The sequence below is a fragment of the Idiotropiscis lumnitzeri genome, unplaced genomic scaffold (genome assembly GCF_059441095.1).
Source record: "Idiotropiscis lumnitzeri isolate Australia: NSW breed Sydney's pygmy pipehorse unplaced genomic scaffold, RoL_Ilum_1.0 HiC_scaffold_65, whole genome shotgun sequence".
NCBI classification, from domain to species: domain Eukaryota; kingdom Metazoa; phylum Chordata; class Actinopteri; order Syngnathiformes; family Syngnathidae; genus Idiotropiscis; species Idiotropiscis lumnitzeri.
In genome coordinates, this window is record NW_028283603.1 from 109,732 (window position 1) to 398,089 (window position 288,358).

General features: G+C 39.1%; 1 long non-coding RNA gene across 1 annotated transcript; it reads left to right on the forward strand.

The window, feature by feature from the left end:
* Nucleotides 1-81,863: 81,863 nt before the first annotated feature.
* LOC148315657 (uncharacterized) lies at nt 81,864-83,076 on the forward strand. The gene is made up of 3 exons (XR_015840713.1): nt 81,864-82,168; nt 82,735-82,788; nt 82,878-83,076. It is a non-coding gene; the product is annotated as an uncharacterized LOC148315657 (long non-coding RNA).
* Nucleotides 83,077-288,358: the final 205,282 nt, after the last annotated feature.

The following is a 288,358-nucleotide window of genomic DNA, read 5'->3' on the forward strand; positions in this document are numbered from 1 at the left end:
CGGGCATGGCGAAAAATTTGATATTTTAACGTCTAATATGAACAGGAAGTGAGTTATGAATTTTTGAAAGTCCGACTTTTGCCCTTTTTTGCATGTTTACAGGGGTCATTCTTTTGCACCCTGATCCTAAAGGCTTCATCTGATTGCCTTAAAATTCTGTCTGTAGCATCTGAAGACCTGGGACAAACACTGGGGCTAAAATTTTTTGTTTCCGAAATACTATATGACGGGGCGGGGCTTCAAAGTTTTCACTTAAGATTTCCTTCGCCGCAATGGACAAAATGCTTAATAACTCTCCTGCACATGCTGCTAAAAATCCAAAACTTCACATGTACATAAAGAGTCTGTACCTGAAGACATCTATATGTTTATATTCAGTTATACACCTTGCGCCAATCAATATCATTTTTTACATTTTGACGTACTGCACGGTGCCCTTTTAACGAATCTGATTGAAAATTGGCTAGAAAAGACTCAAGACATTGATCTTACGCTATCCCTATTTTTGTGACTTTCCTTCGAAGGGCGTGGCTATTACGGTGCCGCAGAGTCTGATTATTCTCCGTGGCAACAAAAGTTCCTGCAAAATGATTCAGATGATCCATCTTCTCGAAATTTTTCACATTTGAGGATATTCAGGCCCTGAAGACGGCTGCCAACTTATTTTTGATCGCAGTGGTAGCGCCACCAACTGGTTAAAACAAATACAAATTATTTTCGTTGATGTTTTTCTCCGGGCAGGTTAACAAAATCTACCTTATATTTGCTCGGATGAGTGTTTAGGCCTTGAGCATGTCACAATACGAAAGTCTTTCGCCTTCTTCAGAGTGTCACATGATGGTGCCTTGTGACCCGTCTTTATCAGATGATGTTCCATGAGGGCGTGACTTACCTGTCACAAGAATGAAGGCAAGTCACGCCCCCCGCTGTCCGTTCACTCCGCCAAGATGCTGGTCCAGGTGGTAGAGAGGATGAAGGCTCCCTTGTCTCTGTTCATGGTTTTTATGCCTCGCTTGCAGATCTCAATGGCCTCTCTGATCCAGCGCTGTTGTTTGTTCTCTTCTGTGCGGATGACCCTGCCCTTCTCCCGGTCCATGATGTGGTTTTCCCTTTTGCAGTGGTCAGTGATTGCTGATTTGTAATGTTCATGTTGTGCTTGTTCTTTTACTGCTCTGATTTTTTTCATTTTTTTGACAGGTAAGTCACACCCTCATGGAACATCAGCTCAAGACACCATCATGCGACACTCTGAAGAAGGCGAAAGACTCGCCGAAACATGTCAGTGAAAAAATTAACCTAAAACATAATTGTCTGCTTTTAATGAATCAGTCAAATATCAATAATAAGAAGACAAAATGAACCTAATACAAATAAATGAATGCTTAATAACTCCCCTGCACATGCTCCTAAAAATCCAAACCTTCACCTGTAAATAAAACGTCCCGACCTGAAGACATCTTAATGTTATTATTTTGTTATACACACAGTGCCGCCAAGTGGAATCAAAAATTTGTTTTTATTTTAATTTTCACGTACTGCACGGTGCCCTTTTGACGAATCCGACTGAAAATTAGTCAGAAAAGACTCAAGACAATGATCTTACTCTCTGCCGAATTTTGTGACGTTTTGGCAAAAGGCGTGGCTATTACGGTGCTGAAAAGTCCGATTGTACTCTGTGGCAACAAAAGCTCCGGCAACATGACTCAGATGATCCTATCTTCTCGAAGTTGTACACATTTGAGGATACTTCAGCCCTGAAGACATCTACCGACTTATTTTTCATCGTAGTAGTAGCGCCACCAACTGGTAAAAGCTAATACAAGTTATTTTCTTGGATGTTTTTCTCCGTGCAACTCAACAAGGTTGCCCTCATATATGCTCGGATGACTGTTTCGGCCATGAGGATGTCACAATACGAAATTTGTCCTTTTTCGTGAAAAGTTTTGGGAGTGGCATTGCACTGTTCGGCAATAAAACAACGCTGATTATGAGGTTCTAAATATGAACGACAACTCGTGAAACTTAACACACACATCAGGCCGAGCAAATTTATCAATATTTTATACGTTAGTTGTGCAGCTTTTTTTAAATGGCTCGCCATGGCCCTCGAGAAATGTTAAAAAAAAAGCAGCCCTGATTGAGTGTTTCACCTCGCTTTTTGTAAATTTTATGGAGTACAGTGAACCCTCGGTTATCGCGGTTAATGGGGACCGAGACCACCCGCGAAAACTGAAAATCCGCGAAGTAGCGGCGCACCTTCAAAAATGCTTAAAAAAAATATACAATGTATATAATAAATATATATATATATATATATATATACGGGGAGAGAGAGAGTGAAATTCATTTTATAACAAAAAAACCAAATTATTATTAAAACGTATTATTTTTTTATTCCCCAGCCATTCTTTTTGTATTTATTTAATTACTCCGACTTTTACCTGCTGGTACGCCGTCCGGTGTGCCCTGTGAAATGAAAGGTGGCATTCTTTATTTATTTATTCATTTATTCATTCATAACTGACAGCCTCGCGCTCCGCTCGTGCCCGGGCAGAAGAGGTGCTCCAATTCGGCTTAACTGTGACACACGCCCGCCCTCCTCCCCCGGAGCTTCCATTCGGTTAAACTTAGGGGCCGCTTGGCACCGCCGTGCCCGGGGAAGGTGCTACTCTTCGGCTTACTGTGACGCGAGCATGCCCTCCTCCTCCGGAGCTTCCATTCGGTTAAACTTAGGGGCCGCTTGGAACCGCCCGTGCCCGGGGAAGGTGCTCCTCTTCGGCTTACTGTGACGCGAGCATGCCCGCCTCCTCCGGAGCTTCCATTCGGTTAAACTCAGGGGCCGCTTGGAACCGCCCGTGCCCGGGGAAGGTGCTCCTCTTCGGCTTACTGTGACGCGAACATGCCCTCCTCCTCCGGAGCTTCCATTCGGTTAAACTTAGGGGCCGCTTGGCACCGCCCGTGCCCGGGGAAGATGCTCCTCTATGGCTTAACTGCCACGCACGCCGGCCGGAGCTCTGGTACGGTCCGAACCGCGCGAAACGTCGCCACCGATCGTGTCCGGGGGAACGTGCTCTTCTTCGTCCACTCTCCTCTTCGCCCACGCTCTTCTTCGGCGCACGCCGGCCGTCTAACCGCTCCAGCGCCCCGTCGTGCCGCTCGGCGAAACTACAATGCCCCCGAATATTTTTTAGACCCGCGAAGCACTGAACCCGCGAAAGGTGAACCGCGAAGTAGCGAGGGTTCACTGTATGTATAAGACCAAGACCTACAAAAAAGTCTCTTGGAGCAATGAGCTAGGTTTTACAGGAAGTCGGCCATTTTGAATTTACTTAAAAGGGGGCGGGTCACCACAATGGACTTTGTGTAGAAATTATTATTGGGGCCCGAGCAGCGACCGCGGCGAGGTCCCTATTGTTTTTGTAGAAAATATTATTACTTTTATTATTATTATTATTATTATTATTATTAGGGCCTGAGCAGCGACCGCTGCGAAGTCCCTATTGTTTTTGTAGGAATTATTATTATTATTATTTTTCCGATTGTTCGATCGCATTTTTGACCCCCGAAACATGCACAAAAACTCACCAAACTTGGCATTCTCATCGGGCATGGCGAAAAATTTGATATTTTTTAACGTCTAATATGAACAGGAAGTGAGTTATGAATTTTTGAAAGTCCGACTTTTGCCCTTTTTTGCATGTTTACAGGGGTCATTCTTTTGCACCCTGATCCTAAAGGCTTCATCTGATTGCCTTAAAGTTCTGTCTGGAGCATCTTAAGACCTGGGACAAACACTGGGGCTAAAATTTTTTGTTTCCGAAATACTATATGACGGGGGCGGGGCTTCAAAGTTTTCACTTAAGATTTCCTTCGCCGCAATGGACAAAATGCTTAATAACTCTCCTGCACGTGCTGCTAAAAATCCAAAACTTCACATGTACATAAAGAGTCGGTACCTGAAGACATCTATATGTTTATATTCAGTTATACACCTTGCGCCAATCAATATAAATCTTTACATTTTGACGTACTGCACGGTGCCCTTTTAACGAATCCGATTGAAAATTGGCTAGAAAAGACTCAAGACATTGATCTTACTCTATCCCTATTTTTATGACTTTCCTTCAAAGGGCGTGGCTATTACGGTGCCGCAGAGTCTGATTATTCTCCGTGGCAACAAAAGTTCCTGCAAAATGATTCAGATGATCCATCTTCTGGAAATCTTTCACATTTGAGGATATTCAGGCCCTGAAGACGGCTGCCAACTTAATTTTGATCGCAGTGGTAGCGCCACCAACTGGTTAAAACAAATACAAATTATTTTCGTTGATGTTTTTCTCCGGGCAGGTTAACAAAATCTACCTTATATTTGCTCGGATGAGTGTTTAGACCTTGAGGATGTCACAATACGAAAGTCTTTCGCCTTCTTCAGAGTGTCACATGATGGTGTCTTGTGACCCGTCTTTATCAGCTGATGTTCCATGAGGGCGTGACTTACCTGTCACGAGAATGAAGGCAAGTCACGCCCCCCGCTGTCCGTTCACTCCGCCAAGATGCTGGTCCAGGTGGTAGAGAGGATGAAGGCTCCCTTGTCTCTGTTCATGGTTTTTATGCCTCGCTTGCAGATCTCAATGGCCTCTCTGATCCAGCGCTGTTGTTTGTTCTCTTCTGTGCGGATGACCCTGCCCTTCTCCCGGTCCATGATGTGGTTTTCCCTTTTGCAGTGGTCAGTGATTGCTGATTTGTAATGTTCATGTTGTGCTTGTTCTTTTACTGCTCTGATTTTTTCATTTTTTTGACAGGTAAGTCACACCCTCATGGAACATCAGCTCAAGACACCATCATGCGACACTCTGAAGAAGGCGAAAGACTCGCCGAAACATGTCAGGTAAAAAATTAACCTAAAACATAATTGTCTGCTTTTAATGAATCAGTCAAATATCAATAATAAGAAGACAAAATGAACCTAATACAAATAAATGAATGCTTAATAACTCCCCTGCACATGCTCCTAAAAATCCAAACCTTCACCTGTAAATAAAACGTCCCGACCTGAAGACATCTTAATGTTATTATTTTGTTATACACACAGTGCCGCCAAGTGGAATCAAAAATTTGTTTTTATTTTAATTTTCACGTACTGCACGGTGCCCTTTTGACGAATCCGACTGAAAATTAGTCAGAAAAGACTCAAGACAATGATCTTACTCTCTGCCGAATTTTGTGACGTTTTGGCAAAAGGCGTGGCTATTAAGGTGCTGAAAAGTCAAATTGTACTCTGTGGCAACAAAAGCTCCGGCAACATGACTCAGATGATCCTATCTTCTCGAAGTTGTACACATTTGAGGATACTTCAGCCCTGAAGACATCTACCAACTTATTTTACATCGTAGTAGTAGCGCCACCAACTGGTAAAAGCTAATACAAGTTATTTTCTTGGATGTTTTTCTCCGTGCAACTCAACAAGGTCGCCCTCATATATGCTCGGATTACTGTTTCGGCCATGAGGATGTCACAATACGAAATTCGTGATTTTTCGTGAAAAGTTGTGGGAGTGGCATTGCACTGTTCGGCAATAAAACAAAGCTGATTATGAGGTTCTAAATATGAACGACAACTCGTAAAACTTTACACACACATCAGGCCGAGCAAATTTATCAATATTTTATAAGTTAGTTGTGCAGCTTTTTTGAAATGGCTCGCCATGGCCCTCGAGAAATGTTAAAAAAAAGCAGCTCTGGTTGAGTGTTTCACCTCGCTTTTTGTAAATTTTATGGAGTACAGTGAACCCTCGGTTATCGCGGTTAATGGGGACCGAGACCACCCGCGAAAACTGAAAATCCGCGAAGTAGCGGCGCACCTTCAAAAATGCTTAAAAAAAATATACAATATATATAATAAATATATAAATATATATATATATATATATATATATATATATATACGGGGAGAGAGAGAGTGAAATTCATGTTATAACAAAAAAACCAAATTATTATTAAAACGTATTATTTTTTTATTCCCCAGCCATTCTTTTAGTATTTATTTAATTACTCCGACTTTTACCTGCTGGTACGCCGTCCGGTGTGCCCTGTGAAATGAAAGGTAGCATTCTTTATTTATTTATTCATTTATTCATTCATAACTGACAGCCTCGCGCTCCGCTCGTGCCCGGGCAGAAGAGGTGCTCCAATTTGGCTTAACTGTGACACACGCCCGTCCTCCTCCCCCGGAGCTTCCATTCGGTTAAACTTAGGGGCCGCTTGGCACCGCCCGTGCCCGGGGAAGGTGCTCCTCTTCGGCTTACTGTGACGCGAGCATGCCCTCCTCCTCCGGAGCTTCCATTCGGTTAAACTTAGGGGCCGCTTGGAACCGCCCGTGCCCGGGGAAGGTGCTCCTCTTCGGCTTACTGTGACGCGAGCATGCCCTCCTCCTCCGGAGCTTCCATTCGGTTAAACTTAGGGGCCGCTTGGCACCGCCCGTGCCCGGGGAAGGTGCTCCTCTACGGCTTAACTGCCACGCACGCTGGCCGGAGCTCTGGTACGGTCCGAACCGCGCGAAACGTCGCCACCGATCGTGTCCGGGGGAACGTGCTCTTCTTCGTCCACTCTCCTCTTCGCCCACGCTCTTCTTCGGCGCACGCCGGCCGTCTAACCGCTCCAGCGCCCCGTCGTGCCGCTCGGCGAAACTACAATGCCCCCGAATATTTTTTAGACCCGCGAAGCACTGAACCCGCGAAAGGTGAACCGCGAAGTAGCGAGGGTTCACTGTATGTATAAGACCAAGACCTACAAAAAAGTCTCTTGGAGCAATGAGCTAGGTTTTACAGGAAGTCGGCCATTTTGAATTTACTTAAAAGGGGGCGGGTCACCACAATGGACTTTGTGTAGAAATTATCATTGGGGCCCGAGCAGCGACGGCGGCGAGGTCCCTATTGTTTTTGTAGAAATTATTATTAGGGCCTGAGCAGCGACCGCTACGAGGTCCCCATTGTTTTTGTGGAAATTATTATTATTTTTATTATTATTATTATTAGGGCCCGAGCAGTGACCGCTGCGAGGTCCCTATTGTTTTTCTAGAAATTGTTATTAGGGCCCGAGCTGCGACGGCTGCGAGGTCCCTATTGTTTTTGTAGAAAATATTATTACTTTTATTATTATTAATATTATTATTATTATTATGAGGGCCTGAGCAGCGACCGCTGCGAAGTCCCTATTGTTTTTGTAGAAATTATTATTATTATTATTTTTCCGATTGTTCGATCGCATTTTTGACCCCGAAACATGCACAAAAACTCACCAAACTTGGCAGTCTCATCGGGCATGGCGAAAAATTTGATATTTTAACGTCTAATATGAACAGGAAGTGAGTTATGAATTTTTGAAAGTCCGACTTTTGCCCTTTTTTGCATGTTTACAGGGGTCATTCTTTTGCACCCTGATCCTAAAGGCTTCATCTGATTGCCTTAAAATTCTGTCTGTAGCATCTGAAGACCTGGGACAAACACTGGGGCTAAAATTTTTTGTTTCCGAAATACTATATGACGGGGGCGGGGCTTCAAAGTTTTCACTTAAGATTTCCTTCGCCGCAATGGACAAAATGCTTCATAACTCTCCTGCACATGCTGCTAAAAATCCAAAACTTCACATGTACATAAAAAGTCTGTACCTGAAGACATCTATATGTTTATATTCAGTTATACACCTTGCGCCAATCAATATCATTTTTTACATTTTGACGTACTGCACGGTGCCCTTTTAACGAATCTGATTGAAAATTGGCTAGAAAAGACTCAAGACATTGATCTTACTCTATCCCTATTTTTGTGACTTTCCTTCGAAGGGCGTGGCTATTACGGTGCCGCAGAGTCTGATTATTCTCCGTGGCAACAAAAGTTCCTGCAAAATGATTCAGATGATCCATCTTCTCGAAATTTTTCACATTTGAGGATATTCAGGCCCTGAAGACGGCTGCCAACTTATTTTTGATCGCAGTGGTAGCGCCACCAACTGGTTAAAACAAATACAAATTATTTTCGTTGATGTTTTTCTCCGGGCAGGTGAACAAAATCTACCTTATATTTGCTCGGATGAGTGTTTAGGCCTTGAGCATGTCACAATACGAAAGTCTTTCGCCTTCTTCAGAGTGTCACATGATGCTGTCTTGTGACCCGTCTTTATCAGCTGATGTTCCATGAGGGCGTGACTTACCTGTCACAAGAATGAAGGCAAGTCACGCCCCCCGCTGTCCGTTCACTCCGCCAAGATGCTGGTCCAGGTGGTAGAGAGGATGAAGGCTCCCTTGTCTCTGTTCATGGTTTTTATGCCTCGCTTGCAGATCTCAATGGCCTCTCTGATCCAGCGCTGTTGTTTGTTCTCTTCTGTGCGGATGACCCTGCCCTTCTCCCGGTCCATGATGTGGTTTTCCCTTTTGCAGTGGTCAGTGATTGCTGATTTGTAATGTTCATGTTGTGCTTGTTCTTTTACTGCTCTGATTTTTTTCATTTTTTTGACAGGTAAGTCACACCCTCATGGAACATCAGCTCAAGACACCATCATGCGACACTCTGAAGAAGACGAAAGACTCGCCGAAACATGTCAGGTAAAAAATTAACCTAAAACATAATTGTCTGCTTTTAATGAATCAGTCAAATATCAATAATAAGAAGACAAAATGAACCTAATACAAATAAATGAATGCTTAATAACTCCCCTGCACATGCTCCTAAAAATCCAAACCTTCACCTGTAAATAAAACGTCCCGACCTGAAGACATCTTAATGTTATTATTTTGTATATATAATAATATAATATATACAATATATATAATAATATATATATATATATATATATATATATATATATATATATATATATATATATACGGGGAGAGAGAGAGTGAAATTCATTTTATAACAAAAAAACCAAATTATTATTAAAACGTATTATTTTTTTATTCCCCAGCCATTCTTTTTGTATTTATTTAATTACTCCGACTTTTACCTGCTGGTACGCCGTCCGGTGTGCCCTGTGAAATGAAAGGTGGCATTCTTTATTTATTTATTCATTTATTCATTCATAACTGACAGCCTCGCGCTCCGCTCGTGCCCGGGCGGAAGAGGTGCTCCAATTCGGCTTAACTGTGACACACGCCCGCCCTCCTCCCCCGGAACTTCCATTCGGTTAAACTTAGGGGCCGCTTGGCACCGCCCATGCCCGGGGAAGGTGCTCCTCTTCGGCTTACTGTGACGCGAGCATGCCCTCCTCCTCCGGAGCTTCCATTCAGTTAAACTTAGGGGCCGCTTGGAACCGCCCGTGCCCGGGGAAGGTGCTCCTCTTCGGCTTACTGTGACGCGAGCATGCCCTCCTCCTCCGGAGCTTCCATTCGGTTAAACTTAGGGGCCGCTTGGAACCGCCCGTGCCCGGGGAAGGTGCTCCTCTTCGGCTTACTGTGACGCGAGCATGCCCTCCTCCTCCGGAGCTTCCATTCGGTTAAACTTAGGGGCCGCTTGGCACCGCCCGTGCCCGGGGAAGGTGCTCTTCTACGGCTTAACTGCCACGCACGCCGGCCGGAGCTCTGGTACGGTCCGAACCGCGCGAAACGTCGCCACCGATCGTGTCCGGGAGAACGTGCTCTTCTTCGTCCACTCTCCTCTTCGCCCACGCTCTTCTTCGGCGCACGCCGGCCGTCTAACCGCTCCAGCGCCCCGTCGTGCCGCTCGGCGAAACTACAATGCCCCCGAATATTTTTTAGACCCGCGAAGCACTGAACCCGCGAAAGGTGAACCGCGAAGTAGCGAGGGTTCACTGTATGTATAAGACCAAGACCTACAAAAAAGTCTCTTGGAGCAATGAGCTAGGTTTTACAGGAAGTCGGCCATTTTGAATTTACTTAAAAGGGGGCGGGTCACCACAATGGACTTTGTGTAGAAATTATTATTGGGGCCCGAGCAGCGACGGCGGCGAGGTCCCTATTGTTTTTGTAGAAATTATTATTAGGGCCTGAGCAGCGACCGCTACGAGGTCCCCATTGTTTTTGTGGAAATTATTATTATTTTTATTATTATTATTATTAGGGCCCGAGCAGTGACCGCTGCGAGGTCCCTATTGTTTTTCTAGAAATTGTTATTAGGGCCCGAGCTGCGACGGCTGCGAGGTCCCTATTGTTTTTGTAGAAAATATTATTACTTTTATTATTATTAATATTATTATTATTATTATTAGGGCCTGAGCAGCGACCGCTGCGAAGTCCCTATTGTTTTTGTAGAAATTATTATTATTATTATTTTTCCGATTGTTCGATCGCATTTTTGACCCCCGAAACATGCACAAAAACTCACCAAACTTGGCAGTCTCATCGGGCATGGCGAAAAATTTGATATTTTAACGTCTAATATGAACAGGAAGTGAGTTATGAATTTTTGAAAGTCCGACTTTTGCCCTTTTTTGCATGTTTACAGGGGTCATTCTTTTGCACCCTGATCCTAAAGGCTTCATCTGATTGCCTTAAAATTCTGTCTGTAGCATCTGAAGACCTGGGACAAACACTGGGGCTAAAATTTTTTGTTTCCGAAATACTATATGACGGGGGCGGGGCTTCAAAGTTTTCACTTAAGATTTCCTTCGCCGCAATGGACAAAATGCTTCATAACTCTCCTGCACATGCTGCTAAAAATCCAAAACTTCACATGTACATAAAAAGTCTGTACCTGAAGACATCTATATGTTTATATTCAGTTATACACCTTGCGCCAATCAATATCATTTTTTACATTTTGACGTACTGCACGGTGCCCTTTTAACGAATCTGATTGAAAATTGGCTAGAAAAGACTCAAGACATTGATCTTACTCTATCCCTATTTTTGTGACTTTCCTTCGAAGGGCGTGGCTATTACGGTGCCGCAGAGTCTGATTATTCTCCGTGGCAACAAAAGTTCCTGCAAAATGATTCAGATGATCCATCTTCTCGAAATTTTTCACATTTGAGGATATTCAGGCCCTGAAGACGGCTGCCAACTTATTTTTGATCGCAGTGGTAGCGCCACCAACTGGTTAAAACAAATACAAATTATTTTCGTTGATGTTTTTCTCCGGGCAGGTGAACAAAATCTACCTTATATTTGCTCGGATGAGTGTTTAGGCCTTGAGCATGTCACAATACGAAAGTCTTTCGCCTTCTTCAGAGTGTCACATGATGCTGTCTTGTGACCCGTCTTTATCAGCTGATGTTCCATGAGGGCGTGACTTACCTGTCACAAGAATGAAGGCAAGTCACGCCCCCCGCTGTCCGTTCACTCCGCCAAGATGCTGGTCCAGGTGGTAGAGAGGATGAAGGCTCCCTTGTCTCTGTTCATGGTTTTTATGCCTCGCTTGCAGATATCAATGGCCTCTCTGATCCAGCGCTGTTGTTTGTTCTCTTCTGTGCGGATGACCCTGCCCTTCTCCCGGTCCATGATGTGGTTTTCCCTTTTGCAGTGGTCAGTGATTGCTGATTTGTAATGTTCATGTTGTGCTTGTTCTTTTACTGCTCTGATTTTTTTCATTTTTTTGACAGGTAAGTCACACCCTCATGGAACATCAGCTCAAGACACCATCATGCGACACTCTGAAGAAGGCGAAAGACTCGCCGAAACATGTCAGGTAAAAAATTAACCTAAAACATAATTGTCTGCTTTTAATGAATCAGTCAAATATCAATAATAAGAAGACAAAATGAACCTAATACAAATAAATGAATGCTTAATAACTCCCCTGCACATGCTCCTAAAAATCCAAACCTTCACCTGTAAATAAAACGTCCCGACCTGAAGACATCGTAATGTTATTATTTTGTTATACACACAGTGCCGCCAAGTGGAATCAAAAATTTGTTTTTATTTTAATTTTCACGTACTGCACGGTGCCCTTTTGACGAATCCGACTGAAAATTAGTCAGAAAAGACTCAAGACAATGATCTTACTCTCTGCCGAATTTTGTGACGTTTTGGCAAAAGGCGTGGCTATTAAGGTGCTGAAAAGTCCGATTGTACTCTGTGGCAACAAAAGCTCCGGCAACATGACTCAGATGATCCTATCTTCTCGAAGTTGTACACATTTGAGGATACTTCAGCCCTGAAGACATCTACCAACTTATTTTACATCGTAGTAGTAGCGCCACCAACTGGTAAAAGCTAATACAAGTTATTTTCTTGGATGTTTTTCTCCGTGCAACTCAACAAGGTCGCCCTCATATATGCTCGGATGACTGTTTCGGCCATGAGGATGTCACAATACGAAATTCGTCCTTTTTCGTGAAAAGTTGTGGGAGTGGCATTGCACTGTTCGGCAATAAAACAAAGCTGATTATGAGGTTCTAAATATGAACGACAACTCGTAAAACTTTACACACACATCAGGCCGAGCAAATTTATCAATATTTTATACGTTAGTTGTGCAGCTTTTTTGAAATGGCTCGCCATGGCCCTCGAGAAATGTTAAAAAAAGCAGCTCTGGTTGAGTGTTTCACCTCGCTTTTTGTAAATTTTATGGAGTACAGTGAACCCTCGGTTATCGCGGTTAATGGGGACCGAGACCACCCGCGAAAACTGAAAATCCGCGAAGTAGCGGCGCACCTTCAAAAATGCTTAAAAAAAATATACAATATATATAATAATATATATATATATATATATATATATATATATATATATATATATATATATATATATATATATATATATATATATACGGGGAGAGAGAGAGTGAAATTCATGTTATAACAAAAAAACCAAATTATTATTAAAACGTATTATTTTTTTATTCCCCAGCCATTCTTTTAGTATTTATTTAATTACTCCGACTTTTACCTGCTGGTACGCCGTCCGGTGTGCCCTGTGAAATGAAAGGTGGCATTCTTTATTTATTTATTCATTTATTCATTCATAACTGACAGCCTCGCGCTCCGCTCGTGCCCGGGTAGAAGAGGTGCTCCAATTTGGCTTAACTGTGACACACGCCCGCCCTCCTCCCCCGGAGCTTCCATTCGGTTAAACTTAGGGGCCGCTTGGCACCGCCCGTGCCCGGGGAAGGTGCTCCTCTTCGGCTTACTGTGACGCGAGCATGCCCTCCTCCTCCGGAGCTTCCATTCGGTTAAACTTAGGGGCCGCTTGGAACCGCCCGTGCCCGGGGAAGGTGCTCCTCTACGGCTTAACTGCCACGCACGCCGGCCGGAGCTCTGGTACGGTCCGAACCGCGCGAAACGTCGCCACTGATCGTGTCCGGGAGAACGTGCTCTTCTTCGTCCACTCTCCTCTTCGCCCACGCTCTTCTTCGGCGCACGCCGGCCGTCTAACCGCTCCAGCGCCCCGTCGTGCCGCTCGGCGAAACTACAATGCCCCCGAATATTTTTTAGACCCGCGAAGCACTGAACCCGCGAAAGGTGAACCGCGAAGTAGCGAGGGTTCACTGTATGTATAAGACCAAGACCTACAAAAAAGTCTCTTGGAGCAATGAGCTAGGTTTTACAGGAAGTCGGCCATTTTGAATTTACTTAAAAGGGGGCGGGTCACCACAATGGACTTTGTGTAGAAATTATTATTGGGGCCCGAGCAGCGACCGCGGCGAGGTCCCTATTGTTTTTGTAGAAATTATTATTATTATTATTTTTCCGATTGTTCGATCGCATTTTTGACCCCCGAAACATGCACAAAAACTCACCAAACTTGGCAGTCTCATCGGGCATGGCGAAAAATTTGATATTTTAACGTCTAATATGAACAGGAAGTGAGTTATGAATTTTTGAAAGTCCGACTTTTGCCCTTTTTTGCATGTTTACAGGGGTCATTCTTTTGCACCCTGATCCTAAAGGCTTCATCTGATTGCCTTAAAATTCTGTCTGTAGCATCTGAAGACCTGGGACAAACACTGGGGCTAAAATTTTTTGTTTCCGAAATACTATATGACGGGGGCGGGGCTTCAAAGTATTCACTTAAGATTTCCTTCGCCGCAATGGACAAAATGCTTAATAACTCTCCTGCACATGCTGCTAAAAATCCAAAACTTCACATGTACATAAAGAGTCTGTACCTGAAGACATCTATATGTTTATATTCAGTTATACACCTTGCGCCAATCAATATCATTTTTTACATTTTGACGTACTGCATGGTGCCCTTTTAACGAATCCGATTGAAAATTGGCTAGAAAAGACTCAAGACATTGATCTTACTCTATCCCTATTTTTATGACTTTCCTTCAAAGGGCGTGGCTATTACGGTGCCGCAGAGTCTGATTATTCTCCGTGGCAACAAAAGTTCCTGCAAAATGATTCAGATGATCCATTTTCTGGAAATCTTTCACATTTGAGGATATTCAGGCCCTGAAGACGGCTGCCAACTTATTTTTGATCGCAGTGGTAGCGCCACCAACTGGTTAAAACAAATACAAATTATTTTCGTTGATGTTTTTCTCCGGGCAGGTGAACAAAATCTACCTTATATTTGCTCGGATGAGTGTTTAGGCCTTGAGCATGTCACAATACAAAAGTCTTTCGCCTTCTTCAGAGTGTCACATGATGCTGTCTTGTGACCCGTCTTTATCAGCTGATGTTCCATGAGGGCGTGACTTACCTGTCACAAGAATGAAGGCAAGTCACGCCCCCCGCTGTCCGTTCACTCCGCCAAGATGCTGGTCCAGGTGGTAGAGAGGATGAAGGCTCCCTTGTCTCTGTTCATGGTTTTTATGCCTCGCTTGCAGATCTCAATGGCCTCTCTGATCCAGCGCTGTTGTTTGTTCTCTTCGGTGCGGATGACCCTGCCCTTCTCCCGGTCCATGATGTGGTTTTCCCTTTTGCAGTGGTCAGTGATTGCTGATTTGTAATGTTCATGTTGTGCTTGTTCTTTGACTGCTCTGATTTTTCATTTTTTTGACAGGTAAGTCACACCCTCATGGAACATCAGCTGATAAAGACGGGTCTCAAGACACCATCATGCGACACTCTGAAGAAGGCGAAAGACTCGCCGAAACATGTCAGGTAAAAAATTAACCTAAAACATAATTGTCTGCTTTTAATGAATCAGTCAAATATCAATAATAAGAAGACAAAATGAACCTAATACAAATAAATGAATGCTTAATAACTCCCCTGCACATGCTCCTAAAAATCCAAACCTTCACCTGTAAATAAAACGTCCCGACCTGAAGACATCTTAATGTTATTATTTTGTTATACACACAGTGCCGCCAAGTGGAATCAAAAATTTGTTTTTATTTTAATTTTCACGTACTGCACGGTGCCCTTTTGACGAATCCGACTGAAAATTAGTCAGAAAAGACTCAAGACAATGATCTTACTCTCTGCCGAATTTTGTGACGTTTTGGCAAAAGGCGTGGCTATTAAGGTGCTGAAAAGTCCGATTGTACTCTGTGGCAACAAAAGCTCCGGCAACATGACTCAGATGATCCTATCTTCTCGAAGTTGTACACATTTGAGGATACTTCAGCCCTGAAGACATCTACCAACTTATTTTACATCGTAGTAGTAGCGCCACCAACTGGTAAAAGCTAATACAAGTTATTTTCTTGGATGTTTTTCTCCGTGCAACTCAACAAGGTCGCCCTCATATATGCTCGGATGACTGTTTCGGCCATGAGGATGTCACAATACGAAATTCGTGATTTTTCGTGAAAAGTTGTGGGAGTGGCATTGCACTGTTCGGCAATAAAACAAAGCTGATTATGAGGTTCTAAATATGAACGACAACTCGTAAAACTTTACACACACATGAGGCCGAGCAAATTTATCAATATTTTATACGTTAGTTGTGCAGCTTTTTTGAAATGGCTCGCCATGGCCCTCGAGAAATGTTAAAAAAAAGCAGCTCTGGTTGAATGTTTCACCTCGCTTTTTGTAAATTTTATGGAGTACAGTGAACCCTCGGTTATCGCGGTTAATGGGGACCGAGACCATCCGCGAAAACTGAAAATCCGCGAAGTAGCGGCGCACCTTCAAAAATGCTTAAAAAAAATATACAATATATATAATAAATATATAAATATATATATATATATATATATATATATATACGGGGAGAGAGAGAGTGAAATTCATGTTATAACAAAAAAAACAAATTATTATTAAAACGTATTATTTTTTTATTCCCCAGCCATTCTTTTTGTATTTATTTAATTACTCCGACTTTTACCTGCTGGTACGCCGTCCGGTGTGCCCTGTGAAATGAAAGGTGGCATTCTTTATTTATTTATTCATTTATTCATTCATAACTGACAGCCTCGCGCTCCGCTCGTGCCCGGGCAGAAGAGGTGCTCCAATTTGGCTTAACTGTGACACACGCCCGTCCTCCTCCCCCGGAGCTTCCATTCGGTTAAACTTAGGGGCCGCTTGGCACCGCCCGTGCCCGGGGAAGGTGCTCCTCTTCGGCTTACTGTGACGCGAGCATGCCCTCCTCCTCCGGAGCTTCCATTCGGTTAAACTTAGGGGCCGCTTGGAACCGCCCGTGCCCGGGGAAGGTGCTCCTCTACGGCTTAACTGCCACGCACGCCGGCCGGAGCTCTGGTACGGTCCGAACCGCGCGAAACGTCGCCACCGATCGTGTCCGGGAGAACGTGCTCTTCTTCGTCCACTCTCCTCTTCGCCCACGCTCTTCTTCGGCGCACGCCGGCCGTCTAACCGCTCCAGCGCCCCGTCGTGCCGCTCGGCGAAACTACAATGCCCCCGAATATTTTTTAGACCCGCGAAGCACTGAACCCGCGAAAGGTGAACCGCGAAGTAGCGAGGGTTCACTGTATGTATAAGACCAAGACCTACAAAAAAGTCTCTTGGAGCAATGAGCTAGGTTTTACAGGAAGTCGGCCATTTTGAATTTACTTAAAAGGGGGCGGGTCACCACAATGGACTTTGTGTAGAAATTATTATTGGGGCCCGAGCAGCGACGGCGGCGAGGTCCCTATTGTTTTTGTAGAAATTATTATTAGGGCCTGAGCAGCGACCGCTACGAGGTCCCCATTGTTTTTGTGGAAATTATTATTATTTTTATTATTATTATTATTAGGGCCCGAGCAGTGACCGCTGCGAGGTCCCTATTGTTTTTCTAGAAATTGTTATTAGGGCCCGAGCTGCGACGGCTGCGAGGTCCCTATTGTTTTTGTAGAAAATATTATTACTTTTATTATTATTAATATTATTATTATTATTATTAGGGCCTGAGCAGCGACCGCTGCGAAGTCCCTATTGTTTTTGTAGAAATTATTATTATTATTATTTTTCCGATTGTTCGATCGCATTTTTGACCCCGAAACATGCACAAAAACTCACCAAACTTGGCAGTCTCATCGGGCATGGCGAAAAATTTGATATTTTAACGTCTAATATGAACAGGAAGTGAGTTATGAATTTTTGAAAGTCCGACTTTTGCCCTTTTTTGCATGTTTACAGGGGTCATTCTTTTGCACCCTGATCCTAAAGGCTTCATCTGATTGCCTTAAAATTCTGTCTGTAGCATCTGAAGACCTGGGACAAACACTGGGGCTAAAATTTTTTGTTTCCGAAATACTATATGACGGGGGCGGGGCTTCAAAGTTTTCACTTAAGATTTCCTTCGCCGCAATGGACAAAATGCTTAATAACTCTCCTGCACATGCTGCTAAAAATCCAAAACTTCACATGTACATAAAAAGTCTGTACCTGAAGACATCTATATGTTTATATTCAGTTATACACCTTGCGCCAATCAATATCATTTTTTACATTTTGACGTACTGCACGGTGCCCTTTTAACGAATCTGATTGAAAATTGGCTAGAAAAGACTCAAGACATTGATCTTACTCTATCCCTATTTTTGTGACTTTCCTTCGAAGGGCGTGGCTATTACGGTGCCGCAGAGTCTGATTATTCTCCGTGGCAACAAAAGTTCCTGCAAAATGATTCAGATGATCCATCTTCTCGAAATTTTTCACATTTGAGGATATTCAGGCCCTGAAGACGGCTGCCAACTTATTTTTGATCGCAGTGGTAGCGCCACCAACTGGTTAAAACAAATACAAATTATTTTCGTTGATGTTTTTCTCCGGGCAGGTGAACAAAATCTACCTTATATTTGTTCGGATGAGTGTTTAGGCCTTGAGCATGTCACAATACGAAAGTCTTTCGCCTTCTTCAGAGTGTCACATGATGCTGTCTTGTGACCCGTCTTTATCAGCTGATGTTCCATGAGGGCGTGACTTACCTGTCACAAGAATGAAGGCAAGTCACGCCCCCCGCTGTCCGTTCACTCCGCCAAGATGCTGGTCCAGGTGGTAGAGAGGATGAAGGCTCCCTTGTCTCTGTTCATGGTTTTTATGCCTCGCTTGCAGATCTCAATGGCCTCTCTGATCCAGCGCTGTTGTTTGTTCTCTTCTGTGCGGATGACCCTGCCCTTCTCCCGGTCCATGATGTGGTTTTCCCTTTTGCAGTGGTCAGTGATTGCTGATTTGTAATGTTCATGTTGTGCTTGTTCTTTTACTGCTCTGATTTTTTTCATTTTTTTGACAGGTAAGTCACACCCTCATGGAACATCAGCTCAAGACACCATCATGCGACACTCTGAAGAAGGCGAAAGACTCGCCGAAACATGTCAGGTAAAAAATTAACCTAAAACATAATTGTCTGCTTTTAATGAATCAGTCAAATATCAATAATAAGAAGACAAAATGAACCTAATACAAATAAATGAATGCTTAATAACTCCCCTGCACATGCTCCTAAAAATCCAAACCTTCACCTGTAAATAAAACGTCCCGACCTGAAGACATCGTAATGTTATTATTTTGTTATACACACAGTGCCGCCAAGTGGAATCAAAAATTTGTTTTTATTTTAATTTTCACGTACTGCACGGTGCCCTTTTGACGAATCCGACTGAAAATTAGTCAGAAAAGACTCAAGACAATGATCTTACTCTCTGCCGAATTTCTTGACGTTTTGGCAAAAGGCGTGGCTATTAAGGTGCTGAAAAGTCCGATTGTACTCTGTGGCAACAAAAGCTCCGGCAACATGACTCAGATGATCCTATCTTCTCGAAGTTGTACACATTTGAGGATACTTCAGCCCTGAAGACATCTACCAACTTATTTTACATCGTAGTAGTAGCGCCACCAACTGGTAAAAGCTAATACAAGTTATTTTCTTGGATGTTTTTCTCCGTGCAACTCAACAAGGTCGCCCTCATATATGCTCGGATGACTGTTTCGGCCATGAGGATGTCACAATACGAAATTCGTCCTTTTTCGTGAAAAGTTGTGGGAGTGGCATTACACTGTTCGGCAATAAAACAAAGCTGATTATGAGGTTCTAAATATGAACGACAACTCGTAAAACTTTACACACACATCAGGCCGAGCAAATTTATCAATATTTTATACGTTAGTTGTGCAGCTTTTTTGAAATGGCTCGCCATGGCCCTCGAGAAATGTTAAAAAAAAGCAGCTCTGGTTGAGTGTTTCACCTCGCTTTTTGTAAATTTTATGGAGTACAGTGAACCCTCGGTTATCGCGGTTAATGGGGACCGAGACCACCCGCGAAAACTGAAAATCCGCGAAGTAGCGGCGCACCTTCAAAAATGCTTAAAAAAAATATACAATATATATAATAAATATATATATATATATATATATATATATATATATATATATACGGGGAGAGAGAGAGTGAAATTCATGTTATAACAAAAAAAACAAATTATTATTAAAACGTATTATTTTTTTATTCCCCAGCCATTCTTTTAGTATTTATTTAATTACTCCGACTTTTACCTGCTGGTACGCCGTCCGGTGTGCCCTGTGAAATGAAAGGTGGCATTCTTTATTTATTTATTCATTTATTCATTCATAACTGACAGCCTCGCGCTCCGCTCGTGCCCGGGCAGAAGAGGTGCTCCAATTTGGCTTAACTGTGACACACGCCCGCCCTCCTCCCCCGGAGCTTCCATTCGGTTAAACTTAGGGGCCGCTTGGCACCGCCCGTGCCGGGGGAAGGTGCTCCTCTTCGGCTTACTGTGACGCGAGCATGCCCTCCTCCTCCGGAGCTTCCATTCGGTTAAACTTAGGGGCCGCTTGGAACCGCCCGTGCCCGGGGAAGGTGCTCCTCTACGGCTTAACTGCCACGCACGCCGGCCGGAGCTCTGGTACGGTCCGAACCGCGCGAAACGTCGCCACCGATCGTGTCCGGGGGAACGTGCTCTTCTTCGTCCACTCTCCTCTTCGCCCACGCTCTTCTTCGGCGCACGCCGGCCGTCTAACCGCTCCAGCGCCCCGTCGTGCCGCTCTGCGAAACTACAATGCCCCCGAATATTTTTTAGACCCGCGAAGCACTGAACCCGCGAAAGGTGAACCGCGAAGTAGCGAGGGTTCACTGTATGTATAAGACCAAGACCTACAAAAAAGTCTCTTGGAGCAATGAGCTAGGTTTTACAGGAAGTCGGCCATTTTGAATTTACTTAAAAGGGGGCGGGTCACCACAATGGACTTTGTGTAGAAATTATTATTGGGGCCCGAGCAGCGACCGCGGCGAGGTCCCTATTGTTTTTGTAGAAAACATTATTACTTTTATTATTATTATTATTATTATTATTAGGGCCTGAGCAGCGACCGCTGCGAAGTCCCTATTGTTTTTGTAGAAATTATTATTATTATTATTTTTCCGATTGTTCGATCGCATTTTTGACCCCCGAAACATGCACAAAAACTCACCAAACTTGGCAGTCTCATCGGGCATGGCGAAAAATTTGATATTTTAACGTCTAATATGAACAGGAAGTGAGTTATGAATTTTTGAAAGTCCGACTTTTGCCCTTTTTTGCATGTTTACAGGGGTCATTCTTTTGCACCCTGATCCTAAAGGCTTCATCTGATTGCCTTAAAATTCTGTCTGTAGCATCTGAAGACCTGGGACAAACACTGGGGCTAAAACTTTTTGTTTCCGAAATACTATATGACGGGGGCGGGGCTTCAAAGTTTTCACTTAAGATTTCCTTCGCCGCAATGGACAAAATGCTTAATAACTCTCCTTCACATGCTGCTAAAAATCCAAAACTTCACATGTACATAAAGAGTCTGTACCTGAAGACATCGATATGTTTATATTCAGTTATACACCTTGCGCCAATCAATATCATTTTTTACATTTTGACGTACTGCATGGTACCCTTTTAACGAATCCGATTGAAAATTGGCTAGAAAAGACTCAAGACATTGATCTTACTCTATCCCTATTTTTATGACTTTCCTTCAAAGGGCGTGGCTATTACGGTGCCGCAGAGTCTGATTATTCTCCGTGGCAACAGAAGTTCCTGCAAAATGATTCAGATGATCCATCTTCTGGAAATCTTTCACATTTGAGGATATTCAGGCCCTGAAGACGGCTGCCAACTTATTTTTGATCGCAGTGGTAGCGCCACCAACTGGTTAAAACAAATACAAATTATTTTCGTTGATGTTTTTCTCCGGGCAGGTGAACAAAATCTACCTTATATTTGCTCGGATGAGTGTTTAGGCCTTGAGCATGTCACAATACAAAAGTCTTTCGCCTTCTTCAGAGTGTCACATGATGCTGTCTTGTGACCCGTCTTTATCAGCTGATGTTCCATGAGGGCGTGACTTACCTGTCACAAGAATGAAGGCAAGTCACGCCCCCCGCTGTCCGTTCACTCCGCCAAGATGCTGGTCCAGGTGGTAGAGAGGATGAAGGCTCCCTTGTCTCTGTTCATGGTTTTTATGCCTCGCTTGCAGATCTCAATGGCCTCTCTGATCCAGCGCTGTTGTTTGTTCTCTTCTGTGCGGATGACCCTGCCCTTCTCCCGGTCCATGATGTGGTTTTCCCTTTTGCAGTGGTCAGTGATTGCTGATTTGTAATGTTCATGTTGTGCTTGTTCTTTTACTGCTCTGATTTTTTCATTTTTTTGACAGGTAAGTCACACCCTCATGGAACATCAGCTGATAAAGACGGGTCTCAAGACACCATCATGCGACACTCTGAAGAAGGCGAAAGACTCGCCGAAACATGTCAGGTAAAAAATTAACCTAAAACATAATTGTCTGCTTTTAATGAATCAGTCAAATATCAATAATAAGAAGACAAAATGAACCTAATACAAATAAATGAATGCTTAATAACTCCCCTGCACATGCTCCTAAAAATCCAAACCTTCACCTGTAAATAAAACGTCCCGACCTGAAGACATCTTAATGTTATTATTTTGTTATACACACAGTGCCGCCAAGTGGAATCAAAAATTTTTTTTTATTTTAATTTTCACGTACTGCACGGTGCCCTTTTGACGAATCCGACTGAAAATTAGTCAGAAAAGACTCAAGACAATGATCTTACTCTCTGCCGAATTTTGTGACGTTTTGGCAAAAGGCGTGGCTATTAAGGTGCTGAAAAGTCCGATTGTACTCTGTGGCAACAAAAGCTCCGGCAACATGACTCAGATGATCCTATCTTCTCGAAGTTGTACACATTTGAGGATACTTCAGCCCTGAAGACATCTACCAACTTATTTTACATCGTAGTAGTAGCGCCACCAACTGGTAAAAGCTAATACAAGTTATTTTCTTGGATGTTTTTCTCCGTGCAACTCAACAAGGTCGCCCTCATATATGCTCGGATGACTGTTTCGGCCATGAGGATGTCACAATACGAAATTAGTCCTTTTTCGTGAAAAGTTGTGGGAGTGGCATTGCACTGTTCGGCAATAAAACAACGCTGATTATGAGGTTCTAAATATGAACGACAACTCGTGAAACTTTACACACACATCAGGCCGAGCAAATTTATCAATATTTTATACGTTAGTTGTGCAGCTTTTTTGAAATGGCTCGCCATGGCCCTCGAGAAATGTTTTAAAAAAAGCAGCTCTGGTTGAGTGTTTCACCTCGCTTTTTGTAAATTTTATGGAGTACAGTGAACCCTCGGTTATCGCGGTTAATGGGGACCGAGACCACCCGCGAAAACTGAAAATCCGCGAAGTAGCGGCGCACCTTCAAAAATGCTTAAAAAAAATATACAATATATATAATATATATATATATATATATATATATATATATATATATATATATATATATATATATATATATATATATATATATATATATATATACGGGAAGAGAGAGAGTGAAATTCATGTTATAACAAAAAAAACTAATTATTATTAAAACGTATTATTTTTTTATTCCCCAGCCATTCTTTTTGTATTTATTTAATTACTCCGACTTTTACCTGCTGGTACGCCGTCCGGTGTGCCCTGTGAAATGAAAGGTGGCATTCTTTATTTATTTATTCATTTATTCATTCATAACTGACAGCCTCGCGCTCCGCTCGTGCCCGGGCAGAAGAGGTGCTCCAATTTGGCTTAACTGTGACACACGCCCGCCCTCCGCCCCCGGAGCTTCCATTCGGTTAAACTTAGGGGCCGCTTGGAACCGCCCGTGCCCGGGGAAGGTGCTCCTCTTCGGCTTACTGTGACGCGAGCATGCCCTCCTCCTCCGGAGCTTCCATTCGGTTAAACTTAGGGGCCGCTTGGAACCGCCCGTGCCCGGGGAAGGTGCTCCTCTTCGGCTTACTGTGACGCGAGCATGCCCTCCTCCTCCGGAGCTTCCATTCGGTTAAACTTAGGGGCCGCTTGGCACCGCCCGTGCCCGGGGAAGGTGCTCCTCTACGGCTTAACTGCCACGCACGCTGGCCGGAGCTCTGGTACGGTCCGAACCGCGCGAAACGTCGCCACCGATCGTGTCCGGGGGAACGTGCTCTTCTTCGTCCACTCTCCTCTTCGCCCACGCTCTTCTTCGGCGCACGCCGGCCGTCTAACCGCTCCAGCGCCCCGTCGTGCCGCTCGGCGAAACTACAATGCCCCCGAATATTTTTTAGACCCGCGAAGCACTGAACCCGCGTAAGGTGAACCGCGAAGTAGCGAGGGTTCACTGTATGTATAAGACCAAGACCTACAAAAAAGTCTCTTGGAGCAATGAGCTAGGTTTTACAGGAAGTCGGCCATTTTGAATTTACTTAAAAGTGGGCGGGTCACCACAATGGACTTTGTGTAGAAATTATTATTGGGGCCCGAGCAGCGACCGCGGCGAGGTCCCTATTGTTTTTGTAGAAAATATTATTACTTTTATTATTATTATTATTATTATTATTAGGGCCTGAGCAGCGACCGCTGCGAAGTCCCTATTGTTTTTGTAGAAATTATTATTATTATTATTTTTCCGATTGTTCGATCGCATTTTTGACCCCCGAAACATGCACAAAAACTCACCAAACTTGGCAGTCTCATCGGGCATGGCGAAAAATTTGATATTTTAACGTCTAATATGAACAGGAAGTGAGTTATGAAATTTTGAAAGTCCGACTTTTGCCCTTTTTTGCATGTTTACAGGGGTCATTCTTTTGCACCCTGTTCCTAAAGGCTTCATCTGATTGCCTTAAAATTCTGTCTGTAGCATCTGAAGACCTGGCACAAACACTGGGGCTAAAATTTTTTGTTTCCGAAATACTATATGACGGGGGCGGGGCATCAAAGTTTTCACTTAAGATTTCCTTCGCCGCAATGGACAAAATGCTTAATAACTCTCCTGCACATGCTGCTAAAAATCCAAAACTTCACATGTACATAAAGAGTCTGTACCTGAAGACATCTATATGTTTATATTCAGTTATACACCTTGCGCCAATCAATATCATTTTTTACATTTTGACGTACTGCACGGTGCCCTTTTAACGAATCTGATTGAAAATTGGCTAGAAAAGACTCAAGACATTGATCTTACTCTATCCCTATTTTTGTGACTTTCCTTCGAAGGGCGTGGCTATTACGGTGCCGCAGAGTCTGATTATTCTCCGTGGCAACAAAAGTTCCTGCAAAATTATTCAGATGATCCATCTTCTCGAAATTTTTCACATTTGAGGATATTCAGGCCCTGAAGACGGCTGCCAACTTATTTTTGATCGCAGTGGTAGCGCCACCAACTGGTTAAAACAAATACAAATTATTTTCGTTGATTTTTTTCTCCGGGCAGGTTAACAAAATCTACCTTACATTTGCTCGGATGAGTGTTTAGGCCTTGAGGATGTCACAATACGAAAGTCTTTCGCCTTCTTCAGAGTGTCACATGATGGTGTCTTGTGGCCCGTCTTTATCAGCTGATGTTCCATGAGGGCGTGACTTACCTGTCACAAGAATGAAGGCAAGTCACGCCCCCCGCTGTCCGTTCACTCCGCCAAAATGCTGCTCCAGGTGGTAGAGAGGATGAAGGCTCCCTTGTCTCTGTTCATGGTTTTTATGCCTCGCTTGCAGATCTCAATGGCCTCTCTGATCCAGCGCTGTTGTTTGTTCTCTTCGGTGCGGATGACCCTGCCCTTCTCCCGGTCCATGATGTGGTTTTCCCTTTTGCAGTGGTCAGTGATTGCTGATTTGTAATGTTCATGTTGTGCTTGTTCTTTTACTGCTCTGATTTTTCATTTTTTTGACAGGTAAGTCACACCCTCATGGAACATCAGCTGATAAAGACGGGTCTCAAGACACCATCATGCGACACTCTGAAGAAGGCGAAAGACTCGCCGAAACATGTCAGGTAAAAAATTAACCTAAAACATAATTGTCTGCTTTTAATGAATCAGTCAAATATCAATAATAAGAAGACAAAATGAACCTAATACAAATAAATGAATGCTTAATAACTCCCCTGCACATGCTCCTAAAAATCCAAACCTTCACCTGTAAATAAAACGTCCCGACCTGAAGACATCTTAATGTTATTATTTTGTTATACACACAGTGCCGCCAAGTGGAATCAAAAATGTGTTTTTATTTTAATTTTCACGTACTGCACGGTGCCCTTTTGACGAATCCGACTGAAAATTAGTCAGAAAAGACTCAAGACAATGATCTTACTCTCTGCCGAATTTTGTGACGTTTTGGCAAAAGGCGTGGCTATTAAGGTGCTGAAAAGTCCGATTGTACTCTGTGGCAACAAAAGCTCCGGCAACATGACTCAGATGATCCTATCTTCTCGAAGTTGTACACATTTGAGGATACTTCAGCCCTGAAGACATCTACCAACTTATTTTACATCGTAGTAGTAGCGCCACCAACTGGTAAAAGCTAATACAAGTTATTTTCTTGGATGTTTTTCTCCGTGCAACTCAACAAGGTCGCCCTCATATATGCTCGGATGACTGTTTCGGCCATGAGGATGTCACAATACGAAATTCGTGATTTTTCGTGAAAAGTTGTGGGAGTGGCATTGCACTGTTCGGCAATAAAACAAAGCTGATTATGAGGTTCTAAATATGAACGACATCTCGTAAAACTTTACACACACATCAGGCCGAGCAAATTTATCAATATTTTATACGTTAGTTGTGCAGCTTTTTTGAAATGGCTCGCCATGGCCCTCGAGAAATGTTAAAAAAAAGCAGCTCTGGTTGAGTGTTTCACCTCGCTTTTTGTAAATTTTATGGAGTACAGTGAACCCTCGGTTATCGCGGTTAATGGGGACCGAGACCACCCGCGAAAACTGAAAATCCGCGAAGTAGCGGCGCACCTTCAAAAATGCTTAAAAAAAATATACAATATATATAATAAATATATAAATATATATATATATATATATATATATATATATATATATATATATATATATATATATATATATATACGGGGAGAGAGAGAGTGAAATTCATGTTATAACAAAAAAACCAAATTAATATTAAAACGTATTATTTTTTTATTCCCCAGCCATTCTTTTTGTATTTATTTAATTACTCCGACTTTTACCTGCTGGTACGCCGTCCGGTGTGCCCTGTGAAATGAAAGGTGGCATTCTTTATTTATTTATTCATTCATAACTGACAGCCTCGCGCTCCGCTCGTGCCCGGGCAGAAGAGGTGCTCCAATTTGGCTTAACTGTGACACACGCCCGTCCTCCTCCCCCGGAGATTCCATTCGGTTAAACTTAGGGGCCGCTTGGCACCGCCCGTGCCCCGGGAAGGTGCTCCTCTTCGGCTTACTGTGACGCGAGCATGCCCTCCTCCTCCGGAGCTTCCATTCGGTTAAACTTAGGGGCCGCTTGGAACCGCCCGTGCCCGGGGAAGGTGCTCCTCTTTGGCTTACTGTGACGCGAGCATGCCCTCCTCCTCCGGAGCTTCCATTCGGTTAAACTTAGGGGCCGCTTGGCACCGCCCGTGCCCGGGGAAGGTGCTCCTCTACGGCTTAACTGCCACGCACGCTGGCCGGAGCTCTGGTACGGTCCGAACCGCGCGAAACGTCGCCACCGATCGTGTCCGGGGGAACGTGCTCTTCTTCGTCCACTCTCCTCTTCGCCCACGCTCTTCTTCGGCGCACGCCGGCCGTCTAACCGCTCCAGCGCCCCGTCGTGCCGCTCGGCGAAACTACAATGCCCCCGAATATTTTTTAGACCCGCGAAGCACTGAACCCGCGAAAGGTGAACCGCGAAGTAGCGAGGGTTCACTGTATGTATAAGACCAAGACCTACAAAAAAGTCTCTTGGAGCAATGAGCTAGGTTTTACAGGAAGTCGGCCATTTTGAATTTACTTAAAAGGGGGCGGGTCACCACAATGGACTTTGTGTAGAAATTATTATTGGGGCCCGAGCAGCGACGGCGGCGAGGTCCCTATTGTTTTTCTAGAAATTGTTATTAGGGCCCGAGCTGCGACGGCTGCGAGGTCCCTATTGTTTTTGTAGAAAATATTATTACTTTTATTATTATTATTATTATTATTATTAGGGCCTGAGCAGCGACCGCTGCGAAGTCCCTATTGTTTTTGTAGAAATTATTATTATTATTATTATTTTTCCGATTGTTCGATCGCATTTTTGACCCCCGAAACATGCACAAAAACTCACCAAACTTGGCAGTCTCATCGGGCATGGCGAAAAATTTGATATTTTAACGTCTAATATGAACAGGAAGTGAGTTATGAATTTTTGAAAGTCCGACTTTTGCCCTTTTTTGCATGTTTACAGGGGTCATTCTTTTGCACCCTGATCCTAAAGGCTTCATCTGATTGCCTTAAAATTCTGTCTGTAGCATCTGAAGACCTGGCACAAACACTGGGGCTAAAATTTTTTGTTTCCGAAATACTATATGACGGGGGCGGGGCATCAAAGTTTTCACTTAAGATTTCCTTCGCCGCAATGGACAAAATGCTTAATAACTCTCCTGCACATGCTGCTAAAAATCCAAAACTTCACATGTACATAAAGAGTCTGACCTGAAGACATCTATATGTTTATATTCAGTTATACACCTTGCGCCAATCAATATCATTTTTTACATTTTGACGTACTGCACGGTGCCCTTTTAACGAATCTGATTGAAAATTGGCTAGAAAAGACTCAAGACATTGATCTTACTCTATCCCTATTTTTGTGACTTTCCTTCGAAGGGCGTGGGTATTACGGTTGCCGCAGAGTCTGATTATTCTCCGTGGCAACAAAAGTTCCTGCAAAATGATTCAGATGATCCATCTTCTCGAAATTTTTCACATTTGAGGATATTCAGGCCCTGAAGACGGCTGCCAACTTATTTTTGATCGCAGTGGTAGCACCACCAACTGGTTAAAACAAATACAAATTATTTTCGTTGATTTTTTTCTCCGGGCAGGTTAACAAAATCTACCTTACATTTGCTCGGATGAGTGTTTAGGCCTTGAGGATGTCACAATACGAAAGTCTTTCGCCTTCTTCAGAGTGTCACATGATGGTGTCTTGTGGCCCCGTCTTTATCAGCTGATGTTCCATGAGGGCGTGACTTACCTGTCACAAGAACGAAGGCAAGTCACGCCCCCCGCTGTCCGTTCACTCCGCCAAAATGCTGCTCCAGGTGGTAGAGAGGATGAAGGTTCCCTTGTCTCTGTTCATGGTTTTTATGCCTCGCTTGCAGATCTCAATGGCCTCTCTGATCCAGCGCTGTTGTTTGTTCTCTTCTGTGCGGATGACCCTGCCCTTCTCCCGGTCCATGATGTGGTTTTCCCTTTTGCAGTGGTCAGTGATTGCTGATTTGTAATGTTCATGTTGTGCTTGTTCTTTTACTGCTCTGATTTTTTAATTTTTTTGACAGGTAAGTCACACCCTCATGGAACATCAGCTGATAAAGACTGGTCTCAAGACACCATCATGCGACACTCTGAAGAAGGCGAAAGACTCGCCGAAACATGTCAGGTAAAAAATTAACCTAAAACATAAATGTCTGCTTTTAATGAATCAGTCAAATATCAATAATAAGAAGACAAAATGAACCTAATACAAATAAATGAATGCTTAATAACTCCCCTGCACATGCTCCTAAAAATCCAAACCTTCACCTGTAAATAAAACGTCCCGACCTGAAGACATCTTAATGTTATTATTTTGTTATACACACAGTGCCGCCAAGTGGAATCAAAAATTTGTTTTTATTTTAATTTTCACGTACTGCACGGTGCCCTTTTGACGAATCCGACTGAAAATAGTCAGAAAAGACTCAAGACAATGATCTTACTCTCTGCCGAATTTTGTGACGTTTTGGCAAAAGGCGTGGCTATTAAGGTGCTGAAAAGTCCGATTGTACTTTGTGGCAACAAAAGCTCCGGCAACATGACTCAGATGATCCTATCTTCTCGAAGTTGTACACATTTGAGGATACTTCAGCCCTGAAGACATCTACCAACTTATTTTACATCGTAGTAGTAGCGCCACCAACTGGTAAAAGCTAATACAAGTTATTTTCTTGGATGTTTTTCTCCGTGCAACTCAACATGGTCGCCCTCATATATGCTCGGATGACTGTTTCGGCCATGAGGATGTCACAATACGAAATTCATGATTTTTCGTGAAAAGTTGTGGGAGTGGCATTGCACTGTTCGGCAATAAAACAAAGCTGATTATGAGGTTCTAAATATGAACGACAACTCGTAAAACTTTACACACACATCAGGCCGAGCAAATTTATCAATATTTTATAAGTTAGTTGTGCAGCTTTTTTGAAATGGCTCGCCATGGCCCTCGAGAAATGTTAAAAAAAAGCAGCTCTGGTTGAGTGTTTCACCTCGCTTTTTGTAAATTTTATGGAGTACAGTGAACCCTCGGTTATCGCGGTTAATGGGGACCGAGACCACCCGCGAAAACTGAAAATCCGCGAAGTAGCGGCGCACCTTCAAAAATGCTTAAAAAAAATATACAATATATATAATAAATATATATATATATATATATATATATATATATATATATATATATATATATATATACGGGGAGAGAGAGAGTGAAATTCATTTTAGAACAAAAAAACCAAATTATTATTAAAACGTATTATTTTTTTATTCCCCAGCCATTCTTTTTGTATTTATTTAATTACTCCGACTTTTACCTGCTGGTACGCCGTCCGGTGTGCCCTGTGAAATGAAAGGTGGCATTCTTTATTTATTTATTCATTTATTCATTCATAACTGACAGCCTCGCGCTCCGCTCGTGCCCGGGCGGAAGAGGTGCTCCAATTCGGCTTAACTGTGACACACGCCCGCCCTCCTCCCCCGGAACTTCCATTCGGTTAAACTTAGGGGCCGCTTGGCACCGCCCGTGCCCGGGGAAGGTGCTCCTCTTCGGCTTACTGTGACGCGAGCATGCCCTCCTCCTCCGGAGCTTCCATTCAGTTAAACTTAGGGGCCGCTTGGAACCGCCCGTGCCCGGGGAAGGTGCTCCTCTTCGGCTTACTGTGACGCGAGCATGCCCTCCTCCTCCGGAGCTTCCATTCGGTTAAACTTAGGGGCCGCTTGGAACCGCCCGTGCCCGGGGAAGGTGCTCCTCTTCGGCTTACTGTGACGCGAGCATGCCCTCCTCCTCCGGAGCTTCCATTCGGTTAAACTTAGGGGCCGCTTGGCACCGCCCGTGCCCGGGGAAGGTGCTCCTCTACGGCTTAACTGCCACGCACGCCGGCCGGAGCTCTGGTACGGTCCGAACCGCGCGAAACGTCGCCACCGATCGTGTCCGGGAGAACGTGCTCTTCTTCGTCCACTCTCCTCTTCGCCCACGCTCTTCTTCGGCGCACGCCGGCCGTCTAACCGCTCCAGCGCCCCGTCGTGCCGCTCGGCGAAACTACAATGCCCCCGAATATTTTTTAGACCCGCGAAGCACTGAACCCGCGAAAGGTGAACCGCGAAGTAGCGAGGGTTCACTGTATGTATAAGACCAAGACCTACAAAAAAGTCTCTTGGAGCAATGAGCTAGGTTTTACAGGAAGTCGGCCATTTTGAATTTACTTAAAAGGGGGCGAGTCACCACAATGGACTTTGTGTAGAAATTATTATTGGGGCCCGAGCAGCGACGGCGGCGAGGTCCCTATTGTTTTTGTAGAAATTATTATTAGGGCCTGAGCAGCGACCGCTACGAGGTCCCCATTGTTTTTGTGGAAATTATTATTATTTTTATTATTATTATTATTAGGGCCCGAGCAGTGACCGCTGCGAGGTCCCTATTGTTTTTCTAGAAATTGTTATTAGGGCCCGAGCTGCGACGGTATATATAGGTCCCTATTGTTTTTGTAGAAAATATTATTACTTTTATTATTATTAATATTATTATTATTATTATTAGGGCCTGAGCAGCGACCGCTGCGAAGTCCCTATTGTTTTTGTAGAAATTATTATTATTATTATTTTTCCGATTGTTCGATCGCATTTTTGACCCCCGAAACATGCACAAAAACTCACCAAACTTGGCAGTCTCATCGGGCATGGCGAAAAATTTGATATTTTAACGTCTAATATGAACAGGAAGTGAGTTATGAATTTTTGAAAGTCCGACTTTTGCCCTTTTTTGCATGTTTACAGGGGTCATTCTTTTGCACCCTGATCCTAAAGGCTTCATCTGATTGCCTTAAAATTAAAGGCAATTAAAATTCTGTCTGTAGCATCTGAAGACCTGGGACAAACACTGGGGCTAAAATTTTTTGTTTCCGAAATACTATATGACGGGGGCGGGGCTTCAAAGTTTTCACTTAAGATTTCCTTCGCCGCAATGGACAAAATGCTTAATAACTCTCCTGCACATGCTGCTAAAAATCCAAAACTTCACATGTACATAAAAAGTCTGTACCTGAAGACATCTATATGTTTATATTCAGTTATACACCTTGCGCCAATCAATATCATTTTTTACATTTTGACGTACTGCACGGTGCCCTTTTAACGAATCTGATTGAAAATTGGCTAGAAAAGACTCAAGACATTGATCTTACTCTATCCCTATTTTTGTGACTTTCCTTCGAAGGGCGTGGCTATTACGGTGCCGCAGAGTCTGATTATTCTCCGTGGCAACAAAAGTTCCTGCAAAATGATTCAGATGATCCATCTTCTCGAAATTTTTCACATTTGAGGATATTCAGGCCCTGAAGACGGCTGCCAACTTATTTTTGATCGCAGTGGTAGCGCCACCAACTGGTTAAAACAAATACAAATTATTTTCGTTGATGTTTTTCTCCGGGCAGGTGAACAAAATCTACCTTATATTTGCTCGGATGACTGTTTCGGCCATGAGGATGTCACAATACGAAATTCGTCCTTTTTCGTGAAAAGTTGTGGGAGTGGCATTGCACTGTTCGGCAATAAAACAAAGCTGATTATGAGGTTCTAAATATGAACGACAACTCGTAAAACTTTACACACACATCAGGCCGAGCAAATTTATCAATATTTTATACGTTAGTTGTGCAGCTTTTTTGAAATGGCTCGCCATGGCCCTCGAGAAATGTTAAAAAAAGCAGCTCTGGTTGAGTGTTTCACCTCGCTTTTTGTAAATTTTATGGAGTACAGTGAACCCTCGGTTATCGCGGTTAACGGGGACCGAGACCACCCGCGAAAACTGAAAATCCGCGAAGTAGCGGCGCACCTTCAAAAATGCTTAAAAAAAATAAACAATATATATAATAAATATATATATATTATATATATATATATATATATATATATATATATATATACGGGGAGAGAGAGAGTGAAATTCATGTTATAACAAAAAAACCAAATTATTATTAAAACGTATTATTTTTTTATTCCCCAGCCATTCTTTTAGTATTTATTTAATTACTCCGACTTTTACCTGCTGGTACGCCGTCCGGTGTGCCCTGTGAAATGAAAGGTGGCATTCTTTATTTATTTATTCATTTATTCATTCATAACTGACAGCCTCGCGCTCCGCTCGTGCCCGGGCAGAAGAGGTGCTCCAATTTGGCTTAACTGTGACACACGCCCGCCCTCCGCCCCCGGAGCTTCCATTCGGTTAAACTTAGGGGCCGCTTGGAACCGCCCGTGCCCGGGGAAGGTGCTCCTCTTCGGCTTATTGTGACGCGAGCATGCCCTCCTCCTCCGGAGCTTCCATTCGGTTAAACTTAGGGGCCGCTTGGCACCGCCCGTGCCCGGGGAAGGTGCTCCTCTACGGCTTAACTGCCACGCACGCTGGCCGGAGCTCTGGTACGGTCCGAACCGCGCGAAACGTCGCCACCGATCGTGTCCGGGAGAACGTGCTCTTCTTCGTCCACTCTCCTCTTCGCCCACGCTCTTCTTCGGCGCACGCCGGCCGTCTAACCGCTCCAGCGCCCCGTCGTGCCGCTCGGCGAAACTACAATGCCCCCGAATATTTTTTAGACCCGCGAAGCACTGAACCCGCGAAAGGTGAACCGCGAAGTAGCGAGGGTTCACTGTATGTATAAGACCAAGACCTACAAAAAAGTCTCTTGGAGCAATGAGCTAGGTTTTACAGGAAGTCGGCCATTTTGAATTTACTTAAAAGGTGGCGGGTCACCACAATGGACTTTGTGTAGAAATTATTATTGGGGCCCGAGCCGCGACCGCGGCGAGGTCCCTATTGTTTTTGTAGAAAATATTATTACTTTTATTATTATTATTATTATTATTATTAGGGCCTGAGCAGCGACCGCTGCGAAGTCCCTATTGTTTTTGTAGAAATTATTATTATTATTATTTTTCCGATTGTTCGATCGCATTTTTGACCCCCGAAACATGCACAAAAACTCACCAAACTTGGCAGTCTCATCGGGCATGGCGAAAAATTTGATATTTTAACGTCTAATATGAACAGGAAGTGAGTTATGAATTTTTGAAAGTCCGACTTTTGCCCTTTTTTGCATGTTTACAGGGGTCATTCTTTTGCACCCTGATCCTAAAGGCTTCATCTGATTGCCTTAAAATTCTGTCTGTAGCATCTGAAGACCTGGGACAAACACTGGGGCTAAAATTTTTTGTTTCCGAAATACTATATGACGGGGGCGGGGCTTCAAAGTTTTCACTTAAGATTTCCTTCGCCGCAATGGACAAAATGCTTAATAACTCTCCTGCACATGCTGCTAAAAATCCAAAACTTCACATGTACATAAAGAGTCTGTACCTGAAGACATCTATATGTTTATATTCAGTTATACACCTTGCGCCAATCAATATCATTTTTTACATTTTGACGTACTGCATGGTGCCCTTTTAACGAATCCGATTGAAAATTGGCTAGAAAAGACTCAAGACATTGATCTTACTCTATCCCTATTTTTATGACTTTCCTTCAAAGGGCGTGGCTATTACGGTGCCGCAGAGTCTGATTATTCTCCGTGGCAACAAAAGTTCCTGCAAAATGATTCAGATGATCCATCTTCTGGAAATCTTTCACATTTGAGGATATTCAGGCCCTGAAGACGGCTGCCAACTTATTTTTGATCGCAGTGGTAGCGCCACCAACTGGTTAAAACAAATACAAATTATTTTCGTTGATGTTTTTCTCCGGGCAGGTGAACAAAATCTACCTTATATTTGCTCGGATGAGTGTTTAGGCCTTGAGCATGTCACAATACAAAAGTCTTTCGCCTTCTTCAGAGTGTCACATGATGCTGTCTTGTGACCCGTCTTTATCAGCTGATGTTCCATGAGGGCGTGACTTACCTGTCACAAGAATGAAGGCAAGTCACGCCCCCCGCTGTCCGTTCACTCCGCCAAGATGCTGGTCCAGGTGGTAGAGAATGAAGGCTCCCTTGTCTCTGTTCATGGTTTTTATGCCTCGCTTGCAGATCTCAATGGCCTCTCTGATCCAGCGCTGTTGTTTGTTCTCTTCTGTGCGGATGACCCTGCCCTTCTCCCGGTCCATGATGTGGTTTTCCCTTTTGCAGTGGTCAGTGATTGCTGATTTGTAATGTTCATGTTGTGCTTGTTCTTTTACTGCTCTGATTTTTTCATTTTTTTGACAGGTAAGTCACACCCTCATGGAACATCAGCTGATAAAGACGGGTCTCAAGACACCATCATGCGACACTCTGAAGAAGGCGAAAGACTCGCCGAAACATGTCAGGTAAAAAATTAACCTAAAACATAATTGTCTGCTTTTAATGAATCAGTCAAATATCAATAATAAGAAGACAAAATGAACCTAATACAAATAAATGAATGCTTAATAACTCCCCTGCACATGCTCCTAAAAATCCAAACCTTCACCTGTAAATAAAACGTCCCGACCTGAAGACATCTTAATGTTATTATTTTGTTATACACACAGTGCCGCCAAGTGGAATCAAAAATTAGTTTTTATTTTAATTTTCACGTACTGCACGGTGCCCTTTTGACGAATCCGACTGAAAATGAGTCAGAAAAGACTCAAGACAATGATCTTACTCTCTGCCGAATTTTGTGACGTTTTGGCAAAAGGCGTGGCTATTAAGGTGCTGAAAAGTCCGATTGTACTCTGTGGCAACAAAAGCTCCGGCAACATGACTCAGATGATCCTATCTTCTCGAAGTTGTACACATTTGAGGATACTTCAGCCCTGAAGACATCTACCAACTTATTTTCCATCGTAGTAGTAGCGCCACCAACTGGTAAAAGCTAATACAAGTTATTTTCTTGGATGTTTTTCTCCGTGCAACTCAACAAGGTCGCCCTCATATATGCTCGGATGACTGTTTCGGCCATGAGGATGTCACAATACGAAATTCGTCCTTTTTCATGAAAAGTTGTGGGAGTGGCATTGCACTGTTCGGCAATAAAACAAAGCTGATTATGAGGTTCTAAATATGAACGACAACTCGTAAAACTTTACACACACATCAGGCCGAGCAAATTTATCAATATTTTATACGTTAGTTGTGCAGCTTTTTTGAAATGGCTCGCCATGGCCCTCGAGAAATGTTAAAAAAAGCAGCTCTGGTTGAGTGTTTCACCTCGCTTTTTGTAAATTTTATGGAGTACAGTGAACCCTCGGTTATCGCGGTTAACGGGGACCGAGACCACCCGCGAAAACTGAAAATCCGCGAAGTAGCGGCGCACCTTCAAAAATGCTTAAAAAAAATAAACAATATATATAATAAATATATATATATATATATATATATATATATATATATATATATACGGGGACAGAGAGAGTGAAATTCATGTTATAACAAAAAAACCAAATTATTATTAAAACGTATTATTTTTTTATTCCCCAGCCATTCTTTTAGTATTTATTTAATTACTCCGACTTTTACCTGCTGGTACGCCGTCCGGTGTGCCCTGTGAAATGAAAGGTGGCATTCTTTATTTATTTATTCATTTATTCATTCATAACTGACAGCCTCGCGCTCCGCTCGTGCCCGGGCAGAAGAGGTGCTCCAATTTGGCTTAACTGTGACACACGCCCGCCCTCCTCCCCCGGAGCTTCCATTCGGTTAAACTTAGGGGCCGCTTGGCACCGCCCGTGCCCGGGGAAGGTGCTCCTCTTCGGCTTACTGTGACGCGAGCATGCCCTCCTCCTCCGGAGCTTCCATTCGGTTAAACTTAGGGGCCGCTTGGAACCGCCCGTGCCCGGGGAAGGTGCTCCTCTACGGCTTAACTGCCACGCACGCCGGCCGGAGCTCTGGTACGGTCCGAACCGCGCGAAACGTCGCCACCGATCGTGTCCGGGGGAACGTGCTCTTCTTCGTCCACTCTCCTCTTCGCCCACGCTCTTCTTCGGCGCACGGCGGCCGTCTAACCGCTCCAGCGCCCCGTCGTGCCGCTCGGCGAAACTACAATGCCCCCGAATATTTTTTAGACCCGCGAAGCACTGAACCCGCGAAAGGTGAACCGCGAAGTAGCGAGGGTTCACTGTATGTATAAGACCAAGACCTACAAAAAAGTCTCTTGGAGCAATGAGCTAGGTTTTACAGGAAGTCGGCCATTTTGAATTTACTTAAAAGGGGGCGGGTCACCACAATGGACTTTGTGTAGAAATTATTATTGGGCCCCGAGCAGCGACCGCGGCGAGGTCCCTATTGTTTTTGTAGAAAACATTATTACTTTTATTATTATTATTATTATTATTATTAGGGCCTGAGCAGCGACCGCTGCGAAGTCCCTATTGTTTTTGTAGAAATTATTATTATTATTATTTTTCCGATTGTTCGATCGCATTTTTGACCCCCGAAACATGCACAAAAACTCACCAAACTTGGCAGTCTCATCGGGCATGGCGAAAAATTTGATATTTTAACGTCTAATATGAACAGGAAGTGAGTTATGAATTTTTGAAAGTCCGACTTTTGCCCTTTTTTGCATGTTTACAGGGGTCATTCTTTTGCACCCTGATCCTAAAGGCTTCATCTGATTGCCTTAAAATTCTGTCTGTAGCATCTGAAGACCTGGGACAAACACTGGGGCTAAAATTTTTTGTTTCCGAAATACTATATGACGGGGGCGGGGCTTCAAAGTTTTCACTTAAGATTTCCTTCGCCGCAATGGACAAAATGCTTAATAACATTCCTGCACATGCTGCTAAAAATCCAAAACTTCACATGTACATAAAGAGTCTGTACCTGAAGACATCTATATGTTTATATTCAGTTATACACCTTGCGCCAATCAATATCAATTTTTACATTTTGACGTACTGCACGGTGCCCTTTTAACGAATCTGATTGAAAATTGGCTAGAAAAGACTCAAGACATTGATCTTACTCTATCCCTATTTTTGTGACTTTCCTTCGAAGGGCGTGGCTATTACGGTGCCGCAGAGTCTGATTATTCTCCGTGGCAACAAAAGTTCCTGCAAAATGATTCAGATGATCCATCTTCTCGAAATTTTTCACATTTGAGGATATTCAGGCCCTGAAGACGGCTGCCAACTTATTTTTGATCGCAGTGGTAGCGCCACCAACTGGTTAAAACAAATACAAATTATTTTCGTTGATTTTTTTCTCCGGGCAGGTTAACAAAATCTACCTTACATTTGCTCGGATGAGTGTTTAGGCCTTGAGGATGTCACAATACGAAAGTCTTTCGCCTTCTTCAGAGTGTCACATGATGGTGTCTTGTGGCCCGTCTTTATCAGCTGATGTGACTTACCTGTCACAAGAATGAAGGCAAGTCACGCCCCCCGCTGTCCGTTCACTCCGCCAAAATGCTGCTCCAGGTGGTAGAGAGGATGAAGGCTCCCTTGTCTCTGTTCATGGTTTTTATGCCTCGCTTGCAGATCTCAATGGCCTCTCTGATCCAGCGCTGTTGTTTGTTCTCTTCGGTGCGGATGACCCTGCCCTTCTCCCGGTCCATGATGTGGTTTTCCCTTTTGCAGTGGTCAGTGATTGCTGATTTGTAATGTTCATGTTGTGCTTGTTCTTTTACTGCTCTGATTTTTTCATTTTTTTGACAGGTAAGTCACACCCTCATGGAACATCAGCTGATAAAGACGGGTCTCAAGACACCATCATGCGACACTCTGAAGAAGGCAAAAGACTCGCCGAAACATGTCAGGTAAAAAATTAACCTAAAACATAATTGTCTGCTTTTAATGAATCAGTCAAATATCAATAATAAGAAGACAAAATGAACCTAATACAAATAAATGAATGCTTAATAACTCCCCTGCACATGCTCCTAAAAATCCAAACCTTCACCTGTAAATAAAACGTCCCGACCTGAAGACATCTTAATGTTATTATTTTGTTATACACACAGCGCCGCCAAGTGGAATCAAAAATTTGTTTTTATTTTAATTTTCACGTACTGCACGGTGCCCTTTTGACGAATCCGACTGAAAATTAGTCAGAAAAGACTCAAGACAATGATCTTACTCTCTGCCGAATTTTGTGACGTTTTGGCAAAAGGCGTGGCTATTACGGTGCTGAAAAGTCCGATTGTACTCTGTGGCAACAAAAGCTCCGGCAACATGACTCAGATGATCCTATCTTCTCGAAGTTGTACACATTTGAGGATACTTCAGCCCAGAAGACATCTACCAACTTATTTTACATCGTAGTAGTAGCGCCACCAACTGGTAAAAGCTAATACAAGTTATTTTCTTGGATGTTTTTCTCCGTGCAACTCAACAAGGTCGCCCTCATATATGCTCGGATGACTGTTTCGGCCATGAGGATGTCACAATACGAAATTAGTCCTTTTTCGTGAAAAGTTGTGGGAGTGGCATTGCACTGTTCGGCAATAAAACAACGCTGATTATGAGGTTCTAAATATGAACGACAACTCGTGAAACTTTACACACACATCAGGCCGAGCAAATTTATCAATATTTTATACGTTAGTTGTGCAGCTTTTTTGAAATGGCTCGCCATGGCCCTCGAGAAATGTTCAAAAAAGCAGCCCTGATTGAGTGTTTCACCTCGCTTTTTGTAAATTTTATGGAGTACAGTGAACCCTCGGTTATCGCGGTTAATGGGGACCGAGACCACCCGCGAAAACTGAAAATCCGCGAAGTAGCGGCGCACCTTCAAAAATGCTTAAAAAAAATATACAATATATATATATATATATATATATATATATATATATATATATATACGGGGAGAGAGAGAGTGAAATTCATTTTATAACAAAAAAACCAAATTATTATTAAAACGTATTATTTTTTTATTCCCCAGCCATTCTTTTTGTATTTATTTAATTACTCCGACTTTTACCTGCTGGTACGCCGTCCGGTGTGCCCTGTGAAATGAAAGGTGGCATTCTTTATTTATTTACTCATTTATTCATTCATAACTGACAGCCTCGCGCTCCGCTCGTGCCCGGGCGGAAGAGGTGCTCCAATTCGGCTTAACTGTGACACACGCCCGCCCTCCTCCCCCGGAACTTCCATTCTGTTAAACTTAGGGGCCGCTTGGCACCGCCCGTGCCCGGGGAAGGTGCTCCTCTTCGGCTTACTGTGACGCGAGCATGCCCTCCTCCTCCGGAGCTTCCATTCAGTTAAACTTAGGGGCCGCTTGGAACCGCCCGTGCCCGGGGAAGGTGCTCCTCTTCGGCTTACTGTGACGCGAGCATGCCCTCCTCCTCCGGAGCTTCCATTCGGTTAAACTTAGGGGCCGCTTGGAACCGCCCGTGCCCGGGGAAGGTGCTCCTCTTCGGCTTACTGTGACGCGAGCATGCCCTCCTCCTCCGGAGCTTCCATTCGGTTAAACTTAGGGGCCGCTTGGCACCGCCCGTGCCCGGGGAAGGTGCTCCTCTACGGCTTAACTGCCACGCACGCCGGCCGGAGCTCTGGTACGGTCCGAACCGCGCGAAACGTCGCCACCGATCGTGTCCGGGAGAACGTGCTCTTCTTCGTCCACTCTCCTCTTCGCCCACGCTCTTCTTCGGCGCACGCCGGCCGTCTAACCGCTCCAGCGCCCCATTTGAGGATATTCAGGCCCTGAAGACGGCTGCCAACTTATTTTTGATCGCAGTGGTAGCGCCACCAACTGGTTAAAACAAATACAAATTATTTTCGTTGATTTTTTTCTCCGGGCAGGTTAACAAAATCTACCTTACATTTGCTCGGATGAGTGTTTAGGCCTTGAGGATGTCACAATACGAAAGTCTTTCGCCTTCTTCAGAGTGTCACATGATGGTGTCTTGTGGCCCGTCTTTATCAGCTGATGTTCCATGAGGGCGTGACTTACCTGTCACAAGAATGAAGGCAAGTCACGCCCCCCGCTGTCCGTTCACTCCGCCAAAATCTGCTCCAGGTGGTAGGTGCTCCAATTCGGCTTAACTGTGACACACGCCCGCCCACCTCCCCCGGAACTTCCATTCTGTTAAACTTAGGGGCCGCTTGGCACCGCCCGTGCCCGGGGAAGGTGCTCCTCTTCGGCTTACTGTGACGCGAGCATGCCCTCCTCCTCCGGAGCTTCCATTCAGTTAAACTTAGGGGCCGCTTGGAACCGCCCGTGCCCGGGGAAGGTGCTCCTCTTCGGCTTACTGTGACGCGAGCATGCCCTCCTCCTCCGGAGCTTCCATTCGGTTAAACTTAGGGGCCGCTTGGAACCGCCCGTGCCCGGGGAAGGTGCTCCTCTTCGGCTTACTGTGACGCGAGCATGCCCTCCTCCTCCGGAGCTTCCATTCGGTTAAACTTAGGGGCCGCTTGGCACCGCCCGTGCCCGGGGAAGGTGCTCCTCTACGGCTTAACTGCCACGCACGCCGGCCGGAGCTCTGGTACGGTCCGAACCGCGCGAAACGTCGCCACCGATCGTGTCCGGGAGAACGTGCTCTTCTTCGTCCACTCTCCTCTTCACCCACGCTCTTCTTCGGCGCACGCCGGCAGTCTAACCGCTCCAGCGCCCCATTTGAGGATATTCAGGCCCTGAAGACGGCTGCCAACTTATTTTTGATCGCAGTGGTAGCGCCACCAACTGGTTAAAACAAATACAAATTATTTTCGCTCGGCGAAACTACAATGCCCCCGAATATTTTTTAGACCCGCGAAGCACTGAACCCGCGAAAGGTGAACCGCGAAGTAGCGAGGGTTCACTGTATGTATAAGACCAAGACCTACAAAAAAGTCTCTTGGAGCAATGAGCTAGGTTTTACAGGAAGTCGGCCATTTTGAATTTACTTAAAAGGGGGCGGGTCACCACAATGGACTTTGTGTAGAAATTATTATTGGGGCCCGAGCAGCGACGGCGGCGAGGTCCCTATTGTTTTTGTAGAAATTATTATTAGGGCCTGAGCAGCGACCGCTACGAGGTCCCCATTGTTTTTGTGGAAATTATTATTATTTTTATTATTATTATTATTAGGGCCCGAGCAGTGACCGCTGCGAGGTCACTATTGTTTTTCTAGAAATTGTTATTAGGGCCCGAGCTGCGACGGCTGCGAGGTCCCTATTGTTTTTGTAGAAAATATTATTACTTTTATTATTATTAATATTATTATTATTATTATTAGGGCCTGAGCAGCGACCGCTGCGAAGTCCCTATTGTTTTTGTAGAAATTATTATTATTATTATTTTTCCGATTGTTCGATCGCATTTTTGACCCCCGAAACATGCACAAAAACTCACCAAACTTGGCAGTCTCATCGGGCATGGCGAAAAATTTGATATTTTAACGTCTAATATGAACAGGAAGTGAGTTATGAATTTTTGAAAGTCCGACTTTTGCCCTTTTTTGCATGTTTACAGGGGTCATTCTTTTGCACCCTGATCCTAAAGGCTTCATCTGATTGCCTTAAAATTCTGTCTGGAGCATCTGAAGACCTGGGACAAACACTGGGGCTAAAATTTTTTGTTTCCGAAATACTATATGACGGGGGCGGGTCTTCAAAGTTTTCACTTAAGATTTCCTTCGCCGCAATGGACAAAATGCTTAATAACTCTCCTGCACATGCTGCTAAAAATCCAAAACTTCACATGTACATAAAAAGTCTGTACCTGAAGACATCTATATGTTTATATTCAGTTATACACCTTGCGCCAATCAATATCATTTTTTACATTTTGACGTACTGCACGGTGCCCTTTTAACGAATCTGATTGAAAATTGGCTAGAAAAGACTCAAGACATTGATCTTACTCTATCCCTATTTTTGTGACTTTCCTTCGAAGGGCGTGGCTATTACGGTGCCGCAGAGTCTGATTATTCTCAGTGGCAACAAAAGTTCCTGCAAAATGATTCAGATGATCCATCTTCTCGAAATTTTTCACATTTGAGGATATTCAGGCCCTGAAGACGGCTGCCAACTTATTTTTGATCGCAGTGGTAGCGCCACCAACTGGTTAAAACAAATACAAATTATTTTCGTTGATGTTTTTCTCCGGGCAGGTGAACAAAATCTACCTTATATTTGCTCGGATGAGTGTTTAGGCCTTGAGCATGTCACAATACGAAAGTCTTTCGCCTTCTTCAGAGTGTCACATGATGCTGTCTTGTGACCCGTCTTTATCAGCTGATGTTCCATGAGGGCGTGACTTACCTGTCACAAGAATGAAGGCAAGTCACGCCCCCCGCTGTCCGTTCACTCCGCCAAAATGCTGCTCCAGGTGGTAGAGAGGATGAAGGCTCCCTTGTCTCTGTTCATGGTTTTTATGCCTCGCTTGCAGATCTCAATGGCCTCTCTGATCCAGCGCTGTTGTTTGTTCTCTTCGGTGCGGATGACCCTGCCCTTCTCCCGGTCCATGATGTGGTTTTCCCTTTTGCAGTGGTCAGTGATTGCTGATTTGTAATGTTCATGTTGTGCTTGTTCTTTTACTGCTCTGATTTTTTCATTTTTTTGACAGGTAAGTCACACCCTCATGGAACATCAGCTGATAAAGACGGGTCTCAAGACACCATCATGCGACACTCTGAAGAAGGCAAAAGACTCGCCGAAACATGTCAGGTAAAAAATTAACCTAAAACATAATTGTCTGCTTTTAATGAATCAGTCAAATATCAATAATAAGAAGACAAAATGAACCTAATACAAATAAATGAATGCTTAATAACTCCCCTGCACATGCTCCTAAAAATCCAAACCTTCACCTGTAAATAAAACGTCCCGACCTGAAGACATCTTAATGTTATTATTTTGTTATACACACAGCGCCGCCAAGTGGAATCAAAAATTTGTTTTTATTTTAATTTTCACGTACTGCACGGTGCCCTTTTGACGAATCCGACTGAAAATTAGTCAGAAAAGACTCAAGACAATGATCTTACTCTCTGCCGAATTTTGTGACGTTTTGGCAAAAGGCGTGGCTATTACGGTGCTGAAAAGTCCGATTGTACTCTGTGGCAACAAAAGCTCCGGCAACATGACTCAGATGATCCTATCTTCTCGAAGTTGTACACATTTGAGGATACTTCAGCCCAGAAGACATCTACCAACTTATTTTACATCGTAGTAGTAGCGCCACCAACTGGTAAAAGCTAATACAAGTTATTTTCTTGGATGTTTTTCTCCGTGCAACTCAACAAGGTCGCCCTCATATATGCTCGGATGACTGTTTCGGCCATGAGGATGTCACAATACGAAATTAGTCCTTTTTCGTGAAAAGTTGTGGGAGTGGCATTGCACTGTTCGGCAATAAAACAACGCTGATTATGAGGTTCTAAATATGAACGACAACTCGTGAAACTTTACACACACATCAGGCCGAGCAAATTTATCAATATTTTATACGTTAGTTGTGCAGCTTTTTTGAAATGGCTCGCCATGGCCCTCGAGAAATGTTCAAAAAAGCAGCCCTGATTGAGTGTTTCACCTCGCTTTTTGTAAATTTTATGGAGTACAGTGAACCCTCGGTTATCGCGGTTAATGGGGACCGAGACCACCCGCGAAAACTGAAAATCCGCGAAGTAGCGGCGCACCTTCAAAAATGCTTAAAAAAAATATACAATATATATATATATATATATATATATATATATATATATATATATACGGGGAGAGAGAGAGTGAAATTCATTTTATAACAAAAAAACCAAATTATTATTAAAACGTATTATTTTTTTATTCCCCAGCCATTCTTTTTGTATTTATTTAATTACTCCGACTTTTACCTGCTGGTACGCCGTCCGGTGTGCCCTGTGAAATGAAAGGTGGCATTCTTTATTTATTTACTCATTTATTCATTCATAACTGACAGCCTCGCGCTCCGCTCGTGCCCGGGCGGAAGAGGTGCTCCAATTCGGCTTAACTGTGACACACGCCCGCCCTCCTCCCCCGGAACTTCCATTCTGTTAAACTTAGGGGCCGCTTGGCACCGCCCGTGCCCGGGGAAGGTGCTCCTCTTCGGCTTACTGTGACGCGAGCATGCCCTCCTCCTCCGGAGCTTCCATTCAGTTAAACTTAGGGGCCGCTTGGAACCGCCCGTGCCCGGGGAAGGTGCTCCTCTTCGGCTTACTGTGACGCGAGCATGCCCTCCTCCTCCGGAGCTTCCATTCGGTTAAACTTAGGGGCCGCTTGGAACCGCCCGTGCCCGGGGAAGGTGCTCCTCTTCGGCTTACTGTGACGCGAGCATGCCCTCCTCCTCCGGAGCTTCCATTCGGTTAAACTTAGGGGCCGCTTGGCACCGCCCGTGCCCGGGGAAGGTGCTCCTCTACGGCTTAACTGCCACGCACGCCGGCCGGAGCTCTGGTACGGTCCGAACCGCGCGAAACGTCGCCACCGATCGTGTCCGGGAGAACGTGCTCTTCTTCGTCCACTCTCCTCTTCGCCCACGCTCTTCTTCGGCGCACGCCGGCCGTCTAACCGCTCCAGCGCCCCATTTGAGGATATTCAGGCCCTGAAGACGGCTGCCAACTTATTTTTGATCGCAGTGGTAGCGCCACCAACTGGTTAAAACAAATACAAATTATTTTCGTTGATTTTTTTCTCCGGGCAGGTTAACAAAATCTACCTTACATTTGCTCGGATGAGTGTTTAGGCCTTGAGGATGTCACAATACGAAAGTCTTTCGCCTTCTTCAGAGTGTCACATGATGGTGTCTTGTGGCCCGTCTTTATCAGCTGATGTTCCATGAGGGCGTGACTTACCTGTCACAAGAATGAAGGCAAGTCACGCCCCCCGCTGTCCGTTCACTCCGCCAAAATCTGCTCCAGGTGGTAGGTGCTCCAATTCGGCTTAACTGTGACACACGCCCGCCCACCTCCCCCGGAACTTCCATTCTGTTAAACTTAGGGGCCGCTTGGCACCGCCCGTGCCCGGGGAAGGTGCTCCTCTTCGGCTTACTGTGACGCGAGCATGCCCTCCTCCTCCGGAGCTTCCATTCGGTTAAACTTAGGGGCCGCTTGGCACCGCCCGTGCCCGGGGAAGGTGCTCCTCTACGGCTTAACTGCCACGCACGCCGGCCGGAGCTCTGGTACGGTCCGAACCGCGCGAAACGTCGCCACCGATCGTGTCCGGGAGAACGTGCTCTTCTTCGTCCACTCTCCTCTTCACCCACGCTCTTCTTCGGCGCACGCCGGCAGTCTAACCGCTCCAGCGCCCCATTTGAGGATATTCAGGCCCTGAAGACGGCTGCCAACTTATTTTTGATCGCAGTGGTAGCGCCACCAACTGGTTAAAACAAATACAAATTATTTTCGCTCGGCGAAACTACAATGCCCCCGAATATTTTTTAGACCCGCGAAGCACTGAACCCGCGAAAGGTGAACCGCGAAGTAGCGAGGGTTCACTGTATGTATAAGACCAAGACCTACAAAAAAGTCTCTTGGAGCAATGAGCTAGGTTTTACAGGAAGTCGGCCATTTTGAATTTACTTAAAAGGGGGCGGGTCACCACAATGGACTTTGTGTAGAAATTATTATTGGGGCCCGAGCAGCGACGGCGGCGAGGTCCCTATTGTTTTTGTAGAAATTATTATTAGGGCCTGAGCAGCGACCGCTACGAGGTCCCCATTGTTTTTGTGGAAATTATTATTATTTTTATTATTATTATTATTAGGGCCCGAGCAGTGACCGCTGCGAGGTCACTATTGTTTTTCTAGAAATTGTTATTAGGGCCCGAGCTGCGACGGCTGCGAGGTCCCTATTGTTTTTGTAGAAAATATTATTACTTTTATTATTATTAATATTATTATTATTATTATTAGGGCCTGAGCAGCGACCGCTGCGAAGTCCCTATTGTTTTTGTAGAAATTATTATTATTATTATTTTTCCGATTGTTCGATCGCATTTTTGACCCCCGAAACATGCACAAAAACTCACCAAACTTGGCAGTCTCATCGGGCATGGCGAAAAATTTGATATTTTAACGTCTAATATGAACAGGAAGTGAGTTATGAATTTTTGAAAGTCCGACTTTTGCCCTTTTTTGCATGTTTACAGGGGTCATTCTTTTGCACCCTGATCCTAAAGGCTTCATCTGATTGCCTTAAAATTCTGTCTGGAGCATCTGAAGACCTGGGACAAACACTGGGGCTAAAATTTTTTGTTTCCGAAATACTATATGACGGGGGCGGGTATTCAAAGTTTTCACTTAAGATTTCCTTCGCCGCAATGGACAAAATGCTTAATAACTCTCCTGCACATGCTGCTAAAAATCCAAAACTTCACATGTACATAAAAAGTCTGTACCTGAAGACATCTATATGTTTATATTCAGTTATACACCTTGCGCCAATCAATATCATTTTTTACATTTTGACGTACTGCACGGTGCCCTTTTAACGAATCTGATTGAAAATTGGCTAGAAAAGACTCAAGACATTGATCTTACTCTATCCCTATTTTTGTGACTTTCCTTCGAAGGGCGTGGCTATTACGGTGCCGCAGAGTCTGATTATTCTCAGTGGCAACAAAAGTTCCTGCAAAATGATTCAGATGATCCATCTTCTCGAAATTTTTCACATTTGAGGATATTCAGGCCCTGAAGACGGCTGCCAACTTATTTTTGATCGCAGTGGTAGCGCCACCAACTGGTTAAAACAAATACAAATTATTTTCGTTGATGTTTTTCTCCGGGCAGGTGAACAAAATCTACCTTATATTTGCTCGGATGAGTGTTTAGGCCTTGAGCATGTCACAATACGAAAGTCTTTCGCCTTCTTCAGAGTGTCACATGATGCTGTCTTGTGACCCGTCTTTATCAGCTGATGTTCCATGAGGGCGTGACTTACCTGTCACAAGAATGAAGGCAAGTCACGCCCCCCGCTGTCCGTTCACTCCGCCAAAATGCTGCTCCAGGTGGTAGAGAGGATGAAGGCTCCCTTGTCTCTGTTCATGGTTTTTATGCCTCGCTTGCAGATCTCAATGGCCTCTCTGATCCAGCGCTGTTGTTTGTTCTCTTCGGTGCGGATGACCCTGCCCTTCTCCCGGTCCATGATGTGGTTTTCCCTTTTGCAGTGGTCAGTGATTGCTGATTTGTAATGTTCATGTTGTGCTTGTTCTTTTACTGCTCTGATTTTTTCATTTTTTTGACAGGTAAGTCACACCCTCATGGAACATCAGCTGATAAAGACGGGTCTCAAGACACCATCATGCGACACTCTGAAGAAGGCAAAAGACTCGCCGAAACATGTCAGGTAAAAAATTAACCTAAAACATAATTGTCTGCTTTTAATGAATCAGTCAAATATCAATAATAAGAAGACAAAATGAACCTAATACAAATAAATGAATGCTTAATAACTCCCCTGCACATGCTCCTAAAAATCCAAACCTTCACCTGTAAATAAAACGTCCCGACCTGAAGACATCTTAATGTTATTATTTTGTTATACACACAGCGCCGCCAAGTGGAATCAAAAATTTGTTTTTATTTTAATTTTCACGTACTGCACGGTGCCCTTTTGACGAATCCGACTGAAAATTAGTCAGAAAAGACTCAAGACAATGATCTTACTCTCTGCCGAATTTTGTGACGTTTTGGCAAAAGGCGTGGCTATTACGGTGCTGAAAAGTCCGATTGTACTCTGTGGCAACAAAAGCTCCGGCAACATGACTCAGATGATCCTATCTTCTCGAAGTTGTACACATTTGAGGATACTTCAGCCCAGAAGACATCTACCAACTTATTTTACATCGTAGTAGTAGCGCCACCAACTGGTAAAAGCTAATACAAGTTATTTTCTTGGATGTTTTTCTCCGTGCAACTCAACAAGGTCGCCCTCATATATGCTCGGATGACTGTTTCGGCCATGAGGATGTCACAATACGAAATTAGTCCTTTTTCGTGAAAAGTTGTGGGAGTGGCATTGCACTGTTCGGCAATAAAACAACGCTGATTATGAGGTTCTAAATATGAACGACAACTCGTGAAACTTTACACACACATCAGGCCGAGCAAATTTATCAATATTTTATACGTTAGTTGTGCAGCTTTTTTGAAATGGCTCGCCATGGCCCTCGAGAAATGTTCAAAAAAGCAGCCCTGATTGAGTGTTTCACCTCGCTTTTTGTAAATTTTATGGAGTACAGTGAACCCTCGGTTATCGCGGTTAATGGGGACCGAGACCACCCGCGAAAACTGAAAATCCGCGAAGTAGCGGCGCACCTTCAAAAATGCTTAAAAAAAATATACAATATATATATATATATATATATATATATATATATATATATATATACGGGGAGAGAGAGAGTGAAATTCATTTTATAACAAAAAAACCAAATTATTATTAAAACGTATTATTTTTTTATTCCCCAGCCATTCTTTTTGTATTTATTTAATTACTCCGACTTTTACCTGCTGGTACGCCGTCCGGTGTGCCCTGTGAAATGAAAGGTGGCATTCTTTATTTATTTACTCATTTATTCATTCATAACTGACAGCCTCGCGCTCCGCTCGTGCCCGGGCGGAAGAGGTGCTCCAATTCGGCTTAACTGTGACACACGCCCGCCCTCCTCCCCCGGAACTTCCATTCTGTTAAACTTAGGGGCCGCTTGGCACCGCCCGTGCCCGGGGAAGGTGCTCCTCTTCGGCTTACTGTGACGCGAGCATGCCCTCCTCCTCCGGAGCTTCCATTCAGTTAAACTTAGGGGCCGCTTGGAACCGCCCGTGCCCGGGGAAGGTGCTCCTCTTCGGCTTACTGTGACGCGAGCATGCCCTCCTCCTCCGGAGCTTCCATTCGGTTAAACTTAGGGGCCGCTTGGAACCGCCCGTGCCCGGGGAAGGTGCTCCTCTTCGGCTTACTGTGACGCGAGCATGCCCTCCTCCTCCGGAGCTTCCATTCGGTTAAACTTAGGGGCCGCTTGGCACCGCCCGTGCCCGGGGAAGGTGCTCCTCTACGGCTTAACTGCCACGCACGCCGGCCGGAGCTCTGGTACGGTCCGAACCGCGCGAAACGTCGCCACCGATCGTGTCCGGGAGAACGTGCTCTTCTTCGTCCACTCTCCTCTTCGCCCACGCTCTTCTTCGGCGCACGCCGGCCGTCTAACCGCTCCAGCGCCCCATTTGAGGATATTCAGGCCCTGAAGACGGCTGCCAACTTATTTTTGATCGCAGTGGTAGCGCCACCAACTGGTTAAAACAAATACAAATTATTTTCGTTGATTTTTTTCTCCGGGCAGGTTAACAAAATCTACCTTACATTTGCTCGGATGAGTGTTTAGGCCTTGAGGATGTCACAATACGAAAGTCTTTCGCCTTCTTCAGAGTGTCACATGATGGTGTCTTGTGGCCCGTCTTTATCAGCTGATGTTCCATGAGGGCGTGACTTACCTGTCACAAGAATGAAGGCAAGTCACGCCCCCCGCTGTCCGTTCACTCCGCCAAAATGCTGCTCCAGGTGGTAGGTGCTCCAATTCGGCTTAACTGTGACACACGCCCGCCCACCTCCCCCGGAACTTCCATTCTGTTAAACTTAGGGGCCGCTTGGCACCGCCCGTGCCCGGGGAAGGTGCTCCTCTTCGGCTTACTGTGACGCGAGCATGCCCTCCTCCTCCGGAGCTTCCATTCAGTTAAACTTAGGGGCCGCTTGGAACCGCCCGTGCCCGGGGAAGGTGCTCCTCTTCGGCTTACTGTGACGCGAGCATGCCCTCCTCCTCCGGAGCTTCCATTCGGTTAAACTTAGGGGCCGCTTGGAACCGCCCGTGCCCGGGGAAGGTGCTCCTCTTCGGCTTACTGTGACGCGAGCATGCCCTCCTCCTCCGGAGCTTCCATTCGGTTAAACTTAGGGGCCGCTTGGCACCGCCCGTGCCCGGGGAAGGTGCTCCTCTACGGCTTAACTGCCACGCACGCCGGCCGGAGCTCTGGTACGGTCCGAACCGCGCGAAACGTCGCCACCGATCGTGTCCGGGAGAACGTGCTCTTCTTCGTCCACTCTCCTCTTCACCCACGCTCTTCTTCGGCGCACGCCGGCCGTCTAACCGCTCCAGCGCCCCATTTGAGGATATTCAGGCCCTGAAGACGGCTGCCAACTTATTTTTGATCGCAGTGGTAGCGCCACCAACTGGTTAAAACAAATACAAATTATTTTCGCTCGGCGAAACTACAATGCCCCCGAATATTTTTTAGACCCGCGAAGCACTGAACCCGCGAAAGGTGAACCGCGAAGTAGCGAGGGTTCACTGTATGTATAAGACCAAGACCTACAAAAAAGTCTCTTGGAGCAATGAGCTAGGTTTTACAGGAAGTCGGCCATTTTGAATTTACTTAAAAGGGGGCGGGTCACCACAATGGACTTTGTGTAGAAATTATTATTGGGGCCCGAGCAGCGACGGCGGCGAGGTCCCTATTGTTTTTGTAGAAATTATTATTAGGGCCTGAGCAGCGACCGCTACGAGGTCCCCATTGTTTTTGTGGAAATTATTATTATTTTTATTATTATTATTATTAGGGCCCGAGCAGTGACCGCTGCGAGGTCACTATTGTTTTTCTAGAAATTGTTATTAGGGCCCGAGCTGCGACGGCTGCGAGGTCCCTATTGTTTTTGTAGAAAATATTATTACTTTTATTATTATTAATATTATTATTATTATTATTAGGGCCTGAGCAGCGACCGCTGCGAAGTCCCTATTGTTTTTGTAGAAATTATTATTATTATTATTTTTCCGATTGTTCGATCGCATTTTTGACCCCCGAAACATGCACAAAAACTCACCAAACTTGGCAGTCTCATCGGGCATGGCGAAAAATTTGATATTTTAACGTCTAATATGAACAGGAAGTGAGTTATGAATTTTTGAAAGTCCGACTTTTGCCCTTTTTTGCATGTTTACAGGGGTCATTCTTTTGCACCCTGATCCTAAAGGCTTCATCTGATTGCCTTAAAATTCTGTCTGGAGCATCTGAAGACCTGGGACAAACACTGGGGCTAAAATTTTTTGTTTCCGAAATACTATATGACGGGGGCGGGTCTTCAAAGTTTTCACTTAAGATTTCCTTCGCCGCAATGGACAAAATGCTTAATAACTCTCCTGCACATGCTGCTAAAAATCCAAAACTTCACATGTACATAAAAAGTCTGTACCTGAAGACATCTATATGTTTATATTCAGTTATACACCTTGCGCCAATCAATATCATTTTTTACATTTTGACGTACTGCACGGTGCCCTTTTAACGAATCTGATTGAAAATTGGCTAGAAAAGACTCAAGACATTGATCTTACTCTATCCCTATTTTTGTGACTTTCCTTCGAAGGGCGTGGCTATTACGGTGCCGCAGAGTCTGATTATTCTCAGTGGCAACAAAAGTTCCTGCAAAATGATTCAGATGATCCATCTTCTCGAAATTTTTCACATTTGAGGATATTCAGGCCCTGAAGACGGCTGCCAACTTATTTTTGATCGCAGTGGTAGCGCCACCAACTGGTTAAAACAAATACAAATTATTTTCGTTGATGTTTTTCTCCGGGCAGGTGAACAAAATCTACCTTATATTTGCTCGGATGAGTGTTTAGGCCTTGAGCATGTCACAATACGAAAGTCTTTCGCCTTCTTCAGAGTGTCACATGATGCTGTCTTGTGACCCGTCTTTATCAGCTGATGTTCCATGAGGGCGTGACTTACCTGTCACAAGAATGAAGGCAAGTCACGCCCCCCGCTGTCCGTTCACTCCGCCAAAATGCTGCTCCAGGTGGTAGAGAGGATGAAGGCTCCCTTGTCTCTGTTCATGGTTTTTATGCCTCGCTTGCAGATCTCAATGGCCTCTCTGATCCAGCGCTGTTGTTTGTTCTCTTCGGTGCGGATGACCCTGCCCTTCTCCCGGTCCATGATGTGGTTTTCCCTTTTGCAGTGGTCAGTGATTGCTGATTTGTAATGTTCATGTTGTGCTTGTTCTTTTACTGCTCTGATTTTTTCATTTTTTTGACAGGTAAGTCACACCCTCATGGAACATCAGCTGATAAAGACGGGTCTCAAGACACCATCATGCGACACTCTGAAGAAGGCAAAAGACTCGCCGAAACATGTCAGGTAAAAAATTAACCTAAAACATAATTGTCTGCTTTTAATGAATCAGTCAAATATCAATAATAAGAAGACAAAATGAACCTAATACAAATAAATGAATGCTTAATAACTCCCCTGCACATGCTCCTAAAAATCCAAACCTTCACCTGTAAATAAAACGTCCCGACCTGAAGACATCTTAATGTTATTATTTTGTTATACACACAGCGCCGCCAAGTGGAATCAAAAATTTGTTTTTATTTTAATTTTCACGTACTGCACGGTGCCCTTTTGACGAATCCGACTGAAAATTAGTCAGAAAAGACTCAAGACAATGATCTTACTTTCTGCCGAATTTTGTGACGTTTTGGCAAAAGGCGTGGCTATTACGGTGCTGAAAAGTCCGATTGTACTCTGTGGCAACAAAAGCTCCGGCAACATGACTCAGATGATCCTATCTTCTCGAAGTTGTACACATTTGAGGATACTTCAGCCCAGAAGACATCTACCAACTTATTTTACATCGTAGTAGTAGCGCCACCAACTGGTAAAAGCTAATACAAGTTATTTTCTTGGATGTTTTTCTCCGTGCAACTCAACAAGGTCGCCCTCATATATGCTCGGATGACTGTTTCGGCCATGAGGATGTCACAATACGAAATTAGTCCTTTTTCGTGAAAAGTTGTGGGAGTGGCATTGCACTGTTCGGCAATAAAACAACGCTGATTATGAGGTTCTAAATATGAACGACAACTCGTGAAACTTTACACACACATCAGGCCGAGCAAATTTATCAATATTTTATACGTTAGTTGTGCAGCTTTTTTGAAATGGCTCGCCATGGCCCTCGAGAAATGTTCAAAAAAGCAGCCCTGATTGAGTGTTTCACCTCGCTTTTTGTAAATTTTATGGAGTACAGTGAACCCTCGGTTATCGCGGTTAATGGGGACCGAGACCACCCGCGAAAACTGAAAATCCGCGAAGTAGCGGCGCACCTTCAAAAATGCTTAAAAAAAATATACAATATATATATATATATATATATATATATATATATATATATATATATATATATACGGGGAGAGAGAGAGTGAAATTCATTTTATAACAAAAAAACCAAATTATTATTAAAACGTATTATTTTTTTATTCCCCAGCCATTCTTTTTGTATTTATTTAATTACTCCGACTTTTACCTGCTGGTACGCCGTCCGGTGTGCCCTGTGAAATGAAAGGTGGCATTCTTTATTTATTTATTCATTTATTCATTCATAACTGACAGCCTCGCGCTCCGCTCGTGCCCGGGCGGAAGAGGTGCTCCAATTCGGCTTAACTGTGACACACGCCCGCCCTCCTCCCCCGGAACTTCCATTCTGTTAAACTTAGGGGCCGCTTGGCACCGCCCGTGCCCGGGGAAGGTGCTCCTCTTCGGCTTACTGTGACGCGAGCATGCCCTCCTCCTCCGGAGCTTCCATTCAGTTAAACTTAGGGGCCGCTTGGAACCGCCCGTGCCCGGGGAAGGTGCTCCTCTTCGGCTTACTGTGACGCGAGCATGCCCTCCTCCTCCGGAGCTTCCATTCGGTTAAACTTAGGGGCCGCTTGGAACCGCCCGTGCCCGGGGAAGGTGCTCCTCTTCGGCTTACTGTGACGCGAGCATGCCCTCCTCCTCCGGAGCTTCCATTCGGTTAAACTTAGGGGCCGCTTGGCACCGCCCGTGCCCGGGGAAGGTGCTCCTCTACGGCTTAACTGCCACGCACGCCGGCCGGAGCTCTGGTACGGTCCGAACCGCGCGAAACGTCGCCACCGATCGTGTCCGGGAGAACGTGCTCTTCTTCGTCCACTCTCCTCTTCGCCCACGCTCTTCTTCGGCGCACGCCGGCCGTCTAACCGCTCCAGCGCCCCGTCGTGCCGCTCGGCGAAACTACAATGCCCCCGAATATTTTTTAGACCCGCGAAGCACTGAACCCGCGAAAGGTGAACCGCGAAGTAGCGAGGGTTCACTGTATGTATAAGACCAAGACCTACAAAAAAGTCTCTTGGAGCAATGAGCTAGGTTTTACAGGAAGTCGGCCATTTTGAATTTACCTAAAAGGGGGCGGGTCACCACAATGGACTTTGTGTAGAAATTATTATTGGGGCCCGAGCAGCGACGGCGGCGAGGTCCCTATTGTTTTTGTAGAAATTATTAATAGGGCCTGAGCAGCGACCGCTACGAGGTCCCCATTGTTTTTGTGGAAATTATTATTATTTTTATTATTATTATTATTAGGGCCCGAGCAGTGACCGCTGCGAGGTCCCTATTGTTTTTCTAGAAATTGTTATTAGGGCCCGAGCTGCGACGGCTGCGAGGTCCCTATTGTTTTTGTAGAAAATATTATTACTTTTATTATTATTAATATTATTATTATTATTATTAGGGCCTGAGCAGCGACCGCTGCGAAGTCCCTATTGTTTTTGTAGAAATTATTATTATTATTATTTTTCCGATTGTTCGATCGCATTTTTGACCCCCGAAACATGCACAAAAACTCACCAAACTTGGCAGTCTCATCGGGCATGGCGAAAAATTTGATATTTTAACGTCTAATATGAACAGGAAGTGAGTTATGAATTTTTGAAAGTCCGACTTTTGCCCTTTTTTGCATGTTTACAGGGGTCATTCTTTTGCACCCTGATCCTAAAGGCTTCATCTGATTGCCTTAAAATTCTGTCTGGAGCATCTGAAGACCTGGGACAAACACTGGGGCTAAAATTTTTTGTTTCCGAAATACTATATGACGGGGGCGGGTCTTCAAAGTTTTCACTTAAGATTTCCTTCGCCGCAATGGACAAAATGCTTAATAACTCTCCTGCACATGCTGCTAAAAATCCAAAACTTCACATGTACATAAAAAGTCTGTACCTGAAGACATCTATATGTTTATATTCAGTTATACACCTTGCGCCAATCAATATCTATTTTTACATTTTGACGTACTGCACGGTGCCCTTTTAACGAATCTGATTGAAAATTGGCTAGAAAAGACTCAAGACATTGATCTTACTCTATCCCTATTTTTGTGACTTTCCTTCGAAGGGCGTGGCTATTACGGTGCCGCAGAGTCTGATTATTCTCCGTGGCAACAAAAGTTCCTGCAAAATGATTCAGATGATCCATCTTCTCGAAATTTTTCACATTTGAGGATATTCAGGCCCTGAAGACGGCTGCCAACTTATTTTTGATCGCAGTGGTAGCGCCACCAACTGGTTAAAACAAATACAAATTATTTTCGTTGATGTTTTTCTCCGGGCAGGTGAACAAAATCTACCTTATATTTGCTCGGATGAGTGTTTAGGCCTTGAGCATGTCACAATACGAAAGTCTTTCGCCTTCTTCAGAGTGTCACATGATGCTGTCTTGTGTCCCGTCTTTATCAGCTGATGTTCCATGAGGGCGTGACTTACCTGTCACAAGAATGAAGGCAAGTCACGCCCCCCGCTGTCCGTTCACTCCGCCAAGATGCTGGTCCAGGTGGTAGAGAGGATGAAGGCTCCCTTGTCTCTGTTCATGGTTTTTATGCCTCGCTTGCAGATCTCAATGGCCTCTCTGATCCAGCGCTGTTGTTTGTTCTCTTCTGTGCGGATGACCCTGCCCTTCTCCCGGTCCATGATGTGGTTTTCCCTTTTGCAGTGGTCAGTGATTGCTGATTTGTAATGTTCATGTTGTGCTTGTTCTTTTACTGCTCTGATTTTTTTCATTTTTTTGACAGGTAAGTCACACCCTCATGGAACATCAGCTCAAGACACCATCATGCGACACTCTGAAGAAGGCGAAAGACTCGCCGAAACATGTCAGGTAAAAAATTAACCTAAAACATAATTGTCTGCTTTTAATGAATCAGTCAAATATCAATAATAAGAAGACAAAATGAACCTAATACAAATAAATGAATGCTTAATAACTCCCCTGCACATGCTCCTAAAAATCCAAACCTTCACCTGTAAATAAAACGTCCCGACCTGAAGACATCGTAATGTTATTATTTTGTTATACACACAGTGCCGCCAAGTGGAATCAAAAATTTGTTTTTATTTTAATTTTCACGTACTGCACGGTGCCCTTTTGACGAATCCGACTGAAAATTAGTCAGAAAAGACTCAAGACAATGATCTTACTCTCTGCCGAATTTTGTGACGTTTTGGCAAAAGGCGTGGCTATTAAGGTGCTGAAAAGTCCGATTGTACTCTGTGGCAACAAAAGCTCCGGCAACATGACTCAGATGATCCTATCTTCTCGAAGTTGTACACATTTGAGGATACTTCAGCCCTGAAGACATCTACCAACTTATTTTACATCGTAGTAGTAGCGCCACCAACTGGTAAAAGCTAATACAAGTTATTTTCTTGGATGTTTTTCTCCGTGCAACTCAACAAGGTCGCCCTCATATATGCTCGGATGACTGTTTCGGCCATGAGGATGTCACAATACGAAATTCGTCCTTTTTCGTGAAAAGTTGTGGGAGTGGCATTGCACTGTTCGGCAATAAAACAAAGCTGATTATGAGGTTCTAAATATGAACGACAACTCGTAAAACTTTACACACACATCAGGCCGAGCAAATTTATCAATATTTTATACGTTAGTTGTGCAGCTTTTTTGAAATGGCTCGCCATGGCCCTCGAGAAATGTTAAAAAAAGCAGCTCTGGTTGAGTGTTTCACCTCGCTTTTTGTAAATTTTATGGAGTACAGTGAACCCTCGGTTATCGCGGTTAATGGGGACCGAGACCACCCGCGAAAACTGAAAATCCGCGAAGTAGCGGCGCACCTTCAAAAATGCTTAAAAAAAATATACAATATATATAATAAATATATATATATATATATATATATATATATATATATATATATATATATATATATATATATATATATATATATATACGGGGAGAGAGAGAGTGAAATTCATGTTATAACAAAAAAACCAAATTATTATTAAAACGTATTATTTTTTTATTCCCCAGCCATTCTTTTTGTATTTATTTAATTACTCCGACTTTTACCTGCTGGTACGCCGTCCGGTGTGCCCTGTGAAATGAAAGGTGGCATTCTTTATTTATTTATTCATTTATTCATTCATAACTGACAGCCTCGCGCTCCGCTCGTGCCCGGGCAGAAGAGGTGCTCCAATTTGGCTTAACTGTGACACACGCCCGCCCTCCTCCCCCGGAGCTTCCATTCGGTTAAACTTAGGGGCCGCTTGGCACCGCCCGTGCCCGGGGAAGGTGCTCCTCTTCGGCTTACTGTGACGCGAGCATGCCCTCCTCCTCCGGAGCTTCCATTCGGTTAAACTTAGGGGCCGCTTGGAACCGCCCGTGCCCGGGGAAGGTGCTCCTCTACGGCTTAACTGCCACGCACGCTGGCCGGAGCTCTGGTACGGTCCGAACCGCGCGAAACGTCGCCACCGATCGTGTCCGGGGGAACGTGCTCTTCTTCGTCCACTCTCCTCTTCGCCCACGCTCTTCTTCGGCGCACGCCGGCCGTCTAACCGCTCCAGCGCCCCGTTGTGTCGCTCGGCGAAACTACAATGCCCCCGAATATTTTTTAGACCCGCGAAGCACTGAACCCGCGAAAGGTGAACCGCGAAGTAGCGAGGGTTCACTGTATGTATAAGACCAAGACCTACAAAATAGTCTCTTGGAGCAATGAGCTAGGTTTTACAGGAAGTCGGCCATTTTGAATTTACTTAAAAGGGGGCGGGTCACCACAATGGACTTTGTGTAGAAATTATTATTGGGGCCCGAGCAGCGACCGCGGCGAGGTCCCTATTGTTTTTGTAGAAATTGTTATTAGGGCCCGAGCTGCGACGGCTGCGAGGTCCCTATTGTTTTTGTAGAAAATATTATTACTTTTATTATTATTATTATTATTATTATTATTAGGGCCTGAGCAGCGACCACCTTGCACCACCCAGTGGTGACAAAAATTATAATTTTTTACATTTTGACGTACTGCACGGTGCCCTTTTAACGAATCTGATTGAAAATTGGCCAAAAATGACTTTAGACATTGATCTTGTTGAATCCTTTTGGGCAATTTATCGATACTCATAGTGGTGTCTTTGAAAAAGGTACCGATGACGCGCTGGTCCAATGATCAGCATCTCGGTTTTATCTGAGTTAAGACGCAAAAAATTGAAAGACATTCATAGTTTAATTTCGGCAAGGCATGCCTCTAATTTATAGCAATCACACGGATTCGTTATATCCAACGGCATGTATAATTGCGTATCATCAGCATAACAATGAAAACTAATGTTATATTTCCGTATAATATCACCAAGCGGTAGCATCTAGTACCAATCCCTGCGGAACTCCGCGTGTGATCTTACAAAGATCAGAAGTCGCATTGCCATGAATTACACGGTGCCTCCTCTCCGACAGATACGAATTAAACCAAGAAAGCGCTGAACCTGAAATGCCAACACAAGTTTCAAGGCGTTTTAATAATATGTTATGATCAAGTGTCAAAAGCGGCGCCAAGATCGAGTAAGAGTAATACAGTGAACCCTCGGTTATCGCGGTTAATGGGGACCGAGACCACCCGCGAAAACTGAAAATCCGCGAAGTAGCGGCGCACCTTCAAAAATGCTTAAATTATATATATATATATATATATATATATATATATACGGGTAGAGAGAGAGAGAGTGAAATTCATGTTATAACAAAAAAAAATTATTATTAAAACTTCTTATTTTTTTATTCCCCAGCCATTATTTTTGTATTTATTCAATTACTTATTTTTGTATTTATTTAATTACTTCGACTTTTAACTTCTGGTACGCCGTCCGGTGTGCCCTGTGAATGTTATGATCCTCCAGCAGAGCTGGAGGATTGAGCAGGACTCTCCAAACGCAGACACAAGTAGGATAACAATCCGACGCCAGGTAGTCAGTGTAGGTGGTAGTGAGTGTAATCAGTGAGTGAATGGGAATCCGGTGCGGGGCTGGTGGGCGCGTCTCGCAGCAGCTGACCGCATGGCGCGAGACGATCGCTGGAGGAACGCCCACACAGCTGAAAAAACAAAAACACACGCGGCATGACAGGCACGGATCATGCCAGTGAAATGAAAGGTGGCATTCTTCATTTATTTATTTATTCATTTATTCATTCATAACTGACAGCCTCGCGCTCCGCTCGTGCCCGGGGGGAAGAGGTGCTCCTCTTCGGCTTAACTGTGACGCGAGCATGCCCTCCTCCTCCGGAGCTTCCATTCGGTTAAACTTAGGGGCCGCTTGACACCGCCCGTGCCCGGGGAAGGTGCTCCTCTTCGGCTTAACTGTGACGCGAGCATGCCCTCCTCCTCCGTAGCTTCCATTCGGTAAAACCTGATTGGAAAGGTTCAAATTGATTATTACTAGTCATATATTCATTAAGTTTTTCAAGATTTTTGCAATAAACGGAAGATTTGAAACCGGTCTATAGTTGTTGAGACTCTCTGGGTCGAGGTTTGGTTGCTTAAGTAGCGGTCGCATAATGGCGGTCCTAAAGCTGCTGGTACTATACCCGTGGTAAGTGATAGATTAATAATATTTAAGACAGACGGTCCTAGGGTCATAAACAGTTCTTTAATTAGTTTGCCAGGAAGCGGATCGAGCACACAAGTTGTCGGTTTTGCCCCACTAACCAATTTTGTTTGGCTTTCAAGAGATACTTTTTTAAATTGAGATAAGGTTATCGGACAGTTATCAGCCCTAATGTCCCTATTAACACCATTTATGACGGAATTCAACGGAATTGTAAGAACAGTGTCTTTAATCTCATCACGAATACACTCAATCTTCTGAGTAAAGAATTGCATGAAATCGTGAGCTGAATAGGAAGAGCTATCCGAGGTTGGTTGCTGTTGCGTTAGCATTGCTACAGTAGCAAATAAATATTTAGGGTTGTTTTTATGTAAAACAATTAATCTAGAGTAATAATTAGTTTTGGCTAGATTGAGCGCTTCCTTGTATAAACTAGCGCACCATGCCTGACGGAAGACCTCCAGTTTGGTCGCACGCCATTTGCGCTCAAGCTTCCTACAAGAATCGTTTCAGTATGCGTGTTTCCTCATAAAACCACGGAGTCAGCCTCTTTGGACAAGTTTTAGTTTTTAAAGGTGCGACGGAGTCAGGCGCATTTAACAGAGCGACATTAAAGTTGTTTGTAAGATCATCAATCGTACCAATATAATTAGGAAACGAATCGGTTACTAAAGGGAGTAGCTCAGAGAGCGCAGCGGTGGTTAAGGAGCTAATGTTGCGGCTGCTATAGCTTTGATCATGGTCAGAACGATGGCAATGCGCCAAGACTTCAAATTTGATTAAGTAATGGTCAGCTATAGCACTAGTATATGGTAATACAATTATTTTTGAGGATGCTAAGCCCCGGGTTAATACCAAATCTAACGTGTTACCATTTATATGCGTTGCTTCATCTATTATTTGCATGAAACCAAACATATCAATTATTGTCCGAAACGCCACGGTAAGTGGTTCCGACGGGAGATTCATATGAATGTTGAAGTCGCCCATGATATATTATCCGCATGAGTTACCAAATCAGCCACAAATTCAGAAAATTCATCTAAAAAGCCTGAGTAAGAGCCAGGGGGACGGTAAAAAACGGCAAGATAAAACGGCAGTGCGGCCGTGGATCGCATAATGAGAACTTCAAATGTTTTGAAGGAATTGCTAGGACGAGGACTAAGTTTTAGATTAAATTCGGAAATGAGGGCTACACCCCCATCTTTCTCATCATTGCCTCTCGCAGGCAAGGGGCCAGAGACAATTACTCGACTCAGACTCATCTTTCTGGCGAGATCACAAGTCCTTGCTATGTTTTTTCTTTGTGATCTCTGATTGCTTCATCCTAGTTGTTGGAGCAGTTTTCTTTTGAGTAATGCAGTATGGCAACACCACCACTAGGGCAATTGATGACGTCAGCACTGGTTGCGTTCATCCATAAATAACAAATGCAGGACAGGTGGGGGAACGCTGGTCGGATACCGTTTTTCAACCGCACTTACTCAAGACGCATTATTTATGTACAAACTGGAAGATAGAAGATAGTATATTGTATTGATTACCGCATATGCGCGGATGTTTTTGATTTGAAGTTTGGAAGACCGTAGCCATTGATTTATTTATTTGATTTACTTGACTTCACGGCATGACATCTGGACTGAAATGACTACGATTAAGACTAACCCTTGACTGTTTGACGTGACATACATAACTACACATCAACATCAAGACCAGTGAAGCCGAGCGAACGTCATCGCAACTTCAACCCATGGTGAGTGAGTGCGCGTTAAAACTTTCTTTAGCCAGCGTATCATTGAAACGGCAGTAACACTAGTGTCATTGGAGCCGACGTGTATTACTATATCTGAATAGCTAGCGTTGTTTGCACTGCGCTGGTGTCTAGGTCTCTTGCGTGCTAGCTCCATAAGATTAGCTTCAATGTCGGGTGCTCTGGCCCCAGCAATACACATTCTGTGGTTGGATTTTCAAGCTTAATGTATCGAGTAATGGAGTCACCTTTCACTAAAGTGCGGGAGCCAGGAGACCGAGGTGGAATGGAACTGCTCTGTGTCTTAACAGGCTCAACGCGATTAGCAAGCCGTTTACGGCCAATGCTAACCGGTGCTGTCCGCCACATTTACGCTTACCACATTACTCTGCTCTAGCTGGCGGACACGTCCCTCCAGCAGGGAGAGTCTTTCCATGAGAATGGTGCAAGTGTTGCATGTGGTGGTGCACGAAACCATAGTTGCGTTTTCACTTACTTTTGATACATTGTATCTGATAGTCCCTTGCAGACTAACCATGTGTTGCACGTCATCGCCCAAACAGACTCTATTGTGAGCTACTTCTAATAATTTATTGACGTCCTATTTTGTTCTTCCAAATGTAGCAACCGATAATAATGTGCCCTTTTAAAGTTTTGACGTTTGTTTGAATTCGCCCTTGCTTATTGACTCTGATATTAAGGTCCAATTGTGTCAGTGTATCACGGCCTAATAAGTAAAACGCACGTTCATGTAGAACTGCTTCTCCACTTGCTTTTTTTGTTTGTTTTTTACGTCACGTGATCCTCCGTTGCTTTCACGACTGGTCCTGACAAATCACAAATTTCTTATCAAACTTGATTCTGTCTGTGTAAATTGTAATCGGTTTTCCTGGGTGGTTGACGGCAGTTTCGAGCAAAGTGGCCATGTTTCCTACAGTTGTAGCAGACGTCGTCTTTTGTTGGCAGGTGTCCTCTTCCTCTTCCACGTCCTTGGTAGAAGATCGGTGCTGACGGGGTGGTCGTGAGGCCCGCAGCCCATTTACGCATATTATCTTGGATTGGTGTGATTGTTTGGCAGGCCGCTTTGCATTCATCTCTTGTGGCAGGCTTCCCAGGGCGCTGTTGTCCACTTGTTGAGGCAATCCCGGCTCCTTTTCTCGCTGGCCCTCCTCCTCAGCTCTCTCACCCTGACTTCCTTTTTCACTGTCACTGTCTCTTTGATCCTCGGCTGGTGCATTTCCTCCTTTTTTTCTCGCTCCTGTTTCTTCGTCTTTCTTTATCTCCATATTAAGTACTTTCTGCTTCTTCTCTTAAACGTCTTTCACTCTCTTTCTAAATCAGCACACATCTTTCTTGGAGATGATAACCACCGGACTGCACCACTCCGACTTGGAAGGCTCAATGACTCCAAGCTTCAGCATTTCCTGGAGCTCCTTGGTTAGTCTCTCCACCAAGTGTTGCGGAACTCGGTAGGGGCGCTGACGAATTGGTAATCCTTCTTTGAGACGAATGACGTGTTCTACCACCGTCGTCTTCCCTGGGCTGGCGGAAAAAAGAGAAGGCACCGTCTTGAAAATTAAGCACATCTCTGTGACTTGCTTGGGTTTCCGACGTGCCAGTGCAGGCGCATCTGTCGTCGTCGAGGACTCCAGCTCTGCCTCGTCATCATCATCATCATCATCATCATTGTCGTCGTCCTCGTCCTTGTCGTCGTCGTCGTCCTCCTCCACCTTCCGCGCGAGTATGACCTCCTTTGGAGCCTGGTTTGAACGCTCCTTCCACTCTTTGAGGAGGTTCACATGATAAGTTTGTTTATTTTTTTTCTTCTCCGGATGGAAAATCTCATAGGTCACTGGACCCATCTTCCGGGTGACCTCATATGGCCCCTGCCACTTTACTAAAAGCTTGTTGTTGCATGTGGGGAGAAGCCGCAATACTTTTTGGCCGGGTTTAAACTCCCGGTGGCGAGCTTGCTGGTCATACCAGGTCTTCTGGCTTTTCTGGGCCTCCCGCAGGTTGACCTCTGCCTCCTACTGGTACCTGGCCAGTCTCTCCCTCATTTCCAGCACAAATTTCACCACCCCCCGATCACTTCACGTGGTGGAAGGTGCCTCCTAGGCCTTTCGGAGCAAGTCCAATGGCCCCTGAACCTCCCAAGCATGCAAGAGTTCAAAGGGAGAGAAACCTGTTGACGCCTGAGGAACTTCGCGATAGGCAAACAGCAAAAAGGGCAGCCACCGGTCCCAGTCTTTTCCAGTATCATCCACAAATTTCTGGAGCATCTTCTTTAAGGTCTGATTGAACCTTTCCACTAGTCCATCAGTCTATGGGTGGTATGGAGTGGTTTTGATGGCGGAGATGCCCAGTTGTTTGTTGAACAGTTGCATTAACCTTGAAGTGAAATTGGTTCCCTGGTCTGTTAGAATCTCATCTGGTATGCCAACTCTGGAAAGGAGTTGCACCAAGGCACAAAGTACTGCCGGAGCAGTGATTGTGCGCAATGGAAATGCCTCTGGGAAACGTGTGGCGTTGTCACACACTACACCACTGCTTTTTGTCAAAGGACCCACAATGTCCATAGCAATCCTGCGGAATGGAATGTGCAGCTTTTTTAAAATGGCTTGCCATGGCCCTCTAGAAATATTCAAAAACTTCAGCCCTGGTTGAGTGATTCACCTACTTTTTGTAAATTCGATGGAGTATGTATAAGGCCAAGACCTACAAAAAAGTCTCTTGGAGCCATGCGCTAGGTTTTACAGGAAGTCGGCCATTTTGAATTTACTTAAATGGGGGCGGTTCACCACAATGGACTAAATGCTTAAAAACTCCCCTGCTCATGCTCTAAAAAAATCCCAAACTTACCCTGTACATAAGGTGCTAACTTTGATAGGTAAGCTAAACTTTAGCCACAGTAGACGCGTCAGCGACTATGCAATCGGTGGGTGGCATTCATGAGAATCGGGATCGCTCAACATACAGATAATAAATAAAATCACTGTAACTGGAGGGATTGTAAACTGCTAAAGCAGGTACAACAAGCGGATCCAAAAAATTTCTGAGAGTTACCGGTGAGCAGTGGCAGCCAAACGTGCCAGCGTCCACCCAACCGGGAGTTGATTCAATATTCACAATATTTTATTATTTTGTCGTACAGTTGTTTAAAAATGGCTCGCTATCGCCCCCTAGAAAAAAAAAACAACAAAAAAAAACAGCCCCATATCTCTGTTTCACCAAACTGAAAATTTGATGAAGTGTGTACAAAGCCAAGACCTAATAAAAAGTCTCATGGAGCCGTATGCTAAATTGAACAGGAAGTCGGCCATTCTAAATTTATCAGAATCCGAAATCCTTTTATTGTCATTGTACAGTGTGCAACAAGATTAGGGAGCTCCCCTCTCCAGTGCAATACAACAATAATTTAATCAAATATATAAATTAGATAAATAAGAGAATAAATATTGTGATGGAAAATAGTATGAAATTGGAGAAATACAACACAATACGTCGCTGTTCAGCAAGGTAAGGGTGGTCGTGTGTGTGTGCATGTGTGTGAGAGTTCAGAATGGTGATGGCGCTCGGAAAGAAAATGTTTTTCAGTCTATTAGTCTTTGATTTGATGCACCTGTAGTGCCTGCCAACAAATTTACTTCAAACATTGACGAGGCTTTGAAAACAAAAGCTGCTCTAACTTTAACTACAAGCAAATTCCTCTTGAAGATTCCTCACGTTATTTCTCGGAAATATTTCACATTTCCAACGTGCCAGTACCCCAACGTTGTCCGGGTGGCGAGGGCCCTTTATAGCTGCTCGCAGCTCTAGTTTTTAATTAATTTTTTAAAATCAATGGTGATGACAGTGAAATATGTCTGGTCTGGTATCATGATAGCTGGAGGATATTTTGTCATGATATTTTAGTCAGGCCTGATAACAGTGATGTATGCTGATTTCAGGCTACTTTTATTTTGAAATGCCGTATCACATTTTGGTGGGACCGCAATTGATGGACAACTGGGGTTGTCTAGTGTCCCCCAAAATGGGTCTGATATCACGATAGCTCGAGGGTATTTTGAAATGATTATTTTAAAATCAGTGTTGATGACAATGAAATGTGCATATTTCAGGTGTTTTTTTTTTTATTGTGAAATTACACCAGATTTTGATGGGACCACTTTTGATGAACAGCTGGGGTCGTCGAGTGTCCAACAAAACTAGTCTGGTATTACGACAGCTCCAGCTCTTTTATTTTAAAATGCCTCCTTACATTTTGATGGGACTACTTTTGGTGGAAAGCTGTGTTGTCTAGTGTCCTCCAAACCTGGTTTGGTATTACCATAGCTAGAGGATATTTTTTAATGAAATTTTAAAGTCAGGCATGATGACAGTGAAATGTGCAGATTTCAGGCAACTTTTAGTTTGAAATTACAAATTAGATTTCAATGGGACCACTTTTTATGGACAGCTGGGGTAGTCTCGTGTCCCACAAAACTGGTCTGGTATCACGAAAGCTCGAGCTATGTTTTTTTTTAACTCAGTGGTGATGACCGTGAAATAAGCGAATTTCAGGCTACTTTTATTTTGAAGTGCCACATCACATTTTGATGTGACCACTTTTGGTGGACAGCTGGTGTGGTCTAGTATCCCCAGTCCTGGTTTGGTATCACGATAGTTTGAGGATATTTTTTAAAGATTTTTCTTTTAAATCAGTGTTGATCACAGTGCATATTTCAGGTGATTTTTTTATTTTGAAATGCCACATCAAATTTTGAAGTGACCACTTTTTGTGGACAACTGGGGTGGTCTGGTGTCCCGCAGAACTCGTCTGGTATCACGATAGCTTGAGGATTTTGTAATGATTTTAATTTTTTTAATCATTGGTGACGACAGACAAATAAGCAAATTTTCACGCTTTTATTTTTAAATATCCAATCAGATTTTGATGGGACCACATTTGTTTTTCCGGTTCCGTCGCCACGCGAGTGGCTACCTGCTAGAGCAGCACGGCTCACTATTTGAGCCTTTTTCGCGTGTTTTTCCCTTTACCCAGTTTTATTTATTTTACCTCATCGCAGCAATGGACATCCAAATTGCGGTGGTTTTATTGCTGCTGAGGGCTGTTTTTTGCGTGATCGTGTCCGGAGATGTCACTGGGAGCTACGGATCAATCGTTTACACAAGAGATCAGCTGTTAGCACTTCGTGCTAACCCCGTGCCGACTCCCGGAGCGAGACCCGATATCCCCCACGAGTTGAGGAGGAAGAGACGGGGGATGTCGCGCGGGGGCGAAACGCCAGGCAAAGAGGAGGCGTGACCACCCCGTCCTCCCGTCCGTTTTTATGGGAAATGTTAGATACCTTCCCAAGAAAATGGACGAGCTAACAGCGCTAACGCGGCACGAGAGGAACTTCCAATGAGCTAGCTTGCTGATGTTCACGGATTCATGGCTAACAGAGCTAACGCCGGACACCGTTGTGGAATTTGACGGCTTCCAAATACTACTTGCGGACAGGACACTGGAAAGCGGTAAGAGGAAAGAGGAGGGCTGGCTGTGTTTGTTAATGATAGATAGTGTAACCCTAGGCACATCACAGCTAAGGAGCAACTTTCCAGTCGGGACAATGAGCTGCTAGCTGTTAGCATGCGTCCATACTTGACAAGCATCGCGAGTTAACAAGGACGCGCACGTAACAGGTGCGTGAGTAAACTGCTTAAAACTTTGATCGTCATTCGGCTGACCTACAAATTGAGACGCTACAGTCAGTTTGACGTTTTTGTTTGCTTCATTGTGGATTGACATGGAGGAACAAGACAGTGGAAAGCGGACATTAAAAATGACGGAGAAAAGCTGTAGAAGATCACAAGCCTAAACGGATGCAGGCACGCAGCTGCAAATTTGCTCAATTGACCTCCATGCAACGTCAAATTGAACAATTGATGGAGGATGATGCAAATGTTGACGCTGTAAAAAACTGAGGTTCGTGTTTGCTTTAGCGGCATGGAGCAAGAATTTGTGGACCTCAATTCCGGTCTGCAAAATTTAAAGACTGAAGAGGATTTTGCCGATGACCAAAATAACTGGTTTGATCCAAAAAATGTAATTAATGGAAATGTGAGCAATGGAAGAAGGACGTTTTGAAACGTGCAGAGGAAGGATGCAATAAACAAATATCACCTGCTGATAGTAGATCTGCATCAACTAACTACACCCATAGAAGTAGAAGTAAAGAATCTAACAGACAGAAGCTCACTTCTGTCAACGTCTTCAATTAAATTAAAGGCTCAAATGGAACGAGCATGTTTAAAGGCAAAGGCTGCTGATTTACAACAAAGGTTGGCACTTGAGCAAGAAGAAGCTGCAATTAAAGCAAAGAAGGAAATGCATGCAATGCAAACGGCACTCCCTGAGTCTGATGCTAAATTGGATGTCTTGAGAAGATATGAAAATACCCAGGAGGATGGTATCCACATTCCTGATGAGTGTGTTACAATTTAAACAAGGAAAAACATTCAATTACCATCACAGCCTATCAGAGCAACAAGCAGTGTTGACCTGAAATGCTCCCACTTCGACTATTCCAATGGCTAGATTTCCACATCAGACAGAAAGTAGAGAACAACAGGGACATGTGCTTGATGGCCTTTGCCACGCAATCTCACAGCAAGCCAGTGTCGCAGAATACTTAGCAAAGAGTCAAAAAGCATCGCTTCTTCCCGAACTTTCCATTCCTACGTTTTACAGGCGACCCTCTGCATTATAAAACCTGTATAGGTGCCATTGAACATGGGATTGAAGGCCGTACAAGTGATAACCGTGATCATCTTCAATTTTAGCTGCAGTATACTAGTGAACAACCACATGAGTTGGTGAAGAGCTGCATCCATATGGAACCTCTGACAGGATATACCAAAGCAAAACAAATCTTGAAGGAGTTTTATGGTGATGACTTCATGATAGCAGAAGCATATTTAAAGGAAGCCATGGATTGGCCAACAATCAAGTCTGAAGATGGTGTTGCACTTCAGTCTTTCACATTATTCCTTATGGGCTGTTCGAACATAATGGCAGATGTTAATTACATGGAGGACTTGGACAACATGGCTAATATAAAGGCATTGGCAAACAAACTTCCATACAGACTTATAGAATCTTGGAGAAAATTTGCCTGCAATCTCCAAGAAAGAACAAATAGAAGAGTGAAGTTTAAGGATTTTGTTGACAAGCACGAAAGATTTCTATAAAACAGAAAACAAAATCACAACACACAGAAACAACAAAATCAAAGAAAGTCTTCACAACAGTCATTGTGCCCGCCAAGATGGAAAACAACAAAACCACCACGCCAAAGGCAGAACCTGTTTCAGTGGATGCTATTGCCAAACCATGTGCTAATTGTAATGGAGAGCAACACAGTCTCACAATTGGTAAGGAATTTAGGAGAAAGCATCACAAGGATAAGATTGACTTCTTGAGGAGCAAGGGTCTGTGTTTTGCATGTTTGATGCACGGTCGCATTAGCAGTTGCTGGAAACAAAAGCTTCAATGTCAAGAATGCTCTAGACTGCATCCTACAGCACTACACATTGTCCATAAACTTCTGCAAAGAAACAGCCTAAGACGATTGTGAATAGCAGTACCTATTAAGCGCCCTCGTACAAACAACAGAAACCTGGGGTGTCACTGGGGCCTGTAAATAGGACTGCATCCTTTCAATAATTCCGGTATGGGTCAAGGCACAAAAAGGAACCAAGACAGTGGCGACTTACTGTCCGGTTTAAAAATGCCCTGACGCCTTTTTTAGACTGAAATAACTTACTAAAGTTTTCGTTTTGTGCCATTCAGAATGGGAGAGGGAGCCAGGAGGTGAAACAGCCGTCTTGCCAGTTCAATCCCGCACACCCTCTGACTCTCACCCTCCGTTCTGCCTTTTTATTGAAACTAACTCATCAATAACTAATCACCAGAAGACAGAAAAGCATCAACAACTAATCACCAAGAGACAGAAAACATCAATAACTCACGGTATAAAGGTCAGTTTAACTAAAGCATCAATAACTAATCACCAGGGACTCCAGCAGGCAGAAAATCATAACCCAAGGTCAGTTTAACTAAACACATCTTCAGGATACGGTGTCTGTGTGTGTGTGTGTTAAAATAACAAGTAAGTGTCTCTGTGTGTGTTCAACATTAATGAGTGTATAAAAACATGATTATGAATACACAAACTGATTACCTATCCTCAGCCCATCTTACATTTCCCCCCTGTTGTGGATTTAAAAATCATGTCCTTACGGCTTTAAGACAGATCATCATAATGAAATCATACAACAGTGTGATCATCAGTGGAGGAGCGAAAACCTCACATTAGGGAAAAATTCCCCTCCTCCCTTCCGGCGTAGAATGAGATCCTCATAATTTGATGACCATCAGGGAATAAAACTTGTCCCTGGGGTGACTTGGTGGAGGCCCTTGCCTCGTTGTAGGAGAGATAAGATAAGATAAGATAAGATAAGATGTCCTTTATTAGTCCCACAATGGGGAAATTTGAGGTGTTACAGCAGCAAAGATATAGATCACACAGAGTCGGCGGCGTAATGTAGCCGTTAATGTATAACATTAGCAGCAGACATTCAGAAAAAGCATGCAAATATACACAGTATAAACGTATCTAAGTGTAAGGAAACACTCCTAATGTTTGTCCATTATACGGAGGGGGAAACGCTGTAATGATAAAAACTACTGAATGATTGAAAATACTGCAATCATAAAAATATTCCAATGATAAAAGTACTGTAATGGTAAGAGTACTGAAATGATAGAAAAGTACTGCATGATAGAAAATACTGCAATGGTAAAAGTACTGTAATAGTAAAAGTACTGCAACGATAGAAAAATACTGCAATGATGAAAGTACTGCAATGGTAAAAGTACTGCAATGGTAAAAGTACTGTAATAGTAAAAGTACCGCAATGATAGAAAAATACTGCAATGATAAAAGTACTGCAATGATAAAAGTACTGTAATAGTGAACATCCTGCAGTGGTAGAAATACTACAGTGATAGAAGTATTGTAATAAGAATACTGTAATGGTAAACAAAATACATCATTGGTCAATATTTAAGTACACCCTTGGCTGAAAGTACAGTAGTAGTTAATATTGCATCCTAGGACTGCACAATTGCACTAATGCCCTCCCGTTTGTAGGCCTGACCCAATGTTCTTGTTAAAAAGTCTGACAGCAGTTGGCAGGAAGGAGCGGCGAAATCTCTCTTTGGTACAGCGAGGGTGTAAAAGTCTGTCACTGAAGGAGCTGTAAAGTGTTCTCAGAGTGTCATTGAATGGGTGGGCTGGTTTGTCCAGCATTGATGACAGTTTTGCCGTCATCCTTCTGCCCCCCACTGAGTCCACAGAGTCCAGGGAGCAGCCCAGGACAGAGCTGGCCCTCCTCACCAGTTTGTCCAGTCTCTTTTTGTCTCGGCCCGAGATGCCTCCTGCCCAGGAGACCACTCCATAGAAGATGACTGATGAAACCACCGAGTCATAGAAGTTCCTGAGGAGTGTTCCCCGAACGCCAAAGGACCTCAGCCGCCTGAGTAGGAAGAGTCTGCTCTGACCCTTCCTATAGAGAGCGTCTGTGTTGTCGCTCCAGTCCAGTTTATTGTTCAGATGAACACCCAGGTACTTGTAAGTTGAGACCCTCTCAACGTCTGTTCCCTGGATATTCACTGGTGCAGGTGGAGAGTGCCGACGCTTGCGGAAATCCACCACCAGCTCTTTGGATTTCCCAGCGTTGATTTGGAGGCGGTTCTGCTGACACCAGTCCACGAACCCCTGCGTAACCCCTCTGTACTCCCGATCGTCATCGTCAGTGATGAGGCCGACAATCGCAGAGTCATCAGAGAACTTCTGCAGGTGACAGGTTGTGGAATTGTATTTGTAGTCCGAGGTGTAGAGGGTGAACAGGAAGGGAGCCAGCACAGTTCCCTGCGGCGCTCCCGTGCTGCAGAGGAGCACGTCAGACACACAGTCCTGTGTTCTCACGTACTGTGGCCGGTTTGTGAGGTAGTTGTGAATCCATGTGATGAGGTGGTGGGCCACTCCCGCCTGCTCCAGCTTGTCTCCCAATAAGGCGGGCTGGATGGTGTTGAAAGCACTTGAGAAATCAAAGAACATGATCCTCACCGTGCCCCCCGCCTTCTCCAGGTGGAAGAGTGAAGTGTGGAGCAGGTAGATGATGGCATCATCCACATTGATGCCAGGCTGGTATGCAAATTGGAGTGGGTCCATTGAGGAGCTGACCAGGGGGCGCAGATGGACGAGGACCAGTCTCTCCAGGGTCTTCATCAGATGAGACGTCAGCGCCACTGGTCTGAAGTTGTTGAGCTCCTTCGGATGGGGTGTCTTTGGAACCGGAACCAGGCAGGATGTTTTCCACAGCTGGGGGACTCTGCCCAGCTTCAAGCTCAGGTTGAACATGTGCTGGACGATTCCACACAGCTGGTCTGCGCAGGATTTGAGGAGCTGGGAGCTGGTCCCATCTGGGCCTGCCGCCTTCCTCGCCTTCATCTTCCTCAGCTGGTTCTTCACCTGAGATGTTGTGAGGAACAAGGCTGAGCAGGAGGAAGTGGTGGTTGTCTGATGAGGCTGGGAACTGGAGCCTGTGGAGAGAGAGAGGGGCGAGAGAGGGGGAGAGAGGGTCTTGTTCGCAGTGGCAGGAGGGGTGGGTGGGGGCTGCATCAGGGAAGCCTGAGCGGGGTCAGACATTTGATCAAACCTATTGAAAAATAGGTTCAACTCATTTGCCCACTGAAGCCCCCCCCCCCCCTTCTGGGTCTTACCTGCTTGTCCGTGGCCTGAGATGGTCTTCAGGCCCCTCCAGACATCCCTGGCATTGTTCCGCTGCAGTTGTTCTTCCATCCGCATCCTGTAGGACAGCCGTCCTTACCTCCCGGATCTTCGTGTATGGTGTGTGTGTGTGTGCACGTGTGAGGACAGGGGCAAGAAGTCCATGTGTTTTTACGTTTCAGTGTCCAGTTTGAGTTCGTCATTCTCAACATTAATCAGGTTGTAATGGTACATTTGGGCAACAAACCTACGATTAACCATCGTCTTTGTCATAAAAATAATGCAACATGAACAGACTACACATAACAAAATGAAAACTATAATTATCCCTATATATTGTTTTTTAAATTCTTCATAGTGGTCATAACATCAATAATTGTTTCATTTTTATTAAAAATTTAAATGCAGTAATGTACTCCAATCAAGGCTGATATTCCTTTATGTACGTCATTAATTTCCAAACAATATCTAATCTTTTTGTTCTGTGGCTTCAACATATTTATCATCTCATCAATATTAGCACCACAGAGTACTGAGTTTCGAGATCCTCACAATAGTCGTTCTCAAAATGATATTTTATTTTTATCAATTTAGCTTTGTTAAGGTAAGATATTTTATTGACAATCTAACATTAATATGCAAAGAACATGTACATTAGTACGAAATGTAAAAGAAAATTGTGGTGGGGGGGTGCGAATTGTTTTCTTCTTGGTAGGGGGGGCATGACAGGAAATAATTGAGAACCACTGGTCTAGTCACACACCAGCTCGGGTTCATTCCCTACCAGAGAAATGACATTCCATGTCCCCAGAGCTAGGCGCTTTATGTTGCCGGGGATTGGACTGCCTTTGACTGCCTCCTAGCTCAAAGGAAACCCAAATTCTTTGGTCCCGCCCACTGGTAGTGAGCCGAAGCCCTTGTATTAAATAATAAATAAATACATAAAATAAAAAAATTAATAAATTTAAAAAACGGACCGATCCACTGCTTGGGTTAGTTTGACCCACCTTGAGATCCGTTCCCACTCAGTGACAGTGTCTACAAGCCACTGCCACCAGGCCAGTGAACCCAACGTCCAGGCAGTGACAAAAAACGTGATCAAATTACATTGCTCATCATAAGGTGTTTGTGAGACGCTCTTTGTATGTTTCCTCAATTAAGACCTGTTTTCCATTGGTGTATTTGAAAAAAGTGGTGAACCTGTTAAATTCACTACAAAACGTTAAGAAGATGAAAGTAATGTTTGAAGGAATATTATTTTTCTATCGACGTGCCGGCGGGCGGGCACAGATAGAGAGTGATAAATCAGCACCACCCGCGCGGGGCGTGCTGACGAAAAGGCAAGCGCTCCTCCTCTCATCGCGTCCTTATTAAGACAGAAAAAAGACGCTGTTGAATTTGACCTATTCGCAGTTCGAGCAGGTGCTTAACGCTGGAGAATATCACCACTTCGAAGTTCGAACTGCTGTTGAAACGGAGAGGTAAGTGTTTTTCGTTGGGTTTTTTTCAAAACATGCGTCGAGTGCATTTGTTCATAGTTAGAGATAGTTGTGTGGAAAACACTATACAAAGTAGCACCATGGATGTGGGCCTACAACACTGGCCTAGCAAACATGTGCTCCTACATCGACATAATTGACGAGCTCCAGTTAAGCATTGAATAATTATAAAACGTCATGGTGCTTTTACTCATTTAAAGAACTAAACCGACGCGTATTGTCATCCGGTGGTCAGGTTTGCATTGAATGTGAGCACGAGGGACGCTAGCTTGTTGCGTTAGCTTTGCGGAGCTAACAGCTTGCACTTTTGTTATAGAACCACAGAATGCAAGTACCATGATAATTTCTGTCATTAATTTTTGTGTAAGACACGATGTTCACTGGTTAATTACATGATTCTTAAAGCAAAGGTTACTGTGAATGCAATTTTGGTAAGATTTTTGTAGTCACACTGCATAAATCTGTCTGTGTCTGTTGTTTAAACTTCAATATAAACTATTATGGTTGAAATCGTTAATTGGGATGGAGGAATTGATATTTTTTTAATTTATAATTTATTTTTCTTACACTGATATTGTTAAAACTCCATTTAGCCCATAGTATTAATAATTCTCAACACAATACTGTCTTTTTTCTTTATAGAATAAACAATGCCTTCCCTGAGATGCAGGAAGTCCCCAAAGCAGGATACTATTGAACATGCAGTCAAGGGTCTGGACAAGACTGCAGAGTTAGAAGCGAAGTATATAAACTAATTTAAAGGTATGATGTTAACGCTTTTGCTAAGATATATTATTGTTTTCTGATAACCAAGCTGACATCGTTTTTTAAGTGGTTATTTTACATTAAGAGTGTCTTGACCTTTTCTTTTGCCACTTTTGTCAGTTTCAAGTTATTTCAGTGAGTGTGAAACCTGATGGTAGGAGTTCTATCTAAATTAAGGCTGTACTTGATGACGCCCTCCGGCATTTTTATACCACAATAGACCGGTGAACAAGTCCGATATTGATAGTCTAGTGTAAAGCACGTAATACGTCACAGAGATCACGTGACGCGATCCAATATGACTGTGTACAGTGTATGTCATTGTTTTGAAACTAAATAATCTTAAAGTTTTTTTTTTTACGTAACCAGGTGCAATTGACATTTGTACTTTCAGTCCTAATACATACTGGCTAATGCAATGCTGGAAAATGAATTTTGGCTGGTCTGTTCCTTTAAAATCATAAAGAAGGGCTCTGCTCTATCCCTCACAAGAAGCAATGTTTCAAACCACCCTACATTAGTATAGTGGCCCAAATGAATATGATGACTCCTTATTTGTGTGCTTAAAAATATGACGAAGCTAACTTGATTTCCCTGTTAACTAGGTCAAGGAGTATTTACCAAGGCCCCTTTCAGGAAAGACGACTTTATTCTTTATTATGGAGTACAGAGGAAAATTGATAGATTCTGATGAATCTCAACGCAGGAAGATGGATGGAAGAGGCACTGTCTTTTTGTTTGACTTCCGCCGGCAAGAAAAAACTTGGAGGTGAGGCAAAGATTGAGATGTTATCTTATTTTTGTTTTTATTTAAAAAAATAAACACATACTCATCCCATAAGTGTTAGGGGAAAAATCATTCTCTAAGCAAAAATGTATAATTACTTTTATTCATGCGTTGAATCTGTACAAATGAAAATATAGATCATGAAGTCTCAAAGACAAGCTGTTAATAGGGTCTGATTCCAATAGAAATTTCTTGTATGATTTGATTTAGATTTAAAAATTGTGGATTTCCTATTTTTATGTTTTGTGTACACAAGATTGTCTCAAAGATTAATTTCTGACATTGATTGAATAATTGTTTTTTTTTTTTTTAATCTATTTTAAGTGTTGATGCAGCTCAAGAAGATGGCAGTCTGGGAAGACTGGTTAATGATGACCACATGCACCCCAACTGTAAAATGAAGAAGATGACAACAGAGGACAGACCACACCTCTGTCTGTTTGCGCTCCGAGACATTGATGTTGGCGAAGAAATAACTTAAGACTATGGACCAGCTGGCCTTGGAGAACACAGGTTTGTAAGATGCATCTTTAAGTACAATAACAGAGCCCACTTGTGGTGTTCTGGTGATGTAGTTTCCAATTAGTTTGGCAATCTAATAAATGTATGTGAAGTTTCTATGGAAGTTGAACATGATGACTGACTGGGGGAGTTCTCCATTGTCCACTATCTGTAATTCAAATTTGTGGGTCTGAGTCAAAGTTTGGCTCTGCAGGAACAACGAACTGGTCAGGGAGTGACAGTATTACAAAGTTCTGCGTTACTCCTTTCTGGGCGGTGGCCCTGTTAGGCCATCATATGCCATATTGCAAATATCCCCATTGTGGGACTAATTAAGGACATCTTTATGTTGTGGTTTCCCTACCAGAACCAGCACCAACCCTGTATATTCATGATATAAAACACTGTTTCAATTTGATATTTAGCCTTTCTATACTGTAAAAATAGAAGACCCCAGGCTTTCCTGCGCGCCCTTGCCCAATTGGTGGTGTTCAGGAGACAACCTGGGACTGAAATATCAGTCACAACCAGTGTTGTTTTCGTCACTGATGACTATGACGAAAATACTTCGTTAACGCCCCTTTTTTAATGACGATGACAAGCTATACGAGGTTCTTTTATGACGAAAACATGACGTGATGTACATGAATTTTTTTCGTTGACTAGACAAAATTGTTAGCATGTGGTTCATAAATTATTTTATGTTGCTTTTAGTGAAATAAAGCCACAACAGTTGCCCAACAAAATGTTTTGCTTCTCTGCTTATTTTGGAGCAGTGAGTATTGATTCCACTGTTGCCACTTTTTTCTGTTTGTAATGAAGAATCCTTAGTAGTCCATCCAAAAGTCTTTGTTATTGGGTGGAAACCTTGAATGCCTTGTTTTAACTCAAATGGACTTAAACCCATCCATCCATCCATCCATCCGTTATCTGAACCGCTTCTCCTCACTAGGGTCGCGGGGGGTGTTGGAGCCTATCCCAGCTGTCTTCGGCAGTAGGCGAGGTACACCCTGAATTGGTGTCCAGCCAATCGCAGGACATGCATAGACGAACAACCATCCACGCTCACACTCATGCCTCGGGGCAATTAGAGTGTCCAAGCAACTTGCCATGCATGTTTTAAGAATATGGGAGGAAACCGGATTACCCAGAGGAAACCCACGCAGGAAGGCCGGAGCCAGAATCGTACCTACGACCTCAATATTGTGAGGCCATCATGCTAACCAGTTGGGCCACCGTGCCGCTTGGACTAAAACCTTTGTGAATAAATTGACGAAAACTAGGGTAAAACTTTTTTTGCGTTTCCGTCGATTAAAACTGGACTAAAACCCTTTTTTTAGTTTTCGTTGACTAAAACTGGACTAAAACTATAACGAATTGGGATGACTAAATGTGATGTAAACAAATCAGCACTTTGTCCAAATGACTTGGACAAAATCTAAAATGCCTGCCAAAAACAACACTGGTCACAACACGTGTCTACAGAAGATTAATTGGCATGGGCGAAATTAATTAGTTTTATTTCATTCATGAGCTTATGTTTTGTTTTGGGTGGCTAAGGCTTAAAATGTGTAAAAATCTAATCCAACCTCAAATATAATTAATTCAATAAATTTATGATGCTACTAAAACATCGAAGCAGCCTCCTCCAGGCTTTACAGACTCAGAAATGGAGGTATGCGTATCGTGTGCTCATCCTGTCGTGTCTCGAGATGTTAAAATTGCAGTTAGATAGACGTGTGCTGATTAGACAAGACTTCTAATATATCTGGTGTCACAGGATATTTGTCAGTGAATGTGTATGTCTGGTTTGAGGCTCACTCAGCTTTTTCTTGTGTTGTGGGGTCCAGTTGAGTTGAATTGCGAGTCAGGTATGTTAGCCATCTGACACCCAACTGTCAGGTTTGCGTTCGTGGGGACCCCGTAGAGCCATTTTTATTGTTGACATAAATCATAGCTAATCATCTTTTCCTTCATTATCATATGAAATACAGTTAGGAGTTGTATGTGCCTTTACTATGTTATAATCTTAGAACCTACCAGCCACTACAGCTGTCCGACAAGAAGACTTTTGGCTGTCCTGTGCTCCATTGCGGCCCTGGTGGCGTTCAAAAGACAACCTGTGACTGAAATATCAGTCACAACATATCTCTACTGAAGATTAATTGTCATGCGCTAAAGTAATTGGTTTTGTTTCATTCGTGAACTTGTTCGTTAAAATGTGTAAAATTCTGATCCATTTTCTTTTTTTTAATTCATTAAATTAATATTCAACTTGTTCATTAGGATGGAGGACAACCGACAATGACTGAATCGGCTGAGGTTGATGCCACCAGAACATCGAAGCAGCCTTCTCAAGGTTTGACAGACTCTGAAAAGGAGGTATGCGTATCATGTGGTCATCCTGTCGTGTCTTGAGATGTTAAAATTACAGTTAGATAGACCTGTGCTGGTTGGACAAGTTTTCTAATATATCTGGACATAAATCGTAGCTAATAATATTTTCCCTCATCATCATATGATATACAGTTATGCGTAGTGTATGTCTTTACTATGTTACAATCTAAGAACCTACCAGCCACTACAGTTCTCTCATTGGGAGACTTAAGCTTTCGTCAGGCTGTCGACTGCTGCATTGCCCTCTTATTGGCTTTAAGTACACAACCTGTAACTGAATTATCTGTCAGAACAGAACCTATGTGTCCACAGCAGGTGATTTGGCATGTGGATTCTTCAGATTTTTAGAAAATAGGTAAAATTGTGATCAAAAGTTTAAAATGTATAAAATTCTGGTATAGTTTGCAATAGTATATCTATTAAATCATTTCAAAACTTCTTAACAAGGATGGAGAACATTGGCTGTGACCGAATTGGTTGAGGTTTACATTACCAGGACCATTGAGCAGCCTCCTCGGGATCTACAAATTTAGGAATGAAGATATGCATTCCATGTTACAATCCTGTTATGGCCCGAGGTTTTGAAGTTGCAGTTACATATTGGGCTGGGCGATATGGCTGATAAGTACATAGCGATATAAGTATTTCATATGGGTCCATCGATACACATTGAATTCTTTTTTCATATTATTTTATTCATTATTTTTTTTATTTTCCAATATTTTCACTGCCCTGTTAAAAAAACATTTAATGTAGTTTTCCTCCCGGGAGCTTTTTGTTACGGTCAATTAAGTGTTTTTGTTAAATATAGCTGCGTAGAATAATTATATGCATTATTATCGTACCACAATGTTTTGGTTTTGCAAATAATTTCCTAAAATCATTCTAATTTTGTTATTACATTATTTTGTCATAATATCATTCATCAATATTTTAGTTTTTTTTTTTTTCAAATAGAATTAAGACCTTTTTCTGTGCAGATTCCTCTGGGGATTAAGTATTTAATGGGTTCTCAATTTTCTCTTGGACTCTGATGCAACCCAGTCTCCTCCCTTGGACAAAAAATATGGGCTGAATCTTCCTTGGAATAACGACACAGATTCTGACGAATCATTGTCAAATCCTGCCCCTGAACTTTGTGCCTCAGACCCAGACCATATTACTATCCCAAGGCTCAGGAGGACCAAAAGTATACAGGTAAACAACCCATATAGATTTCAGGGAATCTTACAAGCAAATTGCATATATTTTATTGGTCTCCTGCCTTCTATCCTTTATATTTCGTTGTTGTTGTTGTTTTTTAGATTAAAAAAACAGGCTGACTTTGGAATGGATAAGCATTATTACTCCAACTCAGATGACAGTGGAGATGAATATATTCCGGATACAAGTGAGGCCTCTGATTCAGACGGAAGTGAATCTTTGAAAATTGTGGACCCTCTCTTGAAGTCTAAGAATGCCTTCGGAGATTTTTCTCCCACACCACGAATCTCAAAAGCCACCTCAACGCAGGTTGTTAATCAAGGGCGTTCACCCGTTCGGAGGAGTAGCAGCACTGGTGTGATTCTTGAATTCTATGGCTCTTCAAATATTTGTGCAGTTTAACACAAATCATCCAAAATAGAATTCAAGCACATCTGTGACAGAAATTCAAATTCAGAAGTCAAAGAGAGAGAACAAAAAAAAAAATCTAATGCTGCGCTTCTTCCGAAGACATATACTGTAAACATTAAATGTATGTTAGGACAATCTTGAAAAAAGTATTAGAACACCCTTTACTTTTATTTCTTGTTAATTTTATTAACCAAAATATGTCCATTTTTATTACAGATTAATGAATACAAAATTAAAACTCTAATCAGCTACTTTTTAATCGTTATATTTGTATAAACAAATGTTATACATCTGTGTGTTAACTTATACAAGAAATGACGGAAAAGCAAGGGTGGTTTAGTATTTTTTTATCGTATATAGTCTGTATAATATCTTTAACCTATGCTGATGCTGTTTAATACTGATTTAAATAATAATAATAATGTCATAATCTGTTGGTTTTACATGAACAAAACCTTTCAAGCACTTTTTAAAATTCTAAATACTACCTCTTGTCAGTAAGTTGGTTCACAGCACTGCCTTGGAGTGAAAGTGTGTAGTGCTGAGACAGTCGGTATGTGCTGAGTCGTCTGACGTTTGTGTGACTGGTACCCAGGAAGGTAGCAAAACCAGGCAGTGTGTATGTCGTACCCAGGAAGGCAGAGAAACCAAGCAATATGTATGTGGTACCCACGAAGGCAGAGAAACTAAGCAGTGTGTATGTGGTACCCGGGAAGGTAGCAAAACCAGGGAGTGTGCATAGATACAGACCCCAAAAGTGATTAAAACCAAATAAAGTCCCCAGAAGATCATCTGTAGTCAGGTGAAGGACCCTGTACTTTGTTCAACTCATTTACTCCCTTAGACGTACAAAGACGTCTTTTAATGCAATGGCGCCCTCTACCAAAGACGTATAAGTACGTTTCCTGTCTTTTTTACGTCATAGTGTACATAAGGGTCTGATGCAACCTCTGACTGAGAATCAGCCTTGTCCGCATTGTGAATCATGTAAAAATCACCCAGCAGGGGGCAGAGGTGCAAAAGATCCGCCTTGAATCTGCGCCAGAGGTACAAATGGGGGGGCGGGATCCTGGGGTAGACTTATAAGTGTGGAGAGCAGCGTGGGTAGCAGCAGCATCGGCAGCACTAGCAGCAGTCGCATTAGTAGCGTTAGCAATGAAATCCTCCAAGCAAATGACGATCGAGGAATGCTTTTTTGTAAAAAAAAAGCTTCCTAAAAGCATCAAGGCGATGGAGACGCTTTGGTTGAGAGGATGACGCTTCGTCGTCGTCACAACAAAACGGCGTCTAAAGAGGGTGCGCGTGCCTTGCGGCCTGCATCGCCTGCCTTCGGACAATAGCCAAAGCAGCTGAGAGTCCTCACCAGATCCCCCCCGAACGAGGAGGTAAGCGCTCGCAAGTTACCATTGAACATGTGGTTTTACCCCTCATGCTTTTATTGTACATATCATGCATCTTGCGGGCAGAAAATGTCGCGTAAATGTGCAGTTAGACGCGAGCTTGCTCGCTGACTTCCTCATCCGGCCGCCTCTATTGCACAATTACACGCGAGCGTAAGTCCTCGCCGACGAGGAAGTAAACGCTCGCAAGTTACCATTAAACATGTGGTTTTAGCCCTCATGCTTTTATTGTACATATCATGCATCTTGCGGGCAGAAAATGTCGCGTAAATGTGCAGTTAGACGCAAGCTTGCTCGCTGACTTTCTCGTCCGGGCGCCTATTGCACAATTACACGCGAGCGTAAGTCCTCGCCGACGAGGAAGTAAACGCTCGCAAGTTACCATTGAACATGTGGTTTTAGCCCTCATGCTTTTATTGTACATATCATGCATCTTGCGGGCAGAAAATGTCGCGTAAATGTGCAGTTACGCGCGAGCGCATCTCCTCCCCGACGAGGAAACAACAATACTGAATGGTGTGGTAATCATGCATACTTTCTAAAATTCACAGATTGTGCATCCCGCGGCAAGAAAGTTCCTCCTCGTCTTGTTGGTGTAAAGAAAGGTAAATTATAATATGAAACTTCACACGCCAGCAATAAAATGCAGCAATAAATATATATTTCCAATTGTTTGTATTTCTGTAATTTACAGGTTGTGCATCAGGAAGCAGTGGTTCCGGATGGCGTCACACTGGATGGCAACCGAGGAAAATCGACTTTACAGCAACCCCTGGACCACTGAATGCCGCTGCCCATTTGGAGTCTGAGGAGCCAGCTGATTTCCTGCAGCTGTTTCTCACGGATGAGCTTCTGCAGCACATCGCGGATGCCAGCAATCACTTCCCAGACAATTATTTTCACACAAACCCCAGTGGACAAACACAAGCTCGCCTATTTTCCACGGACCAGCAAAGCCAGACCACAACGAAAGTGTCGGGTCTGTTTGTGCAAAGGCAAACGGAGTGAAACAAGAATGTGGTGTGAACTATGTTGTGTGCCCTTGCATCAAGGCAACTGTTTTATTTTATATCACACAAAAAAAAAGTATGTATGACACTGATGTATTTCATTTTTGTACATAGTTCAACAGTTCAGTCGTTTAGTGTTATGTGCAAATAAATTTATTTTATCAAAAACATTTTTTGTGCTTTTTTTTGTTATTTTATAGAAGGCATGCATTATTTAGATGTTAGAGGTGTCATAAAAGCCATAAATAATAGTGTCAAAATTCAAATTATGGTCAAAATGCATCAGTTTACAAAAAGCTCATTTTCTCAGTTTTTTCCCCAGGGATTGGAGTTTTCATGAAATTTAGCTATTTTCAAATGCCGATTGCTCAAGAATGGAAAAAGATAGGAACAAACATTTTTTTCTGTTGAAAGAAGAGAGTCTCATCTTTCTTCGGGTGTGCTCCATGTCTATATAGCATTAGAATACTATATTCTGTGGGCCTTGCAATATTAGTCAAAACCCAGGAAAACGCTGGGATTGAGCGGGTTGCTCCAGTGAAAATGGCTGGTATTTAATGAGTTAAGACTGGTTAGGACATCCGGCTCGCAGTCCCAAGGTGCAGGGTTCGATCCCGGGACCCAGCTTTCCTGTGTGGAGGTTGCATTTGTGAGTGAGTTTGAGCGCAGATGGTTGTTCGTCTTTGCGTGCCCTGCGATTGGCTGGCAACCACTTCAGGGTGTGCCCCGCCTACTGTCCGTTGACAGCTGGGTAGGCTCCAGCACGCTATCCTTGTGAGAATAAGCGGATTGGATATTACATGTATGTGTTTATGCCCTAGGCCAGGCGAGGGCAAACTACGGCCCGGGGGCCACATGCGGCCCGTTAAGTTTTAATCCGGGCCGCCGAACTTGAAAAAAATTTAATGAATAAACCTTGTTAATGTTTTATTTTCTAAACACTGTGGTTTTCAAAGACAAATATTATTGTTGGAATGCTTTTATTCACTTTCATTTAAAATTAAATGTATTTTTTTTCTCAGATGAGGTGAGGTTTCCAAAACACTCCATCCATCTGCTCCTGGTCCGGCCCCTCTGTCATATTTTAGAACCCATTGTGGTCCTCCAATCAAAAAGTTTGCCCGCCCCTGCCCTAGGCTTTGTGTCTTTGCTTGGTTGACTGTGTAATGAGTGTATGAATGCATTTCTTTCTACCAGACACCTTGGACTTCCCATGGCAGATTAATAATCTATTTTATCTATCCATCAGGGTCACGAATGTCATTTGATGAGTAGAGAATTTAGAGTCTCCAATTAACCTAATATACATGGATTTGCGCATGGAAACCTGAGAAAAAGCCCTTAGTCCTACTTTTCCATCTGAACCACTTTATCCTCACGAGGGTCACAGCCGTGACATCCCAGCTGACTTCAGAAAGTAAGTGGGCGACGACTCATGATCTCTTGGTTGAATAATATTGTTAGGGGCTCAAAATGGCCCTCTACAATAAAATGGCAGAAGAATATTACATACTCTCTGGCAGAAGAATATTGCGTTTTTTTTGTTTTGTCCAATTAACTTAAATAAAACTTGGGAAAATTTAATGATTACATGTAAACCAGCTGGTCTTCCCCATACCAAGCCCTGGCTAAAACTGACTGAAAAATGCATGATGTGTGCCTTTTAAACTCCTCGGCCCATCCACTATGCCAGGGATGGGCAAACTTTTGGATTGGGAGGGGGGGGGCACAATGAGTCCTAAAATACATTTAATTTTAAACGAAAGTGAACAAAAGCATTACAACAATATATATGTCTTTGAAAAACCACAGTATTTAGAAAATAAACCATTAACAAGGCTTATTCATTTAATTTTTTTCAAGTTTGGGGGGCTGGATTGAAACGTTTAACGGGCCACAAGTGGCCCCCGGGCCGTAGTTTGCCCAAGTGCCCTAAGCCAATTGATTCTAAAAAATAACAGTTTTCTTCATCAAAACAACATTTTATGATCAACATAAATGTTAGTGAGTACATAAAGGTATACTCATTCGATCTATCATAACCCCATGCACTTAGACTGTACAAAAAAAAGAAAATTTTTATTTTAAAACCTAGTATTTCGCCATGACGTCACACGCTAGCGTCAAGTGCTTGGCGCTAAAAACCCGGAAGTAACAGCGGCGCTCGGTTTGAAAGTGGAGAGTTGTGCATGGTAGGCGAATTCGGGAGAAATGTTTGTTGAACACGAGGACTGTGGCGTAGAAGATGGTTTAACAGCGATCTAGTGCGCACCCAACCGTGATGGCTGACCAACGAAATAAATGCGGACCGACGGAGTGGACTGACAGGACGTGGAAAACAGGTGTGTGGCATGTGTGCGTGTGCACGAATGTGGGAGCGCGTTCACTATGGTGGCAGCGATCGCAAAGCAGCAGCACCACTCCTTGACAAAAGTATTGTACTTTCTCTGATGTTTTGGGTTTGCTCTGCTTTGGGGTTTGTAGTTCTGGCCACGCAAAAGTAACAAAGCAAGTTCTTGGATGTCTGCTTTTTTCTTGAACTGTTAATTGGTTAACATCGTGGCTCTTATTTTTATCTAATGTATGGAGTTTGGTGGCTATCTATATGCACAACTATATTAGTTGCACTTGAAATTGCATACAGAAAATTAGTATAAATAGGTTACGCTATAAAGTATAACAATATTAACAATCGTTATTGTTGTTACTGTTTATTTATTTTATTTTGCAATAACTGTGCTCCAAGCTTAGCTGTTGTGCCAGCTGCCAAGTAAAAATATGTAATCTCACTCAATAATAGGAATAAATACTTAACTAACATCTCAATTTTTCGGGTTGGGCTGTGGGGGAGGGGAGGGTGGCTGCCTGACATAAAGCAGACTGTCCTGCACATGCGCAGACCAGCCGAGTGTGTGAAGTGTGCGTAAGTGCAGTACCGGGACCGACCACTAGACAGCGATCCTGAGTAATTTTTCCGCACACACATTTCTAGCACACTCGTCTTGTTTTTGTGACCTTCCTGGGAAGCCCTGAAACTTTGACAGGACCTCCCCCTGAGCTTCTTATCACTGAATTCAATGCTCTTTTTTGTGGGGCCCAGATTTTTGGTCCCCACAAAAATTTTGGTCCCCTACAGTGGGTGTGCTGTCCGATGTTGGTCCCCAACATGTAGCTTATACAAACACACACACACACCCCTACTTGTTTTTGTGACATTGTTGGGCCACCTGAGCAAAACTCACATTGTGGGAACCACCCTTTCTAGTGGTTGTACAGCTCTGAAAAAAATCAGGCAGTGTCCAGGAATTTAGTTAAACACAAAAACCACTTCAAATTACCAATTAATGACCTGGAGGTCAAATGAGTGACTCAAGTGCATGTAATTCAGTCACTGTAGCCCAAAGATTCTCTGGGCCAGTGGATGAACCATTATTCGTCTTGGACAGCATTGAAGCAGGCCGTAGCCTGGTTTCTAAAGCTGAAAGACTTACTGACAGAGTAAAGGAAAATAGAAAGGAGTTAATCACATTAGGTGAAGAAGGCAAGATGAATTTATTCAAGAGAACTGTCAAAGGAAAGTATTTGACCTGCGACGACTTGGATAAAGCAGAAAGAGAACTTGTGAAATACTGTCAAAGGCGAAGTTTCAAAAAAGATTTAGCCATATTTGAAAAACAAAAAAGGGTGAAGAAAAGTAGCCCACTTTACAAGTTCAATATAGTACTTCAAGATGGTGTCATGAGGGTTGGTGGACAGTTGAGCCACGCAGCCATGCCTGAAACAGCAAAACAGCAAGCCATCTTGCCAAGGATTCACATAACACAAAGCTAGTCCTGAGATACATTCATGAGATTACAGCTCACGCTGGAAGGAACCACATGATGGCTAATCTGCATCAACAGTTTTGGATACCTCGAGCTGCTAGAGTCATCAGAAGAGTGCTACCTGACGATCCGCCTTTCAAGAGAATTGGCGTTGATTATTTTGGTCCATTCTAAGTAAGTAGGGTTAGAGGACAAGTAAAGAGATACGGCGTGATTTTTACATGTCTCGCTGTACGAGCCGTACATCTGGAAATTGCATCTTCACGTGACACAGATGCTTGTCTCAACGCAATCCGAAGATTTCTTGTCAGAAGAGGACAAGTGAGAGAGATGTATTCTGATAACGGAACCAACTTTAGATCAGCTGACAGTGAAATGAAGAAATCAATCAAAGAATGGAACACTAAGTAAATCGAGAAACACTTGCTGCAAAAAGGTATTCAGTGGCATAGCAATCCCCCAGCAGGTTCCCACCACGGAGGAAGCTGTGAGCGACTTATTTGGTCTGTGAGAAAAATCCTGAATGTCACTGTAAAAGAACAAATTTCGGGTGAAGAAAGTCAATATACCTTGCTTGGTGAGGCTGAAGCAGTTATAAACAGCAGGCCTATCACAAGGACATCTTCCGACCTCAACGACTTGGAAGCACTCACACCCAACACTCTGTTGTGGCTGAAGGTCAAACCTGAGTTACCTCCTGGAGTCTTCTGTAAAGACGACCAATACGCCCCAATACGTACCTCTGGGAATGAGCTGGTCAGCTCTTTAAAGAGTATTATGTAAGTTGAAATACATTAATCCATTTTTCTTTTTTGGACCATCTTTAACTGTGTAGTGTGTAATGTCTAAAATACAAAATGATCAGATTTTAGGGTGCAGTTGACGACTGTGGCACAGGTCCTCGCTCTACAAGTGCTAATAGTCTTCGGCAAAGAGAAAAATCTGCCATAAGGTACAGAAAACATTGGCATCAGAGTAAATGGATGCATGTTTTTGCAATGTGCGAGGAAACTGGCGAACTCAGAGAAAACTACGCAGGCTTGGGAGAACATGCAAACTCTACACAGGAAGGCCGGAGCCGGAATCGATCCCACAACCTCTGCATTGTGAGACCATCGTGCTCACAAGTCGCCCACCGTGGCGGCCGTCCATTATGAATGCCATCCCACCATCCATTATCTGTACGGCTTCTCCTCACAAGGGTTGCGGGGGGTGCTGGAGCCTATCCCAGCTATCTTGGGGCAGTAGGTGGGGTACACCCTAAACTGGTTGCCAGCCAATCGCAGGTCACACAAAGACAAACAACCATCCGCGCTCACACTCACACCAATTTAGGGTGTCCAAACAACCTGCCATGCATGTGTTTGGAATGTGGGAGGAAACCGGAGAACCCACGCAGGCGTGTGGGAAACATGCAAACTCCAAACAGGAAAGCCGGAATCAATCCCGCGACCTCTGCATTGTGAGACCATCGTGCTAACAAGTCGCCCACCATGCATCCCTGCTAAATAAATGATTAATTTTTACATTTTAGTATTTGTGCGATCTTGTGTTCATGACAGCATTTTCAACAGTGTGGGTGTTTGTATGAAAGCATTTCACTCGTGTATGGGCATGAGCATGTTTCAGTTGTATTTATGAATAACAATAATTTCACAATTGTGCCTGAGCGCCTTTCACTGGTGTGTATGAGAATGTTTCACCTATGTGTATGAGCGCATTTGACGAGTGTATGAGCAACAACTATTTCACTAGTGTGTATGAGAGCGTTTCACTCGTATGTATGATAGCGTTTCATAAGTATGCATGAGCAACAACAATTTCACTGGTGTGTAAGAGTGCATTTCAGAAGTGTGAAGCGATTCCTGACTTTTGTCCCCAACGGCACCTCATACTCCCCATCTCCCGCTCACTTCTCCTGACCCCATGAGCCATCCCCGTTGCTACTACATGGAGATTTGATGTGTTTTTTTGTTTTTTTTGTTATTAGCTTCTTCAACATCTCTTCTGATTCTCATCTCTTCTCTGGCGCTCGTCTCCGCCTGTCTGATTTGAAGTCGACCTCAGAATTTGCACTATTTTGACATGACTTCTGTGGTAATCACTACTGACATATTGTGTCATTTGCTCAATAATACATTAAAATTATAATAAATAATTAAAATGGGTCCGGTGCCGAGCTCTGGCTTCATATCTTTAAAAGTGGTCTTCTCAAATCTGTTACTAATGGCCTCTAAATCAGTTGTGGTAGAGAAGGGGCAAATTAGACCTTATGGCATCTTAATTTGGTCAAGTCTTGTACCCATTTTCAAGGCCAGCGACTATTGCTTTAGCTATATACAAGAAAAGGATTACTCTGAATATACACAACAACAAATCCCAGATGTCCAACCCAAATGTTGTTTCAAAATAATCCAGTTCAGATGATAAACAAATGTATTGGTATGTTGAGGTCATTATTTCAAATCAAAATATACACTTCTTTTTCAGACAATGGGGAGGATCGAAGAAGTGGAAAAGTTGCAGGAGTAACTTCAAAACAATGCAAAGAGACAGAATCTGGAAGAATGTCAAGTTTGTCCATGTTTATATTTCTGGAATTTAGTGGGCGTGCATCTCGAAATGTTTGGGGATGGTTCGGGCTGCCAGACAAGACTTTCACTGCGAGCGCTGGACCACTGGATGCTGCGGCAAACAGCGGACTTCTTGCAGCTATTTATTACCAACAAGCTACTCCTGCACATCAATGATGCGGATGGCACAGACTGCTTTGCAGACAATTATTTTGAGGCAAAACCAAGAGGTCTGTAAGCACTCTGAAAACAAAGTAAAATATTTGACACCCACGGCAAAAAAAGCCATGCTACAGCATAGGGCTGGGCGATAAACCGAAAATTTACCGTTACCGAAATTTATTACAATGACCGAAATCATTTTGCCCATGTCGGTAAATTCGATGAATAAAAAAAGAAAAGCCTTTTGTCTGCGGCAATGTTCATGCCCCTTTAAGACCGCTACAGCGCCTCTAGTCATGTGACTCCACCCGTCTGTCGCTCTCGTTGCTGGCGATTCAAATCCAGAAGCTTTCTCACCACCCACAACACAACCATGCTGTGCTGAAAGTTCAAAGTGAGAAGCAAGGTTCGACAAGTGACAACAGCCCATGAACGGAGGCGACACCATACGAGAGAACGTCTCAGAGGTGGACGCGATAGCTTAGCACATAGCTAAAGATAAAGCTCCTCTAGCTACGTGGCGCGCACAGGATTTAAACGCTTCATGAAAGCCGTATTTCCCGATATGGACTACATCGGGCCGGGAGCTTAGACATGTCAAGCATTTTGCATCTACATCCGACTTGTGGTCGGGTCGCAACATGGATCCCTGATTGAGCCTAACTGTGCATTACATAGATGACAAGTGGCGACTGCGCAGCAGAGTACTCGAGACGGCACATTTTCCCCGATAATACCCACTTGTTTATTTGGCTTGCATTGACATTTTCTTTCATTTTATTTAGCGTTTTTTTATTTGCCATTATTTACATCATGAGAGCATCTTGGCGCAATCTATTTGCAGAAAAAGATTTCGCAAGAGGTACCCTTTTTCTTTGTGACATTGTTCAAGTCATGCAAAGCAAGCTCAGGGTTCGCGGTTAACCGCTTCCCGATTGCCCGGGGCAAGTGAAATTTGGCCACGGGCAAGGTAAAATTATGGGCAACTTGCCCGACCGGGCAAGCATTTTTTAAAGCAGCCAAATATCTTTAATTTTGACGAAAACGGTGGTGTGATCTGTTTGTGTGCACTGTATGGTGATGGTTTAACCCAGACAACCCCTTATGTTTTGGTATGGTCCATTGGCCTTATCGGGGGCAATGGGCGGGCGCTACGGGGATCAGTTAGTTCAGTGAATGTCGAGTTAAAGTGGACGTCAATAAATCCCGCAGTATTGGAACTCGCTGTCGTAGCATCCTCATTTGAAGTTTGAAAAACACAACAAAAACCTACGATATTTTGGCCGAAAATTGGCGACGAGTTCGTTCAAATCCGAACATTTCGGATTCCTCTGACATGACTAAAATAGCTCGAATATTTTTAAGTAGACAATTCAGTTGTGAGTAAGGAAGGGAGTAATATTTGATTATTGGCTGTTAATTCATTAGCTCCATGATGTGACCTGACATAGTGTCAGTGACTGTGTTCTGTTTATGCTATGAAACTTATGGAGGCAGCACCACAGGCACTGGTCTTAAAGGAATACACAAATTTGCCACACTCATAATTTACTCATGTGATTCCTCAATTAATACGCTCTCCTGGACTTAAAATTGATCATCTGGATTGCTGTAATATCATTTTCCCAATTTAACATGCAGATTTGTTAATTATTAAAACTACAATTAACATTTTCAATAACTGCACAGGATGATACATTTGCTCTTGTGAGTAGGGTTTCATGGTTGACGATGAAAACAAGATTAATTTATGCTTATCAGATTATATGTTTATTTACATTTGTGGCGCACATTTTACAACCATAAACATTTTATTCTTAGAGAAAAAAAATTGTCACTTGCCCAAGTCGGGCAAGTAATTTGGCCACTCGGGCAAGGCAAATTTTAGTGGCACTTGCCCTATGGGCAAGCAGTTTTTAAAGTTAACCGCGAACCCTGCAAGCTATTTGGAATGTTCATACAAATGATTTTTGTACTTTTATTTTTCATTGAAAGTAAAGTGTACCAGTTGGTCAATAAAAAAAACAGTCAATATGCAATTCCTGCATTTATTTTGATTTTAGTCCACGTGGGAATTTATTGTGCATTTATCGTTATCGAGGTAAAATTGCTCGATTTCTCGCGATATTGATTTGAGGTCATATCGCCCAGCCCTTCTACAGCATGTATACAGTGTGAGACGTGTTGTGTTCACTTGCTCCAAGGCAATTGTTTTTAAGTGTATACCACATACCCAACGAATTGTGTAATTTGTATGGCGGGGTGTACACATGCGTTGCAAAAACACATGCACACACTGTCACTCACGCACTTCCGTATATAGTTTATTTCAGCACCTTTTGTCATGCTGTTTTTATTTTATAGAAGGAAAGCATTATTTTGATGTCTGAGCTGTCACAAAAGAAAAAATAGAACTGTTGAAGTCAAGTCAAGCTTGTGCTTGAAATGTTTGTTCTTAGTTTCTCAGTTTTTCGTGAGCAATGGGAATTCAGTTATATTCAAACGCTGTCAGGTAAAGGCTCCATATTTTTATAGCATTATAGCACACTATTCTGTGGGCGCTAGAATTGAAGGGTTTGCGTTAGTAAAAATAGGTGGGATTAAATGAGCTGAAGTGTATCTCTTGAGTGCTCCTTAAATATTTGCCTGTGTTGGTATATTTTATTTTGGTCGTGTCATGTTTATTCTTACGCTGAAAGAGACATGAGGTGTTCGAAAAAAATAAATGATTTTTTTTCCCGGTCAAAACTACCAATGGTGTCTGTTTTTTTTCCCTCCGTGAAATGTACGAGTTATCACTTTGACGCGCATGATGTCACGTGGCTGGAGGACTGGAAACTTGCACGAACAACATTTACGTTGAAATGTAACAATGACACATATATCGACATCTAACAAACATGCATGGGCATCTAACATTGACACTTACATTGACGTCTATAACATAAACCATTACAATCACATCTAACAAACACGGACATCTAACAGACACATCGACATCCATCATAAACATTTACATAGACATCGACATCTAACCAACCTTTACATAGACATCTTACACACATCGACATCTAACAAACATTTACATAGACATCTAACATAAACACATCTAATATAGACACATAGATTGACATCTAACATCGACACATTGAGATCTAACATAGACATACATTGACATCTAACAAAGACTGTTACATCGACAACTAACATCGACACAAGGCTTTGTCAAATGACACGTCATGACGACATATACAGAGACACAAGGCACAACAGCATATTTTTGGTACAAATTGAACCCGATATGTTAGCTACCTCGTTCGACTTAAAGGGTTAGCGAACTTGTTATGGTGGTTGAGGCGTGGTGGCTACCCAGCTCGTGTAGTGTATATTAAACTTAAGTTAATAATTTATGACCAGTAAACACGGATGTTGTAACGCAAAACAATGTTCAAATGTTAGTTTTTTTTCAACACATTTCATGAGAAAAAGCTCTACTTGTCTGTGAGAAATGTATGTTGTAGACCCATTATATAACACAATATTACACAATTTTACATTGGAATTTCATTTAATAAAACATTGACAATTATCTTTACAAACACTGTGTATGATTCATCTTTTCATTTGTTGTTCAATGAGCAAAACAGTGGCGATCAAAACAGTGCAAATTAAATGACATTTTATAGGTATCTGGCTGCAATACAGTGAACCCTCGCTACTTCGCGGTTCACCTTTCGCGGGTTCAGTGCTTCGCGGGTCTAAAAAATATTCGGGGGCATTGTAGTTTCGCCGAGCGGCACGACGGGGCGCTGGAGTGGTTAGACGGCCGGCGTGCGCCGAAGAAGAACGTGGGCGAAGAGGAGAGTGGACAAAGAAGAGCACGTTCCCCCGGGCACGATTTGGGGCGACGTTTCGCGCGGTTCGGACCGTACCAGAGCTCCGGCCAGCGTGCGTGGCAGTTAAGCCGAAGAGGAACAACTTCCGCCCGGGCACTAGCGGGGCGACATTTCGCTCCGTTCGGGACCGTGCGAGAGCTCCGGAGGAGACCGGCCGGCGTGCGTGGTTGTTAAGCCGAAGAGGAACACCTTCCGCCCGGGCATGAGCGGAGCGCGAGGCTGTCAGTTATGAATGAATAAATGAATAAATAAATGAAGAATGCCAGGGCACACCGGACGGCGTACCAGCAGGTAAAAGTCGAAGTAATTAAATAAATACAAAAAGAAGTAATTGAATAAATACAAAAATAATGGCTGGGGAATAAAAAAATGTTTTAATAATTTTTTTTTTTGTTATAACATGAATTTCACCCTCTCTCTCTCTACCCGTATATATATATATATATATATATATATATATATATATATATTATTTTATTTATTTATTTTTTTAAGCATTTTTGAAGGTGCGCCGCTACTTCGCACTTTTTTTTTTTAAGCATTTTTGAAGGTGCGCCGCTACTTCGCGGATTTTCAGTTTTCGCGGGTGGTCTCGGTCCCCATTAACCGCGATAACCGAGGGTTCACTGTAGTAAGTTACATTCTAATTTACATTTACAGGTAATGGAAATGACTACTGGTAACCTCAATTTAACTGTATTTCAGTCAGAATGCCTCAAACATCATAAAAAAATAAAACGTTGAGTATTATTTCTCCTTCAAAATGTCAGAAGAAATACTCTATAATGGCCTGACGACATCAACATAGTTTATAGTATATAGCAGGGGTGGGAAAACTTTTTTATTGGCGGGCCACAATGGGTTCTAAAATTTGACAGAGGGGCTGGACCAGGAGCAGATGGATGGAGTGTTTTGGTAACCTCATCTCATCTGAGAAAAAAAATACATTTAATTTTAAATGAAAGTGAACAAAAGCTTGTCTTTGAAAAACCACACTATTTTGAAAATAAAACATTAACAAGGTTTATTTTTTTTTTTTTCAAATTCGGCGGGCCGGATTAAAACGTTTAACGGGCCGCATGTGGCCCCCAGGCCGTAGTTTTCTCACGACGGTATATAGCATAGCGGCATAGGTTCCCTCGTCAACATCAAGTGAGTTACCCTCTTACCAAGACCAAAATACGGGGCTCCCCATCTCCCGGTCACTTCTCCAGACCCCAACAGTCACCCTCGTTGCGAGAACTTTAAGATTCGATGTTTATTTTTTTTCGCTTCTTCAACTTCGTGTCTGATTCTTTTCTCTTCTCTGGCTCCAGGATTCCGCTGTCAATCAGATGACGATTGAGGCGGGACTTCCGGTTCAAAGTCACCCTCAGAGTTTGCAACCATTTGAGATGGCTTCTGTGGTAATAACAACTGTCATAGGTGCAATTTGCTCTATAAAGCATTAAAAAAAAATAATAATAATAAATTACAAAAAATAGTCAAGTACAGCACTCGTCTCATAAACTAGGTAAGAATTTAGCGTTACTAACGTTGCTACACTATAAAGAGTGTTTTACTGACTAGCTAAACCCAGTTTTGGTTTAGCTGTTATAAAAGTTTGGTTTTTTAGTGCTGTAAATGCATTTTCAGCTCGCGCTGTACACATTTGCTATGAGAGGCATTATCTCATAAGGGAAATATTGGACAATCAAATTAATGACTGCCCAGGCTTCAGGATGTCTTTTTACACTATATAAAGGTGGAAATTTACATTGGAAACGTTTAGTTTAGCTGTTAATGAAGTTTCGGTTTTTTAGTGCTGAAAATTCATTGTCTGCTGGCGCTGTACACTTTTTCTAAGTGTTGCAATATCTCATGAAGGAAATACTGGACAATCAAATTAATCACTTTCCAGGCTTCAGGATGCCTTTCTACACTATATAAAGGTGGAAATTTACATTGGAAACGTTTGGTTTAGCTGTTATAAAAGTTTGGTTTTTTAGTGCTGTAAATGCATTTTCAGCTCGCGCTGTACACATTTGCTATGTGAGGCATTATCTCATAAGGGAAATACTGGACAATCAAATTAATGACTTCCCAGGCTTCAGGATGCCTTTTTACACTCTATAAATGTGGAAATTTACATTGGAAACGTTTGGTTTAGCTGTTAATGAAGTTTCGTTTTTTTAGTGCTGAAAATTCATTGTCTGCTGGCGCTGTACACTTTTTCTAAGTTTTGCAATATCTCATGTAGGAAATACTGGACAATCAAATTAATGACTTTCCAGGCTTCAAGGATGCCTTTCTACACTATATAAAGGTGGAAATTTACATTGGAAACGTTTGGTTTAGCTGTTATAAAAGTTTGTTTTTTTAGTGCTGTAAATGCATTTTCAGCTCGCGCTGTACACATTTGCTATGTGAGGCATTATCTCATAAGGGAAATACTGGACAATCAAATTAATGACTGCCCAGGCTTCAGGATGTCTTTTTACACTATATAAAGGTGGAAATTTACATTGGAAACGTTTGGTTTAGCTGTTATAAAAGTTTGGTTTTTTTAGTGCTGAAAATTCATTGTCTGCTGGCGCTGTACACTTTTTCTAAGTGTTGCAATATCTCATGAAGGAAATACTGGACAATCAAATTAATGACTTTCCAGGCTCCAGGATGCCTTTCTACACTATATAAAGGTGGAAATTTACATTGGAAACGTTTGGTTTAGCTGTTATAAAAGTTTGGTTTTTTAGTGCTGTAAATGCATTTTCAGCTCGCGCTGTACACATTTGCTATGAGAGGCATTATCTCATAAGGGAAATATTGGACAATCAAATTAATGACTGCCCAGGCTTCAGGATGTCTTTTTACACTATATAAAGGTGGAAATTTACATTGGAAACGTTTAGTTTAGCTGTTAATGAAGTTTCGTTTTTTTAGTGCTGAAAATTCATTGTCTACTGGCGCTGTACACTTTTTCTAAGTGTTGCAATATCTCATGAAGGAAATACTGGACAATCAAATTAATGACTTTCCAGGCTTCAGGATGCCTTTCTACACTATATAAAGGTGGAAATTTACATTGGAAACGTTTGGTTTAGCTGTTATAAAAGTTTGGTTTTTTAGTGCTGTAAATGCATTTTCAGCTCGCGCTGTACACATTTGCTATGAGAGGCATTATCTCATAAGGGAAATATTGGACAATCAAATTAATGACTGCCCAGGCTTCAGGATGTCTTTTTACACTATATAAAGGTGGAAATTTACATTGGAAACGTTTGGTTTAGCTGTTATAAAAGTTTGGTTTTTTAGTGCTGAAAATGCATTTTCAGCTTGCACTGTACACATTTGCTATGTGAGGCATTATCTCATAAGGGAAATACTGGACAATCAAATTAATGACTTCCCAGGCTTCAGGATGCATTTTTACACTCTATAAATGTGGAAATTTACATTGGAAACGTTTGGTTTAGCTGTTAATGAAGTTTCGTTTTTTTAGTGCTGAAAATTCATTGTCTGCTGGCGCTGTACACCTTTTCTAAGTGTTGCAATATCTCATGAAGGAAATACTGGACAATCAAATTAATGACTTTCCAGGCTTCAGGATGCCTTTCTACACTATATAAAGGTGGAAATTTACATTGGAAACGTTTGGTTTAGCTGTTATAAAAGTTTGGGTTTTTAGTGCTGTAAATGCATTTTCAGCTCGCGCTGTACACATTTGCTATGAGAGGCATTATCTCATAAGGGAAATATTGGACAATCAAATTAATGACTGCCCAGGCTTCAGGATGTCTTTTTACACTATATAAAGGTGGAAATTTACATTGGAAACGTTTAGTTTAGCTGTTATAAAAGTTTGTTTTTTTAGTGCTGTAAATGCATTTTCAGCTCGCGCTGTACACATTTGCTATGAGAGGCATTATCTCATAAGGGAAATATTGGACAATCAAATTAATGACTGCCCAGGCTTCAGGATGTCTTTTTACACTATATAAAGGTGGAAATTTACATTGGAAACGTTTAGTTTAGCTGTTATAAAAGTTTGTTTTTTTAGTGCTGAAAATGCATTTTCAGCTCGCACTGTACACATTTGCTATGTGAGGCATTATCTCATAAGGGAAATACTGGACAATCAAATTAATGACTTCCCAGGCTTCAGGATGCCTTTTTACACTCTATAAATGTGGAAATTTACATTGGAAACGTTTGGTTTAGCTGTTAATGAAGTTTCGTTTTTTTAGTGCTGAAAATTCATTGTCTGCTGGCGCTGTACACTTTTTCTAAGTGTTGCAATATCTCATGAAGGAAATACTGGACAATCAAATTAATGACTTTCCAGGCTTCAGGATGCCTTTCTACACTATATAAAGGTGGAAATTTACATTGGAAACGTTTGGTTTAGCTGTTATAAAAGTTTGGTTTTTTAGTGCTGTAAATGCATTTTCAGCTCGCGCTGTACACATTTGCTATGAGAGGCATTATCTCATAAGGGAAATATTGGACAATCAAATTAATGACTGCCCAGGCTTCAGGATGTCTTTTTACACTATATAAAGGTGGAAATTTACATTGGAAACGTTTGGTTTAGCTGTTATAAAAGTTTGTTTTTTTAGTGCTGTAAATGCATTTTCAGCTCGCGCTGTACACATTTGCTATGAGAGGCATTATCTCATAAGGGAAATATTGGACAATCAAATTAATGACTGCCCAGGCTTCAGGATGTCTTTTTACACTATATAAAGGTGGAAATTTACATTGGAAACGTTTGGTTTAGCTGTTATAAAAGTTTGGTTTTTTAGTGCTGTAAATGCATTTTCAGCTCGCGCTGTACACATTTGCTATGAGAGGCATTATCTCATAAGGGAAATATTGGACAATCAAATTAATGGCTGCCCGGGCTTCAGGATGTCTTTTTACACTATATAAAGGTGGAAATTTACATTGGAAACGTTTAGTTTAGCTGTTAATGAAGTTTCGTTTTTTTAGTGCTGAAAATTCATTGTCTGCTGGCGCTGTACACTTTTTCTAAATGTTGCAATATCTCATGAAGGAAATACTGGACAATCAAATTAATGACTTTCCAGGCTTCAGGATGCCTTTCTACACTATATAAAGGTGGAAATTTACATTGGAAACGTTTGGTTTAGCTTTTATAAAAGTTTGGTTTTTTAGTGCTGTAAATGCATTTTCAGCTCGCGCTGTACACATTTGCTATGAGAGGCATTATCTCATAAGGGAAATATTGGACAATCAAATTAATGACTGCCCAGGCTTCAGGATGTCTTTTTACACTATATAAAGGAGGAAATTTACATTGGAAACGTTTGGTTTAGGTGTTATAAAAGTTTGGTTTTTTAGTGCTTGAAAATGCATTTTCAGCTCGCGCTGTACACATTTGCTATGAGAGGCATTATCTCATAAAGGAAATATTGGACAATCGAATTAATGACTGCCCAGGCTTCAGGATGTCTTTTTACACTATATAAAGGTGGAAATTTACATTGGAAACGTTTGGTTTAGCTGTTATAAAAGTTTGGTTTTTTAGTGCTGAAAATGCATTTTCAGCTCGCACTGTACACATTTGCTATGTGAGGCATTATCTCATAAGGGAAATACTGGACAATCAAATTAATGACTTCCCAGGCTTCAGGATGCCTTTTTACACTATATAAAGGTGGAAATTTACATTGGAAAGTTTGGTTTAGCTGTTATAAAAGTTTGGTTTTTTAGTGCTGTAAATGCATTTTCAGCTCGCGCTGTATACATTTGCCTATGAGAGGCATTATCTCATAAAGGAAATATTGGACAATCGAATTAATGACTGCCCAGGCTTCAGGATGTCTTTTTACACTATATAAAGGTGGAAATTTACATTGGAAACGTTTGGTTTAGCTGTTATAAAAGTTTGGTTTTTTAGTGCTGAAAATGCATTTTCAGCTCGCACTGTACACATTTGCTATGTGAGGCATTATCTCATAAGGGAAATACTGGACAATCAAATTAATGACTTCCCAGGCTTCAGGATGCCTTTTTACACTCTATAAATGTGGAAATTTACATTGGAAACGTTTGGTTTAGCTGTTAATGAAGTTTCGTTTTTTTAGTGCTGAAAATTCATTGTCTGCTGGCGCTGTACACTTTTTCTAAGTGTTGCAATATCTCATGAAGGAAATACTGGACAATCAAATTAATGACTTTCCAGGCTTCAGGGTGCCTTTCTACACTATATAAAGGTGGAAATTTACATTGGAAACGTTTGGTTTAGCTGTTATAAAAGTTTGGTTTTTTTAGTGCTGTAAATGCATTTTCAGCTCGCGCTGTACACATTTGCTATGAGAGGCATTATCTCATAAGGGAAATATTGGACAATCAAATTAATGACTGCCCAGGCTTCAGGATGTCTTTTTACACTATATAAAGGTGGAAATTTACATTGGAAACGTTTGGTTTAGCTGTTATAAAAGTTTGGTTTTTTAGTGCTGTAAATGCATTTTCAGCTCGCGCTGTACACATTTGCTATGAGAGGCATTATCTCATAAGGGAAATATTGGACAATCAAATAAATGGCTGCCCAGGCTTCAGGATGTCTTTTTACTCTATATAAAGGTGGAAATTTACATTGGAAACGTTTAGTTTAGCTGTTAATGAAGTTTCGTTTTTTTAGTGCTGAAAATTCATTGTCTGCTGGCGCTGTACACTTTTTCTAAGTGTTGCAATATCTCATGAAGGAAATACTGGACAATCAAATCAATGACTTTCCAGGCTTCAGGATGCCTTTCTACACTATATAAAGGTGGAAATTTACATTGGAAACGTTTGGTTTAGCTGGTTTAAAAGTTTGGTTTTTTAGTGCTGTAAATGCATTTTCAGCTCGAACTGTACACATTTGCTATGTGAGGCATTATCTCATAAGGGAAATACTGGACAATCAAATTAATGACTTCCCAGGCTTCAGGATGCCTTTTTACACTCTATAAATGTGGAAATTTACATTGGAAACGTTTGGTTTAGCTGTTAATGAAGTTTCGTTTTTTTAGTGCTGAAAATTCATTGTCTGCTGGCGCTGTACACCTTTTCTAAGTGTTGCAATATCTCATGAAGGAAATACTGGACAATCAAATTAATGACTTTCCAGGCTTCAGGATGCCTTTCTACACTATATAAAGGTGGAAATTTACATTGGAAACGTTTGGTTTAGCTGTTAATGAAGTTTCGATTTTTTAGTGCTGAAAATTCATTGTCTGCTGGCGCTGTACACCTTTTCTAAGTGTTGCAATATCTCATGAAGGAAATACTGGACAATCAAATTAATGACTTTCCAGGCTTCAGGATGCCTTTCTACACTATATAAAGGTGGAAATTTACATTGGAAACGTTTGGTTTAGCTGTTATAAAAGTTTGGGTTTTTAGTGCTGTAAATGCATTTTCAGCTCGCGCTGTACACATTTGCTATGAGAGGCATTATCTCATAAGGGAAATATTGGACAATCAAATTAATGACTGCCCAGGCTTCAGGATGTCTTTTTACACTATATAAAGGTGGAAATTTACATTGGAAACGTTTAGTTTAGCTGTTATAAAAGTTTGTTTTTTTAGTGCTGTAAATGCATTTTCAGCTCGCGCTGTACACATTTGCTATGTGAGGCATTATCTCATAAGGGAAATACTGGACAATCAAATTAATGACTGCCCAGGCTTCAGGATGTCTTTTTACACTATATAAAGGTGGAAATTTACATTGGAAACGTTTAGTTTAGCTGTTAATGAAGTTTCGTTTTTTTAGTGCTGAAAATTCATTGTCTGCTGGCGCTGTACACTTTTTCTAAGTGTTGCAATATCTCATGAAGGAAATACTGGACAATCAAATTAATGACTTTCCAGGCTTCAGGATGCCTTTCTACACTATATAAAGGTGGAAATTTACATTGGAAACGTTTAGTTTAGCTGTTATAAAAGTTTGGTTTTTTAGTGCTGTAAATGCATTTTCAGCTCGCGCTGTACACATTTGCTATGAGAGGCATTATCTCATAAGGGAAATATTGGACAATCAAATTAATGACTGCCCAGGCTTCAGGATGTCTTTTTACACTATATAAAGGTGGAAATTTACATTGGAAACGTTTAGTTTAGCTGTTAATGAAGTTTCGTTTTTTTAGTGCTGGAAATTCATTGTCTGCTGGCGCTGTACACTTTTTCTAAGTGTTGCAATATCTCATGAAGGAAATACTGGACAATCAAATTAATGACTTTCCAGGCTTCAGGATGCCTTTCTACACTATATAAAGGTGGAAATTTACATTGGAAACGTTTGGTTTAGCTGTTATAAAAGTTTGGTTTTTTAGTGCTGTAAATGCATTTTCAGCTCGCGCTGTACACATTTGCTATGAGAGGCATTATCTCATAAGGGAAATATTGGACAATCAAATTAATGACTGCCCAGGCTTCAGGATGTCTTTTTACACTATATAAAGGTGGAAATTTACATTGGAAACGTTTAGTTTAGCTGTTAATGAAGTTTCGTTTTTTTAGTGCTGGAAATTCATTGTCTGCTGGCGCTGTACACTTTTTCTAAGTGTTGCAATATCTCATGAAGGAAATACTGGACAATCAAATTAATGACTTTCCAGGCTTCAGGATGCCTTTCTACACTATATAAAGGTGGAAATTTACATTGGAAACGTTTGGTTTAGCTGTTATAAAAGTTTGGTTTTTTAGTGCTGTAAATGCATTTTCAGCTCGCGCTGTACACATTTGCTATGAGAGGCATTATCTCATAAGGGAAATATTGGACAATCAAATTAATGACTGCCCAGGCTTCAGGATGTCTTTTTACACTATATAAAGGTGGAAATTTACATTGGAAACGTTTAGTTTAGCTGTTAATGAAGTTTCGGTTTTTTAGTGCTGAAAATTCATTGTCTGCTGGCGCTGTACACTTTTTCTAAGTGTTGCAATATCTCATGAAGGAAATACTGGACAATCAAATTAATCACTTTCCAGGCTTCAGGATGCCTTTCTACACTATATAAAGGTGGAAATTTACATTGGAAACGTTTGGTTTAGCTGTTATAAAAGTTTGTTTTTTTAGTGCTGTAAATGCATTTTCAGCTCGCGCTGTACACATTTGCTATGAGAGGCATTATCTCATAAGGGAAATATTGGACAATCAAATTAATGACTGCCCAGGCTTCAGGATGTCTTTTTACACTATATAAAGGTGGAAATTTACATTGGAAACGTTTGGTTTAGCTGTTATAAAAGTTTGGTTTTTTAGTGCTGAAAATGCATTTTCAGCTTGCACTGTACACATTTGCTATGTGAGGCATTATCTCATAAGGGAAATACTGGACAATCAAATTAATGACTTCCCAGGCTTCAGGATGCCTTTTTACACTCTATAAATGTGGAAATTTACATTGGAATCGTTTGGTTTAGCTGTTAATGAAGTTTCGTTTTTTTAGTGCTGAAAATTCATTGTCTGCTGGCGCTGTACACTTTTTCTAAGTTTTGCAATATCTCATGTAGGAAATACTGGACAATCAAATTAATGACTTTCCAGGCTTCAGGATGCCTTTCTACACTATATAAAGGTGGAAATTTACATTGGAAACGTTTGGTTTAGCTGTTATAAAAGTTTGTTTTTTTAGTGCTGTAAATGCATTTTCAGCTCGCGCTGTACACATTTGCTATGTGAGGCATTATCTCATAAGGGAAATACTGGACAATCAAATTAATGACTGCCCAGGCTTCAGGATGTCTTTTTACACTATATAAAGGTGGAAATTTACATTGGAAACGTTTGGTTTAGCTGTTATAAAAGTTTGGTTTTTTTAGTGCTGAAAATTCATTGTCTGCTGGCGCTGTACACTTTTTCTAAGTGTTGCAATATCTCATGAAGGAAATACTGGACAATCAAATTAATGACTTTCCAGGCTCCAGGATGCCTTTCTACACTATATAAAGGTGGAAATTTACATTGGAAACGTTTGGTTTAGCTGTTATAAAAGTTTGGTTTTTTAGTGCTGTAAATGCATTTTCAGCTCGCGCTGTACACATTTGCTATGAGAGGCATTATCTCATAAGGGAAATATTGGACAATCAAATTAATGACTGCCCAGGCTTCAGGATGTCTTTTTACACTATATAAAGGTGGAAATTTACATTGGAAACGTTTAGTTTAGCTGTTAATGAAGTTTCGTTTTTTTAGTGCTGAAAATTCATTGTCTACTGGCGCTGTACACTTTTTCTAAGTGTTGCAATATCTCATGAAGGAAATACTGGACAATCAAATTAATGACTTTCCAGGCTTCAGGATGCCTTTCTACACTATATAAAGGTGGAAATTTACATTGGAAACGTTTGGTTTAGCTGTTATAAAAGTTTGGTTTTTTAGTGCTGTAAATGCATTTTCAGCTCGCGCTGTACACATTTGCTATGAGAGGCATTATCTCATAAGGGAAATATTGGACAATCAAATTAATGACTGCCCAGGCTTCAGGATGTCTTTTTACACTATATAAAGGTGGAAATTTACATTGGAAACGTTTGGTTTAGCTGTTATAAAAGTTTGGTTTTTTAGTGCTGAAAATGCATTTTCAGCTTGCACTGTACACATTTGCTATGTGAGGCATTATCTCATAAGGGAAATACTGGACAATCAAATTAATGACTTCCCAGGCTTCAGGATGCATTTTTACACTCTATAAATGTGGAAATTTACATTGGAAACGTTTGGTTTAGCTGTTAATGAAGTTTCGTTTTTTTAGTGCTGAAAATTCATTGTCTGCTGGCGCTGTACACCTTTTCTAAGTGTTGCAATATCTCATGAAGGAAATACTGGACAATCAAATTAATGACTTTCCAGGCTTCAGGATGCCTTTCTACACTATATAAAGGTGGAAATTTACATTGGAAACGTTTGGTTTAGCTGTTATAAAAGTTTGGGTTTTTAGTGCTGTAAATGCATTTTCAGCTCGCGCTGTACACATTTGCTATGAGAGGCATTATCTCATAAGGGAAATATTGGACAATCAAATTAATGACTGCCCAGGCTTCAGGATGTCTTTTTACACTATATAAAGGTGGAAATTTACATTGGAAACGTTTAGTTTAGCTGTTATAAAAGTTTGTTTTTTTAGTGCTGTAAATGCATTTTCAGCTCGCGCTGTACACATTTGCTATGTGAGGCATTATCTCATAAGGGAAATACTGGACAATCAAATTAATGACTGCCCAGGCTTCAGGATGTCTTTTTACACTATATAAAGGTGGAAATTTACATTGGAAACGTTTGGTTTAGCTGTTATAAAAGTTTGGTTTTTTAGTGCTGAAAATGCATTTTCAGCTCGCACTGTACACATTTGCTATGTGAGGCATTATCTCATAAGGGAAATACTGGACAATCAAATTAATGACTTCCCAGGCTTCAGGATGCCTTTTTACACTCTATAAATGTGGAAATTTACATTGGAAACGTTTGGTTTAGCTGTTAATGAAGTTTCGTTTTTTTAGTGCTGAAAATTCATTGTCTGCTGGCGCTGTACACTTTTTCTAAGTGTTGCAATATCTCATGAAGGAAATACTGGACAATCAAATTAATGACTTTCCAGGCTTCAGGATGCCTTTCTACACTATATAAAGGTGGAAATTTACATTGGAAACGTTTAGTTTAGCTGTTATAAAAGTTTGGTTTTTTAGTGCTGTAAATGCATTTTCAGCTCGCGCTGTACACATTTGCTAGGAGAGGCATTATCTCATAAGGGAAATATTGGACAATCAAATTAATGACTGCCCAGGCTTCAGGATGTCTTTTTACACTATATAAAGGTGGAAATTTACATTGGAAACGTTTAGTTTAGCTGTTATAAAAGTTTGTTTTTTTAGTGCTGTAAATGCATTTTCAGCTCGCGCTGTACACATTTGCTATGAGAGGCATTATCTCATAAGGGAAATATTGGACAATCAAATTAATGACTGCCCAGGCTTCAGGATGTCTTTTTACACTATATAAAGGTGGAAATTTACATTGGAAACGTTTAGTTTAGCTGTTATAAAAGTTTGTTTTTTTAGTGCTGTAAATGCATTTTCAGCTCGCGCTGTACACATTTGCTATGTGAGGCATTATCTCATAAGGGAAATACTGGACAATCAAATTAATGACTGCCCAGGCTTCAGGATGTCTTTTTACACTATATAAAGGTGGAAATTTACATTGGAAACGTTTGGTTTAGCTGTTATAAAAGTTTGGTTTTTTAGTGCTGAAAATGCATTTTCAGCTCGCACTGTACACATTTGCTATGTGAGGCATTATCTCATAAGGGAAATACTGGACAATCAAATTAATGACTTCCCAGGCTTCAGGATGCCTTTTTACACTCTATAAATGTGGAAATTTACATTGGAAACGTTTGGTTTAGCTGTTAATGAAGTTTCGTTTTTTTAGTGCTGAAAATTCATTGTCTGCTGGCGCTGTACACTTTTTCTAAGTGTTGCAATATCTCATGAAGGAAATACTGGACAATCAAATTAATGACTTTCCAGGCTTCAGGATGCCTTTCTACACTATATAAAGGTGGAAATTTACATTGGAAACGTTTAGTTTAGCTGTTATAAAAGTTTGGTTTTTTAGTGCTGTAAATGCATTTTCAGCTCGCGCTGTACACATTTGCTATGAGAGGCATTATCTCATAAGGGAAATATTGGACAATCAAATTAATGACTGCCCAGGCTTCAGGAGGTCTTTTTACACTATATAAAGGTGGAAATTTACATTGGAAACGTTTAGTTTAGCTGTTAATGAAGTTTCGTTTTTTTAGTGCTGGAAATTCATTGTCTGCTGGCGCTGTACACTTTTTCTAAGTGTTGCAATATCTCATGAAGGAAATACTGGACAATCAAATTAATGACTTTCCAGGCTTCAGGATGCCTTTCTACACTATATAAAGGTGGAAATTTACATTGGAAACGTTTGGTTTAGCTGTTATAAAAGTTTGGTTTTTTAGTGCTGTAAATGCATTTTCAGCTCGCGCTGTACACATTTGCTATGAGAGGCATTATCTCATAAGGGAAATATTGGACAATCAAATTAATGACTGCCCAGGCTTCAGGATGTCTTTTTACACTATATAAAGGTGGAAATTTACATTGGAAACGTTTAGTTTAGCTGTTAATGAAGTTTCGTTTTTTTAGTGCTGGAAATTCATTGTCTGCTGGCGCTGTACACTTTTTCTAAGTGTTGCAATATCTCATGAAGGAAATACTGGACAATCAAATTAATGACTTTCCAGGCTTCAGGATGCCTTTCTACGCTATATAAAGGTGGAAATTTACATTGGAAACGTTTGGTTTAGCTGTTATAAAAGTTTGGTTTTTTAGTGCTGTAAATGCATTTTCAGCTCGCGCTGTACACATTTGCTATGAGAGGCATTATCTCATAAGGGAAATATTGGACAATCAAATTAATGACTGCCCAGGCTTCAGGATGTCTTTTTACACTATATAAAGGTGGAAATTTACATTGGAAACGTTTAGTTTAGCTGTTAATGAAGTTTCGGTTTTTTAGTGCTGAAAATTCATTGTCTGCTGGCGCTGTACACTTTTTCTAAGTGTTGCAATATCTCATGAAGGAAATACTGGACAATCAAATTAATCACTTTCCAGGCTTCAGGATGCCTTTCTACACTATATAAAGGTGGAAATTTACATTGGAAACGTTTGGTTTAGCTGTTATAAAAGTTTGTTTTTTTAGTGCTGTAAATGCATTTTCAGCTCGCGCTGTACACATTTGCTATGTGAGGCATTATCTCATAAGGGAAATACTGGACAATCAAATTAATGACTTCCCAGGCTTCAGGATGCCTTTTTACACTCTATAAATGTGGAAATTTACATTGGAATCGTTTGGTTTAGCTGTTAATGAAGTTTCGTTTTTTTAGTGCTGAAAATTCATTGTCTGCTGGCGCTGTACACTTTTTCTAAGTTTTGCAATATCTCATGTAGGAAATACTGGACAATCAAATTAATGACTTTCCAGGCTTCAGGATGCCTTTCTACACTATATAAAGGTGGAAATTTACATTGGAAACGTTTGGTTTAGCTGTTATAAAAGTTTGTTTTTTTAGTGCTGTAAATGCATTTTCAGCTCGCGCTGTACACATTTGCTATGTGAGGCATTATCTCATAAGGGAAATACTGGACAATCAAATTAATGACTGCCCAGGCTTCAGGATGTCTTTTTACACTATATAAAGGTGGAAATTTACATTGGAAACGTTTGGTTTAGCTGTTATAAAAGTTTGGTTTTTTTAGTGCTGAAAATTCATTGTCTGCTGGCGCTGTACACTTTTTCTAAGTGTTGCAATATCTCATGAAGGAAATACTGGACAATCAAATTAATGACTTTCCAGGCTCCAGGATGCCTTTCTACACTATATAAAGGTGGAAATTTACATTGGAAACGTTTGGTTTAGCTGTTATAAAAGTTTGGTTTTTTAGTGCTGTAAATGCATTTTCAGCTCGCGCTGTACACATTTGCTATGAGAGGCATTATCTCATAAGGGAAATATTGGACAATCAAATTAATGACTGCCCAGGCTTCAGGATGTCTTTTTACACTATATAAAGGTGGAAATTTACATTGGAAACGTTTAGTTTAGCTGTTAATGAAGTTTCGTTTTTTTAGTGCTGAAAATTCATTGTCTACTGGCGCTGTACACTTTTTCTAAGTGTTGCAATATCTCATGAAGGAAATACTGGACAATCAAATTAATGACTTTCCAGGCTTCAGGATGCCTTTCTACACTATATAAAGGTGGAAATTTACATTGGAAACGTTTGGTTTAGCTGTTATAAAAGTTTGGGTTTTTAGTGCTGTAAATGCATTTTCAGCTCGCGCTGTACACATTTGCTATGAGAGGCATTATCTCATAAGGGAAATATTGGACAATCAAATTAATGACTGCCCAGGCTTCAGGATGTCTTTTTACACTATATAAAGGTGGAAATTTACATTGGAAACGTTTAGTTTAGCTGTTATAAAAGTTTGTTTTTTTAGTGCTGTAAATGCATTTTCAGCTCGCGCTGTACACATTTGCTATGTGAGGCATTATCTCATAAGGGAAATACTGGACAATCAAATTAATGACTGCCCAGGCTTCAGGATGTCTTTTTACACTATATAAAGGTGGAAATTTACATTGGAAACGTTTGGTTTAGCTGTTATAAAAGTTTGGTTTTTTAGTGCTGAAAATGCATTTTCAGCTCGCACTGTACACATTTGCTATGTGAGGCATTATCTCATAAGGGAAATACTGGACAATCAAATTAATGACTTCCCAGGCTTCAGGATGCCTTTTTACACTCTATAAATGTGGAAATTTACATTGGAAACGTTTGGTTTAGCTGTTAATGAAGTTTCGTTTTTTTAGTGCTGAAAATTCATTGTCTGCTGGCGCTGTACACTTTTTCTAAGTGTTGCAATATCTCATGAAGGAAATACTGGACAATCAAATTAATGACTTTCCAGGCTTCAGGATGCCTTTCTACACTATATAAAGGTGGAAATTTACATTGGAAACGTTTAGTTTAGCTGTTATAAAAGTTTGGTTTTTTAGTGCTGTAAATGCATTTTCAGCTCGCGCTGTACACATTTGCTATGAGAGGCATTATCTCATAAGGGAAATATTGGACAATCAAATTAATGACTGCCCAGGCTTCAGGATGTCTTTTTACACTATATAAAGGTGGAAATTTACATTGGAAACGTTTAGTTTAGCTGTTAATGAAGTTTCGTTTTTTTAGTGCTGGAAATTCATTGTCTGCTGGCGCTGTACACTTTTTCTAAGTGTTGCAATATCTCATGAAGGAAATACTGGACAATCAAATTAATGACTTTCCAGGCTTCAGGATGCCTTTCTACACTATATAAAGGTGGAAATTTACATTGGAAACGTTTGGTTTAGCTGTTATAAAAGTTTGGTTTTTTAGTGCTGTAAATGCATTTTCAGCTCGCGCTGTACACATTTGCTATGAGAGGCATTATCTCATAAGGGAAATATTGGACAATCAAATTAATGACTGCCCAGGCTTCAGGATGTCTTTTTACACTATATAAAGGTGGAAATTTACATTGGAAACGTTTAGTTTAGCTGTTAATGAAGTTTCGTTTTTTTAGTGCTGGAAATTCATTGTCTGCTGGCGCTGTACACTTTTTCTAAGTGTTGCAATATCTCATGAAGGAAATACTGGACAATCAAATTAATGACTTTCCAGGCTTCAGGATGCCTTTCTACACTATATAAAGGTGGAAATTTACATTGGAAACGTTTGGTTTAGCTGTTATAAAAGTTTGGTTTTTTAGTGCTGTAAATGCATTTTCAGCTCGCGCTGTACACATTTGCTATGAGAGGCATTATCTCATAAGGGAAATATTGGACAATCAAATTAATGACTGCCCAGGCTTCAGGATGTCTTTTTACACTATATAAAGGTGGAAATTTACATTGGAAACGTTTAGTTTAGCTGTTAATGAAGTTTCGGTTTTTTAGTGCTGAAAATTCATTGTCTGCTGGCGCTGTACACTTTTTCTAAGTGTTGCAATATCTCATGAAGGAAATACTGGACAATCAAATTAATCACTTTCCAGGCTTCAGGATGCCTTTCTACACTATATAAAGGTGGAAATTTACATTGGAAACGTTTGGTTTAGCTGTTATAAAAGTTTGTTTTTTTAGTGCTGTAAATGCATTTTCAGCTCGCGCTGTACACATTTGCTATGTGAGGCATTATCTCATAAGGGAAATACTGGACAATCAAATTAATGACTTCCCAGGCTTCAGGATGCCTTTTTACACTCTATAAATGTGGAAATTTACATTGGAATCGTTTGGTTTAGCTGTTAATGAAGTTTCGTTTTTTTAGTGCTGAAAATTTATTGTCTGCTGGCGCTGTACACTTTTTCTAAGTTTTGCAATATCTCATGTAGGAAATACTGGACAATCAAATTAATGACTTTCCAGGCTTCAGGATGCCTTTCTACACTATATAAAGGTGGAAATTTACATTGGAAACGTTTGGTTTAGCTGTTATAAAAGTTTGTTTTTTTAGTGCTGTAAATGCATTTTCAGCTCGCGCTGTACACATTTGCTATGTGAGGCATTATCTCATAAGGGAAATACTGGACAATCAAATTAATGACTGCCCAGGCTTCAGGATGTCTTTTTACACTATATAAAGGTGGAAATTTACATTGGAAACGTTTGGTTTAGCTGTTATAAAAGTTTGGTTTTTTTAGTGCTGAAAATTCATTGTCTGCTGGCGCTGTACACTTTTTCTAAGTGTTGCAATATCTCATGAAGGAAATATTGGACAATCAAATTAATGACTTTCCAGGCTCCAGGATGCCTTTCTACACTATATAAAGGTGGAAATTTACATTGGAAACGTTTGGTTTAGCTGTTATAAAAGTTTGGTTTTTTAGTGCTGTAAATGCATTTTCAGCTCGCGCTGTACACATTTGCTATGAGAGGCATTATCTCATAAGGGAAATATTGGACAATCAAATTAATGACTGCCCAGGCTTCAGGATGTCTTTTTACACTATATAAAGGTGGAAATTTACATTGGAAACGTTTAGTTTAGCTGTTAATGAAGTTTCGTTTTTTTAGTGCTGAAAATTCATTGTCTACTGGCGCTGTACACTTTTTCTAAGTGTTGCAATATCTCATGAAGGAAATACTGGACAATCAAATTAATGACTTTCCAGGCTTCAGGATGCCTTTCTACACTATATAAAGGTGGAAATTTACATTGGAAACGTTTGGTTTAGCTGTTATAAAAGTTTGTTTTTTTAGTGCTGTAAATGCATTTTCAGCTCGCGCTGTACACATTTGCTATGAGAGGCATTATCTCATAAGGGAAATATTGGACAATCAAATTAATGACTGCCCAGGCTTCAGGATGTCTTTTTACACTATATAAAGGTGGAAATTTACATTGGAAACGTTTGGTTTAGCTGTTATAAAAGTTTGGTTTTTTAGTGCTGAAAATGCATTTTCAGCTTGCACTGTACACATTTGCTATGTGAGGCATTATCTCATAAGGGAAATACTGGACAATCAAATTAATGACTTCCCAGGCTTCAGGATGCATTTTTACACTCTATAAATGTGGAAATTTACATTGGAAACGTTTGGTTTAGCTGTTAATGAAGTTTCGTTTTTTTAGTGCTGAAAATTCATTGTCTGCTGGCGCTGTACACTTTTTCTAAGTGTTGCAATATCTCATGAAGGAAATACTGGACAATCAAATTAATGACTTTCCAGGCTTCAGGATGCCTTTCTACACTATATAAAGGTGGAAATTTACATTGGAAACGTTTGGTTTAGCTGTTATAAAAGTTTGGTTTTTTAGTGCTGTAAATGCATTTTCAGCTCGCGCTGTACACATTTGCTATGAGAGGCATTATCTCATAAGGGAAATATTGGACAATCAAATTAATGACTGCCCAGGCTTCAGGATGTCTTTTTACACTATATAAAGGTGGAAATTTACATTGGAAACGTTTAGTTTAGCTGTTAATGAAGTTTCGGTTTTTTAGTGCTGAAAATTCATTGTCTGCTGGCGCTGTACACTTTTTCTAAGTGTTGCAATATCTCATGAAGGAAATACTGGACAATCAAATTAATCACTTTCCAGGCTTCAGGATGCCTTTCTACACTATATAAAGGTGGAAATTTACATTGGAAACGTTTGGTTTAGCTGTTATAAAAGTTTGTTTTTTTAGTGCTGTAAATGCATTTTCAGCTCGCGCTGTACACATTTGCTATGTGAGGCATTATCTCATAAGGGAAATACTGGATAATCAAATTAATGACTTCCCAGGCTTCAGGATGCCTTTTTACACTCTATAAATGTGGAAATTTACATTGGAATCGTTTGGTTTAGCTGTTAATGAAGTTTCGTTTTTTTAGTGCTGAAAATTCATTGTCTGCTGGCGCTGTACACTTTTTCTAAGTTTTGCAATATCTCATGTAGGAAATACTGGACAATCAAATTAATGACTTTCCAGGCTTCAAGGATGCCTTTCTACACTATATAAAGGTGGAAATTTACATTGGAAACGTTTGGTTTAGCTGTTATAAAAGTTTGTTTTTTTAGTGCTGTAAATGCATTTTCAGCTCGCGCTGTACACATTTGCTATGTGAGGCATTATCTCATAAGGGAAATATTGGACAATCAAATTAATGACTGCCCAGGCTTCAGGATGTCTTTTTACACTATATAAAGGTGGAAATTTACATTGGAAACGTTTAGTTTAGCTGTTATAAAAGTTTGTTTTTTTAGTGCTGTAAATGCATTTTCAGCTCGCGCTGTACACATTTGCTATGTGAGGCATTATCTCATAAGGGAAATACTGGACAATCAAATTAATGACTGCCCAGGCTTCAGGATGTCTTTTTACACTATATAAAGGTGGAAATTTACATTGGAAACGTTTGGTTTAGCTGTTATAAAAGTTTGGTTTTTTAGTGCTGTAAATGCATTTTCAGCTCGCGCTGTACACATTTGCTATGAGAGGCATTATCTCATAAGGGAAATATTGGACAATCAAATTAATGACTGCCCAGGCTTCAGGATGTCTTTTTACACTATATAAAGGTGGAAATTTACATTGGAAACGTTTAGTTTAGCTGTTAATGAAGTTTCGTTTTTTTAGTGCTGGAAATTCATTGTCTGCTGGCGCTGTACACTTTTTCTAAGTGTTGCAATATCTCATGAAGGAAATACTGGACAATCAAATTAATGACTTTCCAGGCTTCAGGATGCCTTTCTACACTATATAAAGGTGGAAATTTACATTGGAAACGTTTGGTTTAGCTGTTATAAAAGTTTGGTTTTTTAGTGCTGTAAATGCATTTTCAGCTCGCGCTGTACACATTTGCTATGAGAGGCATTATCTCATAAGGGAAATATTGGACAATCAAATTAATGACTGCCCAGGCTTCAGGATGTCTTTTTACACTATATAAAGGTGGAAATTTACATTGGAAACGTTTAGTTTAGCTGTTAATGAAGTTTCGGTTTTTTAGTGCTGAAAATTCATTGTCTGCTGGCGCTGTACACTTTTTCTAAGTGTTGCAATATCTCATGAAGGAAATACTGGACAATCAAATTAATCACTTTCCAGGCTTCAGGATGCCTTTCTACACTATATAAAGGTGGAAATTTACATTGGAAACGTTTGGTTTAGCTGTTATAAAAGTTTGTTTTTTTAGTGCTGTAAATGCATTTTCAGCTCGCGCTGTACACATTTGCTATGTGAGGCATTATCTCATAAGGGAAATACTGGACAATCAAATTAATGACTTCCCAGGCTTCAGGATGCCTTTTTACACTCTATAAATGTGGAAATTTACATTGGAATCGTTTGGTTTAGCTGTTAATGAAGTTTCGTTTTTTTAGTGCTGAAAATTCATTGTCTGCTGGCGCTGTACACTTTTTCTAAGTTTTGCAATATCTCATGTAGGAAATACTGGACAATCAAATTAATGACTTTCCAGGCTTCAGGATGCCTTTCTACACTATATAAAGGTGGAAATTTACATTGGAAACGTTTGGTTTAGCTGTTATAAAAGTTTGTTTTTTTAGTGCTGTAAATGCATTTTCAGCTCGCGCTGTACACATTTGCTATGTGAGGCATTATCTCATAAGGGAAATACTGGACAATCAAATTAATGACTGCCCAGGCTTCAGGATGTCTTTTTACACTATATAAAGGTGGAAATTTACATTGGAAACGTTTGGTTTAGCTGTTATAAAAGTTTGGTTTTTTTAGTGCTGAAAATTCATTGTCTGCTGGCGCTGTACACTCTTTCTAAGTGTTGCAATATCTCATGAAGGAAATACTGGACAATCAAATTAATGACTTTCCAGGCTCCAGGATGCCTTTCTACACTATATAAAGGTGGAAATTTACATTGGAAACGTTTGGTTTAGCTGTTATAAAAGTTTGGTTTTTTAGTGCTGTAAATGCATTTTCAGCTCGCGCTGTACACATTTGCTATGAGAGGCATTATCTCATAAGGGAAATATTGGACAATCAAATTAATGACTGCCCAGGCTTCAGGATGTCTTTTTACACTATATAAAGGTGGAAATTTACATTGGAAACGTTTAGTTTAGCTGTTAATGAAGTTTCGTTTTTTTAGTGCTGAAAATTCATTGTCTACTGGCGCTGTACACTTTTTCTAAGTGTTGCAATATCTCATGAAGGAAATACTGGACAATCAAATTAATGACTTTCCAGGCTTCAGGATGCCTTTCTACACTATATAAAGGTGGAAATTTACATTGGAAACGTTTGGTTTAGCTGTTATAAAAGTTTGGTTTTTTAGTGCTGTAAATGCATTTTCAGCTCGCGCTGTACACATTTGCTATGAGAGGCATTATCTCATAAGGGAAATATTGGACAATCAAATTAATGACTGCCCAGGCTTCAGGATGTCTTTTTACACTATATAAAGGTGGAAATTTACATTGGAAACGTTTGGTTTAGCTGTTATAAAAGTTTGGTTTTTTAGTGCTGAAAATGCATTTTCAGCTTGCACTGTACACATTTGCTATGTGAGGCATTATCTCATAAGGGAAATACTGGACAATCAAATTAATGACTTCCCAGGCTTCAGGATGCATTTTTACACTCTATAAATGTGGAAATTTACATTGGAAACGTTTGGTTTAGCTGTTAATGAAGTTTCGTTTTTTTAGTGCTGAAAATTCATTGTCTGCTGGCGCTGTACACCTTTTCTAAGTGTTGCAATATCTCATGAAGGAAATACTGGACAATCAAATTAATGACTTTCCAGGCTTCAGGATGCCTTTCTACACTATATAAAGGTGGAAATTTACATTGGAAACGTTTGGTTTAGCTGTTATAAAAGTTTGGGTTTTTAGTGCTGTAAATGCATTTTCAGCTCGCGCTGTACACATTTGCTATGAGAGGCATTATCTCATAAGGGAAATATTGGACAATCAAATTAATGACTGCCCAGGCTTCAGGATGTCTTTTTACACTATATAAAGGTGGAAATTTACATTGGAAACGTTTAGTTTAGCTGTTATAAAAGTTTGTTTTTTTAGTGCTGTAAATGCATTTTCAGCTCGCGCTGTACACATTTGCTATGAGAGGCATTATCTCATAAGGGAAATATTGGACAATCAAATTAATGACTGCCCAGGCTTCAGGATGTCTTTTTACACTATATAAAGGTGGAAATTTACATTGGAAACGTTTAGTTTAGCTGTTATAAAAGTTTGTTTTTTTAGTGCTGAAAATGCATTTTCAGCTCGCACTGTACACATTTGCTATGTGAGGCATTATCTCATAAGGGAAATACTGGACAATCAAATTAATGACTTCCCAGGCTTCAGGATGCCTTTTTACACTCTATAAATGTGGAAATTTACATTGGAAACGTTTGGTTTAGCTGTTAATGAAGTTTCGTTTTTTTAGTGCTGAAAATTCATTGTCTGCTGGCGCTGTACACTTTTTCTAAGTGTTGCAATATCTCATGAATGAAATACTGGACAATAAAATTAATGACTTTCCAGGCTTCAGGATGCCTTTCTACACTATATAAAGGTGGAAATTTACATTGGAAACGTTTGGTTTAGCTGTTATAAAAGTTTGGTTTTTTAGTGCTGTAAATGCATTTTCAGCTCGCGCTGTACACATTTGCTATGAGAGGCATTATCTCATAAGGGAAATATTGGACAATCAAATTAATGACTGCCCAGGCTTCAGGATGTCTTTTTACACTATATAAAGGTGGAAATTTACATTGGAAACGTTTAGTTTAGCTGTTATAAAAAGTTTGTTTTTTTAGTGCTGTAAATGCATTTTCAGCTCGCGCTGTACACATTTGCTATGAGAGGCATTATCTCATAAGGGAAATATTGGACAATCAAATTAATGACTGCCCAGGCTTCAGGATGTCTTTTTACACTATATAAAGGTGGAAATTTACATTGGAAACGTTTAGTTTAGCTGTTAATGAAGTTTCGTTTTTTTAGTGCTGGAAATTCATTGTCTGCTGGCGCTGTACACTTTTTCTAAGTGTTGCAATATCTCATGAAGGAAATACTGGACAATCAAATTAATGACTTTCCAGGCTTCAGGATGCCTTTCTACACTATATAAAGGTGGAAATTTACATTGGAAACGTTTGGTTTAGCTGTTATAAAAGTTTGGTTTTTTAGTGCTGTAAATGCATTTTCAGCTCGCGCTGTACACATTTGCTATGAGAGGCATTATCTCATAAGGGAAATATTGGACAATCAAATTAATGACTGCCCAGGCTTCAGGATGTCTTTTTACACTATATAAAGGTGGAAATTTACATTGGAAACGTTTAGTTTAGCTGTTAATGAAGTTTCGTTTTTTTAGTGCTGGAAATTCATTGTCTGCTGGCGCTGTACACTTTTTCTAAGTGTTGCAATATCTCATGAAGGAAATACTGGACAATCAAATTAATGACTTTCCAGGCTTCAGGATGCCTTTCTACACTATATAAAGGTGGAAATTTACATTGGAAACGTTTGGTTTAGCTGTTATAAAAGTTTGGTTTTTTAGTGCTGTAAATGCATTTTCAGCTCGCGCTGTACACATTTGCTATGAGAGGCATTATCTCATAAGGGAAATATTGGACAATCAAATTAATGACTGCCCAGGCTTCAGGATGTCTTTTTACACTATATAAAGGTGGAAATTTACATTGGAAACGTTTAGTTTAGCTGTTAATGAAGTTTCGGTTTTTTAGTGCTGAAAATTCATTGTCTGCTGGCGCTGTACACTTTTTCTAAGTGTTGCAATATCTCATGAAGGAAATACTGGACAATCAAATTAATCACTTTCCAGGCTTCAGGATGCCTTTCTACACTATATAAAGGTGGAAATTTACATTGGAAACGTTTGGTTTAGCTGTTATAAAAGTTTGTTTTTTTAGTGCTGTAAATGCATTTTCAGCTCGCGCTGTACACATTTGCTATGTGAGGCATTATCTCATAAGGGAAATACTGGATAATCAAATTAATGACTTCCCAGGCTTCAGGATGCCTTTTTACACTCTATAAATGTGGAAATTTACATTGGAATCGTTTGGTTTAGCTGTTAATGAAGTTTCGTTTTTTTAGTGCTGAAAATTCATTGTCTGCTGGCGCTGTACACTTTTTCTAAGTTTTGCAATATCTCATGTAGGAAATACTGGACAATCAAATTAATGACTTTCCAGGCTTCAGGATGCCTTTCTACACTATATAAAGGTGGAAATTTACATTGGAAACGTTTGGTTTAGCTGTTATAAAAGTTTGTTTTTTTAGTGCTGTAAATGCATTTTCAGCTCGCGCTGTACACATTTGCTATGTGAGGCATTATCTCATAAGGGAAATATTGGACAATCAAATTAATGACTGCCCAGGCTTCAGGATGTCTTTTTACACTATATAAAGGTGGAAATTTACATTGGAAACGTTTAGTTTAGCTGTTATAAAAGTTTGTTTTTTTAGTGCTGTAAATGCATTTTCAGCTCGCGCTGTACACATTTGCTATGTGAGGCATTATCTCATAAGGGAAATACTGGACAATCAAATTAATGACTGCCCAGGCTTCAGGATGTCTTTTTACACTATATAAAGGTGGAAATTTACATTGGAAACGTTTGGTTTAGCTGTTATAAAAGTTTGGTTTTTTAGTGCTGAAAATGCATTTTCAGCTCGCACTGTACACATTTGCTATGCGAGGCATTATCTCATAAGGGAAATACTGGACAATCAAATTAATGACTTCCCAGGCTTCAGGATGCCTTTTTACACTCTATAAATGTGGAAATTTACATTGGAAACGTTTGGTTTAGCTGTTAATGAAGTTTCGTTTTTTTAGTGCTGAAAATTCATTGTCTGCTGGCGCTGTACACTTTTTCTAAGTGTTGCAATATCTCATGAAGGAAATACTGGACAATCAAATTAATGACTTTCCAGGCTTCAGGATGCCTTTCTACACTATATAAAGGTGGAAATTTACATTGGAAACGTTTAGTTTAGCTGTTATAAAAGTTTGGTTTTTTAGTGCTGTAAATGCATTTTCAGCTCGCGCTGTACACATTTGCTATGAGAGGCATTATCTCATAAGGGAAATATTGGACAATCAAATTAATGACTGCCCAGGCTTCAGGATGTCTTTTTACACTATATAAAGGTGGAAATTTACATTGGAAACGTTTAGTTTAGCTGTTAATGAAGTTTCGTTTTTTTAGTGCTGGAAATTCATTGTCTGCTGGCGCTGTACACTTTTTCTAAGTGTTGCAATATCTCATGAAGGAAATACTGGACAATCAAATTAATGACTTTCCAGGCTTCAGGATGCCTTTCTACACTATATAAAGGTGGAAATTTACATTGGAAACGTTTGGTTTAGCTGTTATAAAAGTTTGGTTTTTTAGTGCTGTAAATGCATTTTCAGCTCGCGCTGTACACATTTGCTATGAGAGGCATTATCTCATAAGGGAAATATTGGACAATCAAATTAATGACTGCCCAGGCTTCAGGATGTCTTTTTACACTATATAAAGGTGGAAATTTACATTGGAAACGTTTAGTTTAGCTGTTAATGAAGTTTCGTTTTTTTAGTGCTGGAAATTCATTGTCTGCTGGCGCTGTACACTTTTTCTAAGTGTTGCAATATCTCATGAAGGAAATACTGGACAATCAAATTAATGACTTTCCAGGCTTCAGGATGCCTTTCTACACTATATAAAGGTGGAAATTTACATTGGAAACGTTTGGTTTAGCTGTTATAAAAGTTTGGTTTTTTAGTGCTGTAAATGCATTTTCAGCTCGCGCTGTACACATTTGCTATGAGAGGCATTATCTCATAAGGGAAATATTGGACAATCAAATTAATGACTGCCCAGGCTTCAGGATGTCTTTTTACACTATATAAAGGTGGAAATTTACATTGGAAACGTTTAGTTTAGCTGTTAATGAAGTTTCGGTTTTTTAGTGCTGAAAATTCATTGTCTGCTGGCGCTGTACACTTTTTCTAAGTGTTGCAATATCTCATGAAGGAAATACTGGACAATCAAATTAATCACTTTCCAGGCTTCAGGATGCCTTTCTACACTATATAAAGGTGGAAATTTACATTGGAAACGTTTGGTTTAGCTGTTATAAAAGTTTGTTTTTTTAGTGCTGTAAATGCATTTTCAGCTCGCGCTGTACACATTTGCTATGTGAGGCATTATCTCATAAGGGAAATACTGGACAATCAAATTAATGACTTCCCAGGCTTCAGGATGCCTTTTTACACTCTATAAATGTGGAAATTTACATTGGAATCGTTTGGTTTAGCTGTTAATGAAGTTTCGTTTTTTTAGTGCTGAAAATTCATTGTCTGCTGGCGCTGTACACTTTTTCTAAGTTTTGCAATATCTCATGTAGGAAATACTGGACAATCAAATTAATGACTTTCCAGGCTTCAGGATGCCTTTCTACACTATATAAAGGTGGAAATTTACATTGGAAACGTTTGGTTTAGCTGTTATAAAAGTTTGTTTTTTTAGTGCTGTAAATGCATTTTCAGCTCGCGCTGTACACATTTGCTATGTGAGGCATTATCTCATAAGGGAAATACTGGACAATCAAATTAATGACTGCCCAGGCTTCAGGATGTCTTTTTACACTATATAAAGGTGGAAATTTACATTGGAAACGTTTGGTTTAGCTGTTATAAAAGTTTGGTTTTTTTAGTGCTGAAAATTCATTGTCTGCTGGCGCTGTACACTTTTTCTAAGTGTTGCAATATCTCATGAAGGAAATACTGGACAATCAAATTAATGACTTTCCAGGCTTCAGGATGCCTTTCTATACTATATAAAGGTGGAAATTTACATTGGAAACGTTTGGTTTAGCTGTTATAAAAGTTTGGTTTTTTAGTGCTGTAAATGCATTTTCAGCTCGCGCTGTACACATTTGCTATGAGAGGCATTATCTCATAAGGGAAATATTGGACAATCAAATTAATGACTGCCCAGGCTTCAGGATGTCTTTTTACACTATATAAAGGTGGAAATTTACATTGGAAACGTTTGGTTTAGCTGTTATAAAAGTTTGGTTTTTTAGTGCTGAAAATGCATTTTCAGCTTGCACTGTACACATTTGCTATGTGAGGCATTATCTCATAAGGGAAATACTGGACAATCAAATTAATGACTTCCCAGGCTTCAGGATGCATTTTTACACTCTATAAATGTGGAAATTTACATTGGAAACGTTTGGTTTAGCTGTTAATGAAGTTTCGTTTTTTTAGTGCTGAAAATTCATTGTCTGCTGGCGCTGTACACCTTTTCTAAGTGTTGCAATATCTCATGAAGGAAATACTGGACAATCAAATTAATGACTTTCCAGGCTTCAGGATGCCTTTCTACACTATATAAAGGTGGAAATTTACATTGGAAACGTTTGGTTTAGCTGTTATAAAAGTTTGGGTTTTTAGTGCTGTAAATGCATTTTCAGCTCGCGCTGTACACATTTGCTATGAGAGGCATTATCTCATAAGGGAAATATTGGACAATCAAATTAATGACTGCCCAGGCTTCAGGATGTCTTTTTACACTATATAAAGGTGGAAATTTACATTGGAAACGTTTAGTTTAGCTGTTATAAAAGTTTGTTTTTTTAGTGCTGTAAATGCATTTTCAGCTCGCGCTGTACACATTTGCTATGAGAGGCATTATCTCATAAGGGAAATATTGGACAATCAAATTAATGACTGCCCAGGCTTCAGGATGTCTTTTTACACTATATAAAGGTGGAAATTTACATTGGAAACGTTTAGTTTAGCTGTTATAAAAGTTTGTTTTTTTAGTGCTGAAAATGCATTTTCAGCTCGCACTGTACACATTTGCTATGTGAGGCATTATCTCATAAGGGAAATACTGGACAATCAAATTAATGACTTCCCAGGCTTCAGGATGCCTTTTTACACTCTATAAATGTGGAAATTTACATTGGAAACGTTTGGTTTAGCTGTTAATGAAGTTTCGTTTTTTTAGTGCTGAAAATTCATTGTCTGCTGGCGCTGTACACTTTTTCTAAGTGTTGCAATATCTCATGAATGAAATACTGGACAATAAAATTAATGACTTTCCAGGCTTCAGGATGCCTTTCTACACTATATAAAGGTGGAAATTTACATTGGAAACGTTTGGTTTAGCTGTTATAAAAGTTTGGTTTTTTAGTGCTGTAAATGCATTTTCAGCTCGCGCTGTACACATTTGCTATGAGAGGCATTATCTCATAAGGGAAATATTGGACAATCAAATTAATGACTGCCCAGGCTTCAGGATGTCTTTTTACACTATATAAAGGTGGAAATTTACATTGGAAACGTTTAGTTTAGCTGTTATAAAAGTTTGTTTTTTTAGTGCTGTAAATGCATTTTCAGCTCGCGCTGTACACATTTGCTATGTGAGGCATTATCTCATAAGGGAAATACTGGACAATCAAATTAATGACTGCCCAGGCTTCAGGATGTCTTTTTACACTATATAAAGGTGGAAATTTACATTGGAAACGTTTGGTTTAGCTGTTATAAAAGTTTGTTTTTTTAGTGCTGAAAATGCATTTTCAGCTCGCACTGTACACATTTGCTATGTGAGGCATTATCTCATAAGGGAAATACTGGACAATCAAATTAATGACTTCCCAGGCTTCAGGATGCCTTTTTACACTCTATAAATGTGGAAATTTACATTGGAAACGTTTGGTTTAGCTGTTAATGAAGTTTCGTTTTTTTAGTGCTGAAAATTCATTGTCTGCTGGCGCTGTACACTTTTTCTAAGTGTTGCAATATCTCATGAAGGAAATACTGGACAATCAAATTAATGACTTTCCAGGCTTCAGGATGCCTTTCTACACTATATAAAGGTGGAAATTTACATTGGAAACGTTTGGTTTAGCTGTTATAAAAGTTTGGTTTTTTAGTGCTGTAAATGCATTTTCAGCTCGCGCTGTACACATTTGCTATGAGAGGCATTATCTCATAAGGGAAATATTGGACAATCAAATTAATGACTGCCCAGGCTTCAGGATGTCTTTTTACACTATATAAAGGTGGAAATTTACATTGGAAACGTTTAGTTTAGCTGTTATAAAAGTTTGTTTTTTTAGTGCTGTAAATGCATTTTCAGCTCGCGCTGTACACATTTGCTATGAGAGGCATTATCTCATAAGGGAAATATTGGACAATCAAATTAATGACTGCCCAGGCTTCAGGATGTCTTTTTACACTATATAAAGGTGGAAATTTACATTGGAAACGTTTAGTTTAGCTGTTATAAAAGTTTGTTTTTTTAGTGCTGAAAATGCATTTTCAGCTCGCACTGTACACATTTGCTATGTGAGGCATTATCTCAGAAGGGAAATACTGGACAATCAAATTAATGACTTCCCAGGCTTCAGGATGCCTTTTTACACTCTATAAATGTGGAAATTTACATTGGAAACGTTTGGTTTAGCTGTTAATGAAGTTTCGTTTTTTTAGTGCTGAAAATTCATTGTCTGCTGGCGCTGTACACTTTTTCTAAGTGTTGCAATATCTCATGAAGGAAATACTGGACAATCAAATTAATGACTTTCCAGGCTTCAGGATGCCTTTCTACACTATATAAAGGTGGAAATTTACATTGGAAACGTTTGGTTTAGCTGTTATAAAAGTTTGGTTTTTTAGTGCTGTAAATGCATTTTCAGCTCGCGCTGTACACATTTGCTATGAGAGGCATTATCTCATAAGGGAAATATTGGACAATCAAATTAATGACTGCCCAGGCTTCAGGATGTCTTTTTACACTATATAAAGGTGGAAATTTACATTGGACACGTTTGGTTTAGGTGTTATATAAGTTTGTTTTTTTAGTGCTGAAAATGCATTTTCAGCTCGCACTGTACACATTTGCTATGTGAGGCATTATCTCATAAGGGAAATACTGGACAATCAAATTAATGACTTCCCAGGCTTCAGGATGCCTTTTTACACTCTATAAATGTGGAAATTTACATTGGAAACGTTTGGTTTAGCTGTTAATGAAGTTTCGTTTTTTTAGTGCTGAAAATTCATTGTCTGCTGGCGCTGTACACTTTTTCTAAGTGTTGCAATATCTCATGAAGGAAATACTGGACAATCAAATTAATGACTTTCCAGGCTTCAGGATGCCTTTCTACACTATATAAAGGTGGAAATTTACATTGGAAACGTTTGGTTTAGCTGTTATAAAAGTTTGGTTTTTTAGTGCTGTAAATGCATTTTCAGCTCGCGCTGTACACATTTGCTATGAGAGGCATTATCTCATAAGGGAAATATTGGACAATCAAATTAATGACTGCCCAGGCTTCAGGATGTCTTTTTACACTATATAAAGGTGGAAATTTACATTGGAAACGTTTGGTTTAGCTGTTATAAAAGTTTGTTTTTTTAGTGCTGTAAATGCATTTTCAGCTCGCACTGTACACATTTGCTATGAGAGGCATTATCTCATAAGGGAAATATTGGACAATCAAATTAATGACTGCCCAGGCTTCAGGATGTCTTTTTACACTATATAAAGGTGGAAATTTACATTGGAAACGTTTACTTTAGCTGTTAATGAAGTTTCGTTTATTTAGTGCTGAAAATTCATTGTCTGCTGGCGCTGTACACTTTTTCTAAGTGTTGCAATATCTCATGAAGGAAATACTGGACAATCAAATTAATGACTTTCCAGGCTTCAGGATGCCTTTCTACACTATATAAAGGTGGAAATTTACATTGGAAACGTTTGGTTTAGCTGTTATAAAAGTTTGGTTTTTTAGTGCTGTAAATGCATTTTCAGCTCGCGCTGTACACATTTGCTATGAGAGGCATTATCTCATAAGGGAAATATTGGACAATCAAATTAATGACTGCCCAGGCTTCAGGATGTCTTTTTACACTATATAAAGGTGGAAATTTACATTGGAAACGTTTGGTTTAGGTGTTATATAAGTTTGGTTTTTTAGTGCTGAAAATGCATTTTCAGCTCGCACTGTACACATTTGCTATGTGAGGCATTATCTCATAAGGGAAATACTGGACAATCAAATTAATGACTTCCCAGGCTTCAGGATGCCTTTTTACACTCTATAAATGTGGAAATTTACATTGGAAACGTTTGGTTTAGCTGTTAATGAAGTTTCGTTTTTTTAGTGCTGAAAATTCATTGTCTGCTGGCGCTGTACACTTTTTCTAAGTTTTGCTTTATCTCATGTAGGAAATACTGGACAATCAAATTAATGACTTTCCAGGCTTCAGGATGCCTTTCTACACTATATAAAGGTGGAAATTTACATTGGAAACGTTTGGTTTAGCTGTTATAAAAGTTTGTTTTTTTAGTGCTGTAAATGCATTTTCAGCTCGCGCTGTACACATTTGCTATGTGAGGCATTATCTCATAAGGGAAATACTGGACAATCAAATTAATGACTGCCCAGGCTTCAGGATGTCTTTTTACACTATATAAAGGTGGAAATTTACATTGGAAACGTTTGGTTTAGCTGTTATAAAAGTTTGGTTTTTTTAGTGCTGAAAATTCATTGTCTGCTGGCGCTGTACACTTTTTCTAAGTGTTGCAATATCTCATGAAGGAAATACTGGACAATCAAATTAATGACTTTCCAGGCTCCAGGATGCCTTTCTACACTATATAAAGGTGGAAATTTACATTGGAAACGTTTGGTTTAGCTGTTATAAAAGTTTGGTTTTTTAGTGCTGTAAATGCATTTTCAGCTCGCGCTGTACACATTTGCTATGAGAGGCATTATCTCATAAGGGAAATATTGGACAATCAAATTAATGACTGCCCAGGCTTCAGGATGTCTTTTTACACTATATAAAGGTGGAAATTTACATTGGAAACGTTTGGTTTAGCTGTTATAAAAGTTTGGTTTTTTAGTGCTGAAAATGCATTTTCAGCTTGCACTGTACACATTTGCTATGTGAGGCATTATCTCATAAGGGAAATACTGGACAATCAAATTAATGACTTCCCAGGCTTCAGGATGCATTTTTACACTCTATAAATGTGGAAATTTACATTGGAAACGTTTGGTTTAGCTGTTAATGAAGTTTCGTTTTTTTAGTGCTGAAAATTCATTGTCTGCTGGCGCTGTACACTTTTTCTAAGTTTTGCTTTATCTCATGTAGGAAATACTGGACAATCAAATTAATGACTTTCCAGGCTTCAGGATGCCTTTCTACACTATATAAAGGTGGAAATTTACATTGGAAACGTTTGGTTTAGCTGTTATAAAAGTTTGGTTTTTTAGTGCTGTAAATGCATTTTCAGCTCGCGCTGTACACATTTGCTATGAGAGGCATTATCTCATAAGGGAAATATTGGACAATCAAATTAATGACTGCCCAGGCTTCAGGATGTCTTTTTACACTATATAAAGGTGGAAATTTACATTGGAAACGTTTAGTTTAGCTGTTAATGAAGTTTCGTTTTTTTAGTGCTGAAAATTCATTGTCTACTGGCGCTGTACACTTTTTCTAAGTGTTGCAATATCTCATGAAGGAAATACTGGACAATCAAATTAATGACTTTCCAGGCTTCAGGATGCCTTTCTATACTATATAAAGGTGGAAATTTACATTGGAAACGTTTGGTTTAGCTGTTATAAAAGTTTGGTTTTTTAGTGCTGTAAATGCATTTTCAGCTCGCGCTGTACACATTTGCTATGAGAGGCATTATCTCATAAGGGAAATATTGGACAATCAAATTAATGACTGCCCAGGCTTCAGGATGTCTTTTTACACTATATAAAGGTGGAAATTTACATTGGAAACGTTTGGTTTAGCTGTTATAAAAGTTTGGTTTTTTAGTGCTGAAAATGCATTTTCAGCTTGCACTGTACACATTTGCTATGTGAGGCATTATCTCATAAGGGAAATACTGGACAATCAAATTAATGACTTCCCAGGCTTCAGGATGCATTTTTACACTCTATAAATGTGGAAATTTACATTGGAAACGTTTGGTTTAGCTGTTAATGAAGTTTCGTTTTTTTAGTGCTGAAAATTCATTGTCTGCTGGCGCTGTACACCTTTTCTAAGTGTTGCAATATCTCATGAAGGAAATACTGGACAATCAAATTAATGACTTTCCAGGCTTCAGGATGCCTTTCTACACTATATAAAGGTGGAAATTTACATTGGAAACGTTTGGTTTAGCTGTTATAAAAGTTTGGGTTTTTAGTGCTGTAAATGCATTTTCAGCTCGCGCTGTACACATTTGCTATGAGAGGCATTATCTCATAAGGGAAATATTGGACAATCAAATTAATGACTGCCCAGGCTTCAGGATGTCTTTTTACACTATATAAAGGTGGAAATTTACATTGGAAACGTTTAGTTTAGCTGTTATAAAAGTTTGTTTTTTTAGTGCTGTAAATGCATTTTCAGCTCGCGCTGTACACATTTGCTATGAGAGGCATTATCTCATAAGGGAAATATTGGACAATCAAATTAATGACTGCCCAGGCTTCAGGATGTCTTTTTACACTATATAAAGGTGGAAATTTACATTGGAAACGTTTAGTTTAGCTGTTATAAAAGTTTGTTTTTTTAGTGCTGAAAATGCATTTTCAGCTCGCACTGTACACATTTGCTATGTGAGGCATTATCTCATAAGGGAAATACTGGACAATCAAATTAATGACTTCCCAGGCTTCAGGATGCCTTTTTACACTCTATAAATGTGGAAATTTACATTGGAAACGTTTGGTTTAGCTGTTAATGAAGTTTCGTTTTTTTAGTGCTGAAAATTCATTGTCTGCTGGCGCTGTACACTTTTTCTAAGTGTTGCAATATCTCATGAATGAAATACTGGACAATAAAATTAATGACTTTCCAGGCTTCAGGATGCCTTTCTACACTATATAAAGGTGGAAATTTACATTGGAAACGTTTGGTTTAGCTGTTATAAAAGTTTGGTTTTTTAGTGCTGTAAATGCATTTTCAGCTCGCGCTGTACACATTTGCTATGAGAGGCATTATCTCATAAGGGAAATATTGGACAATCAAATTAATGACTGCCCAGGCTTCAGGATGTCTTTTTACACTATATAAAGGTGGAAATTTACATTGGAAACGTTTAGTTTAGCTGTTATAAAAGTTTGTTTTTTTAGTGCTGTAAATGCATTTTCAGCTCGCGCTGTACACATTTGCTATGTGAGGCATTATCTCATAAGGGAAATACTGGACAATCAAATTAATGACTGCCCAGGCTTCAGGATGTCTTTTTACACTATATAAAGGTGGAAATTTACATTGGAAACGTTTGGTTTAGCTGTTATAAAAGTTTGTTTTTTTAGTGCTGAAAATGCATTTTCAGCTCGCACTGTACACATTTGCTATGTGAGGCATTATCTCATAAGGGAAATACTGGACAATCAAATTAATGACTTCCCAGGCTTCAGGATGCCTTTTTACACTCTATAAATGTGGAAATTTACATTGGAAACGTTTGGTTTAGCTGTTAATGAAGTTTCGTTTTTTTAGTGCTGAAAATTCATTGTCTGCTGGCGCTGTACACTTTTTCTAAGTGTTGCAATATCTCATGAAGGAAATACTGGACAATCAAATTAATGACTTTCCAGGCTTCAGGATGCCTTTCTACACTATATAAAGGTGGAAATTTACATTGGAAACGTTTGGTTTAGCTGTTATAAAAGTTTGGTTTTTTAGTGCTGTAAATGCATTTTCAGCTCGCGCTGTACACATTTGCTATGAGAGGCATTATCTCATAAGGGAAATATTGGACAATCAAATTAATGACTGCCCAGGCTTCAGGATGTCTTTTTACACTATATAAAGGTGGAAATTTACATTGGAAACGTTTAGTTTAGCTGTTATAAAAGTTTGTTTTTTTAGTGCTGTAAATGCATTTTCAGCTCGCGCTGTACACATTTGCTATGAGAGGCATTATCTCATAAGGGAAATATTGGACAATCAAATTAATGACTGCCCAGGCTTCAGGATGTCTTTTTACACTATATAAAGGTGGAAATTTACATTGGAAACGTTTAGTTTAGCTGTTATAAAAGTTTGTTTTTTTAGTGCTGAAAATGCATTTTCAGCTCGCACTGTACACATTTGCTATGTGAGGCATTATCTCAGAAGGGAAATACTGGACAATCAAATTAATGACTTCCCAGGCTTCAGGATGCCTTTTTACACTCTATAAATGTGGAAATTTACATTGGAAACGTTTGGTTTAGCTGTTAATGAAGTTTCGTTTTTTTAGTGCTGAAAATTCATTGTCTGCTGGCGCTGTACACTTTTTCTAAGTGTTGCAATATCTCATGAAGGAAATACTGGACAATCAAATTAATGACTTTCCAGGCTTCAGGATGCCTTTCTACACTATATAAAGGTGGAAATTTACATTGGAAACGTTTGGTTTAGCTGTTATAAAAGTTTGGTTTTTTAGTGCTGTAAATGCATTTTCAGCTCGCGCTGTACACATTTGCTATGAGAGGCATTATCTCATAAGGGAAATATTGGACAATCAAATTAATGACTGCCCAGGCTTCAGGATGTCTTTTTACACTATATAAAGGTGGAAATTTACATTGGACACGTTTGGTTTAGGTGTTATATAAGTTTGTTTTTTTAGTGCTGAAAATGCATTTTCAGCTCGCACTGTACACATTTGCTATGTGAGGCATTATCTCATAAGGGAAATACTGGACAATCAAATTAATGACTTCCCAGGCTTCAGGATGCCTTTTTACACTCTATAAATGTGGAAATTTACATTGGAAACGTTTGGTTTAGCTGTTAATGAAGTTTCGTTTTTTTAGTGCTGAAAATTCATTGTCTGCTGGCGCTGTACACTTTTTCTAAGTGTTGCAATATCTCATGAAGGAAATACTGGACAATCAAATTAATGACTTTCCAGGCTTCAGGATGCCTTTCTACACTATATAAAGGTGGAAATTTACATTGGAAACGTTTGGTTTAGCTGTTATAAAAGTTTGGTTTTTTAGTGCTGTAAATGCATTTTCAGCTCGCGCTGTACACATTTGCTATGAGAGGCATTATCTCATAAGGGAAATATTGGACAATCAAATTAATGACTGCCCAGGCTTCAGGATGTCTTTTTACACTATATAAAGGTGGAAATTTACATTGGAAACGTTTGGTTTAGCTGTTATAAAAGTTTGTTTTTTTAGTGCTGTAAATGCATTTTCAGCTCGCACTGTACACATTTGCTATGAGAGGCATTATCTCATAAGGGAAATATTGGACAATCAAATTAATGACTGCCCAGGCTTCAGGATGTCTTTTTACACTATATAAAGGTGGAAATTTACATTGGAAACGTTTACTTTAGCTGTTAATGAAGTTTCGTTCATTTAGTGCTGAAAATTCATTGTCTGCTGGCGCTGTACACTTTTTCTAAGTGTTGCAATATCTCATGAAGGAAATACTGGACAATCAAATTAATGACTTTCCAGGCTTCAGGATGCCTTTCTACACTATATAAAGGTGGAAATTTACATTGGAAACGTTTGGTTTAGCTGTTATAAAAGTTTGTTTTTTTAGTGCTGTAAATGCATTTTCAGCTCGCACTGTACACATTTGCTGTGAGGCATTATCTCATAAGGGAAATACTGGACAATCAAATTAATGACTTCCCAGGCTTCAGGATGCCTTTTTACACTCTATAAATGTGGAAATTTACATTGGAAACGTTTGGTTTAGCTGTTAATGAAGTTTCGTTTTTTTAGTGCTGAAAATTCATTGTCTGCTGGCGCTGTACACTTTTTCTAAGTGTTGCAATATCTCATGAAGGAAATACTGGACAATCAAATTAATGACTTTCCAGGCTTCAGGATGCCTTTCTACACTATATAAAGGTGGAAATTTACATTGGAAACGTTTGGTTTAGCTGTTATAAAAGTTTGGTTTTTTAGTGCTGTAAATGCATTTTCAGCTCGCGCTGTACACATTTGCTATGAGAGGCATTATCTCATAAGGGAAATATTGGACAATCAAATTAATGACTGCCCAGGCTTCAGGATGTCTTTTTACACTATATAAAGGTGGAAATTTACATTGGAAACGTTTGGTTTAGCTGTTATAAAAGTTTGTTTTTTTAGTGCTGTAAATGCATTTTCAGCTCGCACTGTACACATTTGCTATGAGAGGCATTATCTCATAAGGGAAATATTGGACAATCAAATTAATGACTGCCCAGGCTTCAGGATGTCTTTTTACACTATATAAAGGTGGAAATTTACATTGGAAACGTTTGGTTTAGCTGTTATAAAAGTTTGTTTTTTTAGTGCTGTAAATGCATTTTCAGCTCGCACTGTACACATTTGCTATGAGAGGCATTATCTCATAAGGGAAATATTGGACAATCAAATTAATGACTGCCCAGGCTTCAGGATGTCTTTTTACACTATATAAAGGTGGAAATTTACATTTGAAACGTTTGGTTTAGCTGTTATAAAAGTTTGGTTTTTTAGTGCTGAAAATGCATTTTCAGCTCGCGCTGTACACATTTGCTATGAGAGGCATTATCTCATAAGGGAAATATTGGACAATCAAATTAATGACTGCCCAGGCTTCAGGATGTCTTTTTACACTATATAAAGGTGGAAATTTACATTGGAAACGTTTGGTTTAGGTGTTATATAAGTTTGGTTTTTTAGTGCTGAAAATGCATTTTCAGCTCGCACTGTACACATTTGCTATGTGAGGCATTATCTCATAAGGGAAATACTGGACAATCAAATTAATGACTTCCCAGGCTTCAGGATGCCTTTTTACACTCTATAAATGTGGAAATTTACATTGGAAACGTTTGGTTTAGCTGTTAATGAAGTTTCGTTTTTTTAGTGCTGAAAATTCATTGTCTGCTGGCGCTGTACACTTTTTCTAAGTTTTGCTTTATCTCATGTAGGAAATACTGGACAATCAAATTAATGACTTTCCAGGCTTCAGGATGCCTTTCTACACTATATAAAGGTGGAAATTTACATTGGAAACGTTTGGTTTAGCTGTTATAAAAGTTTGTTTTTTTAGTGCTGTAAATGCATTTTCAGCTCGCGCTGTACACATTTGCTATGTGAGGCATTATCTCATAAGGGAAATACTGGACAATCAAATTAATGACTGCCCAGGCTTCAGGATGTCTTTTTACACTATATAAAGGTGGAAATTTACATTGGAAACGTTTGGTTTAGCTGTTATAAAAGTTTGGTTTTTTTAGTGCTGAAAATTCATTGTCTGCTGGCGCTGTACACTTTTTCTAAGTGTTGCAATATCTCATGAAGGAAATACTGGACAATCAAATTAATGACTTTCCAGGCTCCAGGATGCCTTTCTACACTATATAAAGGTGGAAATTTACATTGGAAACGTTTGGTTTAGCTGTTATAAAAGTTTGGTTTTTTAGTGCTGTAAATGCATTTTCAGCTCGCGCTGTACACATTTGCTATGAGAGGCATTATCTCATAAGGGAAATATTGGACAATCAAATTAATGACTGCCCAGGCTTCAGGATGTCTTTTTACACTATATAAAGGTGGAAATTTACATTGGAAACGTTTGGTTTAGCTGTTAATGAAGTTTCGTTTTTTTAGTGCTGAAAATTCATTGTCTACTGGCGCTGTACACTTTTTCTAAGTGTTGCAATATCTCATGAAGGAAATACTGGACAATCAAATTAATGACTTTCCAGGCTTCAGGATGCCTTTCTATACTATATAAAGGTGGAAATTTACATTGGAAACGTTTGGTTTAGCTGTTATAAAAGTTTGGTTTTTTAGTGCTGTAAATGCATTTTCAGCTCGCGCTGTACACATTTGCTATGAGAGGCATTATCTCATAAGGGAAATATTGGACAATCAAATTAATGACTGCCCAGGCTTCAGGATGTCTTTTTACACTATATAAAGGTGGAAATTTACATTGGAAACGTTTGGTTTAGCTGTTATAAAAGTTTGGTTTTTTAGTGCTGAAAATGCATTTTCAGCTTGCACTGTACACATTTGCTATGTGAGGCATTATCTCATAAGGGAAATACTGGACAATCAAATTAATGACTTCCCAGGCTTCAGGATGCATTTTTACACTCTATAAATGTGGAAATTTACATTGGAAACGTTTGGTTTAGCTGTTAATGAAGTTTCGTTTTTTTAGTGCTGAAAATTCATTGTCTGCTGGCGCTGTACACCTTTTCTAAGTGTTGCAATATCTCATGAAGGAAATACTGGACAATCAAATTAATGACTTTCCAGGCTTCAGGATGCCTTTCTACACTATATAAAGGTGGAAATTTACATTGGAAACGTTTGGTTTAGCTGTTATAAAAGTTTGGGTTTTTAGTGCTGTAAATGCATTTTCAGCTCGCGCTGTACACATTTGCTATGAGAGGCATTATCTCATAAGGGAAATATTGGACAATCAAATTAATGACTGCCCAGGCTTCAGGATGTCTTTTTACACTATATAAAGGTGGAAATTTACATTGGAAACGTTTAGTTTAGCTGTTATAAAAGTTTGTTTTTTTAGTGCTGTAAATGCATTTTCAGCTCGCGCTGTACACATTTGCTATGAGAGGCATTATCTCATAAGGGAAATATTGGACAATCAAATTAATGACTGCCCAGGCTTCAGGATGTCTTTTTACACTATATAAAGGTGGAAATTTACATTGGAAACGTTTAGTTTAGCTGTTATAAAAGTTTGTTTTTTTAGTGCTGAAAATGCATTTTCAGCTCGCACTGTACACATTTGCTATGTGAGGCATTATCTCATAAGGGAAATACTGGACAATCAAATTAATGACTTCCCAGGCTTCAGGATGCCTTTTTACACTCTATAAATGTGGAAATTTACATTGGAAACGTTTGGTTTAGCTGTTAATGAAGTTTCGTTTTTTTAGTGCTGAAAATTCATTGTCTGCTGGCGCTGTACACTTTTTCTAAGTGTTGCAATATCTCATGAATGAAATACTGGACAATAAAATTAATGACTTTCCAGGCTTCAGGATGCCTTTCTACACTATATAAAGGTGGAAATTTACATTGGAAACGTTTGGTTTAGCTGTTATAAAAGTTTGGTTTTTTAGTGCTGTAAATGCATTTTCAGCTCGCGCTGTACACATTTGCTATGAGAGGCATTATCTCATAAGGGAAATATTGGACAATCAAATTAATGACTGCCCAGGCTTCAGGATGTCTTTTTACACTATATAAAGGTGGAAATTTACATTGGAAACGTTTAGTTTAGCTGTTATAAAAGTTTGTTTTTTTAGTGCTGTAAATGCATTTTCAGCTCGCGCTGTACACATTTGCTATGTGAGGCATTATCTCATAAGGGAAATACTGGACAATCAAATTAATGACTGCCCAGGCTTCAGGATGTCTTTTTACACTATATAAAGGTGGAAATTTACATTGGAAACGTTTGGTTTAGCTGTTATAAAAGTTTGTTTTTTTAGTGCTGAAAATGCATTTTCAGCTCGCACTGTACACATTTGCTATGTGAGGCATTATCTCATAAGGGAAATACTGGACAATCAAATTAATGACTTCCCAGGCTTCAGGATGCCTTTTTACACTCTATAAATGTGGAAATTTACATTGGAAACGTTTGGTTTAGCTGTTAATGAAGTTTCGTTTTTTTAGTGCTGAAAATTCATTGTCTGCTGGCGCTGTACACTTTTTCTAAGTGTTGCAATATCTCATGAAGGAAATACTGGACAATCAAATTAATGACTTTCCAGGCTTCAGGATGCCTTTCTACACTATATAAAGGTGGAAATTTACATTGGAAACGTTTGGTTTAGCTGTTATAAAAGTTTGGTTTTTTAGTGCTGTAAATGCATTTTCAGCTCGCGCTGTACACATTTGCTATGAGAGGCATTATCTCATAAGGGAAATATTGGACAATCAAATTAATGACTGCCCAGGCTTCAGGATGTCTTTTTACACTATATAAAGGTGGAAATTTACATTGGAAACGTTTAGTTTAGCTGTTATAAAAGTTTGTTTTTTTAGTGCTGTAAATGCATTTTCAGCTCGCGCTGTACACATTTGCTATGAGAGGCATTATCTCATAAGGGAAATATTGGACAATCAAATTAATGACTGCCCAGGCTTCAGGATGTCTTTTTACACTATATAAAGGTGGAAATTTACATTGGAAACGTTTAGTTTAGCTGTTATAAAAGTTTGTTTTTTTAGTGCTGAAAATGCATTTTCAGCTCGCACTGTACACATTTGCTATGTGAGGCATTATCTCAGAAGGGAAATACTGGACAATCAAATTAATGACTTCCCAGGCTTCAGGATGCCTTTTTACACTCTATAAATGTGGAAATTTACATTGGAAACGTTTGGTTTAGCTGTTAATGAAGTTTCGTTTTTTTAGTGCTGAAAATTCATTGTCTGCTGGCGCTGTACACTTTTTCTAAGTGTTGCAATATCTCATGAAGGAAATACTGGACAATCAAATTAATGACTTTCCAGGCTTCAGGATGCCTTTCTACACTATATAAAGGTGGAAATTTACATTGGAAACGTTTGGTTTAGCTGTTATAAAAGTTTGGTTTTTTAGTGCTGTAAATGCATTTTCAGCTCGCGCTGTACACATTTGCTATGAGAGGCATTATCTCATAAGGGAAATATTGGACAATCAAATTAATGACTGCCCAGGCTTCAGGATGTCTTTTTACACTATATAAAGGTGGAAATTTACATTGGACACGTTTGGTTTAGGTGTTATATAAGTTTGTTTTTTTAGTGCTGAAAATGCATTTTCAGCTCGCACTGTACACATTTGCTATGTGAGGCATTATCTCATAAGGGAAATACTGGACAATCAAATTAATGACTTCCCAGGCTTCAGGATGCCTTTTTACACTCTATAAATGTGGAAATTTACATTGGAAACGTTTGGTTTAGCTGTTAATGAAGTTTCGTTTTTTTAGTGCTGAAAATTCATTGTCTGCTGGCGCTGTACACTTTTTCTAAGTGTTGCAATATCTCATGAAGGAAATACTGGACAATCAAATTAATGACTTTCCAGGCTTCAGGATGCCTTTCTACACTATATAAAGGTGGAAATTTACATTGGAAACGTTTGGTTTAGCTGTTATAAAAGTTTGGTTTTTTAGTGCTGTAAATGCATTTTCAGCTCGCGCTGTACACATTTGCTATGAGAGGCATTATCTCATAAGGGAAATATTGGACAATCAAATTAATGACTGCCCAGGCTTCAGGATGTCTTTTTACACTATATAAAGGTGGAAATTTACATTGGAAACGTTTGGTTTAGGTGTTATATAAGTTTGGTTTTTTAGTGCTGAAAATGCATTTTCAGCTCGCACTGTACACATTTGCTATGTGAGGCATTATCTCATAAGGGAAATACTGGACAATCAAATTAATGACTTCCCAGGCTTCAGGATGCCTTTTTACACTCTATAAATGTGGAAATTTACATTGGAAACGTTTGGTTTAGCTGTTAATGAAGTTTCGTTTTTTTAGTGCTGAAAATTCATTGTCTGCTGGCGCTGTACACTTTTTCTAAGTTTTGCTTTATCTCATGTAGGAAATACTGGACAATCAAATTAATGACTTTCCAGGCTTCAGGATGCCTTTCTACACTATATAAAGGTGGAAATTTACATTGGAAACGTTTGGTTTAGCTGTTATAAAAGTTTGTTTTTTTAGTGCTGTAAATGCATTTTCAGCTCGCGCTGTACACATTTGCTATGTGAGGCATTATCTCATAAGGGAAATACTGGACAATCAAATTAATGACTGCCCAGGCTTCAGGATGTCTTTTTACACTATATAAAGGTGGAAATTTACATTGGAAACGTTTGGTTTAGCTGTTATAAAAGTTTGGTTTTTTTAGTGCTGAAAATTCATTGTCTGCTGGCGCTGTACACTTTTTCTAAGTGTTGCAATATCTCATGAAGGAAATACTGGACAATCAAATTAATGACTTTCCAGGCTCCAGGATGCCTTTCTACACTATATAAAGGTGGAAATTTACATTGGAAACGTTTGGTTTAGCTGTTATAAAAGTTTGGTTTTTTAGTGCTGTAAATGCATTTTCAGCTCGCGCTGTACACATTTGCTATGAGAGGCATTATCTCATAAGGGAAATATTGGACAATCAAATTAATGACTGCCCAGGCTTCAGGATGTCTTTTTACACTATATAAAGGTGGAAATTTACATTGGAAACGTTTGGTTTAGCTGTTATAAAAGTTTGGTTTTTTAGTGCTGAAAATGCATTTTCAGCTTGCACTGTACACATTTGCTATGTGAGGCATTATCTCATAAGGGAAATACTGGACAATCAAATTAATGACTTCCCAGGCTTCAGGATGCATTTTTACACTCTATAAATGTGGAAATTTACATTGGAAACGTTTGGTTTAGCTGTTAATGAAGTTTCGTTTTTTTAGTGCTGAAAATTCATTGTCTGCTGGCGCTGTACACTTTTTCTAAGTTTTGCTTTATCTCATGTAGGAAATACTGGACAATCAAATTAATGACTTTCCAGGCTTCAGGATGCCTTTCTACACTATATAAAGGTGGAAATTTACATTGGAAACGTTTGGTTTAGCTGTTATAAAAGTTTGGTTTTTTAGTGCTGTAAATGCATTTTCAGCTCGCGCTGTACACATTTGCTATGAGAGGCATTATCTCATAAGGGAAATATTGGACAATCAAATTAATGACTGCCCAGGCTTCAGGATGTCTTTTTACACTATATAAAGGTGGAAATTTACATTGGAAACGTTTAGTTTAGCTGTTAATGAAGTTTCGTTTTTTTAGTGCTGAAAATTCATTGTCTACTGGCGCTGTACACTTTTTCTAAGTGTTGCAATATCTCATGAAGGAAATACTGGACAATCAAATTAATGACTTTCCAGGCTTCAGGATGCCTTTCTATACTATATAAAGGTGGAAATTTACATTGGAAACGTTTGGTTTAGCTGTTATAAAAGTTTGGTTTTTTAGTGCTGTAAATGCATTTTCAGCTCGCGCTGTACACATTTGCTATGAGAGGCATTATCTCATAAGGGAAATATTGGACAATCAAATTAATGACTGCCCAGGCTTCAGGATGTCTTTTTACACTATATAAAGGTGGAAATTTACATTGGAAACGTTTGGTTTAGCTGTTATAAAAGTTTGGTTTTTTAGTGCTGAAAATGCATTTTCAGCTTGCACTGTACACATTTGCTATGTGAGGCATTATCTCATAAGGGAAATACTGGACAATCAAATTAATGACTTCCCAGGCTTCAGGATGCATTTTTACACTCTATAAATGTGGAAATTTACATTGGAAACGTTTGGTTTAGCTGTTAATGAAGTTTCGTTTTTTTAGTGCTGAAAATTCATTGTCTGCTGGCGCTGTACACCTTTTCTAAGTGTTGCAATATCTCATGAAGGAAATACTGGACAATCAAATTAATGACTTTCCAGGCTTCAGGATGCCTTTCTACACTATATAAAGGTGGAAATTTACATTGGAAACGTTTGGTTTAGCTGTTATAAAAGTTTGGGTTTTTAGTGCTGTAAATGCATTTTCAGCTCGCGCTGTACACATTTGCTATGAGAGGCATTATCTCATAAGGGAAATATTGGACAATCAAATTAATGACTGCCCAGGCTTCAGGATGTCTTTTTACACTATATAAAGGTGGAAATTTACATTGGAAACGTTTAGTTTAGCTGTTATAAAAGTTTGTTTTTTTAGTGCTGTAAATGCATTTTCAGCTCGCGCTGTACACATTTGCTATGAGAGGCATTATCTCATAAGGGAAATATTGGACAATCAAATTAATGACTGCCCAGGCTTCAGGATGTCTTTTTACACTATATAAAGGTGGAAATTTACATTGGAAACGTTTAGTTTAGCTGTTATAAAAGTTTGTTTTTTTAGTGCTGAAAATGCATTTTCAGCTCGCACTGTACACATTTGCTATGTGAGGCATTATCTCATAAGGGAAATACTGGACAATCAAATTAATGACTTCCCAGGCTTCAGGATGCCTTTTTACACTCTATAAATGTGGAAATTTACATTGGAAACGTTTGGTTTAGCTGTTAATGAAGTTTCGTTTTTTTAGTGCTGAAAATTCATTGTCTGCTGGCGCTGTACACTTTTTCTAAGTGTTGCAATATCTCATGAATGAAATACTGGACAATAAAATTAATGACTTTCCAGGCTTCAGGATGCCTTTCTACACTATATAAAGGTGGAAATTTACATTGGAAACGTTTGGTTTAGCTGTTATAAAAGTTTGGTTTTTTAGTGCTGTAAATGCATTTTCAGCTCGCGCTGTACACATTTGCTATGAGAGGCATTATCTCATAAGGGAAATATTGGACAATCAAATTAATGACTGCCCAGGCTTCAGGATGTCTTTTTACACTATATAAAGGTGGAAATTTACATTGGAAACGTTTAGTTTAGCTGTTATAAAAGTTTGTTTTTTTAGTGCTGTAAATGCATTTTCAGCTCGCGCTGTACACATTTGCTATGTGAGGCATTATCTCATAAGGGAAATACTGGACAATCAAATTAATGACTGCCCAGGCTTCAGGATGTCTTTTTACACTATATAAAGGTGGAAATTTACATTGGAAACGTTTGGTTTAGCTGTTATAAAAGTTTGTTTTTTTAGTGCTGAAAATGCATTTTCAGCTCGCACTGTACACATTTGCTATGTGAGGCATTATCTCATAAGGGAAATACTGGACAATCAAATTAATGACTTCCCAGGCTTCAGGATGCCTTTTTACACTCTATAAATGTGGAAATTTACATTGGAAACGTTTGGTTTAGCTGTTAATGAAGTTTCGTTTTTTTAGTGCTGAAAATTCATTGTCTGCTGGCGCTGTACACTTTTTCTAAGTGTTGCAATATCTCATGAAGGAAATACTGGACAATCAAATTAATGACTTTCCAGGCTTCAGGATGCCTTTCTACACTATATAAAGGTGGAAATTTACATTGGAAACGTTTGGTTTAGCTGTTATAAAAGTTTGGTTTTTTAGTGCTGTAAATGCATTTTCAGCTCGCGCTGTACACATTTGCTATGAGAGGCATTATCTCATAAGGGAAATATTGGACAATCAAATTAATGACTGCCCAGGCTTCAGGATGTCTTTTTACACTATATAAAGGTGGAAATTTACATTGGAAACGTTTAGTTTAGCTGTTATAAAAGTTTGTTTTTTTAGTGCTGTAAATGCATTTTCAGCTCGCGCTGTACACATTTGCTATGAGAGGCATTATCTCATAAGGGAAATATTGGACAATCAAATTAATGACTGCCCAGGCTTCAGGATGTCTTTTTACACTATATAAAGGTGGAAATTTACATTGGAAACGTTTAGTTTAGCTGTTATAAAAGTTTGTTTTTTTAGTGCTGAAAATGCATTTTCAGCTCGCACTGTACACATTTGCTATGTGAGGCATTATCTCAGAAGGGAAATACTGGACAATCAAATTAATGACTTCCCAGGCTTCAGGATGCCTTTTTACACTCTATAAATGTGGAAATTTACATTGGAAACGTTTGGTTTAGCTGTTAATGAAGTTTCGTTTTTTTAGTGCTGAAAATTCATTGTCTGCTGGCGCTGTACACTTTTTCTAAGTGTTGCAATATCTCATGAAGGAAATACTGGACAATCAAATTAATGACTTTCCAGGCTTCAGGATGCCTTTCTACACTATATAAAGGTGGAAATTTACATTGGAAACGTTTGGTTTAGCTGTTATAAAAGTTTGGTTTTTTAGTGCTGTAAATGCATTTTCAGCTCGCGCTGTACACATTTGCTATGAGAGGCATTATCTCATAAGGGAAATATTGGACAATCAAATTAATGACTGCCCAGGCTTCAGGATGTCTTTTTACACTATATAAAGGTGGAAATTTACATTGGACACGTTTGGTTTAGGTGTTATATAAGTTTGTTTTTTTAGTGCTGAAAATGCATTTTCAGCTCGCACTGTACACATTTGCTATGTGAGGCATTATCTCATAAGGGAAATACTGGACAATCAAATTAATGACTTCCCAGGCTTCAGGATGTCTTTTTACACTATATAAAGGTGGAAATTTACATTGGAAACGTTTACTTTAGCTGTTAATGAAGTTTCGTTCATTTAGTGCTGAAAATTCATTGTCTGCTGGCGCTGTACACTTTTTCTAAGTGTTGCAATATCTCATGAAGGAAATACTGGACAATCAAATTAATGACTTTCCAGGCTTCAGGATGCCTTTCTACACTATATAAAGGTGGAAATTTACATTGGAAACGTTTGGTTTAGCTGTTATAAAAGTTTGTTTTTTTAGTGCTGTAAATGCATTTTCAGCTCGCACTGTACACATTTGCTGTGAGGCATTATCTCATAAGGGAAATACTGGACAATCAAATTAATGACTTCCCAGGCTTCAGGATGCCTTTTTACACTCTATAAATGTGGAAATTTACATTGGAAACGTTTGGTTTAGCTGTTAATGAAGTTTCGTTTTTTTAGTGCTGAAAATTCATTGTCTGCTGGCGCTGTACACTTTTTCTAAGTGTTGCAATATCTCATGAAGGAAATACTGGACAATCAAATTAATGACTTTCCAGGCTTCAGGATGCCTTTCTACACTATATAAAGGTGGAAATTTACATTGGAAACGTTTGGTTTAGCTGTTATAAAAGTTTGGTTTTTTAGTGCTGTAAATGCATTTTCAGCTCGCGCTGTACACATTTGCTATGAGAGGCATTATCTCATAAGGGAAATATTGGACAATCAAATTAATGACTGCCCAGGCTTCAGGATGTCTTTTTACACTATATAAAGGTGGAAATTTACATTGGAAACGTTTGGTTTAGCTGTTATAAAAGTTTGTTTTTTTAGTGCTGTAAATGCATTTTCAGCTCGCACTGTACACATTTGCTATGAGAGGCATTATCTCATAAGGGAAATATTGGACAATCAAATTAATGACTGCCCAGGCTTCAGGATGTCTTTTTACACTATATAAAGGTGGAAATTTACATTGGAAACGTTTGGTTTAGCTGTTATAAAAGTTTGTTTTTTTAGTGCTGTAAATGCATTTTCAGCTCGCACTGTACACATTTGCTATGAGAGGCATTATCTCATAAGGGAAATATTGGACAATCAAATTAATGACTGCCCAGGCTTCAGGATGTCTTTTTACACTATATAAAGGTGGAAATTTACATTTGAAACGTTTGGTTTAGCTGTTATAAAAGTTTGGTTTTTTTAGTGCTGAAAATGCATTTTCAGCTCGCGCTGTACACATTTGCTATGAGAGGCATTATCTCATAAGGGAAATATTGGACAATCAAATTAATGACTGCCCAGGCTTCAGGATGTCTTTTTACACTATATAAAGGTGGAAATTTACATTGGAAACGTTTGGTTTAGGTGTTATATAAGTTTGGTTTTTTAGTGCTGAAAATGCATTTTCAGCTCGCACTGTACACATTTGCTATGTGAGGCATTATCTCATAAGGGAAATACTGGACAATCAAATTAATGACTTCCCAGGCTTCAGGATGCCTTTTTACACTCTATAAATGTGGAAATTTACATTGGAAACGTTTGGTTTAGCTGTTAATGAAGTTTCGTTTTTTTAGTGCTGAAAATTCATTGTCTGCTGGCGCTGTACACTTTTTCTAAGTTTTGCTTTATCTCATGTAGGAAATACTGGACAATCAAATTAATGACTTTCCAGGCTTCAGGATGCCTTTCTACACTATATAAAGGTGGAAATTTACATTGGAAACGTTTGGTTTAGCTGTTATAAAAGTTTGTTTTTTTAGTGCTGTAAATGCATTTTCAGCTCGCGCTGTACACATTTGCTATGTGAGGCATTATCTCATAAGGGAAATACTGGACAATCAAATTAATGACTGCCCAGGCTTCAGGATGTCTTTTTACACTATATAAAGGTGGAAATTTACATTGGAAACGTTTGGTTTAGCTGTTATAAAAGTTTGGTTTTTTTAGTGCTGAAAATTCATTGTCTGCTGGCGCTGTACACTTTTTCTAAGTGTTGCAATATCTCATGAAGGAAATACTGGACAATCAAATTAATGACTTTCCAGGCTCCAGGATGCCTTTCTACACTATATAAAGGTGGAAATTTACATTGGAAACGTTTGGTTTAGCTGTTATAAAAGTTTGGTTTTTTAGTGCTGTAAATGCATTTTCAGCTCGCGCTGTACACATTTGCTATGAGAGGCATTATCTCATAAGGGAAATATTGGACAATCAAATTAATGACTGCCCAGGCTTCAGGATGTCTTTTTACACTATATAAAGGTGGAAATTTACATTGGAAACGTTTGGTTTAGCTGTTATAAAAGTTTGGTTTTTTAGTGCTGAAAATGCATTTTCAGCTCGCACTGTACACATTTGCTATGTGAGGCATTATCTCATAAGGGAAATACTGGACAATCAAATTAATGACTTCCCAGGCTTCAGGATGCATTTTTACACTCTATAAATGTGGAAATTTACATTGGAAACGTTTGGTTTAGCTGTTATAAAAGTTTGTTTTTTTAGTGCTGTAAATGCATTTTCAGCTCGCGCTGTACACATTTGCTATGTGAGGCATTATCTCATAAGGGAAATACTGGACAATCAAATTAATGACTGCCCAGGCTTCAGGATGTCTTTTTACACTATATAAAGGTGGAAATTTACATTGGAAACGTTTGGTTTAGCTGTTATAAAAGTTTGGTTTTTTAGTGCTGAAAATGCATTTTCAGCTCGCACTGTACACATTTGCTATGTGAGGCATTATCTCATAAGGGAAATACTGGACAATCAAATTAATGACTTCCCAGGCTTCAGGATGCCTTTTTACACTCTATAAATGTGGAAATTTACATTGGAAACGTTTGGTTTAGCTGTTAATGAAGTTTCGTTTTTTTAGTGCTGAAAATTCATTGTCTGCTGGCGCTGTACACTTTTTCTAAGTGTTGCAATATCTCATGAAGGAAATACTGGACAATCAAATTAATGACTTTCCAGGCTTCAGGATGCCTTTCTACACTATATAAAGGTGGAAATTTACATTGGAAACGTTTGGTTTAGCTGTTATAAAAGTTTGGTTTTTTAGTGCTGTAAATGCATTTTCAGCTCGCGCTGTACACATTTGCTATGAGAGGCATTATCTCATAAGGGAAATATTGGACAATCAAATTAATGACTGCCCAGGCTTCAGGATGTCTTTTTACACTATATAAAGGTGGAAATTTACATTGGAAACGTTTAGTTTAGCTGTTAATGAAGTTTCGTTTTTTTAGTGCTGGAAATTCATTGTCTGCTGGCGCTGTACACTTTTTCTAAGTGTTGCAATATCTCATGAAGGAAATACTGGACAATCAAATTAAAGACTTTCCAGGCTTCAGGATGCCTTTTTACACTATATAAAGGTGGAAATTTACATTGGAAACGTTTGGTTTAGCTGTTATAAAAGTTTGGTTTTTTAGTGCTGTAAATGCATTTTCAGCTCGCGCTGTACACATTTGCTATGAGAGGCATTATCTCATAAGGGAAATATTGGACAATCAAATTAATGACTGCCCAGGCTTCAGGGTGTCTTTTTACACTATATAAAGGTGGAAATTTACATTGGAAACATTTAGTTTAGCTGTTAATGAAGTTTCGTTTTTTTAGTGCTGAAAATTCATTGTCTGCTGGCGCTGTACACTTTTTCTAAGTGTTGCAATATCTCATGAAGGAAATACTGGACAATCAAATTAATGACTTTCCAGGCTTCAGGATGCCTTTCTACACTATATAAAGGTGGAAATTTACATTGGAAACGTTTGGTTTAGCTGTTATAAAAGTTTGTTTTTTTAGTGCTGTAAATGCATTTTCAGCTCGCGCTGTACACATTTGCTATGAGAGGCATTATCTCATAAGGGAAATATTGGACAATCAAATTAATGACTGCCCAGGCTTCAGGATGTCTTTTTACACTATATAAAGGTGGAAATTTACATTGGAAACGTTTGGTTTAGCTGTTATAAAAGTTTGGTTTTTTAGTGCTGTAAATGCATTTTCAGCTCGCGCTGTACACATTTGCTATGAGAGGCATTATCTCATAAGGGAAATATTGGACAATCAAATTAATGACTGCCCAGGCTTCAGGATGTCTTTTTACACTATATAAAGGTGGAAATTTACATTGGAAACGTTTGGTTTAGCTGTTATAAAAGTTTGGTTTTTTAGTGCTGAAAATGCATTTTCAGCTCGCACTGTACACATTTGCTATGTGAGGCATTATCTCATAAGGGAAATACTGGACAATCAAATTAATGACTTCCCAGGCTTCAGGATGCATTTTTACACTCTATAAATGTGGAAATTTACATTGGAAACGTTTGGTTTAGCTGTTATAAAAGTTTGTTTTTTTAGTGCTGTAAATGCATTTTCAGCTCGCGCTGTACACATTTGCTATGTGAGGCATTATCTCATAAGGGAAATACTGGACAATCAAATTATTGACTGCCCAGGCTTCAGGATGTCTTTTTACACTATATAAAGGTGGAAATTTACATTGGAAACGTTTGGTTTAGCTGTTATAAAAGTTTGGTTTTTTAGTGCTGAAAATGCATTTTCAGCTCGCACTGTACACATTTGCTATGTGAGGCATTATCTCATAAGGGAAATACTGGACAATCAAATTAATGACTTCCCAGGCTTCAGGATGCCTTTTTACACTCTATAAATGTGGAAATTTACATTGGAAACGTTTGGTTTAGCTGTTAATGAAGTTTCGTTTTTTTAGTGCTGAAAATTCATTGTCTGCTGGCGCTGTACACTTTTTCTAAGTGTTGCAATATCTCATGAAGGAAATACTGGACAATCAAATTAATGACTTTCCAGGCTTCAGGATGCCTTTCTACACTATATAAAGGTGGAAATTTACATTGGAAACGTTTGGTTTAGCTGTTATAAAAGTTTGGTTTTTTAGTGCTGTAAATGCATTTTCAGCTCGCGCTGTACACATTTGCTATGAGAGGCATTATCTCATAAGGGAAATATTGGACAATCAAATTAATGACTGCCCAGGCTTCAGGATGTCTTTTTACACTATATAAAGGTGGAAATTTACATTGGAAACGTTTAGTTTAGCTGTTAATGAAGTTTCGTTTTTTTAGTGCTGGAAATTCATTGTCTGCTGGCGCTGTACACTTTTTCTAAGTGTTGCAATATCTCATGAAGGAAATACTGGACAATCAAATTAAAGACTTTCCAGGCTTCAGGATGCCTTTTTACACTATATAAAGGTGGAAATTTACATTGGAAACGTTTGGTTTAGCTGTTATAAAAGTTTGGTTTTTTAGTGCTGTAAATGCATTTTCAGCTCGCGCTGTACACATTTGCTATGAGAGGCATTATCTCATAAGGGAAATATTGGACAATCAAATTAATGACTGCCCAGGCTTCAGGATGTCTTTTTACACTATATAAAGGTGGAAATTTACATTGGAAACATTTAGTTTAGCTGTTAATGAAGTTTCGTTTTTTTAGTGCTGAAAATTCATTGTCTGCTGGCGCTGTACACTTTTTCTAAGTGTTGCAATATCTCATGAAGGAAATACTGGACAATCAAATTAATGACTTTCCAGGCTTCAGGATGCCTTTCTACACTATATAAAGGTGGAAATTTACATTGGAAACGTTTGGTTTAGCTGTTATAAAAGTTTGTTTTTTTAGTGCTGTAAATGCATTTTCAGCTCGCGCTGTACACATTTGCTATGAGAGGCATTATCTCATAAGGAAAATATTGGACAATCAAATTAATGACTGCCCAGGCTTCAGGATGTCTTTTTACACTATATAAAGGTGGAAATTTACATTGGAAACGTTTGGTTTAGCTGTTATAAAAGTTTGGTTTTTTAGTGCTGTAAATGCATTTTCAGCTCGCGCTGTACACATTTGCTATGAGAGGCATTATCTCATAAGGGAAATATTGGACAATCAAATTAATGGCTGCCCGGGCTTCAGGATGTCTTTTTACACTATATAAAGGTGGAAATTTACATTGGAAACGTTTAGTTTAGCTGTTAATGAAGTTTCGTTTTTTTAGTGCTGAAAATTCATTGTCTGCTGGCGCTGTACACTTTTTCTAAATGTTGCAATATCTCATGAAGGAAATACTGGACAATCAAATTAATGACTTTCCAGGCTTCAGGATGCCTTTCTACACTATATAAAGGTGGAAATTTACATTGGAAACGTTTGGTTTAGCTTTTATAAAAGTTTGGTTTTTTAGTGCTGTAAATGCATTTTCAGCTCGCGCTGTACACATTTGCTATGAGAGGCATTATCTCATAAGGGAAATATTGGACAATCAAATTAATGACTGCCCAGGCTTCAGGATGTCTTTTTACACTATATAAAGGAGGAAATTTACATTGGAAACGTTTGGTTTAGGTGTTATAAAAGTTTGGTTTTTTAGTGCTGAAAATGCATTTTCAGCTCGCGCTGTACACATTTGCAATGAGAGGCATTATCTCATAAGGGAAATACTGGACAATCAAATTAATGACTTCCCAGGCTTCAGGTTGCCTTTTTACACTCTATAAATGTGGAAATTTACATTGGAAACGTTTGGTATAGCTGTTAATGAAGTTTCGTTTTTTTTAGTGCTGAAAATTCATTGTCTGCTGGCGCTGTACACTTTTTCTAAGTGTTGCAATATCTCATGAAGGAAATACTGGACAATCAAATTAATGACTTTCCAGGCTTCAGGATGCCTTTCTACACTATATAAAGGTGGAAATTTACATTGGAAACGTTTGGTTTAGCTGTTATAAAAGTTTGGTTTTTTAGTGCTGTAAATGCATTTTCAGCTCGCGCTGTACACATTTGCTATGAGAGGCATTATCTCATAAGGGAAATATTGGACAATCAAATTAATGACTGCCCAGGCTTCAGGATGTCTTTTTACACTATATAAAGGTGGAAATTTACATTGGAAACGTTTGGTTTAGCTGTTATAAAAGTTTGTTTTTTTAGTGCTGTAAATGCATTTTCAGCTCGCACTGTACACATTTGCTATGAGAGGCATTATCTCATAAGGGAAATATTGGACAATCAAATTAATGACTGCCCAGGCTTCAGGATGTCTTTTTACACTATATAAAGGTGGAAATTTACATTGGAAACGTTTACTTTAGCTGTTAATGAAGTTTCGTTTATTTAGTGCTGATAATTCATTGTCTGCTGGCGCTGTACACTTTTTCTAAGTGTTGCAATATCTCATGAAGGAAATACTGGACAATCAAATTAATGACTTTCCAGGCTTCAGGATGCCTTTCTACACTATATAAAGGTGGAAATTTACATTGGAAACGTTTGGTTTAGCTGTTATAAAAGTTTGTTTTTTTAGTGCTGTAAATGCATTTTCAGCTCGCGCTGTACACATTTGCTATGAGAGGCATTATCTCATAAGGAAAATATTGGACAATCAAATTAATGACTGCCCAGGCTTCAGGATGTCTTTTTACACTATATAAAGGTGGAAATTTACATTGGAAACGTTTGGTTTAGCTGTTATAAAAGTTTGGTTTTTTAGTGCTGTAAATGCATTTTCAGCTCGCGCTGTACACATTTGCTATGAGAGGCATTATCTCATAAGGGAAATATTGGACAATCAAATTAATGGCTGCCCGGGCTTCAGGATGTCTTTTTACACTATATAAAGGTGGAAATTTACATTGGAAACGTTTAGTTTAGCTGTTAATGAAGTTTCGTTTTTTTAGTGCTGAAAATTCATTGTCTGCTGGCGCTGTACACTTTTTCTAAATGTTGCAATATCTCATGAAGGAAATACTGGACAATCAAATTAATGACTTTCCAGGCTTCAGGATGCCTTTCTACACTATATAAAGGTGGAAATTTACATTGGAAACGTTTGGTTTAGCTTTTATAAAAGTTTGGTTTTTTAGTGCTGTAAATGCATTTTCAGCTCGCGCTGTACACATTTGCTATGAGAGGCATTATCTCATAAGGGAAATATTGGACAATCAAATTAATGACTGCCCAGGCTTCAGGATGTCTTTTTACACTATATAAAGGAGGAAATTTACATTGGAAACGTTTGGTTTAGGTGTTATAAAAGTTTGGTTTTTTAGTGCTGAAAATGCATTTTCAGCTCGCGCTGTACACATTTGCAATGAGAGGCATTATCTCATAAGGGAAATACTGGACAATCAAATTAATGACTTCCCAGGCTTCAGGTTGCCTTTTTACACTCTATAAATGTGGAAATTTACATTGGAAACGTTTGGTATAGCTGTTAATGAAGTTTCGTTTTTTTTAGTGCTGAAAATTCATTGTCTGCTGGCGCTGTACACTTTTTCTAAGTGTTGCAATATCTCATGAAGGAAATACTGGACAATCAAATTAATGACTTTCCAGGCTTCAGGATGCCTTTCTACACTATATAAAGGTGGAAATTTACATTGGAAACGTTTGGTTTAGCTGTTATAAAAGTTTGGTTTTTTAGTGCTGTAAATGCATTTTCAGCTCGCGCTGTACACATTTGCTATGAGAGGCATTATCTCATAAGGGAAATATTGGACAATCAAATTAATGACTGCCCAGGCTTCAGGATGTCTTTTTACACTATATAAAGGTGGAAATTTACATTGGAAACGTTTGGTTTAGCTGTTATAAAAGTTTGTTTTTTTAGTGCTGTAAATGCATTTTCAGCTCGCACTGTACACATTTGCTATGAGAGGCATTATCTCATAAGGGAAATATTGGACAATCAAATTAATGACTGCCCAGGCTTCAGGATGTCTTTTTACACTATATAAAGGTGGAAATTTACATTGGAAACGTTTACTTTAGCTGTTAATGAAGTTTCGTTTATTTAGTGCTGATAATTCATTGTCTGCTGGCGCTGTACACTTTTTCTAAGTGTTGCAATATCTCATGAAGGAAATACTGGACAATCAAATTAATGACTTTCCAGGCTTCAGGATGCCTTTCTACACTATATAAAGGTGGAAATTTACATTGGAAACGTTTGGTTTAGCTGTTATAAAAGTTTGGTTTTTTAGTGCTGTAAATGCATTTTCAGCTCGCGCTGTACACATTTGCTATGAGAGGCATTATCTCATAAGGGAAATATTGGACAATCAAATTAATGACTGCCCAGGCTTCAGGATGTCTTTTTACACTATATAAAGGTGGAAATTTACATTGGAAACGTTTGGTTTAGCTGTTATAAAAGTTTGTTTTTTTAGTGCTGTAAATGCATTTTCAGCTCGCACTGTACACATTTGCTATGAGAGGCATTATCTCATAAGGGAAATATTGGACAATCAAATTAATGACTGCCCAGGCTTCAGGATGTCTTTTTACACTATATAAAGGTGGAAATTTACATTGGAAACGTTTGGTTTAGCTGTTATAAAAGTTTGTTTTTTTAGTGCTGTAAATGCATTTTCAGCTCGCACTGTACACATTTGCTATGAGAGGCATTATCTCATAAGGGAAATATTGGACAATCAAATTAATGACTGCCCAGGCTTCAGGATGTCTTTTTACACTATATAAAGGTGGAAATTTACATTTGAAACGTTTGGTTTAGCTGTTATAAAAGTTTGGTTTTTTAGTGCTGAAAATGCATTTTCAGCTCGCGCTGTACACATTTGCTATGAGAGGCATTATCTCATAAGGGAAATATTGGACAATCAAATTAATGACTGCCCAGGCTTCAGGATGTCTTTTTACACTATATAAAGGTGGAAATTTACATTGGAAACGTTTGGTTTAGCTGTTATAAAAGTTTGTTTTTTTAGTGCTGTAAATGCATTTTCAGCTCGCACTGTACACATTTGCTATGAGAGGCATTATCTCATAAGGGAAATATTGGACAATCAAATTAATGACTGCCCAGGCTTCAGGATGTCTTTTTACACTATATAAAGGTGGAAATTTACATTGGAAACGTTTGGTTTAGCTGTTATAAAAGTTTGTTTTTTTAGTGCTGTAAATGCATTTTCAGCTCGCACTGTACACATTTGCTATGAGAGGCATTATCTCATAAGGGAAATATTGGACAATCAAATTAATGACTGCCCAGGCTTCAGGATGTCTTTTTACACTATATAAAGGTGGAAATTTACATTTGAAACGTTTGGTTTAGCTGTTATAAAAGTTTGGTTTTTTAGTGCTGAAAATGCATTTTCAGCTCGCGCTGTACACATTTGCTATGAGAGGCATTATCTCATAAGGGAAATATTGGACAATCAAATTAATGACTGCCCAGGCTTCAGGATGTCTTTTTACACTATATAAAGGTGGAAATTTACATTGGAAACGTTTGGTTTAGCTGTTATAAAAGTTTGTTTTTTTAGTGCTGTAAATGCATTTTCAGCTCGCACTGTACACATTTGCTATGAGAGGCATTATCTCATAAGGGAAATATTGGACAATCAAATTAATGACTGCCCAGGCTTCAGGATGTCTTTTTACACTATATAAAGGTGGAAATTTACATTGGAAACGTTTGGTTTAGCTGTTATAAAAGTTTGTTTTTTTAGTGCTGTAAATGCATTTTCAGCTCGCACTGTACACATTTGCTATGAGAGGCATTATCTCATAAGGGAAATATTGGACAATCAAATTAATGACTGCCCAGGCTTCAGGATGTCTTTTTACACTATATAAAGGTGGAAATTTACATTTGAAACGTTTGGTTTAGCTGTTATAAAAGTTTGGTTTTTTAGTGCTGAAAATGCATTTTCAGCTCGCGCTGTACACATTTGCTATGAGAGGCATTATCTCATAAGGGAAATATTGGACAATCAAATTAATGACTGCCCAGGCTTCAGGATGTCTTTTTACACTATATAAAGGTGGAAATTTACATTGGAAACGTTTGGTTTAGGTGTTATATAAGTTTGGTTTTTTAGTGCTGAAAATGCATTTTCAGCTCGCACTGTACACATTTGCTATGTGAGGCATTATCTCATAAGGGAAATACTGGACAATCAAATTAATGACTTCCCAGGCTTCAGGATGCCTTTTTACACTCTATAAATGTGGAAATTTACATTGGAAACGTTTGGTTTAGCTGTTAATGAAGTTTCGTTTTTTTAGTGCTGAAAATTCATTGTCTGCTGGCGCTGTACACTTTTTCTAAGTTTTGCTTTATCTCATGTAGGAAATACTGGACAATCAAATTAATGACTTTCCAGGCTTCAGGATGCCTTTCTACACTATATAAAGGTGGAAATTTACATTGGAAACGTTTGGTTTAGCTGTTATAAAAGTTTGTTTTTTTAGTGCTGTAAATGCATTTTCAGCTCGCGCTGTACACATTTGCTATGTGAGGCATTATCTCATAAGGGAAATACTGGACAATCAAATTAATGACTGCCCAGGCTTCAGGATGTCTTTTTACACTATATAAAGGTGGAAATTTACATTGGAAACGTTTGGTTTAGCTGTTATAAAAGTTTGGTTTTTTTAGTGCTGAAAATTCATTGTCTGCTGGCGCTGTACACTTTTTCTAAGTGTTGCAATATCTCATGAAGGAAATACTGGACAATCAAATTAATGACTTTCCAGGCTCCAGGATGCCTTTCTACACTATATAAAGGTGGAAATTTACATTGGAAACGTTTGGTTTAGCTGTTATAAAAGTTTGGTTTTTTAGTGCTGTAAATGCATTTTCAGCTCGCGCTGTACACATTTGCTATGAGAGGCATTATCTCATAAGGGAAATATTGGACAATCAAATTAATGACTGCCCAGGCTTCAGGATGTCTTTTTACACTATATAAAGGTGGAAATTTACATTGGAAACGTTTGGTTTAGCTGTTATAAAAGTTTGGTTTTTTAGTGCTGAAAATGCATTTTCAGCTCGCACTGTACACATTTGCTATGTGAGGCATTATCTCATAAGGGAAATACTGGACAATCAAATTAATGACTTCCCAGGCTTCAGGATGCATTTTTACACTCTATAAATGTGGAAATTTACATTGGAAACGTTTGGTTTAGCTGTTATAAAAGTTTGTTTTTTTAGTGCTGTAAATGCATTTTCAGCTCGCGCTGTACACATTTGCTATGTGAGGCATTATCTCATAAGGGAAATACTGGACAATCAAATTAATGACTGCCCAGGCTTCAGGATGTCTTTTTACACTATATAAAGGTGGAAATTTACATTGGAAACGTTTGGTTTAGCTGTTATAAAAGTTTGGTTTTTTAGTGCTGAAAATGCATTTTCAGCTCGCACTGTACACATTTGCTATGTGAGGCATTATCTCATAAGGGAAATACTGGACAATCAAATTAATGACTTCCCAGGCTTCAGGATGCCTTTTTACACTCTATAAATGTGGAAATTTACATTGGAAACGTTTGGTTTAGCTGTTAATGAAGTTTCGTTTTTTTAGTGCTGAAAATTCATTGTCTGCTGGCGCTGTACACTTTTTCTAAGTGTTGCAATATCTCATGAAGGAAATACTGGACAATCAAATTAATGACTTTCCAGGCTTCAGGATGCCTTTCTACACTATATAAAGGTGGAAATTTACATTGGAAACGTTTGGTTTAGCTGTTATAAAAGTTTGGTTTTTTAGTGCTGTAAATGCATTTTCAGCTCGCGCTGTACACATTTGCTATGAGAGGCATTATCTCATAAGGGAAATATTGGACAATCAAATTAATGACTGCCCAGGCTTCAGGATGTCTTTTTACACTATATAAAGGTGGAAATTTACATTGGAAACGTTTAGTTTAGCTGTTAATGAAGTTTCGTTTTTTTAGTGCTGGAAATTCATTGTCTGCTGGCGCTGTACACTTTTTCTAAGTGTTGCAATATCTCATGAAGGAAATACTGGACAATCAAATTAAAGACTTTCCAGGCTTCAGGATGCCTTTTTACACTATATAAAGGTGGAAATTTACATTGGAAACGTTTGGTTTAGCTGTTATAAAAGTTTGGTTTTTTAGTGCTGTAAATGCATTTTCAGCTCGCGCTGTACACATTTGCTATGAGAGGCATTATCTCATAAGGGAAATATTGGACAATCAAATTAATGACTGCCCAGGCTTCAGGGTGTCTTTTTACACTATATAAAGGTGGAAATTTACATTGGAAACATTTAGTTTAGCTGTTAATGAAGTTTCGTTTTTTTAGTGCTGAAAATTCATTGTCTGCTGGCGCTGTACACTTTTTCTAAGTGTTGCAATATCTCATGAAGGAAATACTGGACAATCAAATTAATGACTTTCCAGGCTTCAGGATGCCTTTCTACACTATATAAAGGTGGAAATTTACATTGGAAACGTTTGGTTTAGCTGTTATAAAAGTTTGTTTTTTTAGTGCTGTAAATGCATTTTCAGCTCGCGCTGTACACATTTGCTATGAGAGGCATTATCTCATAAGGGAAATATTGGACAATCAAATTAATGACTGCCCAGGCTTCAGGATGTCTTTTTACACTATATAAAGGTGGAAATTTACATTGGAAACGTTTGGTTTAGCTGTTATAAAAGTTTGGTTTTTTAGTGCTGTAAATGCATTTTCAGCTCGCGCTGTACACATTTGCTATGAGAGGCATTATCTCATAAGGGAAATATTGGACAATCAAATTAATGACTGCCCAGGCTTCAGGATGTCTTTTTACACTATATAAAGGTGGAAATTTACATTGGAAACGTTTGGTTTAGCTGTTATAAAAGTTTGGTTTTTTAGTGCTGAAAATGCATTTTCAGCTCGCACTGTACACATTTGCTATGTGAGGCATTATCTCATAAGGGAAATACTGGACAATCAAATTAATGACTTCCCAGGCTTCAGGATGCATTTTTACACTCTATAAATGTGGAAATTTACATTGGAAACGTTTGGTTTAGCTGTTATAAAAGTTTGTTTTTTTAGTGCTGTAAATGCATTTTCAGCTCGCGCTGTACACATTTGCTATGTGAGGCATTATCTCATAAGGGAAATACTGGACAATCAAATTATTGACTGCCCAGGCTTCAGGATGTCTTTTTACACTATATAAAGGTGGAAATTTACATTGGAAACGTTTGGTTTAGCTGTTATAAAAGTTTGGTTTTTTAGTGCTGAAAATGCATTTTCAGCTCGCACTGTACACATTTGCTATGTGAGGCATTATCTCATAAGGGAAATACTGGACAATCAAATTAATGACTTCCCAGGCTTCAGGATGCCTTTTTACACTCTATAAATGTGGAAATTTACATTGGAAACGTTTGGTTTAGCTGTTAATGAAGTTTCGTTTTTTTAGTGCTGAAAATTCATTGTCTGCTGGCGCTGTACACTTTTTCTAAGTGTTGCAATATCTCATGAAGGAAATACTGGACAATCAAATTAATGACTTTCCAGGCTTCAGGATGCCTTTCTACACTATATAAAGGTGGAAATTTACATTGGAAACGTTTGGTTTAGCTGTTATAAAAGTTTGGTTTTTTAGTGCTGTAAATGCATTTTCAGCTCGCGCTGTACACATTTGCTATGAGAGGCATTATCTCATAAGGGAAATATTGGACAATCAAATTAATGACTGCCCAGGCTTCAGGATGTCTTTTTACACTATATAAAGGTGGAAATTTACATTGGAAACGTTTAGTTTAGCTGTTAATGAAGTTTCGTTTTTTTAGTGCTGGAAATTCATTGTCTGCTGGCGCTGTACACTTTTTCTAAGTGTTGCAATATCTCATGAAGGAAATACTGGACAATCAAATTAAAGACTTTCCAGGCTTCAGGATGCCTTTTTACACTATATAAAGGTGGAAATTTACATTGGAAACGTTTGGTTTAGCTGTTATAAAAGTTTGGTTTTTTAGTGCTGTAAATGCATTTTCAGCTCGCGCTGTACACATTTGCTATGAGAGGCATTATCTCATAAGGGAAATATTGGACAATCAAATTAATGACTGCCCAGGCTTCAGGATGTCTTTTTACACTATATAAAGGTGGAAATTTACATTGGAAACATTTAGTTTAGCTGTTAATGAAGTTTCGTTTTTTTAGTGCTGAAAATTCATTGTCTGCTGGCGCTGTACACTTTTTCTAAGTGTTGCAATATCTCATGAAGGAAATACTGGACAATCAAATTAATGACTTTCCAGGCTTCAGGATGCCTTTCTACACTATATAAAGGTGGAAATTTACATTGGAAACGTTTGGTTTAGCTGTTATAAAAGTTTGTTTTTTTAGTGCTGTAAATGCATTTTCAGCTCGCGCTGTACACATTTGCTATGAGAGGCATTATCTCATAAGGAAAATATTGGACAATCAAATTAATGACTGCCCAGGCTTCAGGATGTCTTTTTACACTATATAAAGGTGGAAATTTACATTGGAAACGTTTGGTTTAGCTGTTATAAAAGTTTGGTTTTTTAGTGCTGTAAATGCATTTTCAGCTCGCGCTGTACACATTTGCTATGAGAGGCATTATCTCATAAGGGAAATATTGGACAATCAAATTAATGGCTGCCCGGGCTTCAGGATGTCTTTTTACACTATATAAAGGTGGAAATTTACATTGGAAACGTTTAGTTTAGCTGTTAATGAAGTTTCGTTTTTTTAGTGCTGAAAATTCATTGTCTGCTGGCGCTGTACACTTTTTCTAAATGTTGCAATATCTCATGAAGGAAATACTGGACAATCAAATTAATGACTTTCCAGGCTTCAGGATGCCTTTCTACACTATATAAAGGTGGAAATTTACATTGGAAACGTTTGGTTTAGCTTTTATAAAAGTTTGGTTTTTTAGTGCTGTAAATGCATTTTCAGCTCGCGCTGTACACATTTGCTATGAGAGGCATTATCTCATAAGGGAAATATTGGACAATCAAATTAATGACTGCCCAGGCTTCAGGATGTCTTTTTACACTATATAAAGGAGGAAATTTACATTGGAAACGTTTGGTTTAGGTGTTATAAAAGTTTGGTTTTTTAGTGCTGAAAATGCATTTTCAGCTCGCGCTGTACACATTTGCAATGAGAGGCATTATCTCATAAGGGAAATACTGGACAATCAAATTAATGACTTCCCAGGCTTCAGGTTGCCTTTTTACACTCTATAAATGTGGAAATTTACATTGGAAACGTTTGGTATAGCTGTTAATGAAGTTTCGTTTTTTTTAGTGCTGAAAATTCATTGTCTGCTGGCGCTGTACACTTTTTCTAAGTGTTGCAATATCTCATGAAGGAAATACTGGACAATCAAATTAATGACTTTCCAGGCTTCAGGATGCCTTTCTACACTATATAAAGGTGGAAATTTACATTGGAAACGTTTGGTTTAGCTGTTATAAAAGTTTGGTTTTTTAGTGCTGTAAATGCATTTTCAGCTCGCGCTGTACACATTTGCTATGAGAGGCATTATCTCATAAGGGAAATATTGGACAATCAAATTAATGACTGCCCAGGCTTCAGGATGTCTTTTTACACTATATAAAGGTGGAAATTTACATTGGAAACGTTTGGTTTAGCTGTTATAAAAGTTTGTTTTTTTAGTGCTGTAAATGCATTTTCAGCTCGCACTGTACACATTTGCTATGAGAGGCATTATCTCATAAGGGAAATATTGGACAATCAAATTAATGACTGCCCAGGCTTCAGGATGTCTTTTTACACTATATAAAGGTGGAAATTTACATTGGAAACGTTTACTTTAGCTGTTAATGAAGTTTCGTTTATTTAGTGCTGATAATTCATTGTCTGCTGGCGCTGTACACTTTTTCTAAGTGTTGCAATATCTCATGAAGGAAATACTGGACAATCAAATTAATGACTTTCCAGGCTTCAGGATGCCTTTCTACACTATATAAAGGTGGAAATTTACATTGGAAACGTTTGGTTTAGCTGTTATAAAAGTTTGTTTTTTTAGTGCTGTAAATGCATTTTCAGCTCGCACTGTACACATTTGCTATGTGAGGCATTATCTCATAAGGGAAATACTGGACAATCAAATTAATGACTTCCCAGGCTTCAGGATGCCTTTTTACACTCTATAAATGTGGAAATTTACATTGGAAACGTTTGGTTTAGCTGTTAATGAAGTTTCGTTTTTTTTAGTGCTGAAAATTCATTGTCTGCTGGCGCTGTACACTTTTTCTAAGTGTTGCAATATCTCATGAAGGAAATACTATACAATCAAATTAATGACTTTCCAGGCTTCAGGATGCCTTTCTACACTATATAAAGGTGGAAATTTACATTGGAAACGTTTGGTTTAGCTGTTATAAAAGTTTGTTTTTTTAGTGCTGTAAATGCATTTTCAGCTCGCGCTGTACACATTTGCTATGAGAGGCATTATCTCATAAGGGAAATATTGGACAATCAAATTAATGACTGCCCAGGCTTCAGGATGTCTTTTTACACTATATAAAGGTGGAAATTTACATTGGAAACGTTTGGTTTAGCTGTTATAAAAGTTTGTTTTTTTAGTGCTGTAAATGCATTTTCAGCTCGCACTGTACACATTTGCTATGAGAGGCATTATCTCATAAGGGAAATATTGGACAATCAAATTAATGACTGCCCAGGCTTCAGGATGTCTTTTTACACTATATAAAGGTGGAAATTTACATTGGAAACGTTTACTTTAGCTGTTAATGAAGTTTCGTTTATTTAGTGCTGAAAATTCATTGTCTGCTGGCGCTGTACACTTTTTCTAAGTGTTGCAATATCTCATGAAGGAAATACTGGACAATCAAATTAATGACTTTCCAGGCTTCAGGATGCCTTTCTACACTATATAAAGGTGGAAATTTACATTGGAAACGTTTCGTTTAGCTGTTATAAAAGTTTGTTTTTTTAGTGCTGTAAATGCATTTTCAGCTCGCACTGTACACATTTGCTATGTGAGGCATTATCTCATAAGGGAAATACTGGACAATCAAATTAATGACTTCCCAGGCTTCAGGATGCCTTTTTACACTCTATAAATGTGGAAATTTACATTGGAAACGTTTGGTTTAGGTGTTATATAAGTTTGTTTTTTTAGTGCTGAAAATGCATTTTCAGCTCGCACTGTACACATTTGCTATGTGAGGCATTATCTCATAAGGGAAATACTGGACAATCAAATTAATGACTTCCCAGGCTTCAGGATGCCTTTTTACACTCTATAAATGTGGAAATTTACATTGGAAACGTTTGGTTTAGCTGTTAATGAAGTTTCGTTTTTTTAGTGCTGAAAATTCATTGTCTGCTGGCGCTGTACACTTTTTCTAAGTGTTGCAATATCTCATGAAGGAAATACTGGACAATCAAATTAATGACTTTCCAGGCTTCAGGATGCCTTTCTACACTATATAAAGGTGGAAATTTACATTGGAAACGTTTGGTTTAGCTGTTATAAAAGTTTGGTTTTTTAGTGCTGTAAATGCATTTTCAGCTCGCGCTGTACACATTTGCTATGAGAGGCATTATCTCATAAGGGAAATATTGGACAATCAAATTAATGACTGCCCAGGCTTCAGGATGTCTTTTTACACTATATAAAGGTGGAAATTTACATTGTAAACGTTTGGTTTAGCTGTTATAAAAGTTTGTTTTTTTAGTGCTGTAAATGCATTTTCAGCTCGCACTGTACACATTTGCTATGAGAGGCATTATCTCATAAGGGAAATATTGGACAATCAAATTAATGACTGCCCAGGCTTCAGGATGTCTTTTTACACTATATAAAGGTGGAAATTTACATTGGAAACGTTTACTTTAGCTGTTAATGAAGTTTCGTTTATTTAGTGCTGAAAATTCATTGTCTGCTGGCGCTGTACACTTTTTCTAAGTGTTGCAATATCTCATGAAGGAAATACTGGACAATCAAATTAATGACTTTCCAGGCTTCAGGATGCCTTTCTACACTATATAAAGGTGGAAATTTACATTGGAAACGTTTGGTTTAGCTGTTATAAAAGTTTGTTTTTTTAGTGCTGTAAATGCATTTTCAGCTCGCACTGTACACATTTGCTGTGAGGCATTATCTCATAAGGGAAATACTGGACAATCAAATTAATGACTTCCCAGGCTTCAGGATGCCTTTTTACACTCTATAAATGTGGAAATTTACATTGGAAACGTTTGGTTTAGCTGTTAATGAAGTTTCGTTTTTTTAGTGCTGAAAATTCATTGTCTACTGGCGCTGTACACTTTTTCTAAGTGTTGCAATATCTCATGAAGGAAATACTGGACAATCAAATTAATGACTTTCCAGGCTTCAGGATGCCTTTCTACACTATATAAAGGTGGAAATTTACATTGGAAACGTTTGGTTTAGCTGTTATAAAAGTTTTGTTTTTTTTAGTGCTGAAAATGCATTTTCAGCTCGCACTGTACACATTTGCTATGTGAGGCATTATCTCATAAGGGAAATACTGGATAATCAAATTAATGACTGCCCAGGCTTCAGGATGTCTTTTTACACTATATAAAGGTGGAAATTTACATTGGAAACGTTTGGTTTAGCTGTTATAAAAGTTTGGTTTTTTAGTGCTGAAAATGCATTTTCAGCTCGCACTGTACACATTTGCTATGTGAGGCATTATCTCATAAGGGAAATACTGGACAATCAAATTAATGACTGCCCAGGCTTCAGGATGTCTTTTTACACTCTATAAATGTGGAAATTTACATTGGAAACGTTTGGTTTAGCTGTTAATGAAGTTTCGTTTTTTTAGTGCTGAAAATTCATTGTCTACTGGCGCTGTACACTTTTTCTAAGTGTTGCAATATCTCATGAAGGAAATACTGGACAATCAAATTAATGACTTTCCAGGCTTCAGGATGCCTTTCTACACTATATAAAGGTGGAAATTTACATTGGAAACGTTTGGTTTAGCTGTTATAAAAGTTTGGTTTTTTAGTGCTGTAAATGCATTTTCAGCTCGCGCTGTACACATTTGCTATGAGAGGCATTATCTCATAAGGGAAATATTGGACAATCAAATTAATGACTGCCCAGGCTTCAGGATGTCTTTTTACACTATATAAAGGTGGAAATTTACATTGGAAACGTTTAGTTTAGCTGTTAATGAAGTTTCGTTTTTTTAGTGCTGAAAATTCATTGTCTACTGGCGCTGTACACTTTTTCTAAGTGTTGCAATATCTCATGAAGGAAATACTGGACAATCAAATTAATGACTTTCCAGGCTTCAGGATGCCTTTCTACACTATATAAAGGTGGAAATTTACATTGGAAACGTGTGGTTTAGCTGTTATAAAAGTTTGGTTTTTTAGTGCTGTAAATGCATTTTCAGCTCGCGCTGTACACATTTGCTATGAGAGGCATTATCTCATAAGGGAAATATTGGACAATCAAATTAATGACTGCCCAGGCTTCAGGATGTCTTTTTACACTATATAAAGGTGGAAATTTACATTGGAAACGTTTGGTTTAGCTGTTATAAAAGTTTGGTTTTTTAGTGCTGAAAATGCATTTTCAGCTCGCACTGTACACATTTGCTATGTGAGGCATTATCTCATAAGGGAAATACTGGACAATCAAATTAATGACTTCCCAGGCTTCAGGATGCATTTTTACACTCTATAAATGTGGAAATTTACATTGGAAACGTTTGGTTTAGCTGTTATAAAAGTTTGTTTTTTTAGTGCTGTAAATGCATTTTCAGCTCGCGCTGTACACATTTGCTATGTGAGGCATTATCTCATAAGGGAAATACTGGACAATCAAATTAATGACTGCCCAGGCTTCAGGATGTCTTTTTACACTATATAAAGGTGGAAATTTACATTGGAAACGTTTGGTTTAGCTGTTATAAAAGTTTGGTTTTTTAGTGCTGAAAATGCATTTTCAGCTCGCACTGTACACATTTGCTATGTGAGGCATTATCTCATAAGGGAAATACTGGACAATCAAATTAATGACTTCCCAGGCTTCAGGATGCCTTTTTACACTCTATAAATGTGGAAATTTACATTGGAAACGTTTGGTTTAGCTGTTAATGAAGTTTCGTTTTTTTAGTGCTGAAAATTCATTGTCTGCTGGCGCTGTACACTTTTTCTAAGTGTTGCAATATCTCATGAAGGAAATACTGGACAATCAAATTAATGACTTTCCAGGCTTCAGGATGCCTTTCTACACTATATAAAGGTGGAAATTTACATTGGAAACGTTTGGTTTAGCTGTTATAAAAGTTTGGTTTTTTAGTGCTGTAAATGCATTTTCAGCTCGCGCTGTACACATTTGCTATGAGAGGCATTATCTCATAAGGGAAATATTGGACAATCAAATTAATGACTGCCCAGGCTTCAGGATGTCTTTTTACACTATATAAAGGTGGAAATTTACATTGGAAACGTTTAGTTTAGCTGTTAATGAAGTTTCGTTTTTTTAGTGCTGGAAATTCATTGTCTGCTGGCGCTGTACACTTTTTCTAAGTGTTGCAATATCTCATGAAGGAAATACTGGACAATCAAATTAAAGACTTTCCAGGCTTCAGGATGCCTTTTTACACTATATAAAGGTGGAAATTTACATTGGAAACGTTTGGTTTAGCTGTTATAAAAGTTTGGTTTTTTAGTGCTGTAAATGCATTTTCAGCTCGCGCTGTACACATTTGCTATGAGAGGCATTATCTCATAAGGGAAATATTGGACAATCAAATTAATGACTGCCCAGGCTTCAGGATGTCTTTTTACACTATATAAAGGTGGAAATTTACATTGGAAACATTTAGTTTAGCTGTTAATGAAGTTTCGTTTTTTTAGTGCTGAAAATTCATTGTCTGCTGGCGCTGTACACGTTTTCTAAGTGTTGCAATATCTCATGAAGGAAATACTGGACAATCAAATTAATGACTTTCCAGGCTTCAGGATGCCTTTCTACACTATATAAAGGTGGAAATTTACATTGGAAACGTTTGGTTTAGCTGTTATAAAAGTTTGTTTTTTTAGTGCTGTAAATGCATTTTCAGCTCGCGCTGTACACATTTGCTATGAGAGGCATTATCTCATAAGGGAAATATTGGACAATCAAATTAATGACTGCCCAGGCTTCAGGATGTCTTTTTACACTATATAAAGGTGGAAATTTACATTGGAAACGTTTGGTTTAGCTGTTATAAAAGTTTGGTTTTTTAGTGCTGTAAATGCATTTTCAGCTCGCGCTGTACACATTTGCTATGAGAGGCATTATCTCATAAGGGAAATATTGGACAATCAAATTAATGGCTGCCCGGGCTTCAGGATGTCTTTTTACACTATATAAAGGTGGAAATTTACATTGGAAACGTTTAGTTTAGCTGTTAATGAAGTTTCGTTTTTTTAGTGCTGAAAATTCATTGTCTGCTGGCGCTGTACACTTTTTCTAAATGTTGCAATATCTCATGAAGGAAATACTGGACAATCAAATTAATGACTTTCCAGGCTTCAGGATGCCTTTCTACACTATATAAAGGTGGAAATTTACATTGGAAACGTTTGGTTTAGCTTTTATAAAAGTTTGGTTTTTTAGTGCTGTAAATGCATTTTCAGCTCGCGCTGTACACATTTGCTATGAGAGGCATTATCTCATAAGGGAAATATTGGACAATCAAATTAATGACTGCCCAGGCTTCAGGATGTCTTTTTACACTATATAAAGGAGGAAATTTACATTGGAAACGTTTGGTTTAGGTGTTATAAAAGTTTGGTTTTTTAGTGCTGAAAATGCATTTTCAGCTCGCACTGTACACATTTGCTATGAGAGGCATTATCTCATAAGGGAAATATTGGACAATCAAATTAATGGCTGCCCAGGCTTCAGGATGTATTTTTACACTATATAAAGGTGGAAATTTACATTGGAAACGTTTAGTTTAGCTGTTAATGAAGTTTCGTTTATTTAGTGCTGAAAATTCATTGTCTGCTGGCGCTGTACACTTTTTCTAAGTGTTGCAATATCTCATGAAGGAAATACTGGACAATCAAATTAATGACTTTCCAGGCTTCAGATGCCTTTCTACACTATATAAAGGTGGAAATTTACATTGGAAACGTTTGGTTTAGCTGTTATAAATAGTTTGTTTTTTTAGTGCTGTAAATGCATTTTCAGCTCGCACTGTACACATTTGCTATGTGAGGCATTATCTCATAAGGGAAATACTGGACAATCAAATTAATGACTTCCCAGGCTTCAGGATGCCTTTTTACACTCTATAAATGTGGAAATTTACATTGGAAACGTTTGGTTTAGCTGTTAATGAAGTTTCGTTTTTTTAGTGCTGAAAATTCATTGTCTGCTGGCGCTGTACACTTTTTCTAAGTGTTGCAATATCTCATGAAGGAAATACTGGACAATCAAATTAATGACTTTCCAGGCTTCAGGATGCCTTTCTACACTATATAAAGGTGGAAATTTACATTGGAAACGTTTGGTTTAGCTGTTATAAAAGTTTGGTTTTTTAGTGCTGTAAATGCATTTTCAGCTCGCGCTGTACACATTTGCTATGAGAGGCATTATCTCATAAGGGAAATATTGGACAATCAAATTAATGACTGCCCAGGCTTCAGGATGTCTTTTTACACTATATAAGGGTGGAAATTTACATTGGAAACGTTTAGTTTAGCTGTTAATGAAGTTTCGTTTTTTTAGTGCTGAAAATTCATTGTCTGCTGGCGCTGTACACTTTTTCTAAGTGTTGCAATATCTCATGAAGGAAATACTGGACAATCAAATTAATGACTTTCCTGGCTTCAGGATGCCTTTCTACACTATATAAAGGTGGAAATTTACATTGGAAACGTTTGGTTTAGCTGTTATAAAAGTTTGGTTTTTTAGTGCTGTAAATGCATTTTCAGCTCGCGCTGTACACATTTGCTATGAGAGGCATTATCTCAGAAGGGAAATATTGGACAATCAAATTAATGACTGCCCAGGCTTCAGGATGTCTTTTTACACTATATAAAGGTGGAAATTTACATTGGAAACGTTTGGTTTAGCTGTTATAAAAGTTTGGTTTTTTTAGTGCTGAAAATGCATTTTCAGCTCGCACTGTACACATTTGCTGTGTGAGGCATTATCTCATAAGGGAAATACTGGACAATCAAATTAATGACTGCCCAGGCTTCAGGATGTCTTTTTACACTATATAAAGGTGGAAATTTACATTGGAAACGTTTGGTTTAGCTGTTATAAAAGTTTGGTTTTTTAGTGCTGAAAATGCATTTTCAGCTCGCACTGTACACATTTGCTATGAGAGGCATTATCTCATAAGGGAAATATTGGACAATCAAATTAATGACTGCCCAGGCTTCAGGATGTCTTTTTACACTATATAAAGGTGGAAATTTACATTGGAAACGTTTGGTTTAGCTGTTATAAAAGTTTGGTTTTTTTAGTGCTGAAAATGCATTTTCAGCTCGCACTGTACACTTTTGCTGTGTGAGGCATTATCTCATAATGGAAATACTGGACAATCAAATTAATGACTGCCCATGCTTCAGGATGTCTTTTTACACTATATAAAGGTGGAAATTTACATTGGAAACGTTTGGTTTAGCTGTTATAAAAGTTTGGTTTTTTAGTGCTGAAAATGCATTTTCAGCTCGCACTGTACACATTTGCTATGTGAGGCATTATCTCATAAGGGAAATACTGGACAATCAAATTAATGACTTCCCAGGCTTCAGGATGCCTTTTTACACTCTATAAATGTGGAAATTTACATTGGAAACGTTTGGTTTAGCTGTTAATGAAGTTTCGTTTTTTTAGTGCTGAAAATTCATTGTCTGCTGGCGCTGTACACTTTTTCTAAGTGTTGCAATATCTCATGAAGGAAATACTGGACAATCAAATTAATGACTTTCCAGGCTTCAGGATGCCTTTCTACACTATATAAAGGTGGAAATTTACATTGGAAACGTTTGGTTTAGCTGTTATAAATGTTTGGTTTTTTAGTGCTGTAAATGCATTTTCAGCTCGCGCTGTACACATTTGCTATGAGAAGCATTATCTCATAAGGGAAATATTGGACAATCAAATTAATGACTGCCCAGGCTTCAGGATGTCTTTTTACACTATATAAAGGTGGAAATTTACATTGGAAACGTTTGGTTTAGCTGTTATAAAAGTTTGGTTTTTTTAGTGCTGAAAATGCATTTTCAGCTCGCACTGTACACATTTGCTATGTGAGGCATTATCTCATAAGGGAAATACTGGACAATCAAATTAATGACTGCCCAGGCTTCAGGATGTCTTTTTACACTATATAAAGGTGGAAATTTACATTGGAAACGTTTGGTTTAGCTGTTATAAAAGTTTGGTTTTTTTAGTGCTGAAAATGCATTTTCAGCTCGCACTGTACACATTTGCTATGTGAGGCATTATCTCATAAGGGAAATACTGGACAATCAAATTAATGACTGCCCAGGCTTCAGGATGTCTTTTTACACTATATAAAGGTGGAAATTTACATTGGAAACGTTTGGTTTAGCTGTTAATGAAGTTTCGTTTTTTTAGTGCTGAAAATTCATTGTCTGCTGGCGCTGTACACTTTTTCTAAGTGTTGCAATATCTCATGAAGGAAATACTGGACAATCAAATTAATGACTTTCCAGGCTTCAGGATGCCTTTCTACACTATATAAAGGTGGAAATGTACATTGGAAACGTTTGGTTTAGCTGTTATAAAAGTTTGGTTTTTTAGTGCTGAAAATGCATTTTCAGCTCGCGCTGTACACATTTGCTATGAGAGGCATTATCTCATAAGGGAAATATTGGACAATCAAATTAATGACTGCCCAGGCTTCAGGATGTCTTTTTACACTATATAAGGGTGGAAATTTACATTGGAAACGTTTAGTTTAGCTGTTAATTAAGTTTCGTTTTTTTAGTGCTGAAAATTCATTGTCTGCTGGCGCTGTACACTTTTTCTAAGTGTTGCAATATCTCATGAAGGAAATACTGGACAATCAAATTAATGACTTTCCAGGCTTCAGGATGCCTTCTACACTATATAAAGGTGGAAATGTACATTGGAAACGTTTGGTTTAGCTGTTATAAAAGTTTGGTTTTTTAGTGCTGTAAATGCATTTTCAGCTCGCGCTGTACACATTTGCTATGAGAGGCATTATCTCAGAAGGGAAATATTGGACAATCAAATTAATGACTGCCCAGGCTTCAGGATGTCTTTTTACACTATATAAAGGTGGAAATTTACATTGGAAACGTTTGGTTTAGCTGTTATAAAAGTTTGGTTTTTTTAGTGCTGAAAATGCATTTTCAGCTCGCACTGTACACATTTGCTGTGTGAGGCATTATCTCATAAGGGAAATACTGGACAATCAAATTAATGACTGCCCAGGCTTCAGGATGTCTTTTTACACTATATAAAGGTGGAAATTTACATTGGAAACGTTTGGTTTAGCTGTTATAAAAGTTTGGTTTTTTAGTGCTGAAAATGCATTTTCAGCTCGCACTGTACACATTTGCTATGAGAGGCATTATCTCATAAGGGAAATATTGGACAATCAAATTAATGACTGCCCAGGCTTCAGGATGTCTTTTTACACTATATAAAGGTGGAAATTTACATTGGAAACGTTTGGTTTAGCTGTTATAAAAGTTTGGTTTTTTTAGTGCTGAAAATGCATTTTCAGCTCGCACTGTACACATTTGCTGTGTGAGGCATTATCTCATAAGGGAAATACTGGACAATCAAATTAATGACTGCCCAGGTTTCAGGATGTCTTTTTACACTATATAAAGGTGGAAATTTACATTGGAAACGTTTGGTTTAGCTGTTATAAAAGTTTGGTTTTTTAGTGCTGAAAATGCATTTTCAGCTCGCACTGTACACATTTGCTATGTGAGGCATTATCTCATAAGGGAAATATTGGACAATCAAATTAATGACTGCCCAGGCTTCAGGATGTCTTTTTACACTATATAAAGGTGGAAATTTACATTGGAAACGTTTGGTTTAGCTGTTATAAAAGTTTGGTTTTTTTAGTGCTGAAAATGCATTTTCAGCTCGCACTGTACACATTTGCTATGTGAGGCATTATCTCATAAGGGAAATACTGGACAATCAAATTAATGACTGCCCAGGCTTCAGGATGTCTTTTTACACTATATAAAGGTGGAAATTTACATTGGAAACGTTTGGTTTAGCTGTTAATGAAGTTTCGTTTTTTTAGTGCTGAAAATTCATTGTCTGCTGGCGCTGTACACTTTTTCTAAGTGTTGCAATATCTCATGAAGGAAATACTGGACAATCAAATTAATGACTTTCCAGGCTTCAGGATGCCTTTCTACACTATATAAAGGTGGAAATGTACATTGGAAACGTTTGGTTTAGCTGTTATAAAAGTTTGGTTTTTTAGTGCTGTAAATGCATTTTCAGCTCGCGCTGTACACATTTGCTATGAGAGGCATTATCTCAGAAGGGAAATATTGGACAATCAAATTAATGACTGCCCAGGCTTCAGGATGTCTTTTTACACTATATAAAGGTGGAAATTTACATTGGAAACGTTTGGTTTAGCTGTTATAAAAGTTTGGTTTTTTTAGTGCTGAAAATGCATTTTCAGCTCGCACTGTACACATTTGCTATGTGAGGCATTATCTCATAAGGGAAATACTGGACAATCAAATTAATGACTGCCCAGGCTTCAGGATGTCTTTTTACACTATATAAAGGTGGAAATTTACATTGGAAACGTTTGGTTTAGCTGTTATAAAAGTTTGGTTTTTTAGTGCTGAAAATGCATTTTCAGCTCGCACTGTACACATTTGCTATGTGAGGCATTATCTCATAAGGGAAATACTGGACAATCAAATTAATGACTTCCCAGGCTTCAGGATGCCTTTTTACACTCTATAAATGTGGAAATTTACATTGGAAACGTTTGGTTTAGCTGTTAATGAAGTTTCGTTTTTTTAGTGCTGAAAATTCATTGTCTGCTGGCGCTGTACACTTTTTCTAAGTGTTGCAATATCTCATGAAGGAAATACTGGACAATCAAATTAATGACTTTCCAGGATTCAAGATGCCTTTCTACACTATATAAAGGTGGAAATTTACATTGGAAACGTTTGGTTTAGCTGTTATAAAAGTTTGGTTTTTTAGTGCTGAAAATGCATTTTCAGCTCGCGCTGTACACATTTGCTATGAGAGGCATTATCTCATAAGGGAAATATTGGACAATCAAATTAATGACTGCCCAGGCTTCAGGATGTCTTTTTACACTATATAAGGGTGGAAATTTACATTGGAAACGTTTAGTTTAGCTGTTAATTAAGTTTCGTTTTTTTAGTGCTGAAAATTCATTGTCTGCTGGCGCTGTACACTTTTTCTAAGTGTTGCAATATCTCATGAAGGAAATACTGGACAATCAAATTAATGACTTTCCAGGCTTCAGGATGCCTTCTACACTATATAAAGGTGGAAATGTACATTGGAAACGTTTGGTTTAGCTGTTATAAAAGTTTGGTTTTTTAGTGCTGTAAATGCATTTTCAGCTCGCGCTGTACACATTTGCTATGAGAGGCATTATCTCAGAAGGGAAATATTGGACAATCAAATTAATGACTGCCCAGGCTTCAGGATGTCTTTTTACACTATATAAAGGTGGAAATTTACATTGGAAACGTTTGGTTTAGCTGTTATAAAAGTTTGGTTTTTTTAGTGCTGAAAATGCATTTTCAGCTCGCACTGTACACATTTGCTGTGTGAGGCATTATCTCATAAGGGAAATACTGGACAATCAAATTAATGACTGCCCAGGTTTCAGGATGTCTTTTTACACTATATAAAGGTGGAAATTTACATTGGAAACGTTTGGTTTAGCTGTTATAAAAGTTTGGTTTTTTAGTGCTGAAAATGCATTTTCAGCTCGCACTGTACACATTTGCTATGTGAGGCATTATCTCATAAGGGAAATACTGGACAATCAAATTAATGACTTCCCAGGCTTCAGGATGCCTTTTTACACTCTATAAATGTGGAAATTTACATTGGAAACGTTTGGTTTAGCTGTTAATGAAGTTTCGTTTTTTTAGTGCTGAAAATTCATTGTCTGCTGGCGCTGTACACTTTTTCTAAGTGTTGCAATATCTCATGAAGGAAATACTGGACAATCAAATTAATGACTTTCCAGGCTTCAGGATGCCTTTCTACACTATATAAAGGTGGAAATTTACATTGGAAACGTTTGGTTTAGCTGTTATAAAAGTTTGGTTTTTTAGTGCTGTAAATGCATTTTCAGCTCGCGCTGTACACATTTGCTATGAGAGGCATTATCTCATAAGGGAAATATTGGACAATCAAATTAATGACTGCCCAGGCTTCAGGATGTCTTTTTACACTATATAAGGGTGGAAATTTACATTGGAAACGTTTAGTTTAGCTGTTAATGAAGTTTCGTTTTTTTAGTGCTGAAAATTCATTGTCTGCTGGCGCTGTACACTTTTTCTAAGTGTTGCAATATCTCATGAAGGAAATACTGGACAATCAAATTAATGACTTTCCAGGCTTCAGGATGCCTTTCTACACTATATAAAGGTGGAAATGTACATTGGAAACGTTTGGTTTAGCTGTTATAAAAGTTTGGTTTTTTAGTGCTGTAAATGCATTTTCAGCTCGCGCTGTACACATTTGCTATGAGAGGCATTATCTCATAAGGGAAATATTGGACAATCAAATTAATGACTGCCCAGGCTTCAGGATGTCTTTTTACACTATATAAGGGTGGAAATTTACATTGGAAACGTTTAGTTTAGCTGTTAATGAAGTTTCGTTTTTTTAGTGCTGAAAATTCATTGTCTGCTGGCGCTGTACACTTTATCTAAGTGTTGCAATATCTCATGAAGGAAATACTGGACAATCAAATTAATGACTTTCCAGGCTTCAGGATGCCTTTCTACACTCTATAAAGGTGGAAATGTACATTGGAAACGTTTGGTTTAGCTGTTATAAAAGTTTGGTTTTTTAGTGCTGTAAATGCATTTTCAGCTCGCGCTGTACACATTTGCTATGAGAGGCATTATCTCAGAAGGGAAATATTGGACAATCAAATTAATGACTGCCCAGGCTTCAGGATGTCTTTTTACACTATATAAAGGTGGAAATTTACATTGGAAACGTTTGGTTTAGCTGTTATAAAAGTTTGGTTTTTTTAGTGCTGAAAATGCATTTTCAGCTCGCACTGTACACATTTGCTGTGTGAGGCATTATCTCATAAGGGAAATACTGGACAATCAAATTAATGACTGCCCAGGCTTCAGGATGTCTTTTTACACTATATAAAGGTGGAAATTTACATTGGAAACGTTTGGTTTAGCTGTTATAAAAGTTTGGTTTTTTAGTGCTGAAAATGCATTTTCAGCTCGCACTGTACACATTTGCTATGTGAGGCATTATCTCATAAGGGAAATACTGGACAATCAAATTAATGACTTCCCAGGCTTCAGGATGCCTTTTTACACTCTATAAATGTGGAAATTTACATTGGAAACGTTTGGTTTAGCTGTTAATGAAGTTTCGTTTTTTTAGTGCTGAAAATTCATTGTCTGCTGGCGCTGTACACTTTTTCTAAGTGTTGCAATATCTCATGAAGGAAATACTGGACAATCAAATTAATGACTTTCCAGGCTTCAGGATGCCTTTCTACACTATATAAAGGTGGAAATTTACATTGGAAACGTTTGGTTTAGCTGTTATAAAAGTTTGGTTTTTTAGTGCTGTAAATGCATTTTCAGCTCGCGCTGTACACATTTGCTATGAGAAGCATTATCTCATAAGGGAAATATTGGACAATCAAATTAATGACTGCCCAGGCTTCAGGATGTCTTTTTACACTATATAAGGGTGGAAATTTACATTGGAAACGTTTAGTTTAGCTGTTAATGAAGTTTCGTTTTTTTAGTGCTGAAAATTCATTGTCTGCTGGCGCTGTACACTTTTTCTAAGTGTTGCAATATCTCATGAAGGAAATACTGGACAATCAAATTAATGACTTTCCAGGCTTCAGGATGCCTTTCTACACTATATAAAGGTGGAAATGTACATTGGAAACGTTTGGTTTAGCTGTTATAAAAGTTTGGTTTTTTAGTGCTGTAAATGCATTTTCAGCTCGCGCTGTACACATTTGCTATGAGAGGCATTATCTCAGAAGGGAAATATTGGACAATCAAATTAATGACTGCCCAGGCTTCAGGATGTCTTTTTACACTATATAAAGGTGGAAATTTACATTGGAAACGTTTGGTTTAGCTGTTATAAAAGTTTGGTTTTTTTAGTGCTGAAAATGCATTTTCAGCTCGCACTGTACACATTTGCTGTGTGAGGCATTATCTCATAAGGGAAATACTGGACAATCAAATTAATGACTGCCCAGGCTTCAGGATGTCTTTTTACACTATATAAAGGTGGAAATTTACATTGGAAACGTTTGGTTTAGCTGTTATAAAAGTTTGGTTTTTTAGTGCTGAAAATGCATTTTCAGCTCGCACTGTACACATTTGCTATGTGAGGCATTATCTCATAAGGGAAATACTGGACAATCAAATTAATGACTTCCCAGGCTTCAGGATGCCTTTTTACACTCTATAAATGTGGAAATTTACATTGGAAACGTTTGGTTTAGCTGTTAATGAAGTTTCGTTTTTTTAGTGCTGAAAATTCATTGTCTGCTGGCGCTGTACACTTTTTCTAAGTGTTGCAATATCTCATGAAGGAAATACTGGACAATCAAATTAATGACTTTCCAGGCTTCAGGATGCCTTTCTACACTATATAAAGGTGGAAATTTACATTGGAAACGTTTGGTTTAGCTGTTATAAAAGTTTGGTTTTTTAGTGCTGTAAATGCATTTTCAGCTCGCGCTGTACACATTTGCTATGAGAGGCATTATCTCATAAGGGAAATATTGGACAATCAAATTAATGACTGCCCAGGCTTCAGGATGTCTTTTTACACTATATAAGGGTGGAAATTTACATTGGAAACGTTTAGTTTAGCTGTTAATGAAGTTTCGTTTTTTTAGTGCTGAAAATTCATTGTCTGCTGGCGCTGTACACTTTTTCTAAGTGTTGCAATATCTCATGAAGGAAATACTGGACAATCAAATTAATGACTTTCCAGGCTTCAGGATGCCTTTCTACACTATATAAAGGTGGAAATGTACATTGGAAACGTTTGGTTTAGCTGTTATAAAAGTTTGGTTTTTTAGTGCTGTAAATGCATTTTCAGCTCGCGCTGTACACATTTGCTATGAGAGGCATTATCTCAGAAGGGAAATATTGGACAATCAAATTAATGACTGCCCAGGCTTCAGGATGTCTTTTTACACTATATAAAGGTGGAAATTTACATTGGAAACGTTTGGTTTAGCTGTTATAAAAGTTTGGTTTTTTTAGTGCTGAAAATGCATTTTCAGCTCGCACTGTACACATTTGCTGTGTGAGGCATTATCTCATAAGGGAAATACTGGACAATCAAATTAATGACTGCCCAGGCTTCAGGATGTCTTTTTACACTATATAAAGGTGGAAATTTACATTGGAAACGTTTGGTTTAGCTGTTATAAAAGTTTGGTTTTTTAGTGCTGAAAATGCATTTTCAGCTCGCACTGTACACATTTGCTATGTGAGGCATTATCTCATAAGGGAAATACTGGACAATCAAATTAATGACTTCCCAGGCTTCAGGATGCCTTTTTACACTCTATAAATGTGGAAATTTACATTGGAAACGTTTGGTTTAGCTGTTAATGAAGTTTCGTTTTTTTAGTGCTGAAAATTCATTGTCTGCTGGCGCTGTACACTTTTTCTAAGTGTTGCAATATCTCATGAAGGAAATACTGGATAATCAAATTAATGACTTTCCAGGCTTCAGGATGCCTTTCTACACTATATAAAGGTGGAAATGTACATTGGAAACGTTTGGTTTAGCTGTTATAAAAGTTTGGTTTTTTAGTGCTGTAAATGCATTTTCAGCTCGCGCTGTACACATTTGCTATGAGAGGCATTATCTCATAAGGGAAATATTAGACAATCAAATTAATGACTGCCCAGGCTTCAGGATGTCTTTTTACACTATATAAGGGTGGAAATTTACATCGGAAACGTTTAGTTTAGCTGTTAATGAAGTTTCGTTTTTTTAGTGCTGAAAATTCATTGTCTGCTGGCGCTGTACACTTTTTCTAAGTGTTGCAATATCTCATGAAGGAAATACTGGACAATCAAATTAATGACTTTCCAGGCTTCAGGATGCCTTTCTACACTATATAAAGGTGGAAATTTACATTGGAAACGTTTGGTTTAGCTGTTATAAAAGTTTGGTTTTTTAGTGCTGTAAATGCATTTTCAGCTCGCGCTGTACACATTTGCTATGAGAGGCATTATCTCATAAAGGAAATATTGGACAATCAAATTAATGACTGCCCAGGCTTCAGGATGTCTTTTTACACTATATAAAAGTGGAAATTTACATTGGAAACGTTTAGTTTAGCTGTTAATGAAGTTTCGTTTTTTTTAGTGCTGAAAATGCATTGTCTGCTGGCGCTGTACACTTTTTCTAAGTGTTGCAATATCTCATGAAGGAAATACTGGACAATCAAATTAATGACTTTCCAGGCTTCAGGATGCCTTTCTACACTATATAAAGGTGGAAATTTACATTGGAAACGTTTGGTTTAGCTGTTATAAAAGTTTGGTTTTTTAGTGCTGTAAATGCATTTTCAGCTCGCGCTGTACACATTTGCTATGAGAGGCATTATCTCATAAGGGAAATATTGGACAATCAAATTAATGACTGCCCAGGCTTCAGGATGTCTTTTTACACTATATAAAGGTGGAAATTTACATTGGAAACGTTTGGTTTAGCTGTTATAAAAGTTTGGTTTTTTAGTGCTTGTAAATGCATTTTCAGCTCGCGCTGTACACATTTGCTATGAGAGGCATTATCTCATAAGGGAAATATTGGACAATCAAATTAATGGCTGCCCAGGCTTCAGGATGTCTTTTTACTCTATATAAAGTTGGAAATTTACATTGGAAACGTTTAGTTTAGCTGTTAATGAAGTTTCGTTTTTTTAGTGCTGAAAATTCATTGTCTGCTGGCGCTGTACACTTTTTCTAAGTGTTGCAATATCTCATGAAGGAAATACTGGACAATCAAATCAATGACTTTCCAGGCTTCAGGATGCCTTTCTACACTATATAAAGGTGGAAATGTACATTGGAAACGTTTGGTTTAGCTGTTATAAAAGTTTGGTTTTTTTAGTGCTGAAAATGCATTTTCAGCTCGCACTGTACACATTTGCTATGTGAGGCATTATCTCATAAGGGAAATACTGGACAATCAAATTAATGACTGCCCAGGCTTCAGGATGTCTTTTTACACTATATAAAGGTGGAAATTTACATTGGAAACGTTTGGTTTAGCTGTTATAAAAGTTTGTTTTTTTAGTGCTGAAAATGCATTTTCAGCTCGCACTGTACACATTTGCTATGTGAGGCATTATCTCATAAGGGAAATACTGGACAATCAAATTAATGACTTCCCAGGCTTCAGGATGCCTTTTTACACTCTATAAATGTGGAAATTTACATTGGAAACGTTTGGTTTAGCTGTTAATGAAGTTTCGTTTTTTTAGTGCTGAAAATTCATTGTCTGCTGGCGCTGTACACTTTTTCTAAGTGTTGCAATATCTCATGAAGGAAATACTGGACAATCAAATTAATGACTTTCCAGGCTTCAGGATGCCTTTCTACACTATATAAAGGTGGAAATTTACATTGGAAACGTTTGGTTTAGCTGTTATAAAAGTTTGGTTTTTTAGTGCTGTAAATGCATTTTCAGCTCGCGCTGTACACATTTGCTATGAGAGGCATTATCTCATAAGGGAAATATTGGACAATCAAATTAATGACTGCCCAGGCTTCAGGATGTATTTTTACACTATATAAAGGTGGAAATTTACATTGGAAACGTTTAGTTTAGCTGTTAATGAAGTTTCGTTTTTTTAGTGCTGAAAATTCATTGTCTGCTGGCGCTGTACACTTTTTCTAAGTGTTGCAATATCTCATGAAGGAAATACTGGACAATCAAATTAATGACTTTCCAGGCTTCAGGATGCCTTTCTACACTATATAAAGGTGGAAATGTACATTGGAAACGTTTGGTTTAGCTGTTATAAAAGTTTGGTTTTTTAGTGCTGTAAATGCATTTTCAGCTCGCGCTGTACACATTTGCTATGAGAGGCATTATCTCAGAAGGGAAATATTGGACAATCAAATTAATGACTGCCCAGGCTTCAGGATGTCTTTTTACACTATATAAAGGTGGAAATTTACATTGGAAACGTTTGGTTTAGCTGTTATAAAAGTTTGGTTTTTTTAGTGCTGAAAATGCATTTTCAGCTCGCACTGTACACTTTTGCTATGTGAGGCATTATCTCATAAGGGAAATACTGGACAATCAAATTAATGACTTCCCAGGCTTCAGGATGCCTTTTTACACTCTATAAATGTGGAAATTTACATTGGAAACGTTTGGTTTAGCTGTTAATGAAGTTTCGTTTTTTTAGTGCTGAAAATTCATTGTCTGCTGGCGCTGTACACTTTTTCTAAGTGTTGCAATATCTCATGAAGGAAATACTGGACAATCAAATTAATGACTTTCCAGGCTTCAGGATGCCTTTCTACACTATATAAAGGTGGAAATTTACATTGGAAACGTTTGGTTTAGCTGTTATAAAAGTTTGGTTTTTTAGTGCTGTAAATGCATTTTCAGCTCGCGCTGTACACATTTGCTATGAGAGGCATTATCTCATAAGGGAAATATTGGACAATCAAATTAATGACTGCCCAGGCTTCAGGATGTCTTTTTACACTATATAAAGGTGGAAATTTACATTGGAAACGTTTGGTTTAGCTGTTATAAAAGTTTGGTTTTTTAGTGCTGTAAATGCATTTTCAGCTCGCGCTGTACACATTTGCTATGAGAGGCATTATCTCATAAGGGAAATATTGGACAATCAAATTAATGACTGCCCAGGCTTCAGGATGTCTTTTTACACTATATAAAGGTGGAAATATACATTGGAAACGTTTAGTTTAGCTGTTAATGAAGTTTCGTTTTTTTAGTGCTGAAAATTCATTGTCTGCTGGCGCTGTACACTTTTTCTAAGTGTTGCAATATCTCATGAAGGAAATACTGGACAATCAAATTAATGACTTTCCAGGCTTCAGGATGCCTTTCTACACTATATAAAGGTGGAAATGTACATTGGAAACGTTTGGTTTAGCTGTTATAAAAGTTTGGTTTTTTAGTGCTGTAAATGCATTTTCAGCTCGCGCTGTACACATTTGCTATGAGAGGCATTATCTCATAAGGGAAATATTAGACAATCAAATTAATGACTGCCCAGGCTTCAGGATGTCTTTTTACACTATATAAGGGTGGAAATTTACATCGGAAACGTTTAGTTTAGCTGTTAATGAAGTTTCGTTTTTTTAGTGCTGAAAATTCATTGTCTGCTGGCGCTGTACACTTTTTCTAAGTGTTGCAATATCTCATGAAGGAAATACTGGACAATCAAATTAATGACTTTCCAGGCTTCAGGATGCCTTTCTACACTATATAAAGGTGGAAATGTACATTGGAAACGTTTGGTTTAGCTGTTATAAAAGTTTGGTTTTTTAGTGCTGTAAATGCATTTTCAGCTCGCGCTGTACACATTTGCTATGAGAGGCATTATCTCAAAAGGGAAATATTGGACAATCAAATTAATGACTGCCCAGGCTTCAGGATGTCTTTTTACACTATATAAAGGTGGAAATTTACATTGGAAACGTTTGGTTTAGCTGTTATAAAAGTTTGGTTTTTTAGTGCTGTAAATGCATTTTCAGCTCGCACTGTACACATTTGCTATGAGAGGCATTATCTCATAAGGGAAATATTGGACAATCAAATTAATGACTGCCCAGGCTTCAGGATGTCTTTTTACACTATATAAAGGTGGAAATTTACATTGGAAACGTTTAGTTTAGCTGTTAATGAAGTTTCGTTTTTTTTAGTGCTGAAAATTCATTGTCTGCTGGCGCTGTACACTTTTTCTAAGTGTTGCAATATCTCATGAAGGAAATACTGGACAATCAAATTAATGACTTTCCAGGCTTCAGGATGCCTTTCTACACTATATAAAGGTGGAAATTTACATTGGAAACGTTTGGTTTAGCTGTTATAAAAGTTTGGTTTTTTAGTGCTGTAAATGCATTTTCAGCGCGCGCTGTACACATTTGCTATGAGAGGCATTATCTCATAAGGGAAATATTAGACAATCAAATTAATGACTGCCCAGGCTTCAGGATGTCTTTTTACACTATATAAGGGTGGAAATTTACATCGGAAACGTTTAGTTTAGCTGTTAATGAAGTTTCGTTTTTTTAGTGCTGAAAATTCATTGTCTGCTGGCGCTGTACACTTTTTCTAAGTGTTGCAATATCTCATGAAGGAAATACTGGACAATCAAATTAATGACTTTCCAGGCTTCAGGATGCCTTTCTACACTATATAAAGGTGGAAATTTACATTGGAAACGTTTGGTTTAGCTGTTATAAAAGTTTGGTTTTTTAGTGCTGTAAATGCATTTTCAGCTCGCGCTGTACACATTTGCTATGAGAGGCATTATCTCATAAAGGAAATATTGGACAATCAAATTAATGACTGCCCAGGCTTCAGGATGTCTTTTTACACTATATAAAAGTGGAAATTTACATTGGAAACGTTTAGTTTAGCTGTTAATGAAGTTTCGTTTTTTTTAGTGCTGAAAATGCATTGTCTGCTGGCGCTGTACACTTTTTCTAAGTGTTGCAATATCTCATGAAGGAAATACTGGACAATCAAATTAATGACTTTCCAGGCTTCAGGATGCCTTTCTACACTATATAAAGGTGGAAATTTACATTGGAAACGTTTGGTTTAGCTGTTATAAAAGTTTGGTTTTTTAGTGCTGTAAATGCATTTTCAGCGCGCGCTGTACACATTTGCTATGAGAGGCATTATCTCATAAGGGAAATATTAGACAATCAAATTAATGACTGCCCAGGCTTCAGGATGTCTTTTTACACTATATAAGGGTGGAAATTTACATCGGAAACGTTTAGTTTAGCTGTTAATGACGTTTCGTTTTTTTAGTGCTGAAAATTCATTGTCTGCTGGCGCTGTACACTTTTTCTAAGTGTTGCAATATCTCATGAAGGAAATACTGGACAATCAAATTAATGACTTTCCAGGCTTCAGGATGCCTTTCTACACTATATAAAGGTGGAAATTTACATTGGAAACGTTTGGTTTAGCTGTTATAAAAGTTTGGTTTTTTAGTGCTGTAAATGCATTTTCAGCTCGCGCTGTACACATTTGCTATGAGAGGCATTATCTCATAAAGGAAATATTGGACAATCAAATTAATGACTGCCCAGGCTTCAGGATGTCTTTTTACACTATATAAAAGTGGAAATTTACATTGGAAACGTTTAGTTTAGCTGTTAATGAAGTTTCGTTTTTTTTAGTGCTGAAAATGCATTGTCTGCTGGCGCTGTACACTTTTTCTAAGTGTTGCAATATCTCATGAAGGAAATACTGGACAATCAAATTAATGACTTTCCAGGCTTCAGGATGCCTTTCTACACTATATAAAGGTGGAAATTTACATTGGAAACGTTTGGTTTAGCTGTTATAAAAGTTTGGTTTTTTAGTGCTGTAAATGCATTTTCAGCTCGCGCTGTACACATTTGCTATGAGAGGCATTATCTCATAAGGGAAATATTGGACAATCAAATTAATGACTGCCCAGGCTTCAGGATGTCTTTTTACACTATATAAAGGTGGAAATTTACATTGGAAACGTTTGGTTTAGCTGTTATAAAAGTTTGGTTTTTTAGTGCTTGTAAATGCATTTTCAGCTCGCGCTGTACACATTTGCTATGAGAGGCATTATCTCATAAGGGAAATATTGGACAATCAAATTAATGGCTGCCCAGGCTTCAGGATGTCTTTTTACTCTATATAAAGTTGGAAATTTACATTGGAAACGTTTAGTTTAGCTGTTAATGAAGTTTCGTTTTTTTAGTGCTGAAAATTCATTGTCTGCTGGCGCTGTACACTTTTTCTAAGTGTTGCAATATCTCATGAAGGAAATACTGGACAATCAAATCAATGACTTTCCAGGCTTCAGGATGCCTTTCTACACTATATAAAGGTGGAAATGTACATTGGAAACGTTTGGTTTAGCTGTTATAAAAGTTTGGTTTTTTTAGTGCTGAAAATGCATTTTCAGCTCGCACTGTACACATTTGCTATGTGAGGCATTATCTCATAAGGGAAATACTGGACAATCAAATTAATGACTGCCCAGGCTTCAGGATGTCTTTTTACACTATATAAAGGTGGAAATTTACATTGGAAACGTTTGGTTTAGCTGTTATAAAAGTTTGTTTTTTTAGTGCTGAAAATGCATTTTCAGCTCGCACTGTACACATTTGCTATGTGAGGCATTATCTCATAAGGGAAATACTGGACAATCAAATTAATGACTTCCCAGGCTTCAGGATGCCTTTTTACACTCTATAAATGTGGAAATTTACATTGGAAACGTTTGGTTTAGCTGTTAATGAAGTTTCGTTTTTTTAGTGCTGAAAATTCATTGTCTGCTGGCGCTGTACACTTTTTCTAAGTGTTGCAATATCTCATGAAGGAAATACTGGACAATCAAATTAATGACTTTCCAGGCTTCAGGATGCCTTTCTACACTATATAAAGGTGGAAATTTACATTGGAAACGTTTGGTTTAGCTGTTATAAAAGTTTGGTTTTTTAGTGCTGTAAATGCATTTTCAGCTCGCGCTGTACACATTTGCTATGAGAGGCATTATCTCATAAGGGAAATATTGGACAATCAAATTAATGACTGCCCAGGCTTCAGGATGTATTTTTACACTATATAAAGGTGGAAATTTACATTGGAAACGTTTAGTTTAGCTGTTAATGAAGTTTCGTTTTTTTAGTGCTGAAAATTCATTGTCTGCTGGCGCTGTACACTTTTTCTAAGTGTTGCAATATCTCATGAAGGAAATACTGGACAATCAAATTAATGACTTTCCAGGCTTCAGGATGCCTTTCTACACTATATAAAGGTGGAAATGTACATTGGAAACGTTTGGTTTAGCTGTTATAAAAGTTTGGTTTTTTAGTGCTGTAAATGCATTTTCAGCTCGCGCTGTACACATTTGCTATGAGAGGCATTATCTCAGAAGGGAAATATTGGACAATCAAATTAATGACTGCCCAGGCTTCAGGATGTCTTTTTACACTATATAAAGGTGGAAATTTACATTGGAAACGTTTGGTTTAGCTGTTATAAAAGTTTGGTTTTTTTAGTGCTGAAAATGCATTTTCAGCTCGCACTGTACACTTTTGCTATGTGAGGCATTATCTCATAAGGGAAATACTGGACAATCAAATTAATGACTTCCCAGGCTTCAGGATGCCTTTTTACACTCTATAAATGTGGAAATTTACATTGGAAACGTTTGGTTTAGCTGTTAATGAAGTTTCGTTTTTTTAGTGCTGAAAATTCATTGTCTGCTGGCGCTGTACACTTTTTCTAAGTGTTGCAATATCTCATGAAGGAAATACTGGACAATCAAATTAATGACTTTCCAGGCTTCAGGATGCCTTTCTACACTATATAAAGGTGGAAATTTACATTGGAAACGTTTGGTTTAGCTGTTATAAAAGTTTGGTTTTTTAGTGCTGTAAATGCATTTTCAGCTCGCGCTGTACACATTTGCTATGAGAGGCATTATCTCATAAGGGAAATATTGGACAATCAAATTAATGACTGCCCAGGCTTCAGGATGTCTTTTTACACTATATAAAGGTGGAAATTTACATTGGAAACGTTTGGTTTAGCTGTTATAAAAGTTTGGTTTTTTAGTGCTGTAAATGCATTTTCAGCTCGCGCTGTACACATTTGCTATGAGAGGCATTATCTCATAAGGGAAATATTGGACAATCAAATTAATGACTGCCCAGGCTTCAGGATGTCTTTTTACACTATATAAAGGTGGAAATATACATTGGAAACGTTTGGTTTAGCTGTTATAAAAGTTTGGTTTTTTAGTGCTGTAAATGCATTTTCAGCTCGCGCTGTACACATTTGCTATGAGAGGCATTATCTCATAAGGGAAATATTGGACAATCAAATTAATGACTGCCCAGGCTTCAGGATGTCTTTTTACACTATATAAAGGTGGAAATATACATTGGAAACGTTTAGTTTAGCTGTTAATGAAGTTTCGTTTTTTTAGTGCTGAAAATTCATTGTCTGCTGGCGCTGTACACTTTTTCTAAGTGTTGCAATATCTCATGAAGGAAATACTGGACAATCAAATTAATGACTTTCCAGGCTTCAGGATGCCTTTCTACACTATATAAAGGTGGAAATGTACATTGGAAACGTTTGGTTTAGCTGTTATAAAAGTTTGGTTTTTTAGTGCTGTAAATGCATTTTCAGCTCGCGCTGTACACATTTGCTATGAGAGGCATTATCTCATAAGGGAAATATTAGACAATCAAATTAATGACTGCCCAGGCTTCAGGATGTCTTTTTACACTATATAAGGGTGGAAATTTACATCGGAAACGTTTAGTTTAGCTGTTAATGAAGTTTCGTTTTTTTAGTGCTGAAAATTCATTGTCTGCTGGCGCTGTACACTTTTTCTAAGTGTTGCAATATCTCATGAAGGAAATACTGGACAATCAAATTAATGACTTTCCAGGCTTCAGGATGCCTTTCTACACTATATAAAGGTGGAAATGTACATTGGAAACGTTTGGTTTAGCTGTTATAAAAGTTTGGTTTTTTAGTGCTGTAAATGCATTTTCAGCTCGCGCTGTACACATTTGCTATGAGAGGCATTATCTCAAAAGGGAAATATTGGACAATCAAATTAATGACTGCCCAGGCTTCAGGATGTCTTTTTACACTATATAAAGGTGGAAATTTACATTGGAAACGTTTGGTTTAGCTGTTATAAAAGTTTGGTTTTTTAGTGCTGTAAATGCATTTTCAGCTCGCACTGTACACATTTGCTATGAGAGGCATTATCTCATAAGGGAAATATTGGACAATCAAATTAATGACTGCCCAGGCTTCAGGATGTCTTTTTACACTATATAAAGGTGGAAATTTACATTGGAAACGTTTAGTTTAGCTGTTAATGAAGTTTCGTTTTTTTTAGTGCTGAAAATTCATTGTCTGCTGGCGCTGTACACTTTTTCTAAGTGTTGCAATATCTCATGAAGGAAATACTGGACAATCAAATTAATGACTTTCCAGGCTTCAGGATGCCTTTCTACACTATATAAAGGTGGAAATTTACATTGGAAACGTTTGGTTTAGCTGTTATAAAAGTTTGGTTTTTTAGTGCTGTAAATGCATTTTCAGCGCGCGCTGTACACATTTGCTATGAGAGGCATTATCTCATAAGGGAAATATTGGACAATCAAATTAATGACTGCCCAGGCTTCAGGATGTCTTTTTACACTATATAAAGGTGGAAATTTACATTGGAAACGTTTGGTTTAGCTGTTATAAAAGTTTGTTTTTTTAGTGCTGTAAATGCATTTTCAGCTCGCGCTGTACACATTTGCTACGAGAGGCATTATCTCATAAGGGAAATATTGGACAATTAAATTAATGGCTGCCCAGGCTTCAGGATGTCTTTTTACTCTATATAAAGTTGGAAATTTACATTGGAAACGTTTAGTTTAGCTGTTAATGAAGTTTCGTTTTTTTAGTGCTGAAAATTCATTGTCTGCTGGCGCTGTACACTTTTTCTAAGTGTTGCAATATCTCATGAAGGAAATACTGGACAATCAAATCAATGACTTTCCAGGCTTCAGGATGCCTTTCTACACTATATAAAGGTGGAAATGTACATTGGAAACGTTTGGTTTAGCTGTTATAAAAGTTTGTTTTTTTAGTGCTGAAAATGCATTTTCAGCTCGCGCTGTACACATTTGCTATGAGAGGCATTGTCTCATAAGGGAAATATTGGACAATCAAATTAATGACTGCCTAGGCTTCAGGATGTCTTTTTACACTATATAAAGGTGAAAATTTACATTGGAAACGTTTGGTTTAGCTGTTATAAAAGTTTGGTTTTTTTAGTGCTGAAAATGCATTTTCAGCTCGCACTGTACACATTTGCTATGTGAGGCATTATCTCATAAGGGAAATACTGGACAATCAAATTAATGACTGCCCAGGCTTCAGGATGTCTTTTTACACTATATAAAGGTGGAAATTTACATTGGAAACGTTTGGTTTAGCTGTTATAAAAGTTTGTTTTTTTAGTGCTGAAAATGCATTTTCAGCTCGCACTGTACACATTTGCTATGTGAGGCATTATCTCATAAGGGAAATACTGGACAATCAAATTAATGACTTCCCAGGCTTCAGGATGCCTTTTTACACTCTATAAATGTGGAAATTTACATTGGAAACGTTTGGTTTAGCTGTTAATGAAGTTTCGTTTTTTTAGTGCTGAAAATTCATTGTCTGCTGGCGCTGTACACTTTTTCTAAGTGTTGCAATATCTCATGAAGGAAATACTGGACAATCAAATTAATGACTTTCCAGGCTTCAGGATGCCTTTCTACACTATATAAAGGTGGAAATTTACATTGGAAACGTTTGGTTTAGCTGTTATAAAAGTTTGGTTTTTTAGTGCTGTAAATGCATTTTCAGCTCGCGCTGTACACATTTGCTATGAGAGGCATTATCTCATAAGGGAAATATTGGACAATCAAATTAATGACTGCCCAGGCTTCAGGATGTATTTTTACACTATATAAGGGTGGAAATTTACATTGGAAACGTTTAGTTTAGCTGTTAATGAAGTTTCGTTTTTTTAGTGCTGAAAATTCATTGTCTGCTGGCGCTGTACACTTTTTCTAAGTGTTGCAATATCTCATGAAGGAAATACTGGACAATCAAATTAATGACTTTCCAGGCTTCAGGATGCCTTTCTACACTATATAAAGGTGGAAATGTACATTGGAAACGTTTGGTTTAGCTGTTATAAAAGTTTGGTTTTTTAGTGCTGTAAATGCATTTTCATCTCGCGCTGTACACATTTGCTATGAGAGGCATTATCTCAGAAGGGAAATATTGGACAATCAAATTAATGACTGCCCAGGCTTCAGGATGTCTTTTTACACTATATAAAGGTGGAAATTTACATTGGAAACGTTTGGTTTAGCTGTTATAAAAGTTTGGTTTTTTAGTGCTGAAAATGCATTTTCAGCTCGCACTGTACACATTTGCTATGTGAGGCATTATCTCATAAGGGAAATACTGGACAATCAAATTAATGACTTCCCAGGCTTCAGGATGCCTTTTTACACTCTATAAATGTGGAAATTTACATTGGAAACGTTTGGTTTAGCTGTTAATGAAGTTTCGTTTTTTTAGTGCTGAAAATTCATTGTCTGCTGGCGCTGTACACTTTTTCTAAGTGTTGCAATATCTCATGAAGGAAATACTGGACAATCAAATTAATGACTTTCCTGGCTTCAGGATGCCTTTCTACACTATATAAAGGTGGAAATTTACATTGGAAACGTTTGGTTTAGCTGTTATAAAAGTTTGGTTTTTTAGTGCTGTAAATGCATTTTCAGCTCGCGCTGTACACATTTGCTATGAGAGGCATTATCTCATAAGGGAAATATTGGACAATCAAATTAATGACTGCCCTGGCTTCAGGATGCCTTTCTACACTATATAAAGGTGGAAATTTACATTGGAAACGTTTGGTTTAGCTGTTATAAAAGTTTGGTTTTTTAGTGCTGTAAATGCATTTTCAGCTCGCGCTGTACACATTTGCTATGAGAGGCATTATCTCATAAGGGAAATATTGGACAATCAAATTAATGGCTGCCCAGGCTTCATTTTTACACTATATAAAGGTGGAAATTTACATTGGAAACGTTTAGTTTAGCTGTTAATGAAGTTTCGTTTTTTTAGTGCTGAAAATTCATTGTCTGCTGGCGCTGTACACTTTTTCTAAGTGTTGCAATATCTCATGAAGGAAATATTGGACAATCAAATTAATGGCTGCCCAGGCTTCAGGATGTCTTTTTACTCTATATAAAGTTGGAAATTTACATTGGAAACGTTTAGTTTAGCTGTTAATGAAGTTTCGTTTTTTTAGTGCTGAAAATTCATTGTCTGCTGGCGCTGTACACTTTTTCTAAGTGTTGCAATATCTCATGAAGGAAATACTGGACAATCAAATCAATGACTTTCCAGGCTTCAGGATGCCTTTCTACACTATATAAAGGTGGAAATGTACATTGGAAACGTTTGGTTTAGCTGTTATAAAAGTTTGTTTTTTTAGTGCTGAAAATGCATTTTCAGCTCGCGCTGTACACATTTGCTATGAGAGGCATTGTCTCATAAGGGAAATATTGGACAATCAAATTAATGACTGCCTAGGCTTCAGGATGTCTTTTTACACTATATAAAGGTGAAAATTTACATTGGAAACGTTTGGTTTAGCTGTTATAAAAGTTTGGTTTTTTTAGTGCTGAAAATGCATTTTCAGCTCGCACTGTACACATTTGCTATGTGAGGCATTATCTCATAAGGGAAATACTGGACAATCAAATTAATGACTGCCCAGGCTTCAGGATGTCTTTTTACACTATATAAAGGTGGAAATTTACATTGGAAACGTTTGGTTTAGCTGTTATAAAAGTTTGTTTTTTTAGTGCTGAAAATGCATTTTCAGCTCGCACTGTACACATTTGCTATGTGAGGCATTATCTCATAAGGGAAATACTGGACAATCAAATTAATGACTTCCCAGGCTTCAGGATGCCTTTTTACACTCTATAAATGTGGAAATTTACATTGGAAACGTTTGGTTTAGCTGTTAATGAAGTTTCGTTTTTTTAGTGCTGAAAATTCATTGTCTGCTGGCGCTGTACACTTTTTCTAAGTGTTGCAATATCTCATGAAGGAAATACTGGACAATCAAATTAATGACTTTCCAGGCTTCAGGATGCCTTTCTACACTATATAAAGGTGGAAATTTACATTGGAAACGTTTGGTTTAGCTGTTATAAAAGTTTGGTTTTTTAGTGCTGTAAATGCATTTTCAGCTCGCGCTGTACACATTTGCTATGAGAGGCATTATCTCATAAGGGAAATATTGGACAATCAAATTAATGACTGCCCAGGCTTCAGGATGTATTTTTACACTATATAAGGGTGGAAATTTACATTGGAAACGTTTAGTTTAGCTGTTAATGAAGTTTCGTTTTTTTAGTGCTGAAAATTCATTGTCTGCTGGCGCTGTACACTTTTTCTAAGTGTTGCAATATCTCATGAAGGAAATACTGGACAATCAAATTAATGACTTTCCAGGCTTCAGGATGCCTTTCTACACTATATAAAGGTGGAAATGTACATTGGAAACGTTTGGTTTAGCTGTTATAAAAGTTTAGTTTTTTAGTGCTGTAAATGCATTTTCATCTCGCGCTGTACACATTTGCTATGAGAGGCATTATCTCAGAAGGGAAATATTGGACAATCAAATTAATGACTGCCCAGGCTTCAGGATGTCTTTTTACACTATATAAAGGTGGAAATTTACATTGGAAACGTTTGGTTTAGCTGTTATAAAAGTTTGGTTTTTTTAGTGCTGAAAATGCATTTTCAGCTCGCACTGTACACATTTGCTGTGTGAGGCATTATCTCATAAGGGAAATACTGGACAATCAAATTAATGACTGCCCAGGCTTCAGGATGTCTTTTTACACTATATAAAGGTGGAAATTTACATTGGAAACGTTTGGTTTAGCTGTTATAAAAGTTTGGTTTTTTAGTGCTGAAAATGCATTTTCAGCTCGCACTGTACACATTTGCTATGTGAGGCATTATCTCATAAGGGAAATACTGGACAATCAAATTAATGACTTCCCAGGCTTCAGGATGCCTTTTTACACTCTATAAATGTGGAAATTTACATTGGAAACGTTTGGTTTAGCTGTTAATGAAGTTTCGTTTTTTTAGTGCTGAAAATTCATTGTCTGCTGGCGCTGTACACTTTTTCTAAGTGTTGCAATATCTCATGAAGGAAATACTGGACAATCAAATTAATGACTTTCCTGGCTTCAGGATGCCTTTCTACACTATATAAAGGTGGAAATTTACATTGGAAACGTTTGGTTTAGCTGTTATAAAAGTTTGGTTTTTTAGTGCTGTAAATGCATTTTCAGCTCGCGCTGTACACATTTGCTATGAGAGGCATTATCTCATAAGGGAAATATTGGACAATCAAATTAATGACTGCCCTGGCTTCAGGATGCCTTTCTACACTATATAAAGGTGGAAATTTACATTGGAAACGTTTGGTTTAGCTGTTATAAAAGTTTGGTTTTTTAGTGCTGTAAATGCATTTTCAGCTCGCGCTGTACACATTTGCTATGAGAGGCATTATCTCATAAGGGAAATATTGGACAATCAAATTAATGGCTGCCCAGGCTTCATTTTTACACTATATAAAGGTGGAAATTTACATTGGAAACGTTTAGTTTAGCTGTTAATGAAGTTTCGTTTTTTTAGTGCTGAAAATTCATTGTCTGCTGGCGCTGTACACTTTTTCTAAGTGTTGCAATATCTCATGAAGGAAATACTGGACAATCAAATTAATGACTTTCCAGGCTTCAGGATGCCTTTCTACACTATATAAAGGTGGAAATTTACATTGGAAACGTTTAGTTTAGCTGTTATAAAAGTTTGTTTTTTTAGTGGTGTAAATGCATTTTCAGCTCGCGCTGTACACATTTGCTATGAGAGGCATTATCTCATAAGGGAAATATTGGACAATCAAATTAATGACTGCCCAGGCTTAAGGATGTCTTTTTACACTATATAAGGGTGGAAATTTACATTGGAAACGTTTAGTTTAGCTGTTAATGAAGTTTCGTTTTTTTAGTGCTGAAAATTCATTGTCTGCTGGCGCTGTACACTTTTTCTAAGTGTTGCAATATCTCATGAAGGAAATACTGGACAATCAAATTAATGACTTTCCAGGCTTCAGGATGCCTTTCTACACTATATAAATGTGGAAATGTACATTGGAAACGTTTGGTTTAGCTGTTATAAAAGTTTGGTTTTTTAGTGCTGTAAATGCATTTTCAGCTCGCGCTGTACACATTTGCTATGAGAGGCATTATCTCAGAAGGGAAATATTGGACAATCAAATTAATGACTGCCCAGGCTTCAGGATGTCTTTTTACACTATATAAAGGTGGAAATTTACATTGGAAACGTTTGGTTTAGCTGTTATAAAAGTTTGGTTTTTTTAGTGCTGAAAATGCATTTTCAGCTCGCACTGTACACATTTGCTGTGTGAGGCATTATCTCATAAGGGAAATACTGGACAATCAAATTAATGACTGCCCAGGCTTCAGGATGTCTTTTTACACTATATAAAGGTGGGAATTTACATTGGAAACGTTTGGTTTAGCTGTTATAAAAGTTTGGTTTTTTAGTGCTGAAAATGCATTTTCAGCTCGCACTGTACACATTTGCTATGAGAGGCATTATCTCATAAGGGAAATATTGGACAATCAAATTAATGACTGCCCAGGCTTCAGGATGTCTTTTTACACTATATAAAGGTGGAAATTTACATTGGAAACGTTTGGTTTAGCTGTTATAAAAGTTTGGTTTTTTTAGTGCTGAAAATGCATTTTCAGCTCGCACTGTACACTTTTGCTGTGTGAGGCATTATCTCATAATGGAAATACTGGACAATCAAATTAATGACTGCCCAGGCTTCAGGATGTCTTTTTACACTATATAAAGGTGGAAATTTACATTGGAAACGTTTGGTTTAGCTGTTATAAAAGTTTGGTTTTTTAGTGCTGAAAATGCATTTTCAGCTCGCACTGTACACATTTGCTATGTGAGGCATTATCTCATAAGGGAAATACTGGACAATCAAATTAATGACTTCCCAGGCTTCAGGATGCCTTTTTACACTCTATAAATGTGGAAATTTACATTGGAAACGTTTGGTTTAGCTGTTAATGAAGTTTCGTTTTTTTAGTGCTGAAAATTCATTGTCTGCTGGCGCTGTACACTTTTTCTAAGTGTTGCAATATCTCATGAAGGAAATACTGGACAATCAAATTAATGACTTTCCAGGCTTCAGGATGCCTTTCTACACTATATAAAGGTGGAAATTTACATTGGAAACGTTTGGTTTAGCTGTTATAAATGTTTGGTTTTTTAGTGCTGTAAATGCATTTTCAGCTCGCGCTGTACACATTTGCTATGAGAAGCATTATCTCATAAGGGAAATATTGGACAATCAAATTAATGACTGCCCAGGCTTCAGGATGTCTTTTTACACTATATAAGGGTGGAAATTTACATTGGAAACGTTTAGTTTAGCTGTTAATGAAGTTTCGTTTTTTTAGTGCTGAAAATTCATTGTCTGCTGGCGCTGTACACTTTTTCTAAGTGTTGCAATATCTCATGAAGGAAATACTGGACAATCAAATTAATGACTTTCCAGGCTTCAGGATGCCTTTCTACACTATATAAAGGTGGAAATGTACATTGGAAACGTTTGGTTTAGCTGTTATAAAAGTTTGGTTTTTTAGTGCTGTAAATGCATTTTCAGCTCGCGCTGTACACATTTGCTATGAGAGGCATTATCTCAGAAGGGAAATATTGGACAATCAAATTAATGACTGCCCAGGCTTCAGGATGTCTTTTTACACTATATAAAGGTGGAAATTTACATTGGAAACGTTTGGTTTAGCTGTTATAAAAGTTTGGTTTTTTTAGTGCTGAAAATGCATTTTCAGCTCGCACTGTACACATTTGCTATGTGAGGCATTATCTCATAAGGGAAATACTGGACAATCAAATTAATGACTGCCCAGGCTTCAGGATGTCTTTTTACACTATATAAAGGTGGAAATTTACATTGGAAACGTTTGGTTTAGCTGTTAATGAAGTTTCGTTTTTTTAGTGCTGAAAATTCATTGTCTGCTGGCGCTGTACACTTTTTCTAAGTGTTGCAATATCTCATGAAGGAAATACTGGACAATCAAATTAATGACTTTCCAGGCTTCAGGATGCCTTTCTACACTATATAAAGGTGGAAATGTACATTGGAAACGTTTGGTTTAGCTGTTATAAAAGTTTGGTTTTTTAGTGCTGTAAATGCATTTTCAGCTCGCGCTGTACACATTTGCTATGAGAGGCATTATCTCAGAAGGGAAATATTGGACAATCAAATTAATGACTGCCCAGGCTTCAGGATGTCTTTTTACACTATATAAAGGTGGAAATTTACATTGGAAACGTTTGGTTTAGCTGTTATAAAAGTTTGGTTTTTTTAGTGCTGAAAATGCATTTTCGCTCGCACTGTACACATTTGCTATGTGAGGCATTATCTCATAAGGGAAATACTGGACAATCAAATTAATGACTGCCCAGGCTTCAGGATGTCTTTTTACACTATATAAAGGTGGAAATTTACATTGGAAACGTTTGGTTTAGCTGTTATAAAAGTTTGGTTTTTTAGTGCTGAAAATGCATTTTCAGCTCGCACTGTACACATTTGCTATGTGAGGCATTATCTCATAAGGGAAATACTGGACAATCAAATTAATGACTTCCCAGGCTTCAGGATGCCTTTTTACACTCTATAAATGTGGAAATTTACATTGGAAACGTTTGGTTTAGCTGTTAATGAAGTTTCGTTTTTTTAGTGCTGAAAATTCATTGTCTGCTGGCGCTGTACACTTTTTCTAAGTGTTGCAATATCTCATGAAGGAAATACTGGACAATCAAATTAATGACTTTCCAGGATTCAAGATGCCTTTCTACACTATATAAAGGTGGAAATTTACATTGGAAACGTTTGGTTTAGCTGTTATAAAAGTTTGGTTTTTTAGTGCTGAAAATGCATTTTCAGCTCGCGCTGTACACATTTGCTATGAGAGGCATTATCTCATAAGGGAAATATTGGACAATCAAATTAATGACTGCCCAGGCTTCAGGATGTCTTTTTACACTATATAAGGGTGGAAATTTACATTGGAAACGTTTAGTTTAGCTGTTAATTAAGTTTCGTTTTTTTAGTGCTGAAAATTCATTGTCTGCTGGCGCTGTACACTTTTTCTAAGTGTTGCAATATCTCATGAAGGAAATACTGGACAATCAAATTAATGACTTTCCAGGCTTCAGGATGCCTTCCACACTATATAAAGGTGGAAATGTACATTGGAAACGTTTGGTTTAGCTGTTATAAAAGTTTGGTTTTTTAAGTGCTGTAAATGCATTTTCAGCTCGCGCTGTACACATTTGCTATGAGAGGCATTATCTCAGAAGGGAAATATTGGACAATCAAATTAATGACTGCCCAGGCTTCAGGATGTCTTTTTACACTATATAAAGGTGGAAATTTACATTGGAAACGTTTGGTTTAGCTGTTATAAAAGTTTGGTTTTTTTAGTGCTGAAAATGCATTTTCAGCTCGCACTGTACACATTTGCTGTGTGAGGCATTATCTCATAAGGGAAATACTGGACAATCAAATTAATGACTGCCCAGGTTTCAGGATGTCTTTTTACACTATATAAAGGTGGAAATTTACATTGGAAACGTTTGGTTTAGCTGTTATAAAAGTTTGGTTTTTTAGTGCTGAAAATGCATTTTCAGCTCGCACTGTACACATTTGCTATGTGAGGCATTATCTCATAAGGGAAATACTGGACAATCAAATTAATGACTTCCCAGGCTTCAGGATGCCTTTTTACACTCTATAAATGTGGAAATTTACATTGGAAACGTTTGGTTTAGCTGTTAATGAAGTTTCGTTTTTTTAGTGCTGAAAATTCATTGTCTGCTGGCGCTGTACACTTTTTCTAAGTGTTGCAATATCTCATGAAGGAAATACTGGACAATCAAATCAATGACTTTCCAGGCTTCAGGATGCCTTTCTACACTATATAAAGGTGGAAATTTACATTGGAAACGTTTGGTTTAGCTGTTATAAAAGTTTGGTTTTTTAGTGCTGTAAATGCATTTTCAGCTCGCGCTGTACACATTTGCTATGAGAGGCATTATCTCATAAGGGAAATATTGGACAATCAAATTAATGACTGCCCAGGCTTCAGGATGTCTTTTTACACTATATAAGGGTGGAAATTTACATTGGAAACGTTTAGTTTAGCTGTTAATGAAGTTTCGTTTTTTTAGTGCTGAAAATTCATTGTCTGCTGGCGCTGTACACTTTTTCTAAGTGTTGCAATATCTCATGAAGGAAATACTGGACAATCAAATTAATGACTTTCCAGGCTTCAGGATGCCTTTCTACACTATATAAAGGTGGAAATGTACATTGGAAACGTTTGGTTTAGCTGTTATAAAAGTTTGGTTTTTTAGTGCTGTAAATGCATTTTCAGCTCGCGCTGTACACATTTGCTATGAGAGGCATTATCTCAGAAGGGAAATATTGGACAATCAAATTAATGACTGCCCAGGCTTCAGGATGTCTTTTTACACTATATAAAGGTGGAAATTTACATTGGAAACGTTTGGTTTAGCTCTTATAAAAGTTTGTTTTTTTTAGTGCTGAAAATGCATTTTCAGCTCGCACTGTACACATTTGCTGTGTGAGGCATTATCTCATAAGGGAAATACTGGACAATCAAATTAATGACTGCCCAGGCTTCAGGATGTCTTTTTACACTATATAAAGGTGGAAATTTACATTGGAAACGTTTGGTTTAGCTGTTATAAAAGTTTGTTTTTTTAGTGCTGAAAATGCATTTTCAGCTCGCACTGTACACATTTGCTATGTGAGGCATTATCTCATAAGGGAAATACTGGACAATCAAATTAATGACTTCCCAGGCTTCAGGATGCCTTTTTACACTCTATAAATGTGGAAATTTACATTGGAAACGTTTGGTTTAGCTGTTAATGAAGTTTCGTTTTTTTAGTGCTGAAAATTCATTGTCTGCTGGCGCTGTACACTTTTTCTAAGTGTTGCAATATCTCATGAAGGAAATACTGGACAATCAAATTAATGACTTTCCAGGCTTCAGGATGCCTTTCTACACTATATAAAGGTGGAAATTTACATTGGAAACGTTTGGTTTAGCTGTTATAAAAGTTTGGTTTTTTAGTGCTGTAAATGCATTTTCAGCTCGCGCTGTACACATTTGCTATGAGAGGCATTATCTCATAAGGGAAATATTGGACAATCAAATTAATGACTGCCCAGGCTTCAGGATGTCTTTTTACACTATATAAGGGTGGAAATTTACATTGGAAACGTTTAGTTTAGCTGTTAATGAAGTTTCGTTTTTTTAGTGCTGAAAATTCATTGTCTGCTGGCGCTGTACACTTTTTCTAAGTGTTGCAATATCTCATGAAGGAAATACTGGACAATCAAATTAATGACTTTCCAGGCTTCAGGATGCCTTTCTACACTCTATAAAGGTGGAAATGTACATTGGAAACGTTTGGTTTAGCTGTTATAAAAGTTTGGTTTTTTAGTGCTGTAAATGCATTTTCAGCTCGCGCTGTACACATTTGCTATGAGAGGCATTATCTCAGAAGGGAAATATTGGACAATCAAATTAATGACTGCCCAGGCTTCAGGATGTCTTTTTACACTATATAAAGGTGGAAATTTACATTGGAAACGTTTGGTTTAGCTGTTATAAAAGTTTGGTTTTTTTAGTGCTGAAAATGCATTTTCAGCTCGCACTGTACACATTTGCTGTGTGAGGCATTATCTCATAAGGGAAATACTGGACAATCAAATTAATGACTGCCCAGGCTTCAGGATGTCTTTTTACACTATATAAAGGTGGAAATTTACATTGGAAACGTTTGGTTTAGCTGTTATAAAAGTTTGGTTTTTTAGTGCTGAAAATGCATTTTCAGCTCGCACTGTACACATTTGCTATGTGAGGCATTATCTCATAAGGGAAATACTGGACAATCAAATTAATGACTTCCCAGGCTTCAGGATGCCTTTTTACACTCTATAAATGTGGAAATTTACATTGGAAACGTTTGGTTTAGCTGTTAATGAAGTTTCGTTTTTTTAGTGCTGAAAATTCATTGTCTGCTGGCGCTGTACACTTTTTCTAAGTGTTGCAATATCTCATGAAGGAAATACTGGACAATCAAATTAATGACTTTCCAGGCTTCAGGATGCCTTTCTACACTATATAAAGGTGGAAATGTACATTGGAAACGTTTGGTTTAGCTGTTATAAAAGTTTGGTTTTTTAGTGCTGTAAATGCATTTTCAGCTCGCGCTGTACACATTTGCTATGAGAGGCATTATCTCAGAAGGGAAATATTGGACAATCAAATTAATGACTGCCCAGGCTTCAGGATGTCTTTTTACACTATATAAAGGTGGAAATTTACATTGGAAACGTTTGGTTTAGCTGTTATAAAAGTTTGATTTTTTTAGTGCTGAAAATGCATTTTCAGCTCGCACTGTACACATTTGCTGTGTGAGGCATTATCTCATAAGGGAAATACTGGACAATCAAATTAATGACTGCCCAGGCTTCAGGATGTCTTTTTACACTATATAAAGGTGGAAATTTACATTGGAAACGTTTGGTTTAGCTGTTATAAAAGTTTGGTTTTTTAGTGCTGAAAATGCATTTTCAGCTCGCACTGTACACATTTGCTATGTGAGGCATTATCTCATAAGGGAAATACTGGACAATCAAATTAATGACTTCCCAGGCTTCAGGATGCCTTTTTACACTCTATAAATGTGGAAATTTACATTGGAAACGTTTGGTTTAGCTGTTAATGAAGTTTCGTTTTTTTAGTGCTGAAAATTCATTGTCTGCTGGCGCTGTACACTTTTTCTAAGTGTTGCAATATCTCATGAAGGAAATACTGGACAATCAAATTAATGACTTTCCAGGCTTCAGGATGCCTTTCTACACTATATAAAGGTGGAAATTTACATTGGAAACGTTTGGTTTAGCTGTTATAAAAGTTTGGTTTTTTAGTGCTGTAAATGCATTTTCAGCTCGCGCTGTACACATTTGCTATGAGAGGCATTATCTCATAAGGGAAATATTGGACAATCAAATTAATGACTGCCCAGGCTTCAGGATGTCTTTTTACACTATATAAGGGTGGAAATTTACATTGGAAACGTTTAGTTTAGCTGTTAATGAAGTTTCGTTTTTTTAGTGCTGAAAATTCATTGTCTGCTGGCGCTGTACACTTTTTCTAAGTGTTGCAATATCTCATGAAGGAAATACTGGACAATCAAATTAATGACTTTCCAGGCTTCAGGATGCCTTTCTACACTATATAAAGGTGGAAATGTACATTGGAAACGTTTGGTTTAGCTGTTATAAAAGTTTGGTTTTTTAGTGCTGTAAATGCATTTTCAGCTCGCGCTGTACACATTTGCTATGAGAGGCATTATCTCAGAAGGGAAATATTGGACAATCAAATTAATGACTGCCCAGGCTTCAGGATGTCTTTTTACACTATATAAAGGTGGAAATTTACATTGGAAACGTTTGGTTTAGCTGTTATAAAAGTTTGGTTTTTTTAGTGCTGAAAATGCATTTTCAGCTCGCACTGTACACATTTGCTGTGTGAGGCATTATCTCATAAGGGAAATACTGGACAATCAAATTAATGACTGCCCAGGCTTCAGGATGTCTTTTTACACTATATAAAGGTGGAAATTTACATTGGAAACGTTTGGTTTAGCTGTTATAAAAGTTTGGTTTTTTAGTGCTGAAAATGCATTTTCAGCTCGCACTGTACACATTTGCTATGTGAGGCATTATCTCATAAGGGAAATACTGGACAATCAAATTAATGACTTCCCAGGCTTCAGGATGCCTTTTTACACTCTATAAATGTGGAAATTTACATTGGAAACGTTTGGTTTAGCTGTTAATGAAGTTTCGTTTTTTTAGTGCTGAAAATTCATTGTCTGCTGGCGCTGTACACTTTTTCTAAGTGTTGCAATATCTCATGAAGGAAATACTGGATAATCAAATTAATGACTTTCCAGGCTTCAGGATGCCTTTCTACACTATATAAAGGTGGAAATGTACATTGGAAACGTTTGGTTTAGCTGTTATAAAAGTTTGGTTTTTTAGTGCTGTAAATGCATTTTCAGCTCGCGCTGTACACATTTGCTATGAGAGGCATTATCTCATAAGGGAAATATTAGACAATCAAATTAATGACTGCCCAGGCTTCAGGATGTCTTTTTACACTATATAAGGGTGGAAATTTACATCGGAAACGTTTAGTTTAGCTGTTAATGAAGTTTCGTTTTTTTAGTGCTGAAAATTCATTGTCTGCTGGCGCTGTACACTTTTTCTAAGTGTTGCAATATCTCATGAAGGAAATACTGGACAATCAAATTAATGACTTTCCAGGCTTCAGGATGCCTTTCTACACTATATAAAGGTGGAAATTTACATTGGAAACGTTTGGTTTAGCTGTTATAAAAGTTTGGTTTTTTAGTGCTGTAAATGCATTTTCAGCTCGCGCTGTACACATTTGCTATGAGAGGCATTATCTCATAAAGGAAATATTGGACAATCAAATTAATGACTGCCCAGGCTTCAGGATGTCTTTTTACACTATATAAAAGTGGAAATTTACATTGGAAACGTTTAGTTTAGCTGTTAATGAAGTTTCGTTTTTTTTAGTGCTGAAAATGCATTGTCTGCTGGCGCTGTACACTTTTTCTAAGTGTTGCAATATCTCATGAAGGAAATACTGGACAATCAAATTAATGACTTTCCAGGCTTCAGGATGCCTTTCTACACTATATAAAGGTGGAAATTTACATTGGAAACGTTTGGTTTAGCTGTTATAAAAGTTTGGTTTTTTAGTGCTGTAAATGCATTTTCAGCTCGCGCTGTACACATTTGCTATGAGAGGCATTATCTCATAAGGGAAATATTGGACAATCAAATTAATGACTGCCCAGGCTTCAGGATGTCTTTTTACACTATATAAAGGTGGAAATTTACATTGGAAACGTTTGGTTTAGCTGTTATAAAAGTTTGGTTTTTTAGTGCTTGTAAATGCATTTTCAGCTCGCGCTGTACACATTTGCTATGAGAGGCATTATCTCATAAGGGAAATATTGGACAATCAAATTAATGGCTGCCCAGGCTTCAGGATGTCTTTTTACTCTATATAAAGTTGGAAATTTACATTGGAAACGTTTAGTTTAGCTGTTAATGAAGTTTCGTTTTTTTAGTGCTGAAAATTCATTGTCTGCTGGCGCTGTACACTTTTTCTAAGTGTTGCAATATCTCATGAAGGAAATACTGGACAATCAAATCAATGACTTTCCAGGCTTCAGGATGCCTTTCTACACTATATAAAGGTGGAAATGTACATTGGAAACGTTTGGTTTAGCTGTTATAAAAGTTTGGTTTTTTTAGTGCTGAAAATGCATTTTCAGCTCGCACTGTACACATTTGCTATGTGAGGCATTATCTCATAAGGGAAATACTGGACAATCAAATTAATGACTGCCCAGGCTTCAGGATGTCTTTTTACACTATATAAAGGTGGAAATTTACATTGGAAACGTTTGGTTTAGCTGTTATAAAAGTTTGTTTTTTTAGTGCTGAAAATGCATTTTCAGCTCGCACTGTACACATTTGCTATGTGAGGCATTATCTCATAAGGGAAATACTGGACAATCAAATTAATGACTTCCCAGGCTTCAGGATGCCTTTTTACACTCTATAAATGTGGAAATTTACATTGGAAACGTTTGGTTTAGCTGTTAATGAAGTTTCGTTTTTTTAGTGCTGAAAATTCATTGTCTGCTGGCGCTGTACACTTTTTCTAAGTGTTGCAATATCTCATGAAGGAAATACTGGACAATCAAATTAATGACTTTCCAGGCTTCAGGATGCCTTTCTACACTATATAAAGGTGGAAATTTACATTGGAAACGTTTGGTTTAGCTGTTATAAAAGTTTGGTTTTTTAGTGCTGTAAATGCATTTTCAGCTCGCGCTGTACACATTTGCTATGAGAGGCATTATCTCATAAGGGAAATATTGGACAATCAAATTAATGACTGCCCAGGCTTCAGGATGTATTTTTACACTATATAAAGGTGGAAATTTACATTGGAAACGTTTAGTTTAGCTGTTAATGAAGTTTCGTTTTTTTAGTGCTGAAAATTCATTGTCTGCTGGCGCTGTACACTTTTTCTAAGTGTTGCAATATCTCATGAAGGAAATACTGGACAATCAAATTAATGACTTTCCAGGCTTCAGGATGCCTTTCTACACTATATAAAGGTGGAAATGTACATTGGAAACGTTTGGTTTAGCTGTTATAAAAGTTTGGTTTTTTAGTGCTGTAAATGCATTTTCAGCTCGCGCTGTACACATTTGCTATGAGAGGCATTATCTCAGAAGGGAAATATTGGACAATCAAATTAATGACTGCCCAGGCTTCAGGATGTCTTTTTACACTATATAAAGGTGGAAATTTACATTGGAAACGTTTGGTTTAGCTGTTATAAAAGTTTGGTTTTTTTAGTGCTGAAAATGCATTTTCAGCTCGCACTGTACACTTTTGCTATGTGAGGCATTATCTCATAAGGGAAATACTGGACAATCAAATTAATGACTTCCCAGGCTTCAGGATGCCTTTTTACACTCTATAAATGTGGAAATTTACATTGGAAACGTTTGGTTTAGCTGTTAATGAAGTTTCGTTTTTTTAGTGCTGAAAATTCATTGTCTGCTGGCGCTGTACACTTTTTCTAAGTGTTGCAATATCTCATGAAGGAAATACTGGACAATCAAATTAATGACTTTCCAGGCTTCAGGATGCCTTTCTACACTATATAAAGGTGGAAATTTACATTGGAAACGTTTGGTTTAGCTGTTATAAAAGTTTGGTTTTTTAGTGCTGTAAATGCATTTTCAGCTCGCGCTGTACACATTTGCTATGAGAGGCATTATCTCATAAGGGAAATATTGGACAATCAAATTAATGACTGCCCAGGCTTCAGGATGTCTTTTTACACTATATAAAGGTGGAAATTTACATTGGAAACGTTTGGTTTAGCTGTTATAAAAGTTTGGTTTTTTAGTGCTGTAAATGCATTTTCAGCTCGCGCTGTACACATTTGCTATGAGAGGCATTATCTCATAAGGGAAATATTGGACAATCAAATTAATGACTGCCCAGGCTTCAGGATGTCTTTTTACACTATATAAAGGTGGAAATATACATTGGAAACGTTTAGTTTAGCTGTTAATGAAGTTTCGTTTTTTTAGTGCTGAAAATTCATTGTCTGCTGGCGCTGTACACTTTTTCTAAGTGTTGCAATATCTCATGAAGGAAATACTGGACAATCAAATTAATGACTTTCCAGGCTTCAGGATGCCTTTCTACACTATATAAAGGTGGAAATGTACATTGGAAACGTTTGGTTTAGCTGTTATAAAAGTTTGGTTTTTTAGTGCTGTAAATGCATTTTCAGCTCGCGCTGTACACATTTGCTATGAGAGGCATTATCTCATAAGGGAAATATTAGACAATCAAATTAATGACTGCCCAGGCTTCAGGATGTCTTTTTACACTATATAAGGGTGGAAATTTACATCGGAAACGTTTAGTTTAGCTGTTAATGAAGTTTCGTTTTTTTAGTGCTGAAAATTCATTGTCTGCTGGCGCTGTACACTTTTTCTAAGTGTTGCAATATCTCATGAAGGAAATACTGGACAATCAAATTAATGACTTTCCAGGCTTCAGGATGCCTTTCTACACTATATAAAGGTGGAAATGTACATTGGAAACGTTTGGTTTAGCTGTTATAAAAGTTTGGTTTTTTAGTGCTGTAAATGCATTTTCAGCTCGCGCTGTACACATTTGCTATGAGAGGCATTATCTCAAAAGGGAAATATTGGACAATCAAATTAATGACTGCCCAGGCTTCAGGATGTCTTTTTACACTATATAAAGGTGGAAATTTACATTGGAAACGTTTGGTTTAGCTGTTATAAAAGTTTGGTTTTTTAGTGCTGTAAATGCATTTTCAGCTCGCACTGTACACATTTGCTATGAGAGGCATTATCTCATAAGGGAAATATTGGACAATCAAATTAATGACTGCCCAGGCTTCAGGATGTCTTTTTACACTATATAAAGGTGGAAATTTACATTGGAAACGTTTAGTTTAGCTGTTAATGAAGTTTCGTTTTTTTTAGTGCTGAAAATTCATTGTCTGCTGGCGCTGTACACTTTTTCTAAGTGTTGCAATATCTCATGAAGGAAATACTGGACAATCAAATTAATGACTTTCCAGGCTTCAGGATGCCTTTCTACACTATATAAAGGTGGAAATTTACATTGGAAACGTTTGGTTTAGCTGTTATAAAAGTTTGGTTTTTTAGTGCTGTAAATGCATTTTCAGCGCGCGCTGTACACATTTGCTATGAGAGGCATTATCTCATAAGGGAAATATTAGACAATCAAATTAATGACTGCCCAGGCTTCAGGATGTCTTTTTACACTATATAAGGGTGGAAATTTACATCGGAAACGTTTAGTTTAGCTGTTAATGAAGTTTCGTTTTTTTAGTGCTGAAAATTCATTGTCTGCTGGCGCTGTACACTTTTTCTAAGTGTTGCAATATCTCATGAAGGAAATACTGGACAATCAAATTAATGACTTTCCAGGCTTCAGGATGCCTTTCTACACTATATAAAGGTGGAAATTTACATTGGAAACGTTTGGTTTAGCTGTTATAAAAGTTTGGTTTTTTAGTGCTGTAAATGCATTTTCAGCTCGCGCTGTACACATTTGCTATGAGAGGCATTATCTCATAAAGGAAATATTGGACAATCAAATTAATGACTGCCCAGGCTTCAGGATGTCTTTTTACACTATATAAAAGTGGAAATTTACATTGGAAACGTTTAGTTTAGCTGTTAATGAAGTTTCGTTTTTTTTAGTGCTGAAAATGCATTGTCTGCTGGCGCTGTACACTTTTTCTAAGTGTTGCAATATCTCATGAAGGAAATACTGGACAATCAAATTAATGACTTTCCAGGCTTCAGGATGCCTTTCTACACTATATAAAGGTGGAAATTTACATTGGAAACGTTTGGTTTAGCTGTTATAAAAGTTTGGTTTTTTAGTGCTGTAAATGCATTTTCAGCGCGCGCTGTACACATTTGCTATGAGAGGCATTATCTCATAAGGGAAATATTAGACAATCAAATTAATGACTGCCCAGGCTTCAGGATGTCTTTTTACACTATATAAGGGTGGAAATTTACATCGGAAACGTTTAGTTTAGCTGTTAATGACGTTTCGTTTTTTTAGTGCTGAAAATTCATTGTCTGCTGGCGCTGTACACTTTTTCTAAGTGTTGCAATATCTCATGAAGGAAATACTGGACAATCAAATTAATGACTTTCCAGGCTTCAGGATGCCTTTCTACACTATATAAAGGTGGAAATTTACATTGGAAACGTTTGGTTTAGCTGTTATAAAAGTTTGGTTTTTTAGTGCTGTAAATGCATTTTCAGCTCGCGCTGTACACATTTGCTATGAGAGGCATTATCTCATAAAGGAAATATTGGACAATCAAATTAATGACTGCCCAGGCTTCAGGATGTCTTTTTACACTATATAAAAGTGGAAATTTACATTGGAAACGTTTAGTTTAGCTGTTAATGAAGTTTCGTTTTTTTTAGTGCTGAAAATGCATTGTCTGCTGGCGCTGTACACTTTTTCTAAGTGTTGCAATATCTCATGAAGGAAATACTGGACAATCAAATTAATGACTTTCCAGGCTTCAGGATGCCTTTCTACACTATATAAAGGTGGAAATTTACATTGGAAACGTTTGGTTTAGCTGTTATAAAAGTTTGGTTTTTTAGTGCTGTAAATGCATTTTCAGCTCGCGCTGTACACATTTGCTATGAGAGGCATTATCTCATAAGGGAAATATTGGACAATCAAATTAATGACTGCCCAGGCTTCAGGATGTCTTTTTACACTATATAAAGGTGGAAATTTACATTGGAAACGTTTGGTTTAGCTGTTATAAAAGTTTGGTTTTTTAGTGCTTGTAAATGCATTTTCAGCTCGCGCTGTACACATTTGCTATGAGAGGCATTATCTCATAAGGGAAATATTGGACAATCAAATTAATGGCTGCCCAGGCTTCAGGATGTCTTTTTACTCTATATAAAGTTGGAAATTTACATTGGAAACGTTTAGTTTAGCTGTTAATGAAGTTTCGTTTTTTTAGTGCTGAAAATTCATTGTCTGCTGGCGCTGTACACTTTTTCTAAGTGTTGCAATATCTCATGAAGGAAATACTGGACAATCAAATCAATGACTTTCCAGGCTTCAGGATGCCTTTCTACACTATATAAAGGTGGAAATGTACATTGGAAACGTTTGGTTTAGCTGTTATAAAAGTTTGGTTTTTTTAGTGCTGAAAATGCATTTTCAGCTCGCACTGTACACATTTGCTATGTGAGGCATTATCTCATAAGGGAAATACTGGACAATCAAATTAATGACTGCCCAGGCTTCAGGATGTCTTTTTACACTATATAAAGGTGGAAATTTACATTGGAAACGTTTGGTTTAGCTGTTATAAAAGTTTGTTTTTTTAGTGCTGAAAATGCATTTTCAGCTCGCACTGTACACATTTGCTATGTGAGGCATTATCTCATAAGGGAAATACTGGACAATCAAATTAATGACTTCCCAGGCTTCAGGATGCCTTTTTACACTCTATAAATGTGGAAATTTACATTGGAAACGTTTGGTTTAGCTGTTAATGAAGTTTCGTTTTTTTAGTGCTGAAAATTCATTGTCTGCTGGCGCTGTACACTTTTTCTAAGTGTTGCAATATCTCATGAAGGAAATACTGGACAATCAAATTAATGACTTTCCAGGCTTCAGGATGCCTTTCTACACTATATAAAGGTGGAAATTTACATTGGAAACGTTTGGTTTAGCTGTTATAAAAGTTTGGTTTTTTAGTGCTGTAAATGCATTTTCAGCTCGCGCTGTACACATTTGCTATGAGAGGCATTATCTCATAAGGGAAATATTGGACAATCAAATTAATGACTGCCCAGGCTTCAGGATGTATTTTTACACTATATAAAGGTGGAAATTTACATTGGAAACGTTTAGTTTAGCTGTTAATGAAGTTTCGTTTTTTTAGTGCTGAAAATTCATTGTCTGCTGGCGCTGTACACTTTTTCTAAGTGTTGCAATATCTCATGAAGGAAATACTGGACAATCAAATTAATGACTTTCCAGGCTTCAGGATGCCTTTCTACACTATATAAAGGTGGAAATGTACATTGGAAACGTTTGGTTTAGCTGTTATAAAAGTTTGGTTTTTTAGTGCTGTAAATGCATTTTCAGCTCGCGCTGTACACATTTGCTATGAGAGGCATTATCTCAGAAGGGAAATATTGGACAATCAAATTAATGACTGCCCAGGCTTCAGGATGTCTTTTTACACTATATAAAGGTGGAAATTTACATTGGAAACGTTTGGTTTAGCTGTTATAAAAGTTTGGTTTTTTTAGTGCTGAAAATGCATTTTCAGCTCGCACTGTACACTTTTGCTATGTGAGGCATTATCTCATAAGGGAAATACTGGACAATCAAATTAATGACTTCCCAGGCTTCAGGATGCCTTTTTACACTCTATAAATGTGGAAATTTACATTGGAAACGTTTGGTTTAGCTGTTAATGAAGTTTCGTTTTTTTAGTGCTGAAAATTCATTGTCTGCTGGCGCTGTACACTTTTTCTAAGTGTTGCAATATCTCATGAAGGAAATACTGGACAATCAAATTAATGACTTTCCAGGCTTCAGGATGCCTTTCTACACTATATAAAGGTGGAAATTTACATTGGAAACGTTTGGTTTAGCTGTTATAAAAGTTTGGTTTTTTAGTGCTGTAAATGCATTTTCAGCTCGCGCTGTACACATTTGCTATGAGAGGCATTATCTCATAAGGGAAATATTGGACAATCAAATTAATGACTGCCCAGGCTTCAGGATGTCTTTTTACACTATATAAAGGTGGAAATTTACATTGGAAACGTTTGGTTTAGCTGTTATAAAAGTTTGGTTTTTTAGTGCTGTAAATGCATTTTCAGCTCGCGCTGTACACATTTGCTATGAGAGGCATTATCTCATAAGGGAAATATTGGACAATCAAATTAATGACTGCCCAGGCTTCAGGATGTCTTTTTACACTATATAAAGGTGGAAATATACATTGGAAACGTTTGGTTTAGCTGTTATAAAAGTTTGGTTTTTTAGTGCTGTAAATGCATTTTCAGCTCGCGCTGTACACATTTGCTATGAGAGGCATTATCTCATAAGGGAAATATTGGACAATCAAATTAATGACTGCCCAGGCTTCAGGATGTCTTTTTACACTATATAAAGGTGGAAATATACATTGGAAACGTTTAGTTTAGCTGTTAATGAAGTTTCGTTTTTTTAGTGCTGAAAATTCATTGTCTGCTGGCGCTGTACACTTTTTCTAAGTGTTGCAATATCTCATGAAGGAAATACTGGACAATCAAATTAATGACTTTCCAGGCTTCAGGATGCCTTTCTACACTATATAAAGGTGGAAATGTACATTGGAAACGTTTGGTTTAGCTGTTATAAAAGTTTGGTTTTTTAGTGCTGTAAATGCATTTTCAGCTCGCGCTGTACACATTTGCTATGAGAGGCATTATCTCATAAGGGAAATATTAGACAATCAAATTAATGACTGCCCAGGCTTCAGGATGTCTTTTTACACTATATAAGGGTGGAAATTTACATCGGAAACGTTTAGTTTAGCTGTTAATGAAGTTTCGTTTTTTTAGTGCTGAAAATTCATTGTCTGCTGGCGCTGTACACTTTTTCTAAGTGTTGCAATATCTCATGAAGGAAATACTGGACAATCAAATTAATGACTTTCCAGGCTTCAGGATGCCTTTCTACACTATATAAAGGTGGAAATGTACATTGGAAACGTTTGGTTTAGCTGTTATAAAAGTTTGGTTTTTTAGTGCTGTAAATGCATTTTCAGCTCGCGCTGTACACATTTGCTATGAGAGGCATTATCTCAAAAGGGAAATATTGGACAATCAAATTAATGACTGCCCAGGCTTCAGGATGTCTTTTTACACTATATAAAGGTGGAAATTTACATTGGAAACGTTTGGTTTAGCTGTTATAAAAGTTTGGTTTTTTAGTGCTGTAAATGCATTTTCAGCTCGCACTGTACACATTTGCTATGAGAGGCATTATCTCATAAGGGAAATATTGGACAATCAAATTAATGACTGCCCAGGCTTCAGGATGTCTTTTTACACTATATAAAGGTGGAAATTTACATTGGAAACGTTTAGTTTAGCTGTTAATGAAGTTTCGTTTTTTTTAGTGCTGAAAATTCATTGTCTGCTGGCGCTGTACACTTTTTCTAAGTGTTGCAATATCTCATGAAGGAAATACTGGACAATCAAATTAATGACTTTCCAGGCTTCAGATGCCTTTCTACACTATATAAAGGTGGAAATTTACATTGGAAACGTTTGGTTTAGCTGTTATAAAAGTTTGGTTTTTTAGTGCTGTAAATGCATTTTCAGCGCGCGCTGTACACATTTGCTATGAGAGGCATTATCTCATAAGGGAAATATTGGACAATCAAATTAATGACTGCCCAGGCTTCAGGATGTCTTTTTACACTATATAAGGTGGAAATTTACATTGGAAACGTTTGGTTTAGCTGTTATAAAAGTTTGTTTTTTTAGTGCTGTAAATGCATTTTCAGCTCGCGCTGTACACATTTGCTACTGAGAGGCATTATCTCATAAGGGAAATATTGGACAATCAAATTAATGCTGCCCAGGCTTCAGGATGTCTTTTTACACTATATAAAGTTGGAAATTTACATTGGAAACGTTAGTTTAGCTGTTAATGAAGTTTCGTTTTTTTAGTGCTGAAAATTCATTGTCTGCTGGCGCTGTACACTTTTTCTAAGTGTTGCAATATCTCATGAAGGAAATACTGGACAATCAAATCAATGACTTTCCAGGCTTCAGGATGCCTTTCTACACTATATAAAGAGGTGGAAATGTACATTGGAAACGTTTGGTTTAGCTGTTATAAAAGTTTGTTTTTTTAGTGCTGAAAATGCATTTTCAGCTCGCGCTGTACACATTTGCTATGAGAGGCATTGTCTCATAAGGGAAATATTGGACAATCAAATTAATGACTGCCTAGGCTTCAGGATGTCTTTTTACACTATATAAAGGTGAAAATTTACATTGGAAACGTTTGGTTTAGCTGTTATAAAAGTTTGGTTTTTTTAGTGCTGAAAATGCATTTTCAGCTCGCACTGTACACATTTGCTATGTGAGGCATTATCTCATAAGGGAAATACTGGACAATCAAATTAATGACTGCCCAGGCTTCAGGATGTCTTTTTACACTATATAAAGGTGGAAATTTACATTGGAAACGTTTGGTTTAGCTGTTATAAAAGTTTGTTTTTTTAGTGCTGAAAATGCATTTTCAGCTCGCACTGTACACATTTGCTATGTGAGGCATTATCTCATAAGGGAAATACTGGACAATCAAATTAATGACTTCCCAGGCTTCAGGATGCCTTTTTACACTCTATAAATGTGGAAATTTACATTGGAAACGTTTGGTTTAGCTGTTAATGAAGTTTCGTTTTTTTAGTGCTGAAAATTCATTGTCTGCTGGCGCTGTACACTTTTTCTAAGTGTTGCAATATCTCATGAAGGAAATACTGGACAATCAAATTAATGACTTTCCAGGCTTCAGGATGCCTTTCTACACTATATAAAGGTGGAAATTTACATTGGAAACGTTTGGTTTAGCTGTTATAAAAGTTTGGTTTTTTAGTGCTGTAAATGCATTTTCAGCTCGCGCTGTACACATTTGCTATGAGAGGCATTATCTCATAAGGGAAATATTGGACAATCAAATTAATGACTGCCCAGGCTTCAGGATGTATTTTTACACTATATAAGGGTGGAAATTTACATTGGAAACGTTTAGTTTAGCTGTTAATGAAGTTTCGTTTTTTTAGTGCTGAAAATTCATTGTCTGCTGGCGCTGTACACTTTTTCTAAGTGTTGCAATATCTCATGAAGGAAATACTGGACAATCAAATTAATGACTTTCCAGGCTTCAGGATGCCTTTCTACACTATATAAAGGTGGAAATGTACATTGGAAACGTTTGGTTTAGCTGTTATAAAAGTTTGGTTTTTTAGTGCTGTAAATGCATTTTCATCTCGCGCTGTACACATTTGCTATGAGAGGCATTATCTCAGAAGGGAAATATTGGACAATCAAATTAATGACTGCCCAGGCTTCAGGATGTCTTTTTACACTATATAAAGGTGGAAATTTACATTGGAAACGTTTGGTTTAGCTGTTATAAAAGTTTGGTTTTTTAGTGCTGAAAATGCATTTTCAGCTCGCACTGTACACATTTGCTATGTGAGGCATTATCTCATAAGGGAAATACTGGACAATCAAATTAATGACTTCCCAGGCTTCAGGATGCCTTTTTACACTCTATAAATGTGGAAATTTACATTGGAAACGTTTGGTTTAGCTGTTAATGAAGTTTCGTTTTTTTAGTGCTGAAAATTCATTGTCTGCTGGCGCTGTACACTTTTTCTAAGTGTTGCAATATCTCATGAAGGAAATACTGGACAATCAAATTAATGACTTTCCTGGCTTCAGGATGCCTTTCTACACTATATAAAGGTGGAAATTTACATTGGAAACGTTTGGTTTAGCTGTTATAAAAGTTTGGTTTTTTAGTGCTGTAAATGCATTTTCAGCTCGCGCTGTACACATTTGCTATGAGAGGCATTATCTCATAAGGGAAATATTGGACAATCAAATTAATGACTGCCCTGGCTTCAGGATGCCTTTCTACACTATATAAAGGTGGAAATTTACATTGGAAACGTTTGGTTTAGCTGTTATAAAAGTTTGGTTTTTTAGTGCTGTAAATGCATTTTCAGCTCGCGCTGTACACATTTGCTATGAGAGGCATTATCTCATAAGGGAAATATTGGACAATCAAATTAATGGCTGCCCAGGCTTCATTTTTACACTATATAAAGGTGGAAATTTACATTGGAAACGTTTAGTTTAGCTGTTAATGAAGTTTCGTTTTTTTAGTGCTGAAAATTCATTGTCTGCTGGCGCTGTACACTTTTTCTAAGTGTTGCAATATCTCATGAAGGAAATATTGGACAATCAAATTAATGGCTGCCCAGGCTTCAGGATGTCTTTTTACTCTATATAAAGTTGGAAATTTACATTGGAAACGTTTAGTTTAGCTGTTAATGAAGTTTCGTTTTTTTAGTGCTGAAAATTCATTGTCTGCTGGCGCTGTACACTTTTTCTAAGTGTTGCAATATCTCATGAAGGAAATACTGGACAATCAAATCAATGACTTTCCAGGCTTCAGGATGCCTTTCTACACTATATAAAGGTGGAAATGTACATTGGAAACGTTTGGTTTAGCTGTTATAAAAGTTTGTTTTTTTAGTGCTGAAAATGCATTTTCAGCTCGCGCTGTACACATTTGCTATGAGAGGCATTGTCTCATAAGGGAAATATTGGACAATCAAATTAATGACTGCCTAGGCTTCAGGATGTCTTTTTACACTATATAAAGGTGAAAATTTACATTGGAAACGTTTGGTTTAGCTGTTATAAAAGTTTGGTTTTTTTAGTGCTGAAAATGCATTTTCAGCTCGCACTGTACACATTTGCTATGTGAGGCATTATCTCATAAGGGAAATACTGGACAATCAAATTAATGACTGCCCAGGCTTCAGGATGTCTTTTTACACTATATAAAGGTGGAAATTTACATTGGAAACGTTTGGTTTAGCTGTTATAAAAGTTTGTTTTTTTAGTGCTGAAAATGCATTTTCAGCTCGCACTGTACACATTTGCTATGTGAGGCATTATCTCATAAGGGAAATACTGGACAATCAAATTAATGACTTCCCAGGCTTCAGGATGCCTTTTTACACTCTATAAATGTGGAAATTTACATTGGAAACGTTTGGTTTAGCTGTTAATGAAGTTTCGTTTTTTTAGTGCTGAAAATTCATTGTCTGCTGGCGCTGTACACTTTTTCTAAGTGTTGCAATATCTCATGAAGGAAATACTGGACAATCAAATTAATGACTTTCCAGGCTTCAGGATGCCTTTCTACACTATATAAAGGTGGAAATTTACATTGGAAACGTTTGGTTTAGCTGTTATAAAAGTTTGGTTTTTTAGTGCTGTAAATGCATTTTCAGCTCGCGCTGTACACATTTGCTATGAGAGGCATTATCTCATAAGGGAAATATTGGACAATCAAATTAATGACTGCCCAGGCTTCAGGATGTATTTTTACACTATATAAGGGTGGAAATTTACATTGGAAACGTTTAGTTTAGCTGTTAATGAAGTTTCGTTTTTTTAGTGCTGAAAATTCATTGTCTGCTGGCGCTGTACACTTTTTCTAAGTGTTGCAATATCTCATGAAGGAAATACTGGACAATCAAATTAATGACTTTCCAGGCTTCAGGATGCCTTTCTACACTATATAAAGGTGGAAATGTACATTGGAAACGTTTGGTTTAGCTGTTATAAAAGTTTAGTTTTTTAGTGCTGTAAATGCATTTTCATCTCGCGCTGTACACATTTGCTATGAGAGGCATTATCTCAGAAGGGAAATATTGGACAATCAAATTAATGACTGCCCAGGCTTCAGGATGTCTTTTTACACTATATAAAGGTGGAAATTTACATTGGAAACGTTTGGTTTAGCTGTTATAAAAGTTTGGTTTTTTTAGTGCTGAAAATGCATTTTCAGCTCGCACTGTACACATTTGCTGTGTGAGGCATTATCTCATAAGGGAAATACTGGACAATCAAATTAATGACTGCCCAGGCTTCAGGATGTCTTTTTACACTATATAAAGGTGGAAATTTACATTGGAAACGTTTGGTTTAGCTGTTATAAAAGTTTGGTTTTTTAGTGCTGAAAATGCATTTTCAGCTCGCACTGTACACATTTGCTATGTGAGGCATTATCTCATAAGGGAAATACTGGACAATCAAATTAATGACTTCCCAGGCTTCAGGATGCCTTTTTACACTCTATAAATGTGGAAATTTACATTGGAAACGTTTGGTTTAGCTGTTAATGAAGTTTCGTTTTTTTAGTGCTGAAAATTCATTGTCTGCTGGCGCTGTACACTTTTTCTAAGTGTTGCAATATCTCATGAAGGAAATACTGGACAATCAAATTAATGACTTTCCTGGCTTCAGGATGCCTTTCTACACTATATAAAGGTGGAAATTTACATTGGAAACGTTTGGTTTAGCTGTTATAAAAGTTTGGTTTTTTAGTGCTGTAAATGCATTTTCAGCTCGCGCTGTACACATTTGCTATGAGAGGCATTATCTCATAAGGGAAATATTGGACAATCAAATTAATGACTGCCCTGGCTTCAGGATGCCTTTCTACACTATATAAAGGTGGAAATTTACATTGGAAACGTTTGGTTTAGCTGTTATAAAAGTTTGGTTTTTTAGTGCTGTAAATGCATTTTCAGCTCGCGCTGTACACATTTGCTATGAGAGGCATTATCTCATAAGGGAAATATTGGACAATCAAATTAATGGCTGCCCAGGCTTCATTTTTACACTATATAAAGGTGGAAATTTACATTGGAAACGTTTAGTTTAGCTGTTAATGAAGTTTCGTTTTTTTAGTGCTGAAAATTCATTGTCTGCTGGCGCTGTACACTTTTTCTAAGTGTTGCAATATCTCATGAAGGAAATACTGGACAATCAAATTAATGACTTTCCAGGCTTCAGGATGCCTTTCTACACTATATAAAGGTGGAAATTTACATTGGAAACGTTTAGTTTAGCTGTTATAAAAGTTTGTTTTTTTAGTGGTGTAAATGCATTTTCAGCTCGCGCTGTACACATTTGCTATGAGAGGCATTATCTCATAAGGGAAATATTGGACAATCAAATTAATGACTGCCCAGGCTTAAGGATGTCTTTTTACACTATATAAGGGTGGAAATTTACATTGGAAACGTTTAGTTTAGCTGTTAATGAAGTTTCGTTTTTTTAGTGCTGAAAATTCATTGTCTGCTGGCGCTGTACACTTTTTCTAAGTGTTGCAATATCTCATGAAGGAAATACTGGACAATCAAATTAATGACTTTCCAGGCTTCAGGATGCCTTTCTACACTATATAAATGTGGAAATGTACATTGGAAACGTTTGGTTTAGCTGTTATAAAAGTTTGGTTTTTTAGTGCTGTAAATGCATTTTCAGCTCGCGCTGTACACATTTGCTATGAGAGGCATTATCTCAGAAGGGAAATATTGGACAATCAAATTAATGACTGCCCAGGCTTCAGGATGTCTTTTTACACTATATAAAGGTGGAAATTTACATTGGAAACGTTTGGTTTAGCTGTTATAAAAGTTTGGTTTTTTTAGTGCTGAAAATGCATTTTCAGCTCGCACTGTACACATTTGCTGTGTGAGGCATTATCTCATAAGGGAAATACTGGACAATCAAATTAATGACTGCCCAGGCTTCAGGATGTCTTTTTACACTATATAAAGGTGGGAATTTACATTGGAAACGTTTGGTTTAGCTGTTATAAAAGTTTGGTTTTTTAGTGCTGAAAATGCATTTTCAGCTCGCACTGTACACATTTGCTATGAGAGGCATTATCTCATAAGGGAAATATTGGACAATCAAATTAATGACTGCCCAGGCTTCAGGATGTCTTTTTACACTATATAAAGGTGGAAATTTACATTGGAAACGTTTGGTTTAGCTGTTATAAAAGTTTGGTTTTTTTAGTGCTGAAAATGCATTTTCAGCTCGCACTGTACACTTTTGCTGTGTGAGGCATTATCTCATAATGGAAATACTGGACAATCAAATTAATGACTGCCCAGGCTTCAGGATGTCTTTTTACACTATATAAAGGTGGAAATTTACATTGGAAACGTTTGGTTTAGCTGTTATAAAAGTTTGGTTTTTTAGTGCTGAAAATGCATTTTCAGCTCGCACTGTACACATTTGCTATGTGAGGCATTATCTCATAAGGGAAATACTGGACAATCAAATTAATGACTTCCCAGGCTTCAGGATGCCTTTTTACACTCTATAAATGTGGAAATTTACATTGGAAACGTTTGGTTTAGCTGTTAATGAAGTTTCGTTTTTTTAGTGCTGAAAATTCATTGTCTGCTGGCGCTGTACACTTTTTCTAAGTGTTGCAATATCTCATGAAGGAAATACTGGACAATCAAATTAATGACTTTCCAGGCTTCAGGATGCCTTTCTACACTATATAAAGGTGGAAATTTACATTGGAAACGTTTGGTTTAGCTGTTATAAATGTTTGGTTTTTTAGTGCTGTAAATGCATTTTCAGCTCGCGCTGTACACATTTGCTATGAGAAGCATTATCTCATAAGGGAAATATTGGACAATCAAATTAATGACTGCCCAGGCTTCAGGATGTCTTTTTACACTATATAAGGGTGGAAATTTACATTGGAAACGTTTAGTTTAGCTGTTAATGAAGTTTCGTTTTTTTAGTGCTGAAAATTCATTGTCTGCTGGCGCTGTACACTTTTTCTAAGTGTTGCAATATCTCATGAAGGAAATACTGGACAATCAAATTAATGACTTTCCAGGCTTCAGGATGCCTTTCTACACTATATAAAGGTGGAAATGTACATTGGAAACGTTTGGTTTAGCTGTTATAAAAGTTTGGTTTTTTAGTGCTGTAAATGCATTTTCAGCTCGCGCTGTACACATTTGCTATGAGAGGCATTATCTCAGAAGGGAAATATTGGACAATCAAATTAATGACTGCCCAGGCTTCAGGATGTCTTTTTACACTATATAAAGGTGGAAATTTACATTGGAAACGTTTGGTTTAGCTGTTATAAAAGTTTGGTTTTTTTAGTGCTGAAAATGCATTTTCAGCTCGCACTGTACACATTTGCTATGTGAGGCATTATCTCATAAGGGAAATACTGGACAATCAAATTAATGACTGCCCAGGCTTCAGGATGTCTTTTTACACTATATAAAGGTGGAAATTTACATTGGAAACGTTTGGTTTAGCTGTTAATGAAGTTTCGTTTTTTTAGTGCTGAAAATTCATTGTCTGCTGGCGCTGTACACTTTTTCTAAGTGTTGCAATATCTCATGAAGGAAATACTGGACAATCAAATTAATGACTTTCCAGGCTTCAGGATGCCTTTCTACACTATATAAAGGTGGAAATGTACATTGGAAACGTTTGGTTTAGCTGTTATAAAAGTTTGGTTTTTTAGTGCTGTAAATGCATTTTCAGCTCGCGCTGTACACATTTGCTATGAGAGGCATTATCTCAGAAGGGAAATATTGGACAATCAAATTAATGACTGCCCAGGCTTCAGGATGTCTTTTTACACTATATAAAGGTGGAAATTTACATTGGAAACGTTTGGTTTAGCTGTTATAAAAGTTTGGTTTTTTTAGTGCTGAAAATGCATTTTCGCTCGCACTGTACACATTTGCTATGTGAGGCATTATCTCATAAGGGAAATACTGGACAATCAAATTAATGACTGCCCAGGCTTCAGGATGTCTTTTTACACTATATAAAGGTGGAAATTTACATTGGAAACGTTTGGTTTAGCTGTTATAAAAGTTTGGTTTTTTAGTGCTGAAAATGCATTTTCAGCTCGCACTGTACACATTTGCTATGTGAGGCATTATCTCATAAGGGAAATACTGGACAATCAAATTAATGACTTCCCAGGCTTCAGGATGCCTTTTTACACTCTATAAATGTGGAAATTTACATTGGAAACGTTTGGTTTAGCTGTTAATGAAGTTTCGTTTTTTTAGTGCTGAAAATTCATTGTCTGCTGGCGCTGTACACTTTTTCTAAGTGTTGCAATATCTCATGAAGGAAATACTGGACAATCAAATTAATGACTTTCCAGGATTCAAGATGCCTTTCTACACTATATAAAGGTGGAAATTTACATTGGAAACGTTTGGTTTAGCTGTTATAAAAGTTTGGTTTTTTAGTGCTGAAAATGCATTTTCAGCTCGCGCTGTACACATTTGCTATGAGAGGCATTATCTCATAAGGGAAATATTGGACAATCAAATTAATGACTGCCCAGGCTTCAGGATGTCTTTTTACACTATATAAGGGTGGAAATTTACATTGGAAACGTTTAGTTTAGCTGTTAATTAAGTTTCGTTTTTTTAGTGCTGAAAATTCATTGTCTGCTGGCGCTGTACACTTTTTCTAAGTGTTGCAATATCTCATGAAGGAAATACTGGACAATCAAATTAATGACTTTCCAGGCTTCAGGATGCCTTCCACACTATATAAAGGTGGAAATGTACATTGGAAACGTTTGGTTTAGCTGTTATAAAAGTTTGGTTTTTTAAGTGCTGTAAATGCATTTTCAGCTCGCGCTGTACACATTTGCTATGAGAGGCATTATCTCAGAAGGGAAATATTGGACAATCAAATTAATGACTGCCCAGGCTTCAGGATGTCTTTTTACACTATATAAAGGTGGAAATTTACATTGGAAACGTTTGGTTTAGCTGTTATAAAAGTTTGGTTTTTTTAGTGCTGAAAATGCATTTTCAGCTCGCACTGTACACATTTGCTGTGTGAGGCATTATCTCATAAGGGAAATACTGGACAATCAAATTAATGACTGCCCAGGTTTCAGGATGTCTTTTTACACTATATAAAGGTGGAAATTTACATTGGAAACGTTTGGTTTAGCTGTTATAAAAGTTTGGTTTTTTAGTGCTGAAAATGCATTTTCAGCTCGCACTGTACACATTTGCTATGTGAGGCATTATCTCATAAGGGAAATACTGGACAATCAAATTAATGACTTCCCAGGCTTCAGGATGCCTTTTTACACTCTATAAATGTGGAAATTTACATTGGAAACGTTTGGTTTAGCTGTTAATGAAGTTTCGTTTTTTTAGTGCTGAAAATTCATTGTCTGCTGGCGCTGTACACTTTTTCTAAGTGTTGCAATATCTCATGAAGGAAATACTGGACAATCAAATCAATGACTTTCCAGGCTTCAGGATGCCTTTCTACACTATATAAAGGTGGAAATTTACATTGGAAACGTTTGGTTTAGCTGTTATAAAAGTTTGGTTTTTTAGTGCTGTAAATGCATTTTCAGCTCGCGCTGTACACATTTGCTATGAGAGGCATTATCTCATAAGGGAAATATTGGACAATCAAATTAATGACTGCCCAGGCTTCAGGATGTCTTTTTACACTATATAAGGGTGGAAATTTACATTGGAAACGTTTAGTTTAGCTGTTAATGAAGTTTCGTTTTTTTAGTGCTGAAAATTCATTGTCTGCTGGCGCTGTACACTTTTTCTAAGTGTTGCAATATCTCATGAAGGAAATACTGGACAATCAAATTAATGACTTTCCAGGCTTCAGGATGCCTTTCTACACTATATAAAGGTGGAAATGTACATTGGAAACGTTTGGTTTAGCTGTTATAAAAGTTTGGTTTTTTAGTGCTGTAAATGCATTTTCAGCTCGCGCTGTACACATTTGCTATGAGAGGCATTATCTCAGAAGGGAAATATTGGACAATCAAATTAATGACTGCCCAGGCTTCAGGATGTCTTTTTACACTATATAAAGGTGGAAATTTACATTGGAAACGTTTGGTTTAGCTCTTATAAAAGTTTGTTTTTTTTAGTGCTGAAAATGCATTTTCAGCTCGCACTGTACACATTTGCTGTGTGAGGCATTATCTCATAAGGGAAATACTGGACAATCAAATTAATGACTGCCCAGGCTTCAGGATGTCTTTTTACACTATATAAAGGTGGAAATTTACATTGGAAACGTTTGGTTTAGCTGTTATAAAAGTTTGTTTTTTTAGTGCTGAAAATGCATTTTCAGCTCGCACTGTACACATTTGCTATGTGAGGCATTATCTCATAAGGGAAATACTGGACAATCAAATTAATGACTTCCCAGGCTTCAGGATGCCTTTTTACACTCTATAAATGTGGAAATTTACATTGGAAACGTTTGGTTTAGCTGTTAATGAAGTTTCGTTTTTTTAGTGCTGAAAATTCATTGTCTGCTGGCGCTGTACACTTTTTCTAAGTGTTGCAATATCTCATGAAGGAAATACTGGACAATCAAATTAATGACTTTCCAGGCTTCAGGATGCCTTTCTACACTATATAAAGGTGGAAATTTACATTGGAAACGTTTGGTTTAGCTGTTATAAAAGTTTGGTTTTTTAGTGCTGTAAATGCATTTTCAGCTCGCGCTGTACACATTTGCTATGAGAGGCATTATCTCATAAGGGAAATATTGGACAATCAAATTAATGACTGCCCAGGCTTCAGGATGTCTTTTTACACTATATAAGGGTGGAAATTTACATTGGAAACGTTTAGTTTAGCTGTTAATGAAGTTTCGTTTTTTTAGTGCTGAAAATTCATTGTCTGCTGGCGCTGTACACTTTTTCTAAGTGTTGCAATATCTCATGAAGGAAATACTGGACAATCAAATTAATGACTTTCCAGGCTTCAGGATGCCTTTCTACACTCTATAAAGGTGGAAATGTACATTGGAAACGTTTGGTTTAGCTGTTATAAAAGTTTGGTTTTTTAGTGCTGTAAATGCATTTTCAGCTCGCGCTGTACACATTTGCTATGAGAGGCATTATCTCAGAAGGGAAATATTGGACAATCAAATTAATGACTGCCCAGGCTTCAGGATGTCTTTTTACACTATATAAAGGTGGAAATTTACATTGGAAACGTTTGGTTTAGCTGTTATAAAAGTTTGGTTTTTTTAGTGCTGAAAATGCATTTTCAGCTCGCACTGTACACATTTGCTGTGTGAGGCATTATCTCATAAGGGAAATACTGGACAATCAAATTAATGACTGCCCAGGCTTCAGGATGTCTTTTTACACTATATAAAGGTGGAAATTTACATTGGAAACGTTTGGTTTAGCTGTTATAAAAGTTTGGTTTTTTAGTGCTGAAAATGCATTTTCAGCTCGCACTGTACACATTTGCTATGTGAGGCATTATCTCATAAGGGAAATACTGGACAATCAAATTAATGACTTCCCAGGCTTCAGGATGCCTTTTTACACTCTATAAATGTGGAAATTTACATTGGAAACGTTTGGTTTAGCTGTTAATGAAGTTTCGTTTTTTTAGTGCTGAAAATTCATTGTCTGCTGGCGCTGTACACTTTTTCTAAGTGTTGCAATATCTCATGAAGGAAATACTGGACAATCAAATTAATGACTTTCCAGGCTTCAGGATGCCTTTCTACACTATATAAAGGTGGAAATGTACATTGGAAACGTTTGGTTTAGCTGTTATAAAAGTTTGGTTTTTTAGTGCTGTAAATGCATTTTCAGCTCGCGCTGTACACATTTGCTATGAGAGGCATTATCTCAGAAGGGAAATATTGGACAATCAAATTAATGACTGCCCAGGCTTCAGGATGTCTTTTTACACTATATAAAGGTGGAAATTTACATTGGAAACGTTTGGTTTAGCTGTTATAAAAGTTTGATTTTTTTAGTGCTGAAAATGCATTTTCAGCTCGCACTGTACACATTTGCTGTGTGAGGCATTATCTCATAAGGGAAATACTGGACAATCAAATTAATGACTGCCCAGGCTTCAGGATGTCTTTTTACACTATATAAAGGTGGAAATTTACATTGGAAACGTTTGGTTTAGCTGTTATAAAAGTTTGGTTTTTTAGTGCTGAAAATGCATTTTCAGCTCGCACTGTACACATTTGCTATGTGAGGCATTATCTCATAAGGGAAATACTGGACAATCAAATTAATGACTTCCCAGGCTTCAGGATGCCTTTTTACACTCTATAAATGTGGAAATTTACATTGGAAACGTTTGGTTTAGCTGTTAATGAAGTTTCGTTTTTTTAGTGCTGAAAATTCATTGTCTGCTGGCGCTGTACACTTTTTCTAAGTGTTGCAATATCTCATGAAGGAAATACTGGACAATCAAATTAATGACTTTCCAGGCTTCAGGATGCCTTTCTACACTATATAAAGGTGGAAATTTACATTGGAAACGTTTGGTTTAGCTGTTATAAAAGTTTGGTTTTTTAGTGCTGTAAATGCATTTTCAGCTCGCGCTGTACACATTTGCTATGAGAGGCATTATCTCATAAGGGAAATATTGGACAATCAAATTAATGACTGCCCAGGCTTCAGGATGTCTTTTTACACTATATAAGGGTGGAAATTTACATTGGAAACGTTTAGTTTAGCTGTTAATGAAGTTTCGTTTTTTTAGTGCTGAAAATTCATTGTCTGCTGGCGCTGTACACTTTTTCTAAGTGTTGCAATATCTCATGAAGGAAATACTGGACAATCAAATTAATGACTTTCCAGGCTTCAGGATGCCTTTCTACACTATATAAAGGTGGAAATGTACATTGGAAACGTTTGGTTTAGCTGTTATAAAAGTTTGGTTTTTTAGTGCTGTAAATGCATTTTCAGCTCGCGCTGTACACATTTGCTATGAGAGGCATTATCTCAGAAGGGAAATATTGGACAATCAAATTAATGACTGCCCAGGCTTCAGGATGTCTTTTTACACTATATAAAGGTGGAAATTTACATTGGAAACGTTTGGTTTAGCTGTTATAAAAGTTTGGTTTTTTTAGTGCTGAAAATGCATTTTCAGCTCGCACTGTACACATTTGCTGTGTGAGGCATTATCTCATAAGGGAAATACTGGACAATCAAATTAATGACTGCCCAGGCTTCAGGATGTCTTTTTACACTATATAAAGGTGGAAATTTACATTGGAAACGTTTGGTTTAGCTGTTATAAAAGTTTGGTTTTTTAGTGCTGAAAATGCATTTTCAGCTCGCACTGTACACATTTGCTATGTGAGGCATTATCTCATAAGGGAAATACTGGACAATCAAATTAATGACTTCCCAGGCTTCAGGATGCCTTTTTACACTCTATAAATGTGGAAATTTACATTGGAAACGTTTGGTTTAGCTGTTAATGAAGTTTCGTTTTTTTAGTGCTGAAAATTCATTGTCTGCTTGCGCTGTACACTTTTTCTAAGTGTTGCAATAACTCATGAAGGAAATACTGGATAATCAAATTAATGACTTTCCAGGCTTCAGGATGCCTTTCTACACTATATAAAGGTGGAAATGTACATTGGAAACGTTTGGTTTAGCTGTTATAAAAGTTTGGTTTTTTAGTGCTGTAAATGCATTTTCAGCTCGCGCTGTACACATTTGCTATGAGAGGCATTATCTCATAAGGGAAATATTAGACAATCAAATTAATGACTGCCCAGGCTTCAGGATGTCTTTTTACACTATATAAGGGTGGAAATTTACATCGGAAACGTTTAGTTTAGCTGTTAATGAAGTTTCGTTTTTTTAGTGCTGAAAATTCATTGTCTGCTGGCGCTGTACACTTTTTCTAAGTGTTGCAATATCTCATGAAGGAAATACTGGACAATCAAATTAATGACTTTCCAGGCTTCAGGATGCCTTTCTACACTATATAAAGGTGGAAATTTACATTGGAAACGTTTGGTTTAGCTGTTATAAAAGTTTGGTTTTTTAGTGCTGTAAATGCATTTTCAGCTCGCGCTGTACACATTTGCTATGAGAGGCATTATCTCATAAAGGAAATATTGGACAATCAAATTAATGACTGCCCAGGCTTCAGGATGTCTTTTTACACTATATAAAGGTGGAAATTTACATTGGAAACGTTTAGTTTAGCTGTTAATGAAGTTTCGTTTTTTTTAGTGCTTGAAAATGCATTGTCTGCTGGCGCTGTACACTTTTTCTAAGTGTTGCAATATCTCATGAAGGAAATACTGGACAATCAAATTAATGACTTTCCAGGCTTCAGGATGCCTTTCTACACTATATAAAGGTGAAAATTTACATTGGAAACGTTTGGTTTAGCTGTTATAAAAGTTTGGTTTTTTAGTGCTGTAAATGCATTTTCAGCTCGCGCTGTACACATTTGCTATGAGAGGCATTATCTCATAAGGGAAATATTGGACAATCAAATTAATGACTGCCCAGGCTTCAGGATGTCTTTTTACACTATATAAAGGTGGAAATTTACATTGGAAACGTTTGGTTTAGCTGTTATAAAAGTTTGGTTTTTTAGTGCTGTAAATGCATTTTCAGCTCGCGCTGTACACATTTGCTATGAGAGGCATTATCTCATAAGGGAAATATTGGACAATCAAATTAATGGCTGCCCAGGCTTCAGGATGTCTTTTTACTCTATATAAAGTTGGAAATTTACATTGGAAACGTTTAGTTTAGCTGTTAATGAAGTTTCGTTTTTTTAGTGCTGAAAATTCATTGTCTGCTGGCGCTGTACACTTTTTCTAAGTGTTGCAATATCTCATGAAGGAAATACTGGACAATCAAATCAATGACTTTCCAGGCTTCAGGATGCCTTTCTACACTATATAAAGGTGGAAATGTACATTGGAAACGTTTGGTTTAGCTGTTATAAAAGTTTGGTTTTTTTAGTGCTGAAAATGCATTTTCAGCTCGCACTGTACACATTTGCTATGTGAGGCATTATCTCATAAGGGAAATACTGGACAATCAAATTAATGACTGCCCAGGCTTCAGGATGTCTTTTTACACTATATAAAGGTGGAAATTTACATTGGAAACGTTTGGTTTAGCTGTTATAAAAGTTTGTTTTTTTAGTGCTGAAAATGCATTTTCAGCTCGCACTGTACACATTTGCTATGTGAGGCATTATCTCATAAGGGAAATACTGGACAATCAAATTAATGACTTCCCAGGCTTCAGGATGCCTTTTTACACTCTATAAATGTGGAAATTTACATTGGAAACGTTTGGTTTAGCTGTTAATGAAGTTTCGTTTTTTTAGTGCTGAAAATTCATTGTCTGCTGGCGCTGTACACTTTTTCTAAGTGTTGCAATATCTCATGAAGGAAATACTGGACAATCAAATTAATGACTTTCCAGGCTTCAGGATGCCTTTCTACACTATATAAAGGTGGAAATTTACATTGGAAACGTTTGGTTTAGCTGTTATAAAAGTTTGGTTTTTTAGTGCTGTAAATGCATTTTCAGCTCGCGCTGTACACATTTGCTATGAGAGGCATTATCTCATAAGGGAAATATTGGACAATCAAATTAATGACTGCCCAGGCTTCAGGATGTATTTTTACACTATATAAGGGTGGAAATTTACATTGGAAACGTTTAGTTTAGCTGTTAATGAAGTTTCGTTTTTTTAGTGCTGAAAATTCATTGTCTGCTGGCGCTGTACACTTTTTCTAAGTGTTGCAATATCTCATGAAGGAAATACTGGACAATCAAATTAATGACTTTCCAGGCTTCAGGATGCCTTTCTACACTATATAAAGGTGGAAATGTACATTGGAAACGTTTGGTTTAGCTGTTATAAAAGTTTGGTTTTTTAGTGCTGTAAATGCATTTTCAGCTCGCGCTGTACACATTTGCTATGAGAGGCATTATCTCAGAAGGGAAATATTGGACAATCAAATTAATGACTGCCCAGGCTTCAGGATGTCTTTTTACACTATATAAAGGTGGAAATTTACATTGGAAACGTTTGGTTTAGCTGTTATAAAAGTTTGGTTTTTTTAGTGCTGAAAATGCATTTTCAGCTCGCACTGTACACTTTTGCTATGTGAGGCATTATCTCATAAGGGAAATACTGGACAATCAAATTAATGACTGCCCAGGCTTCAGGATGTCTTTTTACACTATATAAAGGTGGAAATTTACATTGGAAACGTTTGGTTTAGCTGTTATAAAAGTTTGGTTTTTTAGTGCTGTAAATGCATTTTCAGCTCGCGCTGTACACATTTGCTATGAGAGGCATTATCTCATAAGGGAAATATTGGACAATCAAATTAATGACTGCCCAGGCTTCAGGGTGTATTTTTACACTATATAAGGGTGGAAATTTACATTGGAAACGTTTAGTTTAGCTGTTAATGAAGTTTCGTTTTTTTAGTACTGAAAATTCATTGTCTGCTGGCGCTGTACACTTTTTCTAAGTGTTGCAATTTCTCATGAAGGAAATACTGGACAATCAATTTAATGACTTTCCAGGCTTCAGGATGCCTTTCTACACTATATAAAGGTGGAAATTTACATTGGAAACGTTTGGTTTAGCTGTTATAAAAGTTTGGTTTTTTAGTGCTGTATATGCATTTTCAGCTCGCGCTGTACACATTTGCTATGAGAGGCATTATCTCATAATGGAAATATTGGACAATCAAATTAATGACTGCCCAGGCTTCAGGATGTCTTTTTACACTATATAAAGGTGGAAATTTACATTGGAAACGTTTAGTTTAGCTGTTAATGAAGTTTGGTTTTTTTAGTGCTGAAAATTCATTGTCTGCTGGCGCTGTACACTTTTTCTAAGTGTTGCAATATCTCATGAAGGAAATACTGGACAATCAAATTAATGACTTTCCAGGCTTCAGGATGCCTTTCTACACTATATAAAGGTGGAAATGTACATTGGAAACGTTTGGTTTAGCTGTTATAAAAGTTTGGTTTTTTAGTGCTGTAAATGCATTTTCAGCTCGCGCTGTACACATTTGCTATGAGAGGCATTATCTCATAAGGGAAATACTGGACAATCAAATTAATGACTTCCCAGGCTTCAGGATGCCTTTTTACACTCTATAAATGTGGAAATTTACATTGGAAACGTTTGGTTTAGCTGTTAATGAAGTTTCGTTTTTTTAGTGCTGAAAATTCATTGTCTGCTGGCGCTGTACACTTTTTCTAAGTGTTGCAATATCTCATGAAGGAAATACTGGACAATCAAATTAATGACTTTCCAGGCTTCAGGATGCCTTTCTACACTATATAAAGGTGGAAATGTACATTGGAAACGTTTGGTTTAGCTGTTATAAAAGTTTGGTTTTTTAGTGCTGTAAATGCATTTTCAGCTCGCGCTGTACACATTTGCTATGAGAGGCATTATCTCATAAGGGAAATATTAGACAATCAAATTAATGACTGCCCAGGCTTCAGGATGTCTTTTTACACTATATAAGGGTGGAAATTTACATCGGAAACGTTTAGTTTAGCTGTTAATGAAGTTTCGTTTTTTTAGTGCTGAAAATTCATTGTCTGCTGGCGCTGTACACTTTTTCTAAGTGTTGCAATATCTCATGAAGGAAATACTGGACAATCAAATTAATGACTTTCCAGGCTTCAGGATGCCTTTCTACACTATATAAAGGTGGAAATGTACATTGGAAACGTTTGGTTTAGCTGTTATAAAAGTTTGGTTTTTTAGTGCTGTAAATGCATTTTCAGCTCGCGCTGTACACATTTGCTATGAGAGGCATTATCTCAAAAGGGAAATATTGGACAATCAAATTAATGACTGCCCAGGCTTCAGGATGTCTTTTTACACTATAAAAAGGTGGAAATTTACATTGGAAACGTTTGGTTTAGCTGTTATAAAAGTTTGGTTTTTTAGTGCTGAAAATGCATTTTCAGCTCGCACTGTACACATTTGCTATGTGAGGCATTATCTCATAAGGGAAATACTGGACAATCAAATTAATGACTTCCCAGGCTTCAGGATGCCTTTTTACACTCTATAAATGTGGAAATTTACATTGGAAACGTTTGGTTTAGCTGTTAATGAAGTTTCGTTTTTTTAGTGCTGAAAATTCATTGTCTGCTGGCGCTGTACACTTTTTCTAAGTGTTGCAATATCTCATGAAGGAAATACTGGACAATCAAATTAATGACTTTCCAGGCTTCAGGATGCCTTTCTACACTATATAAAGGTGGAAATTTACATTGGAAACGTTTGGTTTAGCTGTTATAAAAGTTTGGTTTTTTAGTGCTGTAAATGCATTTTCAGCTCGCGCTGTACACATTTGCTATGAGAGGCATTATCTCATAAGGGAAATATTGGACAATCAAATTAATGACTGCCCAGGCTTCAGGATGTCTTTTTACACTATATAAAGGTGGAAATTTACATTGGAAACGTTTAGTTTAGCTGTTAATGAAGTTTCGTTTTTTTTAGTGCTGAAAATTCATTGTCTGCTGGCGCTTTACACTTTTTCTAAGTGTTGCAATATCTCATGAAGGAAATACTGGACAATCAAATTAATGACTTTCCAGGCTTCAGGATGCCTTTCTACACTATATAAAGGTGGAAATTTACATTGGAAACGTTTGGTTTAGCTGTTATAAAAGTTTGGTTTTTTAGTGCTGTTAATGCATTTTCAGCTCGCGCTGTACACATTTGCTATGAGAGGCATTATCTCATAAGGGAAATATTGGACAATCAAATTAATGACTGCCCAGGCTTCAGGATGTCTTTTTACACTATATAAAGGTGGAAATTTACATTGGAAACGTTTGGTTTAGCTGTTATAAAAGTTTGGTTTTTTAGTGCTGTAAATGCATTTTCAGCTCGCGCTGTACACATTTGCTACGAGAGGCATTATCTCATAAGGGAAATATTGGACAATCAAATTAATGGCTGCCCAGGCTTCAGGATGTCTTTTTACTCTATATAAAGTTGGAAATTTACATTGGAAACGTTTAGTTTAGCTGTTAATGAAGTTTCGTTTTTTTAGTGCTGAAAATTCATTGTCTGCTGGCGCTGTACACTTTTTCTAAGTGTTGCAATATCTCATGAAGGAAATACTGGACAATCAAATCAATGACTTTCCAGGCTTCAGGATGCCTTTCTACACTATATAAAGGTGGAAATGTACATTGGAAACGTTTGGTTTAGCTGTTATAAAAGTTTGTTTTTTTAGTGCTGAAAATGCATTTTCAGCTCGCGCTGTACACATTTGCTATGAGAGGCATTGTCTCATAAGGGAAATATTGGACAATCAAATTAATGACTGCCTAGGCTTCAGGATGTCTTTTTACACTATATAAAGGTGGAAATTTACATTGGAAACGTTTGGTTTAGCTGTTATAAAAGTTTGGTTTTTTTAGTGCTGAAAATGCATTTTCAGCTCGCACTGTACACATTTGCTATGTGAGGCATTATCTCATAAGGGAAATACTGGACAATCAAATTAATGACTGCCCAGGCTTCAGGATGTCTTTTTACACTATATAAAGGTGGAAATTTACATTGGAAACGTTTGGTTTAGCTGTTATAAAAGTTTGTTTTTTTAGTGCTGAAAATGCATTTTCAGCTCGCACTGTACACATTTGCTATGTGAGGCATTATCTCATAAGGGAAATACTGGACAATCAAATTAATGACTTCCCAGGCTTCAGGATGCCTTTTTACACTCTATAAATGTGGAAATTTACATTGGAAACGTTTGGTTTAGCTGTTAATGAAGTTTCGTTTTTTTAGTGCTGAAAATTCATTGTCTGCTGGCGCTGTACACTTTTTCTAAGTGTTGCAATATCTCATGAAGGAAATACTGGACAATCAAATTAATGACTTTCCAGGCTTCAGGATGCCTTTCTACACTATATAAAGGTGGAAATTTACATTGGAAACGTTTGGTTTAGCTGTTATAAAAGTTTGTTTTTTTAGTGCTGTAAATGCATTTTCAGCTCGCGCTGTACACATTTGCTATGAGAGGCATTATCTCATAAGGGAAATATTGGCCAATCAAATTAATGACTGCCCAGGCTTCAGGATGTATTTTTACACTATATAAGGGTGGAAATTTACATTGGAAACGTTTAGTTTAGCTGTTAATGAAGTTTCGTTTTTTTAGTGCTGAAAATTCATTGTCTGCTGGCGCTGTACACTTTTTCTAAGTGTTGCAATATCTCATGAAGGAAATACTGGACAATCAAATTAATGACTTTCCAGGCTTCAGGATGCCTTTCTACACTATATAAAGGTGGAAATGTACATTGGAAACGTTTGGTTTAGCTGTTATAAAAGTTTGGTTTTTTAGTGCTGTAAATGCATTTTCATCTCGCGCTGTACACATTTGCTATGAGAGGCATTATCTCAGAAGGGAAATATTGGACAATCAAATTAATGACTGCCCAGGCTTCAGGATGTCTTTTTACACTATATAAAGGTGGAAATTTACATTGGAAACGTTTGGTTTAGCTGTTATAAAAGTTTGGTTTTTTTAGTGCTGAAAATGCATTTTCAGCTCGCACTGTACACATTTGCTGTGTGAGGCATTATCTCATAAGGGAAATACTGGACAATCAAATTAATGACTGCCCAGGCTTCAGGATGTCTTTTTACACTATATAAAGGTGGAAATTTACATTGGAAACGTTTGGTTTAGCTGTTATAAAAGTTTGGTTTTTTAGTGCTGAAAATGCATTTTCAGCTCGCACTGTACACATTTGCTATGTGAGGCATTATCTCATAAGGGAAATACTGGACAATCAAATTAATGACTTCCCAGGCTTCAGGATGCCTTTTTACACTCTATAAATGTGGAAATTTACATTGGAAACGTTTGGTTTAGCTGTTAATGAAGTTTCGTTTTTTTAGTGCTGAAAATTCATTGTCTGCTGGCGCTGTACACTTTTTCTAAGTGTTGCAATATCTCATGAAGGAAATACTGGACAATCAAATTAATGACTTTCCAGGCTTCAGGATGCCTTTCTACACTATATAAAGGTGGAAATTTACATTGGAAACGTTTGGTTTAGCTGTTATAAAAGTTTGGTTTTTTAGTGCTGTAAATGCATTTTCAGCTCGCGCTGTACACATTTGCTATGAGAAGCATTATCTCATAAGGGAAATATTGGACAATCAAATTAATGACTGCCCAGGCTTCAGGATGTCTTTTTACACTATATAAGGGTGGAAATTTACATTGGAAACGTTTAGTTTAGCTGTTAATGAAGTTTCGTTTTTTTAGTGCTGAAAATTCATTGTCTGCTGGCGCTGTACACTTTTTCTAAGTGTTGCAATATCTCATGAAGGAAATACTGGACAATCAAATTAATGACTTTCCAGGCTTCAGGATGCCTTTCTACACTATATAAAGGTGGAAATTTACATTGGAAACGTTTAGTTTAGCTGTTAATGAAGTTTCGTTTTTTTAGTGCTGAAAATTCATTGTCTGCTGGCGCTGTACACTTTTTCTATGTGTTGCAATATCTCATGAAGGAAATACTGGACAATCAAATTAATTACTTTCCAGGCTTCAGGATGCCTTTCTACACTATATAAAGGTGGAAATGTACATTGGAAACGTTTGGTTTAGCTGTTATAAAAGTTTGGTTTTTTAGTGCTGTAAATGCATTTTCAGCTCGCGCTGTACACATTTGCTATGAGAGGCATTATCTCAGAAGGGAAATATTGGACAATCAAATTAATGATTGCCCAGGCTTCAGGATGTCTTTTTACACTATATAAAGGTGGAAATTTACATTGGAAACGTTTGGTTTAGCTGTTATAAAAGTTTGGTTTTTTTAGTGCTGAAAATGCATTTTCAGCTCGCACTGTACACATTTGCTGTGTGAGGCATTATCTCATAAGGGAAATACTGGACAATCAAATTAATGACTGCCCAGGCTTCAGGATGTCTTTTTACACTATATAAAGGTGGAAATTTACATTGGAAACGTTTGGTTTAGCTGTTATAAAAGTTTGGTTTTTTTAGTGCTGAAAATGCATTTTCAGCTCGCACTGTCCACATTTGCTATGTGAGGCATTATCTCATAAGGGAAATACTGGACAATCAAATTAATGACTGCCCAGGCTTCAGGATGTCTTTTTACACTATATAAAGGTGGAAATTTACATTGGAAACGTTTGGTTTAGCTGTTATAAAAGTTTGTTTTTTTAGTGCTGTAAATGCATTTTCAGCTCGCGCTGTACACATTTGCTATGAGAGGCATTATCTCATAAGGGAAATATTGGACAATCAAATTAATGACTGCCCAGGCTTCAGGATGTCTTTTTACACTATATAAAGGTGGAAATATACATTGGAAACGTTTAGTTTAGCTGTTAATGAAGTTTCGTTTTTTTAGTGCTGAAAATTCATTGTCTGCTGGCGCTGTACACTTTTTCTAAGTGTTGCAATATCTCATGAAGGAAATACTGGACAATCAAATTAATGACTTTCCAGGCTTCAGGATGCCTTTCTACACTATATAAAGGTGGAAATGTACATTGGAAACGTTTGGTTTAGCTGTTATAAAAGTTTGGTTTTTTAGTGCTGTAAATGCATTTTCAGCTCGCGCTGTACACATTTGCTATGAGAGGCATTATCTCATAAGGGAAATATTAGACAATCAAATTAATGACTGCCCAGGCTTCAGGATGTCTTTTTACACTATATAAGGGTGGAAATTTACATCGGAAACGTTTAGTTTAGCTGTTAATGAAGTTTCGTTTTTTTAGTGCTGAAAATTCATTGTCTGCTGGCGCTGTACACTTTTTCTAAGTGTTGCAATATCTCATGAAGGAAATACTGGACAATCAAATTAATGACTTTCCAGGCTTCAGGATGCCTTTCTACACTATATAAAGGTGGAAATGTACATTGGAAACGTTTGGTTTAGCTGTTATAAAAGTTTGGTTTTTTAGTGCTGTAAATGCATTTTCAGCTCGCGCTGTACACATTTGCTATGAGAGGCATTATCTCAAAAGGGAAATATTGGACAATCAAATTAATGACTGCCCAGGCTTCAGGATGTCTTTTTACACTATATAAAGGTGGAAATTTACATTGGAAACGTTTGGTTTAGCTGTTATAAAAGTTTGGTTTTTTAGTGCTGTAAATGCATTTTCAGCTCGCACTGTACACATTTGCTATGAGAGGCATTATCTCATAAGGGAAATATTGGACAATCAAATTAATGACTGCCCAGGCTTCAGGATGTCTTTTTACACTATATAAAGGTGGAAATTTACATTGGAAACGTTTAGTTTAGCTGTTAATGAAGTTTCGTTTTTTTTAGTGCTGAAAATTCATTGTCTGCTGGCGCTGTACACTTTTTCTAAGTGTTGCAATATCTCATGAAGGAAATACTGGACAATCAAATTAATGACTTTCCAGGCTTCAGGATGCCTTTCTACACTATATAAAGGTGGAAATTTACATTGGAAACGTTTGGTTTAGCTGTTATAAAAGTTTGGTTTTTTAGTGCTGTAAATGCATTTTCAGCTCGCGCTGTACACATTTGCTATGAGAGGCATTATCTCATAAGGGAAATATTGGACAATCAAATTAATGACTGCCCAGGCTTCAGGATGTCTTTTTACACTATATAAAGGTGGAAATTTACATTGGAAACGTTTGGTTTAGCTGTTATAAAAGTTTGTTTTTTTAGTGCTGTAAATGCATTTTCAGCTCGCGCTGTACACATTTGCTACGAGAGGCATTATCTCATAAGGGAAATATTGGACAATCAAATTAATGGCTGCCCAGGCTTCAGGATGTCTTTTTACTCTATATAAAGTTGGAAATTTACATTGGAAACGTTTAGTTTAGCTGTTAATGAAGTTTCGTTTTTTTAGTGCTGAAAATTCATTGTCTGCTGGCGCTGTACACTTTTTCTAAGTGTTGCAATATCTCATGAAGGAAATACTGGACAATCAAATCAATGACTTTCCAGGCTTCAGGATGCCTTTCTACACTATATAAAGGTGGAAATGTACATTGGAAACGTTTGGTTTAGCTGTTATAAAAGTTTGTTTTTTTAGTGCTGAAAATGCATTTTCAGCTCGCGCTGTACACATTTGCTATGAGAGGCATTGTCTCATAAGGGAAATATTGGACAATCAAATTAATGACTGCCTAGGCTTCAGGATGTCTTTTTACACTATATAAAGGTGAAAATTTACATTGGAAACGTTTGGTTTAGCTGTTATAAAAGTTTGGTTTTTTTAGTGCTGAAAATGCATTTTCAGCTCGCACTGTACACATTTGCTATGTGAGGCATTATCTCATAAGGGAAATACTGGACAATCAAATTAATGACTGCCCAGGCTTCAGGATGTCTTTTTACACTATATAAAGGTGGAAATTTACATTGGAAACGTTTGGTTTAGCTGTTATAAAAGTTTGTTTTTTTAGTGCTGAAAATGCATTTTCAGCTCGCACTGTACACATTTGCTATGTGAGGCATTATCTCATAAGGGAAATACTGGACAATCAAATTAATGACTTCCCAGGCTTCAGGATGCCTTTTTACACTCTATAAATGTGGAAATTTACATTGGAAACGTTTGGTTTAGCTGTTAATGAAGTTTCGTTTTTTTAGTGCTGAAAATTCATTGTCTGCTGGCGCTGTACACTTTTTCTAAGTGTTGCAATATCTCATGAAGGAAATACTGGACAATCAAATTAATGACTTTCCAGGCTTCAGGATGCCTTTCTACACTATATAAAGGTGGAAATTTACATTGGAAACGTTTGGTTTAGCTGTTATAAAAGTTTGTTTTTTTAGTGCTGAAAATGCATTTTCAGCTCGCGCTGTACACATTTGCTATGAGAGGCATTGTCTCATAAGGGAAATATTGGACAATCAAATTAATGACTGCCTAGGCTTCAGGATGTCTTTTTACAATATATAAAGGTGGAAATTTACATTGGAAACGTTTGGTTTAGCTGTTATAAAAGTTTGGTTTTTTTAGTGCTGAAAATGCATTTTCAGCTCGCACTGTACACATTTGCTATGTGAGGCATTATCTCATAAGGGAAATACTGGACAATCAAATTAATGACTGCCCAGGCTTCAGGATGTCTTTTTACACTATATAAAGGTGGAAATTTACATTGGAAACGTTTGGTTTAGCTGTTATAAAAGTTTGTTTTTTTAGTGCTGAAAATGCATTTTCAGCTCGCACTGTACACATTTGCTATGTGAGGCATTATCTCATAAGGGAAATACTGGACAATCAAATTAATGACTTCCCAGGCTTCAGGATGCCTTTTTACACTCTATAAATGTGGAAATTTACATTGGAAACGTTTGGTTTAGCTGTTAATGAAGTTTCGTTTTTTTAGTGCTGAAAATTCATTGTCTGCTGGCGCTGTACACTTTTTCTAAGTGTTGCAATATCTCATGAAGGAAATACTGGACAATCAAATTAATGACTTTCCAGGCTTCAGGATGCCTTTCTACACTATATAAAGGTGGAAATTTACATTGGAAACGTTTGGTTTAGCTGTTATAAAAGTTTGGTTTTTTAGTGCTGTAAATGCATTTTCAGCTCGCGCTGTACACATTTGCTATGAGAGGCATTATCTCATAAGGGAAATATTGGACAATCAAATTAATGACTGCCCAGGCTTCAGGATGTCTTTTTACACTATATAAAGGTGGAAATTTACATTGGAAACGTTTGGTTTAGCTGTTATAAAAGTTTGTTTTTTTTAGTGCTGAAAATGCATTTTCAGCTCGCACTGTACACATTTGCTATGTGAGGCATTATCTCATAAGGGAAATACTGGACAATCAAATTAATGACTGCCCAGGCTTCAGGATGTCTTTTTACACTATCTAAAGGTGGAAATTTACATTGGAAACGTTTGGTTTAGCTGTTATAAAAGTTTGGTTTTTTAGTGCTGAAAATGCATTTTCAGCTCGCACTGTACACATTTGCTATGTGAGGCATTATCTCATAAGGGAAATACTGGACAATCAAATTAATGACTGCCCAGGCTTCAGGATGTCTTTTTACACTATCTAAAGGTGGAAATTTACATTGGAAACGTTTGGTTTAGCTGTTATAAAAGTTTGGTTTTTTAGTGCTGTATATGCATTTTCAGCTCGCGCTGTACACATTTGCTATGAGAGGCATTATCTCATAATGGAAATATTGGACAATCAAATTAATGACTGCCCAGGCTTCAGGATGTCTTTTTACACTATATAAAGGTGGAAATTTACATTGGAAACGTTTAGTTTAGCTGTTAATGAAGTTTCGTTTTTTTAGTGCTGAAAATTCATTGTCTGCTGGCGCTGTACACTTTTTCTAAGTGTTGCAATATCTCATGAAGGAAATACTGGACAATCAAATTAATGACTTTCCAGGCTTCAGGATGCCTTTCTACACTATATAAAGGTGGAAATGTACATTGGAAACGTTTGGTTTAGCTGTTATAAAAGTTTGGTTTTTTAGTGCTGTAAATGCATTTTCAGCTCGCGCTGTACACATTTGCTATGAGAGGCATTATCTCATAAGGGAAATATTGGACAATCAAATGAATGACTGCCCAGGCTTCAGGATGTCTTTTTACACTATATAAAGGTGGAAATTTACATTGGAAACGTTTGGTTTAGCTGTTATAAAAGTTTGGTTTTTTAGTGCTGAAAATGCATTTTCAGCTCGCACTGTACACATTTGCTATGTGAGGCATTATCTCATAAGGGAAATACTGGACAATCAAATTAATGACTTCCCAGGCTTCAGGATGCCTTTTTACACTCTATAAATGTGGAAATTTACATTGGAAACGTTTGGTTTAGCTGTTAATGAAGTTTCGTTTTTTAGTGCTGAAAATTCATTGTCTGCTGGCGCTGTACACTTTTTCTAAGTGTTGCAATATCTCATGAAGGAAATACTGGACAATCAAATTAATGACTTTCCAGGCTTCAGGATGCCTTTTTACACTATATAAAGGTGGAAATTTACATTGGAAACGTTTGGTTTAGCTGTAATAAAAGTTTGGTTTTTTAGTGCTGTAAATGCATTTTCAGCTCGCGCTGTACACATTTGCTATGAGAGGCATTATCTCATAAGGGAAATATTGGACAATCAAATTAATGACTGCCCAGGCTTCAGGATGTCTTTTTACACTATATAAAGGTGGAAATTTACATTGGAAACGTTTGGTTTAGCTGTTATAAAAGTATGGTTTTTTAGTGCTGAAAATGCATTTACAGCACGAAAAAAACAAACTTTTATAACAGCTAAACCAAACGTTTCCAATGTAAATTTCCACATTTATATAGTGTAAAAAGGCATCCTGAAGCCTGGGAAGTCATTAATTTGATTGTCCAGTATTTCCCTTATGAGATAATGCCTCACATAGCAAATGTGTACAGCGCGAGCTGAAAATGCATTTACAGCACTAAAAAAACAAACTTTTATAACAGCTAAACTAAACGTTTCCAATGTAAATTTCCACCTTTATATAGTGTAAAAAGACATCCTGAAGCCTGGGCAGTCATTAATTTGATTGTCCAATATTTCCCTTATGAGATAATGCCTCTCATAGAAAATGTGTACAGCGCGAGCTGAAAATGCATTTACAGCACTAAAAAACCAAACTTTTATAACAGCTAAACCAAACGTTTCCAATGTAAATTTCCACCTTTATATAGTGTAAAAAAAACATCCTGAAGCCTGGGCAGTCATTAATTTGATTGTCCAATATTTCCCTTATGAGATAATGCCTCTCATAGCAAATGTGTACAGCGCGAGCTGAAAATGCATTTACAGCACTAAAAAACCAAACTTTTATAACAGCTAAACCAAACGTTTCCAATGTAAATTTCCACCTTTATATAGTGTAGAAAGGCATCCTGAAGCCTGGAAAGTCATTAATTTGATTGTCCAGTATTTCCTACATGAGATATTGCAACACTTAGAAAAAGTGTACAACGCCAGCAGACAATGAATTTGCAGCACTAAAAAAACGAAACTTCATTTACAGCTAAACCAAACGTTTCCAATGTAAATTTCCACATTTATATAGTGTAAAAAGGCATCCTGAAGCCTGGGAAGTCATTAATTTGATTGTCCAGTATTTCCCTTATGAGATAATGCCTCACATAGCAAATGTGTACAGCGCGAGCTGAAAATGCATTTACAGCACTAAAAAAACAAACTTTTATAACAGCTAAACTAAACGTTTCCAATGTAAATTTTCACCTTTATATAGTGTAAAAAGACATCCTGAAGCCTGGGCAGTCATTAATTTGATTGTCCAATATTTCCCTTATGAGATAATGCCTCTCATAGCAAATGTGTACAGCGCGAGCTGAAAATGCATTTACAGCACTAAAAAACCAAACTTTTATAACAGCTAAACCAAACGTTTCCAATGTAAATTTCCACCTTTATATAGTGTAGAAAGGCATCCTGAAGCCTGGAAAGTCATTAATTTGATTGTCCAGTATTTCCTTCATGAGATATTGCAACACTTAGAAAAAGTGTACAGCGCCAGCAGACAATGAATTTGCAGCACTAAAAAAACGAAACTTCATTAACAGCTAAACCAAACGTTTCCAATGTAAATTTCCACCTTTATATAGTGTAAAAAGATATCCTGAAGCCTGGGCAGTCATTAATTTGATTGTCCAATATTTTCCTTATGAGATAATGCCTCTCATAGCAAATGTGTACAGCGCGAGCTGAAAATGCATTTACAGCACTAAAAAACCAAACTTTTATAACAGCTAAACCAAACGTTTCCAATGTAAATTTCCACAATTATATAGTGTAAAAAGGTCTCCTGAAGCCTGGGAAGTCATTAATTTGATTGTCCAGCATTTCCATTATGAGATAATGTCTCACATAGCAAATGTGTACAGCGCGAGCTGAAAATGCATTTACAGCACTAAAAAAACAAACTTTTATAACAGCTAAACCAAACGTTTACAATGTAAATTTCCACCTTTATATAGTGTAAAAAGGCATCCTGAAGCCTGGAAAGTCATTAATTTGATTGTCCAGTATTTCCTTCATGAGAAAATGCAACACTTAGAAAAAGTGTACAGCGCCAGCAGACAATGAATTTGCAGCACTAAAAAAACGAAACTTCATTAACAGCTAAACCAAACGTTTCCAATGTAAATTTCCACATTTATATAGTGTAAAAAGGCATCCTGAAGCCTGGGAAGTCATTAATTTGATTGTCCATTATTTCCCTTATGAGATAATGCCTCACATAGCAAATGTGTACAGCGCGAGCTGAAAATGCATTTACAGCACTAAAAAAACAAACTTTTATAACAGCTAAACTAAACGTTTCCAATGTAAATTTCCACCTCTATATAGTGTAAAAAGGTCTCCTGAAGCCTGGTAAGTCATTAATTTGATTGTCCAGTATTTCCCTTATGGGATAATGCCTCACATAGCAAATGTGTACAGCGCGAGCTGAAAATGCATTTACAGCACTAAAAAAACAAACGTTTATAACAGCTAAACCAAACGTTTCCAATGTAAATTTACACCTTTATATAGTGTAAAAAGGCATCCTGAAGCCTGGAAAGTCATTAATTTGATTGTCCAGTATTTCCTTCATGAGATATTGCAACACTTAGAAAAAGTGTACAGCGACAGCAGACAATGAATTTGCAGCACTAAAAAAACGAAACTTCATTAACAGCTAAACCAAACGTTTCCAATGTAAATTTCCACATTTATATAGTGTAAAAAGGCATCCTGAAGCCTGGGAAGTCATTAATTTGATTGTCCAGTATTTCCTTCATGAGATATTGCAACACTTAGAAAAAGTGTACAGCGCCAGCAGACAATGAATTTGCAGCACTAAAAAAACGAAACTTCATTAACAGCTAAACCAAACGTTTCCAATGTAAATTTCCACATTTATATAGTGTAAAAAGGCATCCTGAAGCCTGGGAAGTCATTAATTTGATTGTCCAGTATTTCCCTTATGAGATAATGCCTCACATAGCAAATGTGTACAGCGCGAGCTGAAAATGCATTTACAGCACTAAAAAAACTAACTTTTATAACAGCTAAACTAAACGTTTCCAATGTAAATTTCCACCTTTATATAGTGTAAAAAAGACATCCTGAAGCCTGGGCAGTCATTAATTTGATTGTCCAATATTTCCCTTATGAGATAATGCCTCACATAGCATTTACAGCACTAAAAAACCAAACTTTTATAACAGCTAAACCAAACGTTTCCAATGTAAATTTCCACCTTTATATAGTGTAGAAAGGCATCCTGAAGCCTGGAAAGTCATTAATTTGATTGTCCAGTATTTCCTTCATGAGATATTGCAACACTTAGAAAAAGTGTACAGCGCCAGCAGACAATGAATTTTCAGCACTAAAAAAACGAAACTTCATTAACAGCTAAACCAAACGTTTCCAATGTAAATTTCCACATTTATATAGTGTAAAAAGGCATCCTGAACCCTGGGAAGTCATTAATTTGATTGTCCAGTATTTCCCTTATGAGATAATGCCTCACATAGCAAATGAGTACAGCGCGAGCTGAAAATGCATTTACAGCACTAAAAAACCAAACTTTTATAACAGCTAAACCAAACGTTTCCAATGTACATTTCCACCTTTATATAGTGTAAAAAGGCATCCTGAAGCCTGGGAAGTCATTAATTTGATTGTCCAGTATTTCCCTTATGAGATAATGCCTCACATAGCAAATGTGTACAGTGCGAGCTGAAAATGCATTTACAGCACTAAAAAACCAAACTTTTATAACAGCTAAACCAAACGTGTCCAATGTAAATTTCCACCTTTATATAGTGTAGAAAGGCATCCTGAAGCCTGGAAAGTCATGAATTTGATTGTCCAGTATTTCCTTCATGAGATATTGCAACACTTAGAAAAAGTGCACAGCGCCAGCAGACAATGAATTTGCAGCACTAAAAAAACGAAACTTCATTTCCAGCTAAACCAAACGTTTCCAATGTAAATTTCCACATTTATATAGTGTAAAAAGGCATCCTGAAGCCTGGGAAGTCATTAATTTGATTGTCCAGTATTTCCCTTATGAGATAATGCCTCACATAGCAAATGTGTACAGCGCGAGCTGAAAATGCATTTACAGCACTAAAAAAACAAACTTTTATAACAGCTAAACTAAACGTTTCCAATGTAAATTTTCACCTTTATATAGTGTAAAAAGACATCCTGAAGCCTGGGCAGTCATTAATTTGATTGTCCAATATTTCCCTTATGAGATAATGCCTCTCATAGCAAATGTGTACAGCGCGAGCTGAAAATGCATTTACAGCACTAAAAAACCAAACTTTTATAACAGCTAAACCAAACGTTTCCAATGTAAATTTCCACCTTTATATAGTGTAGAAAGGCATCCTGAAGCCTGGAAAGTCATTAATTTGATTGTCCAGTATTTCCTTCATGAGATATTGCAACACTTAGAAAAAGTGTACAGCGCCAGCAGACAATGAATTTGCAGCACTAAAAAAACGAAACTTCATTAACAGCTAAACCAAACGTTTCCAATGTAAATTTCCACCTTTATATAGTGTAGAAAGGCATCCTGAAGCCTGGGCAGTCATTAATTTGATTGTCCAATATTTCCCTTATGAGATAATGCCTCTCATAGCAAATGTGTACAGCGTGAGCTGAAAATGCATTTACAGCACAAAAAAAACAAACTTTTATAACAGCTAAACCAAACGTTTCCAATGTAAATTTCCACCTTTATATAGTGTAAAAAGACATCCTGAAGCCTGGGAAGTCATTAATTTGATTGTCCAGTATTTCCCTTATGAGATAATGCCTCACCATAGCAAATGTGTACAGCGCGAGCTGAAAATGCATTTACAGCACTAAAAAACCAAACTTTTATAACAGCTAAACCAAACGTTTCCAATGTAAATTTCCACCTTTATATAGTGTAAAAAGGCATCCTGAAGCCTGGGATGTCATTAATTTGATTGTCCAGTATTTCCCTTTTGAGATAATGCCTCACATAGCAAATGTGTACAGCGCGAGCTGAAAATGCATTTACAGCACTAAAAAACCAAACTTTTATAACAGCTAAACCAAACGTTTCCAATGTAAATTTCCACCTTTATATAGTGTAAAAAGGCATCCTGAAGCCTGGGAAGTCATTAATTTGATTGTCCAGTATTTCCCTTATGAGATAATGCCTCACATAGCAAATGTGTACAGCGCGAGCTGAGAATGCATTTACAGCACTAAAAAAACAAACTTTTATAACAGCTAAACCAAACGTTTCCAATGTAAATTTCCACCTTTATATAGTGTAGAAAGGCATCCTGAAGCCTGGAAAGTCATTAATTTGATTGTCCAGTATTTCCTTCATGAGATATTGCAACACTTAGAAAATGTGTACAGCGCCAGCAGACAATGAATTTGCAGCACTAAAAAAACGAAACTTCATTAACAGCTAAACCAAACGTTTCCAATGTAAATTTCCACATTTATATAGTGTAAAAATGCATCCTGAAGCCTGGGAAGTCATTAATTTCTTTGTCCAGTATTTCCTTCATGAGATACAGCAACACTTAGAAAAAGTCTGTGTGACAGCCTGGAGAGACTGCTGACAGGAGGGAATAGACCCCACTGGGGCTGACATGGGCTAGCTACCCATGCTGGCAGTCTCTGACACTGTGTTCAGTTTGTTGGAGACACCCGCCAAGTGCTACAGAAAGTCTACAAAGAATGACACCCCTACAGCCTGCGAGAGCGGGGGCGCAAGATGGCTCAATGACTGACCACACGGTTACAGACCTAGGAACAAACATGACTACGAGCAAGAACACGGTGCATGAGACAATGGCAGCAGGACACTCACTTCAGGTCTGCACCTGTGGCTGGGCAAAAGTAACATCAGTTACAGGGTTGAAGATCCACCAAGGAAAGAAGTGGTGTTTGGGAAAGCCGAGTCAAGGGCCTCGCATTGACCAATACTTCTTACGAAGTAATGCGTCAAATCAGTCGAGTGAAGCACAGCGACGGGAAAAAACCCAAAGTTCGCAGAGCATCAGCCCCCCTGTCACTGAGGAGGGTATTATAAACACAGAATTGCAGGAGGTAGAACCCACTCAGCCACAGAGACCTCCCAAAGAGAACAAGATCAAAGGGCACAGACAGAGTGTGAGGTGGCCCAAAACTATTGAGAAGAGAGAGTGGGAAACCGTCAATAACGACCTGGTGAAAATGTTGGAGCAACAAGTGGGCACTGCAGAGAGAAAGCTGGAACACATCGGTGACATCATCTACCACTATGGAGAGGAGCGCTTTGGAGTGAACAGCTGGAAAACCACCAACAAAATACCACCACCAACCAAACCTAGGAGGCAACAAGAGATAGAGAGACTGATCAGGGAAAGAAGGGACCTGCGGAAACAGTGGAGAAAAGCCTCTGATCCAGAGAGAGAAGGTCTCATGCTGCTCCATGGGGACATCAAGCTCCGGTTGAAAACCTTACGAAGAGCAGAGAACTTGAGGAAACTTCGCAGGAAGAAGGAACACACAAGAACCCTGTTCTATAAAAATCCCTTCAAGTTTGTCAAAGATCTCTTCGCTAAGGACAAAAGCGGGTTCCTGCAAACTTCAAAGAAGGAACTTGAAGAGCACCTGGAAAAGGTCTACCAAGACACGAAAAGGCATGAACAGCTAGCCATCCCACATGATATCCCCCCCATTCGACCACCAGAGGTCAACATCGAGACCGGCCCTCCAAAATGGAAAGAAGTGGAGAACATGGTGGGCGTGCAAGATCAGGATCTGCACCAGGACCAAATGGAGTGTCATATAAGCTCTACAAGAACTCACCAGATGTCCTACGCTATCTTTGGAGGCTAATGAGAATCGTCTGGCAGAAGGGGATAATACCAAAGGCATGGCGAAGGGCTGGAGGTGTACTAATTCCAAAAGAGAAGGACGCTGATATCAGTCAATTTCGGCCAATCAGCCTTCTCAACGTTGAAGGGAAAATCTTTTTCAGCGTCTTGACACACACCACCTACCTGGAGAAAAAACGAGTACATTGACACATCCGTACAAAAGGCTGGAATTTCTGGATTCTCTGGCTGCTTGGAGCACACCAGTATGATCTGGCATCAGATTCAAGCAGCGAAGAAGAACAAAGGGGATCTTCATGTCATCTTTCTCGACCTAGTCAAGTCAAGTCAAGTCAATTTTATTTGTATAGCCCTTAATCACAGACAGTCTCAAAGGGCTTTACATAGCCACAATCGACATCCCCGATCTTAACCCCCAGGAGGGCAAGGAAAAACTCACAAAACCTCATTAGGGGAAAAGTGAGAAACCTTGAGAAGGGACCACAGATGGGGGAATCCCCCTTCCAGGATGACCAGGCTGCAATGGATGCCAACTGGGCAACATTTGGCACATACAATGATGCTATGCAATAATAGATGAGATAATATAAGAGTCAATTGAATGAAGTGCTGCAGGAAGATGACTTCAGTGGAGTGGGTCCTCATCCAGGGCCGTAATATCCATGGCAGCATATCCGAAGATGAGCCTTCGATCTTGTACCGGTCAGTTGGTGTAAATTCAGTACAGCCACTTCCAAGTGAATCGCCATCACCTAATTCGGGGAATTGGGAACAGAAAAGAAAGAACAGAAATAGCAAACAGGCCAACAAGTAGTTCAATGAAGTGCTGAAATATAAGGAAATCAGAAAAGGCGCTGCATGAAGACGACTTCGGCAGAGCAGGTCCCTTCCCGGTTCGTCAGTGCCGTAATCTTCAAAGCATGTCCCCATCACCTAATTCCCAAGCAGGGGAAGGAGGGGGCAGAAAAGAGAAGAAGCGGCAGTAAACAGGCCAACAAATAATTAAATTAGATGCTAAAGTATATAAATAAATTGATCAAATGTCGCGCTGCAGGAAGACGACATCACTGGAACAGGTGCATGCCCAGTTGGTCAATGCCTTAAACTTCCTAGTGGGTCACGGTCACCTAATCCCCCAGCCGGGGGAAAAGGGGGCAGAAAAGAAAACAAAAGAAAAAAAAAGCGGCAGTAAACAGGCCAACAAATATTTCAGCTAAATGCACAAGAGTATAAATGCGTCTTTAATAGTGTTTTGAACATTTCTACTGAGGTGGCGCCTCTAATATCTGAGGGAAGTGCATTCCAAAGCATTGGTGCCCGAATAGAGAACGCTCTAGAACCTGCGGACTTCTTTTTGGCTCGCGGGATCACTAAAAGACCAGCATTTTGTGAGCGAAGGTTTCGGGACGGAACATATGGTACCACGAGGTCAACGAGATAAGAAGGTGCTAAGCCGTGCAATATTTTAAAAGTAAGTAGCAGAACTTTAAAATCACATCTCAAGTGGACCGGAAGCCAATGCAAATTGGCTAATATCGGGGTAATATGATCAAACTTTCTCGTCTTAGTTAAGAGTCTAGCTGCTGCATTTTGAACTAACTGCAGACTTTTAATACTCGACATGGGGAGACCCGAGAGCAAAGCGTTACAATAGTCGAGGCGAGATGTAACAAACGCATGGATTAAGATTTCCGCGTCACACGTTGATAGAATTGGGCGAATTTTAGCAATGTTACGCAGATGAAAAAACGCAGTTCGAGTAATATTTTTAATGTGCATTTGAAAAGACATAGTTGCGTCAAATATAACACCGAGATTTTTTGTTGAATCCTTTTGGATAATATTACATTTATCGATATTCAGAGTGGTGTCTTTGAAAAGGTACCGATGACGCGCTGGTCCAATGATGAGCATCTCGGTTTTATCTGAGTTAAGACGCAAAAAATTGAAAGACATCCATTGTTTAATTTCGGCAAGGCACGCCTCTAATTTATAGCAGTCGCGGGGATTCGTTATATCCAACGGCATGTATAATTGCGTATCATCAGCGTAACAGTGAAAACTAATGTTATATTTCCGTATAATATCACCAAGCGGTAGCATATAGATGCTAAACAATAGAGGTCCAAGTACCGATCCCTGCGGAACTCCACATATGATCTTACAAAGATCCGAAGTCGTATTGCCATGAATTACACGGTGCGTCCTCTCCGACAGATACGAATTAAACCAAGAAAGCGCTGAACCTGAAATGCCAACACACGTTTCAAGGCGTTTTAATAATATGTTATGATCAACGGTATCAAAAGCGGCACTAAGATCGAGTAAGAGTAATATTGATGAGGTGTCGGCGTCCATAGCTATGAGAAGATCATTAGTAACTTTAGCAAGGGCCGTCTCAGTAGAGTGGTCGGCTCTAAAACCCGATTGGAAAGGTTCAAATTGATTATTAACAGTCATATATTCATTAAGTTGTTGCGCTATGACTTTTTCAAGAATTTTTGCAATAAACGGAAGATTTGAAACCGGCCTATAGTTGATGAGACTCTCTGGGTCAAGGTTTGGTTGCTTAAGTAACGGTCGGATAACGGCGGTCCTAAAAGCTGCTGGTACTACACCCGTGGTAAGTGATAGATTAATTATATTTAAAACAGACGGTCCTAGGGTCGTAAACAGTTCTTTAATTAGTTTGCCAGGAAGCGGATCGAGCACACAAGTTGTCGGTTTTGCCGCACTAACCAATTTTGTTAGGCTCTCAAGAGATATTTTTTTAAATTGACATAAGGTTATCGGACAGTTATCAGCCCTAATGTCCCTATTAACACAATTTATCGCGGAATTCGACGGAATTTTAAGAACAGTGTCTTTAATCTCATCACGAATACATTCTATCTTCTGAGTAAAAAATTGCATAAAATCGTGAGCTGAATAGGAAGAGCTATCCGAGGTTGGTCGCTGTTGCGTTAGCATTGCTACGGTATCAAATAAATATTTAGGATTGTTTTTATGTAAGACAATTAATCTAGAATAATAATTAGTTTTGGCTAAATTAAGCGCTTCTTTGTATATTAGTAAACTATCGCACCATGCCTGACAGAAGACCTCAAGTTTGGTCGCACGCCATTTGCGCTCAAGCTTCCTACAAGATCGTTTCAGTACGCGCGTTTCCTCTGTAAACCACGGAGTAAGCCTCTTTGGACGAGTTTTAGTTTTTAAAGGCGCGACGGAGTCAAGCGCATTTAACAAAGCGACATTAAAGTTGTTTGTGAGATCATCAATCGTACCAATATAATTAGGAAACGAAGCAGTTGCTAAAGGGAGTAGCTCAGAGAGCGCAACGATGGTTGAGGAGCTAATGTTACGGCTGCTATAATTTTGATTATGGTCAGAACGATGACAGTGAGCCAAGACTTCAAATTTGATAAAGTAATGGTCAGATATAGCACTGGTATATGGTAATACAATTATTTTTGAAGATGCTAAGCCTCGGGTTAATACCAAATCTAGCGTATTGCCATTTATATGCGTTGCTTCATTTATTATTTGCGTGAAACCAAACATATCAATGATTGTCCGAAACGCTACCGTAAGTGGTTCCGACGGGAGATTCATATGAATGTTGAAGTCGCCCATGATAAGTATATTATCCGCATGAGTTACTAAATCAGCTACGAATTCAGAAAATTCATCTAAAAAGCCGGAGTAAGAGCCAGGTGGACGATAAAGAACGGCAAGATAAAACGGCAGCTCGGCTGAGGATCGCATAATGAGAACTTCAAATGTTTTAAAGGAATTGCTAAAACGAGGACTAAGTTTTAGGTTAGATTCGGAAATGAGGGCTACACCCCCGCCTTTCTTTTGAGGGCGCGCAACATGCGAGCTCACGAAGTTTGGAGGCGAAGCCTCATTTAGCGGTAAAAACTGATTTGGTTTTAACCAGGTCTCGCAAAGACCAATCATGTTAAGATTATGGTCTCTAATAAGGTTATTAACTAACAAGGCTTTCGATGAAAGCGATCTAATATTTAAAAAACCGAGTTTCAGTAAAATAGGTCTATCTAAGTTATTCCGCGCAACAGGACTCCTGGTCATATTAAGGAGATTGCCTTGCCTAGGTCCCGGATTGTACCTCGAGCGACTATAAACGCGGCGAGAAATTCTGACGGTCGGAATCCGATAGTTATTTACCAGCTTTCGAGTGCTATTATTTTGAGAGAACGGCTCGTCGTCCTAGCCAATGCCTTTGGTTCAGTTCCGCATAGCCTTCTCTGGGAGTCCTTCAACTTCTTCCGCGTTCCAACATCCATCACTACCTTGGTAAAATTCTACTTTGAAGACCTGCAGCTGTGCTTCACAACACCCGACTTCAAAACATCATGGCAGCAAGTAGAAGTAGGCATCATGGCAGGTTGCACGATCTCACCCCTGGCCTTTACAATGGCCATGGAGGTCATCATCAGGGCCTCAAAATGGGTGGCGGGGTGAGCGAACCAGGAACGGGATCCGCCTTCCACCGTCCGAGTATATATGGACGACATGACCACTCTGACCACCACTGCAGCTTGCACCAGGCGGCTACTTGGTAAGCTGCAGGAAAACATCAGCTGGGCCCGGATGAAAATCAAGCCGAACAAGTCACGTAGCATCTCGATAATCAAGGGAGAGCTAAAAGACGTGAAGTTCTGCATTGGTGACGAACCAATACCAACGGTGGCAGAACAACCTGTCAAAAGCCTGGGCAGATGGTATGACTCAAGTCTTAAGGATAAAAACCAGGTGCAGCAGCTAAGACAGGATATCATCAACGACCTGAACAACATCAACAAGACTCCACTACCAGGGAAGCTCAAGCTCTGGTGTCTGCAATTTGGGCTTCTCCCTCTCGTGATGTGGCCACTCACTGTCTACGAGGTCCCACTAACAACTGTGGAGAAGATGGAGCGAGCCATCACAGTATATGTGAAACAGTGGCTTGGTGTCCCACGCTGTCTGAATAACATCAGCCTCTATGGCAAAGGAGTCCTCGAACTGCCCATCACAAGTCTCACTGAAGAATACAAGTGCTCTAAAGTGAGACTACAGATGACGCTGACGGACTCCAGAGACCGGACCATCAGTGAAACGGCACCACCCCTGTCAACTGCACGGAAATGGACACCATCCAGTGCAGTGCAGCATGCCACAGCAGCCCTGAGGCACAGCGATATTGTGGGACACGTCCAGAGGGGAAGAGGAGGCTTTGGCCTTACAGCAAGCAAACCAACTTGGTGTAAGGCCTCAACCGCAGAGAGGAAAAAAATGGTCGTGGAGGAGGTGCGCCGCCAGGAAGAGGCTGAAAGGTCTGCAAAGGCTGTCTCGCTTGCCAAGCAGGGACAGTGGATGAGGTGGGAAGGCCTGGAGAAAAGAAAGCTTGGCTGGAGGGATCTCTGGGAGATGGAAGCTAGCAACATCAGCTTCATCATCAGAGCTACCAATGACGTGCTGCCATCCCCAAAAAACCTCCACCAGTGGTATGGCGAAGATCCAACCTGTGCCCTCTGCCCAACACCAGCAACTCTCAAACACATCCTGACTGGTTGTAAGACCAGCCTCACACAAGGCCGCTATACCTGGAGGCACAACCAGGTCCTCAAGAGCTTGGCAGCAGTGCTTGAAAGCAGGAGAACTACCATCAACTCCTTGCCCTTAAGAGCCACCACTACCATTACAGCACCAAAATTTGTCCGAGAGGGACAGGAAAAGCCCAACCATCCTTTTCTCAAGCCAGAAGTTGGTCAGCTAACCAAGGCTCGGGATTGGAAGATGCTGGTCGATATAGGTCAGCAACTAATCTTCCCAGCAGAGATTGCAACCACCACCCTAAGGCCAGACTTAGTGCTGTGGTCCCATTCATTGAAGACTGTCTACATTGCAGAGCTCACAGTCCCGTGGGAAAATGCAGTTGAAGAGGCCTATGAGCGTAAGAAGTTGCGCTACACTGAACTGGCGGCGGACGCACAACAACGAGGGTGGAAAGCCAAGGTCTATCCCGTCGAAGTTGGATGCAGAGGGTTTCTGGCCTCATCAACCATCAAGCTGCTGAAAGACCTGGGAATCCATGGACAGGCTCTGCGGCACACAGTCAGATCGCTCTCTAAAGCGGCTGAAAGAAGCAGCCAGTGGATCTGGATGAAGAGGAAGGACCCCTACTGGGCTCATAGATCAGCAACATGACCCCCGTCCCCCCTCCCCATCCCACCACTAATCTGCGTCATCCCACTTGAGTACCCAGGGCAGAACCATCCACCACAGTTAATTGGGCATGGGACATAAGCGCGGGCGTGATCAACCGGCCGCTGGCCACCATCGATGAGGGTGTCTAGTGATAAAGGCCGAAACACCCAGTGATTTGATGGAACACTACTGACGATGTGTCCCAAATTGACATCTTTCCCATTCCAACCATGAGACACAACCCCCATGCCACTCTCCATAGCAAGCCTAACCTCATGAGAATACCATCTATCGGCACAATGGACAGTTTACCATCACGTCCATGTTTTTATGATTCTGCTATGTGAGGCATTATCTCATAAGGGAAATACTGGACAATCAAATTAATGACTGTCCAGGCTTCAGGATGTCTTTTTCCACGATATAAAGGTGGAATCTTTCATTGGAAACGTTTGGTTTAGCTGTTATAGAAGTTTGGGTTTTTATTGTGCTGCAAATGCATTTTCAGCTTGCGCTGTGCACATTTGCAAAGTGAGGCAATATCTCATAAGGGAAATACTGGACAATCAAATTAATGACTGTCCAGTCTTCAGTATGTCAGTTTACACTATATAAAGGAAGAAATTTACATTGGAAACGTTGAATTAAGCTGTTATAGAAATGTGGTAGTTTAGTACTGCAAATGCATTTTCAGCTCGCGCTGTACACATTTTCTAAGTGAAGCATTATCTCATGAGGGAAAGACTGGACAATCAAATTAATGACTGTCCAGTCTTCAGTATGTCAGTTTACACTATTGTTAGGTTGAAGATATATTTTATCCCATATTTTACTCTATTAGTATTGCAAAAGAATTGTTCCACAGTGTGACCTATGTTTGACCATATGGATGAGAAGACTTCAAGAGAAGCGGATGCCTGAAGACAGGATCAACGTCTACAACATCAAAGGAGGTGTGCCGAGACACACCTCTGAACCAAAAGGACTGAGACTTTAGTGCCAGAGCACTAAAAGGCATATCTGCCTTTTCAATCAGTAAATGACTGCCATTGATGTCTGTCTTTCCTCTTGTGTCTGAAATGTTTACATGTTCCTGCTGGTGCTCCCCCCTTCGTTCCTTAGTGCAAATACATTGTATTGTTTAGGGACTTCCCAAATAAAATAGAGGGCTCGGCGGAGTGTGCTCCAGAACGAAGTTGGAGATGTAACTGAGCACACCTCCGTTCGTTCTCCTCGCGAGTAAAAGATCAACTCTTGTCTTCCTTTCATTCATTTTGCCTTTGTTCAGTGAATGCTTAGGTGATTGAACCTGACATTATTTTGGTCCTTCGAGCGGGAAGCCAAGATACCTGAGGATTCCAGCGGGTGTGGTGAACTCCAGAAAGACCATGGCCATGGCAGGCTCACTAGAGAGAGCCTAAAAATCCTTTTCCAGGACTGGACCTCACCCCACCAGCTGGGATCTGACGGTTGACGGCGATCCAATGGAGGGAAGACAACAGTGGTGAGATATTTTTTTTTAGGGGGGAAGTGACTGACTGGAGGTCATTGCGCGTTAAGAATAAATAAATAAGTGTTCAGAATAAATAAATGAGCATTAAGAATAAATAAATAAAAATAAAACATAAAAAAGAAAAAAAAGCAAAGAAAGACATGAAGTAGAGATGAAATAAGAAAAGAGAAAGAAAGAAAGATAGAGAAAAGAGAAAGAAATTGTGTATAGATAAGAAATCCTGTGCATACTAGTCGATGGCAGGTCCATGAAGGACAGTGGAGTGAGAAATAAAAAAACCCTGTGAATACTAGTCAATGGCAGGTATATGACGGCGGAGTCCGAGAAATTCCGTGGAGAAAGTAGGACGGCGGAGTCTGTGTGTACACTTAAATTCCGTGTGTGAATGTTTGCGCAAACCGTATGTAAAGTGAGTGAACGGTGTGATTGGGGATTACAAATACCACTTGGTATTTTATCCGATGTAATACAGTAGGGTTGTACACAGCAGACTGGTGTGGATGCAAAGGCAATAATTCTCCACCTGAAAAGGTTGAATTGAGAATTACCACAACAGGAAATTTGAGTTGCTGTCCTACTGATGAGAAACCAGTTTTTAGAACACCTTAGGTGTTGACAAACTGGTCCAAATTTTCTAAAATGGGGATATTAGGTAGTAAAATAAAACCCAGGGATACGCTGCAGTGTAGAGATTGGAAGTTCATCGAAAAACAGGATCCTGATAAAACTCAGTATTTAGATACATGGATAACTGAACATGGCTTTAATGGTCAGTTAAATACACAAAAAATAGCCGCATTGCAGGGATCAATCATAGGAAAGACGAAAAAGACCCCAAAAAGATGAAGAAAAATGGCTTTGAGGAAACAGAATATTGGATGAGGGTAGCCTTAAAAAGAGAAGAGGGATACAGGAAACAAAAAGAGAATGAAAACAAAATAAGCAAAGGAAAGGAATGCGAAAAGTCAGATAGAGCAAATTACACTGAAATAGGAAGAGTAAAACAAAAGGATGATGAGACTTTTGAGCAACACAAAGTGAGAATGACAGCTGTGTTTAAAAATCACAGCGGGCTACAGGAAAATGGTAATGTAAATGGGCCATTTCAACAGCAGTTGAAGAATGCTTTACATGCAGGCTCAAGAGAGGTAATTCATAAGTGGGTAAATAAACATTTCCTTTGCCTGCCAACAGGTACCCTGGAGGAGTATGTAAATCACGCCCTCCATGCTGAGAAGATAGAAAATAAAAAGAAGCAGAGGTCTATAGACAGGACAGGTCAGGTAGGACAGGTAGGACAGGAGGTCTTTTATCGAGGTGGAAAGGGCCTAGGTAGCTTTAGAGGACAAAGGGGCAGACGACAGAGAGGAGGAAGAATAGGAAGAGGAGCAAACAGGCAAAATACATCAGGCTGCTGGCGTTGTGGTAAAGAAGGCCATATAGCAAGAGATTGCCCTGAGAAAAAGCAACCTTCAGCATGACTAGGATAGGAAGCATCTAAACAGGATTTAGAGGCTGATCAAGGAACAGATGAGTTTCTAGATGAAGAGGTCCTCCTAAATTTACAAGAGATATTGGCCTTTGATGAAATAACTGAGCTGAAATAACCTTATTGGTAAATGGGTCACCAATTACCTTTTTATGTGACACTGGTGCATGTAGGATTGCTTGTAATAAATTAATTCCAAATGATAGAGCAAGAGAAATGTGTCATAGTCAGATTTGCAAGTGGAAAACTGTCTAGAGTAAAAGAATTAGAACCTGTGTGGTTGAGGGACCCAGAAGGACACTGAGTTGGTTGCATGAATTGAAATTAGGTTTACTTTTACAGAACAATGAGAGCCCAAGTTGTGGGGATGTGATTAATTTACAGAAAAAGATTATTGATGGCACAATTTATACTTACATGATCCGACAGACAAGGTATATCATTCTGATGATGGGTTTTACTTAATTGTATACTTGTGTCTTTTTCAGAAAGAGAGGAGTAGGTGTTGTGAAATCTTAATTGAATGAAGAAGTGAGCATGAGAAACCCTTGTAGGAGCATAGGTGTTTCCTGATTTTGTAGTTTTTGATTTGATACCTTGATAGTTTTGAGTGGCTTTGGTAAGGCTACAGTGAATTTGGAAAATTAAAAAAAAAAAAGGAGTGAGGAAAGTTTGACAGAGGGCAATGGGTATTGGTGTAATCGTAACTCATGAGTGTGCTGTAACAAAGAGTTAACAGCTCTTTGAAGTTAGATGCTCGTTCCCAAGTAGGGGGAGGAAGTCAGAGAGAGAGTTTGGTGATTGAAGAAGGTGTGACTTGAACAAATGAATAAGGATAAGAATTAGGTTCTGCTGTAAGGATGATTTGAAGAAATAAATATGTTATGTTTCATACTTCAGTTGATGATCTTTCTATTAAGGTAACTGTAGTTAGTAACTGGAATGAAATGCACAGATGGAAATGACACGGAAAAAAAAGATGGTAATTTGATAAGAAGGGCTAGTATTTACATTAGAAATAGAAATAGAAATAGAAATAGAAATCCCTTTATTGTCATTGTACTCAAGTGTGCAACGAGATTAGAGGGCTCCCCTCTCCAGTGCAATACAACAATAATACAGACAAATATATAAATTAGATAAATAAATAAGACTGAATAGGGCATATAGAAACACATCACAATGCTGTTTTGCAAGGTTAGGGTGGTCTCGTGTGTGTGTGAGAGTTCAGTATGGAGATGGCTCTCGGAAAGAAACTGTTTCTCAGTCTATTGGTCCTTGATTTGATGCATCTGTAGCGCCTGCCAGAGGGCAACAGGTCGAACAGGTGTGAGTTTGGGTGGGTATTGTCTTTGACGATGTTGAGAGCCCTTCTGAGGCACCGGGCGGTGTAGATGTCCGACAGCGAGGGGAGAGGGCAGCCAATAATCCTTTGCGCTGTTTTGACTGTCCTCTGGAGCCTCACTCTGTCCGCCTCAGTGCAGCCGCTGTACCAGGTGGAGACAGAGTACGTCAGCAGGCTCTCGATGGACGAGTGGTAGAAGGCCAGCAGCAGCTTCCTGTCCAGGATGAATTTCCTGAGGACTCTCAGGAAGTGCAGACGTTGGCGGACCTTCTTTACCACTGCTGTGGTGTTGTGACTCCAAGAAAGGTCATCGGAGATCTGTACTCCCAGGAACTTGAACGTGTGGACCCTCTCCACACACACGCCTTCGATGCAGAGGGGGGGCGGCAGCGTCTTGTTCCTCCTGAAGTCGACGACAATCTCCTTTGTTTTAGCAGAGTTAAGGTGCAGTCTGTTGTCCTTGCACCAAGTTGTCAGTCTCTTTACCTCCTCTCTGTAGGCTGTCTCGTAACCTTCCGAGATCAGACCGACCACTGTCGTGTCGTCAGCAAACTTGACGATGGTGTTGTTGCCGTGGGCCGGGCTGCAGTCGTAGGTGTAGAGGGCGTACAGGAGAGGGCTCAGCACGCATCCTTGGGGGGAACCGGTGCTCAGCATGAGGGTGGAGGACGTGTAGGGGCCGAGCAACACAGTCTGGGGTCTGTTGGTCAGAAAGTCCTTAATCCAGATGCGTGTGAGGGCAGGGAGGCCGAGAGTGTCCAGTTTGGCGACGAGGATGTCTGGGATGATCGTGTTGAATGCCGAGCTGTAGTCCACAAAGAGCATCCTTGCATAGCTCCGCTGTTGTTCCAGGTGGCCCAGTACAACATGCAGAGCAGTGTCGATGGCGTCCTCAGTGGATCTGTTAGCCCGGTATGCAAACTGGTAGGGGTCCAGAGTGGGAGGAAGGCAGTCCCTGATGTGCTGGAGAACCAGCCTCTCGAAGCACTTCATAATGACTGGTGTGAGAGCAACAGGACGGTAGTCATTCAGGTGGACGGCTGGTGACTTTTTGGGGACAGGAATAATGGTGGAGGTTTTCAAGCAGGAGGGGATGACTGCCTGAGCCAGGGAGCGGTTGAAGATCCTGCAGAAAACATGTGACAGTTGGTGGGCACATGCTCTGAGGACCTTGCCTGGTATTCCGTCGGGTCCAGTAGCTTTTCCTGGGGTTGACCGTGTTCCTCTACGATGAGTGGGGGGGAGTTGGAGCTTGAAGTGCGGGGGTGTGATGGTTGGGGCGAGTCAAAGCGAGCGAAGAAGCAGTTAAGCTCCTCTGCCAGCGATGCACTCGGGTCTACAGAGGTCGTGCTGCTGCCACGGAAGTTGGTGATGCTCCGTAGACCCTGCCACACCTCCCGTGGTCTGTTACTGGCAAGGTGGGCCTCCAGCCTCCCCTTGTAGGTTGCCTTTGCTAGCTTGATGCCTTTGCTCAGGTCAGCACGAGCCACCCTGTACTGGGCTTTGTCGCCTGACCTGAAGGCAGCGTCACGGGCCTTGAGGAGAGCGCGAACCCTGCTGGACATCCAGGGCTTCGCATTTGGGAAGGTCCGTATAGTCTTTTGTTGGGACACAGTTTCCATGCAGAACTTGATGTAGTCCAGTACACAATGCGTGTAGACATCAAGGTCCTGATGATCAAAGAGGTCCCAGTTTGTGTCATGAAAGCAGTCCTGTAATTCACTCATGGCGTCGTCACGCCAGGTTTTCACAGTCTTTGTGGTAGGCCTGAATCTGCGCCTGAGAGGGGTGTACGCAGGTGCGAGCTGCAAGGACAGGTGGTCTGACTGGCCGAGGGGGGCGAGTGGGAGGGCTCTGTATGCGTGCTTGATGTTCGAGTACACATGGTCGAGAGTGTTGTCTCCCCTCGTCGGGCACTTGACATGCTGGTGAAACTCTGGGAGTACAGTCTTTAAATTGGCCTTATTAAAGTCTCCCGCTACAATGTGACCGCCATCAGGGTGCGCCCGCTGATGTTTATTGATGACGCACGCGAGTAGCGAGAGCGCCGTGCTAGTGCTAGCGTCGGGAGGGATGTAAACAGCTGTGAGAATCACTACCGTTAGCTCCCTCGGGAGAAAATAAGGCCGGCATTTAACGGACATGAACTCGATGTCGGGGGAAGAGTGCTTCTCGACGATCGTGCTATCGCCGCACCAGTTCTCATGCACGTAAACACAGAGCCCCCCGCCCCTCCTCTTACCGGTGTCCCTCGTCCGATCCGCGCGATGTAGCGAGCGCCCGGCCAGCTGGATGCTAGCGTCGGGGACGTCTGCGTGCAGCCAGGTTTCCGTGACGACGATCACACTGCTATCGCGCACATAGCGGTTTCCCAGGATTTGTAATCCCAGGTCGTCGATTTTGTGGACCACGGATCTGGCGTTGGTGAGGTGCAGACTCGGTAGTGGTTGCCTATGGGGCTGCCGTCGCAGCCGTTGCAAGACACCGGACCTGCAGCCTCGCTTCTGCTTCCTCTCTCTGCGTCGCCTGCGCCGCCTCCCGGTCCCGATGACCAGCCACGGTGAGCCGGGCAGCCTCGCCAGTTCGTTCGGAATTTTGCGATCATAGCAAAATTCCTCTGTGATGGTTATTTCGCATCGATATCCAATGTTCACGATGTCCTGGCGGGTATATCGATGTTGTGCCTCAGTTGATGCCAATAAGAGCAAGCAAACACTAATAAAAAGTAATAAGGAGCACTGTGAGGGGGAGCTGTTAGCCGCTGCGTCCATGCGCGCCGCCATCTTAACATCCAAGGAATTAAAGCAGAGAAGAAATTAGAGACTACAAATAACATTGATGTGTACTTGTTCACTTTGAGGTAGAACTGGTTGAAGTAAAATGAGTCATAAAGTTAGAAAAATAGGAAATAAAAATAAAATTAACATGCTTAAGATTAACAAATTATTGTAAAGTCTGAGTTCCAAATTATGCAGAAATTACTGTGCCACTGAGTAAAATGATGAATGAGGAAAACCTCTAAATGACATTGTCCTTACACTGGACTGATAAAGCATATTCAGCTTTTGTGAAAGGAAACAAGTGTTCGTATTAAGTATGGCACTGACCCTTTGTCCAGATGCAAAAGGCCTTAGTTTTAGTGTAGAAACATGGAGATAAGATGAAACCAATCGCATACTTCTATTCCAAACTAGACAACGTAGAATGTGCATTGAAGCACTGCATGAGAACAGTTAATGCAGTATCTATTGCTGTAGATATAAGATTAAGATAAAGATGGTCTTTTATTAGTCCCACAATCTGGAAATTGCAGAAACAAGTGCAACCATAGTTTTGTTCCATCCTCTGGTTTTGAGAGTACCACGTGCGGTTTCTGCATTGCTTTTGCTGATGAACATGACGTTTTTGTCACCGGCGGGACATTTATAGTGTATGAATACATTGTTATCAAAACCACATCTGATTATAGAGAGATGTACAACATTAAACCCGGCTGTCATTATTATGTCAGGAGGATGGTACAAAACTAGATTGTTATGAGTTAGTAGAAAAAAGTAACCAAAAGTAAAGGCATCAAAAAGATTCGCCTTCAGAAAACGGAGAAGTGCTATTTGTAGATGGAAATAAATAAATAAATAAATAAATAAAATACTGTAGTTGTATCAAATGACACTGGGAAAAAGAACTTAGCAGTTACTCCTCAAATTACTCAGCTCATGCAACAGAATTAGTATCTTAAACAAAAGCGTGTAAACTAAAGAGAGTAAATTGTGTTACTATTTACACATATAGTCGTCTTAAAATGTGTAGCGCATACATTGCATAAGTGTTTTCCTTGAATACACATTGCAGACAATACAGCTAAAGAAGCTGTTGCGGACATACACGTTTTAGTGATAGAAGTCCCAAAGTTAAACAAAGGCTTTGGAGGAAAATGGTGTAACATCGCTACGTGATCTCTGTATGACCAAACAATAATCTTTACAAATGGGCTGCTATATTGAGTCATGGGATAACACATGTCTCAACAGGGGAAATGGTGCATCAGATATTACGTTATTATACGGCTTACGGCTTTAATGCTTATTCGAAACATTTTTGTAGGGCATGTTTAACGTGTGCGAAACACAATTCACAAGGTAATTTGAGTCCACGCAGAGGACGCTTTCCTACACCACAATATCCATTTCAAATTATTCATATGGACTTATTTGATAAAAACCAAAGTGAAGAAAAAAAATAAAATAAATGTTTGGTCATCATAGATGTGAATTCGAAATGGTTAGAACTCTTTCTAACCAACAAATCCAGATGCATTGACAGTGGCAAAAGTACTTTGTAAGGATATCATTCCGAGATATGGTATTCCTGAAAATAATAAACAGTGATAATAGTACCCATTTTGTTAACTAACTTGTGAAAGAGATAGGAATGTTTCACGTTGATTTGAAAGATAATTGTGCTTACCACCCTCAAAGCTCTGGATTGGTGAAAAGAATGAACAAAAAAAAAAAAAGTGAAAAGGCTATGCATTGAGGAAACGGGGAGGCAGTGGACACAGTGTATGGAAATTAGTAAAACTGTTTGTAAAAACGACAAGCACTGTGACTTTCCATTGAATGTTATGCGAGTCGCCTCTCTGTCCACTTTTAAACCTCGCTTGAAGATGAATATTCGGGCCTTTGACTCAGCATGAGACTGTTGCTGTTCTGTTGTTTTTCTGGTATCTACTGTAAATGTGTTTATGTGAGTTAATTTGAGTTATATACAGAGAGTTGCACTGTATTGTATTTCATTGTATTTAGGACCGAGACGTTGTAAAACATTGTTTGGAAGGCCTTATAGAATACCTCAAATTTAAGAACAAATGGGAAATAGATGCTGAAGCAACTTTAGCTGACTACATGTGAAAAGTGTTAGAAAAACAAAGACAGGCACAAATTTAGAGTGGTGAGGATCTTTCTGTCTCCTAGCAGGGCACTAAACTAGTGGAGCCAGGAGACTGGATGCTTGAAAGAAGTTTGAAGATAAGACATATGTAATTACCCAAGGGGGAATGCCATGTTTAGTTTTATTGACAGCTCTCACAGCTGTAAATATAGTAGAAGAGTCAACATTGGTTCATTTGACACATGTAAAAAGGTCATTTTGGTTGAAATCTCCTACAAAGGAGATGAGCGGAAGTCTGATGATAGGGTGGTCTTATTTCATAAGACACCAGACTAAGTAGAGGGGATATTTCAGACAAAATGACCCTGAAGTGGTTAAAAGCAGCTGTTCTATGTTGGATGTATACAATTTTATTCTGATATTTTTGTTGTTGTGTTATATGTGGGAACAACCCAGAGTTACATAAACAAACTATGATGTGACTATAGTACAATACCAACAGTAAGAATCCCAATTACTAATCAAAATGGATTTGCAAACACCAAGCAGATAATTGAAAAAAAAAAAGTGATGGGACATATTTGTGGAGCTTGGACGACATGTTGATAGATTTGAGTTGGAACCATGAGTAATACTCAAGTGGGCAACTATTGGTCCACAGAACAAAGTTACAGGAGAAAGTCTGTACTTTCGTGAAAAGATAGCAATTGGACAACGAGATATCCAAAATAAGCAAATGAAATTGTATTATTGATATTATATTAATGCTTATCTTGATAATACATGTATGGATTGGGTCAGCGTGTATCCTGTGACTAGAGTTGATGTAGATGAACATGTTTTCTATGATAGTTGCTCTTGAAAATTTAAATAGCATTAATGTTGCTGACAGAGCTAAGCGGTTAGGAATCTTTTCACCACCACTGTGTCTGGTTTTGATAGTGGTTGAAATAAACTTCAATCACTATCAAGAGGGGAAATCTGGTGGTGGTGTGGATATGATAGATCATTTGATAAATCACCCAAAAATGTAAAAGGTTTTGAGACTTAGTGCATATCTGTATGTGTTTTTCATAACTAGGCCCTGCTTATAGATTATTGGTAGTTTCTGGAGAGTGCCATTTCACAAAATGTAATTGATTGATCGTAAATGGTATGTTTTATATTGTTTGTTAATAAACTGTGTGAACTGTCCAATGTCATGACAGGACATCGGTGACGTTAAAAAAGAGAAAGCAGAGTATCACGGCAAAAAAAAAAAAAAAAATGATTCAACATACATGGAAGCCATCGGTGTTCTCCTTAGTGTAAGTAAGTAAGTAAGTGTAAATTAACAGATCAAGTAACAGGATTTGAGTCCTCGAACGAAGAACAAAGAACGCAGACAGGTCAACTGCATCATCACAACGTGCAAAAATTAGGTAATTGGACGCAAAGTGGGTTTGAAACTGTGCATGAACGGCTATCAACCAATCTCTAATGGCATTCCGAAACAGGATGACTGTTGATGTATTGTTGGATGAGAGAGGTGGTGTTTGTGCTATGTTCGGTGAACAATGTTGCACATTTATTCCCAACAACACAGCGGTGGGTGGTCGTCTAACCAGGGCCATAGAGGTCTCAGGACTCTTCATGGTAAAATGAAAGGACAACTGGTCTGTGTATATATATATATATACACATATATATACACATATATATATATATATATATATATATATATATATATATATATATTTGTTACTTTGGAATAAAGACATTAAATTGATGTAATTTTGTTTTAGAAAAATGCTGTAGTTTTTTTCTCTGAATACAACCTACAAACGGTTAAAAAGGACATTCTGAAATGTTTTTTTTTTGGGCTATCAAATATTTAGTTTGACACTCAAACCGCACACTATTCGTGTCAATTTGTTTGGTTCTATCTCCATGAGTATTTTTTTGTGGTGCATCAAAAGCGTGTTTTAACTTACTTAGGTAAGACAGGTTTAGTGGAGAGATGAGGCCAAACAGCATCACACATCTATGTGCAAGAGATGGCAACTGACAAAGAACCTTCACACCTACAATAACTGCCCCGATGTAATGTGGTGGCTGAAGATCCTCTTCCTCCCGGACAACAAACACCACCATGGTGCACTTGGCAGGCTCTTGATCCAATTCATCCTACAGACCACCATGATAAAAGACAAATTCATTAGAGTTATTTAGATTAAATTTTTTTCCACCATGAAAAAAAAACAAACAACATATATATGTGTGTGTGTGTGTGTGTGTGTGTGTGTGTGTGTGTGTGTTTATATATATATATATATATATATATTTTTTTTTTTTTTGGAAGCATCTTTCAGGACACTCAAGGCCGCTGTACAGAGTAAAATACGAAAGTAAAAACACAAATACGGGTAGAAACACCAACACGTAAATCAAGCAGGATAAAATACAATAAAGTGGATGAGGGACATATCTGGAATTGGAGAGAGTAATTAAGGCGGAACAGATTGGTTTTGAGTTTAGTTTTAAACACAGGGAGGGTGGTGCAATTACAGAGGTCAGGTGGAGAGAGTTCCAGAGCTGGAGAACCGAATCGCTGAAGGCTCTGTCCCCCATGGTGGCAGGCAAGGGGTGGAGTGAGGAGGATGAAGACCGGAGAGCGCGGGATGGAGTGGGAATATGGATGATGTCTGAAAGGTAGGGAGGGGCGAGGTTGTGAAGAGATTTGAAAGTCATGTGTCATGTCATTATCCACACCGCTTATCCGGTACAGGGTCACGGGAGGGTGCTGGAGCCTATCCCAGCTGACTACGGGCGAAAGGCGCACTACACCCTGAACTGGTCGCCAGCCATAGATTTGAAAATATATAGAAGAATTTTGAAAATGATTTGTTGATTGACTGGAAGCCAGTGGATCTGCTGAAGGATGGGGGGTTGATGTGATAGGTGGAAGGTGATTGGAATCCATTGCACATCCTTGAGGCACCCTAAAGCTCCCGTATGTCTGTCACTGAGTCTTGAATTTTTACTTAGTAAACTGAATTTGAGCATATGCAGTATTGAATTTTTGGTGAGGAGACCTTTTTTTTGAGGAATTAAAAACGCATTTTAAAGTCCTACATTCAAGTTTATTGGGATATAGTTCTTAACAAAAACATTATGATCGAAAAATTCAGAATCAAATTAAAAATATACAATTTATGTAATTCGAATTCAGTTTTTCAATTCAATAATTCAGTGTTCAATTCAAAACATTCAGGTTTCAATTCAAATATCAAAGTTAAGATATTCACATTCAAATAACCAATATTCAGATTTAGTTTCAAGTGGGACAAATATCAGACCATAGTCCAGCAATTAATCCAAACTCTGTGTCAAATTAAGTGATGATTGTACTGCCTTTATTATTTTAGAGGAGGAGTAATACCTGCTGCTGTATCTTCTAGTGCTGGACGATTAATCAAAATTTAAATCGTGATTTAGATTTCTTAATTTTGAAAATGTTCTAATTGAGGGAAAAATGTTTCAGATTAAGAAAGAGTTCAAACAAATTACATATGTTCAATTTGAGAGAACCTGGCTAACCAAGATGGAACTTTACACCCTGGAATTGAAGGAGATACTTGGAAAAAAAGGCCGAGTTACTGGCACTGAAATAAGACCTATGCTCAGTTCACTCAGTCATGTAAGAGGGTTGTGTTTTATTACTGCAAATAGAATTTGCATCAAACTATTTTGGATAAGTCCATCATAAGCATTAACAGAATAAAACAATAAAAGATCTGTTAGAGCTTATGGATATCTTGCTATTTTTTTTATTTAAAGTTGAGATGCACTTTTTGGGATGTAAGCAATGCATATGTGAGCTTTTATTTATTTAAGACACTTAATCATCTTGTGTCTTTTTAAATAGCAAAACGTTGAAGCTGGAAGGGAGGGCATAATCCATTCCTTGATGAAATTCCTCGGACAGTCTGCAGAGGAACTTATCACGGACTACCAGGTAAATTACAACAGTATTACGTTTTTAAAGCTGCAATTAACTCATAGACTGTGCAGCAAACATTTTTATTTGTCACAATATTCAAATAAATTAATTGCTGCCAGTATGTGACCTGCTCTGGCTAAAGGGTTGGCATTTGGCAAAGGTTACTTTCGGGTAATTGACAAAATAAATCAGAAGGTCCAAAGTTTCGATTTTGAGATTTCTACAAAAATCCTATCCTTGAGGTTGAGGTTTCTATTTTAATTTCCGTTTTCATTGCCCTTTTTATTTATTTTTTGATTCTCATATATGCTGTTATAAACATGTAATGCAGATTGCAAATACTGTCACATATCACTGGTGTCCGGCTGAAACATGTTGTCATAATTTGAGTAATTTCATGTTTTTCTAGATCTAATCTATTGGTCAATCCACACGAGTGGGTGTTACTTGTAAATATTACTGACCAATCTCAAATGTTGAAAATGGTTTGCTCTCTTTGGATGATGCAGTGTTAATGATTGCAAAAACGTGCCATTGGAAGTCTCCTGCAAGGTGAAGATTCTGGAGCTTCTTGGATACTGCCTGAAGACAGCGATATTCAGAACTATAAAAAGCAAACACAAATTTGGGACATTATGCACCTAACCATGGATGTATATGCTCTTTCAGGAAGTCAGCAGAGAACAAGCAAAAGAGGACCAGGCCAAGCAAGTACTGAAGGTCTATGTCAGGGGTGTCAAACTCATTTTTATGGACGGGCCACATCGTAGTTGTGGTTTCCCTCAGAGGGACTGTGAACCCATATAAATTGATTGGAAAGCCAGTTTTGAAATCAGAAGCTAGTAAGTAATTGTTCAACAATTTTTCAATTTATTTTAAAAGGGGAGGATTGGTAACAAATAATTGGCAATATCTCATATCTCAGTGTTGTTGTGAAGAAAATATGCTAGAAACAGGAAGTTGATGCAGATGATTTGCCCTTTGCGGGCAACATAAAATTAGGTTGTGGGCCAGATCTGGCCCCGGGCCTTGAGTTTGACACACGTACTCTATGTCTTCCAAGCAAGTGAGGGACAAGAAGACACATCCCATGCCTCTGTTTCCATTGTTGCTTAAGAAAATGAGGTTGTGGAAATGTTGCCAGTCTCCTGCTCATGGGAATTAACTATGCGCTGAACTTACTAAATTTGCAGTACCCGTTTGAGGTGCATCAGAAGCTCTTTCTTGAGATAGATGGCCTGAAACTTGCACTCGGAGTCCATTCCCTGACTCTCCATTGAATGTTAGGCAAGCCCCCTCTCTGTCCACTTTTAAAACGTTTTGAAGACACATTTTTATTCTTTAGCTTTCGACTCAACATGTGACTGTCGTTGTTCTTCTTGTATCTACTGTACGTGTTTTAATTTGTGTTCTAATTTCCTGCTAATTTATACAACACCGTATGAAAAACACTTTGTTACAGCTCCAACTATTATAATTGCAAGTTATTTGTACATGGGTATTTCTTGTTTCGTGGACTAATACTGTGCGCAAATGCAAATGCTCGGCCTTTTATCACAAAAAATGTCCGAAGGGCAAGATCTTAATTCCTCCTCTAATATAAAACCTTCCCGAAGAACAAATCGTATAATTCTAACTTGCTAGATTTAGTCCAATGCACGATACATTTAGGCTAACTCGACGTCGCTCCAGTCAGTAAAGCACGCTTTATGGTTCACCAAAATGCATACCGTGAAATTCTTACCTTGTTTATGCGACGAGGATATTATCCCGTAAGGAGTTACACTGACGCTGTACTGCTTCTTTTTGTATTTCTCTGTTCAGGTCGTCCCTCCCGCATTTCGCCCAAAGTCAGACGGGATAGGCGGCAGCACCTCCCCGCAAGCCAGTACAAGATAGGCGGTGTGGAAGATAAAGATAACACGTCCCTCCGTTTGGATCGGGTATTGTGTTTTCTTTAGAGCTTTTGGTTCGTGTGCACTGTGCAACACAGTCTGAGCGCAAATACAAATGCTCGGCCTTTTATAAATAAAAAAAAAATCCGAAGAACAAGACCATCCTCGTCTAATATAAAACCTTCCCGATGAACGAACCTTATAAAACTTGCCCTCCGTCACAGCAAAACAATTTCTGCAACAATTTCATAATCCATTTGTAAAAAGACAACGGTAAGATTTCGTCCAGTGTACGATCAGTTTAAGCAAACTGGGTTTAGCTAGTCAGTAAAACACTCTTTATAGTGTAGCAACGTTAGTAACGCTAAATTCTTACCTAGTTTATGAGACGAGTGCTGTACTTGACTATTTTTTGTAATTTATTATTATTTTTTTTTTTTAATGCTTTATAGAGCAAATTGCACCTATGTTGTTATTACCACAGAAGCCATCTCAAATGGTTGCAAACTCTGAGGGTGACTTTGAACCGGAAGTCCCGCCTCAATCGTCATCTGATTGACAGCGGAATCCTGGAGCCAGAGAAGAGAAAAGAATCAGACACGAAGTTGAAGAAGCGGAAAAAAAATAAACATCGAATCTCCAAGTTCTCGCAACGAGGGTGACTGTTGGGGTCTGGAGAAGTGACCGGGAGATGGAGAGCCCCGTATTTTGGTCTTGGTAAGAGGGTAACTCACTTGATGTTGACGAGGGAACCTATGCCGCTATGCTATATACCGGCGTGAGAAAACTACGGCCCGGGGGCCACATGCGGCCCGTTAAACGTTTTAATCCGGCCCGCCGAATTTGAAAAAAAAAAAAAAAAACCTTGTTAATGTTTTATTTTCAAAATAGTGTGGTTTTTCAAAGACAAGCTTTTGTTCACTTTCATTTAAAATTAAATGTATTTTTTTTCTCAGATGAGATGAGGTTACCAAAACACTCCATCCATCTGCTCCTGGTCCAGCCCCTCTGTCAAATTTTAGAACCCATTGTGGCCCGCCAATAAAAAAGTTTTCCCACCCCTGCTATATACTATAAGCTATGTTAATGTCGTCAGGCCATTATAGAGTATTTCTTCTGACATTTTGAAGGAGAAATAATACTCAACGTTTTATTTTTTTATGATGTTTGAGGCATTCTGACTGAAATACAGTTCAATTGAGGTTACCAGTAGTCATTTCCATTACCTGTCAATGTAAATTAGAATGTAACTTACTACAGTGAACCCTCGGTTATCGCGGTTAATGGGGACCGAGACCACCCGCGAAAACTGAAAATCCGCGAAGTAGCGGCGCACCTTCAAAAATGCTTAAAAAAAAAAAAGTGCGAAGTAGCGGCGCACCTTCAAAAATGCTTTAAAAAAAAAGTGCGAAGTAGCGGCGCACCTTCAAAAATGCTTAAAAAAATAAATAAATAAAATAATAATATATATATATATATATATATATATATACGGGTAGAGAGAGAGAGGGTGAAATGCATGTTATAACAAAAAAAAAAAATTATTAAAACATTTTTTTATTCCCCAGCCATTATTTTTGTATTTATTCAATTACTTCTTTTTGTATTTATTTAATTACTTCGACTTTTACCTGCTGGTACGCCGTCCGGTGTGCCCTGGCATTCTTCATTTATTTATTCATTTATTCATTCATAACTGACAGCCTCGCGCTCCGCTCATGCCCGGGCGGAAGGTGTTCCTCTTCGGCTTAACAACCACGCACGCCGGCCGGTCTCCTCCGGAGCTCTCGCACGGTCCCGAACGGAGCGAAATGTCGCCCCGCTAGTGCCCGGGCGGAAGTTGTTCCTCTTCGGCTTAACTGCCACGCACGCTGGCCGGAGCTCTGGTACGGTCCGAACCGCGCGAAACGTCGCCCCAAATCGTGCCCGGGGGAACGTGCTCTTCTTTGTCCACTCTCCTCTTCGCCCACGTTCTTCTTCGGCGGACGCCGGCCGTCTAACCACTCCAGCGCCCCGTCGTGCCGCTCGGCGAAACTACAATGCCCCCGAATATTTTTTAGACCCGCGAAGCACTGAACCCGCGAAAGGTGAACCGCGAAGTAGCGAGGGTTCACTGTATTGCAACCAGATACCTATAAAATGTCATTTAATTTGCACTGTTTTGATCGCCACTGTTTTGCTCATTGAACAACAAATGAAAAGATGAATCATACACAGTGTTTGTAAAGATAATTGTCAATGTTTTATTAAATGAAATTCCAATGTAAAATTGTGTAATATTGTGTTATATAATGGGTCTACAACATACATTTCTCACAGACAAGTAGAGCTTTTTCTCATGAAATGTGTTGAAAAAAAACTAACATTTGAACATTGTTTTGCGTTACAACATCCGTGTTTACTGGTCATAAATTATTAACTTAAGTTTAATATACACTACACGAGCTGGGTAGCCACCACGCCTCAACCACCATAACAAGTTCGCTAACCCTTTAAGTCGAACGAGGTAGCTAACATATCGGGTTCAATTTGTACCAAAAATATGCTGTTGTGCCTTGTGTCTCTGTATATGTCGTCATGACGTGTCATTTGACAAAGCCTTGTGTCGATGTTAGTTGTCGATGTAACAGTCTTATGTTAGATGTCAATGTATGTCTATGTTAGATCTCAATGTGTCGATGTTAGATGTCAATCTATGTGTCTATATTAGATGTGTTTATGTTAGATGTCTATGTAAATGTTTGTTAGATGTCGATGTGTGTAAGATGTCTATGTAGAGGTTGGTTAGATGTCGATGTCTATGTAAATGTTTATGATGGATGTCGATGTGTCTGTTAGATGTCCGTGTTTGTTAGATGTGATTGTAATGGTTTATGTTATAGACGTCAATGTAAGTGTCAATGTTAGATGCCCATGCATGTTTGTTAGATGTCGATATATGTGTCATTGTTACATTTCAACGTAAATGTTGTTCGTGCAAGTTTCCAGTCCTCCAGCCACGTGACATCATGTGCGTCAAAGTGATAACTCGTACATTTCACGGAGGGAAAAAAAACAGACACCATTGGTAGTTTTGACCGGGAAAAAAAAAATCATTTATTTTTTTCGAACACCTCATGTCTCTTTCAGCGTAAGAATAAACATGACACGACCAAAATAAAATATACCAACACAGGCAAATATTTAAGGAGCACTCAAGAGATACACTTCAGCTCATTTAATCCCACCTATTTTTACTAACGCAAACCCTTCAATTCTAGCGCCCACAGAATAGTGTGCTATAATGCTATAAAAATATGGAGCCTTTACCTGACAGCGTTTGAATATAACTGAATTCCCATTGCTCACGAAAAACTGAGAAACTAAGAACAAACATTTCAAGCACAAGCTTGACTTGACTTCAACAGTTCTATTTTTTCTTTCGTGACAGCTCAGACATCAAAATAATGCTTTCCTTCTATAAAATAAAAACAGCATGACAAAAGGTGCTGAAATAAACTATATACGGAAGTGCGTGAGTGACAGTGTGTGCATGTGTTTTTGCAACGCATGTGTACACCCCGCCATACAAATTACACAATTCGTTGGGTATGTGGTATACACTTAAAAACAATTGCCTTGGAGCAAGTGAACACAACACGTCTCACACTGTATACATGCTGTAGAAGGGCTGGGCGATATGACCTCAAATCAATATCGCGAGAAATCGAGCAATTTTACCTCGATAACGATAAATGCACAATAAATTCCCACGTGGACTAAAATCAAAATAAATGCAGGAATTGCATATTGACTGTTTTTTTTATTGACCAACTGGTACACTTTACTTTCAATGAAAAATAAAAGTACAAAAATCATTTGTATGAACATTCCAAATAGCTTGCAGGGTTCGCGGTTAACTTTAAAAACTGCTTGCCCATAGGGCAAGTGCCACTAAAATTTGCCTTGCCCGAGTGGCCAAATTACTTGCCCGACTTGGGCAAGTGACAATTTTTTTTCTCTAAGAATAAAATGTTTATGGTTGTAAAATGTGCGCCACAAATGTAAATAAACATATAATCTGATAAGCATAAATTAATCTTGTTTTCATCATCAACCATGAAACCCTACTCACAAGAGCAAATGTATCATCCTGTGCAGTTATTGAAAATGTTAATTGTAGTTTTAATAATTAACAAATCTGCATGTTAAATTGGGAAAATGATATTACAGCAATCCAGATGATCAATTTTAAGTCCAGGAGAGCGTATTAATTGAGGAATCACATGAGTAAATTATGAGTGTGGCAAATTTGTGTATTCCTTTAAGACCAGTGCCTGTGGTGCTGCCTCCATAAGTTTCATAGCATAAACAGAACACAGTCACTGACACTATGTCAGGTCACATCATGGAGCTAATGAATTAACAGCCAATAATCAAATATTACTCCCTTCCTTACTCACAACTGAATTGTCAACTTAAAAATATTCGAGCTATTTTAGTCATGTCAGAGGAATCCGAAATGTTCGGATTTGAACGAACTCGTCGCCACTCGTAAACATGCGCAGAAGGTAAGAAAACTTCCGGCTGTCAATTTTCGGCCAAAATATCGTAGGTTTTTGTTGTGTTTTTCAAACTTCAAATGAGGATGCTACGACAGCGAGTTCCAATACTGCGGGATTTATTGACGTCCACTTTAACTCGACATTCACTGAACTAACTGATCCCCGTAGCGCCCGCCCATTACCCCCGATAAGGCCAATGGACCATACCAAAACATAAGGGGTTGTCTGGGTTAAACCATCACCATACAGTGCACACAAACAGATCACACCACCGTTTTCGTCAAAATTAAAGATATTTGGCTGCTTTAAAAAATGCTTGCCCGGTCGGGCAAGTTGCCCATAATTTTACCTTGCCCGTGGCCAAATTTCACTTGCCCCGGGCAATCGGGAAGCGGTTAACCGCGAACCCTGAGCTTGCTTTGCATGACTTGAACAATGTCACAAAGAAAAAGGGTACCTCTTGCGAAATCTTTTTCTGCAAATAGATTGCGCCAAGATGCTCTCATGATGTAAATAATGGCAAATAAAAAAACGCGAAATAAAATGAAAGAAAATGTCAATGCAAGCCAAATAAACAAGTGGGTATTATCGGGGAAAATGTGCCGTCTCGAGTACTCTGCTGCGCAGTCGCCACTTGTCATCTATGGAATGCACAGTTAGGCTCAATCAGGGATCCATGTTGCGACCCGACCACAAGTCGGATGTAGATGCAAAATGCTTGACATGTCTAAGCTCCCGGCCCGATGTAGTCCATATCGGGAAATACGGCTTTCATGAAGCGTTTAAATCCTGTGCGCGCCACGTAACTAGACGAGCTTTATCTTTAGCTAGTGCTAGGCTATCGCGTCCACCTCTGAGACGTTCTCTCGTATGGTGTCGCCTCCGTTCATGGGCTGTTGTCACTTGTCGAACCTTGCTTCTCACTTTGAACTTTCAGCACAGCATGGTTGTGTTGTGGGTGGTGAGAAAGCTTCTGGATTTGAATCGCCAGCAACGAGAGCGACAGACGGGTGGAGTCACATGACTAGAGGCGCTGTAGCGGTCTTAAAGGGGCATGAACATTGCCGCAGACAAAAGGCTTTTCTTTTTTTATTCATCGAATTTACCGACATGGGCAAAATGATTTCGGTCATTGTAATAAATTTCGGTAACGGTAAATTTTCGGTTTATCGCCCAGCCCTATGCTGTAGCATGGCTTTCTTTGCCGTGGGTGTCAAATATTTTACTTTGTTTTCAGAGTGCTTACAGACCTCTTGGTTTTGCCTCAAAATAATTGTCTGCAAAGCAGTCTGTGCCATCCGCATCATTGATGTGCAGGAGTAGCTTGTTGGTAATAAATAGCTGCAAGAAGTCCGCTGTTTGCCGCAGCATCCAGTGGTCCAGCGCTCGCAGTGAAAGTCTTGTCTGGCAGCCCGAACCATCCCCAAACATTTCGAGATGCACGCCCACTAAATTCCAGAAATATAAACATGGACAAACTTGACATTCTTCCAGATTCTGTCTCTTTGCATTGTTTTGAAGTTACTCCTGCAACTTTTCCACTTCTTCGATCCTCCCCATTGTCTGAAAAAGAAGTGTATATTTTGATTTGAAATAATGACCTCAACATACCAATACATTTGTTTATCATCTGAACTGGATTATTTTGAAACAACATTTGGGATGGACATCTGGGATTTGTTGTTGTGTATATTCAGAGTAATCCTTTTCTTGTATATAGCTAAAGCAATAGTCGCTGGCCTTGAAAATGGGTACAAGACTTGACCAAATTAAGATGCCATAAGGTCTAATTTGCCCCTTCTCTACCACAACCGATTTAGAGGCCATTAGTAACAGATTTGAGAAGACCACTTTTAAAGATATGAAGCCAGAGCTCGGCACCGGACCCATTTTTATTATTTATTATAATTTTAATGTATTATTGAGCAAATGACACAATATGTCAGTAGTGATTACCACAGAAGTCATGTCAAAATAGTGCAAATTCTGAGGTCGACTTCAAATCAGACAGGCGGAGACGAGCGCCAGAGAAGAGATGAGAATCAGAAGAGATGTTGAAGAAGCTAATAACAAAAAAAAACAAAAAAACACATCAAATCTCCATGTAGTAGCAACGGGGATGGCTCATGGGGTCAGGAGAAGTGAGCGGGAGATGGGGAGTATGAGGTGCCGTTGGGGACAAAAGTCAGGAATCGCTTCACACTTCTGAAATGCACTCTTACACACCAGTGAAATTGTTGTTGCTCATGCATACTTATGAAACGCTATCATACATACGAGTGAAACGCTCTCATACACACTAGTGAAATAGTTGTTGCTCATACACTCGTCAAATGCGCTCATACACATAGGTGAAACATTCTCATACACACCAGTGAAAGGCGCTCAGGCACAATTGTGAAATTATTGTTATTCATAAATACAACTGAAACATGCTCATGCCCATACACGAGTGAAATGCTTTCATACAAACACCCACACTGTTGAAAATGCTGTCATGAACACAAGATCGCTTACAAATACTAAAATGTAAAAATTAATCATTTATTTAGCAGGGATGCATGGTGGGCGACTTGTTAGCACGATGGTCTCACAATGCAGAGGTCGCGGGATTGATTCCGGCTTTCCTGTTTGGAGTTTGCATGTTTCCCACACGCCTGCGTGGGTTCTCCGGTTTCCTCCCACATTCCAAACACATGCATGGCAGGTTGTTTGGACACCCTAAATTGGTGTGAGTGTGAGCGCGGATGGTTGTTTGTCTTTGTGTGACCTGCGATTGGCTGGCAACCAGTTTAGGGTGTACCCCACCTACTGCCCCAAGATAGCTGGGATAGGCTCCAGCACCCCCCGCAACCCTTGTGAGGAGAAGCCGTACAGATAATGGATGGTGGGATGGCATTCATAATGGACGGCCGCCACGGTGGGCGACTTGTGAGCACGATGGTCTCACAATGCAGAGGTTGTGGGATCGATTCCGGCTCCGGCCTTCCTGTGTAGAGTTTGCATGTTCTCCCAAGCCTGCGTAGTTTTCTCTGAGTTCGCCAGTTTCCTCGCACATTGCAAAAACATGCATCCATTTACTCTGATGCCAATGTTTTCTGTACCTTATGGCAGATTTTTCTCTTTGCCGAAGACTATTAGCACTTGTAGAGCGAGGACCTGTGCCACAGTCGTCAACTGCACCCTAAAATCAGATCATTTTGTATTTTAGACATTACACACTACACAGTTAAAGATGGTCCAAAAAAGAAAAATGGATTAATGTATTTCAACTTACATAATACTCTTTAAAGAGCTGACCAGCTCATTCCCAGAGGTACGTATTGGGGCGTATTGGTCGTCTTTACAGAAGACTCCAGGAGGTAACTCAGGTTTGACCTTCAGCCACAACAGAGTGTTGGGTGTGAGTGCTTCCAAGTCGTTGAGGTCGGAAGATGTCCTTGTGATAGGCCTGCTGTTTATAACTGCTTCAGCCTCACCAAGCAAGGTATATTGACTTTCTTCACCCGAAATTTGTTCTTTTACAGTGACATTCAGGATTTTTCTCACAGACCAAATAAGTCGCTCACAGCTTCCTCCGTGGTGGGAACCTGCTGGGGGATTGCTATGCCACTGAATACCTTTTTGCAGCAAGTGTTTCTCGATTTACTTAGTGTTCCATTCTTTGATTGATTTCTTCATTTCACTGTCAGCTGATCTAAAGTTGGTTCCGTTATCAGAATACATCTCTCTCACTTGTCCTCTTCTGACAAGAAATCTTCGGATTGCGTTGAGACAAGCATCTGTGTCACGTGAAGATGCAATTTCCAGATGTACGGCTCGTACAGCGAGACATGTAAAAATCACGCCGTATCTCTTTACTTGTCCTCTAACCCTACTTACTTAGAATGGACCAAAATAATCAACGCCAATTCTCTTGAAAGGCGGATCGTCAGGTAGCACTCTTCTGATGACTCTAGCAGCTCGAGGTATCCAAAACTGTTGATGCAGATTAGCCATCATGTGGTTCCTTCCAGCGTGAGCTGTAATCTCATGAATGTATCTCAGGACTAGCTTTGTGTTATGTGAATCCTTGGCAAGATGGCTTGCTGTTTTGCTGTTTCAGGCATGGCTGCGTGGCTCAACTGTCCACCAACCCTCATGACACCATCTTGAAGTACTATATTGAACTTGTAAAGTGGGCTACTTTTCTTCACCCTTTTTTGTTTTTCAAATATGGCTAAATCTTTTTTGAAACTTCGCCTTTGACAGTATTTCACAAGTTCTCTTTCTGCTTTATCCAAGTCGTTGCAGGTCAAATACTTTCCTTTGACAGTTCTCTTGAATAAATTCATCTTGCCTTCTTCACCTAATGTGATTAACTCCTTTCTATTTTCCTTTACTCTGTCAGTAAGTCTTTCAGCTTTAGAAACCAGGCTACGGCCTGCTTCAATGCTGTCCAAGACGAATAATGGTTCATCCACTGGCCCAGAGAATCTTTGGGCTACAGTGACTGAATTACATGCACTTGAGTCACTCATTTGACCTCCAGGTCATTAATTGGTAATTTGAAGTGTTTTTTGTGTTTAACTAAATTCCTGGACACTGCCTGATTTTTTTCAGAGCTGTACAACCACTAGAAAGGGTGGTTCCCACAATGTGAGTTTTGCTCAGGTGGCCCAACAATGTCACAAAAACAAGTAGGGGTGTGTGTGTGTGTTTGTATAAGCTACATGTTGGGGACCAACATCGGACAGCACACCCACTGTAGGGGACCAAAATTTTTGTGGGGACCAAAAATCTGGGCCCCACAAAAAAGAGCATTGAATTCAGTGATAAGAAGCTCAGGGGGAGGTCCTGTCAAAGTTTCAGGGCTTCCCAGGAAGGTCACAAAAACAAGACGAGTGTGCTAGAAATGTGTGTGCGGAAAAATTACTCAGGATCGCTGTCTAGTGGTCGGTCCCGGTACTGCACTTACGCACACTTCACACACTCGGCTGGTCTGCGCATGTGCAGGACAGTCTGCTTTATGTCAGGCAGCCACCCTCCCCTCCCCCACAGCCCAACCCGAAAAATTGAGATGTTAGTTAAGTATTTATTCCTATTATTGAGTGAGATTACATATTTTTACTTGGCAGCTGGCACAACAGCTAAGCTTGGAGCACAGTTATTGCAAAATAAAATAAATAAACAGTAACAACAATAACGATTGTTAATATTGTTATACTTTATAGCGTAACCTATTTATACTAATTTTCTGTATGCAATTTCAAGTGCAACTAATATAGTTGTGCATATAGATAGCCACCAAACTCCATACATTAGATAAAAATAAGAGCCACGATGTTAACCAATTAACAGTTCAAGAAAAAAGCAGACATCCAAGAACTTGCTTTGTTACTTTTGCGTGGCCAGAACTACAAACCCCAAAGCAGAGCAAACCCAAAACATCAGAGAAAGTACAATACTTTTGTCAAGGAGTGGTGCTGCTGCTTTGCGATCGCTGCCACCATAGTGAACGCGCTACCACATTCGTGCACACGCACACATGCCACACACCTGTTTTCCACGTCCTGTCAGTCCACTCCGTCGGTCCACATTTATTTCGTTGGTCAGCCATCACGGTTGGGTGCGCACTAGATCGCTGTTAAACCATCTTCTACGCCACAGTCCTCGTGTTCAACAAACATTTCTCCCGAACTCGCCTACCATGCACAACTCTCCACTTTCAAACCGAGCGCCGCTGTTACTTCCGGGTTTTTAGCGCCAAGCACTTGACGCTAGCGTGTGACGTCATGGCGAAATACTAGGTTTTAAAATAAAAATTTTCTTTTTTTTGTACAGTCTAAGTGCATGGGGTTATGATAGATCGAATGAGTATACCTTTATGTACTCACTAACATTTATGTTGATCATAAAATGTTGTTTTGATGAAGAAAACTGTTATTTTTTAGAATCAATTGGCTTAGGGCACTTGGGCAAACTACGGCCCGGGGGCCACTTGTGGCCCGTTAAACGTTTCAATCCAGCCCCCCAAACTTGAAAAAAATTAAATGAATAAGCCTTGTTAATGGTTTATTTTCTAAATACTGTGGTTTTTCAAAGACATATATATTGTTGTAATGCTTTTGTTCACTTTCGTTTAAAATTAAATGTATTTTAGGACTCATTGTGCCCCCCCCCCCCTCCCAATCAAAAAGTTTGCCCATCCCTGGCATAGTGGATGGGCCGAGGAGTTTAAAAGGCACACATCATGCATTTTTCAGTCAGTTTTAGCCAGGGCTTGGTATGGGGAAGACCAGCTGGTTTACATGTAATCATTACATTTTCCCAAGTTTTATTTAAGTTAATTGGACAAAACAAAAAAACGCAATATTCTTCTGCCAGAGAGTATGTAATATTCTTCTGCCATTTTATTGTAGAGGGCCATTTTGAGCCCCTAACAATATTATTCAACCAAGAGATCATGAGTCGTCGCCCACTTACTTTCTGAAGTCAGCTGGGATGTCACGGCTGTGACCCTCGTGAGGATAAAGTGGTTCAGATGGAAAAGTAGGACTAAGGGCTTTTTCTCAGGTTTCCATGCGCAAATCCATGTATATTAGGTTAATTGGAGACTCTAAATTCTCTACTCATCAAATGACATTCGTGACCCTGATGGATAGATAAAATAGATTATTAATCTGCCATGGGAAGTCCAAGGTGTCTGGTAGAAAGAAATGCATTCATACACTCATTACACAGTCAACCAAGCAAAGACACAAAGCCTAGGGCAGGGGCGGGCAAACTTTTTGATTGGAGGACCACAATGGGTTCTAAAATATGACAGAGGGGCCGGACCAGGAGCAGATGGATGGAGTGTTTTGGAAACCTCACCTCATCTGAGAAAAAAAATACATTTAATTTTATATGAAAGTGAATAAAAGCATTCCAACAATAATATTTGTCTTTGAAAACCACAGTGTTTAGAAAATAAAACATTAACAAGGTTTATTCATTAAATTTTTTTCAAGTTCGGCGGCCCGGATTAAAACTTTTAACGGGCCGCATGTGGCCCCCGGGCCGTAGTTTGCCCTCGCCTGGCCTAGGGCATAAACACATACATGTAATATCCAATCCGCTTATTCTCACAAGGATAGCGTGCTGGAGCCTACCCAGCTGTCAACGGGCAGTAGGCGGGGCACACCCTGAAGTGGTTGCCAGCCAATCGCAGGGCACGCAAAGACGAACAACCATCTGCGCTCAAACTCACTCACAAATGCAACCTCCACACAGGAAAGCTGGGTCCCGGGATCGAACCCTGCACCTTGGGACTGCGAGCCGGATGTCCTAACCAGTCTTAACTCATTAAATACCAGCCATTTTCACTGGAGCAACCCACTCAATCCCAGAGTTTTCCTGGGTTTTGACTAATATTGCAAGGCCCACAGAATATTGTATTCTAATGCTATATAGACATGGAGCACACCCGAAGAAAGATGAGACTCTCTTCTTTCAACCGAAAAAAAATGTTTGTTCCTATCTTTTTCCATTCTTGAACAATCGGCATTTGAAAATAGCTAAATTTCATGAAAACTCCAATCCCTGGGGAAAAAACTGAGAAAATGAGCTTTTTGTAAACTGATGCATTTTGACCATAATTTGAACTTTGACACTATTATTTATGGCTTTTATGACACCTCTAACATCTAAATAATGCATGCCTTCTATAAAATAACAAAAAAAAGCACAAAAAATATGTTTTTGATAAAATAAATTTATTTGCACATAACACTAAACGACTGAACTGTTGAACTATGTACAAAAATGAAATACATCAGTGTCATACATACTTTTTTTTTGTGTGATATAAAATAAAACAGTTGCCTTGATGCAAGGGCACACAACATAGTTCACACCACATTCTTGTTTCACTCCGTTTGCCTTTGCGCAAACAGACCCGACACTTTCGTTGTGGTCTGGCTTTGCTGGTCCGTGGAAAATAGGCGAGCTTGTGTTTGTCCACTGGGGTTTGTGTGAAAATAATTGTCTGGGAAGTGATTGCTGGCATCCGCGATGTGCTGCAGAAGCTCATCCGTGAGAAACAGCTGCAGGAAATCAGCTGGCTCCTCAGACTCCAAATGGGCAGCGGCATTCAGTGGTCCAGGGGTTGCTGTAAAGTCGATTTTCCTCGGTTGCCATCCAGTGTGACGCCATCCGGAACCACTGCTTCCTGATGCACAACCTGTAAATTACAGAAATATAAACAATTGGAAATATATATTTATTGCTGCATTTTATTGCTGGCGTGTGAAGTTTCATATTATAATTTACCTTTCTTTACACCAACAAGACGAGGAGGAACTTTCTTGCCGCGGGATGCACAATCTGTGAATTTTAGAAAGTATGCATGATTACCACACCATTCAGTATTGTTGTTTCCTCGTCGGGGAGGAGATACGCTCGCGTCTAACTGCACATTTATGCGACATTTTCTGCCCGCAAGATGCATGATATGTACAATAAAAGCATGAGGGGTAAAACCACATGTTCAATGGTAACTTGCGAGCGCTTACCTCCTCGTTCGGGGGGATCTGGTGAGGACTCTCAGCTGCTTTGGCTATTGTCCGAAGGCAGGCGATGCAGGCCGCAAGGCACGCGCACCCTCTTTAGACGCCTGTTTGTTGTGACGATGACGAAGCGTCATCCTCTCAACCAAAGCGTCTCCATCGCCTTGATGCTTTTAGGAAGCTTTTTTTTACAAAAACGCATTCCTCGATCGTCATTTGCTTGGAGGATTTCATTGCTAACGCTACTAATGCGACTGCTGCTAGTGCTGCCGATGCTGCTGCTACCCACGCTGCTCTCCACACTTATAAGTCTACCCCAGGATCCCGCCCCCCATTTGTACCTCTGGCGCAGATTCAAGGCGGATCTTTTGCACCTCTGCCCCCTGCTGGGTGATTTTTACATGATTCACAATGCGGACAAGGCTGATTCTCAGTCAGAGGTTGCATCAGACCCTTATGTACACTATGACGTAAAAAAGACAGGAAACGTACTTATACGTCTTTGGTAGAGGGCGCCATTGCATTAAAAGACGTCTTTGTACGTCTAAGGGAGTAAATGAGTTGAACAAAGTACAGGGTCCTTCACCTGACTACAGATGATCTTCTGGGGACTTTATTTGGTTTTAATCACTTTTGGGGTCTGTATCTATGCACACTCCCTGGTTTTGCTACCTTCCCGGGTACCACATACACACTGCTTAGTTTCTCTGCCTTCGTGGGTACCACATACATATTGCTTGGTTTCTCTGCCTTCCTGGGTACGACATACACACTGCCTGGTTTTGCTACCTTCCTGGGTACCAGTCACACAAACGTCAGACGACTCAGCACATACCGACTGTCTCAGCACTACACACTTTCACTCCAAGGCAGTGCTGTGAACCAACTTACTGACAAGAGGTAGTATTTAGAATTTTAAAAAGTGCTTGAAAGGTTTTGTTCATGTAAAACCAACAGATTATGACATTATTATTATTATTTAAATCAGTATTAAACAGCATCAGCATAGGTTAAAGATATTATACAGACTATATACGATAAAAAAATACTAAACCACCCTTGCTTTTCCGTCATTTCTTGTATAAGTTAACACACAGATGTATAACATTTGTTTATACAAATATAACGATTAAAAAGTAGCTGATTAGAGTTTTAATTTTGTATTCATTAATCTGTAATAAAAATGGACATATTTTGGTTAATAAAATTAACAAGAAATAAAAGTAAAGGGTGTTCTAATACTTTTTTCAAGATTGTCCTAACATACATTTAATGTTTACAGTATATGTCTTCGGAAGAAGCGCAGCATTAGATTTTTTTTTTTGTTCTCTCTCTTTGACTTCTGAATTTGAATTTCTGTCACAGATGTGCTTGAATTCTATTTTGGATGATTTGTGTTAAACTGCACAAATATTTGAAGAGCCATAGAATTCAAGAATCACACCAGTGCTGCTACTCCTCCGAACGGGTGAACGCCCTTGATTAACAACCTGCGTTGAGGTGGCTTTTGAGATTCGTGGTGTGGGAGAAAAATCTCTGAAGGCATTCTTAGACTTCAAGAGAGGGTCCACAATTTTCAAAGATTCACTTCCGTCTGAATCAGAGGCCTCACTTGTATCCGGAATATATTCATCTCCACTGTCATCTGAGTTGGAGTAATAATGCTTATCCATTCCAAAGTCAGCCTGTTTTTTTAATCTAAAAAACAACAACAACGAAATATAAAGGATAGAAGGCAGGAGACCAATAAAATATATGCAATTTGCTTGTAAGATTCCCTGAAATCTATATGGGTTGTTTACCTGTATACTTTTGGTCCTCCTGAGCCTTGGGATAGTAATATGGTCTGGGTCTGAGGCGCAAAGTTCAGGGGCAGGATTTGACAATGATTCGTCAGAATCTGTGTCGTTATTCCAAGGAAGATTCAGCCCATATTTTTTGTCCAAGGGAGGAGACTGGGTTGCATCAGAGTCCAAGAGAAAATTGAGAACCCATTAAATACTTAATCCCCAGAGGAATCTGCACAGAAAAAGGTCTTAATTCTATTTGAAAAAAAAAAAAAAACTAAAATATTGATGAATGATATGACAAAATAATGTAATAACAAAATTAATTGACCGTAACAAAAAGCTCCCGGGAGGAAAACTACATTAAATGTTTTTTTAACAGGGCAGTGAAAATATTGGAAAATAAAAACGATAATAAATAAAATAATATAAAAAAAGAATTCAATGTGTATCGATGGACCCATATGAAATACTTATATCGCTATGTACTTATCAGCCATATCGCCCAGCCCAATATGTAACTGCAACTTCAAAACCTCGGGCCATAACAGGATTGTAACATGGGATGCATATCTTCATTCCTAAATTTGTAGATCCCGAGGAGGCTGCTCAATGGTCCTGGTAATCTAAACCTCAACCAATTCGGTCACAGCCAATGTTCTCCATCCTTGTTAAGAAGTTTTGAAATGATTTAATAGATATACTATTGCAAACTATACCAGAATTTTAGACATTTTAAACTTTTGATCACAATTTTACCTATTTTCTAAAAATCTGAAGAATCCACATGCCAAATCACCTGCTGTAGACACATAGGTTCTGTTCTGACAGATAATTCAGTTACAGGTTGTGTACTTAAAGCCAATAAGAGGGCAATGCAGCAGTCGACAACCTGACGAAAGCTTAAGTCTCCCAATGAGAGAACTGTAGTGGCTGGTAGGTTCTTAGATTGTAACATAGTAAAGACATATACTAGGCATAACTGTATATCATATGATGATGAGGGAAAATATTATTAGCTACGATTTATGTCCAGATATATTAGAAAACTTGTCCAACCAGCACAGGTCTATCTAACTGTAATTTTAACATCTCAAGACACGACAGGATGACCACATGATACGCATACCTCCTTTTCAGAGTCTGTCAAAACTTGAGAAGGCTGCTTCGATGTTCTGGTGGCATCAACCTCAGCCGATTCAGTCATTGTCGGTTGTCCTCCATCCTAATGAACAAGTTGAATATTAATTTAATGAATTAAAAAAAGAAAATGGATCAGAATTTTACACATTTTAGGCTTTGGCCACCCAAAACAAAAACTAACAAGTTCACGAATGAAACAAAACCAATTACTTTAGCGCATGACAATTAATCTTCAGTAGAGATATGTTGTGACTGATATTTCAGTCACAGGTTGTCTTTTGAACGCCACCAGGGGCGCAATGGAGCACAGGACAGCCAAAAGTCTTCTTGTCGGACACCTGTAGTGGCTGGTAGGTTCTAAGATTATAACATAGTAAAGGCACATACAACTCCTAACTGTATTTCATATGATAATGAAGGAAAAGATGATTAGCTATGATTTATGTCAACAATAAAAATGGCTCTACGGGGTCCCCACAAACACAAACCTGACAGTTGGGTGTCAGATGGCCAACATACCTGACACGCAATTCAACTCAACTGGACCCCACAACACAAGAAAAAGCTGAGTGAGCCTCAAACCAGACATACACATTCACTGACAAATATCCTGTGACACCAGATATATTAGAAGTCTTGTCTAATCAGCACACGTCTATCTAACTGCAATTTTAACATCTCGAGACACGACAGGATGAGTACACGATACGCATACCTCCATTTCTGAGTCTGTAAAGCCTGGAGGAGGCTGCTTCGATGTTTTAGTAGCATCATAAATTTATTGAATTAATTATATTTGAGGTTGGATTAGATTTTTACACATTTTAAGCCTTAGCCACCCAAAACAAAACATAAGCTCATGAATGAAATAAAACTAATTAATTTCGCCCATGCCAATTAATCTTCTGTAGACGCGTGTTGTGACCAGTGTTGTTTTTGGCAGGCATTTTAGATTTTGTCCAAGTCATTTGGACAAAGTGCTGATTTGTTTACATCACATTTAGTCATCCCAATTCGTTATAGTTTTAGTCCAGTTTTAGTCAACGAAAACTAAAAAAAGGGTTTTAGTCCAGTTTTAATCGACGGAAACGCAAAAAAAGTTTTACCCTAGTTTTCGTCAATTTATTCACAAAGGTTTTAGTCCAAGCGGCACGGTGGCCCAACTGGTTAGCAGGATGGCCTCACAATATTGAGGTCGTAGGTACGATTCTGGCTCCGGCCTTCCTGCATGGGTTTCCTCTGGGTAATTCGGTTTCCTCCCATATTCTTAAAACATGCATGGCAAGTTGCTTGGACACTCTAATTGCCCCTAGGCATGAGTGTGAGCGTGGATGGTTGTTCGTCTATGTATGCCCTGCGATTGGCTGGACACCAATTCAAGGGTGTACCTCGCCTACTGCCGAAGACAGCTGGGATCGGCTCCAACACCCCCCGCGACCCTAGTGAGGAGAAGCGGTACAGATAACGGATGGATGGATGGATGGGTTTAAGTCCATTTGAGTTAAAACAAGGCATTCAAGGTTTCCACCCAATAACAAAGACTTTTGGATGGACTACAAAGGATTCTTCATTACAAACAGAAAAAAGTGGCAACAGTGGAATCAATGCTCACTGCTCCAAAATAAGCAGAGAAGCAAAACATTTTGTTGGGCAACTGTTGTGGCTTTATTTCACTAAAAGCAACATAAAATAATTTATGAACCACATGCTAACAATTTTGTCTCGTCAACGAAAAAAATTCATGTACATCACGTCATGTTTTCGTCATAAAAGAACCTCGTTTAGCTTGTCATCGTCATTAAAAAAGGGGCGTTAACGAAGTATTTTCGTCATAGTCATCAGTGACGAAAACAACACTGGTTGTGACTGATATTTCAGTCCCAGGTTGTCTCCTGAACACCACCAATTGGGCAAGGGGGCGCAGGAAAGCCTGGGGTCTTCTATTTTTACAGTATAGAAAGGCTAAATATCAAATTGAAACAGTGTTTTATATCATGAATATACAGGGTTGGTGCTGGTTCTGGTAGGGAAACCACAACATAAAGATGTCCTTAATTAGTCCCACAATGGGGATATTTGCAATATGGCATATGATGGCCTAACAGGGCCACCGCCCAGAAAAGAGTAACGCAGAACTTTGTAATACTGTCACTCCCTGACCAGTTCGTTGTTCCTGAAGAGCCAAACTTTGACTCAGACCCACAAATTTGAATTACAGATAGTGGACAATGGAGAACTCCCCCAGTCAGTCAGCATGTTCAACTTCCATAGAAACCTCAACATACATTTATTAGATTGCCAAACTAATTGGAAACTACATCACCAGAACACCACAAGTGGGCTCTGTTATTGTACTTAAAGATGCATCTTACAAACCTGTGTTCTCCAAGGCCAGCTGGTCCATAGTCTTAAGTTATTTCTTCGCCAACATCAATGTCTCGGAGCGCAAACAGACAGAGGTGTGGTCTGTCCTCTGTTGTCTTCTTCTTCATTTTACAGTTGGGGTGCATGTGGTCATCATTAACCAGTCTTCCCAGACTGCCATCTTCTTGAGCGGCATCAACACTTAAAATAGATTTAAAAAAAAAAAAAAAAATTATTCAATCAATGTCAGAAATTAATCTTTGAGACAATCTTGTGTACACAAAACATAAAAATAGGAAATCCACAATTTTTAAATCTTCTAAATCAAATCATACAAGAAATTTCTATTGGAATCAGACCCTATTAACAGCTTGTCTTTGAGACTTCATGGTCTATATTTTCATTTGTACAGATTCAACGCATGAATAAAAGTAATTACCGTATTTTCGCAGTCATAAGCAAACAAAGCGCCCTGTCAGTCGATGCGTCCATTAAATGGACAAAGTACCACTCACGTCCATCAGCCCTTGTCATCAACGAGCTGTTGGAAGTGCATGTTAGCACACCCTGCTGGGCAAAGAGTGAGTTGTCCATGCTTACAATCGACCGTGACAAATACACCATCTGACTATAATGTTTGGGTGATGGTGTTGGAAAAAGCTGGACAAAGGGCAGCTGTCCACAATGTTTTAGTCTGTCTTATCATTTATGTTATTGCAAGCAAGAAACGTCCCAGGTTTAGACAACAGACAAAAAGTCCAAAGCATAACAGCACATCTCTTTAAACAGCCATGCAAATCTCTCTAAACAGCTATGGGATTGTGGGTCTCTGCTCCCAGAATGCATTGCTTGAATTAGCTAAGGCTGAGTGGCTTTTGTATTATTTTCATTTTTTTTGGGTATATTGATGGCATGAGAGATACATGTTTGTGTTAATCTTATTTCTATGTTTCATTGTTTGCTTGTATGATGAGTTTTTTATTTTTTTTTGAAACCGTGACTCTAAGGAGTGTGGTGAGCAGCCAAGTCCCTCCCCTGACGTTGCTTTGTAGGCTATTGCCAATGCACCTAATATTGGCCTGAGCCATTGTCAGCTATTGTCAATAGAGACTTGGCGTCTGCTGCAACAATGGGGTGATTGCTCATGTTATTGGGGCATAGTAGGCTGCTATCGGCTGTGTCAGTGTGGGCAGCTCTGCCAAGTTCATGCTATGCTAACAGCAGCTGTGCTATCGTCTTGTCAGGCGGTGCGTCCAGTATATGTTACAAAGACAGAAATAGCGGCCTCAACAGGTGTTGCGCCCTTTGACACGGCGCGTCTTTTGGGTGCGAAAATACGGTATACATTTTTGCTTAGAGAATGATTTTTCCCCAAACACTTATGGGATGAGTATGTGTTTATTTTTTTAAATAAAAACAAAAATAAGATAACATCTCAATCTTTGCCTCACCTCCAAGTTTTTTCTTGCCGGCGGAAGTCAAACAAAAAGACAGTGCCTCTTCCATCCATCTTCCTGCGTTGAGATTTATCAGAATCTATCAATTTTCCTCTGTACTCCATAATAAAGAATAAAGTCGTCTTTCCTGAAAGGGGCCTTGGTAAATACTCCTCGACCTAGTTAACAGGGAAATCAAGATAGCTTCGTCATATTTTTAAGCACACAAATAAGGAGTCATCATATTCATTTGGGCCACTATACTAATGTAGGGTGGTTTGAAACATTGCTTCTTGTGAGGGATAGAGCAGAGCCCTTCTTTATGATTTTAAAGGAACAGACCAGCCAAAATTCATTTTCCAGCATTGCATTAGCCAGTATGTATTAGGACTGAAAGTACAAATGTCAATGGCACCTGGTTACGTAAAAAAAAAACTTTAAGATTATTTAGTTTCATAACAATGACATACACTGTATACACAGTCATATTGGATCGCGTCACGTGATCTCTGTGACGTATAACGTGCTTTACACTAGACTATCAATATCGGACTTGTTCACTGGTCTATTGTGGTATAAAAATGCCGGAGGGCGTCATCAAGTACAGCCTTAATTTAGATAGAACTCCTACCATCAGGTTTCACGCTCACTGAAATAACTTGAAACTGACAAAAGAAAAGGTCAAGACACTCTTAATGTAAAATAACCACTTAAAAAACGATGTCAGCTTGGTTATCAGAAAACAATAATATATCTTAGCAAAAGCGTTAACATCATACCTTTAAATGAGTTTATATACTTCGCTTCTAACTCTGCAGTCTTGTCCAGACCCTTGACTGCATGTTCAATAGTATCCTGCTTTGGGGACTTCCTGCATCTCAGGGAAGGCATTGTTTATTCTATAAAGAAAAAAGACAGTTTTGTGTTGAGAATTATTAATACTATAGGCTAAATGGAGTTTTAACAATATCAGTGTAAGAAAAATAAATTATAAATTAAAAAAATATCAATCCCTCCATCCCAATTAATGATTTCAACCATAATAGTTTATATTGAAGTTTAAACAACAGACAGACAGATTTATGCAGTGTGACTACAAAAATCTTACCAAAATTGCATTCACAGTAACCTTTGCTTTAAGAATCATGTAATTAACCAGTGAACATCGTGTCTTACACAAAAATTAATGACAGAAATTATCATGGTACTTGCATTCTGTTGTTCTATAACAAAAGTGCAAGCTGTTAGCTCCGCAAAGCTAACGCAACAAGCTAGCGTCCCTCGTGCTCACATTCAATGCAAACCTGACCACCGGATGAAAATACGCGTCGGTTTAGTTCTTTAAATGAGTAAAAGCACCATGACGTTTTATAATTATTCAATGCTTAACTGGAGCTCGTCAATTATGTCGATGTAGGAGCACATGTTTGCTAGGCCAGTGTTGTAGGCCCACATCCATGGTGCTACTTTGTATAGTGTTTTCCACACAACTATCTCTAACCATGAACAAATGCACTCGAGGCATGTTTTGAATAAAAACAAACGAAAAACACTTACCTCTCCGTTTCAACAGCAGTTCGAACTTCGAAGTGGTGATATTCTCCAGCGTTAAGCACCTGCTCGAACTGCGAATAGGTCAAATTCAACAGCGTCTTTTTTCTGTCTTAATAAGGACGCGATGAGAGGAGGAGCGCTTGCCTTTTCGTCAGCACGCCCCGCGCGGGTGGTGCTGCTTTATCACTCTCTATCTGTGCCCGCCCGCCGGCATGTCGATAGAAAAATAATATTCCTTCAAACATTACTTTCATCTTCTTAACGTTTTGTAGTGAATTTAACAGGTTCACCACTTTTTTCAAATACACCAATGGAAAACAGGTCTTAATTGAGGAAACATACAAAGAGCGTCTCACAAACACCTTATGATGAGCAATGTAATTTGATCACGTTTTTTGTCACTGCCTGGATGTCGGTTCACTGGCCTGGTGGCAGTGGCTTGTAGACACTGTCACTGAGTGGGAACGGATCTCAAGGTGGGTCAAACTAACCCAAGCAGTGGATCGGTCCGTTTTTTAAATTTATTAATTTTTTTATTTTATGTATTTATTTATTATTTAATACAAGGGCTTCGGCTCACTACCAGTGGGCGGGACCAAAGAATTTGGGTTTCCTTTGAGCTAGGAGGCAGTCAAAGGCAGTCCAATCCCCGGCAACATAAAGCGCCTAGCTCTGGGGACATGGAATGTCATTTCTCTGGTAGGGAATGAACCCGAGCTGGTGTGTGACTAGACCAGTGGTTCTCAATTATTTCCTGTCATGCCCCCCCTACCAAGAAGAAAACAATTCGCACCCCCCCCACCACAATTTTTTTTTACATTTCGTACTAATGTACATGTTCTTTGCATATTAATGTTAGATTGTCAATAAAATATCTTACCTTAACAAAGCTAAATTGATAAAAAAAATATCATTTTGAGAACGACTATTGTGAGGATCTCGAAACTCAGTACTCTGTGGTGCTAATATTGATGAGATGATAAATATGTTGAAGCCACAGAACAAAAAGATTAGATATTGTTTGGAAATTAATGACGTACATAACAAAGGAATATCAGCCTTGATTGGAGTACATTACTGCATTTAAATTTTTAATAAAAATGAAACAATTATTGATGTTATGACCACTATGAAGAATTTAAAAAAACAATATATAGGGATAATTATAGTTTTCATTTTGTTATGTTTAGTCTGTTCATGTTGCATTATTTTTATGACAAAGATGATGGTTAATCGTAGGTTTGTTGCCCAAATGTACCGTTACAACCTGATTAATGTTGAGAATGACGAACTCAAACTGGACACTAAAACGTAAAAACACATGGACTTCTTGCCCCTGTCCACACACGTGCACACACACACACACCATACACGAAGATCCGGGAGGTAAGGACGGCTGTCCTCTCCTACAACGAGGCAAGGGCCTCCACCAAGTCACCCCAGGGACAAGTTTTATTCCCTGATGGTCATCAAATTATGAGGATCTCATTCTACGCCGGAAGGGAGGAGGGGAATTTTTCCCTAATGTGAGGTTTTCGCTCCTCCACTGATGATCACACTGTTGTATGATTTCATTATGATGATCTGTCTTAAAGCCGTAAGGACATGATTTTTAAATCCACAACAGGGGGGAAATGTAAGATGGGCTGAGGATAGGTAATCAGTTTGTGTATTCATAATCATGTTTTTATACACTCATTAATGTTTAACACACACAGAGACACTTACTTGTTATTTTAACACACACACACACAGACACCGTATCCTGAAGATGTGTTTAGTTAAACTGACCTTGGGTTATGATTTTCTGCCTGCTGGAGTCCCTGGTGATTAGTTATTGATGCTTTAGTTAAACTGACCTTTATACCGTGAGTTATTGATGTTTTCTGTCTCTTGGTGATTAGTTGTTGATGCTTTTCTGTCTTCTGGTGATTAGTTATTGATGAGTTAGTTTCAATAAAAAGGCAGAACGGAGGGTGAGAGTCAGAGGGTGTGCGGGATTGAACTGGCAAGACGGCTGTTTCGCCTCCTGGCTCCCTCTCCCATTCTGAATGGCACAAAACGAAAACTTTAGTAAGTTATTTCAGTCTAAAAAAAGGCGTCAGGGCATTTTTAAACCGGACAGTAAGTCGTCACTGTCTTGGTTCCTTTTTGTGCCTTGACCCATCCCGGAATTATTGAAAGGATGCAGTCCTATTTACAGGCCCCAGTGACACCCCAGGTTTCTGTTGTTTGTACGAGGGCGCTTAATAGGTACTGCTATTCACAATCGTCTTAGGCTGTTTCTTTGCAGAAGTTTATGGACAATGTGTAGTGCTGTAGGATGCAGTCTAGAGCATTCTTGACATTGAAGCTTTTGTTTCCAGCAACTGCTAATGCGACCGTGCATCAAACATGCAAAACACAGACCCTTGCTCCTCAAGAAGTCAATCTTATCCTTGTGATGCTTTCTCCTAAATTCCTTACAAATTGTGAGACTGTTGCTCTCCATTACAATTAGCACATGGTTTGGCAATAGCATCCACTGAAACAGGTTCTGCCTTTGGCGTGGTGGTTTTGTTGTTTTCCATCTTGGCGGGCACAATGACTGTTGTGAAGACTTTCTTTGATTTTGGTGTTTCTGTGTGTTGTGATTTTGTTTTCTGTTTTATAGAATCTTTCGTGCTTGTCAACAAAGTCAACAAAATCCTTAAACTTCACTCTTCTATTTGTTCTTTCTTGGAGATTGCAGGCAAATTTTCTCCAAGATTCTATAAGTCTGTATGGAAGTTTGTTTGCCAATGCCTTTATATTAGCCATGTTGTCCAAGTCCTCCATGTAATTAACATCTGCCATTATGTTCAAACAGCCCATAAGGAATAATGTGAAAGACTGAAGTGCAACACCATCTTCAGACTTGATTGTTGGCCAATCCATGGCTTCCTTTAAATATGCTTCTGCTATCATGAAGTCATCACCATAAAACTCCTTCAAGATTTGTTTTGCTTTGGTATATCCTGTCAGAGGTTCCATATGGATGCAGCTCTTCACCAACTCATGTGGTTGTTCACTAGTATACTGCAGCTAAAATTGAAGATGATCACGGTTATCACTTGTACGGCCTTCAATCCCATGTTCAATGGCACCTATACAGGTTTTATAATGCAGAGGGTCGCCTTTAAACGTAGGAATGGAAAGTTCGGTAAGTAGCGATGCTTTTTGACTCTTTGCTAAGTATTCTGCGACACTGGCTTGCTGTGAGATTGCTTGGCAAAGGCCATCAAGCACATGTCCCTGTTGTTCTCTACTTTCTGTCTGATGTGGAAATCTAGCCATTGGAATAGTCGAAGTGGGAGCATTTCAGGTCAACACTGCTTGTTGCTCTGATAGGCTGTGATGGTAATTGAATGTTTTTCCTTGTTTAAATTGTAACACACTCATCAGGAATGTGGATACCATCCTCCTGGGTATTTTCATATCTTCTCAAGACATCCAATTTAGCATCAGACTCAGGGAGTGCCGTTTGCATTGCATGCATTTGCTTCTTTGCCTTAATTGCAGCTTCTTCTTGCTCAAGTGCCAACCTTTGTTGTAAATCAGCAGCCTTTGCCTTTAAACATGCTCGTTCCATTTGAGCCTTTAATTTAATTGAAGACGTTGACAGAAGTGAGCTTCTGTCTGTTAGATTCTTTACTTCTACTTCTATGGGTGTAGTTAGTTGATGCAGATCTACTATCATCAGGTGATATTTGTTTATTGCATCCTTCCTCTGCACGTTTCAAAACGTCCTTCTTCCATTGCTCACATTTCCATTAATTACATTTTTTGGATCAAACCAGTTATTTTGGTCATCGGCAAAATCCTCTTCAGTCTTTAAATTTTGCACACCGGAATTGAGGTCCACAAATTCTTGCTCCATGCCGCTAAAGCAAACACGAAGCTCAGTTTTTTACAGCGTCAACATTTGCATCATCCTCCATCAATTGTTCAATTTGACGTTGCATGGAGGTCAATTGAGCAAATTTGCACCTGCGTGCCTGCATCCGTTTAGGCTTGTGATCTTCTACAGCTTTTCTCCGTCATTTTTAATGTCCGCTTTCCACTGTCTTGTTCCTCCATGTCAATCCACAATCAAGCAAACAAAAACGTCAAACTGACTGTAGCGTCTCAATTTGTAGGTCAGCTGAATGACGATCAAAGTTTTAAGCAGTTTACTCACGCACCTGTTACGTGCACGTCCTTGTTAACTCGCGATGCTTGTCAAGTATGGACGCATGCTAACAGCTAGCAGCTCATTGTCCCGACTGGAAAGTTGCTCCTTAGCTGTGATGTGCCTAGGGTTACACTATCTATCATTAACAAACACAGCCAGCCCTCCTCTTTCCTCTTACCGCTTTCCAGTGTCCTGTCCGCAAGTAGTATTTGGAAGCCGTCAAATTCCACGACGGTGTCCGGCGTTAGGTCTGTTAGCCATGAATCCGTGAACATCAGCAAGCTAGCTCATTGGAAGTTCCTCTCGTGCCGCGTCCATTTTCTTGGGAAGGTATCTAACATTTCCCATAAAAACGGACAGGAGGACGGGGTGGTCACGCCTCCTCTTTGCCTGGCGTTTCGCCCCCGCGCGACATCCCCCGTCTCTTCCTCCTCAACTCGTGGGGGATATCGGGTCTCGCTCCGGGAGTCGGCACGGGGTTAGCACGAAGTGCTAACAGCTGATCTCTTGTGTAAACGATTGATCCGTAGCTCCCAGTGACATCTCCGGACACGATCACGCAAAAAACAGCCCCCAGCAGCAATAAAACCACCGCAATTTGGATGTCCATTGCTGCGATGAGGTAAAATAAATAAAACTGGGTAAAGGAAAAAACACGCGAAAAAGGCTCAAATAGTGAGCCGTGCTGCTTTAGCAGGTAGCCACTCGCGTGGTGACGGAACCGTAAAAACAAATGTGGTCCCATCAAAATCTGATGGGATATTTAAAAATAAAAGCGTGAAAATTTGCTTATTTGTCTGTCGTCACCAATGATTAAAAAAATTAAAATCATTACAAAATCCTCAAGCTATCGTGATACCAGACAAGTTCTGCGGGACA